The sequence below is a fragment of the Doryrhamphus excisus genome, linkage group LG3, assembly GCF_037039965.1.
Source record: "Doryrhamphus excisus strain RoL-2023G ecotype Guam linkage group LG3, RoL_Dexc_Guam_v1.1, whole genome shotgun sequence".
NCBI lineage: Eukaryota > Metazoa > Chordata > Actinopteri > Syngnathiformes > Syngnathidae > Doryrhamphus > Doryrhamphus excisus.
This window is the reverse complement of record NC_136359.1, coordinates 25002204-25223442: the sequence shown is the minus strand read 5'-3', so window position 1 is coordinate 25223442 and position 221239 is coordinate 25002204. Positions and strand designations below refer to the sequence as shown.

General features: G+C 40.0%; 13 protein-coding genes and 1 long non-coding RNA gene across 21 annotated transcripts; 8 read left to right on the top strand and 6 right to left on the bottom strand.

Moving 5' to 3' along the window:
- The first annotated feature begins 23388 nt into the window (after positions 1–23388).
- On the top strand, positions 23389–26542 carry LOC131128214 (beta-1,3-galactosyltransferase 2-like). Its single transcript, XM_078789327.1, has one exon. The coding sequence runs from the start codon at positions 23663–23665 to the stop codon at positions 24638–24640; it is 978 nt and encodes a 325-aa protein (XP_078645453.1). The 5' UTR covers positions 23389–23662; the 3' UTR covers positions 24641–26542.
- Positions 26543–28481: 1939 nt separating this feature from the next.
- On the top strand, positions 28482–44640 carry LOC131127823 (dual specificity testis-specific protein kinase 1). 2 transcript variants are annotated; one of them, XM_058070089.2, is made up of 10 exons: positions 28482–28669; positions 30902–30970; positions 38582–38775; positions 39002–39123; positions 40950–40998; positions 41071–41220; positions 41915–42088; positions 42364–42447; positions 43440–43526; positions 43624–44640. In XM_058070089.2, the coding sequence occupies exons 2-10, from the start codon at positions 30940–30942 to the stop codon at positions 43726–43728; spliced, it is 996 nt and encodes a 331-aa protein (XP_057926072.2). In that variant the 5' UTR covers positions 28482–28669; positions 30902–30939; the 3' UTR covers positions 43729–44640. The 2 variants fall into 2 exon arrangements, with proteins under 2 accessions (XP_057926072.2, XP_057926074.1); XM_058070091.2 differs by lacking the exon at positions 30902–30970 and having other exon boundaries at positions 28483–28669.
- A 152-nt stretch (positions 44641–44792) lies between these two features.
- Positions 44793–51197, top strand: gle1 (GLE1 RNA export mediator). Of its 2 annotated transcripts, XM_058070082.2 has the most exons (15): positions 44793–44998; positions 45607–45819; positions 46060–46227; positions 46312–46460; positions 46543–46603; positions 46684–46941; positions 47947–48172; positions 48262–48374; positions 48454–48666; positions 48748–48938; positions 48999–49128; positions 49204–49308; positions 50097–50179; positions 50275–50338; positions 50679–51197. In XM_058070082.2, the coding sequence occupies exons 1-15, from the start codon at positions 44900–44902 to the stop codon at positions 50745–50747; spliced, it is 2142 nt and encodes a 713-aa protein (XP_057926065.2). In that variant the 5' UTR covers positions 44793–44899; the 3' UTR covers positions 50748–51197. The 2 variants fall into 2 exon arrangements, with proteins under 2 accessions (XP_057926065.2, XP_078645355.1); XM_078789229.1 differs by lacking the exons at positions 50097–50179; positions 50275–50338; positions 50679–51197 and adding an exon at positions 49429–49559.
- A 926-nt stretch (positions 51198–52123) lies between these two features.
- LOC144898212 (uncharacterized) lies at positions 52124–61298 on the top strand. Its single transcript, XR_013627109.1, has 3 exons — positions 52124–52330; positions 53490–53598; positions 60436–61298. It is a non-coding gene; the product is annotated as an uncharacterized LOC144898212 (long non-coding RNA).
- Positions 54516–94852, bottom strand: nsmfb (NMDA receptor synaptonuclear signaling and neuronal migration factor b). Of its 2 annotated transcripts, XM_078789227.1 has the most exons (17): positions 94813–94852; positions 92169–92306; positions 82318–82438; positions 72052–72113; positions 71249–71974; positions 70431–70503; positions 65914–65982; positions 62463–62515; positions 62033–62125; positions 60371–60498; positions 60199–60282; positions 59616–59649; positions 59340–59410; positions 57825–57904; positions 57589–57691; positions 56045–56120; positions 54516–54644 (listed from the first exon to the last, which is right to left on the bottom strand). In XM_078789227.1, exons 2-17 carry the CDS (start codon positions 92197–92199, stop codon positions 54547–54549), a joined length of 1902 nt encoding a protein of 633 aa, XP_078645353.1. In that variant the 5' UTR covers positions 92200–92306; positions 94813–94852; the 3' UTR covers positions 54516–54546. The 2 variants fall into 2 exon arrangements, with proteins under 2 accessions (XP_078645353.1, XP_078645354.1); XM_078789228.1 differs by lacking the exons at positions 65914–65982; positions 94813–94852 and having other exon boundaries at positions 92169–92653.
- A 1903-nt stretch (positions 94853–96755) lies between these two features.
- Positions 96756–103342, bottom strand: dhfr (dihydrofolate reductase). The gene is made up of 6 exons (XM_058070731.2): positions 103168–103342; positions 102675–102724; positions 101165–101270; positions 99320–99443; positions 98672–98787; positions 96756–97094 (listed from the first exon to the last, which is right to left on the bottom strand). Exons 1-6 carry the CDS (start codon positions 103257–103259, stop codon positions 97001–97003), a joined length of 582 nt encoding a protein of 193 aa, XP_057926714.2. The 5' UTR covers positions 103260–103342; the 3' UTR covers positions 96756–97000.
- Positions 103343–103786: 444 nt separating this feature from the next.
- Positions 103787–110633, bottom strand: gtf2h2 (general transcription factor IIH, polypeptide 2). 3 transcript variants are annotated; one of them, XR_013627128.1, is made up of 16 exons: positions 110501–110633; positions 109959–110019; positions 109793–109870; positions 109296–109332; positions 108633–108719; positions 108492–108542; positions 108290–108344; positions 107364–107469; positions 107193–107283; positions 106824–107022; positions 105960–106023; positions 105790–105893; positions 105527–105629; positions 104462–104501; positions 104009–104177; positions 103787–103974 (listed from the first exon to the last, which is right to left on the bottom strand). XR_013627128.1 is itself a non-coding variant. In XM_058070378.2 (15 exons), exons 2-15 carry the CDS (start codon positions 110012–110014, stop codon positions 104067–104069), a joined length of 1182 nt encoding a protein of 393 aa, XP_057926361.2. In that variant the 5' UTR covers positions 110015–110019; positions 110501–110633; the 3' UTR covers positions 103787–104066. The 3 variants fall into 3 exon arrangements, 1 of the variants encoding a protein (XP_057926361.2); XR_013627127.1 differs by having other exon boundaries at positions 103787–103983; positions 104015–104177; XM_058070378.2 differs by having other exon boundaries at positions 103787–104177.
- A 1499-nt stretch (positions 110634–112132) lies between these two features.
- oclnb (occludin b) lies at positions 112133–122043 on the top strand. The gene is made up of 9 exons (XM_058070376.2): positions 112133–112272; positions 114621–114690; positions 115055–115748; positions 116966–117130; positions 119927–120033; positions 120123–120218; positions 120415–120586; positions 121483–121524; positions 121604–122043. Exons 2-9 carry the CDS (start codon positions 114638–114640, stop codon positions 121700–121702), a joined length of 1428 nt encoding a protein of 475 aa, XP_057926359.2. The 5' UTR covers positions 112133–112272; positions 114621–114637; the 3' UTR covers positions 121703–122043.
- A 1329-nt stretch (positions 122044–123372) lies between these two features.
- On the bottom strand, positions 123373–131459 carry nelfb (negative elongation factor complex member B). Its single transcript, XM_058070423.2, has 13 exons — positions 131226–131459; positions 130301–130461; positions 130120–130219; positions 128465–128695; positions 128195–128380; positions 126721–126833; positions 126557–126659; positions 126391–126486; positions 126176–126318; positions 124990–125096; positions 124184–124325; positions 124002–124110; positions 123373–123857 (listed from the first exon to the last, which is right to left on the bottom strand). The coding sequence occupies exons 1-13, from the start codon at positions 131337–131339 to the stop codon at positions 123699–123701; spliced, it is 1764 nt and encodes a 587-aa protein (XP_057926406.2). The 5' UTR covers positions 131340–131459; the 3' UTR covers positions 123373–123698.
- A 308-nt stretch (positions 131460–131767) lies between these two features.
- On the top strand, positions 131768–146382 carry fkbp15b (FKBP prolyl isomerase family member 15b). Its single transcript, XM_058071732.2, has 27 exons — positions 131768–131983; positions 132504–132607; positions 132682–132760; positions 132886–132955; positions 133036–133110; positions 133767–133865; positions 134004–134153; positions 134305–134373; positions 134575–134718; positions 135701–135837; positions 135913–135961; positions 136074–136190; positions 137097–137181; positions 138162–138262; positions 138361–138448; positions 138909–139018; positions 139136–139234; positions 139560–139654; positions 139817–139919; positions 140285–140456; positions 141009–141136; positions 141702–141857; positions 142858–142953; positions 143320–143427; positions 143757–144286; positions 145237–145345; positions 145512–146382. Exons 1-27 carry the CDS (start codon positions 131934–131936, stop codon positions 145581–145583), a joined length of 3195 nt encoding a protein of 1064 aa, XP_057927715.2. The 5' UTR covers positions 131768–131933; the 3' UTR covers positions 145584–146382.
- Positions 146383–146827: 445 nt separating this feature from the next.
- Positions 146828–148443, top strand: uqcc3 (ubiquinol-cytochrome c reductase complex assembly factor 3). The gene is made up of 2 exons (XM_058070999.2): positions 146828–147068; positions 147434–148443. The coding sequence occupies exons 1-2, from the start codon at positions 146952–146954 to the stop codon at positions 147560–147562; spliced, it is 246 nt and encodes an 81-aa protein (XP_057926982.2). The 5' UTR covers positions 146828–146951; the 3' UTR covers positions 147563–148443.
- Positions 148444–148642: 199 nt separating this feature from the next.
- On the top strand, positions 148643–154996 carry sub1b (SUB1 regulator of transcription b). The gene is made up of 5 exons (XM_058070521.2): positions 148643–148771; positions 149695–149764; positions 150303–150422; positions 151092–151200; positions 154155–154996. The coding sequence occupies exons 2-5, from the start codon at positions 149696–149698 to the stop codon at positions 154232–154234; spliced, it is 378 nt and encodes a 125-aa protein (XP_057926504.2). The 5' UTR covers positions 148643–148771; position 149695; the 3' UTR covers positions 154235–154996.
- A 6753-nt stretch (positions 154997–161749) lies between these two features.
- npr3 (natriuretic peptide receptor 3) lies at positions 161750–175573 on the bottom strand. Of its 2 annotated transcripts, XR_013627108.1 has the most exons (9): positions 174683–175573; positions 169363–169485; positions 169106–169281; positions 167355–167490; positions 165487–165581; positions 165068–165185; positions 164914–164998; positions 163506–163758; positions 161750–162272 (listed from the first exon to the last, which is right to left on the bottom strand). XR_013627108.1 is itself a non-coding variant. In XM_078789226.1 (8 exons), exons 1-8 carry the CDS (start codon positions 175329–175331, stop codon positions 163647–163649), a joined length of 1494 nt encoding a protein of 497 aa, XP_078645352.1. In that variant the 5' UTR covers positions 175332–175573; the 3' UTR covers positions 161750–163646. The 2 variants fall into 2 exon arrangements, 1 of the variants encoding a protein (XP_078645352.1); XM_078789226.1 differs by having other exon boundaries at positions 161750–163758.
- Positions 175574–181291: 5718 nt separating this feature from the next.
- Positions 181292–211518, bottom strand: pdzd2 (PDZ domain containing 2). Of its 2 annotated transcripts, none has more exons than XM_078789224.1 (26): positions 210905–211518; positions 205002–205361; positions 203583–204043; positions 202828–203314; positions 200476–200621; positions 200249–200381; positions 199885–199938; positions 198525–198612; positions 197514–197665; positions 196335–196454; positions 195219–195333; positions 194292–194365; positions 193190–193400; positions 192227–192344; positions 191955–192087; positions 191529–191613; positions 191040–191131; positions 190738–190894; positions 189355–190040; positions 187557–187701; positions 184122–186354; positions 183940–184042; positions 183766–183867; positions 183398–183665; positions 183156–183278; positions 181292–181550 (listed from the first exon to the last, which is right to left on the bottom strand). In XM_078789224.1, the coding sequence occupies exons 2-26, from the start codon at positions 205119–205121 to the stop codon at positions 181384–181386; spliced, it is 6573 nt and encodes a 2190-aa protein (XP_078645350.1). In that variant the 5' UTR covers positions 205122–205361; positions 210905–211518; the 3' UTR covers positions 181292–181383. The 2 variants fall into 2 exon arrangements, with proteins under 2 accessions (XP_078645350.1, XP_057926932.2); XM_058070949.2 differs by having other exon boundaries at positions 190738–190891.
- Positions 211519–221239: the final 9721 nt, after the last annotated feature.

Sequence of the window (221239 nt, the reverse complement as noted above, 5' to 3'; positions counted from 1 at the left end):
GAAATGTCAGGTATTTACTACCATCATGGCAATGAAGAAGGTGAAGAAGCTTGTGTAGTCAGGATGGAACGGGTGGAGGAAAGTGTCAGGTATGATAGAAGAGTTTCAGCTAAAAAAAATGTGGTTGTTTGGTCTAGAGCAGGGGTCTCAAACTCAATTTAACTGGGGGCCACTGGAGCTAGAGTCTGGGCAAGGCTGGGCCGCATCAGGTTTTCCAAAAAAAAAACAAAAAACACATTTATAAAAAACAGAAAAATATACAAACTTTTTCAGTGCTTTGGTTCCGATTTTCTACAGTAAAAGCTCTGATAAAACATTCCACTGTTCTCAAATATCTTAATTTTTATTTTTCTGCACAAAATAACATGAAAAATAAATAAACAAATCAAGAATAAAGAAAATCAACCAGTAATAAATAAATATAATAATAATAATAAAACGGCAAATAATAAAAACTTAAGAAAGCACATATAGTTGGTGGGTAGACAAATGATTTTTTTCAGATTAAAATGAACAAAGCATTATTAGAGCCCTGTAGACATGACAAAACACGACTATAGTCACATTTATACTCTTTTTATTTACAACATATTGTGCAACTGCAGGGTCTTGAGACACATGCTAACTCGCAAACTAGAGAGCTAGCGACCTAAACGGTAGCCTTCAAGTTATTTCCTTTCAACTTAAATAGCCAAAAACTTACCACTTCCACACGGATAGGGAGGATAACTATTAACAGTTACTCCACTTTTAGGTATATTATATATATTATATGTTTCATGTTTCTTTTTACTTTTACCTAGCACATAATCACAATGCACAATTCCCTTTTTCTTTGGCCTTTACATGGAATTTAACAGGCAAGTGTCATTTCCAATTTAAAGACGTTTGGATATTATTACATTTTTTGGAAGAATGGCGCTTTGATGTGCTTTTTTTGTGACCGTCAGTGGATAGTAGTTAACCCTGCAGCCATCTTTTTTTTTTTTTTAACATGATGAATGAGTAAAGTGCTTCATTCATCTTCTCAATGCAACAGAGATCTGGCTAATCTGCAGGCGTCTGAGGGAAGGTGATCCCATCTATCACATTACACACCTGTGCTGCTGTTCTTTGCCAGCATGGCAAGGTCAGCTTTCACTCACACATGCGCCCACACGCATGGACACGTACACAGTTAACTACAAGTCACTGGCGGGGGGGGGGGTGCAGTGGCTCGGTCGCTGGTTCTGTCCTGGTATGTCCTGCCCATGGAATCCATCGTTTATCACGGTCAACCAGTTCCACGCCCAATCGTGATAAGTGTTTGAGCAACTTGTTTACCACCTTCTAAATACCGTTTTCAACATTATCAGAGACCTCTAGACATGAAATAACACCCCTATAGTCACCTTTACACTCACATTACACAATGGTAGCCATAAAATAACAAAATGGAACATGTTTGGGTGTTGCTGTAAATGTGTTCAGCTGCGAGGAGAGTTGAGTGAGGGTTGGGGACAGGAAGTGATGTCGGGGGTTTAGAGTTCAGTTTCAGCTTGTCGTGGGTTATTGTGCCTGTGCTCTTTCAAACCTGCAATAAAACATTACTGACATCTAGTGACCGGTGTGGAATACTACATACTACATACGTATATGCGTGTTCTCAATGGCTTATATTTGTATTTTAATCAAGTTAGCTTAAATATACTTTTTTTTTCACTAATAACAGGTCGCACTTGGACTTTTTACTCACTTTTGGTTTTAACTGTTCAGCAGTGATGTCTATCCTTAAGGTTAAAGATGGTATCCTTAAAACTAAGCCACCTAGACGTGTTATTACTGACATGGATCTGGCTGGTATCCCTGGGAGCCTTATGTTGATCCAGGAAGTGATCCTGTACCGTCTACCTCAGCATTGTCTGCAGATTTTCAGGCAGCTTCTCTTTCCTCTTCCTAATAAAGAACAAAGATAAAAGTAAAATGTACACTTTTTAAATGTATCAATGTATTCCTTTACAGTATTTCGTGTTGTATTACTATATTCTATGTTCTTCATGCGTCCTGTGTGCGGAGTGGGTGACTAAGGAGTACATTTAGGTTCAATTTGGGTATACCTGTAGATTTGACTTCAACTACTAATGTAGGTCTGCCTCTAATAATGATTACTTTCAATTAACCTGAAGTTGATTATTTGGATTAATCAAATGTTGGTGTATTATTATGATATACAAGTGAAATACAAGTGATATACTAGGCAGGAGCGACGACACAAAAAAATGTAAACATTACCTTACATTACATTAAACAGCATATCAACCATAGAGTGAAAATGTATCCTCCCATTCCGTGTGGAAGTGGTAAGTTTTTGGCTTCTTAATTTTAGAAAAAATAAAATTGATGCTACCTGATTAGCCTTCTGATTAGTAGCCCTCTGTAGTTCCTGCAGAATTCATAAACATCTATTGCTCTATGTTCTAACTGCGAAAATATCATATTTATTAACATTGAATCCGATATTGTGGAAATTCATTTATGGCAGTCAGTAACTGTTGCATTTGTTCACTTCCTGCTTTCCTCATATAGTTTTTTTTTGTCACGTACTGAAGTAGGAGGTGATATGAGCATCCAATGAGTACTATAGTAAGTGTCAATATAGTGATATATATAGCACATCATGACTGGACAGAACCAATTAACCGCTATAAACAAGGGACGACTGTATCACATCAGTGGCCCCACATATCAAAATAGTTGTCAATTAATTGATGAATCGATAACTCATCAATGAATTGTTGCAGCTTTAAACCAGAGGACCACCAGTGACCTCCAAAGTAAAGTAAGAAATAAGTACATGTGCCCAACAATTCTATACTGCATTTCCACTTGCAAAAAAATAAAAATCAAGCAGTACAAGCATGTTCAAAAAGTGGAAACGAGAATGGAATCTGATTTGATTTGGAATAGCATGGCTGGCTTAGACGAGTGGGTCTCCTGTGGAATGTTCCACACCTGTTTAAATATATGACATCCATACAATGACATGCGTTCTCCTGGTTAGGTGGGCATGTTATGCAAGAGGTTCTGCTGCTGGCTTTATGAGCCTCTTGAGTATTCCGGGAAGATTGATGCTGTTTGCAGGAAAATGTTAGCCAATTCATGTCAGTCATCGTACCGCTTTGTTGTTGTTTCTACTGAAGGTCAGCCTTTGACCTTTGCTGACTTTAGTTTGAGACTATTGAACATATTTTACCATGTTTTTTCAGAGGTTTTACCTCGACGGGAACACGTAATCATGACAATTTAAGTTCAAGTCAGTCACACAAGCGGCCATTTGGCGTATCAATCTGTTCAGTTAGGTAGCACGTATAGGCTGCACAGTGGCCCGAGTGGTTAGCATGGTGGCCACACAGTCAGAAGATCGGGAAGACCTGGGATCGAATCTCCGCTTGCTTGCATGTTCTCCTCCGGCTCTCGTCTGAATCATCCCTGGTTGGATGTTCCATAGCACTTGGACCCTCCGCCATTCAAGATGAGAGTTGGAGAGTTCCATGAGAGGCGATATGTCTTCTAAGAGAACCCGAACATGACCTGGATGGATGAGCAGGTGCAATTTCCTCCTCACACTCTTGCTCTTTGGTGAAGGCTTTCTTGTTTTTAAAGGCAACACTTTGAAAATGACACCTTGGTCTTATTTTGGTCCACTGGCTTTGTAAACAGCAGCTATTGAGCTTTCCCGGGTGCTTTCATTATCCATCTCGCAGGTCCTGGGGGGGCTTTTGTCTGCGTCGCCCTTGCTGAACTTGCTCTGGCTGGTGGTGTGGCGACCCTTGAAATGGTATTTTTTGCAGTAGCAGCTGCTCGGCAATAAATGAGGCCAAAGTTTCCTTGAAACTAAACCATATGTTGCCGTTTGCCATGGGAAGATTAGCTTTTGCTTCAAAATAGATAAGAGACAAGAGAAAAATGAGAGGTACGATGTAATAATAGAACACATACGTATATACATACTTCTTACTAAAAGAGATAGTTGTTTTTTTTTTTTTACATTAAATTGTACGAAATTCCCATCAGCAGTGTAGTCCATCAACAGTGACTTGGTCCCTTCAGTCCAGCTCTGGTCATATTTCAGTGACGTGACGTGTGTTAGCGTATAGCCCGGTTAGCATGTTTTTTGGTTAACGTCCAAAATTTACGGTTAAATACATTTTCCGATTAGCGAACAATATTGTACTGTTATGAATACATTGCATGAGTATGTATTCTTAATGTATTGATAGCACAAAAAGTTGTTGTTAGCAGCTCGCTAATACATGGAAACAGGAAGTGGAAGTCACCTCCATGGATGATGTCATCAGCGGTTGCCTCTGTATCTCTTGCTAACCAACCCAGTTATGTCACACGTCTATAAATATTACACAAAACAGGTTTTATAGTTTTACAATTATAGTTCTACATGTATAATACAATAGTAAATGCATATACATGACGAATGCAAGACATAAATTAAAGTTTAAGCTTCATTGAAGACTTGATTGTTGCCAAATACATTTCTCATCTCCTTTTTCAACTTACTGGCACTTGCTACTTTATTTACTTCCATTTTGGGTTATTTTGCAGTTGTGACCAGAGTAAAAGCAGACACTTGAGGTGAGAAAGCAAAACACAAAGGTGGCGTCTGTGTTGATTTCGCTGCCACATTGTGTCTTTGGCAACAATCTTCAATGAAGGTAGAAGTAATCTTAAATGTTGATTTATCCCTTTCATTCGTCATCTTTATGCATTTAGAATACATGGAAAACTAGCATTATAAAACTAGAAAAAACATGTTTTTATGTTTTTGTCTTTGAATTCCATTTACGTTATTATATATTAAAAATAGGAAAATGTACATTATAGTACATGTCAGTATGAATCTGACCTTGTCACATAGTGACAAAAAAAAGAGGCTGCCAGGTTCACCTCCAGTATTTATCAGTACTGCTGTCGTGCATTTTGTACTTTCTACTACATTTTTCTGTTTTGTCTTCTTGGCCTCAGCTGTGCTTTTGACTTAGCTGCTACGTCTGTTGGTTGTTTTAGACTTTTTAGGCTTTTTGTCAAGCTACACTTCTGTTCAGGTAAGGAGACCGCTCCTCTTTCCTTTTATTACATTCCTCCAGCCTCTGCACATAATAATAATAATAATAATAAAACCCTGCTGTGAATGAGGCCGCTGGCGAAGTCAATAAAACACCTCAAAAAGGCTGTTAAGCGGCCATCAACTCACTTTACGATGTGATTCAGCAAGAATTTGTCCAAAAATAAATGGTAATGGTTTCATTTCATTTCAACATGCATCAGATTCCAATTGAGTGCATCCCATAATCAGTTCCCAGTTCCACATGTCCAAAAGGAGTAGGAAGAAGCAAAGCTTATTAAATCCTACCCCTCCATCTGGTACTTTTACAATCACTAACTGTTACATTTGTTCACTTCCTGCTTTCATAATATAGTTTGATTTAAAAATTTGATTTATAATTTTTTAAATGAAAATAAAGGCAAGTTTGTATGAAAACTGAATTAATCTTTAGAATTCCTCTTCTGTTGACTGCCCCCCCTGCCTCATAGCAATGTTAGCATTCATTTGAGGCCATTTCTTTTTGGCTTGACTCTGTTGACTTCACCTGGTCCTGGGGGATATATCTGTTAGGAGGTGATAAATGTTTCAGTATGCTCAGCAGCTTCACTGTTTGTGTTTTGAAGTGCAGGGCAGACAGGATCCAAGGGGGGGTTGGTTCGCAAGAAAGACTTTAGAATGGCCTCTGAAAAACATCAATGTTATGTTAATTGGCGACTCTAAATTGTCCATAGGTATGAATGAATGTGAGTGTGAAACCAGTCCAGGATGTACCCCAAAGTCAGCTGGGATAGGCTCCAGCATGCCCCCACCACCCAAATGAGGTTAAGGATTGGTTGGCTTACCTGGGTCCCACCTCTACAATTACAATCTCTGTAATAAGAAAATATTGTTTTCTACAAAGGCATTGAAGGACGCAATATAAAGATAATAACATAAATGAATTTTCCCGATAACTGAGCTCAGCAGACCTGACAGCAGACCAAACACCAGGAGAATATGTCTCCTTTCCTTCCCTTTCCTTTCCTTTCCTTTGTGCTAGCGTCCATGGGGTTGATTTCTATTGGAAAGCCAGCAGCCTGATATCGTGTTTCATTGGCACGCCAGCAAGAAGGAAGGAATTAGATGTGACAAATGCACACAGAAGAGTGTCATTTCAGAAGCTCATTAAAATGAATGAGGAGCAGAAGATGAGGTTAGATGTTGGTGTGTCTCCCGTGGGACTATGAGCGTCAACTGCTCAAATATCGATTTGGGGAATTTTCATCTTTGATTGACACCAGACCGTAGACTTTGTTGATATTACGCTGTATAAATACAGCCTATAGCACTTTATTGTCTTCAAATATTCTAACGAGGGAGGATTAAGGTGGAATAAGTATGACAGGTTGATCTATTTCTCAGGTGATTGTCTTGGATTCTTTCCAGGTATCTATCCATGGATCCAACTTTCTTTTTCAGTCTCCTGTAGCTCTACAAAAGACTTTACAACAGGGGTCTCAAACACGCGGCCCGCGGGCCAAATGTGGCCCGGAGGACACTCGTTTGAGGCCCCCGCCTTGAGTTTAATGTTAGTGCGGCCCGCGCAAGTTTGATATGGATGCTGTATGGTATCATGTACCCAGAAAAAATGATTACGTTTGATTCATGTTCATGTTAAAGGTTAAATAACTGTTAATAGTTATCCTCCCTATCTGTGTGGAAGTGGTACGTTTTTGGCTATTTAAGTTGAAAGGAAATAACTTGAAGGCTACCGTTTAGGTCGCTAGCTCTCTAGTTTGCGAGTTAGCATGTGTCTCAAGACCCTGCAGTTGCGCAATATGTTGTAAATAAAAAGAGTATAAATGTGACTATAGTCGTGTTTTGTCATGTCTACAGGGCTCTAATAATGCTTTGTTCATTTTAATCTGAAAAAAATCATTTGTCTACCCACCAACTATATGTGCTTTCTTAAGTTTTATTATTTGCCCTTTTATTATTATTATATTTATTTATTTATTACTGATTGATTGATTTTCTTTATTCTTGATTTTTTATTTATTTTTCATCTTATTTTGTGTAGAAAAATAAAAAGTAAGATATTTGCGAACAGTGGAATGTTTTATCAGAGCTTTTCTTGTAGAAAATTGGAACCAAAGCAAAGTTTTTAATAAATGCGTTTTGTTTTTTTGTTTTTTTGGAAAACCTGATGCGGCCCAGTCTCACCCAGACCCGAGCTCCAGTGGCCCCCAAGTAAATTGAGTTTGAGACCCCTGCTTTACAAGCTTGTTGATGGTCTTGTAGTCCATTCCAGCCTTGTGCAGGTCTACCATCTTGATGATGGTGTCGTATTCTATTCCAGTCTTGTGCAGGTCTACAATTGTGTTGATAGTCTTGGAGTCCATTCCAGTGTTGTGCAGGTCTACACGGCCCAAGATCACATAAAAACTGATACGTGGGGTTCAGTATACATGCTTGTTGGAAGAGGATCAAGCATTTATTACTCTCAGTCAAAAACAAGTAAATGTCTAACCTTTATTTCTGGGTTCTTTTTACATCCAGTCTGTCGTGGTTAGATTAAACCAAGCATAAAAATGATTCATTTATTTGTAAGGGGGTAAATAATGACTTATTTTTTCCCACAGTATATCATTTTATATATGTAAATATGTTACATTTGTGTATATTGGTTTCGGCACATTCCATTGTGAAGCACAATTTATACTCGTACTTTGGCAATAACGATGTAAGTAGACTTTACATGTAGACTTTATATAGCATTGTTAGAATCTATGTTTGAACACAACAACAACAGCAAGCTACAAATAGCACTCCAAATAGAAAAAGTAGATTGCAGTGCGGGGGGGTTGATCCCTTCATTAACATTGCAAACAGATTTGAATAATTTCTAAATATAGTACAATACTTTTGAAAGCAAATTTAGGTTACTGGGACACAGGAAACGATATTGTCTTTCATTGAAGTCTCTTGGCGTTTGTCTCTTCAACATAAAAGGGAGGAAATGTAGAACTCTGGAAGGAATGAGCACAGCGTCTTGGACATGTTTGGGGGGGGGGGGGGTGCCGCCATTGTGTGAAGAGAAAGGGTGTGAATCACCCTCTCATATAGACATATAGACCAGGGGTGCGTCAACATTTTGATTGAATGGCCACAATGGCTTGAAAGAGGCCAGAAGCTGATGGATGAACTATTACAGGATATGACACGGAAAAACTATTTCTTATTGCAGGGATTATTCCTTGGAATGTTATAGGGTGTCATGGGTGTCATGACAGAACAACATCAAAAAACTAAATTCAGTTTTACAGTTTTTTTTAAGACTTTCATACACCTGCAATTAAAGCCTTTTGTTCCAGCTATCAAGTCTGGTACTTGTGTGTCTAGTTAAGTCATTTTTAGGCTTGAAAAAGCTTCATTCATTCATTGTTCTCAAATATCTTAATTTTTATTTTTCTGCACAAAATAAGATGAAAAATAAACAAATCAAGAATAAAGAAAATCAATCAATCAGTAATAAATAAATAAATATAATAATAATAATAATAATAAAAGGGCAAATAATAAAAAGTTAAGAAAGCACATATAGTTGGTGGGTAGACAAATGATTTTTTTCAGATTAAAATGAACAAAGCAAATGAGCCCTGTAGACATGACAAAACACGACTATAGTCACATTTATACTCTTTTTATTTACAACATATTGCGCAACTGCAGGGTCTTGAGACACATGCTAACTCGCAAACTAGAGAGCTAGCGACCTAAACGGTAGCCTTCAAGTTATTTCCTTTAAACTTAAATAGCCAAAAACTTACCACTTCCACACGGATAGGGAGGATAACTATTAACAGTTATTTAACCTTTAACATGAACATGAATCAAACGTAATCATTTTTTCTGGGTACATGATACTATACAGCATCCATATCAAACTTTAACATTAAACTTTCATATCAAGGCAGGGGCCTCAAAGTAGTGTCCTGCGGGCCACATTTGGCCCACGGGCCGCATGTTTGAGACCCATGCCTTAAAGCCTCATTTTCTCTTATTATGTCTAGTACATTGGGTAATATAACTGTGAAGATGACTATAGGGATGTTAGTTCATGCCAGGAGGGCTCTAATGATGTTAACAATTGTATTTAGACGTTTATCAGGTTATCTATTGTGTTATAAATTGTGAAAATTCTCTCATCACGACTAAAGATGGTTAAAGCAAAGTCCCCTCACATGGAGATACGTCGTGTTGAGGAAAAACTATGAACTCTTGTGTGGTTCTTTTCAACGAGTCATTTGATGGAAAAGATTTCCATGTGCTCGATCAAAGTTTCCTGATAGACCGTCTCCAGCGGAGCTAACTGCTCTGTGAGTCACACACAGTAGACCTGCCTTTCCGACCACAGCCACGCTTCATATTTCCCAGTCAGTCATCTTTTTCCATCTCAGAGACAATCACATTGAAAGGTTGTCCTCACAATGAAAGGTCAGACCTTCAGATCTTCCTTGCTGTGGCTGCTTCCTTATCAATGGAGGTGTTTTGCGTTTGTGGGGGAACACGTTTATCGGATCGTCATTGGATTATCCGACATCCGTTTTCAGCGACTTTCTCCAGTTCCGCTGGGGACAATGTGGCATTCCCAGACATGGGCCAATTCTCTGTGAGGTGAAAGGAAGGACTACGGGGAAGGGATAGCCCAGGTTGAACACCACATCAGGGAGGCATCGGGCTCATCTCGATGTGAAGGAGCTCCTCTTGGATGACGGAGTGAGTCCAGCCATCCTGACCAAATGTAAATTGGTCAATGGATCCATCTCATGTTCCATCCAGCTTTGCAACACAAATACTTCCAAGTGTACAAAAACCTAGAACCTAGAACTTAGAACCCAGACAGCTACCATGAGTCTCATCACTTGAAGTTCAGTGGGCATTTACAGGATTTGGACACATTCATTTCATTAGGTCACTTCCTGTTTTTGATTCGGTGATTCCTGTCCTCTGCTATGTTGGTCGGATGGCTGCAGGTGTACGGAATTCCTCAGTCATGCGTCCACACCAGGAAGGTTCCAGATTATTCCTCATGCATCATTTTTCCGCCTTTCCTTAGTGATAAGTTATGGTTGTTACCTTCTACTCTTGTTTTTCAAGCATCAAACTTTTTTTTTTTTTTTTTTGTAGAACTCGCACAGAAAAAGAGGTCTTGTCCGGAGTTGAACATCAGCACATCAGCGTGTTTTTCAGTCAGATGGTTTTCTCATTGAGAAAAAGGATGACTTCCCGTTCATGCCAGAGCGGAAAGCTCAAGGAAAGACTGCCGAGGCCCCAGGGAAGACGTCATTCTCAGATTACCAGGTTGGCCATGACGCTCACGTTGGACGCCGACAGGCTTAGTGGGGGTGACAAGTATTTCATCCTCTGCTCATTTTTGTACGTACGAGACAAATAAATACAAATACACACAACCAAATATACGTTTATTTATAGCCTAAATTATTAAATTATTAAATTTAATTTAAAATAACATTATTTATTTAATGTTATTTTGTATGAATATTTTTACATCAAAAATATAATTTATGAAATAGTTGATGCTAGAATGCTTCGACTGAGAAATGTTTAGAAACAACTTTAGTTTCAACTGGAATTGATGGGCAGAAAAATGTACAATTTAATAATTAATAATGTTAAAAATAAATAAATAATATAATAATAATATTATTTTATTTTTATATTGTTATATTATATATTATTATTGTAATATATTATAATATATTATAATAAATATTAATAATAATAAATAAATAAATAAATAAAAACATGCTAGGTTAATTAGCCACTCCAAATTGCCCATAGGTATGAATGTGAGTGTGAATGGTTGTTTGTCTATATGTGCCCTGGGATTGGCTGGCCACCAGTCCAGGGTGTACCCCGCCCCAAGACAACTGGGATAGACTCCAGCATACCCAGCGACCCTAATGAGGATAAGCGGTAGAAAATAGATGGAAAACCAAAGCTAATAATGTTACTGTATCTTTGTTTATATGGTTGATTGGTTGATTGGTTCCAGATCCGATCGTTATGAATGAAAGTCCGCAATATAAAATTCAACGTTAATAATATATGTAAATTTTCGCATTTATTTTCCATGTTAACAAAAAAAACACGCCAACAAAGACTGTTGTTCAGTCCAGCTTTGTCAGCATCCACTATGATAGCGTTAATCCATCCAAACTGATAGACGCTCATATGGAAATATATATAAGCATAGTAGCATAACAGATCAATATGTCCAACCACCTTCAATGTATTGCAGTGTTTTCAGTGTACAGGTATCTGAATGACAAATATTCATCTGGCCACAGTGGCTTTTGCCAGCTATTTCCTCCCTCATGTCATCTTATTTTCATATTTTGCACCACATGCTCTCAAGCATCTGAATTGTGTCATTGACTCGTTGAGCTTTGTCTAAATCTCAGCTTTTGTCTCGCAACTAAGCTTTTATTTAGCATTCTGACACACTATTGAAAGGAGGATTAGCATAACCCGATTAGCGGGCTGCCGACTTGTCCCGGATCTCCGAGTGAGCTTTTTCAATTTACACAAGTCAAACTTTGCAATTAATGTGCCTTGCATGTCCCCGAGGTTATTATCATGTTATTACCATCAGGGCGGCGCAACGCCCTTATGCAATTACATTTTTACCACATATTTTATTGTTGTCATTTTCTATTCCGTCTCTTTGGAGGCGACCACACGGGAACGTTCCTGGGATATTTTTTTGGGCAGGTTGAAATAATTCTGCATCCACTTTGTACCGGCCGGATTAGGTCCCAGATGGGGGAAGGAACGCCGGGTGATGCACACGGCACACCTACGTGTGGCGCTGTAAACCACGAACATACTAAACTATGGAAGCGGCCATCAGGAAGATGCTTCCTCCTTCCATGCATTAGCATAACAAAGCCGACCTTGACCACCTCCGCTTCTTCTGTTCTTGGCCTGTAACATTTTACTCTCTCCTTCTGTTTGTATTTTGTATTTGCCAGTATTCTATTCAATTACAATGTGCATCTGCGGTCCAAAGACTAAACGCCATCGTGACAAAGAATACTTAAATCACGTGACAAATCTTTCCTTAATTCCTGCCAGGCTTCTTTTTAGGATAAAGAGCCTCAATGTCAGATTAACTTCCAGCATTATCACGTAAGAGCAAGTTGAATTCATATCACACTTCACTGATTGGAAAATACATCTCTACCTCAATCTTACTGACGGAATAAGGGGATGGGAAAAATTGCACAAAAGGGGGCGGAAGAGCATCTGATGAAGAAGAAAGGATCCTTCGCCATTATGCAAAAAAATTGCAAGAATTAAGTAATTTTCAAGCATAAGAATGACTAAACAAAGTCAAATACAAATAGGAAGCTTTCAGAAGACTCTTTCAAAGACACACCAGTGAGACACACAAGCACCAGACTTGATGTCGGAATAACAGACTTTTATTACATTATTATTGTCACAACACGGGATACTGTTGCAGCCGTAACGCATGCCAAACTAAAACTCAACTCTGAACCCCTGATGTCACTTCCTGTTCATCCAGCACCGGAACACATTTACAGCAATACAATTGAGTGCATGTCTTATGTCTTATTTTCTTTTATTATGTCTGCTATATCGGGTAATAGGAGTGTGAAGGTGACTATAGGGGTGTTATTTCATATCTAGCAGGCTCTAATAATGTTAAAAACATGTTTAGAGGGTTAGAATGAGGTTTTCTATGCTCTTGCTACAAAAACATTATTTCATTGTGAAGAAATACTGTTCTTAAAAACATTTTTTTTACCAAACTGGATTGTTATTTTATTTATAAAATATATAATATATATAAAATATCAATAAAATATTTATATAGTTTGTTATTGCATTTAAAAAATGTTTTGTGTCTGTTATTATTATATTAATTGATTTGACTAAATAAAACTGAATTGTTATTTTATTTATAAAATATATAATACATAATACATATAAAATATAAATAATATAAATTATTATATTATATTATTATTATTATTATTATATTATAAAATATTATATTACTTGATTTGACTAATATTCATTATATTCATGCACTTGTATAATTATATTATTATTATTATTATTATTATTATTATTATTATTATTATTATTATTATTATTATTATTATTATTATTATTATTATTATTATTATTATTATTATTTTCCATAAAATGCCCCTTACTTGAAATGCAAATGTTGACTGGTATGAGAACATGAGTTTTCACTGCAGGTCATAACATGAAGTGAAAGTCATTGACATTATTAATAATAATAATAATATCATTATTATGACGATCCGACAAGGAAATGTAGTAGCGAGCAGAAAGTGGTTGTTTTGCTTTCAGTTTGATTGCTAAAGAAGCCTGCAGAATCAAAGTCCCAGAGGTACACAGTTGCTATGGCAACGGGCCATCGTGAAAGGCGAGCGATAGTACACGCTGCGAAGAGGGTTACATTCAAGTTAATATGCTTTTATTTTCCCAAGTCTACCCGTTGTACTGCAACCGTACTGCAATGTTGCATATCGGCTTAGCCGACACTTTTTTTTTCTCCTTTCTTGTTATCGTAAGCGATTTGTATGCATGACACAAGGTGTCGATACCCTGAAGGAAACACATGAAAATACCCACAACATTTATTGAGGTTGAACTGGTTCCCCCCAATCAGTGCATTTAGGTAGCAGGATTTATGAATGGAGTATTTTCATAGTGAGAGCATGGAAAGCGTGTTTATGACCTTCTAAATGTGGTATCTCTCAAGAGAGCCCTCGAAATATGCAACACCCCCATAGTCACACCCCATAGCTTGACACTCCTATTGGCCCATTTAGTGTTCCAATGCTAGGGAAGCTATGTGTGTGTGTGGGGGGGGGGGGGGGGGGGTTCAGAGTTGTTTAGCTTGATACGGCCACAGCAGTAGTCCATGTTAAGGATTATTGTGCCTCCTGTGAGATCATTCAATTCCAGTGTGTAAAGCTGGTGATCAAGTCTGGTGCTTGTGTGTCACACCCAACAACACAGGACTTTTTTTTTTGTAACATTACTGACACACCGGTGTAGAATTGAATGTTTAAAGCTAAAGATGTAGATATCATCACGTCTTTGAATGCATTTTCTGAATGCCTTAAGCATTATGGCAGCTTTGGGACACATCACATTGGATCTTCATGGGCTTCTACGGAGAGACAAGATGAAGACATCGCCCAAGTGAAAAGTAGAAATGATAAAATGTTCAGAAAGTCCAAGATGCTTACAGTAAATGAAGCATGAAAGTAGACCATTTTGCATGTTCAAGGATACTACGGTATCCTTGGTACTATGGTATGGTATTACTATGGTAATATTGGAGTGTGCATGTACAGTATGGATGATTTCACATCTAAGTATGAATGGGTTTGCATGTTCAAGGATACTATGGTATCCTTGGTACTATATTGGAGTGTGCATGTACAGTATGGATGATTTCACATCTAAGTATGAATGGTTTTGCATGTTCAAGGATACTACGGTATCCTTGGTACTATATTGGAGTGTGCATGTACAGTATGGATGATTTCACATGAACGGTTTTGCATGTTCAAGGATACTATGGCATCCTTGAACATGCAAAATGGTCTACTCGAATTAAATGTAGTAGCAGTAGTCCATGTTAAGGATTATTGTGCCTCCTGTGAGATCATTCAATTCCAGTGTGTAAAGCTGGCAATCAAGTCTGGTGCTTGTGTGTCACACCCAACATCACAGGAACATTACTTTTTTTGTGTAGAATTGAATGTTTAAAGCTAAAGATGTAGATCTCATCACGTCTTTGAATGCATTTTCTGAATGCCTTAAGCATTATGCCAGCTTTGGGACACATCACATTGGATCTTCATGGGCTTCTACGGAGAGACAAACAAGATGAAGACATCGCCCAAGTAGCAAGGCAGCGAACTGCAAACTGAAGCATGTTTTCTCGCATGGAAGAGGAATGCGTGATTGAAGTGGACAGGTCTGTCCATGACATCTTTACCTCCCACAATTGGGTCCGATCAGGACGAGGATGGAAGAAACGAGACGTTTCAAAGATTTCATCTTCTTTAACCGACTGGAAGATGAGAATAACAAAGATGTCGGGTATCCTGCACAGTAGAAGACGACCAACTCTACGTAATGACATCAACCAAAAAATAAAATAAGGCCTGATGAGAATCTTCCAGTGGAAGACGTATGATGCAATAGACATTATATACAAACTCCTTGACAATATTGGAACTCTTAAGCCAAGATCAGAAGGCGGACGCTGTCAAGGCAGAAGTCCGTGGAGCCAGTCTTTGCAGCCCGTCTCACAAAATACACGGAAAAACAAAGCAGGATGAAGATTGATTGCTGGTTCCACTTGGTTGAAAATCAAATCATCCAAGGAGCCATTCATTCATAGAGACGGCGACGGATACCAGACCTTCTTTGCCGACAGAATAGGATGGATCCAAAACATTGGGCAGGTTGGAGATTGGTGGTGGATCCACAGAGACCTCATTCCTGATGAGCTGATGGAAAGGTTAGGGTTAGGACCCAAAAATGGCGTGTTCTTGAGTGTTCTTGTTAAATGAGAGTATTTAAACTGTGGGATCCTCTCGTTCCCGTGTGTTGGCTCCTCTCTCCTCTGGTGGGTCCGGGAGAGTTGTCCCCGTGACGGCGTGTTTGTGGCTGTTTGTGCAGCAGGTCACCTTGGGTAACTACTATAATTGCCACTTGGGCCATCAGAAAGTGTACGCTTTATATCCATGTCCATCATATCACTATCTTTTGAGTATGTTTCAGCACAAGGATAAAAAAACAAAACGTGTGTTGGTGTCCAAATATATATGGACCTATAACTATTCAGGAATAAACCAAGAATTTGGTTGATTCTGCCTCTATAGTGCACACATGATGGACGCCCTGTTTAGGAAGCACAGGACGTATCAGCAACATCAGACACTGGCAGGTGGGAGGACTCACATCTGGTATCGTCTTCACTGGTCCGTGATGAGTCTTGGATGGGAACTGGTTGGTGTGTGACCTCCCGCTTCCATTGTGTCTGTCAGAAGCTGTATTACCGAGTCATTTGCAGAAGAAACGACCGCATGCCGGTAAAGATAAGGGGAGGGTTCTGGATGCGAGTCTAATCTCATAATTGCAGCAGTCAGCAGTTTTATTGCAAATGTTGCTCAGAGAAGAATGTCAATGTCAAACCCCAAGGAGGGTAACAATAGGCATTTTTATGTATCAGTTATCAGTTGAATGAACCTTTTCCGTTTTGTGATGTCTGTCTGTGAAAAGGAAAGTAAACACCAAGTGAAAGTAGAAATGATAAAATGTTTAGAAAGTCCAAGATGCTTACAGTAAATGAAGCATGATAGTAGACCATTTTACATGTTCAAGGATACTATGGTATCCTTGGTAATATGGTATGGTATTACTATGGTAATTTTGGAGTGTGCATGTACAGTATGGATGATTTCACATCTAAGTGTGAATGGTTTTGCATGTTCAAGGATGCTACGGTATCCTTGGTACTAGTATGGTATGGTATTACTATGGTAATATTGGAGTGTGCATGTACAGTATGGATGATTTCACATCTAAGTGTGAATGGTTTTGCATGTTCAAGGATACTACAGTATCCTTGGTACTATGGTATGGTATTACTATGGTAATATTGGAGTGTGCATGCACAGTATGGATGATTTCACATCTAAGTGTGAATGGTTTTGCATGTTCAAGGATACTATGGTATCCTTGGTACTACATATGGTATGGTATTACTATGGTAATATTGGAGTGTGCATGTACAGTATGGATGATTTCACATCTAAGTGTGAATGGTTTTGCATGTTCAAGGATACTATGGTATCCTTGGTACTACATATGGTATGGTATTACTATGGTAATATTGGAGTGTGCATGTACAGTATGGATAATTTAACATCTAAGTGTGAATGGTTTTGCATGTTCAAGGATACTATGGTATCCTTGGTACTATGGTATGGTATTACTATGGTAATATTGGAGTGTGCATGTACAGTATGGATGATTTCACATCTAAGTGTGAATGGTTTTGCATGTTCAAGGATACTACGGTATCCTTGGTACTATGGTATTGATTACTATTGTAATATTGGAGTGTGCATGTACAGTATGGATGATTTCAGTGTGTGATTTCAGTGTCAAGTGTGAATGGTTTTGCATGTTCAAGGATACTAGAGTATCCTTGAACATGCAAAATGGTCTACTCCAATGAAATGGACAGTGATAACTAAGCAGTGGCCTGATTATTGACACTTCCTGTGTCTCTCTCCCTTGATTTAGCATTTAGCTATCATTTAGGTATAAGCTCCTACTTGGTCCTTCATAGGAGTGAAACCCATAAGTAAAGCGAGGACACACTTGGGTATTGTGTTGTGGTCGGAGTCGGTTATAGGGCAACAGAGGCCAGACAGGAAGCTGTGCCGGCGGATCATAGCAATAATCTGACCCTTCTTATTGTAAATCACGGAGCCACGGCTAATAGGATTCCAGCTATCAGAGGATTAAGTTCCAGTGATGCCATTATCCGAGCATTCTTTATCAATTTGACACACACTTTGTCAGCAGCGCTTGATGGCGTGTCCCCGACCCCCTTCAGAAGACAAGTATCAGGATGTGTGGTGTCAAGTGTTTTTCTTTGAAGATAGTCCCATCATGGAGGATATTACTGTGGAAATGCTTCAGAGGATTGCAGTACATTGCAGCCGTCCATTGATGACAGGGGATTATTCTAAATGACAGGTCGTAGGGAAGGCAGCCTCGGTCGTTTATTTTCTTGATTACACACCGCAGCGTTGGATGGGTGCTTCATCACGAGCGCCGCACGGTGACAAGCGCATGATGGGGCTTTAAACAAAAAGGGAATTACACCATTTACCTGCGCGGAGTCTTTTTCTCTGCAAATGTCTTGGTAATACAGTTTCTGGCAGACAGACTGTTCTCAAGAACTGCCACCAGAAGGTCATACACCAACCAGGACTCTGCGTGGACCAATGGAGATGACACCAGATGGGACCATTGCGGGTCCTATCACCTGCCAGCTCTTCAGTTGCCATTGTTCCCGCAACAAATATCAAATATCAAATATGCCTGACACGCTCATGAAACACATTTAAAGTATAAAAGGCACGGCTGCTCATTAGTAATGCCTGATAATGTACCTACGATGATCCACGGCTAGTCCAAGCTAGCCAAGACATAAACAAACTAACTTTTGTGTTTCATCACACAGCTATGGTGTGTTCAAGGACCACCAAAAACAATAACACATATATAACAGTGTTTGATGTACATTGGTCACGGCTGCCACAGTACTACGGATTATTGGGACACCATTCAAATCTGTTGTTCTGGGGATCAAGTCTGGTGCTTGTGTATCTCACTCAACATTACAGTAACATTACTGACACCTAGTGACCTGTGTGGAATACTACAAATTATCCCAATTATCTTCTGAATGAGTCTTCTGAATGCTTGAAAGTATATATTCAACTACTAAATAACACGATTTGTTCATTTCCATATTTCATTTCCAAAATAACATTTTTCATTTTTCAATTCCTGATGGAAAAGCAATCATGTGGGAGGAGGGGGGGGGGTGTATGGAGCCCCCACATCCCTCCTGTCACTGCCGCCTTTGTGCAACCAACAAAGGACTCCTTTCAACCCATGACGTGAGCTTTTGAAGTACTGTAGTAGTATATTACCTTGACATGCTGTGTTTTTCTTGAGCGTTTTTTCCACTCATAGGTCAGCAGAGTGAGACCGCTTACGAGCATCTATCTGCTTTTTGAAGACAAAGTGGTTATCCAGCTGCAGTCTAAGGTACTGGAAACACTGGGATATCTTTCTACAAAAAATATTGGAGTGTGCATGTACAGTATGGATGATTTCATTAACATTAATACTGTACAAAATTCATATGATAACTTGTTATCTGCATGCAGTGAAAGCAGAAAGTTTTTTTGTGTGTTTTTCTTAAGTTTATCTTCAATCCATCATCATTTATTGAACCATCTTCAATAAATGTGCCTGGCCGAACTGCAAGTCTGCCGCCTGACTTTTTTTGCGGCCTTCGGACACCACATTACGACACACAAGGTCAATGAGCTTACCAATCAAATTATGTGTTCCAAAAATTAGTGGTAAAGGTATTCAAATCAATTAAACAAATAGGGGTGCCCACATTTAGGCACCTGCCTAGTTTTGTTTAATTATTGCACACTTTCTGTAAAGCCCATAAACTTCATTTCACTTCTCATCTATCACTGTGTTTGTTTGATATATGTAGTTGTACTTTTATATATATATGATATATTTATATCTAAACAACCAGTAATAAAGAAAAAACTTGAAAATTACCAAGGGTGCCCAAACTTTCTCATACCACTCTACATCCTTCCTAATCCACTGCAAGGAAAAAAAGTATTGTAAAAGTATGTATTGTTATTTACAGTTGAAATACACCATAAGGTGTTGTACTCACTTAAAAACAAGTACTTGGTAATAAAGTTTTGGTGTAAAAGGGGACCAAAAAAGGCCACTGACACAACCCAGCAGTCACTATAAAGACTGGTTGGAGACCAATATCTAATTTAGGGTACTTGAAGAAAGAGCAAAGGTTAAGTGATCAATAAAGCCTGTTCACCGCTGGCAACAATAGATACTATATACTATACTATAGTGTACTATATAATGATACATCTTGGGACTTCTAGCAGCTTAAAGGGGAACCGATTGTCACCATGCGGCTTTTAAATTGCCCCTCGGGGATAAATAAAGTGTTTTTGAACTTGAACTTGAACAAAGCAGGAAGTGAATACAAAATAAGAGCATACAAGCAGAAACTAAAGCCCAAAGAAGGAACATAAACGTAAAACATAACATAAACATTTTAGCATGAAACTAGCTTGTGGTGGGAGATGACGTCAGCCTCCTGATGAGTACAATTCCACTCATTAGGGTTTCAATGATCCTCTGAATGCCCCCTTAGAGAATTCTGGGGAATCACAATAGTCCTAATCCTCTACAGGGTAGTTTTTTTCAGGGAAGTTTGGAGTTCAAGGGAAGGTTTCTTCTCATCCCCCCTGCCTGTAGCCCAAAGACCAGTAGGATAGGCTCCAGCATACCCCAACCTTGACCTTTGTCAGCGCTTCTGGTATTTGTTATTCAGGACAGAACTGTCCAGCAGATATTTTCCGATACCCAGATAAGCTGTAGAAAAGCCATTTTCATAATAATAGTTCTGCACTTCTGCAGTTCTTTTCAATTATAACATTTAAATGTGACTGCACATTTGGATGGATGGATGATGGATGGATGGATGGATGGGTGGGTGAATGAATAAATAGATGAATGGATGGATGGATGGATGGAGATGAGTGGATGGATGGATGGATGATTGTGTGGGATGGATGAAGGGATGGGTGGGTGAATGAATAAATAGATGAATGAATGGATGGATGGATGGATGGATGGAGATGAGTGGATGGATGGATGGATGGATGGATGATTGTGTGGGATGGATGGGTGGGTGAATGAATAAATAGATGAATGAATGGATGGATGGGGATGAGTGGATGGATGGATGGATGGATGGATGGATGGGGATGAGTGAATGGACGGATGGATGATGAATGGGTGGGTGGGTGGGTGGATGAATGAATAAATAGATGAATGGATGGATGGATGGGGATGAGTGGATGGATGGTTGGGGCTAAGTGGATGGATGGATGGATGGATGGATGGGGATGAGTGGATGGATGAATGGATGGGTGGGTGAATGAATGGATGGATGGGGATGAGTGGATGGATGAATGGATGGATAGATGGATGGTTGGGGCTGAGTGGATGGACGGATGGACGGATGGGTGGATGGTGATGAGTGGATGGATGGCTGGATGGATGGGTGTGTGAATGGACAGATGGATGGATGGATGGACGGATGGATGGACGGAGCTGAGTGGATGGATGGATTGTGTGGGATGGATGAATAATATAGTATAGCTAATAGATAAAGATAATATAGTATAATATAATGTCATGTGTATAATATAATATAATATAATTCCCATTACAGAAAACAAGGACATCTGGGGAGGAAACAAAACAAAACCAGTCGAAGACCACAACACAACAAAAGAAAGCAGGGAGTGGAAAATGTGTGAGGTCAGTAGACATCTAGCAGGGGAAAACCCAACCTGGTGCCTTCTTGGGGTGAAGATTGTAGAAGTGAATATCCTTCTCTGTGTACTGCAGATCAAAACCACAAAAAACATGTGATGTTTTACTTGAAGCTATAGCAACTATCTACTAGTACACTGACTGGTCAAAACAAAGTAGCATCATCTTCTGTCATAATATTGACTTTTATAGTATTTTTATAGTATTTCCATGAGTGTCCTGGGATTCAAACAATGTCCCTTTTGCTTTCTAGAGCAAGCACATGTAAAAGATTCTTCCCTGGAGGCCCTGACAGCGTTAGTTGTTGCATTAAGGGAGACTTGGGGGGTGAGGAGGTTGATTTGCTGGCATAGGAAGTTCCATCAGTTTTTACGACTCCCACATGGATCTGGGCAAACAGTACCTCCCTCAGAACAATTCATTATCTTCACCTTTTCTGCTGTATTTGTGCGCAGAGAGCGGAAAGTGTGTCTGGCCGGGGGCATTTGGGCTACGCCAGGGGTGGTTTGAACTCACGGGCCTCAGTGGGTTGTAAAATAGACCCGGCTGCAGCTTCAGTGTTGAAAGACTTTGATAAAACTATTTGGAAAAAAAAACTATTAACTAAAAACTATTTTAAAAGTTGCACAGGCCAGATGAAAAAGCCTGTAATGTTTGCCAATGCCTGGTCTATCTTACCCCACACTTAATCCGTTGCGGCTCCGGTCCTGATCCCGCCTGGTTTGCCACTCACACTGACTCCGGTAGATGGTTTGTGTTTGCTTTGTGTGTCTTGTCTTACAGTTAGTGGAAATACTATCATCATCAGTTTGGTCCCAGAGCAGGTTATCAATTACGTCTATCAACATCGAGCTTGTGATCGCCTCAGCACAACGGTCTCCTAAATACGTCTCTCCTTATCTTGGATCACTAGGATCTTGGAATACGGGAGTACTCCCACATTCTAAACACATGCATGTTAGGTTCATTGTGATTCTAATATCTGGGAATACTATTATTTTGTGATTTACTGTCCTGCAAGAGAAGGAGTGTACATAAAATCTAAGTGTGTATAACATGTCAGTGAAAACATTCATTTTATTGTTGTCAAAATGTTGTTCTATTGTGATGGTCGGTTCCACGCGACGAGGAGGACGACTTGAAGGCCTGCAGCCATCAAAGTCTACAAAGTGCTGGAAATATTGAAAATGTCAAGCGTTTGCCAAAGTCTAGATATGGCGGTAAAGCAGCTGAAACACTATTAAAAAGTCCAAAAAACTAAGAGTAGCCCGTGGCATTTCCCAAAGGTCAGGTGACCCATTAGACACATACTATCATCATTTTGGAAATAGGTGACACACATCTGCAAGACATCACACATTTTGTGCGTGGGGGGCGGGGGTGTGAGCACAATTTATACGGTTGCACTGATGTCATATTAATTTTCCAATATGATATAATTCAAAAATAGTAGTTGGTGGTAAAGCTGACAGGGAAGGTTGTTGTTGTTATGGTACGTGAGCGTCTGCTGCCATCTAGTGGCCACTCTAAACTCATACACTCGTGTCACTTAAATTACCAAAAACACACAGTGAAATATAATTTTCGTCTGTAAAAAGTAATTTTACAGACAAATGGACCAGCCCTAAATTACTTAGATGTTGAAATTGAATGTGAGCTATGAACTAATGCTATACGTTCATTAATTATAATTGTAATACCCGGATACTGTAAATGATACAACGGACATATTGTGGTGAATTGAATGTGGGAAATAGTTTTCTCTAAAAAAATAATACCTTTGCTTCTATAATGCCAATACTGTTTGTTCGCTTTCACTTTAGTAATGTCACTACTTTGTTACTTTACCGGTGCGATTGAAGACAGATATCCCGTCAGGAAGTCAATGTAAACAAGAGAACACGTGACACAACCAGGAAGTGTGAGGAAGGCACAAGGCTGGTTCGCGGCTGGAGGAAGACCCCGCCCCCTAATGTCTGGCCCTTGTCGACTTGGTAGGCTACTGGCCTGTCTAAAAATGTACCACTGGTTGTCAATCAAAGATTTTAGCGTTTTGTTCACAACATATAATAAATTTATAATGAAAATAAACACAGATGAGAAGTGAAAAACACTTCCTTCGGTATCTGTAAAATCGGTATTTGTATCCACCCTCAGGTGCCGACCCCTCCTGCTTCGCGTGGTCATCATTTCCGGGTTTGCCATTCAAGTATTCCATCTATAGACTGAAACACCTCGAAAAAGTGGACTGGGGGTGCAATGAGGACACATGTCTTAGGGAGGACACACGTCTTGAGAAGGTTTGTAAAGCTCCTCGTCGTCTCCGTCGTGGTTGTCGTGTGTGTTTACGCGTTTCGTACAAGAAATGGATCCGTCAAGGAACTTCCAAAACCGCTTCCGGCAGAAGAGTACAAACTCCTGTCGCCGGAAACGTACACGTATATTCTCAACCAGCCTGCTGCCTGCAAAGTCAGAAAACCCTTCCTGGTCTTCATGGTCCCAGTGGCCCCACATGACTACTCAGCTAGGGAGGCCATCAGGAAAACATGGGGTACAGCCAGCCAGGAGACCCTCACCCTGTTTTACATGGGGATCTCTGAGGGGGGGCCGGGGAGAAGCACTCAGGACATGCTGGGGCAGGAAAGCAGGACTCACACAGACCTCATCCAGATGGACTTCATGGACACTTACGAGAACCTTACCATCAAGACCATGATGATTATGAACTGGCTGGCCACCTTCTGCCCCGACGTCGTCTACGCCATGAAGGTGGACGCTGACATATTTGTGAATGTCTTCTACCTGGTCAGGATGCTGAGGCGTTCTCCGAGGCGTGGCTACATCACGGGGTCGGTCATAAGCGATGGCAAACCCAGGAGGAAGGGTGACAGCAAGTGGGTGCTTTCAGAGCAGATGTACCCCGAAGACGGCTTCCCGCCGTACGTATCCGGCGCTGGTTATGTCTTCTCAATAGACCTGGCCGCCAAGATCTCCTGGGCCTCCAGATTCACCCGGATGGTCCCACTGGAGGACGTGTACGTGGGACTGTGCCTGCGTGTGCTTGGTGTCCGGCCCGCGTACGCAATAACCTGGCTGACGTTCAGGAACCTGTTTGAGATCCGGAATCTGGAGTATGACCGGTGCACGTTTGCCAGACTTGTTCTGGTCAACGGCTTTCAGTCTTCCCGACTGCTGCAGGTCTGGAAGGACTTCTCACAAGGCCACCAAAGCTGCTAATTTCTTCCATTCTATGCAGTCGTTAGTTTGGAATTATTAGCCAGGGCCGCATACTGAAAACTGAAAGGATGCGTGGCCGCTTTCATATTTGGGAAAGCAACATTTTTGCTGCTTCTCAAATTTTTTTTTCTCGTTTCATTACAACTTTTTTTTTTTTAGTATTTTGACTTTATTCTTGTCAAATTACTGATTTTTTTCAATTTATTTTCCCACCTAATTTTAAACCAAATTTTCCCAAATTTACAATTTTATTTTGTTTTGTTTCTCATAATACTGACTTCATCTTTTCCTTTAATATTTCAACAATACAAAACTAAAATGACGGAATTTTCTCTCATAATATGACGACATTATTCTTGTAAAATCACAACCTTTTCTCGTTTGGATGGCAACCAGTCCAGGGTCTACCCCCACCTCTCACCTTAAGACAACTGGGATAGGCTCCAGCATACTCCTGAGACCAAGGGGACTAGCGGCATAGAAAAATGACATGACTGCTTTTTTCTCTTTTAATATTTTGATTTTTTTACCCTGTAAAATTGCTGCTGTATTTTTTCAATTTCTTATGTTTTTAGTTAAATTCCAAAAGTTAGAACTTCATTTTGTTTTTCATCCTTTTTCTATGCCGCTTATCCTCACCGGTTGCGGGCGTGCTGGAGCCTATCCCAGCTATCTTCGGGCGATAGGCGGGGTACACCCTGGACTGGTGGCCAGCCAATCCCAGGGCACATATAGACAAACAACCATTCACACTCACATTCATACCTATGGACAATTTGGAGTGGCTAATTAACCTAGCATGTTTTTGGAATGTGGGAGGAAACCGGAGTACCCGGAGAGAACTCCACACAGAGATGCCAAGCGGAGAATTGAACCCAGGTTTTCCCGATCCCCTGTGGCCTACGTGCTAACCACTTGTCCACAATATGGTTTCAGAAAAATAACATTTTTTTTGTTTAATACTTCAACTTCACACTACTTAAATTTACAACTTTTATTGTCCAACTTTTTCTCTTAATATTTTGACTTCATTCTTACAAAATTATTGTTAATTTTGCTTTTTTTTTGTTTTCTTATTTTATTATATTTTCACAATGTGCCGCCGCGGGCCAATTAAACAGCTGTAAGCCACAAATGAACCCAGGGCCGCATTTTTTTTTTTTAGTTCCAAAATTCCAAACATAAAAATGACTACGGCATTCTTTGATTGGTCAGTATGCCAGCCTTGGTGGTTTGAGCATCCCTGCCTTAACACAAACAAAGCAACATGATTTGCTTTGTTTGTCTAATATAATAAAACATGCAATGAGAGAATGTGATGCTAGTCCAGAGCTAAACTAATTCTCAGATGTAGCTAGCGTTTACATTTGAGTCCAGTGTGTGTGACTGTACTTAGAGACCTGCTCGTCGGAATGAATGCCTTTTAGTGTCTTGATCCAAAGTGCTGTGGTTGCATACCAAAGGAAGTATCGGTTTTACTGTATCTATCAGTGCCTGCTGGATTTGTGTTCCACATGCTGTAAATCAGAGGTTGGCCATTCAAGCGAATGACCAAGTGGACCAAGTGGACCAAGTGGACCAAGTGGACCAAGTGGTGTTGGGGTAGTTTAAAACGTGCTGTTGCTCTCCTTGGCCCGTTGGTGGCAGGATTGACCTGAAAAACTGGTTTTGCCTTGAAATTGCTTTCTTGCTGCTGTAACTCAACCATGTACCGAAGTACCTTATTTATATCCCAGATAGGAAATAACTCATTTATGAATGTATTTAGTCATTCACTGCAAAGTGAAGATTGATTGGGTGGTATAGAAGTTGCTTTGGAGTTCATGTATTTATTTATTATGTGTATGACCAAGTGTCTGTTTCTACTGCTGATACTTTTAGTCCAGCATGTGCTGAATTCACTCTGTCCATCAAATAAAAACAGAGTGAGGACATGCCTTTGTCTTTTTGTCATTGAACTTATTCTGAAATTCAAGGGGTTACTATATGTATTTGTATTATACTGCGTATATATATGTTAATTTATATGAATTGTTGCCTATATTTCCAATGTAAAAAATATGAATTGGCTTTCAAAAATATTGATTAATTTAAAAAAATATATTGCAAGCCCTGTATGATACAAATATATATATTAAAATTAGGGATGCCGATATTGTTTTTTTGCCAATACCAATATGTGTAAAATGACATACTTCCACATATGTGTTGTATACAGCATTTTTTAATATCAGTTTTCATGATTGGGAAAAAATCAGATACTGATATCATGCAAGAGGATGTTTGATATATTATTCTACTTCCTCTGTAGTGTATTTTCCCAAAAATTGAGTACGTAATTATGGAGCATTATGAGGAGTTCCCAGAAGATTATGACTGCCAATTGAGCAAGGAAGGGAATAATAATAAGAAGAATAATGCTGAGCATGTAATGCACAAGTTAACACTGATTCATATGCTAACTATGCTAACTAACTTTTAATTTATCAATGATTAACATTACACAACTTTTACATTTTAACACTTATCCATTAAAAAAATGAATAAATCAGAGCACAATTTTTTTTTACTCATTGAAGTACCTTTTCTTGTTGTATCTCATTGTAACCACTAGATGGCAGCATTGACATGATGTGACTACTCACGCAAGTACTACTGTGAGTGATGTTTATGTCTGCTAATGTTGGCCTTATTAATTATTTTAATTAATTAATAATTATTTAATTAATAATATCTAATTAATTAATTATTAATATTTCATAATATTTTTTAATGCAGATCGCTTATAGATGGATAACATTGCCAAACACTAAAGCCAGATTTTCCACCCATCATGCTAACCCACCAAGCTCGCTTAATCGTATACTCCCTCAGTTTGATTATTTGTTTGATACTGTAAAGCTCTCATTCAGTCTAGAGTGTACATGGCGTTGTTATTTATTGTGTGCTTTGTGCTGGAGTCTATTCATTTCCCACACTGCCTGAGTGGGAGTTGATACTTTGGGCCATTGTTTCTCACACGTGCCCGCACACACACATTGCACACCCCTCCCTCCTCTACTGTGTGCTGGGTTGTCTAGAAACATCTCATCAGTACAAGCAGCTTCTAGGAGACTAATCCTTGACTAAATATTTGTCTGGAGGCTTCAACTCCTGCTGCCAAGTACCACCGAATATGTGCATCACTAGGTGGGCGGATGGATGCCAAAATCATAGAGTGTGATAACTTGGATATATCTAGTAATATGAATATAACAACATCAATAACAGTATTAACAACAAAACAAAAAATACACCCGCCCACCTCAGCAGTGTAGTGATGGGAAGCTCGATGCCTTTTTGCTAACTCGAGTCATTACGAGCGACTCACTGAAGTGTATCGGCTACTCGTGCCGCTCGAGTCGTACCTCACAGCAAGCAGAACCCGGAAGACGAATACCCGTGAGTCGGTTAAAAACTCACGGGTTTGAACCACTCGTTAATGACTCGCACGTCCTCGACACGCGTGCACTCGCACGCACCAACTGGTGGGTGGATGGATGCGAAAATCATAGAGTTTGATAACTTGGATATATTCTGGTAATATGAATATAACAACATCAATAAGAATATTAACAACAAAAAAAATACACCCGCCCACCTCAGCAGTGTAGTGATGGGAAGCTCGATGCCTTTTTGCTAACTCGAGTCATTACGAGCGACTCACTGAAGTGTATCGGCTACTCGTGCCGCTCGAGTCATACCTCACAGCAAGCAGCAGAACCCGGGAGACGAATACCCGTGAGTCGGTTAAAAACTCACGGGTTTGAACCACTCGTTTATGACTCGCACGTCCTCGACTGGTGGGTGGAGTTGCATCCACGGCGGTGATGTGTTGGTGTGATGTGGTTTATCAGACAACATGAAACATTCATCCTGGAGCCAGTCTGCCTTCGCGCCAAAGACAGAGAGATAACACCGCTTCACTTCCTGTGTTGGATGTATGATTCGTTAACCACATCACCTGTTACAACTACAGCAGTCACTGAGGTGAGTCCATGATTCGTTTCTGCTGTTTTTACCACAAATTCAAAATTAGTCTTGTTTTAATTCAATACGAAAGCATACAGGTGGGTTTGTAAGCGTCAAAACTTGAAATACAGCAGTGGGTTTAATGTGTTCAAATGCGTCCTACACAGCTTCGAGCCTGACTTTAACGCATTGTGACGTATAGAAAACATTTGTTATGGTTGTCATGTGACTTTATATCGCAAAATGGCGGTGTGTCAGGTAAGCTAGGTCAGTTCCAAAAGCTTTGTATACATTTTTGTTTTATCATAAAGGCTCATTCAACAATTTTAATGCTTTAAATATTACAACTCAACTGTTCCTACATTTCTTTGATGAATTTGTAGAAAAGAAGCCTTGAAATTGCTATGGAAAGCCTGACGTGACATAATTGTCACAATACATTTTTATTTTTTTTTATCAATTTGACGTAAATACTATATATTATAAGTCCAGATGTTCAGGACACCCTGTCATGTTTCAATAAATGCATATTTGACGAATAAAAGCAGGGGTTAAATGGGATTTTAAAATGTCTGAAATTCAATAATTTGAAATTAAGGGCTGAAAATTTCAAAAAGTGTCTTCAAATCTCACAAAATGTCTTAAATGCAATTTTGTAAGGGCTTACAAATGTATTAAGCAGCTACTTGAGAGTGGGACCAACTAAAGCAGAGTGGGCGTGCCTGGAGGCGGGAATCGGTGCAGTTTCTGGAAGATCTAGAAAGCTTTCTGTGCTGGTTATGGTGTGTAGCTGCTCAATAGGAGTCCACAACTCAATACAAAGGCCTGAAAAATGTGCATGTCCTTTTTAAGGTTACTTTAATTGATTTTCAAATATATAAACGTCTGTCTCACTTTTAAATATTTCGATTTTTCAGGATGCAAAACAGAATTACAAAACACAACAAAAGTACCCATGGAGTTGTACGCATGACGGTGTGTTATGACAGAACACAGCAGCAAAGCCGGCTTACTTGTAGAAGATGTTTTAGATAATTTAGTTAGGTTAAGCATTTTTTTATTCCAAAGTGAAATTTGTCAAGTTCAGGATTGTTTCTTTGTGAGTTATTTTGCAGCTATGATCAGGAAGAAAAGCAGAGACTTGTTGAGTAACTGCTGTTAGCAAAGAACAACCACTGATGACCGGAACCACAATGACCTTCGGTTCCGACTTCCATGCTAACATGATGCTAACAAGGACAGTTTGTGATAAAAATCCACTCTGAACTCATGTGGACTCGTGTATGTATTAATTATTGCCCAATTGTCGGCTAATCGGGTCCATGTTCATGAACCAAGGCAAATTTTTTGACGTAAATGCTAAATGGTGCATGTGCTAACCGAGGTTCCACTTGGTAATAAGGTTTTTAGGCATATACTTCTATGTGAAGTACAGTTTATATGTTCTATCTGTAATTCCATTTTTGGACACATGCTGTGTGCCTCCCAAACGCTAGGGGGCAACTTTAGTCATTTCAGGTGTGTGTGTTTCTTGTTCCCCCAATAGCTAAGTGTTATTGTTTGAAATGTAGTATACAGCGGATCCTTGATTAGCATCATGAATCCTTTCCAGAAAGTACAACTCTAACCAAATACATTTTTCCCTTGAGAAATAATTTAATTCCAATTACTGTGCTCCAGAAAGCCAAATATGCCATCACCAAAACATTTGTATGGTTTTATATAGTTAATGCATATAAATGATGACTATAGAGGACCCCAAAGCTCTGCTTTTCTTTGAATCAAAACAAAATGTAACCAAAGAGAATTCTCACTTATTAAAGTGCCTGACACTTATTAAACAGCTATGTTATTTTTGTATGATATACTTAAAAAATAATGACTCATGTCATCTTGTGTATCTTAAATGTGTGTCTTTGCTGTTGTAAACATGCTCGGTATTATTGTCTTGTGAATATAATGTTGTGAATGTTGCACCATTAGCCCTCCATAGAGATGGTGCATGCGTACAAACGCCACTCTGATCATCCTGACATAGGTGTGCTTTACCATCACATCGTCTACCTGTGATAAAAAAGTCACCCCATCTAGCCAAGGTGTTGACATGCGCTTCAAAAAGCAGTATTTTTTTTTGTGCCGTGTCAACGTGCTGACCCACTTTGGTGTATTGATTTCAGCGCGGCACGCGTTCCGTGGTGTCCTGTGACTGCTTTGCTCATTTGCTCTTGCATGTTTGTGGTTCCTCCTCAGTTTCTGCAGACTTCTGGGTTTGTTCTAACAACCACAGGATGCATACGAATAGCTTAGTCAATCAGTCGAGTAAGTATCGACAAATACTCTCCAAAGCACCTCTTCTTTGTAGTGCTTACATATTATTTCTAACCTGTATGGGTGAAGTGTTTTTCAAATAAGTCACAGCTTTTTTTGTCAGCCGTCATTCTCACATCTATCCTGGTTGTCTGTTGGTGGAATCAGAGTTGGTATCATTTCAAATACCACATTGAAACACAGTATCATCATTCTCACATCTATCCTGGTTGTTTGTTGGTGGAATCAGAGTTGGTATCATTTTAAATACCACACTGAAACACAGTATCAGGCAAAGTATTCACTGCATTAAAAAATCCCTAGAGCTGTATACAGTATATCCCATCAATGGATACATCTGTCCATGTCCTCCATCCATGTCTGGTTTTCGTACACCCCAGTTTGCCTTTTATGCGTACAGTACAGGCCAAATGTTATGGTCCAACCCCATTAAGAAGGCAAGAAATTCCAGTATGTACACATGTGAAACGAAAACCATTTCAGGTGACTTGAAAGAACACCAAGGGTTTGCAGTGCTAGCAAAACTAAAAGGCACATTTCGAGTTATTTTACATATTTTTGGTTAAGTACATGTGAATGTACAATGTAAATAGTCATGAAAATAAAGCAGGGCTCTACATTAAAACCAAAAATGACTTGCCCATGGGGAATCCTTAAGGTGAGAACTACTTGCCCCAACTTGCCCCATGTAAAATGAAAAGACTGCCATAATGATAGCATCTAATTTTTGTGGCATCAGATGAGAATCTGAAATAAAGATGAAATGATGATCATTTCTTGTGGTTGTTTTCCTCCATAGATCATGACGTTGCATGGAAATCTGGATTGTCAAGAGACTTCTAGGCACTTTGCCTTTTACAAGTTGTGCACCACAATCAAACATTATTGAATAGACACATTTGTGTACTAGTAAAGTGTTTTGAATCCAGAAAAAAATGCTCAACGGTCAAACAATAATTTGTGAAGCAAAGGTGATAAAAATCCACAGAGAAATGGAAGCGCTAGATTTTGTAGCTTGTGCAAAATCAGCACTTTGGTATTGGATCTAATGGGTGGTGTTTCATTGGGACCACTTCAAATTGTCACAGTCAATCATTTGATTGGCTGCCGCTAATAAAATACTTGTTTAGGAGGCACTGGTTCATCACTTTTTGCTGTTTTCCTTCACAAGTTGTTGAAGAATTAGACCATGTTGGCAGGGACGCCATGATAGATGTTTTCCTAGTCAAACCATCGCTGATTGGTTGATCGTGAACAAGAACGGGTGTGGGTAAAACGCGGACCGCGGTCTAAATAAACCATTCTGATTGGTCCGTTTCAAGATTTGCAAGGATTGGTTTGCAAATTACCAGCGGAATTACGCAGTCCGTGTTTTACCAACACCCAACAAGAACCGATTTTTAAAGAACTCTTGGCAGTACGGCATGCCAAAGTGCACTTGCCCCAACGGGAATATCACTGATTGGATTTACTTGCCCCAAGCCATCGGTACATCGTTATTGTCGAGCCCTGTAAAGAATAAGACGGTGTGTCCAAACCTGTGGCCTGTATTGTACGCCCCCCCCAGCTATCTTACATGGTTGACAGCCTCCACTTGTGTTCAGTGTAAATAGGCAGTGATTACATTAGTCTCCAACTTGAATCATGCCCTGTTCATTATCCGGGATCGGGATATTGCACGCACTGTCGACGCTTGGTGTCATGTGCAAGCTTCCGCTCTGCTATCGTTGTCACACGTTGTTGCATACCATTTGTCTGACCGGGTCAATATTCTATTTTCTGGGAGTAGATTCAACTTCACCGTCCCCCATGGACGCTCACACCACGAAGGCCGCAGGCACAGTGTGTTATTTATGACATCACTTCAACGGGACCCTGTCCTACAGGATGTTTGCAACTTTTCACATTGCAATGGGAGCATTGATTCCATGGTATCAATATACAGCGGAACCGTAATTAGCATCATGAATCTGTTGCAGAAGGTCCAACTCCTTAGAAGTTTTTGAGGCATATTTCGCTGTGCTCTGCTGCAGCTTCTTTTTTTGGCCTAAATTCTGCAGAGTTGATATCTTTACGGATACAAAACACACGGACGTGATTCAGTCTTTGTGTGTGTGAGCGTAGCAGTATATTTTCCACATGTATACTGCCAATATCACACTCACATATCAGGATTCCAACATTCCAGACAGGACTAGAAAGCGGTGAAAAATGTCTCCTTGGTCATTCCTCATTGGCTGGATGCTGTAGGCTCGGCTATGCCGATGGTCAGTACTGATACTCCCCTTGATGGTCTGTCACAGGTTCAACTCTCAGTTGGCTGCAAAAATCCGCTCCACTACGTACAACATTTTATGCTGGTTTAACCTCTAGCACCCTGAGAACCTGGAAAAATATCCAGTCAGTGTGAACGTTACAATGTGCACACGGATGACGTTGGTATGAAAGTAAAAATGGCCATTTCTTTACCACAGGCATACAGGAAGCTTGTTCAGTTTAAAACAGGGGTCTCAAACTCAATTTACTTGGGGGCCACTGGAGCTCGGGTCTGGGTGAGACTGGGCCGCATCAGGTTTTCCAAAAAAAAAAAACGCATTTATTAAAAACAAAAAAATAAAAAAAAACTTTGCTTTGGTTTCAATTTTCTACAATAAAAGCTCTGATAAAACATTCCACTGTTCTCAAATATCTTACTTTTTATTTTTCTACACAAAATAAGATGAAAAATAAATAAACAAATCAAGAATAAAGAAAATCAATCAGTCAGTAATAAATAAATAAATATAATAATAATAATAATAAAAACTTAAGAAACCACATATAGTTGGTGGGTAGACAAATGATTTTTTTCAGATTAAAATGAACAAAGCATTATTAGAGCCCTGTAGACATGACAAAACACGACTATAGTCACATTTATACTCTTTTTATTTACAACATATTGCGCAACTGCAGGGTCTTGAGACACATGCTAACTCGCAAACTAGAGAGCTAGCGACCTAAACGGTAGCCTTCACGTTATTTCCTTTAAACTTAAATAGCCAAAGACTTACCACTTCCACACGGATAGGGAGGATAACTATTAACAGTTATTTAACCTTTAACATGAACATGAATCAAAGGTAATAATTTTTTCTGGGTACATGATACCATACAGCATCCATATCAAACTTGCGCGGGCTGCACTAACATTAAACGTTCATATCTAGGCGGGGGCCTCAAACTAGTGTCCTGTGGGCCACATTTGGCCCGTGGGCCGCGTGTTTGAGACCCCTGGTTTAAAAGGTTAACATTCACAAAGCTTGAGTTAAAAGAAAAAAGAAAAATGTATGCCTTCTACATTTTGGTTTGTGTGACTATTATTTCATGATTAACTGTAAAATACGTCCATTACTGAAACCTTTTCAATTCGTTGTCTTGGTTTTGGCTGCTGAATGAACAATCGGCTGCATGCTAGAAAAAGTGTGTGCACCCCTGATATACAGTACATGTACAATGTACTGCACATAAATAGCCAGTGTTAATCCAAAATACTAAATATATATATATTCTATATGACTATAATAAGTGGCAGATCTTTGGGACTTTGTCATTTCAAAAGTAGCTGACAGGCTGAAAAAGTGTGTCACTGTTCTAGAGGATCATTCCATGAAGATGGGATACTGCATTAGCATTTTCTTTCCTGAACGTCAACACTGGCGGTTTACCCTAAATACTACCTTCACAGTCTTCAGGAAGGAGGGCCGTGATGTCACTCGTGTATTTGTTTCCACGCTTTGTGGTCACCATGTGCAAGGAAGCTCATAAAAATACGAGGGTAGGGGAAAGTAAGATGTACATGAAAAGTGTTAGAATAAGTTTTTGGGAATGTAAAATCGGTGTGGATGGTTTCACCGGGTATTTTTATGTACTTTCATATTCTTCTATTTTTATATTCTTTCTGTGGGTTAATTAGCAACTCCAAATTGTCCATAGGTATGAATGTGAGTGTGAATGGTTGTTTGTCTATATGTGCCCTGTGATTGGCCGGCAACCAGTTCAGCTGGGATAGACTCCAGCATAGATAATAGATGAAAGGATGGATTTTCCTGACATGAGATGACGTTTGATTTGAAATCTGAATATTTACAAAATTAAAATGATTGTGAATTATGATTATTATCATATTTGCATATTGTTTGTTTTTGTTTTCATGTTTTCTAAATTATAAGAATTTAGAATAAATGATAATTACCTATTATGATGAAAATTGCATGTGTAATTTTCACTTTTTCGATTTTTTTGTTGCGATTTTCTTAATGACATATGATTTTTAATTTACAATATGAATATTTTCCAGATGAAAGTAATTTGGAATTAATATTATGATTATTAATTCATTAGATTTTATTCACCTTGCGCTTTCTGGCTGACCTACTCTTCCTCTACCTGATCCACTGTCAATCTTATTTTATCTTATTCATTTTATTTCTTATTTTCCTTAATTTTCCTTTTTTTTCCTGATTTTGAATTTGAATATTAACCTATTATCCCTTTTTTACCGTTTAGTTTTTCTTGAAGCACATCATTGGGCTTCATTTAGTGTTGAGTTCAAATTTGACCATCAAATTTTATTTGCAAAATGTACATTTGCGACACTGCTTTGTGAAACAAAGACAGATTGAGAGTGGGAAGGGTAGAACCGGGCGAGAGAGAGAGAGAGAGAGAGAGAGAGAGAGAGAGAGAGAGAGAGAGAGAGAGAGATCTTGACTTGTGCTTCTGTGGGAACAAAGCAGCACGGAAAGCAGCGTTGATTCGCCACGGCTTAATGAGCAAAAGCGCCGCCAATTGTGTTAGCGTGTCACTGTGTTCTTCCCACCGACATCATTGCAGGGGCTTTTGTGGTGGGGGAGAAACATTCAGTGCTGCCCCCCCCCCCCCAGTCCTCTGTCCCACGACTGCCGGGTCTATTATGTCACTGAGGAGATTTGGAATGCTTTTAGGTGTTTTCACGTCGGTCTCCAAAAGTGTCCAATAAGACCCAAAAGTATCAAGAGGTGTCTGTTTACTGGCTAAATATAATGCAGTGTGTGGGGTTACCCAGCATGCCGAGCGGCGTTTAAATAGGGGTGTCATTTTGCGTGTTTATTTGTGTGTAGACGTCTTCTTCTCTGGCAGACCAGGTATAGGAGCAGGATGTGTTAGGACAGGGGTCTCAAACCCAATTTACTTGGGGGCCACTGGAGCTAGGGTCTGGGCGAGGCTGGGCCGTATCAGGTTTTCCAAAAAAAACCAACAAAAAACGCATTTATTAAAAACAAAAAAATGTAAAAAACTTCGCTTTGGTTCCAAATTTCTACAATAAAAGCTCTGATAAAACATTCCACTGTTCTCAAATATCTTACTTTTTATTTTTCTACACAAAATAAGATGAAAAATAAATAAACAAATCAAGAATAAATAAAATCAATCAACCAGTAATAAATAAATATAATAATAATAATAATAGTAAAACACAAAATTATGAAAATTTAAGAAAGCACATATAGTTGGTGGGTAGACAAATTATTTTTTCAGATTAAAATGAACAAAGCATTATTAGAGCCCTGTAGACATGACAAAACACGACTATAGTCACATTTATACTCTTTTTATTTACAACATATTGCGCAACTGCAGGGTCTTGAGACACATGCTAACTCGCAAACTAGCGAGCTAGCGACCTAAACAGTAGCCTTCAAGTTATTTCCTTTCAACTTAAATAGCCCAAAACTTACCACTTCCACACGGATAGGGAGGATAACTATTAACAGTTATTTAACCTTTAACATGAACATGAATCAAACGTAATCATTTTTTCTGGGTACATGATACCATACAGCATCCATATCAAACTTTCATATCAAGGCGGGGGCCTCAAACTAGTGTCCTGCGGGCCACATTTGGCCTCCGCGTGTTTGGGAGCTGAGTTACCACCCACTGTGTCACCGACTGTCCCATTCTAATGTGGTTATGAGCATATGCATAAACATAGACTGTCACTAATCATGTTTGATACTGCTGACAGATGATGATATAATCATATCATATGATGAGACACGGACCTGAGGATGGATATATTTAATGTAGGTGATCTGTGTCTTGTTGTCCACCAGCCCAATCTCTATTTTGGTCCTCACATTATTCACTGCCATTGTTTCAGCCTGTAGAGTGAAAAGTGATTTCCCTCATCCACGCAGTGGAGTGTGTGGGAGAGTTCACCCTTTTTATGGGCCTGTCTTTCATCTGAGGGCTCTTTCAGTTATTGAAATGCACAATTTGCATGTCCATGCCACCCACGAGTCTGTTTAATAACCGTCTATCCTTGACACCTGGCAACAGCTCATTACCAGCAGTTTGTAGGATATCCAAGTATATTTGTTTACTGCAGTATTTGGAGACCTGATTTCAAAAGTGTCTCCAAAATACATTTTTATGCTTTTATATTTGAAAACCGTTGACACCTTTTGCTTGTGCTTCAGTAATATAATAATAATGGATTATACTTTATTACGCTTTCCAGAGGTACTCCTCAGTCCCACACTGGTGGTGGTACTGTACAGCTGTAGCTACAGCTGACCGTAGTCTAACGCAGGGGTCTCAAACTCAATTTACTTGGGGGCCACTGGAGCTAGGGTCTGGGTGAGACTGGGCCGCATCAGGTTTTCAAAAAAAAACAAAACAAAAACACATTTATTAAAAACAAAAAAATAAAAAAAAACTTTGCTTTGGTTCCAATTTTCTACAATAAAAGCTCTGATAAAACATTTCACTGTTCTCAAATATCTTACTTTTTATTTTTCTACACAAAATAAGATGAAAAATAAATGAACAAATCAAGAATAAAGAAAATCAATCAATCAGTAATAAATAAATATAATAATAATAATAAAAAGTTAAGAAAGCACATATAGTTGGTGGGTAGACAAATGATTTTTTTCAGATTAAAATGAACAAAGCATTATTAGAGCCCTGTAGACATGACAAAACACGACTATAGTCACATTTATACTCTTTTTATTTACAACATATTGCGCAACTGCAGGGTCTTGAGACACATGCTAACTCGCAAACTAGAGAGCTAGCGACCTAAACGGTAGCCTTCAAGTTATTTCCTTTCAACTTAAATAGCCAAAAACTTACCACTTCCACACGGATAGGGAGGATAACTATTAACAGTTATTTAACCTTTAACATGAACATGAATCAAACGTAATAATTTTTTCTGGGTACATGATACCATACAGCATCCATATCAAACTAACATTAAACTTTCATATCAAGGCGGGGGCCTCAAACTAGTGTCCTGCGGACCACATTTGGCCCGCGGGCCGCATGTTTGAGACCCCTGGTCTAACGGAAACGTGGCTGCCATGTTGCTCCTACGACCTCCCAAACGCAATAGCAACATCATCGTCCATGTGGTACATTTACACTGTGTTGAACACAGTATTTTTGGTTGCACCGTGAGTGAGATAGGTATTGGCTTGTCCTGTTGGTTTGTGATGTGTGAGTAAGGATGCATATTAAGAGTCTTATGATGCAACATCTCCCGAGTCTTACTGTGTGTCCGGTCTCTCCCAGCAAGCATCTCCAGCATGTGTGACGTGGACGTATCAGAGCCCACCAGTCCCACGCTCCTGGATGGCGAGTCTTCAGACCAGTACTATCACGTGGACCGTTGGCAGAAACTTCGCACAGCCGTGCGCAAGCTGGACTTCTGGGAAAACTTCAGCGCTGAGCTCATCGGGAGTGGTTTCTTCTCCAAGGTCTACAAAGTATGCCTTCCAGTGTCCTCCCACACTCTTTGCCTTGCTAGCAGCCCACACGTAAGCTGCTATCAAAGATTGCTTTATTCCAGCCACCAGTTGGGGCATATTTACCATTCCACCATTGGCCCACTTGCTTCAGATACTCAAATGTTACTTAAGTACAACTTGAGGATCTACCAGCTCCTGTTGCTATTGTAAAGCCTTTCCCCAGTATCCCCATTACTGTGTGCAGGTTGTCCACAGTACAAGCCACAAGGTGATGGTGGTGAAGATATACAAAAACGATGTGGACCAAGACAGCATCGTACGTGAAATCAGCCTGCTGCAGAAACTCTCCCATCCCAACATCGTCAGGTAACAGTCATCCAGTTCCTCGAGAACAATTCATTACTTGGACTTGGCTATCGTTCTTTCATAAATATCATTTGTTACAAGGGAGAATAATTATTTCAGGGGTCTCAAACACGCGGCCCGCGGGCCAAATGTGGCCCACAGGACACTAGTTTGAGGCCCCTGCCTTGATATGAAAGTTTAATGTTAGTGCGGCCCGCGCAAGTTTGATATGGATGCTGTATGGTATCATGTACCCAGAAAAAATGATTATGTTTGATTAATGTTCATGTTAAAGGTTAAATAACTGTTAATAGTTATCCTCCCTATCCGTGTGGAAGTGGTAAGTTTTTGGCTATTTAAGTTGAAAGGAAATAACTTGAAGGCTACCGTTTAGGTTGCTAGCGCTCTAGTTTGCAAGTTAGCATGTGTCTCAAGACCCTGCAGTTGCGCAATATGTTGTAAATAAAAGGAGTATAAATCTGACTATAGTCGTGTTTTGTCATGTCTACAGGGCTCTAATAATGCTTTGTTCATTTTATTTCCTTTCAACTTAAATAGCCAAAAACTTACCACTTCCACACGGATAGGGAGGATAACTATTAACAGTTATTTAACCTTTAACATGAACATGAATCAAACGTAATAATTTTTTCTGGGTACATGATACCATACAGCATCCATATCAAACATTAAACTTTCATATCAAGGCGGGGGCCTCAAACTAGTGGCCGCGTGTTTGAGACCCCTGCTTTAAGGAAACACAATTGCCAGGAGAGGGAAGCACAAAAATAGAGGAGAAATGAAAATTCCTCTCCTGATACGAACTTTTCTATCGATACGAGCGATATATATGTGGATCGATTTCCTTACCCCTACTAGTTATCATCAATTTGTAGGAAGAAATAATAGTATAGACAAACGGTATGATGTAGGAATATGATGAGCTGGTTCCACATCCTTAACAGAACCCTGCCGTTGCCCACCATGACACCCCCATCCATGCTTTAGAGCTTCCTTCCCCGGCAAATCTAATGAGACCTTTGTGCCTCCAAACAGTTGCTGTTACATAAGGTGTGACGTTGGCATCACGTTTGCCTAGCAACAGTAAAGGCTGTCATATTACATGACAAACACATAACATATATATAAGAGACCAAATCCCAAACTCTTCAATTTGCTACAACAATGAACACAATACAGTACATCCTACCTCCTACTACCTTGCATCCTACCTCATAGAAACAATCCCCAACACATACTCTACAACTCTGCTTTTTTGGACTAAATGTCCAGCATATCTTAGAAAGTCAAATACTTTGACTTTCATTCTTATGAAAAATGTGTTGTAGTAATCCTCGTTTAGTACGGTTAATTGGTTTTCTGTGCTCTAACTACAAAGATTCACTTAATATTGTCAGGTTTGGAACCAATTATTCGTCATTTTGTAATTATAGACTAGAATAATAATAGAAGCGGCACAGCTAGGAGACCAGGGTTCAATTCCACCCTCTGCCATCTCTGTGTGGAGTTTGCATGTTCTCCCCGTGCATGCGTGGGTTTTCTCCGGGTACTCCGGTTCCCTCCCACATTCCAAAAATGGTATGGATGGAAGGTATGAATGTGAGTGTGAATGGTTGTTTGTCTATATGTGCCCTGTGATTGGCTGTCCACCAGTCCAGGGTGTACCCAGCCTCTCACCCGAAGATAGCTGGGATAGGCTCCAGCACCCCTCACCACCCTCGTGAGGAAAAAAATGCCTTCCTTACTTTTTCAGTGGAGGAAAAATAGCACATATTATGGAAAAAATTAAAATATGAATGACATGTGCGTAATTGTTTCTTTTCTAGATATGTGGGAATATGTGTTAAGGAAGAGAAGCTCTATCCCATTTTAGAGGTGAGTTTACGTGGAGCATGTTTCCGTTTTTTCTTTGTTCTGTCTGACTCGTTTTGACTCCCTTTTTGTCAGTATGTGAATGGTGGTTGTCTGGAGGAGCTCCTCGCTAGGAAAGATGTTCCCCTGGACTGGAAAGAGAAGGTGGACCTCGCCTGTGATATCAGCAGAGGAATGATCTACCTGCACTACAAGAATATTTACCACCGAGATCTCAACTCAAAAGTACGACTACTTCACTTGTCTACAATACTACAGTCACTGCGAGAGAGAAGCGGGAAATACTGCTGTTATTTTTTATTGTCATTTATACAGTGGTACCTTGGTATACGAATGCCGCAACAAACCAGTGTTTTGTTATTTTTGTTTTTTTGTTTTTTGGGAGTACTTTCAGTGTTAACGCAGACCTGCCAACATGTACAAATTCATAGTACTCAATTAATAAAAAAAATACATATGTATTTATATGACAGTCATTCTTAAATTCCTTTTTTATTTTGATCGACACTAGGATGGGTGATGCTTGTTTCCCCCCACACGGGCAGTCTTTGTTCTAATTTGAGCCTCTCCACATGCGATCCAGCTGAATAATTCAGTGCACAGGAAGGATACTGACATCAGAGACTATAGTGATAGGTGACCTGACATCAGAAGACACGTGGATGGCACAAAAGTCATCATATATTTCAGGTTACACTGGATCAATGTGCAAACAGTTCAGGGTGTACCCCGCCTCTCTCCAAGTCAGCTGGGATAGGCTCCAGCATACCCCTGTAACCTTAATGAGAATAAGCGGCATAGAAAATGGATGATTGGATGAATGTGCAAATATGAATGTAACACTTGGCGTGTTATTGTGGTTGGTTCCTGAGTCTTACAATGCCCTCTGCTGGGTGTTTTCTTTTTATGCTCCCTGCAGAACTGTCTGATCCGAGTGACGTGTCGAGGTCGGGAGGCCCTGGTGACAGACTTTGGGCTGGCCAGAGAGGTGGTGGAGTTGCCGGTCAAAGATGCAGGCAGGAAGCTCTCATTGGTGGGCTCTGCATTTTGGATGGCTCCTGAGATGCTTCGAGGGGAGCTGTATGACCGAAAGGTGCTAGATAGTATACAGACGGAATTGTTGATTTGTATGTTTCTCATTGTACAAGGAACATGGAATCATTATATAATAGAAATGTATAATTTTTAATGTATTAGTTGTATTTCATTTTAATATTTTTAATGCATGTATTCATTATAACCTTATAATGTACAATATATGATATGTCTGTAGACTTGAGAGATGGCATGTATGTGAGGACTGATGACAGTCCAAATATTGTATACCAGTACCATTGATGGATGTGTTTTGTGTGCTCCGTGTGTCAGGTGGATGTTTTCTCTTTCGGAATAGTGTTGTGTGAAATCCTGGCCAGGATTCCTGCTGACCCAGAGATACTGCCCAGAACCAAGGTACAACTTTACTGCAGGAATGGGACTACGTTATGCTAGCCATAGCATTTCAGTATGTGGAATCAAACTATGGAATGGATTGAGTAAGGAAATCAAACAATGCACAACGATGAGCCAATTCAAGAAACAATACAAGCAGTTGATGTTTGCTAAATACAAGGATGAAGAGTCTTGAACCAGTCATGATGTGCTATATATATCACTATATTGACACGCACTATGGTACCCATTATGGCATTGGATGCTCATATCACCCAGTACTTTGGTACATGACAAAAAAAAATAACAAAAAAAAAACACCATAAACCAGGGGTCACAAACAGGCGGCCCGCGGGCCAAATGTGGCTCGCAGGACACTAGTTTGAGGCCCCCGCCTTGATATGAAAGTTTAATGTTAGTGCCCCAAGTGCCCCAAGTAAATAGAGTTTGAGACCCCTGCCTTAAACCATATTAGGAAAGCAGGAAGTGAACAAATGTAACAGTTAGTGATTGTAAAAGTACCAGATGGAGAGGTAGGATTTAATAAGCGTTGCTTCTTCCTACTCCTTTTGGACATGTGGAACTGGGAACTGATTATGGGATGCACTCAATTGGAATCTGATGCATGTTCAAATGAAATGAAACCATTACCATTATCAGTGAGTATTTCTAATCATAATACTGTTTGTTAGAGGTGTCACGAGACGAAATGAGACGCCAGATTTGTCCTATTCTTTTGCATGTTTGTCACACTTAAATGTTTCCCATCATGCTGCTAAGGGTGGCCCAACCAGTTCATTTAAAAACTGCATCTTGTGTTCAGTTGTGTTGTCATGGACTAATATTTACATTATCCTGATGATCGAAAACATTTTAGTGTAACAAAGATAAAAACAAACATGGTAAAGATGGGTTTTGAGTATGTGCGACTACTTTGTCATCATGTTGTAAAAGAGGAAGTGTTGTAAGCGGAGTGCCAATCGGTTGTGGATAACCGATGTTTCATATTTTAGGACTATGGGCTGGATGAGAATGCGTTCAAGGAGATGCTGACCGACTGTCCTCAGCGTCTTTTACAACTGGCAGCCAGCTGTTGTATGGTAGCTATTTGTTCTTGTAACAAATAGTGTAGAATCTCCATCCACGTGTACTAGCTGCATGTAAAAGCTTTGTCCGTTTCACGTCTTTGCCCTCGAGGTGGAGTCCTTCAGACGGCCAGCATTCACAGAGTTGTTAGACCACTTAGAAGAAGTTGCAGAGAGTCTGGAACCGCCGCCAACATTTCATCTGACCACCACCTGACTTGCCTTGACCCTCAATCACTGGAGGGACCGCCTGATGACAAACAATCACAGTTTGAATATTTTTCAAATATGATAAGCATATTAGGAGCGATGAGAATGAACTGTGGGGAAAATATGTATTTGATCCTCCACGGATTTAGGACCAACGGTCCATCGTTGTTATGCTAACGTGATTTTAACAGACAATGATAAAAAAACATGATATAAACGTTATAAATACATATTTTGATTGAAATAAAAATAAACAACTTTATTAAGATATCATAAGATGATATCGACACACATTGATAGAAAGCACTGTCAGAGACAGTGTGAGGGAATTTATTAATTCTATTTAAATAATACATACTGTAAGTCTAAATAATGACAAATATGTCATATTACATACATACCCTATATTATGATGAAAATATAATATTATGGTGTAAAATGTTATTTTATATACATGTATATGAATTAGAATGAATATTTAAACTATCAAAGATACACTGAAAGTGTAAGGAAATCTAAATTATGTTATCTAAATAATAATGTAATAAATACCTTATATTTAATTTATTGAAATTGATAAATATTTTAACTATGTGAAAGAATTTACTAAATAAAATTTAATCCAAGCAATAACGATACTGTATTATATATTTAGCAAATATATAAAATGTAACAATTATGGCAGTCATAAGTATTTCAATATTTAAATGGGCATATTTAGTTTTTTATATAATATAATAAAATATATATACTGTATATATAGGCAGTGTAGCTAGGATGCACATAATGATCTGCTTTTTTGTGCTAATACACTTTTCACGTCCCAAACTAATGACATCTTTGATATCGTCCACATTGTTTGTATTATCTGTCTAAAAATGTGACCAATAAAGTTTGAATATAGCATTTGCACCTGGAATTGTCTGATTAGTTAAGAAAGTAATCTTTCCCTTTCTTCCCCCCAGCATCTCATGTAAAGTAGTTTGTGCAGTCCTCTTTCCGTACTCCGATACAGTAGGTGGCGCTATGCATGCTTAAAAGCCGTGATTGCACCCCGCCATTACGCCGCAGTAGAAGACAAAAAGAAGAAGAAGACGAACCTGGCAGTAAGAGAGTAACAAGCGATGTATTTTTAGACGTATTTCCTCCTCTTTTTTAGCTGATTTAATTCGTTCACGATGTCCACCGATACTCGTCGTTGGGAAACTTTACAAGGTCTAAAAAACTCGCCAAAGGGAAAGATCACATTTGATCCCTTTTGGTCGGCCAGGGGTGAGGTGAGTCAACAAGTCAGCTTTTTATCAAGTCTTATGGTTCTACGTACTGCATATAATAGTTTTGGCACTATTTCGAACCGGATATAAATATCCGAAAATAATGCCATGTTTGTTGTGTATTTTTACGTTTGTTCAATGAATGTAATAAACACGTTTTAGCCTACTTTAGCTTAAAATAACAAATGACACAAACATAGCTCTACAAGAGTATTGTAATGTCTTACTACGGTAAATTAAATGAACAAATATGGTTGAATATGCTTACAGCATCGACACAACGTCCTGATCCTGATCCCGGCATATCGCTACACAGTGCATGACTTGCAGTTCTCGACCAAATCGATAGGGGCGCTGTTTTCCTGAGAGCGGGCAACCATAAACTCGGGTTCCTTGTGTTTGTAGCGTCCTGTGTAGTAGCAGGAAACAATGGCACTTGAAGCACAACACTCGCATTAGATTACATTTTTCAGAAAGACATTACCTTTAGCTGACCATTTGTGAAAATGCAAACATGTCGAGATGCTGAAAAAAGATTTATTATGGTTGGTTTGTGTATGAATGCAATGTCCACACTCTTTGATGAACATGTTTTGTTTTTATTCTTGTAGGATATTTTGGCAGGTTACAAAGACTCGCTCAGCCTTTCTTCTCAGTCTGGAGTCATACTGCAACAACTCAGCTCCCACTCCCCTCAGAAGTTTGCAGGTTTGAGCTTGAGCTCTGGTCATTCCAGTCCTGGACATTCTACCTCAGACTGCTCCACTGGATCGAGTGGTGAAACCACTCGAAAGAACGACACAATCATTGCAGCACAAGAACAGGCGAGTCGTTTCCCCACTTCTCACAATCATGTGCACAAAATCAGATTGAAGTGTTTACATGAGATTTACAGCGTTAGGGTGGCTGCTCATCCACACAAAGACACACTCGGTGTAGCTGACTACCATGCCATGCTGTAAACCTGGAGGAAAGACTGTTTGGCAAATGTTGGAGCACATCTGGATATCAATGGTGTGATGCTCCTCCCTTGAACTCCTCCTTCTGTCCTTTCCTTGTATCAGTCACTCGCATCAGAAAGTCATAACGAGAGAGAGCTGAATCTCCAGAAGGGTTCAGAGGAAGTCAGGAGTCCTTCGTCCCCGCCAGCCATCTCTCTGCTGTCTCCTGAAGCCATGGCAACGACGGGAAGCATCCTCCAGATAGAGGAGGCATACCGTAGAAAAGCACGGGTCAGAGCAATGAGCGAATCTTCCCTTGTAAACGTTTTTAAACTTTTTGACTGAATGTTAACTTTGTATGTTTGTGTGGACTAGCGGGCTTTCAGGGTGCATCAAGAGCTCCATGAGGAGATGGTCACTCAGGTGTTTCGCGCTCAGAAGGAGCAGCTGAAACGCTTTGAAGAGTTCATGGAGTTGAAGCAGAGGCAGGAGTACCAGAGCATGATGGATATGATGGACAGAGAGTGAGAAGACTAACATACATATTAGTCAGTAGGGGGCGACAGTCCTGTTGATGTTTTTTTATTTTACTTTTCTGTGACGTAGAACAAAAGAGAGCATTGGTCGTCAAGAGAAGCTGAAAGAAGAGCATCGCCACAGATTGAAGGTATTAGCACAAGCCAAGCACACCATCATCCACTTGGAAATATAACATCACGTTTGATGACTCCTCCTCCTGTCCCAAAGATCCTCAACCTCCGTCTGAGGGAGGCGGAGCAGCAACGTCTGAGGGAGGCAGAGCTGGAGCGACAGCGGCAGATTGAAGGCAAAGACAGGCTGCGTAACCTCAACTCCATTCAAGAGGAGATCCTGCAGCTCAACCTGCTGCTGGAGCCCTCCACCCAGACCCAGACCACTGTCCCTTCAGCCAGTGTTGGCACGTACAGCACCCGTGGGAACCAGCTGTGCTCCCAGGTGTCCGAGGTGGTTCGGAAGACGGTTGACGTGAGTCTAATATTTGTTTTGACGTTTTTAGTCTTCTATCAAATCACACTACATGCATCTCAAACTTTGGGATACCGACTTCCTGGAGTTTTCCCTTGTTGGAATAACTCCGTATTGCCAGTTTTTCCTTCGTCCGGTCTTGAAATTGAGTTTGGATCAAAAACAAACTTTCCTTAGCAGTCCGGTGCCGATTGCTGGCCTCCATTTTTTAAAACGGAAGAACGTGTGGAGCTGCGTGTTACGTCATATCTCAGCATTGGCTGAAAGAACGCACCCGGGAACAGGAAAAGATAAAGTTCAATCTTGCTAATATTTGATAATGAAGCTGGCCACATGTTTTATATAGATATGTATTTTCTTTTGGAATAAAAGTGGACTTGTGAATGGCGTATAGAAGGGTTTAGATTCTGTTCCACAGATGGCGCTAATGCACACCAAAGCTGCTTGCCAACCGCCAATAAACAACAGAAGAAGAAGAAGAACGCAGTCTGACAACTTTCCGTTTGAGCGGGTACAAGATACCTCAATCGGATTGGGGAAAGGAATATTCCACCCCTGGGAATCCCATTATATATTCATTGGGATTGGCACTTTTCTTTGGGAATGAGGTGTATACAAAGGTTACATTCTTTCCGTTGGAGCAGATAACCCCAATGGAATTGGAATATTAGACATACGACCCGTGTCATGTTGTACCAGTAATTGGACCGGGTGTCATGTTACGGATTGCATCATACATCGTGGTGTATTACGAAGCATGCCCCCAGTTCAGTGGTACATAAATAATAAATCCTCCTAAATATAAGACACGTACAAGTCTACATCTAGCACTGGACCACAAGTGTCCTTATATGGTCTCCGACCAGTTTAGTCCTTACCGTGATGGCCTTTTTTACATCGCCCAAACAAGGAGTTGGGTGTGATGGGATCACGGCCACCAAACTCCGAGGAGGACTGGAGTTTGGAGGAAGCGTGTCGCTTCTGACTCGTCTGACTCTTTTGCAGGGACAGTACCCCAGCGTGGAAGACATGACGGTGGCAGAGCGGGCCCTCCATGAAATGAGGACGCTGATCCGCATGATGCAAGAGGAAGCGGCCAGAGCTCAGAAGCAGAAGGAGGAGAAAGAGCTGGAGGAGGAAGAGTCCAGGAGGAAGCTGTCTGAGCTGAAGACTCAGCAGGAAGCCCAAGAGAAGGCGGCACGGTCCGCCAGAGAGAAAGCACATAAGCAAGGTAAACTCAAAAGAGTGCTGCCGTCCTGTTGTTGTGAGAAGATCCTATCAAGTGCGAGATGAACGTTTGACCATCGTGTCCTCCAACAGGGCTGCAGAACAACGCTGAAGACACAACATTGAAACGGTACGAGGAGCTGCAGGAGTCTCTGGTTCAGTGTGCTCAATCCATAGAACAGCTCGCCTCCTCAAAGGATGTCCAGGTTGGTTTTGTTGCTTTGCCCTTTCAGCAATAGAACGGCATCAATCCTCATCATCGTGTCCTTCTTTCTGTGTGCGCAGACACAGAGGTTGAAGTTGGACCTCCAGAAAGCCTCCATGATCCCCATCAGTCAAATCTCCTTCAATTCTGGATCTCATCTACGAGGAATCTTTGACAAGCTGGACAAGCTTCTCTCCGGTCATGCGGTGGTGTCTGGGGGCAAGTCTGTGTCCACCTCCCAGCATCCACAGGGCCTGGACTTTGTGTATTACAAGATGGCGGAGAAATTTGTGGTGAGTGCTGCATCCCCACACCCGTCTGTTAGGAGATGAAGACGGCAATGTCATGCTGCAGCTTCGGGTTTGTTGTTGTAGAAACAAGGTGAGGAGGAGGTGGCGGCCCATCACGAAGCAGCCTTCCCCATCGGTGTGGTGGCCTCGGGTATCTGGGAGCTGCATCCCCGACTGGGCGACCTCATCCTCGGCCACTTGCACAAAAAATGTCCGTACGCGGTTCCACATTATCCGAGGATGAAGGACGGCACGTCTGTGGAGGAATACCAGAGGTGAGCGACGGCGGTATGAGCTGTGAAAGTCAAAGGTCGGACATCTTTTTCATCACACAGAATTCTTGGTTTCCGTGTGGACGACTCTGGGGTTGAAGGTCAAGACAGTTTTCTAAAGAGGATGTCTGGCATGATCCGCCTCTACGCCGCCATGATCCAACTGAGGTGGCCGTTGGACAGCAAGCAAGGGGTAGGAAGGCTTTGACTATGGAATAGAACATGACGCTTGGATATCAGGAATACTCATCGCTTGCTGTGCTGTCAGTGTTCCCGTCATGGTCTGAACCACGGCTGGCGCTGGTTGGCTCAGATGCTCAACATGGAGCCCATCGCGGACATCACGGCGACGCTCTTGTTTGACTTCCTGGAGGTGAGTCCCACTCGGAATGTGGAAAACTGAAGCCTCCAAGACCTCTTTGGGTCTCCGACTTGCCTGCTCTTAGCAAATGTTGAAGCCCACGTTACCCTTTTCCACTGTGGCCCCTTGCAGCCAAGTCCCGGTAGGTTCCCCGGCTTTTCTATTCCATGAGGGCGGCGCTCCCAAGGCATGCTGGGTTGGCGTTCAAGCATTAGCATCAAGAACTGGCGGGGAGATACCTCAGTAAATGGTTAGCATTAGCTCCATTACTCCCATACGTTCATTCATTTATGGTGGCCCGCCACAATTGAAATATGGACCGCCACAGAAAGATTTTTTTTTTTAATCTAAGTTTTGTATTCTGATTTAGTTTTACCGTTTTTTGTGGTGCTTTTTTTTTAGATTTTTTTAATGTTTTTTTTACATATGTATATGTGCTGCAACATTTTTTGTCAATACTTTTTGGGTAAATTTGCTGCTATATTTAAATTTTTACCTTTTTTTTTAAAGCACTGTCTTTCTTTTTTTTATTTGCTGCGATCTTTTTTTGTTTTCTGATTTAATTTAGTGTTATCTTTTGTTTTGTTCGCCGCTGTGTGTTTGCCCCCGCTAATTAACACGCTAGGTTTGTAGGCTGTTGTTGTTATTCCGTACAGTCGGTGGCATCGTCGTGGCATAGTCGGATATTCCATGTTGCAAGGCTGACCTCCCTTTTGTTGTTTTTTGGTTGGAGACGCAATGACACGTAACAGGAAGTGAATGTCCCCAGCCTTATTGTGTGTGTGTGTGTTCTCCTACAGGTTTGTGGTCATGCTTTATTGAAGAACTATCAGGGCCAGTTCTGGAAACTCATCCTGCTTCTGAAGGAGCAATACTTAACCAGGTACACCCTCACACAGCGCTGAGCCATGTTCAGGAACACTCCTTATTGCATACGATGACCCACGTGTGTGTGCGTGTGTGTGTGTGTGTTACCAGGATTGAAGCTATAACAAGCAGCGGACAGATGGGATCGGTCTCCAGACTCAGACATTTTCTGGAGGTACAAGATGTTTGTGTATGTTAGAAGTCACTTTGAAAAAGCAGAAAGTACGTATGTAAGTATTTGTACCAAGAGAATTAGAGCGTGCAGATCACCACCAATGTTGTTGACCTACAAAATCAGTGAACGACTACCACATCTAAACACTATGGGTGCCCCCCCCCCCAACCTGCCTACATATACATATTTATGCCAGTGATTCTATTATGGACATTATTGATATTTTTGTGATCGAATGGAAGGCATTGAGGCCGATGGAGTAAAAGGTGTTTGCACAGAAACTGAATGAATAATACAAACCATGAATAATGACTTGACTGTTTTCCCGTCTCCCACTCAGAAATCACTACAGGAACGACACATAAGTCCACCCAAAGGCCAGCTTAGTGTGGCGTTCTGGAGGTCATGATGCTGGAGAGGAAGCTGCGTGGACTTTGTTCTCCTGCAGGGAAGGACACTAATGAATGGAAGCGTGGAATCAGTGGAATACTGTTTTATTTGGGGTTTTAATTAGCAAATCCAGAGTTGAAGATACATAGCATGAACGTCATACAGCAATGGCTACTGTACCTCATACCTGAACTTGACTGTTTTAAAGTGTACCCACTGATACAGTGCAAACATAACATGAATCATATCTCCAAACGATGACTGTACTTTTTGTTTGAACACACCCTTCTCATGAAAATCCCAACAGCAAATCTTAAGCCTTGAGAAGACAAAAACAAAACAAGTTTGTACACTGGCAGCCTGTTTGTGTGATTGACTTCATAAATTCATGTTGCCTTCCATTCCTCATCCTCTCTGTTTTACTACACACAATCTGACTCGAGTTTCTACGATTTGCGGGTTCTCCCTCAAGACTTCAGTTTCACTGACTCACTTTGGCCCCCCCAAAGACTGGACTTTCACAAGTTATTTAAGTCGTTTTTAGAGAATATCATCATCTTAACAATTTTGCATACATTTTTCCACTGTTTAATATTTGGTTTGTGTCATTATGAGTTGTTGGTGTTTCTTAGTGAAAGAGGAGGATTGATTTGTGGTAAAGGTAGTGTAGTATATTATTGAGACCAGAGGAGTAACATCTTAACCTCACAAGTATAGGACTTTAGAGAGTAACAGTCAATCTAGCATCCGCTCATCCATCTTGGCCATGCAGTCTTCTCGGAAATGTGAAAAACACAAAATAGATATTTATTTTATCTTATTTGTAAAATTTGTACTCCGGTTTCCTCCCACATTCCAAAAACATGCTCTGTTAATCAGCGACTCCAAATTGTCCATAGGTATGAATGTGAGTGTGAATGGTTGTTTGTCTATATGTGCCCTGTGATTGGCTGGCCACCAGTCCAGGGTGTGCCCCGCCTCTCGCCCAGGGGCAGCTGGGATAGGCTCAGCACCCCTGTGACCCTTGTGAGGAAAAGCGGTGAAAAATGAATGAATGAAAAAAAAACCTACAGCAAAAAATAAAAATTAGCACAAATGTGTAATGTTATGAAAAAGTATACTTGTAACACCAATAATAATGCTCCTTATTATATAACACAAAACGGACATTGTCTATTTTTGTTTAGTTTGTCTATATTGTCTTTTTTCCCCTACAAAATCAACATGGCCCCTGCATCCTTTGATTTTGCAGTATGATTTCAAAGTTAGAAAACACAATAAAATATTTTAAATTTAGAAGAAAAATAACATTTAAATATTTAAATGAAATCTTTTTATTAAAAAAATAATATATGTATGAAAATAATATGTATTAATCATGTTCAGTCATGTTTTGTGGTTGAATATGGCCTATTATTAGTCACATTTGACGTATTGTTTGCCTAAATTAAAAATGAACTAAAATACGAATACAAGTAGAAGGTAGTATCCCACTGTGGTCACTAGGGGTCAGTAATACGTTAAAGAGAAAATTCCCGCCACAGGAAGCCCATAACAGGAAGTACAGAAAAGAACAGGAAGTAATTCTCCAAATGCTAACGCGTGAGTCTATATAATGTCCTATTTTCTGTTATTTCTTTTATATTGGGTGTAAATGTGATTATATCGATGTTATCTCATAGCTGTAGTGCTCTAATAATTTAGAGAGCACATTTAGAGAACGTTCTAGTGCCCAGAATGAAGGCGACACGCCGTATGTGTCCATGGAAGGAGTTTAATTGTCAACATGTATTTTTAAGCAGGAATATCAACATAAAGAAGGTATCCACATAAAATTAAGGGTAAAAAAACAACAGTCCTGAAGCATGGGAACAGTTGTATACATAAGAAGACATGATATTGACACATCAATTTCCTATGTGACATTGCACAAAATACGCGAAATACACGCTGACGCCATTTTCCGTGAATTCAATACACCAGCTGTGTGTTTTTAATAGATTGTACAGCAATGTATTGTTCTCGCATATATTGTCGTTAAGAGAATTATTACCGGAAAAACACCTTTATTGTATTGTGTTCTGAAACATTTCACAACGGAGCACGATAAAGTGCGGGAAATAAGTATTTGATCCCCAGCTAGCTTTTATGCTAGCTTTATTTAAAGAGACAAGATCCGTAAAAACGAAAACAAAATGAAATGTGTTGCCTCAATTGGATAAAGCAGGGTAGTAAAGCACCTTGGAAGACTTTCCCACATCATATTATGTGTACACGCACATTCAAAGTATGTGGAAAAACACAGGGTCATTATTATACAGTATATGGTCAGCTGGGATAGACTCCAGCCCAACGCCTCGTCCTAATACAGCCAACAAGTATAGAATATGTACTATGTATCCCTCCCTCAGGGCTGACGCTACACATATTGCACAATAAAAGCAGCAGTTGTGCTACATCAAAGTCTTACTTACATATATGGCCTTTTCAACACATGTAAACGGAACCTAATCAAGGAAATAACACAAGAATGCGTTCAAATATACACGGGGACTGCGTTGGCAAACAATTGATAGCAGAGAGGAGTCAACATCATTATTATGATGTTATTATTATGGGTGTGGGGGGTCACAACAATGTATTGTTGATCTTGTTACATTGTCTTATATTGCTGTATTTATTTATTGTACACAAATACATTGTTGATCCAAACCTTTTATTCTGATTATATTGTATTCTATTATTATTATTATGATTACAGTGAGGGACAGGACGACACTGGACAAATTCCTCTCCATGATGGACGACCACACCCGCCCACAGACAATAGCGGGACAGCTGAGCTCATTGTCCAACGGACTCCTCCAGAGGTATTCATTCATTCCACACGCTAACCAGCTCAACAATACTTCACCTGTCAAAGATAATATATGCAATCCTTCTTTATTTATATTCTTTTCATCTTATATTTGATCCATATTGCAATGCATCAAGCTACGGTGACCAAACAGTTTCCCTTGTGGATCGATAAACTCCATTTAATCGGTATCACATGCATACCAACATATGCGGTACCCCACTTCCATTGCAGCCTTCACGTGTGATCACCAGCGGGGGGGGGGGGGGGGGGTTCAAGGTGTGAGGCTCAGAGGACTTTGGGGGAAGCAAGGCAGCTTGAGAAAAATAAAGACCAAAAAAAAAAAACCCCCTGCTAAGCTAACTTGAATATAGTTCCAATGGTTAGTAAAGAAATCCAAAAAACACCACAAAATATGCTTTGAACTGTACTTCCAAAACCCTGATCCACAGTATGTTATGTTACGTATGCTATACTATGCTAGGCCATAAACAGTGCATGTAACTCTCCAACAATGGCTTCATCCTGAGTTAATACATCAAGTCTTAAATAAGTGATTAGAAAAAGCAGTGTTAGATAGATGGATTCTTAAAGGACGAATGAATATTGATTTAATAAACCAGCGCCAATAGATGCTGGAAACCTATTCTCTAACGCACCAATAGGAATATTTACACTTGAAAGCAGTCAAGCCTCTCCAGCGTTCCTCGTTCCTCGGGAATTAGCGTCATCTGACACGTTCAGGCTCCCGCTGGCTCCGCCACTACAGCGCCACCCACAGGACCGCGCTGTCACTTCAGACGAGGGCAAAAAGTCCCAACGCTGCCACCACTGACCCGGCTCTTCCGCCGGGCTGCTCTCGCCACATTTTTCCAGACGCCATCAAGCAACGCCTACACGGAAGTGCACGGAGGCTCAGGTGTGATATGACTGGCCGGCAGGCCAACACGGCGTTGTGTCGTCACAGCAGGTCGTCGTAGTCCATCATTTTGGAATGCTGACGGCTTTTCCACAGACGAAATAAGCGGAAGTTGAAATACATCTCAATCATCTCTTTGCCTGATGACAAAAGGAAGACAAGAAAAACATCCTGATGACTCAGCGTTCCCGGTTGCTGCTTTGCATTACTTCTTTTCCTCACAAGGTGGCAGCAGCGGCACCCAAGGGAACTTTATTTAAACTACAGAGGCAGACATCAACATCAACAGACATCTCAAGGCCTTACACGTGGAGCACGTGCTTCTCCTACATTCAGGTTTGGTTGAGATGGATCAGACCAAACGTTGATATTTTTATTATATATATATATTTCAAAAAACATATTAGTATATACTTTCATCTTTTTCGCCCATTTTTGATTATTTAAAAAAATCTAAACTTTCCTCCTAATTAAATTTTTTTTCTGAATATTCTGACTTTATGCCCATAATATATTCACTTTATTCCAAAAAAGGTTTGTTTCTCATACTATTATGACTCTAAAAACTACATCTTTTGTCTTTAATATTTCAACTATATGCTATATTTCAACTATTATTTTCCTCATAATATTAACATTTTATTCCTGTGAAATTGTGACTTTTTCTCTCAATATTTTCACTTTATTCTGGTAAAAAATACAGATTTTAGTGTTTTTCAAAATGAACCAGTTATTTTGTCTCATAATGTCGCAACTTTCTTCTTTAATATTTGAATTTTATGCTACTAAAAAGGTTTGTTTCTCATACTATTATGACTCTAAAAACTACATACTTTGTCTTTAATATTTCAACTATATGCTGCTAAAATGACATTTTCCTTATAATATTAACATTTTATTCCTGTAAAATGGTGTCCTTTTCTCTTAATATTTTCACTTTATTCTGGTAAAATTACAGATTTTTGTGTTTTTCAAAATGAAACAGTTATTTTGTCTCATAATATCGCAACTTCAATATTTCAACTTTATGCTACTAAAAAACTGTTTCTCATACTATTATGACTCTAAAAACTACATCTTTTGTCTTTAATATTTCAACTATATGCTTCTAAAATGACATTATTTTCCTCATAATATTAACATTTTATTCCTGTGAAATTGTGACATTTTCTCTTAATATTTTCACTTTATTCTGGTAAAAATGACAGATTTTTGTGTTTTTCAAAATGAAAGTTATTTTGTCTCATAATATCGCAACTTTCTTCTTTAATATTTCAACTTTATGCTACAAAAATTAGTTTATTATGTTATATTTCATTTCATTACAGCTTATTTCTCTTAATATTTGGACTGTAACTAAATGTTAGCAGAGGGCCAATAAAAAAAAACAGCAGCACTTTGGACAGCCCTGAGCTAGCGGGACAAAGGCTAGAAAGAGAAAACAGGATGGGGGGGTTGGGGAGGGTTTGAGGGACAAGACAACAAAGCACCAACGTCCTCCATGGGTTTGTCCTTTGGTGATGCTGTAAAATGCTCTCACCCTGTGCGGACAGTTCTAGTGGGGACTTGAACTCCACGCAGGAAGGTCTCATCAGCCTCTTCAGAGTCTGAATCAACTGCAAGCAAGGGGGCGAAACAGACAGTGAATGTCATTGCAACAAGCCCGAGTGTGTGTGTGCTTTGGGTGGGCGTCTATTTCTCTGCCATTCCAGTGGGTGGTGTTGGCGGGTGTGTGGGTGTCCACTCGTTCACTGCCTTCACCCTGCCTGTGCTTTTGTGGGACAAGAGCAGCAGCCAGGCAGTCCAGCTGCTAAAAAGGTCACCGTTCCTAATTTATACACGGCCTTACGGTGATAAAAAGACCCGTAGTTCATTATTTGACAAAGTGACATCATTATATAGACGAGGACTGACTCCTAATTATCTACACCAAAGTATCCAAACTTGGCACGCTCAACCTTTCCAAATGATTTCATTAAAACCTTCTCACACTCCAGCTGTCACCAAAACCAGGATATTTCTGAGCCATTTGTGCCGTTCAAATCCTTCCAGCGGAACCTTAGGACAAGGCTTGATACACAACAGCATGGGTGTTGCTTTGCAAAGGACTAAAGCAGGGGTCTCAAACATGCGGCCCGCGGGCCAAATGTGGCCCGCTGGACACTAGTTTGAGGCCCCTGCCTTGATATGAAAGTTTAATGTTAGTGCGGCCCGCGCATGTTTGATATGGATGCTGTATGGTATCATGTACCCAGAAAAAATGATTACGTTTGATTCATGTTCATGTTAAAGGTTAAATAACTGTTAATAGTTATCCTCCCTATCCGTGTGGAAGTGGTAAGTTTTTGGCTATTTAAGTTGAAAGGAAATAACTTGAAGGCTACCGTTTAGGTGGCTAGCTCTCTAGTTTGCGAGTTAGCATGTGTCTCAAGACCCTGCAGTTGCGCAATATGTTGTAAATAAAAAAAGTATAAATGTGACTATAGTCGTGTTTTGTCATGTCTACAGGGCTCTAATAATGCTTTGTTCATTTTAATCTGAAAAAAATCATTTGTCTACCCACCAACTATATGTGCTTTCTTAAGTTTTTATTATTATTATTATATTTATTTATTACTGATTGATTGATTTTCTTTATTCTTGATTTGTTTATTTATTTTTCATCTTATTTTGTGTAGAAAAATAAAAAGTAAGATATTTGAGAACAGTGGAATGTTTTATCAGAGCTTTTATTGTAGAAAATTGGAACCAAAGCGAAGTTTTTTACATTTTTTTGTTTTTAATAAATGCGTTTTTTTTTTTTGTTTTTTTTTTTGGGAAAACCTGATACGGCCCAGTCTCACCAGTGGCCCCCAAGTAAATTGAGTTTGAGACCCCTGGACTGAAGCCTATTTTTCCAGCCTAGGCCATCTGGAGGATGGATAGAACAATGCTTTGTTCCCACATCCCTCAGTCAGTCCTTTGCCACCATCCCTGGTACCAATAACAAGACCAGTATTTCCCACAGGACTGCAGTCCGTTAGTGGTGGTGCTTGATTGGTCTTTCACTCGATGCTGTTGTTTATGTTAAGTGGCTGTCGGTACCTTTTCTCCATTTGCACTCCCCAGCACGTAGCAGCCCATGATGTGGATGAGGTTTGGCTCGGGGTTCAGCTTGCTCATCAGCCTGCCGAGCCGCCGCCAGAAACTGCACAGAGAAGACAAGAAGGATGAGCAACATGTACCATACATTTATGTACTTCACCTGTAAAGCAGAAAATGATTGGTTATGTGATGAATGCACTTTGTCCAAAAATGACCAGAAATGCAAAAGAACCTACTGGATCATGTCTTCCTCCTTCTCCACTTTGGCGAAGGTGGCAACTTTGTTCTTCAATAAATACAGATGGCCTGGTCCTCCCTGTTGGGGGGTTGAGTAGAGGTCAAATTGTGATTACAGTCTAAAGCAGGGGTCTCAAACTCAATTTACTTGGGGGCCACTGGAGCTAGGGTCTGGGTGAGACTGGGCCGCATCAGGTTTTCCAAAAAAACCCAAAAAAACACATTTATTAAAAAAAAAAAAAAATTAAAAAAACTTCACCTTGGTTCCAATTTTCTACAATAAAAGCTCTGATAAAACATTCCACTGTTCTCAAATATCTTACTTTTTATTTTTCTACACAAAATAAGATGAAAAATAAATAAACAAATCAAGAATAAAGATAATCAATCAATCAGTAATAAATAAAATAATAATAATAAAAGGGCAAATAATAAAAACTTAAGAAAGCACATATAGTTGGTGGGTAGACAAATGATTTTTTTCAGATTAAAACGAACAAAGCATTATTAGAGCCCTGTAGACATGACAAAACACGACTATAGTCACATTTATACTCTTTTTATTTACAACATATTGCGCAACTGCAGGGTCTTGAGACACATGCTAACTCGCAAACTAGAGAGCTAGCGACCTAAACGGTAGCCTCCAAGTTATTTCCTTTCAACTTAAATAGCCAAAAACTTACCACTTCCACACGGATAGGGAGGATAACTATTAACAGTTATTTAACCTTTAACATGAACATGAATCAAACGTAATCATTTTTTCTGGGTACATGATACCATACAGCATCCATATCAAACTTGCGCGGGCTGCACTAACATTAAACTCAAACTAGTGTCCTGCGGGCCACATTTGGCCCGCGGGCTGCGTGTTTGAGAACCCTGGTCTAATGACATGAAACGGGGGGGTCATGTCTTCAAGACCGGAAAATGTTTAGTGGGGGGAGGAGCCGGCCTGCGTCGCTAGTGCATAATTATATTGTATATTTCAGCCCGCCATTTGCCGCTCTCCAACCAAGGTGTAATGATGTCAGTGAAAGCCCCAAACCTGCCATTTTGTGTGTTCCTAATTCTGGTGCTCGTCTTACGTTTATTTGCCTGCTCACCCAACACCGCGTTAAAGTACTTCCTTTAATTAGCAGATAAAAAATAAGAAAATTTCAGATTAATAAGCCAATAGGTCGAGTGGTTAGCAAGCAGGCCACACAGCTAGGAGACCCGAGTTCGATTCCACCCTCGGCCATCTCTGTGCTGAGTTTGCATGCGTGGGTTTTCTCCCACAATGGGTGGAATACGTTAAAACAGACCGTTTTGGAAATAGAAAGAAATACAGCTGGAATAGGTGCAGATTCTGGAAGAGCTAGAAAGCTTTCTATGCGGGTATGCTGCTGTATCGGAGTCCACCACTCAATACAACGGGTGGAAGAATGAGCATAATAATAAATCCCTTTAAGAAATCCCAATCCAGCCTCATGGTTAACAAAAGCAACTTGTGTACTCTCGTGACTCACCTGGCAGAAAATGAGCATGTTCCAAATCTTACAGCCTTTTCTGTAGGCAGTCAGCTTCTTCTCAATCTCCTCTATGGGATGGTGGTGTTGGGGGAGCGGGCGGGCGGGCGAGAGAGAGAGAGAGAGAGAGATGAGACACATAAATTGTCTGTCTATTGACAGCAGCAGGTCAAACAATGAGTCATCTATCTGGCAACCTCGTCTTCCCACAGTTTTTTCAAGGCTTGTTTGACTTTGGAGCAAATGTTATAAAAAAAAAAAAGACATCACACTTACCAAGGATGTCATCAAAAGTGGCATGTTCATGGTCCTGGAAACAGACGTAGAAAATCATGATTTCATATTATTGCAACATAAATGTTTGCTTGAATTAGTTCGCATTCATCAAGCGCCAACTACACTCTAACAAAGTTGAGCAAAACCCACTTTTACCCTTAATTTGATCACTTCCTGTTTTCAATGAGGCACATCCTGTCCTTGGCCTGGTTAATGACTAAGCACTGAAGCCCCGCATCCGCACCAGGAGGGCGCCAGATTCGTCCCCATTCCTCGCTTTATGGGTAGTTTTGTTACTTTTTGTTTCTCTTAGTGACTCCGGGTGAGTTACACGGGACCGTACAGCTCCGTACCAGGACTAGTCCTCTTTACTGACTGGACTACCACTCTATTCCATATATGCACAAGAACACATTTACAGCAAAAACACCAGCACAAGTCTTATTTATGTCTTATTTTCTGTCCACCATATTGGGTGATAGTAATGTAAAGATGATTATAGGGGTGTTATTTCATGTCTAGAGAGCTCTAATAATGTTAAAAGCCATATTTAGCAGGTCGTAAACAGGTTTCCTATACTCACATAAAGAATAGGAATGATGGAAGGGTCATCCCTACGAATGATGTTGGGAACATATTCAGCCTTAGGAACCTTGGAGGAGATGAGCTGTGGAAAGCAATAGCAGCATACGGAGATAAAGATCAATACCACTTTGGACGCTCATGTCTGCCACGTTCATCTTCACAAGGCTTACGATGATTTTAGGTGGGATGAAGTCCTCGCCTTCACAGGCTATCCTCTCCATCTGTCTTTCATCAGCCCAGTCTGCATCCTCATCCAGCCCTTCATTGAGGGTCCCTGAGGAGGTCTGGAGATCACCACCTGGCTCACGCACACACAGGAACAAAGGATGAGATGAAAGGAGAACACAAACGGGATGAAAGAGTGGGTGCTTCATTCCTGGGTGCTGCACCTGTCATTCATTTATCCAAGGAGAGGAAGGATGGACAAACTGTAAATAACATTCTCAAATGAAAATGTACAACTAGCATAGAGGAAAAAGGAAGCATCCATTATGGTTGTTACTGGTTCTGGTAATGGTAATGGTAATGGTAATGGTTTTATTTCATTTGAATTAAAACTTCATGCATCAGATTCCAATTGAATGCATCCCATAATCAGTTCCCAGTTCCTCATGTCCAAAGGGAGTAGGAAGAAGCAATCACTAACTGTTACATTTGTTCACTTCCTGCTTTCCTAATATGGTCTAATGTAAAAAAAAAAAAAAAAATTTTTTTTAAATTTAATTTTTGTCCCGTAGCGAAGTAGGAGGTGATATGAGCATCCAATACCATAATGGGTACCATAGTAAGTGTCAATTATAGGTTATCACATGGTTTGTCTGGTATCAGGCCAGGTATCATGCCCCCAAGACCTTCGGTCTCGGGCTGATACTGGCACATATCACGTACTATTTAATCATGAGCTTATTATCACGTACTATTTAATCAAAAGACCATTTTGTTTCCAGAAAATGTTCAGTTTAGTACATGTATTATATCTAAACAGTGTAAACACAGGAAGTTTAGCTTTCGTTTTTGCATCATGTAACGTTGAATTTTGATTTGAGAGAATCAGGCTCATATTCATCCCCATTTTCTTTTTTGATTGTTAAAATAAACATAGACGCGTATTTGTCTAACTCAGGCGGCGGAGTACTTTCTACCAGTCTTTGTTCGTTCTTGCAGTTGATGAGCCATTCAGAAAAAAGCTTGAGGTCGCCCTTGGTTTTCAGACTTGTATTTGCATTTTTAGTTTTTTCCATCATTTCAAGAGTCCTCCTCATTAATGGTGATAAAACATTCCATTTCTAATATTCCGTTTGCTATTTTCCCTATTTGTCTTTCACCGGGAGTGTCGACCGTTGACATGTTGACAGAGCACAGACGGCAACAAAACAAACGCTCGTGCGCTGTTCTCTGATTGGTTGTTTCACGGGCACGACACCAGAGCAGCGCGCTCGGAGTGGACCACTACGGGGGCTGATACTGGACATGGTTAAACTCTATATTTTATCAGTATCACTGCCCTGGGCTTTGACACAGTATCATTTGGGCCTTTTCCCGTATCATTCATGGGCGCTTTCTAGGGTACAGGGCCAATTAATACTGTAGTATGGGATAATATAGTGATATATACTGTATAGCACATCATGACTTGTTCAAGACCCTTCATCCTTGGATTTAGCAAACATCAACTGGCTCATGTTTAAGTGAAGCCCATTATGTATCGCGTGGAAATATGAACGCTGCAACAAAGGACGTATGCGATGACTGTATGGTTTGAGCGTGTTTGTTTGCGTGCGGTGCAGAAAGAACTGTCATGTGTTAAAGTGATGGACAGGGTGCTGACTCACTGTCTCTGGAGTCATGCAGCGAATCCGGGTTGACGGGGGTGGGGTCACTCCAGGAGCGGCTGAAACTCTTGGCTCGGCGGTCGACAAAGGCTGCTGATTTGGAGGAAAAAAAAAAAAAAAAGCCAGTCACTCACGCGTACATTTCCCACTGCAGCAGGACACCTGAACACATTCTATGCTTAGTTTGATTCCCTGATTAGATGCGATGAGAATGGAGTGCTGCACTGCTGCCAAGATACGTCCAACGTCGTGAGGTCATCACAGCGTGTGGTGGAGCTGCAGCGCTTGTGACTAGATAAGTGCTGACATTCCGTGTATCTCCGATGTATTATTATAGGATTATACTCATGAATATACAGTAGGCGCTGCGGTTTGAACTTGTCCTTGTTTCAGGGCAAGCTTCTACTGTCTCAAGTGAAAATCCACTTACTCTGGACCTTCATCCTTCGGCTGCCCACCATCCGGAGGTGTTTGCGGAAATTTCTATCAAATTTGGGAAGAAGAGAAGCAGGCGTGTTAGAAAGAAGCTACAGAGCCAAGGAGAAGGATGGTGTGACATGTATGGTGATACCAGGTGATGCTGTTGGAACTGTGAAGGATGAGGCACATGTTGAGTGGAGATCAAACCAATGTAGCATCACAAAAACACATCTACGCCATAAGGCAACGCGCATTAAGACATCCTTGTACCTTCAGAAAGTCAACTTGGAAAACCAGTCAACTGTCCAAGATTGTATTGGTAATCTGAAGTGGGATAGGACTTGGTTCTCAGGCAGACACCAAACACACCAGAATATGTACAATCATTGATGGACATGGTTCTCAAGCAGAGAACCATGTCCATCAAGTATCTTGAGATCCTGTTCACAAGTTCGGGAAGGCTGGAGCGTGGGATCGACAGGCGGATCAGGGCGGTCTCTATGCCGGGCCAAGGTGGTAAACAGAGAGCTGAGTCGATTTACCGGTCCGTCTATGTACATTCCTACCCTCACCTACGGTCATGAGACCGTAAGAAGCTGGACACACCAAAGAGGAGCTCAGATGAGGTGTCTAACCAGAAGGTAGACGGAGGACAGGCTACAGGGAACGCCTCTGTGATCTTCCGGTGGAAGTTTGGGCTTCGCTGCTCTGACTGCTGCCCCCACCCCCCCCCCCCCCCCCCCCCCGGACCCAGGTAAGCGGAAGAAAATGGATGGATTGATGGACCAACTTTTCTGGTTTACCCCAAGCAAAAAAACAAACAAACCCTACCTGGAATGACGCGAAATGGACCATGGGGTCCTTGAGTGGTTTCCATTTTATTATTCATCACAGCTTGCCTGGAAGGGATGACTCAGTGCCGCCCGTGTGGAACACCACAAACACTAGGGACGGCTTTTTCACCACCTTGGGCAAGTTGGTTGTAAAACTGGATGTGCTCTAGGACCTTGTCAGGGGTCTACAATAGATGCCCCTGGTCGGGTAATCCAGAAGACTATTGTAGACTAGACCAAATACTGCATCAAGACTGTACCTTTCCAGAAACAGGAGAATGGTACCTCACCCTGGAGCTAGGGTTGGGTGAGGGGCTTCAAGGTGAGAAGGGGACCCAACCCAAAGAAGGGTTGGTTGGTGGGGCTGTCAGTCGAGGGCAGGAGCCCTGCCAAGCCTAAGGGGGCCATCAAAGTGAAGAAGAACTAGAGAAACTACATGTAGACCAAGGACGCGGTGTAGTGGAACACCTTGGTATCACCCCAGTGGAGTTAGAAGAAGTGTCTGGAGTTGAATATGAACGTTTACTGGAATTATGTAACTATCATCACCACCAAAACAGAGTCACCTTACTAAAGTACTTTCACAAACTCCTGGGGGGTGTTGGGTAATCAATGTCATAAATTGCCGTCTTAAATTGAACACTGTTCGATTCCTCAGGCAAACATTGCGCTGCTCGTCAATGCAGATTTGAAGGCGTTCCGTGTCGGTGCTGATTGCCGGCGCAGTGAAGGCATCGCCTAAAATAGAAGGATGACTCAGAGATGGGGGGGCTCTATCAGTCAGCAAACACTTCTCGCTGAGTGACAACAGCTTTTAAAATCACTTCACACCCACGCACCCCATGTGGAGTCAAGTTCACCGTGTGTGTCAGTGTGCAAGGCGTACCGTGACCTTTGCAAAAGAGGAACAAACGATTCAGGCATCATTTGTGAAGCTGAGCGAGACGAGACGCACACAAACCCAAACGCAGCCTCACATTACAGGACTCACAAACACGATACACGCAGGAAGAATATTTACACCAAGTAAAGCAGTTCACTTGAGTTCCGCATGGCTCCATTCAAACACTTCATGTTGGATGTGGCGTTCGCTTCCCCCACGGTGACCTATACACACTGCGTTAGCTTTGTACGAGTACTGCAAGCACCTCGTGTAGGACTTTTTATTGTGGGATTAGCCACAACAAAGTCACAGACTTAAAGACAGAACAGAGGCTGCACAAAGTGTATAACGGTGTCACAGAAATGTTTTCGGCAACTCTATTATTGGTGACATATTGACAAACTGAAACAGGAAGGGGCCAAATTCCAACTCCGTGTGCTGACTGACGACACTCGGCTTAGGTTTCTGACCTGTATTTGATCAGGAAATGTGCAAATTCAGCCATTTTTACACAGTAAATTGTTTAAAATGATTACAATTATACAGATAATACACTTAGAAATTAAAAAAAAAAAATTTAATTGAGGGTTTTTTTTTATTTTTATCTTCCCTGACTGCACATCACTGGCATCTGGTATCTCGGTGTCAAGGTCACGGTTTGGTTCATTGTGGCTACAATAAGGGCAAAGGGCAAGCAGGCGTATTTCTAGCTCATCATGTAAAGTCAGAGGCAAAATGTGGCTTATTTGCACTGTTCTCATGAGCAAATCACTCAAAAAGACATTTGGGGAAAAGTTAGTACGTCCGAAAGGGAGAAAAACTCCAAGAAACAACCAAAAAACAGTTTGACTGACAACAACTAGCAAAATTCATACTAACTAAAACCAAATTAAAAATACTTGTGAAAATGTCAAGTGCAGAGATTGCCTTACAACAAAAAACTATAAACCCGGTTTAGAGTAGTCCCTCTCCACTTCGCACTTTGAATTTTGGGTTTCATTCTATTACTAAAAATATATGCCAGCACATTTAAGTGTATATTTTTCCTAAATAAAACATTTTCACGCATAAAAATATCTAAATGAAGTAAAACAACAGGCAGGTTTTGCAGGTTTAGCACAATAACACGGGCTACTGTTGCGGCCGTAATCCACAACAAGCTAAAACTCAACTCTGAACCCACTTCCTGGCGTCACTTCCTGTCCATCCCCCTCTCAGCGCCCCTGAGCGCCACGACATGTACAGTATAAGGGGTGTCATTTCATATCTAGAGGGCTCGAATAATGTTAAAAACTAGATTAAAAACAGCTTTTCTATGCTTTAACTACAAAAATATTACATTTCTAAAAAAGGAAACGTACTTCTACTCATCAAGGTTGAGTCTGCAACTCGTTCACCGCATAAAATGTTATTGTTGAATGTTGAACACAGGAAGTACACAAACTCAGATATGAAGGTCTAGGATAGAATAAGCTCTACTTTTTCATTTTCTTACATGTTTAAAATAATGTTGTATATCTTAACTCACACCAGGATAGGAGGTAGACGAAAAGTATACAGTACAGAAATATAAAGGGTCCCAACTCTCTTTCAACTTGCTGTGAAGAGGTATTACACAAAAAGGCAAGATTGGAAAAGTACTCAAAAGGGAAATCAATATTTGATATGCAAGAAGTATTTTTTTGTGTGTAAAAGGAATGTTTTAGCATTACACAGGACAGGACAGGAAAGCCAGGACATGGTACCTCTCCATCACGGCGGCTGCCTCCTGCTCTCTTTTCCGCCTCTTTTTCTCCGCAATGCCTCGGAAAGCCCTGCCGGAACGTCACAGTGTTAAGTGCTTTTGTGGGAGCTTCAATTTCTTTCTCAGCGGAAGCCCACCGACGGTGGGAAAGAAGTGTATGACCCCTGCTGATTTGGTATGTTCACCCCCTAACGCAGACATGAACAGACCTGAATTTGTATAGTAGCTTTATTTAAACAGACGATAACATTAAGTAGAAGTTATACATTCTTTTGTACACTCAAACCTCAGTTTCCGTATGATTCGGCTTTCAACCAAAGGTCAGTTCCTCGGTTTTGCTCGACGTGGTCTTTAATCCACATAATGAGTACTAACATAACAACCAGTTGGTACTTCCGACTGTGTTCATTTCTTTGTAAGGGAGTGAACTTACTAAATCAGCAGGGATTCAAATACTTTTTTCCCAACTGTCTATCAACTTCTGATCCCCATCTGGGTTAATCTGGGTTAATCGGGGTGAATGACCTTTAAAAAGCATTGATTTTCAGAGAGAATTTGAACTGCCTAAGTGATCAAGAGACTGAGCAGACGGGAGGCTTTGGGTCGAGAATGAAGAATTAGAGTTATTCATGTTGGGCAGAAAGAGAAAGAGGTCAAGGTGGGTCGGTTAGTGAGTTTTTGGTGTTATTCTGGGATTAGGATAGCACGTTTTCACTCACGCATACGCACACGCACACACTAGGAACACAATGCGAGATCGCATAATGAGAGAATATTTACAGTGCCTTACCAACAATCATATTCAAGGTGAACGACAGGAGCGGCTGCTTTTGTACATCATCATCAGGAGTCTTTGACACAAAATGGCTCCAGTGACAGTGAATGCTGTCACTCTTCCCTAAGGGGGACAGTAATGGTCCTGACAGAATGTCAGCCCCGTGACAATCAGGTGTCATTCTATGTCAAACATATGCCCAGCAGTATGCTTTTGACTGACAGGCCACTGATACTCATGGAAGCAATTATGTCATTCTGTCTGCCCTCAGACAATTAATAGCCATCATTTGTCATCGTATTCCCAATATTCCGGGGAAATATACCCCTTTGTTCACTCCCGTTGGCAGTGGGCAAAGCACCATAACGTCCATTGGATTAGTTATCAGTCACTACATTAGTTATGTCCGTCCTGTCCTGTGTATTGGTGTACTAAAACTCCAACCCTAATGACGAGGGGTGTAACGCTACTTTTTCCAAATCGGATTTTTCAGTGCAACACTTTCAGTTTGGCACAGAGGCACACCAATTTTCCACACTGTGCACCTTAAAAGTGAAGGACAGGAAGTGTTTATGGCAAATGTACACGTCTAGATACTAGATATACAAATAAAAATAGTAACCTTGGTTAGCGTGTTTTTTTAGATGGCAAAATGTCCATTTTCCGGTTTGCTTACAGAATGGTGCACGTTTTGTCATGTTTATTCATTCACTAAGTCAGTGCAAATGTATTCTTAAGGTATTTGCATTACAACACATCCTTGTTAGCATCTCGCTAATACATGGAAACAGGAAGTGCAAGTCAGAGTAAAACAATCCTAAATGCACATAAATGAAAGGAGTAAATATAGAATTTATCAGCACCTGTGGTAGTAAGATCAACACTTATTTCTTGAATACAGTAGCGTTTCTCTCTTTTGCTCAATTTTGGGTTATTTGGCAGGTTTGATCAAAAGAAAAGCAGAGACTTGAGGTGAGAAACACTACACAAGTCAAGAAATAACTCCTGGCAAAACACAACCATGGTGTCCGTGTGAATGTCGCTGCCACACTGTGTCCTTGTCAACAGTGAATAGAAAACTAGCCTTCAATGTTCACGTTCAAATGTTGCATTCCCGATTTATATGCATCTCCGTTTGGTTTATGCCAGGGGACTCAAACACGCGGCCTGCGGGCCACACTAGTTTGAGGCCCGCGCCTTGATATGAAAGTTTAATGTTAGTTTGATATGGATGCTGTATGGTATCATGTACCCAGAAAAAATTATTACGTTTGATTCATGTTCATGTTAAAGGTTAAATAACTGTTAATAGTTATCCTCCCTATCCGTGTGGAAGTGGTAAGTTTTTGGCTATTTAAGTTGAAAGGAAATAACTTGAAGGCTACCGTTTAGGTCGCTAGCTCTCTAGTTTGCGAGTTAGCATGTGTCTCAAGACCCTGCAGTTGCGCAATATGTTGTAAATAAAAAGAGTATAAATGTGACTATAGTCGTGTTTTGTCATGTCTACAGGGCTCTAATAATGCTTTGTTCATTTTAATCTGAAAAAAATCATTTGTCTACCCACCAACTATATGTGCTTTCTTAAGTTTTTATTATTATTATTATATTTATTTATTACTGATTGATTGATTTTCTTTATTCTTGATTTGTTTATTTATTTTTCATCTTATTTTGTGTAGAAAAATAAAAAGTAAGATATTTGAGAACAGTGGAATGTTTTATCAGAGCTTTTCTTGTAGAAAATTGGAACCTGATTGAAAACCTGATGCGGCCCAGTCTCACCCAGACCCGAGCTCCCGTGGCCCCCCAAGTAAATTGAGTTTGAGACCCCTGTTTTATGCTGACTTGCACTTCCTGTTTCCAATGATTAGCAAGATGCTATGAAGTATATAATAACATGTCAAGACGCACGCTAACCGGAAACACATATTTTTAAATTACATGACACCCCTTTACAGGCATTGCAGTACTGTGGAGTACACTGGATTATAGCGTACTGTTATATCCCTAAAATATATTATATTTTATGTATGTATGTTTCCTGCCTTTGTATTCCAAAATGAGCGAGTAGTAGTACCTTGAAATACACAGTACAGTAGACATTAGGGTGGATGAGGACACGGTGAAGCACATGAGGAAAAAAAAAAGGTTGAAGATGAAAAGGAAACACAAAGAGAAGCCAACTATGAAGAATGTGGGTGGCTGAAAGAATTACTCACGATATTCTACAGTCGTGATTTGGAACGCCGCCACGGAGAGAAAAGGAAGAAGACAAAAAAAACAAGTTAGAAAACACTTTAGCCATTTTTATGCTTGAAAATTATTAACCTCGTGAAATGTGTTTAAATCTGCATTTTTGTGTACTATTAGGTCATATTTAACCACAAAAAAAGCATGCTTTTTTATAAACACATATTTGGAAAACCGTGATAGAATGAAGTTGTGAAATTGGAAGTGCAGAATGGCGAGTGATTACTGTATGCTTAAAAGCCCGGACCGTGCCAGGAGAGCAATTTAAAAGAGCAATTCTGCCAAGAAGAGCGGTCCAAAATCCGGATGGAATTATGCCAGAAGTTTGTTGACGTATACAAAGTGTCATATGGAGGTGAAACTTGCTAATGGACACTTAAGCACGTATTAGTGGGAGTGTTAGTGGTGTATCGTTTTCACCCTTTGTGAATTCAATCTGAAGTTGTGAATTGAACTCATGGTTTTAAAAAATCATTCATCATGTAACTTGTAAAATCATTCCACGCCAGAAATAGAATCATTGGAGAAAATGACACGGCATTCATTCCCATGATGAACCATATTTTCTGGACAAGATAGTTCCTAGGTTGGCTGGTCAGTTTCTATCGTATCCATATAGGTTAAAAGAATTGACTTAATTCAGATTATGTAGCTTTAGTTGACTCCTTGTTGGCTTCTGGCTAAATGCCACTCACAGTTGTTGCACTTCAAATATAGCTCCCTCACTATTAGCGTTTTTTTTTTAGAAAATAAAGAATAAATGATTGCTGTGGATTGCTAAGACTGGGTCCAAAAATATTGAAAGACAAATTATATGTAATATTCTGCTCACTGGTCATTGCCATGACTGAGACTGAGTGGAAAAAAAAGGTTCTCCTCTCATTCCATGTGGAAGTGGTAATATTTTTTTTCTTCTCTCGCTCCATTTGAAACACTTAAGTTTATAATAAGTAAATAAGAGGCTAATTAGCTCGCTATTCTACAGGCAGACATCTTTTGTCCCTTTAGTAATCCCATAGCCTGTGCAATGCGATGCAAACAAAGAATAATAGGAGTGTAAAAGTGACTATAAGGGTGTTCAATCCAGTCTATAGGGGTCCAATAAGCTTAAAACCTCTATTGAGAAAGTAAAAAAGAGGTTTTCTATACTTTAACGACAAAAATATTCAGTATATTCTGAATCAGAAATTCCAGAAGCAATTAACTGCAATAAATGAGGGATTACTGCATGTGACCTTTCCTCTTCATGAGCCATGGACTTACTCCATTCTCCAGAGCAACTTATAGCAAGGAATATACTCCAAGTAAATATTCCAACATTGACGGTTTAATGTCATAGTACAATCTATGGTTCTATATCCCAACAACATGCATGTTAAGCGTGTTTGACCACATGTGTCCTGTGATTGGCTGATGATGTATCGTCTGTCAAGAAGTGTTCTTTTTGGCTGTGAGAGCAAACATGCATCATATTCATAATGTGCTGTACTCACGCCTGCATGGTGGTGGTGGCGGTCTGAAAGCTGAACATGTTCTCTTTGGGGAACCAGCTGTTAGGATGATCATCTGCAATCAGGAGAACAAGACATCAGCGTGAATGCAGTTTAGCTTCAGTGGCGATACTATTCTGACATGACATCTGACGTCTTTATGATTTCACATTGCATTTATTAATTGTTAATTGGAAGGTGTTGCACAGAGTACAGTAAAGCCTCGCTTTACATGGTGGTTACGTTCCAAGACCACCTGCACAACCAGCAAGTAAAAATGTCTACTCCTCCCCTTCCGATGCCTCCTGCTAGCTTGACACGGACGCTGTCCTCTGATTCAAGATGAACATTTGAAATAAGAGTGTAAATAATAATAAAAGCGGCTGGTTCCATGCAAAACCTTTAATAAAAACTTCATTCTGTCGTGTGTGCCCTGACCTCCATTACAGAAATATGGTTTTCTACGCTTACTTGTTTTATAATTTGTCATTATTTATGTATTATCAATTATTATTTTTACAAACTAAATACTAAGCACAGCAAAAATGAGGCAGTCATTTAAAAAGGATCATTTTGAGTTGAAAGAACTGTTTCAAAAAGGCATGAAAATGTATTCTAAAGTCTCAAACCAAAGTGTGAATTTTCTGTATCCTTACTACCCTTGTGTGTACTTTACAGTCTTGTCATAGTGGGATACAGGGAATAAAAATGACCTATTTGGGGGTTTAGGGACCCCCAAATGGGGGAATTCTATGGTAGAACGCGTGAAGAGCACTAAAGATGGACATAGGATACACAGTATAAAAACAACATCTATTTACCCTTTTCACCAGTCGATGCTCCGTCTTCACTGTACATCCTCTCCAGTTTCTTGAGGTGCTTCCCTCCGGTCCATGGCGAGGTATCCAGGTCGAGGGAGCGCTGGCTTTGACATGGAGCATGAATGCAGGCGCCACTGTCTGAACCCCCTTTGCTCATCATCCCCAAGTCTCGGGTATTAATGGAGATGTCAGAATTCTGCAGTGACTGAGAGGACGACAAAGGACCTTCACGATGCTTGTGGGAGTGGTGGTGGTTGCCGCGGTGATGGCTACCACGAACTGATGACAATATTTGCTGGTTGGCGAAAGACGGCTTATGGTTTTGGGATAATGGCTCATCCTTGCTGCTCTTCAGGATGTCCAGTTCCAGGCTTTCATCGCTTCCGGGGCCCAGAGTCATCCTGACCTCTTTTGTGATGGTGTACACCCTGGCTGGCTTACCCGCCCCACGCCCCTCTGGGTCTGGAGCGCTGGGTGGGTTCTCTGTGGAGAGGCTGCGTGCAGCAGAGAGTCTACGTTTTGATGGGCCTAAAGGCGCCTGAGTTTGGAGTGGTTTTGCCTGAGGCTGGGATTGGATCTGATCAGTACGATCGGGGTGCTCAGTCTTGCTGGACTTGGTTGCGGGCAAAGAGCGACTCTGTGGCGGCAGATTGTTGTTATGCAAGCAACTGAGAGGGCCTGGAGAGTCACAGTCTTGGGTACGGAAGGAGTCAGACAATAGTTGATCTACACACAGATGAGATATTGTCCATAAGATGTAACATCAGTCGTCTAAATGTGTGCATGACATGTGCATCACCTACCTGATCTGTTGCGGTTCTCCGGATTGGTATTGGACACGTATTCGCCAAACGCTCTGGCTGCCCTGTGGAGACACAACATTTTTATGCTGCCAACTGCTTCATTTAGGCAACAAATAATATCATGAATTAACTTGATATTCCCAAACCACCAGCAAATGTCAAAAAACCACCAGGAATTGGTCTTGAATACACAAACACGCAGGCTTTGAATCCACTCTACATACTGAGCTGTGATTATTGCGTAGCGTTACACCCCTACTAAACTCCAAGTGTCTTGAATCCAGCATCTATGTCCCACAGTACCACCGCACCAGTCTCCCAAGTTGCGATCAAGCAAGGTTTGGAAGCAGCAACTTGAGTTTCCTCACACAGCAGACAGACGGCACCAGGACTGGGACAACAATAAAATCAGGCACGTACACGTTGTGAAAGCCCTTATGTTGCCAGGAGCAGATGATGACTGGCAAACTGTTCACAATCTCTTTCAAACAAAGAATTTGATGGTTTATAGCAGCACAACACTAATGAATATGCATTCTTTTTAATTGCATTTTTATTATTGTATGATGTGATAAAGTGCATGATGCATCAAAGCCTTAAACCAGGAACCAGCAAACATAAAAGTGTTATACCAGGGTATAGTAGTAGACTCGTGGTTTGCCCTTGCCTGCTCAAAGTATGGCAAAGGACACGGGACACAATGATTGGCCAGAATACAGCATGGAGGAGACCCGTACCGAACAACTTTATAAGGCGCCGGCGTCATTATATTAGCCAATGTACATTGAGTGGATGACACCCGATGAATGACACGGATTCTGACTTGCACCTGCCTTTGTCCTTCACTCCTCCACCCCCACCTCCCATCTAGCTATTTTTGTCATAGACAAGAGATGTGGACAATGACAGTGTGACTGCAAGCGATGCAGATGCTGCAAGCTGTTTACAAATCTGCTCTATATCCCGACCACTAAGCAGAAATAGGCTAACAACAACTTGGCCCCTGATGCATTAAATTGACTTTATGGCTTTTATGACTCTGAGCAGTAATAGTGATGCCTCACTTTCCATTGACTTGCCCCAAGCGGCGATGAGCTTTACATGAAAAAGTAGAAGAATGATGCCGCCAGTGCTGTGTCATTTTCTAGCAGATTGTTTATCCATGTTTGGCCCAGGGATATAAAAAGAAAATGTGACTATATGCTAAAAATACTAATAAACAAGCCGAAAAAGCAACAATAACAGCTCCATCTGAGCACACTATTGACATCATTAGACAAGAAATAGAAATGATGACTTTAAAAGGGCAAAGGGGAATTTTCATGACTATGTTTTTGTTCTTGGAGAACGTAGCTGTGGTGACCTTGAACGCATGTAGGATGGAGGAAACATCGGAATGCGTGTTGGGCGCGCTAACTAGGTGGTAGGTGGGGTGCACGTGTGGTCCACGACACACATAGGAGCCTGCAAGCATGTGAAGTGTGAAATGCATAAAACAAGTTGCATTACTTGTGTTTCTTTGCATGTAGAGTGGCTGTAGGAACCCGTACGGTTGTGACCTAGGCTTCAGTCACTCACACGTAACACAGAATGCATCAAGGACATTGACAAGTCTTAAAAACAATAAATACAAGAATGAAATGAAACAGTCATAATTGTATCCCTGTAGTTGTTGTTGTTGCACGCTGGAAGGGGCATTGCAAGGCAGGGAGAGGCGGGTTTGTCGGGAGAAGTCTCAATAATGACAGATCTACACTGCTTAGTTATTACTCTCCATTTCACAGAAGCAGATCCTCCCACATGTTCAAAGATACCATCTTTATACTTGATGATTATAACAACGTTCCAAGGGTTTGCTGACTGGCGTTTCTCCACTTAATGAGCATTTTATCAGGTCACTTTACCTTTCACTTTCATTTTCCATCGGAAGAGTGTATGTATGTAGCAACATGGACTACGTATTCTTACACCATTAACATATCATTAGTTCTGTCTTTGTTTTTGGGTCAGTAATAATAATTACTTTGTGTGTCTTAATCACAAAATGTGGTAATATGAAACATCATGACCACAAAACATCATTACAACATGAAACGTTGTAACACCAAACGCCGCAGCGTGAAACAGTGGAACACAAAAAGTCGGAACACAAGCCAGCCTAGCCACAAAATGCATAACACGAAAACATAAAACATGAGGACACGAAAGGTCATAGCAACAAACAAACACAAAATGGGGTAACCACAAAACGTCGGTACCATAAAACATCAGAACATAAAAACGTCACAAAATGTCATAACACGAAACACCGTCACCACAATACGTCAGAACACAAAACGGCATAATGACAACACATAACGTCGGAACATAAAACATCACAACACGAAAATGTCGTAACCATGAAATGTCATAACACATTTATTGCCTGTACATGTGTGAAAAAGTTGTCCAATCCAAGAATTAGAATCTGACAATCTTGCAATGAATGAGGTCAATATCAAGTTGATCATTAGGTATAGAATGCATTGATAACATCCTCCGAGGAACAAAGCTTAACAAATAATATGATATTCAGACACTTTTCAAATGTAACAGTGGAATAAGAGGAAAAGAACAAAGAAGTAGGCCAGTCGGAGCAGGGATAGTACGGTCAGCCAAGGAAATGTGCGACGCGCAACAACATCTGCGATGAAAGATAACAAGATGAATTCTAGCACAGTGGAGCGGCAGCACATGTACAGTACGCAAGTACTAAGTACAGTAGTAGGTTATACGTACATAACAGAGAGCACACAAGTCTTCAATCTCCCGGGGCGACTGTCAAATGGAATAGCCGTGTCGCCTATATGCCTTCTCGCCATGACACTCTAAGTAATTAAATATGAAGCTGCACGTGCAGCACTGGCACTCCCCTTGAAGACTCCCCTTCTGGCTTGGATGAGTCCAGGGGAGGAGGAGAAAGGACACGAGGAAGAAAATGCAATCGTCCCTCACAGTTCCGCATGACTCAGTGCACGTCTTATAAAAATTCCATATGCTACACCGAGAGCAGTGATGTCAACATGCAAACCAGTTCACAGAGGACAAAGTAATACAACGTTCAAAGTCAGAATACAACAGACAGCAACTGTTTCGCAGGTCAAACTGAGCTAGGCCTCATTTACATAGATATACAGTGAAGAAAATAAGTATTTGAACACCCTGCTATTTTGCTATTTCTCCCACTTAGAAATCATGGAGGGGTCTGAAATTTTCATCGTAGGTGCATGTCCACTGTGAGAGAGATAAACTAAAAAGAAAAATCCAGAAATCACAATGCATGATTTTTTAACAATTTATTTGTGTGATACAGCTGCAAATAAGTATTTGAACACCTGTGTATCATCTAGAATTCTGACCCTGAAAGACCTGTTAGTCTGCCCATTAGAAGTCCACCTGCACTCCATGTATCATCCTGAATCAGATGCACCTGTTTGAGGTCGTTAGCTGCATAAAGACACCTGTCCACCCCATACAATCAGTAAGACTTTAACTTGTAACATGGCGAAGACCAAAGAGCTGTCCAAAGACACCAGAGACAAAATTGTACACCTCCACAAGGCTGGAAAGGGCTACGGAGCAATTACCAAGCAGCTTGGTGAAAAAAGGTCCACTGTTGGAGCTATCATTAGAAAATGGAAGAAGCTAAACATGACGGTCAATCTCAATCGGAGTGGAGCCCCATGCAAGATATCACCTCGTGGGGTCTCAATGATTCTAAGAAAGGTGAGGAATCAGCCCAGAACTACACGACAGGACTTGGTCAATGACCTGAAAAGAGCTGGGACCACCGTTTCCAAGGTTACTGTAGGTAATACACTAAGACGTCATGATGTGAAATCATGCATGGCACGAAAGGTTCCCCTGCTTAAACCAGCACATGTCAAGGCCCGTCTTAAGTTTGCATATGACCATTTGGATGATACAGAGGAGTCATGGGAGAAAGTTTTATGGTCAGATGAGACCAAAATAGAACTTTTTGGTCATAATTCCAATAAGCGTGTTTGGAGGAAGAAGAATGAAGAGTACAATCCGAAGAACACCATCCCTACTGTGAAGCATGGGGGTGGTAGCATCATGCTTTGGGGGTGTTTTTCTGCACATGGGACAGGACGAGTGCACTGCATTAAAGAGAGGATGACTGGGGCCGTGTATTGTGAGATTTTGGGGAACAACCTCCTTCCCTCTGTCAGAGCATTGAAGATGGGTCGTGGCTGGGTCTTCCAACACGACAACGACCCGAAGCACACAGCCAGGAAAACCAAGGAGTGGCTCCGTAAGAAGCATATCAAGGTTCTAGCATGGCCCAGCCAGTCTCCAGACCTGAACCCAATCGAAAATCTTTGGAGGGAGCTCAAACTCCGTGTTTCTCAGCGACAGCCCAGAAACCTGACTGATCTAGAGAAGATCTGTGTGGAGGAGTGGGCCAAGATCCCTCCTGCAGTGTGTGCAAACCTGGTGAAAAACTACAGGAAACGTTTGACCTCTGTAATAGCAAACAAAGGCTACTGTACCAAATATTAACATTCATTTTCTCAGGTGTTCAAATACTTATTAGCAGCTGTATCACACAAATAAATTGTTAAAAAATCATGCATTGTGATTTCTGGATTTTTCTTTTTAGTTTATCTCTCTCACAGTGGACATGCACCTACGATGAAAATTTCAGACCCCTCCATGATTTCTAAGTGGGAGAAATAGCAAAATAGCAGGGTGTTCAAATACTTATTTTCTTCACTGTATTTACCCTTCTACAAATGTTTTATTTCATTTGAACATGCATCAGATTACAATTGAGTGCATCCCATAATCAGTTCCCAGTTCCACATGTCCAAAAGGAGTAGGAAGAAGCAAAGCTTATTAAATCCTACCCCTCCATCTGGTACTTTTACAATCAGTAACTGTTACATTTGTTCACTTCCTGCTTTCCTAATATAGTTTAAGTTTGTTTTATATTTTGTTATTTATTTTATTTTTTAGTCAGAACAGTACTTGTATGAACAGTACTTCAGTTTTATGGAAGATTTGCTTTAACAGAGAGACAGAATATATTTAAAAATACATAAAATGAAGTATATAATTTGTGTTGGATGGAGTGAAATAAGTATTTGATCTCCTGTCAACCGCCTCGACTCATTATGTGCATAACAGACACCCGTCACACAAACGCTCTCTCCGATTCAAACGGGACGTTACATGTTAGAGGCCTTGGAGATAAAGTCCTTTAGGTCAGACTGAGATGGTTGGGACATGTCCAGAGGAGAGATAGTGAATATATTGGTAGAAGGATGCTGCCAGGTAGGAGGCGTAGAGGAAGACCAAAGAGGAGGCTTATGGATGTAGTGAAGGAGGACATGAGGGTAGTTGGTGTGAGAACACAGGGTTGGATGAAGGAGATTGATTTGCTGAAGAACAAGAAGAAGCTCTTCCCAACAAATGAATGACAATGGAACAGATGGAACCAGAGACTATGGCGCATTCAAGGACTGCCAAACAAAGTGCGAAATCTAAATGCTTGAAGAAAAAAAAAAATCAGTAAAAAAAAAAAAAATAAACATGTACAAATTGTGGCTTTCCTAACAGTGGTACATTGTACCTCTATTACCTATTTGTACATTATTACCACCTATTATTACCACCTATTTGTACATTATTACCCACCTGAATGAGACATGCTTTCTGTGGGGGAAACCAAAAATAAACTCTTTTTGAGCAATAATCTAAAGACCCACTAGAATGAGGGAATGGACTCAGCTGATGAGAAGCGTCCAACTGTGCCTTATGTTGCTATGGTTCAATGCAACTACTCAAGCAGCACCACTGCCTTGTGCTTTTGGAGGTTTTTTTCCTTCCTACAGCATGTTTTCAAGCATGTGACATGAGGAGGGGGAGGAAGGAGAGGAAAAATACGGCGACAAGAAGGAAACGTGTCTGTAAGACCAAAATAGAAAGTAAGCAGGGAGTGGGATGAAGATGGAAAGCATAATAAGTCAGGTAAGTGTGCTGAGGAAGTGGAGGTGGGAATCTCTGATGCAAACCAATATATAAAGGCACCTGTGAATAGTGCCTCCGGGGGGGGGGGGGGGGGGGTGGGGGGGCATTAACAAGTCATGCTGCGAAAGGAAAATATAGTCACCTCAGTGGTATGACAGCAAGGGATGTGAATGGTTGTGTTTGTGCATGTGTACAAGAATGGGTAGCTCTGGGTCAGTGGTGGGTTCGGACTCATGTTTCCACACAGACATCAGTAATGAGAAAAAACAGTCAATGAGATGTAAACATCTTTTTTGGATTGCCACTTCCGAATCAAGGTCATTTTGTGGTTATTAGTAAGCCAATAGGGAGGCCTTGTATGTAGTATATCTGCAGACCAGGGGTCTCAAACTCAATTTACTTGGGGGCCACTGGAGCTTGGGTCTGGGTGAGACTGGGCTCCATCAGGTTTTCCCAAAAAAAAAAAAAAACGCATTTATTAAAAAAATCTTTTTTAGAAACTTCGCTTTGGTTCCAATTTTCTACAATAAAAGCTCTGATAAAACATTCCACTGTTTTCAAATATCTTACTTTTTATTTTTAGATGAACAATAAATAAACAAATCAAGAATAAAGAAAATCAATCAGTAATAAATAAATAAATATAATAATAATAATAAAACGGCAAATAATAAAAAGTTAAGAAAGCACATATAGTTGGTGGGTAGACAAATGATTTTTTTCAGATTAAAATGAACAAAGCATTATTAGAGCCCTGTAGACATGACAAAACACGACTATAGTCACATTTATACTCTTTTTTATTTACAACATAGTGCGCAACTGCAGGGTCTTGAGACACATGCTAACTCGCTAACTAGAGAGCTAGCGACCTAAACGGTAGCCTTCAAGTTATTTCCTTTGAACTTAAATAGCCAAAAACTTACCACTTCCACATGGATAGGGAGGATAACTATTAACAGTTATTTAACCTTTAACATGAACATTAATCAAACGTAATAATTTTTTCTGGGTATACGATACCATACAGCATCTAACGTTAAACTTTCATATCAAGGTGGGGGCCTCAAACTAGTGTCCGGCCCGTGAGCCGCGTGTTTGAGACCCCTGCTGTAGACCATCAACAAGATTGTAGACCTGCACAAGACTGGAATGGACTACCAGAGTATCAACAAGACTTTTCACATAACCATTCCCAAATACTGAATATTTAGTGTTGCTCCCAATCCAAAAAGTCAGGACTTTTAAAGACAAAAGCAGCATAAAAGCAAGTATGACTTCATTTTTAAGGGCCTCAAGGGTGAAAGACTTATCCTTACAGACTTCAATATTATGGAGTGCATCCATCAACATATTTTATACTCGGTTGTCTTGTCTTAATGTCAGTCTAATTTGCATAATAACCCTTGATGCATGTGCATGTAATTATAATGGAAATAAGAGAGAAATAACATTGAAGGAGTGACAAATTGTGAGTAAAACTCATCCATCCATTTCTTTACAGGTATGCTGGAGCCTATTCCAGTCAACTGGATTGGTCCTCACTAAAACCATGAAAACCAAATTAATGAAACAAAAGAATATTCTTCTGCCTTTGTTGATTTTTTTTATGCAACAATCCTCCTCCATGACAGGAGCAATATCTGCTGTCATGTCAGAATATGCAAAAAGACCAGAAGAGAATCTAGAGGAGTCTGAATACTCGGGCCACAAAGTCCCATTATAATGTGTTTCTGAGAGAGGGTGGGTGATACCGGTTGGCCCTCGCCAAGAAATACATTATAACGCACCTGGTTTACCAGAGAACAAGAAGACGTAGCAGGAGGGATCAGTGATGGAAACTGTATTTAGCAAGTAATCAGACCCTCTTTTTCAAAGAAGCGACCCCCGACAAGAGAGTGGAGAGTCTGACGTGCTACGTCTTGTTTGTGACATTAAAAGAAATGTTACATTCTCGGGTTCCGGTTTTGTTTTGGTTCCGATTTTTTTGTTTCTTTTTGGGGTTTTGAATCCCTGCATTATTGTTTTGTGTTGGACATATTATTTTTATGAAAGCCTTGTTTTCTCTGGAGATGTTTGCCTCTGCTTTTGGGGTTCCTACCTGCCAACCAGAACAACAATAAAAAGAAGAAGCGGAAGAAAGTTCTAAACATATTTGTTTTTCGCTCCCATTTTACAAATGGGTCAGAGCCAATTATGCAAACTTGACAATGATGTCATTATGTCAACCAACTATTACCACAAATAGATTGCAGTCCTGCAGGAAACAAGAAATCTACAAATGTAAATCTACATTTCCTTTTCACAGGATTAGGATTATGATTAATACAATGTCCAAAACCGGGTTTTACATGTCACCCAGCGGTGTCCTTCATGTTCCATCCTGAGAGATACGGATCATTAGTCGCATCGATAAGAAGACTGACCGCCATCTTATTGCTCCTTCAGCTGCTTCTGTCATTGATAGAGCACCATGGGAGCGCTGATGCATGGTCAAATTTGAATACTCAGTCCTTGTGTAAGCTTTTTTGTTTGTGTCATTTCTGTGACATTATTGCAAAAAAAAGTTCACGTACATGTCATTGTACAGTGAATATTATATATATAATATATATATATACATACATACCGTATTTTCCGGACTATAAGTCGCTCCGGAGTGTAAGTCGCACAAGACCAAAAATGCATAATTAGGTAGAAAAAAAACATACATAAGTCGCATTTTTCAGGTAATTTATTTTCCAAACTACTTGACCAAAACAGACATTACGTCCACTTGGAAGGCAAGTTGTCGCCAGGTTTAGCGACACAGTCCCCAAGTTGGTGTGCCATGTTCATGAGCAACTTGGTCAATCTTGAGCACGCCGTGTTATTTTCACTACCTCAAATTCAAACTGCACTCAAAGGGGACATATTGTACTCATTCTCGGGACTTTGTACTGCCTTCTGGTTTTCCCAATTTTTACAAAAGGTACTGAAAAGGTACTCAAGCCGCATTCTGCTTGTTTCGCTCAGAAATTCCATCCGTCCATCCGTCCATGGTGTTCTCTGGTGTGCCCCAGAGCTCTGTCTTGGAGACCATGCTAGTCATCATTTCCATATCATCTCCTGCCAATATTTTCCAGCAAACTTCAGCTTCCTCTGAATTTTACAGCTCGAATAATCACTAGAAGCCCCTCCATCCTGCAACCTGATTGGCTCTCCGGCCAATACTGCACTCGGGTTAAAAGAGTTCGCCGTACATTCAAGCCCAAGTTCCTATTCAAAACCTCACGCCGCCATATTTGGGACCTGCTCCATATTTCCTCACACCCTCGCTGTCCCCTCTTTGTCTGTCCATATGGACGACAAAACCTGAGCCCTAGTCTTTTGATATCACCCCCCACACCCCCACCCACCGCAATATTCACTCATTTACCTTTCAGATTAAGACTCTCTTTATGCTGGACGAGATCATTCACTTGTTTATTTCAGCTCACATTTGCAATTTTAACTTGAATTTGTACAGCTTTTACTGATCCTTATATTTATATATTTTGTACGCTGTCCTTGACTGCCCAGATTTTTTAAAGGCTAAAAGCAATCCAATATGCAAAAAATGAAAGAAAAAAATTACTTAAAAGTAAAAAAATATATATCCTGAATTGCATGGGTGATGATAAACGGTAGAAAATGAATGAATGAATGAATGAATGAATGAATGTGAGCTCTGTGTTACTCGACATTACTCCTTTTTGTGCATGGTTTTTGTATTTTAGTCATATCAAGGACAACATTTAAATGTCATTAGAAATATTACATGTCAAATCCTGATTTTCTTAAAAATATTAGAAATTACTTTCAAAACTCAATAATAATAATTTCATATACTGTCATATACTTCCTCCCAAAAAATAGAAAACAGCTCGTCCAAACTTTTTCCAGTGAGGTTAACATACATAAACATAAAAGGACGGGGGCCACTTTTTTTGATACATTTTTACACGAAAGTTGCTAAAAGGAATCCAGTGTGGGTCCATTTTTGTTAAACTATCTAAACAAACAAACAGCTTTGTGTTGTAGCTGACAAAGCTAATTAGTGCATTTTAGCTAACATACGTAATTCTTTTTATTTTTACAATATGCCAACAGACAATAAAAAACGAGCTAAGAATGGATGGATATTTTTCAAATACATTATTAAAAAAAAAAAAGAGACAAGAAATTATAGTGGTTTTCCCACGTTGGACTCACCGAACTTTAGCGGCCACGGAAGAAACGGCATCAGTCCTCAGGTTCTTCCTTTTGGACCCTGAAGTTCCCATGCTGAGGTGGACACGACCCACGACACGAGCCGCCGACCATTCCACGCTGACTGGCGGGACCGGGCAGCCACACCGGAAACACGAGCTCAATCAAAAACAAAAGCATCGGCAGTCAGCGATGGAAACTTGATGAAGTGGACGCGAAGAAGAGAGATGATGATGAGGAGGAGGGTGAGGATGAGGATGAGGAGGACAAAGACAAGAAGAAGATGTGCTCTTAACTCGCCGCGAGTCCTGGAAGGAAACTATGCCCATATATGGAAGACAGCCCGCCTGCACTGTATATGCTCACAGCAGCCTCACATGCATGATGCCGATATGTAGGTTAGCTTGACCAAACCACCTAGAAAGTCACGAGTCTTTTTGCTTGGGCATGAGAGCAAGTGTTACCAAAAAGCCACATGAGAATAAAGTAAAATTAAAAAATATATATAGTGTATAAGTATTAAGATTAAGATATGCCTTTATTCGTCCCTCAGTGGGGATATTTGTATTGCACAGCAGCAAGAGTACAGAGTCAGTTAAGCAGTACAAAATACACAATATAGAAAAATAAACAATATAAACAACCCAAGTATTAACAAAATCAACAGTTTTTCCCAGAGTTATATACAATACAGTATGTAGATAATATGAAACGAGATGAGATATATGACCAGTCTATACGCTGAGATCTTCTTAGAGAGTTAATATGAGGCATTATGGAAATACTTCACATAGAACTTAGTATATTGCATTTATGGTAATGGTAATGGTTTAATTTCATTTGAACATGCATCAAATTACAATTGAGTGCCTCCCATAATCAGTTCCCAGTTCCACATGCCCATAGCAAACAACTTTGATGTATTTTTTGTATTAAAAAATAGCTAAATGAAGTAAAATACAAATATAAGGCATTCCGAAGACACATTCAAAGATGTTGTGACAACACCGGTCACTAGGTGTCAGTAATGTTAACTGTAAAGCAACAGGTTGAATGATCTCACAATCACACGGCACAATAATCCCTTACAAGCCAACATTGAAACCCCGACATCACTTCCTGTCCGCCCCCCACTCAGCTCCCCTACGCTCGGACCCATTTACAGCAACACATACGTTTATTATAGCCATGTCTCAGGTAGTCACACACAAGGACGCCTAAATTGAAGTTGAAGTCCAGCACAAAGCCTATGAAACACATTTAAAGTGTTCCTAGCGCCTGAGTTTTGTATGCACATGTTTATGCACATGTTTTATACATGCCTCAGGCAGCGCTGGCACCCACAAACTGGCCTGCGTTGTGTGTATTTCAGCACAAAAGAATCTCATGAGGCGTGACGCACGCTTCCATGGAGTGTCAGCACTTCTTGTGCTAGTAAACACGTATGTGATGTGCTAACAAACGGTAATATATGAAAAAGACGGCTGCTTAAATATTCATACAGTCAGTTTTGCTGCGATGCTCGCCGCCTGGCCTCACGTGCCAGAGGAGGAGAGGGAGTCGAGAGGAAGGAGGCGGCGGAGGGAGGGAGAAGCGAATAAGCGGAAGAAGAGGACGTCACGTGATGGATGCTGAATGAGGTTTAGTACGCCGCACATGCACGTACATGAGGACTGGAAGAAAACGACTGGCGCTCACGCTAGGATGGCAGTGATGGCGTCAGTCTCTCTTGACGTGTTCGCTGTTTTTTTTTTTTTTTTCAAACCGCACAATTCCTGGAATGTTTGTGTTTTGGGTGCACAAATGGTGACATATATAGTAGACATAGTAAGAGAAAATAACATATAAATATGACTAGTGCTTGTGTGTGTTGATGGAAATGTGTTCCAGTGCCAGGGGAGCTGAGTGGGGGGCGGACAGGAAGTGAGGTCGAGGTTTCAGAATTTAATTATATGGTAATGGTAATGGTTTTATTTCATTTGAACATGCATCAGATTACAATTGAGTGCATCCCATAATCAGTTCCCAGTTCCACATGTCCAAAAAGAGTAGGAAGAAGCAAAGCTTATTAAATCCTACCCCTCCATCTGGTGCTTTTTCAATCGGTAACTGTTACATTTGTTCACTTCCTGCTTTCCTAAAATAGTTTAAATTGTTTTTTTGTCACGTATTTGTGTGTGTCCAACCAAACAGCATTATTTTAGTTTTATTTAAGTTCAAGGACAATCTATTATCATCAAAGCATCTTTTTAATGTGACCATTTCTTCTCTGACCTTTCTAATGATTTCTTCTGTGCTCCCCCCAGAACAAAAAGCAGTGGTGTCATCCGCAAATAATACCAGCTTTAAGTCTTTTGTGACTTTGGAGATATCATTGATGTACAATTTGAACAGTTTTGGTCCCAGTATTGACCCTTGGGGTACTCCGCACGTAATATATGAATTTGCAGATGCGTATTCTCTTAGCTTTACGTATTGCTTCCTGTCAGCTAAGTAGCTTATGACCCAGTTCACATTATATTAATTATAATGATGCAAGCTGCAGATTAATCCACTCAAAATTATCATGATATTATCAGTATTTTTGTGTACATGTATTTTTATTATTGAACATAATTTTTTACAGAATATTCAAGCGTCAACCTGATGTTTGTGCACTGACTTGCACTGTCAGTTCAAATCTTCGATTTCTGCTTATAGAGGCGGAAATGGAAAATGTTGTTTTGAAATGAGATTCATCGATTCAAATTATTGTTGGTTCAAGTCTGGTGCTTGTGTGTCTCACCCGACGTTACGAGACAGAAAATTATTGTGAACCACTGATTTACACCAAAATATGTACATGTTGACGTGTATTTTCCCTTTTATTCCAAATCGTTTCCTGCATTTATTTGTACCCAGCGTCATAAGCTTTTAGCTTCATTGCTAATGCAAAGCAAAACAGGGCGGGGTAACAGGGTAGGGTAACGGTATGGGCGGGGCAAAATCATGTTAATTGTGTCCGGTGTCATTTTCAACATTAAACTTTGCTATCAAGGTGGGGGCCTCAAACTGGCCGCGAGTTTGAGACCCCTGCCGTATACAAAAAAAGTGTACTGATGGAGTTCCAGTACTCGGGTACGAGCGTGTTTGGCTGACGTATCTATAAAGGTGTCCAATTGGGGTTTGGTCCAACTGAGAGAGGGACGGATGTGAAAAGCTGTTCTAGCGATGGTGGCATGATGGAGCCCTGATGGAGCCCTGATGGAGCCCTGATGGAGCCCTGATGGAGCCCTGATGGAGCCCTGATGGAGCCCTGATGGAGCCCTGATGGAGCCCTGATGGAGCCCTGATGGAGCCCTGATGGAGCCCTGATGGAGCCCTGATGTATTTTGTCCATGAAAGATGCTAAAAGCAACCTATTCCACAGTATTAAAGTGAGGGCTACGTTCCAGGAAAAGCAGTGAAAGAAACGCAAGCAATACGCTCAGTGTACTTCATGCCGGGGTTGTTGAGGGCAGAGTATTTACAGACATCAACACTAAAAAGAAATGCGTTCAAATTCCACAAAGGATAGAATAGATGAATCCAGGCCAATAAATACTGCACAAGGGAATTGGATATGACCGCTCTGCGGCCACGGACAATTCCCTTTCATGATTATTATCCGCGTTTATAGCCGTCATATATTGCGAGCGTCCCATTCTGCTGTGAAAGATTGTACATACCAGGCACACAGGAGAAGACAAGGGCAGCAATGAAAAATGGCTGTGAACATAACCGTAAAATCATCAAAATGAAATAAATATATGATATGAACCAAGCTGTCACACCGAGAGGCGACATTTTCAAGGTAAATGTGACACTTGGTAATGCTGGTGTTGCTTTATGTCCGAGCCCTGGTAAGTATTTGAGCCTCGGGTGATTTTTAGTTTCCCGTCTTACAAAGATATGATTAAGATTAGGATCAATTTGATGATAGCTTTATTGCAACAGAGAACCAAAGAAACAAAAATTCTAAGTTATAAATTCATTGGCGTTTGAGTCTATGAAATACCAAGTATTGATCCCCTACCACCCACTCAGGATTGGGATGGTCAACAACAGTGGAAACCTACACAAGACCAGAATAGAATACAAGACCATCAACAAGATTATAGATCTGTACAAGACCAGAATGGACTACAAAAAGGCTAGACCCACAAAATGCAGACAAGAACATCAAGACTCAACAAGGCTGTAGAAGTCCATCAACAAAACCTACACAAGACTCGAATGGGCCACCAGAACATCAACAAGACTGTAGACCTACACAAGACGGCATGAACTACAAGACCATCAACAAGACTCTAGACTCACACAAGATCAAATTGGATCAACAAGACTGTAAACCTACACAAGTTCAACAAGGCTGTAGACCTGCAGAAGACCAGAATAGACTACAAGACCATCAACACAATTGGAGATCTGCACAAGACCAGAATGGACTACAAGAGTATCAACAAGACTAAATGGCTCAACAAGTTTTCCGAAGTCCATCAACAAGACTGCAGATTTACACAAAACTAGAATGGACTACAAGAGGCTCAATAAGACTGTAGACCTACAGAGGACGGAATGGACTACAAGAGGATCAACAAAACTGTAGACCTACAGAGGATGGAATGGACTACAAGAGGATTAATAAGACTGTAGACCTATAGAGGACGGAATGGACTACAAGAGGATCAACAAGACTGTAGACCTAGAAAGGACGGAATGGACTACAAGAGGATCAACAAGACTGTAGACTAGAGAGGACAGAATGGACTACAAGAGGATCAATAAGACTGTAGACCTACATAAAACTGGAATGGAGTGGACTACAAAAGGATCAATAAGACTGTAGACCTACAGAGGACGGAATGGACTACAAGAGGATCAATAAGACTGTAGACCTACAGAGGACGGAATGGACTACAAGATGATCAATAAGACTGTAGACCTACAGAGGACGGAATGGACTACAAGAGCATAAACAAGACTGTAGAACTGCACACAACCGGAATAAACTGCAAGACCACCAATAAGACTGTAGACCTACAGAGGACGGAATGGACTACAAGAGCATCAACAAGACTGTAGAACTGCACACAACCGGAATAAACTGCAAGACCACCAATAAGACTGTAGACCTACAGAGGACGGAATGGACTACAAGAGGATCAACAAGACTGTAGACCTACAGAGGACGGAATGGACTACAAGAGGATCAATAAAACTGTAGACCTACAGAGGACGGAATGGACTACAAGAGGATCAACAAGACTGTAGAACTGCAGACAACCAGAATAAACTGCAAGACCACCAGTAAGACTGTAGACATACACAAGACCAGAATGGACTACAAGTCCATCTTCTCCTACACCTACTGTAGGTCAGGGGTTGAGGGTGGTCTTCAAGAAGTCACTTTAGTGGGAAACCCTGAAGGCGGGTTATTACAAGACCAGAATGAGAATATCCTCCCTGAAAGGCCTCCCTGCAGTTTCTGAGAGGCGGGTTCCAGGATCCATTAGCACGCTGAACTGCAAGTGCATTATCTCATGACTCACACGTTTCCATCTAATGGAGCCGTAACAAATCATCTCATCCTTGCATGTCAGCCGTCGTCATTTCTCCGTGTACACAATTTATCTTGGAAAATAAGAAAGGTGACTCCACATCCTGGCCTCCCAAACTCTGCCGGTTGTCGGTTCTTCAGCATAAAAGGTGTTTATTATTGTTTATGTGGCTTATTATAATTGCCACCTTGCTCGAGGGCACGCGATGTAATCCAATCTCTAGGAGTCAGCAGCTGGCCTGTGATTAGGAGTGGCCATTTGGATACACGTGCCTTCCCGACTCGACACCGCCCGCTGATGGATTGGACCCGGTTGTCTCCACAAATACAGTTTCTGAGCATTTAGCAGGAACCGGACTGAAGGACGGCACGGTGTTGTCCAAGGAGGACGTTTGAAGGACAATGGAATACAAGAATGAGACAGGAAAAAAGCAGTTACTTTTTCCCCTGTGGTTGTCTTGCACACTTGGAAGGGGACGTTGCAAAGAAGGGAGATACAACAAGGGCACTACACTGCTTAGTTATCACATAGTAGCCGATCCTCAGCTCACGTTTCATCCTTCATGATGATTTGAGTGGCTCGGATACGACATGCAGCCCAAGTGAGGACCGTGTCACAAGACGGTTAATATTTCTATTTTTAACCCAGCCAACCAGGCGAAGCTCCTAGTTTACATGTGCCGAGCCGCTTCCTGATCATCCCAGGAGACAAAGTGGATCATCTTGACCTAAATATGGTGCTGGTGTGGAGCAGCCTGGCAGAGGAGAGCGGCGGGGGAAATCATGTTGATTCCTCGCACTTCATCTTGTGTGTCATCTGGTGACAGACGACACAAGATATACCTTTCCTGGGCGGAATTGCTGACTTTTAATACAATTAGCAATATCATTTTTCAGTTTCATATCTCCTTGTGTGGTGGATGACATCATAACATCAAATTAAATAGGAATTTCAATAGGAATTTGTGTTTGGAAAATGTAGAATTTTGGTGAAAAGTGAGCATTTTTGGGGATGTGCAAAATCATTATTCTGGAATGTTATTCTGGAATGGTTTGAGCAGATGAGAAATGTGGAAAAATGACATTTATTTCAATATAACATTCCGTTCAATTCTGTGGATTCTCCAAAATAGAGCTGAACATGTTCTGAAGCTAAACCTAGAACCTAACCTGAACCTAAATAAAACTAAAATAATGCTATTTGTTAATAGCAGAAAAGATACTCGTCTGCAAATACAAATAGATTGTGTGGAAATTGACAAAGTGAATGAAAATAACTTTCTAGGCGTTATAATACATTAAAAATGAGTTGGAAATCCCACATAAAAAAATATAAAATGGCAATTTGTTCTCAATAAGTCACAACTTTCATTCATTCATTTTCTACCGCTTTTCCTCACGAGGGTCGCGGGGGGTGCTGGAGCCTATCCCAGCTGTCTTCAGGCAAGAGGCAAAGGTACACCCTGGACTGGTGGCCAGCCAATCACAGGGCACATATAGACAAACAACCATTCACACTCACATTCATACCTATGGACAATTTGGAGTGGCTAATTAACCTAGCATGTTTTTGGAATGTGGGAGGAAATGCACGGGGAGAACATGCAAACTCCACACATACGTAGATGGCCGAGGGTGGGATTGAACTCAGGTCTCCTAGCTGTGAGGTCTGCACGCTAACCACTTGACCACCGTGCAGCCTCCAAATATGGAAAAATCGTGAATGAGCTGAATGTTTTGGTATTGGAATGGTGTGTGAACATTGGAACTCGTGACCCGTGTTGTTTTGTTTTGGTGTAAATAATATAGCACATGATATGTCTCCATAATTATAATTATTTAGAGTAAGACAAGGCGCCAAACCCCAGGATGTTAATATTATGAAGTCATCGATCTCTCTAGGGTCAAATGTGAGATGTTAGGAAGGATAATAGGCTTTCCTCACCATTCCAAGAGTGAGTGTGAAATGGAGGTGTTGGTGGAGCTGTCAGAGGTCATGAGGGTTCATCACAGACCTCCGCTGTTGTTTTTAGACGTCTGGCGACTGGGTGACGGACATCAAGGGTTGCTTCAATCACCCGATGCCGCCCGGCGAAATAGACGCACATCTCTTTTCAAATGTCAACGTTGTTTCAGTGTTTATATTAGTTGAAATACAATTGGAATTGAATTGAACTATGAAATCAACACTTGTTCTGATGCTAAAACAACACTGAAGTCCGATGCCGAGTCGATGATCTAACGTTGAAAATTCAGATTCCACATAGTTTCAACAAAGTGGTGTAGTGATTAGCGTTCCAGACTTTGGAGCGGACGGCTCGAGTTGGAATCTCCACTAGTAAGCACCATCGGTATCCGGAATTTGAAGGGCTCAAGCCAAAAATCTTGATCCGGATCAAAAAGATCCGCTGTAGCGACGCCGTAATCAGGGAAAAAGCGGAACGAAAGACACAAACGTATGTTGTTTCAATGTCACCCTGCAAGCCGGGTACTTTGTCCTTGTCTGGTGTAGACTCACCACACAAGAGCAGTACTGTAGTACTGTAAGTACTGTAAATCCTGCACTGTTTAGCTATGGAATATGCGTCTGCCTGCACTTGTGTTGAGTCTCTGTACTCCCAAGCACTCCCGGGAGCGCTTGGGAGTACAGCGCTTCCATAAAGGAAACTTCATTAGCATCTCGGGCTCATTGTCATCTGACAAGCTATCTGATATCACAGATGTGCGTCAGCGCCACCAGCTTGCTCTCATTTAGCAGGATTTAATTACATGCCCAGAAACGTCTGGAGACATATTGCTCGGCAGTGGGAGAATTATTTACATTTTTACAATCAAAGATTACACACGCACATCCTTTTTGGATGTGGGGACCACCGTCTTCGTTACCGTGGAGGAAATTAGTACCCGCTTCAGTAGCGTACACACAAAAAACATTTATTACCAAAAGGTGGAAGTCAAAGAAGAATAAAAACATTATACCATGCAACTATTATTATAAATGATATATGATTAAGTTATATTATTATTCATGCATAATGATTAAGTAATGTGATTGTACTGTCAAATGATTAAATAATTGAATCTGATTAATCACCGTTGTAGATTAATTAATCGTGATTAATCACCACTACTACCAACTATGTCTGAAATATGCCCATTTTACTGCATGTTATGAACTGAAAGCTAGGTGACAGCAAAGGATGATATATTATATTTCTTATGTATTAACAGCTCCGAATGAACTGAATGTGTCAATCAAGCTCAGAGATCCCACACGAGTCTAAAATAGTCTCTTTAAATAGTAGCAGGATATTTGAATCGCACTTTAAACTATGTTCTTATGAGCAAGGAGGGGTTGCGTTCAAAGGCATCACGTAATTTGATGTAAATCTAAGAGTTTTCAGTCTTTTTTCCAGCATACTTACTGTTTGTCCGAAATGAACAAAATCAACGTAGTTGTAAAATTATTACAACAATATCATGATCTTAATTAAGATGAATAACAATGTTAATTATTAAATAATTGTAATATTACTATTAAGGCATGAATGCTGAGGAGTTTAAGCTGTACTGAGAAACTGCAGAAAATGTGGAAGTACAGAAAAGTGATGGGATTCAGGGATGAATTCAGGAAAGAAGTGGAATGCCAAAAATATATTTTGGTGTTACAATGCTATGAATTCCAAAAGAATGATGATAATACTTATAACGTTCTTTCTTCTTATTAATATTTTTGTCTCATATTCCTTTTATTATGTGTCCTACATTGGATAATACAAGGGGAAAGGTGACTGTGGTGGTGTTATTTCATGTCTAGAAGGCTCTAATGATGTTAAAAACCGTATTTAGAGGGTTGTAAACAGGTTTTCTATGCTCTAACTACAAAAATATTCCTATTCATAAATAAGGAATCCCACTTGGTGGAAATTCACTCATCACAGTGGGGCCTGAAACCAATGAACCGCAATAAACGAGGGAGTACTTGAGAAATGAGAATGTTGTCACCGAAAATGACAGAAAATGTTGGGAGTTTGTCGCTAGTGAGGATTCATGTCATGAATGACTGGAATGTTCGGATGTTGGAATGGTGGAAATGTGGAATTAGATATGTGTCAAATAGAAGGATTTGGATCCTGAGAGTACAGCGAAATACCACGTAACGATGCTAGTACTAGGAGTGTATCAGTATCAGTATGCCAGGGATGTCCAAAGCACCAGTGATTAGTTTACGAGCCCACAGGGTTTACAAAGCACTGAAAGATGATTGGCCACTTACCATAATCAAACAGTGAATACCGAGTAGCCATATTCCAAGCAAATGGCTCCCTGTGGAATTTTTGACCTCCAACATTTTCGACACAGTGAGATAAATGCTCTCAGGCGGTCCACTTCAGCTGGCAGTGACAGGAAAAGGCTAGAAATGATGGAAGAGAGCAAAAGTGTGAGTGATGTGCTGATAGACGCTCATTTTCTCATTTTGCTAATGAAGACAGAGCAGAGAAAGAACAGGTCACTTGGCACATCAAGTCAACTCCCAGCAGAAAACGTCTCCACGTGTCTGACTTCCTGGCAGCACATAAAGTACGCCAGCATGCGGGGAAACCAGAGGGAATAGTGACTTCAGCTGTGCAATGACCTACTTACCTGCGTGACCTGCTTTTACCATACGGCGCAAATAGAGCCACCTTGAGGACAGCTTAGATATGCAGACATAAGAGACAATAAACAATCACCTTGGCTTCATACACTCAATACATCATTTTTTCCTGTGCCGGGTGCTCGCGTGTCGAAAAGTATTTCATTTAGTATGTTTACCCCCTAACAAACAATATATCATTTTTATGCTCAGTGACACAGGATGAGCAAAAAAAAATTGACATTTTTAATCTAGGGTTGCAACAATTAATCAATTATACAATTAATCAACCACTATTAAGCTTTTTGTAAATTTGAAACAATGCACAACGATGAGCCAATTCAAGAAACATTACAAGCAGTTGATGAAGAGTCTTGAACCAGTCATGATGTGCTATATATATATCACTATATTGACACTTACTATGGTACCCATTATGGCATTGGATGATCATATCACCTCCTACATTGCTACGTGACAAAAAATAAAAATAAATGTAATTTTTTTTTATTTTAAAAATTTATAAAATAAATTAATGAAGAAATAAATTACAGGATGAAGAGTCTTGAACCAGTCATGATGTGCTATATATATCACTACATTGACACTATGGTACCCATTATGGCATTGGATGCTCATATCACCTCCTACTTCGTAACGTGACAAAAAAAATAGTTTTTAAATTTTATTTTAAATTTACTTTTTTTTTAATTTTCAAAAAAATATAAAAATAATATTTAATAATAATTTAGATTTTTATAATAATTTTAAAAAATATATTTAAAAATATATATATATTAGGAAAGCAGGAAGTGAACAAATGTAACAGTTACTGATTGTAAAAGTACCAGATGGAGGGGTAGGATGCTCATATCACCTCCTACTTCGCTATGGGACAAAAAAAAAAACAAAAAAAAAACTTGAACTATATTACAAAAGCAGGAAGTGAACAAAAAGTACTAAATGGAGGGGTAGGATTTAATAAGCTTTGCTTCTTCCTACTCCTTTTGGACATGTGGATTTGGGAACTGATTATGGGATGCACTCAATTGGAATCTGATGCATGTTCAAATGAAATTAAACCATTATTACCATAAAAATGTAAATATCGTCGGATTTGGTATGTCCAGGACCTAACCGATTCCTTGATCAAGCAAAACAAGTTTAAGATGAATCGATTAAGAAAAGAGTATTAGCTTCAAAGCCATGGGAGATGGCTACCACAACAAGACCAAAGTTATTTGTTATCTACCGTCACCTGGTATGAACATTCGTTATTGTCATTTATAGTAGTGGTACCTTGGCATACAGGTGTTTTCTCTATGTGAGATGTTAGATAGAGTTCCATATTACATGATGGCTGTATTTGTATCACTAGCTTTGCCTTCATCTTATCCTTTGTCACACTTGGTATGGACCGGATTCAACCAGCTAAGAACACTAGGTCACACATGGAGACATGCGACGGGGGGGGGGCTAAGCTTTGAAAAAGAACATGTGACCTGAAGTGTCTCGGCTTTGCTCCCGCAGCCGTGTAGAAGACGAGCCCCTGCGTCTGTGTATTATATTCTTCCTGGTACATTAAACTGTTCAAATTGAGCTATTCTTTACTTCTTTGGGAGCATTCAAGATAACTGGTGGGAGGCGAGGACACTAAAAACAGAAGCCATCTTTCACCATCAGAGCATTCATGGATTACATGACAACACTGAGCACTACCGCAGCGTGCACCAGGCAGACAGCTGCAGGAAAACATCAGGATGACAATTAAACCCGATAAGTCGCCACCAAGGAAGAGCTTCAGAAGGCGAGGGTCTGCACTGGTGACGGCCCAATACCGTTGGTGTCAGAGCAAAGGTACTAAGGTGGGGCATCGCCGCCAGTCTGGATGCCATCAACAAGACAATGCTACAAGACTAAGTGCTCCAAAGTGAGACTACAGATGACACAACACCTCTGATTACGGGAAGGAAATGGACACCATCCGATGCAGCACAGCTTGCTATGTCAGCCCTGAAGCGGAACGATGTTATGGTCCAGTTGGGAGGAGGAGGAGGATTTGGCTTTGCAGTGAATAAACCAACTCCGTGCCAACGTTTGTTTGAGATGGACAGAAACAGTTTAACCACCAGTCTATCGAAGCTGGACAGCTAGCCATTGGAGGTATTTGCTCAATTTTGCTAGCTAAAGATAAAAGCTAAAACAAACACATAGTCTCACAAATACAGACAAAATATACTTACACATGCACCCACACAAAAAAAGGACTAACATGACAACTGACCTGTTGAGGTGGAAACATCGGGTATATGCGGCATATGACAAGGAAAAGCAGAATGTTCCAGACGCCTTGATGCCCCTGAGAACAAACGAAAGCAGAAACACCATGAAAGAAGCGGTTCAAGCAAGGGCAGTGACGAAAGCTGATTGGTCCAGGACAATCTTGAGTGTATAAAAGGCCGGGCAGGGAAAGGAAGGGTGCTTTTTTGCAGCTGTGCTGTAATAAGACCCGCTTACTTGTAGGTATACAGGGACTGATAAGCCCGGACATCTGTATTAGGTATTGTTGTCAGGAATAAACAATCTGGTTCTTATTCTACGATTTGGTTCTTTAAGATTCCTTTATCCTCTATTTGAAACCCACTTAGAGTCCTCACGGGGAGGATTTCTACACCATGGATTGGATTGGAAGATGCTAGTTGATATTGGCAAGCAACTAATTTCCCCCCAGAGATTCCAACTACCACCATTATTTTAGACTAGGTGCTATGGTCCAATTGACTCAAGGTGGTCCACAACATGGAACTGAGTTTCATAGGATTATCCCAGCAAAGAGGCCTACAAACAAAAGAAAACAAAAGTGAGCTCCACAGATCTGGCAGCAGATGCACAACAACAAGAAGGATGGAAGGCCAAGGTCTATCCAGCTGAAGTAGGATGGAGAGACTTTGTGGCTTCCTCTACTACCAGGTTCATGAAAGACCTCAGCATTCATGGACAGGCAGTAAGGTGAGTCTTTGAAGCGGCTGAAAGAAGCAGCCAGTGGCTAGGGATCAATCACAAAGACCCTCGCTGGGCTCAAAGCAGAGGGGGCACACACCCGGGACGCCTTTGGAGGTGTCATGGGCCGATCATCAAAACGCCAGTGAAGGAGGGTGTCCGCCTGACAAGCCGTTTGTTTCTTCCTGGGGAGGGTGGGGCATGAGCAGCATGAGCAGGTTTTTCTCGTGGAAAAGGAAGTAGTGACTTTTGTCTCTACGTTGGAGTCGGTACAAATAAAAACTCATTCTACTCCACGCAGAACACATTCTTGTCAATACCTTTCCGAATTGAAATTAAGAGTAGTCACATGCACTGTGAATGAAAAGACATGATCTGTCCTAAATCCAACCAGAATAGTCATGACACTCGTCTCCGAAGCACATGTTCTAATTTGAATCCCTTTTCAAAAGTCATAAATCATTTTTCACCACCTTTTCAGCAATGTGGTAGCTTGACCCAGTTACATCTGATCAGCTTATCGGGTGACTGCAATCACAGCTCGAGTACATGAACAAACTTAACAGTAATATTAATACACCCTCAACTAATATATAAAAGTAAATATATCCAACACATTTTTCTTTTAAATATGTGAATTTCAATACAACAATAAAAATGTGAAAATATTATATTGTATTATATGATGTTGTATTTAATACAATATATATAAATAAAATGTTTATTTATTTAATTTGATTAATTTTCTTTTGCTGTTTTAATTATTGTAATTATTATAATTTGTGTTGTATTTTAATACGTTTTATTTAACACAATATATTTTCTTAAAAATATATTGTTAAATAAAATATATATATAAATAAAATGTATTAAAATACAACACAATTAAAAAAGAAAAATATTTAATTAAAACGGCAAAAGAAAATTATGGCAAAAATATTAAGACAAAAACGTTGTAATCTAACAAAGAATGAGGAGAAATAATGTCATTTAAGTAGCATATAGTTGAAATATAAAAGAAATTTTTTTAAGTCGAATGTAGTGAGAAACAAAACAAACGACTTGTTATTGGAAAATTCAAAAGTTAGGTCACGAGAAGAAAGTCGAAATATTATGTATATACTCTACAATCTCTATACCCTGGGTGGAAAAAGTCTGGTAGGTCTGGACACCCCTGACTTACATCCTAAACCTAAAAAAAATAAAAAATAAAACGCTAGACTAGACTGATTTTCATTGTTTTTTCATCGTTTATTCGTATGGCTGTTCAAAGGAATACTGTATTCATAGCTTGCCATTGTACTACATATTACAGTCCGTCCATGACTAGTACAATGACAGGCCATTGGGGTGTCGGAACACCCATCACTGGCTGCAACTAAATGCGACAAGTTCAAAATCTAAACAACATTTGGACATATTGCATCTAATATTAAAATCAGAGAAAGCTGATTTCCCGTATTGGTGTCCATTTAGTGGTTTTTGGTGACATCAATGCTCTCATAAACCTCAAATCTGTACTGGATACCGTTTTCCTCTTGCGTGCCCTGTGGGACTCCTGGAAACCTGGAAGAGAAAGTAAATAACTGTAAATATACTGTACATACAAGTGAATTCAATGTGCAATCGTGTTACCTGTTCACCTTGCATCTTAACAGCACAGCCTTGATTTATTTACATGACCACCAACGACTATCAGTGGTTGTAGTTGCAAAAGAAAGCCTATCTTGCGTGTGTGTGGATAAACAATTGTTTAGCTTCTCTCGACTAAAGCCCAAAACACTTACGTAAACACCCTCATGTTTGGAAAGCTGTCCTGAAGGTGGATGCACCGACACGTGAGCTACTGAGTGTGCATAATACTTCATAACATACACAAGGACATAAAATAACACTCCTATACTCACCTTTACAGCAACTCAGCAGCTCCAGTAGTTTTTTTGTCTGGCCAGTGTACTTTCAGTGTACTTCCCTGAGGCTTTAAATGGCTACCCAATATATAAATATTAGCCAATACAAGAGACACAACAAGAGTAAATAAGCCATGTAAGACGGAAATAAAACTCCTGTTAGAGTAGCAAACAGTAAATGTGAACCTTAGTTTAATGCAGGGGTCTCAAACACGCGGCCCGCGGGCCAAATGTGGCCCGCAGAACACTAGTTTGAGGCCCCCGCCTTGATTTGAAAGTTTAATGTTAGTGCGGCTCGCGCAAGTTTGATATGGATGCTGTATGGTATCATGTACCCAGAAAAAATTATTACGTTTGATTCATGTTCATGTTAAAGGTTAAATAACTGTTAATAGTTATCCTCCCTATCCATGTGGAAGTGGTAAGTTTTTGGCTATTTAAGTGAAAGGAAATAACTTGAAGGCTACCGTTTAGGTGGCTAGCTCTCTAGTTTGCGAGTTAGCATGTGTCTCAAGACCCTGCAGTTGCGCAATATGTTGTAAATAAAAAGAGTATAAATGTGACTATAGTCGTGTTTTGTCATGTCTACAGGGCTCTAATAATGCTTTGTTCATTTTAATCTGAAAAAAATCATTTGTCTACCCACCAACTATATGTGCTTTCTTAAGTTTTTATTATTATTATTATATTTATTTATTACTGACTGATTGATTTTCTTTATTCTTGATATGTTTATTTATTTTTCATCTTATTTTGTGCAGAAAAATAAAAATTAAGATATTTGAGAACAGTGGAATGTTTTATCAGAGCTTTTATTGTAGAAAATCGGAACCAAAGCACTGAAAAAGTTTGTATATTTTTCTGTTTTTAATAAATGCGTTTTGGGTTTTTTTTGGAAAACCTGATGCGGCCCAGCCTTGCCCAGACCCTAGCTCCAGTGGCCCCCAGGTAAATTGAGTTTGAGACCCCTGGTTTAATGCCTGTCACACGAACAAGGACACCTAGTAGCCAATGTCGAATACAGTATAGCGGTGCCTTGTTTAACGTCATCAATCCGTTCCAGAAAGTCCAACCCGGACCAAAACAGACTCTAGCCAAAGCAAATGGTCCCATATAATTTTTTTCAAAATGTACAAAAATATAACAGATTCATGACCTTGGCTACCTATACGGCATCTAGTGCCAGACGTCCATAGCTGCTACAATCGAATCAACAAAAAAAGCTGCTCTTACCCGGGCAGAAGACAGTACTTGTCTGGGCAGATTTCAGGGAAGAAGGTGTCGCATTCAAATTGTTTGAGGACTTGTGTGACAAATAGTCTCCTGGTGCCTTGGCTCTCCATCAGTTCCTACAAGCAACAAGCATGAAGACATCAGTTAAGAGGGAATTGAATGATACAGGACATGTATCCACAGTATGTATTTTCACAATACAGGTTTTAACATTATTAGAGCCCTCTAGATATGAAATAACACCCCTACAGTCACCTTTACACTCCTATTATACAATCTAGTAGACATAATAAGACACACTGTAAGTGTGAGCAGCACCAGTAATGGAGACTGGAAGGCAGTCTGTTACTGGTTCTTGTGTGTCTCACCTAACATTACAGTAATATTAGTGACACCTAGTGACCGATGGAGGATACTACGTATCATCACAACATCTTTGGCTGCCCTTTCCAAATGCCTTACAGTTGTATTTTACTTAATGTTGACATTTTTGTGCTTGAAAATACTTCATACCTCAAATATCCCGAAATATGCATACAAATAACAGCATGATTTATTAATGAATATGATTTTGGTGAGGTATCAGTGTATACCTTTTAGAGTATATATATATATAGTATATATAAACACACAAGTAAAGATGTTGACCTTATAGAGTGAGGTGCCTCCTAGAACCCAGACCTGATCAGCCTGGTCTGACAGCTGTGTGTCAATCAGCCTGAGAGCCGAGCGAAAATCTGAAGCCAGATGGTGGGCGCCTGGAGGGGGCTCTCTGGAAGGAAACCAGCAGCGTCGTTAAAACAAAGCAGCATTTAATGCCAAAACGAGACTGAACAGTTGGACGTGTACTTTCAAAAGTTGGGAGAAGGTGAAATTAAGTTCACCCGTAAAAGTGCATTTTTATTCATCATTAAATTTCACCCAAATATTTTTGCACGCAACAGCTTAGCATGTCAGCATAGCATAAAAATGCTTTGCTTGTATAATATGAGCACGCCATCAAGACCCCTAGTGAAATATTTGGGGAAAATGACTTGAGAGGGAAGAACTTTGCAAGCTTGTAGTGTCAATTTAAATCTTATAATGGTAATTTAGCATATACGGCCTACTAGTGTTTGGATGTTTAAATCAAAGGAGTAAACATTGTCGCATAGAGTACACATACAATATTCTATTAAATACACTCTTTATTGCTCTCTGGTTCTACCATATCTTACTTATTGTGTGGAAATATGGGTTAATAACTATAAAAGCAATCTTCTCTCGCTAAATGTACTGCAAAAAAGGCCAGTAAGGATAATTCATAATGCCGCCTACAAAGAACATACTAACTCCTTATTTCTAAAATGACAAATACTTCAACTTGCTGATATAGTTCATCTTCAAACAGCTAAAATAATGCATAAGGCTAAAAATAAGCAATTAGCTAAAAGTGTCATCCAATACTTCTCTACAAGAGAGGAGAAATATGATCTCAGGGAAGAAGTACATTTGAAACACTTCTATGCTAGGACTACGTTATGCTAGCCATAGCATTTCAGTATGTGGAATCAAACTATGGAATGGATTGAGTAAGGAAATCAAACAATGCACAACGATGAAGAGTCTTGAACCAGTCATGATGTGCTATATATATATATATATATATATATATATATCACAATATTGACACTTACTATGGTACCCATTATGGCATTGGATGCTCATATCACCGAGTACTTCGCTACGTGACAAAGAATTAAATAAAAGTAAAATTAAGTAAAAACAAAACAACTTAAATTATATTAGGAAAGCAGGAAGTGAACAAATGTAACAGTTACTGATTATAAAAGTACCAGATGGAGGGGTAGGATTTAATAAGCTTTGCTTCTTCCTACTCCTTTTGGACATGTGGAACTGGGAACTGATTATGGGATGCACTCAATTGTATTCTGATGCATGTTCAAATGAAATAAAACCATTACCATTACCAATATTGGAAAAATAAGTCGTTGTTGTGTGGTGATTCCAGGGTACAGCTTAGGGTGAGTTTGAAAGACTTTGATTCTATTTAATTAGAATAGAGGCATATATTTTGTGAGGTATGGGCACCTGGATTGAGGTAGGTTGACAATAATCACTGACCTTGCATCACCGCTGTTCAAGTTCCCTTGGCATTGAAACACATTTACTTCCATACACACAAGCACATGTCTCATTTTCTATTATTATGTTTACTATATTGGGTAAAAAGGCATGTAACGGTGACTATAGGGATGTTATTTCATGTCTAGAGGGCTTTAATAATGTTAAAAAAAACATATTTAGATTTGGATCCTAAGCAGGTTTTATTTGTTCTTGCTACATAAATATTCCATTCATAAAAAAAAGGAATCCTACTTTGCTAAAATTCATTCATCACAGTTGGGTGTGGAACCAATGAACTGAAATGAACGAGGGATTACTGTATTGGATGTAAATCATATAGTATATAGTGTATGCCAAATGACGTACTTGAGCTGTTGACTGAGGACAATGTTGATCCTGTTGCTTAAAGGTCTGTTTGTCTCCGGGATGGAAAACCACGTCTTCCTGCCCATAATCACCACATTCTGCTTACCTGCGCCACACATGAAAATGTTCATCAATAAGCTCAAAACGCAAATGAAACTCATTCAAGTTGTGACCTGGGAACTCATGGACTTTGAGCACAGTGGCTCCATCAATCGTCAGCAAACACTAACCAACTGGGCTTGTTTACTGTTAAATATTCACCAGTTGTATGAAATAAAATGTGTGTTTGACGCCATGGATGTTTACACTTTTTGGCCTTTTCTCAGAAAATATGAATAATAAAGCCTTTCCGTCAATCATGGTTAGTGGCTGTGTGAAGACATTTATTGAAAAATAAAATAACAATAACAGCTTGAAGTCTTTTGTGGTAAGTGTGGATGAAGGTCTTATTTTCTCAGATGGTAAAACTGCCCATTCTTCTTGGCAAAAAGCCTCCAGGTCCTGGAAATTCTTGGGCTGCATGTTTGAGATCTCAACGATACTGAGGTCAGGAGACCGAGATGACCAAACATTGACTTTCTTCTGCTGTAGCCAATGGCAGGTTGATTTGGCCTTGTGTTTTGGATCATTGTCATGTTGGAACATCCAAGAACGTCCCATGTGCAGCTTCTGGGCTGATGAGGGTGGATTTTCTTCCAGTATTTTCTAATAACATGCTGCATTCATCCTAGCATTAATTTGGACCAATTTTCCTGTGTCTATGTAGCTCACATATCCCCAAAATACCAAAACATCAGTGATCCACCTCCATGTTTCACAGTAGGAAAAGTATACCTCCCATCGCAGTCCTTGTTGACTCCTCTCCAAATGTAACGTTTATGGATTTGGCCAAAAAGTTCAACTTTGGTCTCATCACTCCAAATGACTTTGTTCCAGACGTTTTGAGGCTTGTCTCTGTGCTGTTTGGCGTATTGCAAGCGGGATATTTTCTGTAATTTTCAGATGAATCTCCTCCCATTTTTTAATGTCAGAGTAGCATCCACAGAGCCCCCATGAACGTTAAATTATTGATGTACTGTAATTTCATATTTTCTGTAACAACTTTCCCATTGAACACAGACAATGGTGCCCCCTACTGGTGGAAAATGTCAAATTCCACCATTTTTTTTTTGTAGACTAAAATTGAATGGGCAAATTAAACGCTGGCCCCACTGGTGAAAAATCATTTGACATTACTTTAAGCACTTATTCTACAGTGATTGCCCTTTATGGACCCCTGACCAATTAAGGTGAATGGGAAATATAATAACATATACCGTAACAGGGCTGTGCAGAGACCTTTGGAGGGGCAAAGTTGCTCAAAGTTCAAAGGGGGGCACATTTTCACTCACACACACACAGAAAAAAAACATTGACAAAAGGGAACTTTGGGCATCAGGTGCAAAAGGGGCAGGTGTTTGTTGGGTCCATAAGGCTGCAGCATTGCAATAAAAGCTTGGTCAAAGTTTACCTTCTATGGATGGTGTTGACGTCATCTTGCGGAAATGTTTGAATTCCTCCCTGAAAGAGAAAAACATTAACTGCAGACAGCAACAACATTTTTCATTTATGGTGGGCCCAAGTCTAATTTTTCCCCCCGTTTTGCTGAGTTTTTTTGTCCTTGTTCTATTGACTTTTTGGAAAGTGCCAAAGGCTCATGAAAAACAAGCTAAATTCCGCCAATGGCCCCCGAGCCTCACTTTGGAACCCCCTAGACGAGGTAACCAAAAAAGTAATACATTGAGCAGATATCTTTATAGTTATAACTATATGGTTTACCACTACAATCTATCGCTTCTCATTCCAGCAACACACAAATGAAAACTACATCTAAAACAACTTAAGCGTCCTTATTGTCAAAGATGTGAGCACGTGACAAAAACAGGAAGTGTTCCTGGACTGTTCGCCAGGCTGGAGGACAACAGACCGTGATTTGGGACACTAGTGTGACAAATATGACTTACTTTAGTCTTGTAGGATGCCAGGGAAGTTGTCCATTTTTGCCTATTCCCATATCAGGACACGTAGCCACGATGCCGTTCAGAATGCGAGACATGTTGGTGTAACAATAATCTCGTCGCAAGGATATTCTGCCGCCAACAACTGAATCTTCCAGCAACTTAAACTGCGCATGCGTACATTGGACACCATCTTGGAAACGTAATTACGGAAGGTCGTCAGGGACAAAATAGACAACTTTGCGTGTCCATTAGAATTGGCAATGAAAAAACCGTATGAAGTACAAGTCCACATGATAGGAATATGTCGTTTTATGTATGTTGCAATAGCCGTAGTCTTTTGATTACATGGGGCTGTGATGTTGATGTGATGTTTCAATTACATTGTTGATATTTCCTCATCAATTACAGAGACCCAGAAAATGAAAGTTCTTTTTCCTGTTAATTTGTAATATTAAAAAACTTTAATATTAATAGTTGAGTGAAAAGTCCCTTTTTTGTCACAAAATATGCTTATTATGACCAAGAAGCCTGGCCTTCCTGTAAAATGGATTGATGGAACATATTTTGGACTGTGAGACAAAGTGTCCCAAGACAAAACCACAAACAGAGAAGTTTACACTTTCACTTTTATTTTAAGTCAATGCTATACAAATACCTCATGTAGTGCTGGTTTTTGGTTCTGGTGTTAAGAAGCAGAGTTAGTAACTTTTTTTTTTATTATAAATGATGCCATAGCTCACTGATTGGCTTCTGGCTGCCCTGTTGCCATGATACAGCTTTTCTCTTAAACGAGAAATATCGCACGTTTTAATCCTGAGGGATGTCGTGACACCCCTTGACGTTATTAAGGAAAACTACGATTAAAAAAGTAGTAAATAATACAGGTACAAGTAGGAGCGTGTTTAAGCGGTGTTTTGGCTGTGAACACAGCAGGGGCAGCAGTGTAGCGAGTCATGAATGAAGTCATTGCACTCCACGCAGAATATGCTGTGACAGGACGGGCAGGTGAACATCTACAAACAGAGATGGAGACATCACAAGTTCAAAAATACTACACTCAATATTGACAGAAATGTATACATTTTAATTGTTTACCATACATGTGAGCTGTATAATGTTCCCATTCTAAATGTAGATTTACACCTAACCAAAATCTATGTTAGATTATGACATACTATGTTATGACAGAAGATAGAAGATTATTTCATGGGAGTACTATTGGCTCTTGACAACATTAGAATGTTTTTTTTACTGGGAAGTACAGCTACAAAGGAAGCCATCAACATGCTGCACTTACACTTTTATCTTTCAATTCTCCCTGACAGGACGAGCAGAACCTGAAATCAATCACATCAATATATTAAACATGGAATTCCACCTTTTATACCAGAAATTGGTATAAATACCACAGATTAGAGTCCTTATTTAAAAATGGAACATTTTCATAGTGAGACCTTAGAAAAACTTTTTACGACCTTCAACATGTGGGTTTTTATAGGGATTATTGTGGCTGTTGTGAGATGATTAAAAACCCATGATACAAGCTTTTTGTTCCGGTGATCAAGTCAGGTGCTTGTGTGTCTCACCCAACATTACAGTAACATTACTGACACCTACTGACTAGTGTAGACTGCTACATACCAGCAAGTGTTTTCTGAAGGCCTAAACATGCATAATTTAGGCTGGGTTGGGTTCAGTGTGGGGCTGCGTGACCTATGTAATAAACAGTAATAACTCAAAAACGAAAGCAGCACAAACAACAACACTAACCTAGCACTAAAAAAATTAGACTATTTGACCAGAGTTGGATCGGTCTGTGCTGTCTGCTGCGGCCCCTCCCCCCCATACACACGCTCACACTCACTGCAGTCATTCTGTCTGCCGAGGACAAGATGAAATGTGAAAAGAAACATTTTTTTTTTTTTTTTAAACCAAGCAAAGCTGTGACTTTGCAAAACAATCTAACACTACACTTTAGTGCCACGCTGTCAAGGAGAACAACATAGTTTTCACACTAGTTTTACACAGCGCTCTAATGTCGTATAAGTTGCATCTCTGTGAGATAAAAATACATATATAACTGTTAATGGGCATGCCCACCATGATCTAAGACGATGAAAAGTGAAATAAAGATGTACATTATGTAGATATTCACAATCCATGCAGGACTGCCAGGGGCTTTACAATTCCCATTACATTCACAAGTTCATGTTTTCATGCAAATTATTTGGAAAATGTTCCAAGTCGTGTATTTAGCTGTCATTTCATATAGTGCATGTTTTGAAAGCAGCTATAAAATGTATTTTAGTCCCTGACACGGAATTTGTGCCAATGCATTTCATCAGCCTTTTCGACAACTAACCTGCTTTCCTGGAGTTTTTCCAGCGGGCTTTCAATGAAGACACCAAGAGGGAAAAGGTGATGAAAAGCTCTGGCCAGGTGAGGCGCCGACACCAGCGTCAACCCTTGGGAGACAAAACATTTATGAAAGCACTTTATTGAAGACAAGGCATATTCAAAGCAATACCAACAATGACAGTGATGTATAATGGGCAAATAAATAATGAGTATGATCAGTCATTTTTGTTGTGACTGATTGACACAGTCAAACTGAACAAGACATACCACAGACTTTACATTCCACTGGAAGCTCCATGTACTTGGAATGGCACTGCGGACAAAAGTATCCTCCGAGAGAGAGACCTGGATCATTGCTGCCATCTAATAGACTGAAACAAAAACACTACGGTCAGCAGTACTATTTACGTGTACCTTGGTTTACTTGGTTTACTTACGCCATGCTGAAAGAAGGTTTGGCATCCTGGTCAGTCAGAGAGCTACAAGTATGCTGAGGAAACCCTAACGGAAGAAAGAGTAAAACAGCGTTACTTTGATCAATACACAAAACCTGAGTACATCTACATCCATGTGCTAATATTTTAAATTGTTTCCTATTTTAAAACAACCAGAGCATAGACAAAGCAAGTAGACACCACCAATATTTCATCATACTAACAACTAGATTAATAAAAAAAGCTAACTTGAATATTGATGAATGGATGGATGGATGGTAACAAAAAACACAGCAGTGAAATTGCCAACAAAATGTTGTGGCCTAGCTCCCGTATTACACCAGTGACTAATAAGATAAATAATGATAATAAATAATTAATAAAATAAAACTAATAATGATGAAACTGAACTAAAATGTATAGAATGAATGTTGAAATATCATTGAAACTTGCTGAAAGCTATTCATCAGTTGAGGATGTACCCAGCAATGTTATGTTACATGCAATGTTAAATGTAGAATTAATTATAGAAACTTGAATTATTGAATATGTAACTTAAAGTTACAGGAATGGAAACAATGGAAAATGACAAGGAGTGCCAAATAAATAGCCCATTCATTTTCAATGGGGAAAATGTGGCCATGATAGCCAACGTGTCCTAAATGAACTGAACATTTTGATGTTGTATTGGTTTCTATTGGTTGTGAAATGTGAACGAAAAATGAAGTTGAATAAGAAGAGGAATAAATACATGAAAAATGGTGTCTCTCAACATTCACATTTGGATTAAATGGCGTGCTCAGGGGGAACAGAGTGACGGGACTACGATGCTACCATTAGACTACCATTAGTGCATACTGCACCTACCCATACGTATTAAAGAGCATTCCGATGAGGAGCTGGCCGGAGGAGGCTTCACGTGCAACATCAGCAGCAGCTCTTTGAAATGGCTCTCATCCAGGATGACATGGTACGACCCACCTGTCTCCCTCGTCAACATGGTACACACCCGAACCTCTGCTGACAGGCCAATGACAGACACCCGTACCTTCAATGACTTCAGGGTCTGACGATGGCAAGATAAAGCAGTTAAAACAATGAGTATTATTTTTATTTCCAATACATATCAATCACAATGAAAGTCGCAACAGAGAAGTATATAATCTTAATTGGTGAACTTTACAAAAGGTAGAAATACTACACTAGCCGTACATAAGGCATAAGTGGTAATGTCACCTGAATCATCTCATAGATATTGGCCGGGTCACATGTGGTGAGGCTGCTCAGGATGATGAGAATCTCCCGGCTTGTGTGTCCGGGCATGTGTCTTCATGTCAAGACCAGAGAAGAAGTACTTCAAGAGAAGAATCACACACACGATAGAACACAAGCACGATGGAAACCCACTTGAGTGTTTGCAAAGCCAAGTTGAGGGAATTGTACAGCGATGGCTCTCCTAGACACACGGTGTCCACCGCTTTCTTCAGAGCAGCAATGTGCTTCTTTGGATTTCCTGTTGGTGGAGCAAAAATTGTTTAACAAAGACTTTCATTGATTACAAGTTATTTTAATTTATATTTGCTTGTGTATGGCCACATCGTGACCAAGTGGTTAGCACGTTGGCCACACATATTCAACCCAAATGTCTGATCCCAAAGATGCATTTTACGTTTTTTGTGCAAGAGCCAAAAAGAGGTGACGCAAGTGTACTATAGAAGTGATCATGGTGAATGCAGTTTTAAAAACGGTCACAAGGTGGCAGAAGTGCATTTGATAAGAGCTCAACATGCATCTTTCCCATGTACGAAAGGGGGAGGGAAAATACATTTCTGGGGATCATAATGGATGAAAAAATGAGCAGGAAACCTCATATAACTTAATGTGTCGAGAAATATAACATACTAGAATATTAACCATGATAATATTAACTCCTTTAAAGTGGGGTTTGGCAGTAGTCTGGAAGTCCTTGGGAGCGCTCGGGAATGGGACAAATCACCACCATGCCTGGAGGCTGGCCGTGAGTGGAATGAGGTAAAACAGACCATTTTGGAAATCCAATGAAATACATCTGGAATAGATGTAGATCCTGGAAGATCTAGAAAGCTTTCTGTGCGGGTTATCGCGTGTTATCGTGACATCGGGGCTGTCTTTTTAAAAATGGCTGGAGTTGAATGAGTTAAGCAACAACAAAACAATCTGAGCAGCTGTTTGGGAGCTGAAAGAGCTGAGGCTAATGAACCTGTACATTTTAGCTTCCATCTAGAACTATGTTGAAAAGCATATGGATACGTTTTGTCATATTTCTTGAGTTATTCTTAAGTTTTGCGTCTTACCTGCTAAGTCAGTGAGCTTCTCAGCTCGTTTATTCTTTGTGATGATGATTCCCACCTGAGCACAGAGCAAATCACACACTGGTTGGCATTATAGACTTTACATACGTAGCTCTGGCAACACAACCACAAAGAGACTGCAGTCACGTGGAAACACTGATTTACTGTGGTGACAATTTGAATAATGGCTATGGTTAACGCTTACTTGGCTGATGGGGTTCTGGTCAAAGTACTCATCGATAAAAGCTTCCATCAGCTGAAGAAGGATGAGAGACAGGTCTGTAAATTGTCTCATCTGCTGGTATTAAAGCGACTAGTAACAATAACAACAATAGTAACAACTCACCTTCACAGTCGCAGTGAGACGGTTGGGTTTCAAGTCCTGATCCTCCATACTTCTGGAGCAGTCAATCACTACAAAAAGGTGACGCATCTGCAAGACAGGACGTTCATGTATAGATCGTTAAATCATATAGCAGTTAACACACCCTGAAAGTACTTTACAAGTAAGTACTAAAACACTGAATTTCCCCAAGTCTCTATTGTTCTCAATTCCGTCCTTGGACAAATCCTGTGTGCCTCCTAAAGGGGGGGGGGTATTCACTTGATAAAACTGACAGCGACACCTTCACTCTTGCCTTCTGCAGGTTGGTGCTGATGTCAGTAGTTGTTTCTTTACAGCTCTCACAATGTTTCTGTCATCTGTCAACTGTTGACATTTTCCTCAGTCTATCTGTTCCACATCTGTTAGCACATCAGTGCTTTCTTTTGTCTTCAAGACATTCCAAATGGTTGTAGCGGCTATGACCAATGTTTGTGCAAAGCTTCTGATCGATTTTCCATCCAATTCCTTGGTTTACCACCCGCAAACAGCTCTCTGGGTTTCATGTTGTTTTCACCTCTAAATGCAGTCCACACAGGCAAAAACCGATACAGTGTAGACATTCAGTGCTATTTATTGACGTTTTTGCTTTTGAATATGCTACATAGTAGAAAAATATGAACTCACCATTCCAAGTCTCACTTGGCCACAGCTTTTTATTAATCTGCAAATATAGCAATAACATACAATTTAAATACTTGTTTCAGCATCCACACGCAAACATAGCTTTCTGTCCTTAAAAACAGAACTTTAGGCTCAGGCTCAGATTTTCAAAAACTGTTGCTTCAATGTACGCGTATGGACAAGTATAATGGAGTAAGTGCCTTGTGATTTTATTTTGTGTAAGGTACTTTTTAAAAAAAGATTTGATACAGTGTTTGACTGCAATCTAGACTTGAAAAGCACAACAAATGTGTACAAATGAACGAGCTTCTGTTGCCCTCCCACATTCCAAAAACATGCTAGGTTAATTGGCCACTCCAAATTGTCCATAGGTATGAATGTGAGTGTGAATGGTTGTTTGTCTACTATATGTGCCCACCAGTCCAGGGTGTACCCCGCTTCTCAAGATTTCACACTTGGATCGGCACGCATTAACGTCTATGATCACTTCTCTAACATACCTTTCCCTTTTGGACTGGAACAGGATCTCTTCCACTGAGGCTTTCAGTGATCCTGATTCATCCTCCTTTAAAACTTCCCTGTTAAGAGGTGAAGCACATACGTATATGAAACAACCAAGGTCCATATAGTCCATATATGCTATAAACTCTGGTCTAACACTCTTACCATGTCCTCTCATAGCCCCCTTCCCAACGTTTTGCTCTCTCTGGCTCGTCTTCCATGATGGCTGATATTCCAACAAAAAGAACCAAAACAAACTTCATCAGTCATCACATAATCATGTTGTCTTGTAAGAAATATCACAGGAAAATGCAAATATAACGTATTGATGATATGTACAACTCTTTATATCTACATCTACGTGTACATGTACTGTATATGCATATTCAAACAGGAAATGGAGCTGGGGAGCTATTGAGGAACACAAACCAATACAATATTTACATTAAATCACATGTGCGAAATGCAAAATTTTGTTTTACACGTTAATTCCTTTACTGAATTATTCTAATCAAACTACTCGATATATTTCTTGTATTGAGCAAATTCCAAAATGTATTAATATTATGTTTTATGCTAAAGCGCATTGCATTACAATAGTGTAGTTGCGTTGCTTCGGGGTTCCCGTCCACAAAATGAGCAACAATATACAATATATACATCTGTTCTGGTAGTTACTTTTGTTGTGAACATTTAATCATTATTACCTGCGACGAATCTTTACAACACTCTAGAATCCTGCAGAATGTAGCCGGTATATTTCTCCTTTTTCATTCCATAAAAGCAACGGTGCGTCACTTTATACGACCGTAGAAACATCAACTCGTAAAAAAAAGTGGCCGCCCTTCCAAATCCCCTTTTACCTACCACTGAAATCATTCTGAAGAACAATGATAAAATAAATTTGTGATTTTTAAAAAATATAAATTACCGCTAATTCATCTCAAAGGTATTGATGTTACATATACTGTATGTGGCATTGTTCATTGTGTAATCATGTAATCATTTTCTATGCTCTAAACTATGAAAATATTCCTTTTATAAATAATGAATCCTTCGTCCTATGTAGAAATTCACGTATCACGTTCTAGTTTTGAACCAATTAACCACAATAAACAAGGGATTACTGTACTAGTAATTCATACTGTTACAAATATGTTACACAAAAGCGGTAGAAAATGAATGAATGAATGAATGTTGGTCATGGTTTAGTATGTTTTCAACATGTATACAAGGTTACGTTGAAGTAAATGTCTGAAAAGGAGCAGGAAGAAACACTGCTTATTGTTATGTTTCATATCCTACCCCTTCTACATATCTCAAAAATTACAAATAGTTTGAATATGTATTTTTTAATGATAAAAAAAGAGAAGGCTTGCAAACAGATCATTCATTTATTTTCTACTGCTTATCCTGACAAGGGTCGCGGGGGTGCTGGAGCCTATCCCAGCTGTCTTTGGGCGAGAGGCGGGGTCCACCCTGGACTGGTGGCCAGCCAATCACAAGGCACATATAGACAAACAACCATTCACACTCACATTCATACCTATGGACAATTTGGAGTGGCCAATTAACCTAGCATGTTTTTGGAATGTGGGAGAACATGCAAACTCCACACAGAGATGGCCGAGGGTGGAATTGAACTCACCTAGCTGTGAGGCCTGCGTGCTAACCACTCGTCAGCCGTGCAGCCCACAATCGGATCACACAAACACAATAGTACATAGACACAGGACAAGAACCAATATTAAACCACACAACAACTTAACACGAAACACAACACTAAACACATAATACTAATGATTATTTACAAAGCAGTCCAGCAAAGCATGCTGGGAAGCAGGAAGTATTTCCTCAGATGCTACACAGTAATTGAATAGAAGTTCATTGAAACGTTTACTTAGTGTCTTATCAGCATTTTTGCTAGGCTAATAGTCTAGGATAGATTCCTAGCTTGTTTTTTTCTATTAATTAATTGAGGAAATATTGTGCAAAGAGTTGAATTGTAGTACTTGGCACCCTATTAAGGCATTACAATTGTGAAACGATTTTAAAATAAGCTTCTATGGCAAGAAATAAGCTTTTGGAAATGAGCTAGCTAACGGCCAACTGCCATTTTGGGGCGGCCATATCCATGACTGGCCACATTAAAACCACCACCAAATGGTCCCTATACATCACTTAGCTGTATAGGACATATAAAAACACTTTTGAAGTATTAAGCGTTAGTGGAATGGACATATCATTTGTTGTGCAACACCAGAAAAGTGAGAACTTGAGCGAGGTATTGATGAAATACACACGGCAGCCATGTTGTTTTGAAACAGTGAGAGCTGTGTGTTGTGTGTCGGAAACAGGGAGTAAAACAGGTTAGTCCAGTAAGACTGAGGAGGAGCAGGTGTGATGAGCACACACCTTGGTAGTCTCACTTCTACCTGCTGAAGAACACAGGTATCATCTTCTGGTCCCTCGTCAAAAGGTAGGTTTTAAAATCCCAAGTTATGTACGTTATGTACTTAAGCTGTGTGCTAATGTATCTAAACATATCATATGGTGAATGTCTCTAGATTTTGAATGTTCCTTTCTGTTAAGACTTCTGTTTCGCTTTGAACTCTTGCTACTCTTCCTGCTGTGCCATTAGTAATTTTAGTTAATTAGTTTCCTGGATTTATTCTCACTTTTTGGGTGTATTAATGTTTCCACCACCCATGTTGAGTTAGCTTACATTACATTAGCTTACATTTCTAGCTGTGCCTCTTAGCCTTTCTTTATTATTTTGCAGCTAATCTTTTGTTAAAATAAAAACTATTGATTGTGCCAGCATATTTACAACATGACACAAAATAGCCAGTCATAACATCACACGTTTACACTCATACAATTCAACACGTCCAAGAAGTAGGAAGAAGCAATGTTTGGTCAACATGGTCCACATTAGGACATTTTGAAAGGTCATTTTAGAGAAAATACAGGTTGTGAGATGTTTTGAGGAAGAAAAAAAAGGTTTAATGTTATAACTGAAAGCTGAGAAATTTCTGCAAAGTCGGATTCATTATTTATAAATGGAATATTTTTGTAGTCAGAGCAAAGAAAACTTGCTTATGACCTCCAACATGTTTTTTTTTTTTAATATTAGAGATAAGAAAGACTCCTATTGTCACCTTTACACTCCTATTACCCAATATGGTAGACATACCTAATAAGAGGAAATACGACATTTAAGTTAAATACGACTTGTGCTCGAGCGTGTTGCTGTAAATGTGTTCCGGTGCTGAATGACAGGAAGTGATGTCATGGTTTCATAGTTGACGTTTAGCTTGGTGTGGGTTACGACTGCAACATTAGCCTGCGTCAGGGATTATTGTGCCTCTTGTGAGATCATTCCAAGATGTGATAAAAGCCCAAGTGACACCTAGTGACCAGTAGAGAATACTACGTATCATTACAATGTGTTTGAATGCATCTTCAGAATGCCTAATATTTGTATTTTACTTCAAAAAATACATTAATGGACTAACAATAGGCCGTATTCAACCACAAAATAGCATGATTTATTAATAGAGTGAAACTGCAAAGGGGCGAGTGATTACTTTGTCTTTAACGATATCTTTAAAAACGGCATTGTTGCTGTCATCTAGGTCATCTTTGACCAGTGTTTTTGCTGGTCATGGTTTTTCAAACATATTAATGGCTGCGGTGGTAGAGTGGTCATCTCCCAATCTTCCTCCCATGATCGTGTCGAAGTATCCTTGGGCAAGATACCGGATCCCCAGTTGCTCCCGATGCTGTGTCATCAGGAGTTAAATGTGCTAACAGTGTCAAAGTCCTTGGAGTACCTTCGAAGTGGAAAAGCGCTCTACAAGTGAAAGCCCATTGAATTAATAAATCGTGCTGTTAGCCTATTATTAGTAAGACCAAATTTAATTAATATTTTTTTTACCATATTTAAACAAATTACATATACTATTATTTGCTTAAATTAAGCATTTTCAAGCGTAAACATGGCTAAATGAACTAAAAGACAAATACGAGATTTGTGTTGTTTCAAATTGTGTTGTTTTATTGCGGCCATAACCACAACAACCACAACCACAACTCTGAACCCCCGACGTCACTTCCTGTCCGCCACGCACCACGAGCATCGTTTTTATATATATTCTAAATGGCTAAGAGTATGAATGGTAATAAGAGTGTAAAAGTGACCATGTGGTTTTATTCCATGCCCGGAGGGCTCTAATAACATTACACAACATATTTAGAAGGTTGTAAACACATTTTATATGCCATAACTGGGAAAATATTCCATTTATATATAAGAAATCTTACTATGTGAAAATGTTGTTATGGCTGGATTTGGAACCAAATTACCAGAGTGCCAAAGTACCGGGAAAACAGCGGACCAGATCAAACACACGGGTAGTCCAAGGACACATAATGAACCAGGAAATAGCAGAAGCCTCATCTGAATTGAATAGAACCCTACTTCCAAATCATATGTAGGTGTATGTCGCAGCTCTCTCTAACCAGAGTAAAGGTGAAGCATTCAGTCCAAAGAGGAACAGACGAAAACAAAAGGAATCGAAGAAAAAACAAACTGTCATGCAGAACATGACATGTGCTTGTTAATAATAAACTAAATTCTATGATATTCAAAGAATGTTTTGCTACACAAATGGTGTGAAGTTAAGAATACATTTAGCATGAACAATATAAAAAAAACATCAATCATGTCTTCTATGTCCCATCATTTGGCTTTAAATTGCTCTGGCTTCTTATGTGTTAAATGTACATAATTTTTGAGTAAATGGTTGCGTCATTTTGTTGCAGAATAAGTGGACGTCACAATGCCAGGTGATAAAAGCAGCATTCCACCATACCAGCCCAGTGGCAACAAACAGTGAGTGTGTTTTTTTTTACATACCGTGTTTCCCCATGTACCTACGTGTTTTGTAAATTCAATCAATTGGATTGAGCCCTGGCCGGAATCTGTCCGTACTGTCCGAACTCTAAACAAACCATTCTTCACAGCGGCTGAGTCACCAAAGTGTGGATGCTTTGTTTGTTTGTTTGGCACACAAACATCAAGACATCGTTTTGGTAATAATTTGTTGAAAAAAAGCAATCCTACCAAAAGCAGGGCATACGAAAACTTCAACATATTGCAGTTGCATAGCTGTCAAAACATGTATTTAGCCATTTTCCACCCTAACACTGGATTCTCCTAAAACACACATTCTTCTGGCTTTTGTCTTTTGTTGCAGCCGACACAGGCATAGCGAGCACACGTCCAACCCCGTCTTTTCCTACCACCCAGGAGACAAGATGCTTCACTTCTATCGCTGGAGTTCACCGCCCGGTGTAATGAAGATACTTTGTATCTTGATCATCATCATGTGCGTGGCAGTGTTTGCCTGCGTGGCCTCCACGCTTGCCTGGGACTATGACGTCAACACCTTAGGTCTGGGCGGTGGTAGCGGCGGCCTGGTGCCAGGTTTCGGCTCATTTGGTGGCGGCGGATTTGGCGGCGGATTCGGCGGCAACTTCGGGGGCGGCTTTGGAAGCGGCTCTTTTGGAGGTGGCAGTTCCTTCTCTGGCGGCTACGGCTACGGAACTCAGCTGGATCCGAAAGCCGGCAAAGGCTTCATCATTGCCATTGCCGCCATCACCTTCATCGCAGTGCTCATCATTTTTGTGCTGGTGGTGTCAAGACAAAGCGCTGCCCACTCGTCAAAGTTCTACCTGGCAACAATCATCATCTGCGCCATCTTGGCCTTTCTGATGATCATTGCGACCATCGTGTACCTGGTGGCAGTCAACCCAACTGCACAGTCCTCGGGGTCCATTTACTACAACCAGATCCGCCAGCTGTGTGCCCAGTACCAGAACCAGAACCAAGCTCAGGGTATCTTCATCAACCAGTACCTATACCATTACTGTGTGGTGGAACCCCAAGAGGTAAGATAACAAATCATTTTTAATGCAATATAAAAGAGTGGTAATAGCGCTACTGGCAAAAAAAGTCAATTATTAAAATAAAAATTATAAAATAAATTAACATTTATAGCACATGGTTCACTCCTTGCCCGCCAAGCCCTCCTGCCAACTTGACCTTGACATTGGGATCAACATTTGCAATAAAAGTTCCTGTTGTAATTATTAGAGTCTCTCTTCAATTGCCATTGTTCACTCAGAACAAAAACTCAGATTAAGCCCATAATATGCCTCACACACTTTTAAAAACATGTCAAGTATACAAAGTAGTCATCACTAATGAATGTAAAATGATCCACGACCGTCCTAGCTAGAGCTTCTGTAGCCAAACAAACTAAAGTGTGTTCAAGGACTGCCGAACAAAGTGGGAAATCCCAAAACGAGATGAAAAAAAATCAGTGAAGCATAAAGACAAAAACATGAAAGGATTGTGGGTACATTTAGAACCCCCTCTAGAAGCCACTTCCTTTAGTTTTTGTCAAAAAGAGCAGAGATGAGCCTGAAAACATCTGAGCCAACAAAAGTTGGACGGACTGAGACATTTTGCGACACTGATTTTTCGCCCCTAGACTTCATGTTGTTTTTGCCTCCAAATGCAGTCTGCACAGACAAAACCTATCCCACCATTCATCCTCGAACTGAGATGACTTTCGGTACTATTTATTGATTCAATAAGTCATGTCATAGGACGCCCTCTTCATTGTTAAAGGGATGGTATCACCATGGTGACATCCAAGGATTTATGGGTATACCCTGTCATTTGCATTTGAAAATAAGGGCAATTCTGGTATTACACAAGAATATATATGTATATATATATATATATATATATGGCAGAGTTTAAAACGGAAGGGCGTCGGTAAAATATGTAACAAAGACATACAGTATATACAGTACCTGTATGTCTAGAAAAAGATATTAAAAAGACCTAACATTTTTTATTGTACTTTCACTCAACTGCCAAGATGTCAAGTCCAGACCGGCCTAGCAAGTTCAGCACAACCGCAAACCTCAAGATGCTTCAAGAACTTTCCATAAATGGAAGCTATGAAACAATCATCACAGTTATATTTAACATTTACTGAAAAATATGTGGCGAATAGTGAAGAAAAATGAACACTTGGTTGCTTGGTTGCTTGATGTTGGCGGAATATTTAAACGATGTCTTCCTTTTTCTGCAGGCCATCGCAATTGTCCTGGGCTTCCTGGTGTTTGTGGCTCTCATCATTCTGCTGGTGTTTGCGGCCAAGACTCGCTCCAGCATTAGGCGCTGGGGTCGAGACCGTATTCTGTGGGAGGATGTGAAGGTGGTCAGCGATGGTCTACATCACAGCGTTGGAGAGTGGGTGAGTCAGTCTGTTGTCCTGTAGGACTGGGACTTACATGCGGCATGTCGGGAACGACTTTTTTGGATGAATATGGACTCACGGGTACTCGTCTCCAGTAATTTGTTCACTTACTGGACCCTGCTACCACTAGCCTAGCTAAATGATGTGTGACTCACAGGTGTGACTTAGAGGTGCTTGACGAAGACTCAAGGTTCACCAACTCACGGGTGCTCAATGAAACTCAAGTTTCACAGAGTCCCGTTTGTGGCTAACAGTTTCTGCAGCTTGACTGGCGTTCACCTGTTGTGAATCCAGGTGTTTCCAAATCCAGGGTTTGGAAAGGACACATTTGTCTGTCAAGATGTGCATGATAACACCAGCCAGTTTGCTGATGAAACAACTTTACAGCAACAAGGATGATTCAGCATAAAACCTTGCCAGAGGGCTGCGGACAACATGTACAGTCTCAAGCTCAATCAGTCCTGCATGGATTTGACACGTTGTTTTTGAATTTTTTTTTTTATTGTTGTGTCCTCAAATGCATCATTTTGCAGATTTTGCGTGAAATGTTACGATGTTTTGCGATTAATTTTTTTCAATAACATTGCATCAGCGTGTGTTTTCTATAACCTTAACTGCAAAAGGCACAATATTTCAGCAAATATGCTTTACTGGCATATGAAAGTACATTTTTTGACAATAATTTAGCAGTCTCGCCATTTTTAGATGCCCGACTTGTCAGTTTATCCCAAATTTGTGATGGAAGTTAGTGTTTGTTATGGAAGTTAGTGTTTGTTAGGTGTCTGTTGTGATACATATATCATTTTATTATTTATATTATTTACCTTTCCTTTATTTTCCAACATATTGCGTGTAGTTTACCCTTGCGTTGGAAGCATTGAGAGGGATCTAGAGCAGGGATTTTTGTTGGTACTGAAAATGGAACAAGAAAGTGAGGGTGAGGGTGACCACACAGGGAGATGATGGGGAAAATGGGAATTTATGGGAATAAAGGAATAATGGGGCAAGAAGAAGTTTTAGAAGCACAGAGTTGAAATAGTTGTAAATTGTAAGAAATTGAGAAAACGGATGTAATTCTATGAGAATAATGTAAAAATATTATGTGAAAGACGTCATATTTTAAAGAGAATTTTTTAGGTAATAATATTATTACCATTACTACCATCAGTATTTGGCAATTGCTGGAAAACTTTGGAATCCCCTGTTTTATATGAAACGTATCCTGAATTCACTTCTGTTGTCATCTTATGCTGTATAAAAATAGCCAATGAATGAAAACATGAAAGGTGGAAGAGGACGTGACTTTCCTTGGTGGAGGTCATAGAACAATTGAAACAATGTCATCTGAGGTTTTTTTTTTTTTCTTTGTCGTCTGATCGACATTCCAAACATTTCCTAGTCAGCCCAAATGTTAATCAAATGTTATTTTAGGAGACTTTTTGGTGATTTCCTTGATTGAGTGAAGCGTTGGCTAATCGTGCTTTAGGCGTGTTGTGTGTGGGACATGCCTTGACATATATGTGCCAAACACTGACCTCGGGGGGGAAGAGTTTCATGTGAAGTTTCTGGGTGTGGTCAATGAAGAGACGTGTGATGTCACACAACATCCGTACAAATATAAGCGTGTGTTCTTTGGGAATGGATGTTGCTCCAAGGCACGCGTGACGCCGCAGAAGAAGAACTTTCTGAATGTATTTACTGCCGTGTCATTCCTGCTGCGTTTTGGAGTACAGAAAAAATGGCTTTGCAGTTTCTGTCACGGATGATAATATCTTCAGCTCCTTGTTGATACGGTACTATTCAGGCATGCTGGGAGTAGACCAACCAGTCTGACTTGCAAAACCGCTTTTACTACCTAGTGTCTACCTTCTGGAACGAAAACAATAACGTGTGTGGGGGGGGGCCTCAAGCTAATGGAAACGTTTGAACCCATAAGAAACATTTCAAGTCAAATTATATACTACTATATACTCCACATGAAATACAAATCATTGATTTGAAAGATGTGTGATGTTAGTGAGCCTAAGTAGGACTCCTTATTTATAAATTGAGTTTTTGCATACTTACAGCACACAAGACCCATTTTTGCACACTTACCAAATATAGTGGCCATAATACGAGGATAGAAAATAGGACATATAAGACATAAATAAGACTGTGCTTGTCGTGTCTTGCTATAAATGTGTCCATAAACACAAAATCATAAATCACATAAATCGCTCGTTCAGAGTTGACTTTTATCTCTACAACAGTAGCCTGCGTTCATTCAAACCTGCAAGAAAAGCCTGTTGTTTTGGCCATCAGGTCTGCTGCTTGTGTGTCTCATGTAATATTACTGACACCTGGCGACCAGCTTAGCATACTACATAGCATCACATCCTTGGATGCGCCTTCTGAATGCCTTTTCTTTGTATTTTTATATGTGAAAAATGATTATTTCTTCACTAATAACTGGCCAAGTTCATCCACAAAACGGCGTGATTTATTTTTAATATATATTTTATAAGTGTTAGAATTTTGTCCCTAAAACCAGCAGAGCTCTCTCAACATATAGATCATTGACTAGCGTTTTTTTGCAGTCAGTACTTCAAAACATCAGAGCTCCTGTCATTAAGAGTTTCTTTGATGAGTATTAACAACGTGGCTCAGTTTCAGTTTAGGTTTTTCTGACTAAGTGACTAGCTTACTGTAAAGTCAATATGTTCTATTCAAAACAAGGTCCTGGCCAACCAAAACCAGCTCCTTTTTTTTTGAAAAAGAAAAATGAAAGTGAAACTACCTGACATTCTCCAGGTGAACAAGGTGTCCGGCGAGCCAGAGACGCTGCTGAATGACTACAACGATCAGGTGGGGGCACCTCAGGGTTACGGTGACCACAACAAGCCCATTTACATACCAGGGTAAGACATGGAGCTGGAGAAGGAAGAAGATGTCTTCATGGTGTCCACTGGTGTTCCTTCCACAATTAAAGATGTGGCTCGTATTGCAGGGGTTCGGATGTTTCTGTGGACGGCGTGGTCAGACTGAAGGATTTTGACACTGGTGCTGACTCAGCAGATGAACTTGAGGAGGAGAACTTTAGCAAGTAAGTACTGTAATGTCCCATATTAGCCATATTAGCCATATTAGCCATATTAGCCATATTAGCCATATTAGCCATATTAGCCATATTAGCCATATTAGCCATATTAGCCATATTACCCAGACCAGGATACTGATGAGGAGTTCATAGCACACGTTACTTTCAGATGAAAGTTCCATCTTTCTATTTGTCTCTGCAGGTTGTTTCCCTCCATTGTGGATGAAGAGGAGCGTCTGGCCTACAAACAAGAGTTTGACCGGGACTACCATGAGTACAAAAGAATTCAGGCTGACCTGGACTCCATAAACCAACGTCTCGCGTATCTGGATGGAGAGCTGGACAAACATCCTGAGGGAAGTTCGCAGTTTCTGGTAAGTCAAGTACAGCCTTTTTTTTTTTACAGTGCGATGAAACATTTTTTGTCAAATTTACATGTTTCATTTCAAATAATATTCGTAAATATTCGTAAATATTCGTCAATGACAACACAACTGAACACAAAATGCACAACTACAGACTGGAAAAGGCTATAAAGCCATTCCTGAAGCTTTGGGACTCTAGCAAACCACAGTGAGAGCCATTATCCACAAATGGCCAACGAAACAAAATAACCCCAAGAGTGCAACAGCAACTCATCGGCGAGGTCACAAAAGACCCCACAACAACATTCCGTCACAAGAATATTGTATTATGGAATTGTGGAATTTTGTAGAAAAGTCCTGATAGATTGAGCTGAACATTTTGATGTTGGAATAGTTTGTGTGATTATTGGACAAAAATGGTGACTAATTGTTGAAATGTATGATAATGTTGAACCACTACACTACCACCTGAGCCATGTCACCCCATGGAGGAAGTGGGATTTTATGGTAATGTAAAATGATTTTTCACTTTAATTTGTTTTAAGTCTGACAATTTGAAATATTGTAAAGTAAAAATTGAGACTTAATGTTGAAATATGTAAGTGAGGTGAATAATTACTGTGGGACTGATGATGGAACCAGCAACCACTGGATTGGGCAATAACCACTCTACCTCCTGAGACACACGCAGACTGTTTCAGTCAACAGCTTTCCATCAGTAGGGGGTGGCAAATGTAGGGGGTAGGGGGTGGCAAATGCAGGGGGAAGGGGGTGGCAAATGTAGGGGGGAAGGGGGGGGGGTGACAAATGAACTATCCAAAAATCCAACCAATCGCCTGAGTCACACTTCCCTTTTGAAAACAAACCCATTGAAAAGTTGAGATGAATTGGTGTTTTCTGTTCAGGACGCCATGGACGAATACGTCTCTCTGAAGAACGTGAAGAAAGTAAGTGAAAGTAAAAAGTCAAAATAAAATTTTTTTGCTACTTTGTTTTTGATTGTTGGCCCTTTTCTCTCCATTTTAGAGTCCAGACTACCAGATCAATAAGAGACGATGCCGAAATCTCAGGTCCAAGCTTTCGCACATCAAAAAGATGATCAGTGACTACGACCATCGGCCTTGAATTGAATCTACAGCATTTAAGCATGAAGTGAAAAAAAAACATTTTGGTTGTTTTTGTTTTTTTCTCCACATCCCTTAATATATTTTTATAAAGTGAAGGGAGCATTTGAGGTGTTTGTACGTTTTTTTTTCCTCACAGTTGAGTCAATTCTAATTCCTCAACAAAGAACAACTTTAAAATGTTATATACATACACTAATTAAATGTATATTTTATGATTTTGCTGTACTGTAAATGACGTCTTTGAAATATATTGTAAATTTGCAGACAATATTTGGTTTACATGTGAATGTTTATTTTTATGTACATTTAAATAAAATGCATTCCTCTGGACATATTGCATTTTTATACCTTGTATATATTTTTTTATAACGGCATTTTATACCTTACTTTCTAATGGTGAGGAAGCACGCCCGAAACCGGGTGGGAGTGGCAGGGTGAGGGAGAAAGAGCAGGGTCAAGTGCTTGGAGATCTGGTTTTAAATGTATAATAAATGTACTCTTAGGTTGTTCTAGAAGAAATGACAGCAGTCAGAGTTAAGGTAATACTTTTACTTCTAACCACAACTTTTTTGACCATTGAGAATTTTTTTCCAGTCACTGATTTTCATACTTCTTGCACCACTGACTCCACTGACAGAGAACACAAAAGCCACCCAATTATTTGGCATTCAAATACAGGAGGTCCTCCGTCTTCCTGGAGTTGAGTCCAAGTGGGCACCTGTACATTAATTCCACATTAACATACACAGTAGTGTAGTATTTGCCTCCTTCCTAATTTGTTCTATTTTTTTCAGATCAAACTAATTTAAATATTAGTCAGTGATAAAACAAAATGCAGATTTTAAATGAAACTTTCCATGAAAAGGGGACCTATTATGCTTTTTCCACTTTTCTGACCTATAAATGTAGTGTTTTATTCTCGTGTTAGCGATGCCAAAGTTTCCGATAATGAGGTTTGCACATTTGGAAGTGAGTTTTGAAAGAAGTTTTGATGGCTCAAAATGCTCGGTTTCAGAAGGCGTGGTAAAACTGCCCCTTTGTGATGTCGCAGAGAGACGAACTTCCTTATATGGTTCATAGTTAGGAAGCACTTTGGGTGTGTGACCAATCACAGCGGAGTGGGCATGTGTGGGTTATTGTGTGTAGCTGCTCTATAGGAGAGCATAACTCAATATAAATGGCGGAAGAATTAGCATAATGGGTCCCCTTTAAGGGAGAAAACATTCCAAACATATGTGCATTATAGTGTGAGAAAACAAGTTAATATGAGCTAGTTAACAACGGATGTCATGAGAAATACATATTTTGATGCTTTAACCCCCACAAAAAAAAATGCTAACAGTGTTCCATTTACATAACTGACTTGTATATTAACCAAGCTACAGCAATATTGTTATCGTAGCAGCTAACACAAAGTAGGATGATACCTAGATCTCAATTTCGCATGAAATCCTGATGGGAACATCCATAGCTTTAATTATTAAAAGTTACATTTGAAAAGATGATTTTGTGTTCGGCTGTGTTGTCACTGGCTGATATTTTAATTAGTTTGACGATCTGAAAGTGTGACAAACATTCCACAAAACCAAACACCCCCCCCCCCCCCCCCACCCGTAAGTCAGTCAGACTGTACACATGATGTATACATATAAAATAGAGTATAAAAAGACAAAGTAAGACAGAAAGGGTGGGAGGGAGGGACAGGAAGTGGGGCTGCAATGATTATTTTCTTTGTCCGTTGATCTGAAGGGTGCCGTTTTGATTCATCAGTTAGGTCCAGGATGGACCACGTCAACATGATATTTACTCGAAAAAATGTCCATCACTGTTTTCCAAAGTCAAAGCCGAAAAAAAAAAACTACTATGTATTTGTCATAATACAAGGACTGTGTGTACTACACACGCATACAAAAGGTTGGAATAAAAATACAGCCAAGTGACGAGAAGCGGCAGAAAGCGGAGTCGCCGGTTAGCGTTGCCGTGTCGCTCGTGTCTCAAAGTGTTTTAGTCGGGGTGGAAGCTGTGGTGGGCACGTTGACGGGATGTAGGCTGAGATCCAGGGATGGAGCTTCCTCCGGCGCGGGTGGACTCTTCTTCTGCGCCTCCAGCTTCTCCGCCAGCTGGCTGTGCAGCTCCTTCACCGGCTCGCTGCTCTGCAAGCCGCATGAGTAAATACCGTCAATCATCGCTAGAGCGCGTTTCTAACCAAGGAACATCATGTTTAGACAATTCAGCACCACCGCAAATACATTGTCGGCCATCTTTGAGAAACGTATTGAATCAAAAGAGAGGCTAACCTGCTTCGGAGGTTCCAGAGTTTTCATCAAGGTTTCCATGCATGATGGCAAGACTTTGTGGTGGAGATGCAGCAGCATGCGGAGGGTGTGTCTGTGGACGTTCTCCTTACTGGAAAATACACGCCCGTTATTTTACAGGCTGGTAGATTCTAGAGTTCTATCATCCTGCACAAGGAGCAAACCTGGAAAAGGAAGTCAGGAGGAAGCCATCAAAGACGACGGAACAGAATTCTTCCCCTCCGAACTCATCGGAAAGCAGAGTAAGGTGCCCGGTAAGTAGGTGCAGGAAAATGTCCCCGAAGGCCATGTCATTGTACGTGTCCACTGAGGGGAAAGCAGATAAAGACATCAGCCCTCGTTTATGGTGGGGAACTGGTTCCTGGCATGCTGCGTTCACACAAAGTAGGATATTTTAGTGGTTGGAGCAAAAAAAACAACCTTGCAGCAGTAGCCCACATTGGCGCTTTAGAACGCATATTGTTTTGACAAGCAAAACGCTGCACTTAAAAGGGGACGTGAGCTTTCTAGAACTTCCAGACTCTACGCCTCTCCCTGCAGTATTTCCATAGATTTCCTGCCTCTCTCACAAACGGTCTGCCGGGCCCACTCCGCTGCGATTGGACACACGCCCAAACACTCCCGAGGACTTCCGGAGAGCTGCCGAAGCCCACTTCCTAATTCTGCTGCTCCAGGGGTTGTAAGCCGCAATTTAGCTTTTGAAAATGTCTCCTTTAAAATGGCAACGTAGGTCCGCATTTATTGAGTTCAGGCAATTTTGGCACAATATAATATAATATATAACTTATATTATATAACTTTAGATAATATATAAGTGGATAGGACACAGCCAAGCACTTTGTCCCGTTACTTACCAAAACAAACACAGCTAGGACATTGAGAAGCTGTAGCTTCTAGCTTGAGCTTCTTACTCGTCAACAAGACCAAATGAGTCGGAAAGGCAAGAGTAAAAGTGACGTTGGGTTCTCACCCAGGGCAGGTAGCAACCTCTGGAAGGCGTTCTTGTTCCTCAGCTTGGCGATGTGAAGAACATAATAGAGGCCCATTTCACATGCCACCCTGTTCTCCTGCAAGTACCTGAGGAGGAGTCGCCACAAATGTGATGAACAAGGTAGAACATTTCCACAGCAGTCATGTGATCTCTTAAAAAAACACATGATGGCTTTGAACATGACGTACATTGATTTGGGAAATAACATTGTGCCATCGAACAATGGCCTGAACAGAGTGAGCCCTTTTGCCTCATGTGCAGGGGGGCACCCCCCCCTCGCCCGCTCCTTTGTCTGCCTCACTGCTGTAGCCCCGAGGGGGGGCTGGGGTGCTATTCCTTGGCGGTCCGTGTCTCCTTCGGCTTGGGGTCTGGTTGTGGATCTGGGACCCCTGGGTCCCCTGCCCTATAACGCCCCGGACGCCCCACCTAGGGATGTCCACGGTGTGTGTGTGTGTGTATCTGAGCTATTTTTATGCATTTATTGTTTTAAATACTTATTATTACTTTTATTATGGTTATACATATACGTGTCTATATATATATGTACATACACACACATGGATATATATATACACATATGTACATACATACAAATATATGTATGTGTATATATATATATATATACACACACATATGTATATATACACATATATACATATACACACACACATATGTATATATACACATATATACATATACACATATATATGTGTATATATACTCAGTGAGTGGAGGCGGGGCCACAAGGATACCCACAGTGCCATAGAATAAATATAAACATATGTCTATATTATAACAATACGTGGTCATATATATTTGCATGTTTTTTCTTAACAGTAATGTTCAAATCTAGACCCAATCTTGTGTATTGTCTCGTCTTGTCAACTGAATTCATAGTGCCCCCCCCATCGTTTTTTTTTTTTTTTAAATCAAACTGTACCAGTAAAGTATCAAATCAAACCGAAGGGTGAATTTTCTGTACCACTGCAGAAAATTATTATTTCTATACAAGTTATTTCCAACCGGGGCGTTGTGTTGTCCATATGAAAATAAATCATCCATATTTTCTGACAAATTATCTTTTGACCAAAAAAATGTGCCAGCGTGCGAATGGATGGTGATCGGTTGTGTTTGACTTGAAGAGCGACTGCATTGTGTCTTCCACCTCATGAAGGCATCTGGCAAGGCGCTGGGATAAGAGAGCGAGCTCTTCTCATCGCTGGGAAGCTTCTGCTCCACGCTAAACGTGTGGTCGTCCACAACCACCGACATCATGGCGGGTAGGAAGCGAGTCATTAACTCCAAATCCTGAGACATGAACAAAAGAAAAACATCAGTCTGCTTTGAATGATACAGCTTCATGAAGTACAAGTGACGTACCAGGCGAGGTTCTTTGAACACTTGGCTGTCAATCATATCCCATGCTCCTTGACCGAGTGACAGCATCCTCAGAAGCAGCATCAGATCAGGACTGTCCTGGTACCAAAAAAAACAAAGAGGACAACATTCAACTGTTGCTATACTAAGCGTAGAACACCTTACCCACCCTGGGTAAAGCATCCTGGCTCAGAAGCTCTTGCAGGTTCCTCATGATGCTCAGCACCAGCGTGTTGGAAGCAAACGGATCACAAAGGATCATGGACAGGTCCCTGAAAACCAGTTTCAGTTATTCGCTTGCTCCAAGATGAGTCGAGCTCCAGCTCGTCTTACCCGAGAACTTGCTCTTGTCCTTTCTTGACGCCATCGAGGAAACCCTGCAGCTCTCTGGCCCGCTTGCCGTCCACAAACTTCTCTCTGATGCAGGCATCTAAGCACCATGTGAACTGCAACATTCCCAAAGTACACATACTGTGACTTCCAACAGGATCAATGCCAAATGGGGAATTCCACTATCGAGAAGGTGTGTAGTGGTAGCCCATCACCATGCTTTGGTACGTACAGTACAGTACAGTACAGTAATCCCTCGTCACTTTATGTGTAGAATTTTGTGCATTTTATGAAGCATTTTTAAGCATTAAAAAAATGAAGTAAATCACAAATATAAGGCAATAAGATATTGTGGTGATATGTAGTATTCTACACCGGTCACTAGGTGTCAGTAATGTTACTGTAATGTTGGGTGAGACACACAAGCACCAGACTTGACTCCCTAGCCACGTATACATGGAGCCAAATATTCCAATTCCATTGGGGTTATTTGCTCCAACGGAAAGAATGTAACCTTTGTATACACCTCATTCCCAAAGAAAAGTGCCAATCCCAATGAATATATAATGGGATTCCCAGGGGTGGAATATTCCTTTCCCCAATCCGATTGAGGTATCTTGTACCCGCTCAAACGGAAAGTTGTCAGACTGCGTTCTTCTTCTTCTTCTGTTGTTTATTGGCGGTTGGCAAGCAGCTTTGGTGTGCATTAGCGCCATCTGTGGAACAGAATCTAAACCCTTCTATACGCCATTCACAAGTCCACTTTTATTCCAAAAGAAAATACATATCTATATAAAACATGTGGCCAGCTTCATTATCAAATATTAGCAAGATTGAACTTTATCTTTTCCTGTTCCCGGGTGCGTTCTTTCAGCCAATGCTGAGATATGACGTAACACGCAGCTCCACGCGTTCTTCCGTTTTAAAAAAATGGAGGCCAGCAATCGGCACTGGACTGCTAAGGAAAGTTTGTTTTTGATTCAAACTCAATTTCAAGACCGGACGAAGGAAAAACTGGCAATACGGAGTTATTCCAACAAGTGGAAGAACAACTCCAGGAAGTCGGTATCATGTGATGTTGGTGTTTACGCTTTACTGGGCATGCCCCGTTGACTATTCTGGTTGATTATAGCGCCGCATGGAGACACGCCATTGGAATATTCCTTTCCATGGATACCATTGCTTTCGGAAAGAGAAATGTGGCGACTGTTGTGGGAAAACTCAGCTCTGAACTCCCGACGTCACTTCCTGTCAGCTCTCTGATGCAGAGCATCAATCTTATGTACGTCTTATTTGATGTTCTTACGTCTACTATATTGGTGGTAGGGGTGTACTGTATATAGAGGTGTTTTTTCACGAGTGCTCTAAAAGCCTTCAAAACCAATGTAGAAGTTCAGGGTACTGAAATATCCCATTAAAATAGTAAAATACACCTGGACCATCACGCCTCCATTAGTGTCATGTGATGTCTTCATACCTTGTGGCAGGGGTCCACAGAACAGATCTCACTGATGTCCAGGTCGTGAAGAGACATGAGCAACTCTGCTCTGAGAGTGCAGTAGTGAACGTTCCTCGTCCGCAGGAACAGCGTTCGCAAAAACTGCAACACCATGTCGTACAGCTTGACGTTCTTCCCTATCATCTGGGTCAGCTTCAGGACCACCTACCGGGACCAAAGGCCGTGACAAAACGTGAACGTTTGGGCTCCGATGTTGATGATGTTCTTTGCGTTTGTATTTTCACACACCTCCCCTTGGCGGCGCATTTTCGGAGACGGGCTGAAGAAGTTGTGCAGAATGGAGAGGTCGCTGCTGAACAGAGCTGCTTCTTTGTCCACGATGTATTGCTTCAGGAGTGGCGACACCTCATCGCCGAATAGAGCCTGGTTGTCCTGCCAGATCTGCCGTTTCACCTCCACGGCGCACACCTTGTACAGCTCCTTGTCCGCCATCACCAGCTTCAGTTTCTTCTCAGGCACCTGCAGGCGGCCACCAACGTATACATTTGTGGAAAAAGCCATGCTTAAATCAACTGATAACGTTTTGATCTTTATGTTGTGGTGTAGTTGTTGAGGTCACAAAAGCTAAATATTTGTGTCACAGTTATGCTTGAAATGTATCTTTTCACAAAAAGATGCTTTTCTCCCTTTTTTAGTCAGCAACTGATATTTTCCTGTCACGTACCTATGTTCTACGGATGATTACTAAAGAACAGAAAAAGGTAGGAAAACACTTTTTTCCCGTCTTTATCAAAGACAGGAGTCTAATCTTTGTTCTGATAGGTGCCATGCCATAGGACACAATATTTTGTGTGCTTTTAAAAAGATCAGTGAAAAACATCTAAAATGTCCAGTACTAAAATGGGTTATCTTTTGAAAAATGTCTGGGATTGAATGTATTAATATTTCTATTGTTTGCTACTAAAATTACATAATTTTTCCTCTTAATATAATTACTTTATTTTTAGAATCTTACATTTTTTATTCTGGTTAGAATATGACATTTTTCTCTTAGTCATCCATGAAAACACACCTTGGTCCATCTAGGGAAAGGGTGTCCAAAGTGCGGGTTGGGGTCCACAACTTTTTTTATTGGCCCGCTGCACATTCTATAAATAACAATTTTTTTTTTTTTTGCTAAATGGGTTTTCCTCCCACATTCCAAAAACATGCTAGGTTAATTAGCCACTCCAAATTGTCCATAGGTATGAATGTGAGTGTGAATGGTTGTTTGTCTATATGTGCCCTGGGATTGGCTGGCCACCAGTCCAGGGTGTACCCCGCCTCTCGCCCGAAGACAGCTGGGACCCTAATGAGGATAAGCGGTATAGAAAAAGAATGAATGGATGGAATTTTTTTTTAACACAACTATAATATAATATTGAGAGAAAAAGAGTTGAAATCTAACAAGAAAATGTAAAAATTTTAAGAGTCATAGAAATACATAAATATATAAAAAATAAATAAATATGAGGAAAAATAATGTAATTTTAATAGCATAAATAGTAAAGAAAATAAAGAAAAAAAATTGAAAAGTTGTCATTTGGGATTGAATCGATCACATTTAAGACGCTAAAACCAAAAAAATACAGTACTTACATTTTGAAATCAAAAAAGGATCAATGACATACCAAAATAGTTGTCCATTAATTGGATAATAAATTAAATCATCAATTGTTGCAGCTCTATATACGCGTATGATGGGTTTTTTTCATCAACAGATTCAAACACGTCCTCTTTGTGAGTGAAAGTAGTGCATGAATGAAGAATTACAGCACACTGACAACACACAGATTAAACACACAGATTAGCATCATAATGTTCATGGTGAAAAAAATGTAATTCTGAAAGGTGATGGTTATTGTGACCAAAAGCGAGTGAGATGCTGCGTTAAGAAGACTTGCCTTGGGTAAATGTTTCAGCACCTGCATCACCACCGGTTGAATGGATGGCATTTTGACCAATGGAAAGCTTTTCTCCAGCAACTCTTCCAGCTTGCCATATCTGGGAGAATGTGGACGGAGCAAAGCACACACATTGGGACTGGTACCCACCGGCAGGAAAGCCTTCACAGAAATATTTCACCTGTCGTCCTCCTTGCCCTCAGCGATGGTCGCTACTCTCTCCATTAACTTTTCCCGAAGTTCATCAAAGACAGACTGGTGGAACTCCAGTCGGGGTGTTCCGTGTAAGTCCAGGAAAGGAAGAGCTGACTGAAGAGTTGGCAAAAGGATGCCATTTTCCATCTGCCATCATAACATGGACATATTATTGTATATCTACACTATATATTGTAATAGTACATCTGGACGTGCGACTAGGCTTGTGTGCCAGCATCTACTACTCCTATTGCTCCTTTTGTTTGTTTGTTTATGGCATTTTTGGCTAGTATAGGGATGGATAACACAGAATTCAAGTACAGGGTCCCTAGAGCTGCCATAAATAGGAGTATGCACTTGCACAATCATAAAGAACTAAGGCTGTCTTTTCATTTGCACACTTTAGAACTTCTTACACTTCAAGTACACATTGCTAAGTGTCCATCACTGCATATTCACCACTTTTGCCCCATCTAAAAGCACTTCCAGGCCACATATTAAGTATAATTACATAAAAATGACATGAGCAAATCTCATGGACAGTAATGCAAACACATCCCATCACCACAAATAGATTGCAGTCCTGTAAGGAAGGGATGCACCCTGCAGCTAATGAAGTGTTCTGGCGGAAGTACTCAATTTGCGACACAGAAACGGGATTTAGGGGAAAAAATATTCAATCAAGAGGGCGTCAAGCGACTTATAAGAACAATAAACAAGGAAACTGTGCGTTGCAGATATGGATAAATGACACATGGCACATTCAACACCTGAAGAATTAGCATCCTCATCCAAAGTTAGCTAGCTCAGACTTCATTAACATATGAGGCATTTGGGCTTTGCAGCAGTTTCCAAACATGCTTAAAGGGACACTTTTAACAAAGTGATGCGTTGTGAAACGTGGACGATACCTGGAACTGGTCAATAGCTTTCAGTGGCTCTGTGCAGTTGGTGAGAGTCTCTTTAAGGTCCTCGCCGTTCGAGATCCCCAGCTCCGGAAGCCCGCCGAACATTTTGGTCTCCATTTATTCATCTATTTCCAGATACATAACCAAGTATAAACTACACCTAGCTAGCCTGTCTTACACCTCCTCCTTATTATCTTTTCAGTAGTCTTCTTTGTGGTTTAATGGCGGGTTGCAACTTTGACTTTATAGGCGCATACCGCCATCTACTGTATCGGAGTGGGTACATCGACTACACTTGCTCTTTTTGCTTTTGAGTTATTACATGGTCAATCAAAGTTCATCCCGCAATTGCTTCACATTAAACCAAAATTGCACCATTCGTTTATGCTAAAAATATTTTGTGTTATGTGAGTTTTTTAGTAATTGAAGTTGATGTCCCAAATCCATTACTGTCGTTGAACACTTACCGGAAATGATGATCACGTGCCCCTTCCCACTGTATTAATACGGAAGTCCCCAAAAGAAAACACAGACTTTCTGCCATCTAGTGGTACACCGAGGGTACTGAATGGGAATCAGGTGGAAAGTCAGCTGATGTCGACACAACCAGGAAAGACAACTAAATCCTCCCATCAAATAACTGTGTGATAACTAGTCAGATCGTTACAACAGAATTATTTATTTGACACGTATCGGTGTTTAACTCATAATATGTTCGTTGGAGACGATGAAGATGGAGATTTCTTGTTACCGACAGGCGGGTGAGTTGTGCCTCGACTATTACCACTGTTAGCCGATTAGCTAACTAGCATGTGTACAAGATATCATAACTTTCCAGTTAAAATGATTCCATTAAATTAGCATTATGTAAGACCCATGTTGTAAGTTAGTTACATTTTCGATGCATTCATGAAGTTATTCCCAATGCTGCCAGTGTACTTTAATGTTGAATATAGTGCCCATTTTGGAAGTGTTATTAGCACAAGCTCGATAAACATTACTAATTGTCATAACTGAGAGCTAAATAAGACCAATTGTAATGACTAGTTATTGCGATTGTTGGTGACTAGTCACCAAGTCATCCCACAGGGCTGTAATCTATCTGTGGTGGTGTATTGTGATGGCGGTGGCCGTCAACCAAAAACATGCTAACTGTAGTGTACGCTAACAGAGCTTCCACACTAATGTATTAACACCTAGAACCCAAACATTAACTTTTCAGGCAGTTTTCCACACAATCTTTTACTCGAGGATAAACAAAGTTGAATGTGCTCTTTTTAGAGCTAAGCTGGCTTCCCTGTTTGGTGTGGACCAAGACGCCAGCCCAGGAAATGAATCTTTTCATTACACAGCACCAAAACAGCCAAGGAAGAGCTCAAATCCAGGTCAGACCACGCCCTACTGCATTGAATGCATTTGCAAGTTAGTGCTGAATGTTCTTCGTGGTCATGTTTTGCAGCATCCGTCCTCCAGACAGCAGCTCCATCACCTGGAGCCTCTGCAGTCTTATTCGCCACAGCGGTGCAATCCTTTCGCTAGTAAATGCCTGATTTTAATATTTATTTATAACGACTTTGTATTGTATTTTTCTGCCACATGGAATTGTGTGATTTAGAAAGGCTCACTGTATAAAGTCTGAAAGAAGCGCATGTCCCTTGTGCAGTATTAATGGACAGTATGTGAAGCAGGGGAAGCTGGGGGCAGCCATATTGGGCAACCATGCAACTCAAGAGGTAGGGACTGTGGATATTTGTGGTGAATTGAAGATGTCTTAATGCTGCCTTTCTTTTTCTTTTTCCTTTTCTTTTTATAGTACAAGCTGCTTCTGTACTTGAGCCAGCAGAAACAGGTTGCTTCTGCCAAGATTCAATTTGGGTTTGTTTTCACGGTGAGCAAACACACACAACTGGTGCAATTTAAATTTGGAAATCCATATTTTTATCCATTAAATGAGTATTTAATTACCAGAAAGCCCCTGTGTTGTTATGCATTTCAAAGAAAAATGAATAAAGCTTATGGCAAGTACACAAATTTCAACTATTTCCCCCTTAAACACACATTGAGGTTATAAAACATATTTTATCTGATGACAGTAATCCCTCGTTTATTACGGTTAATTGGTTCCAGACCCGACTCTGATAGGTGAATTTATTTATAAATGAGAACATTTTTGTAGTAGGAGCATAGAAAACCTGTTTACGACCTTCTAAATGCAGTTTTTCACATTGTAAGTGCCCTCTAGATAAGATATAACACCCCTATAGTCACCTTTACACTTATGTTACCCAATTTCGTAGACATAACAAGAGAAAATTGCACATTTAAGACCAATTAAGACTTGCTGTAAATGCGCCGCGGTGGCGCAGACAGGAAGTGACGCTTTGGGTTCAGAGTTGAGTCTTTGTTTGGCAGTTACGGCAGCAACAGGGGCCTGTGTTAGGGATTACTCTGCCAGTTGTGAGATCATTGAAAGCTGCAACAGTAAGAACATTACTGATACCGAGTGACCTGTACCCCTCCCTGTGCTCCACTTTTTCACTGCAGGTACAATCTAACAACTACTGCACATTTTATGATGACCAAAGGCAGAATTGGTCTCTGATGTTTGAATCGGAGCAATCTTCTTCAGACTTCTGTAAGGAGGTAAGTAACAAAAGAAGACCACATGATTCATTATGTTCATATCACAGTGTTTAAAATGCGTCAGGAATCATTTGGATTCTTTTTTATGAAACAATGTGAAATATCCATGCAATTTGTCATCTGTTTTTTTTGTATTAGGTGTGTTTGGCCAAGGCAAACAGCTGCAGAATTTTAGATACGGTGGTGTCTCAGGATCTGAGTCCTGGGGAAGGGCAAGCCGTCGACTACGGTGACACTCTGGAGGTGGCGTACAGAGGTTGGCTCTTACAGAACCACACCATTGGACAGGTAATGTATGAGTGTTTGCCTTACCTTACCATTACATCAGTAGGGATGACACGCCCCGCCTAACAGTACCGCCACCCGATACTTTTGTTTCATGAGCAAATGTGGAGAAATAGTACATTTTAATGTAACATATTTTTAAATGTCGTTGCAGATGTTTGATTCCAACCAAAACAGTGAAAAGTTGTTGCGCATGAAAATTGGAGCTGGAAAAGTCCTTCAAGTAAGACAAACCTACATCAGTTTTACCTGTCCACACATAACCCTTCAATGTTTTTAGTGGTTGTCTGTCAAAAAAAAAAAAGCATCCTTCATGACAATTGTGAATGCATATGTGTTCATAAAGACCGGCTGGTGCATGGACAGAGATTTTTTTAATTTTACTATAGAAAGAAAACGTGTTGCTTTGCTGTTTTGCAAACAGGGATGGGAGAAGGGGGTGCTGGGAATGAAGAAGGCCGGTCGTCGTCTCATTGTCGTCCCACCAAACCTGGCCTATGGATCTAAATGTGCCCATGATGGTGTTCCAGCTAATAGCACTCTGATTTTTCAAGCAACACTAAGACGGGTGAGCTCTCAAATTTGCTAGTTTTTTATATTAATGTACTTGTCTATAGCGATAACAATTCTATAACTATAAACAACATAGTTTAAAGAAGCAGCATTGACTGGAGCTGGACCAAAGAAAAGAGTATTTTGATGGGTTAACTTCAAAGCCCTGGCCAATGGCTCCCGCAACAAGACCAAAGTTATTTGCCCCAGTAAGGAAGCCCAGACTCCGGCCACTTCTTCCAGCTCCACCGGCAGGAGACATAATGCCTTGTTCTAGTCAGCAGTCCCCCATCTCCACTGTAAACGGTGTGGAGTGGGCGCTGCTTCCCACTTCTGAGGCATAGAAGGCTGACCCAAAATCAAGTTTCATGGCCTCTCACACGTTTTTGTCTCCACAACCGCCAAATCCCGCATGTCCCTTGGCCTGCCAGTGCCGCTCAGCCTCATCAGCCATCCATCCATGCTCGATAGGACTCCTTCAGATTGGCGGTACCCCGCCTCTCCCCCGAAATCAGCTAAGTTAGTCAGCATCAGTGGCCCGAGTTATTGCTGTGCCTGTTATGAGATCATTCAAACCTGCAATAAAAGCCTGTTGTTGAGGCTATCAGGTCTGGTGCTTGTGTGTCTCACCCAACAATACAGTAACATTTCTGAGAGTTAGTGACCAGTGTAGAATATACTACATTTCATATTTTCATCTTTGAATGCCTTATATTTGTATTTTACTTCCATTTTTATGCATGAAAAATGCTTAATTTTGGGGAAAAATATATTTTTGGGCTCACATGCAATACTCGATCACATCACAACCAGCAGGATTTATTCATTAAATTTTGTTTTAAAAACTGTATATATGAATACAGCAGTAATATACACGGAAATGTAATCAGCAGTTATACATGTGATGTCTGTTTGATGCTAATATGGTGATAATATTCCACTACATGATTGCTGAACTGAATAGGAAATTATTCTTAGTGGTGTATCTTGCGGTTCAGGTCAAGTTTTCCAAGGAGAGTGGGTCTGACCAGGCCAGTGCCAGTTCCAGAGAGTCTGGTGCGGTCTCCCCTGCTCCTAGTGTGGAGAATATAACCCTGGATCCACCAGAACAAACGTTGGATTCAGACAAAGCAGAGTGAGGCCCAAGCCTGAAAAACAGCCGCACGCCATATCCTTCTTTCTTTTTGTCATGTTTTTTTTTTCTGTCTAGGGAATCACCCGTACGTGCTAAGTCAAATTCCCTTAGCGAACAACAGAATGTAAGTCAAACCTGATCACTCTTTTACTTTTATTAATGCAACACTCATCATTGTGAGGATATTATTTCATGTTCTTACTTGATATATTAAATGATGTGCATTCTTTGTCCAGGCTCCAGATGCCACAAAGGCCAAGTTGATCTCTCGTATGGCAAAAATGGGCCAGCCCATGTTGCCCTTCCTAACGGGAGTGTCCTGTCAGCCAGAGTCTTGTGACTCTGACTCGGAGGTAAGTGGAAGATTTGCATGGAAGCACATGGTTTGTAAGTCGAGTATTAATGTGAAACACTGAAAGAAACATGGAAAATTTGTTTAGGTATATTCTGGCTTGACTCAGATTTTATGGTGGCAGGTGTGATGTTTACATATGATCAGATACCTGTGTCATATCAGTACTTTTGGAAAACATACAAATGTTATCCAAAAAATCATGTTGTTGAATTTTTATGGAATTTTCTGACATGCAAGTTGAACAGTATAATCTTTTAAATACTTCCATACAAATTACCACTTTATATTTTCATTTTTTTTATTTTGAAAAGTAGAAAAAGGAGTCCCCTTTAAGAAATCTTTTTTGTATGATTGACACACAAGCACCAGACTGGTTGGCCAGAGCAACACACGTTTATTGTAGGTTTGAATGAGCTCACAACAGGCACAATAATCACTAACACGATTCCGAACCTCTGTTGTCAAATCCAGTGGGTAAGACGAGTGTAAGGGTTGTTATAGGGGTGTTATTATATTTCTAGAAGGCTCTAATAATGTCTGCTGGTAAAAGCTTCTTTAGAAGGTGGTAAGCAGTTTTTCTATTCTCTGACTACAAAAATATTCCGTTTATAAATAAGGATTCCTACATTGCAGAAATTCACGTATTACACTGTGGAAACATTGGCTATTGGCACTCCCAAGCAGTCCATTCCATACTCCACTTACAGAGCCCACGTGACACAACAACAGCATGTGCTAACACAGTAGCAAGGAGTAGGAGTGTGGCAATATTTTTCATTAAAAGCCGAAAAATTCCTCAGTGGGGAATTAAAAAGGTCATAGGTTTCTGTCACTTAATGCTACATCGGATTGTCCGTAGTTTGTGTATTGCAAACAGTTTGTGACAGCATATCATTTGATGCAGGATGCCAGCACTGGTAGAACCAAGGACCCACCTTCTGCTTCATCTCCTGTGGAGATCTCTACTGCTGCCCCAGCTCCAACACACGGTAACCTTTTTCTGCTCAGTCAGAGCCATTTGTCCTGCTTCAGACTGTTAAACTGTGAGAGCAGTTGGTGGAAGAATAGAAGTCCAGGAATAAATGGATTAAATATGGTGTACAATTTTGTATGTGTGAATGCTTATTAGAAGTAACGCGTATAATATGGCGTCTACATGGTGTATACAGGACATCTACAGGACATATGAGGACTGTAAGACAGTGGTAAGATGTGCTGTAGGTGCGACAGAAGAGTTCAAGGTGGAGGTGGGACTGCATCAGGGATCAGCTCTGAGCCCCTTCTTGTTTGCCATGGTGATGGACAGGCTGACAGATGAGGTTAGACAAGAATCTCCAAGGACTATGATGTTTGCAGATGACATTGTGATTTGGAGTGAGAGTAGGGAACAGGTGGAGGAGATGCTAGAAGAATGAAGGTTTAGCCTGGAAAGGAGGGGGATGAAGATTAGCTGCAGAAAGACAAAGTATAAGTGGAAGAGTGAGGTTACAGGGAAAAGAGATCCAGAAGGTGGAGCATTTTAAGTACTTGGAGTCGACAGTAGAGAAAAATGGAGATTGAGAAAAGGAGGTGAAGAAGCGTGTGCTGAGGTTCTCATTGGGAGTGACCAGGACGGATAGGATCAGGAAGGAGTACATCAGAGGGACATTACATGTTAGAGGCCTTGGAGATAAAGTCCTTTAGACCAGACTGAGATGGTTGGGACATGTCCGGAGGAGAGATAGTGAATATATTGGTAGAAGGATGCTGTGTTTAGAGCTGCCAGGTGGGGCTGTATTGATGGTTGGCAGACAAAGCAGACAACCACATCCATCACATCCATCCTGTGCTGAAGACCACAGCAGGTTGCCGACCCCCAATCTAAGGGAAACACTCATTAATTGAAACTTTAGAGTACATACTGTATTTGGTGTATTTTTTGGTCTTTTGTTAGATTTGATTCTGTTCTGATTCTGTTGATTCTCTGCAGCACTTCCACATCCATATCCTTCTCTTCCTGCCAATGTGCTGCCCACCCTCACCAATTTTGCCTCACAGGTTGTGTTGCCAGGTAACATGCGTGCTTTTCAGGTGAGCTCTCATTCCGTTTTGTCATTTTTTTTGTAAACACCATAGTTTATGGAGAAAAAATGCAATTGATTTGTCATGTTATTGCTTTGGTTTTGTAGCCTTACGCCTACGCACACACCTCTGTGCCTGCCACTCAGCTACAGTCTGTTAGCCACGTTTATTCAGCACAACCTGTATCTCATATTGGTAAGAATGCTCACTTCTGTTATACCCACTGCAGGGTAGCTTTTATTTAGAACCTGTATACATATTGTGCTTTTCTTAAAGGGGGCCTATTATGTTTGTCCATCTTTCTGACCTATAAATGCCTTGCTGTTAACAGAAAAATTTAAAAAAGTCCCACCCAGATTCTTTTAGCTTTTAGATTCTAGCAGGTGTTAATGACAATAATAATAATACTATGAGACCAAATTCTTGTTTAACAATGAGTGAATACTAAACATTTGCTCCTTGGACACTAAAGAAATGGGCGAATGCAAATCAAGTTTTGGATGTTAACCAAAAAGCGTGCCAACTGGGTAGGACGTTAACCAAGGTACCACTGTCATCTCATTATTATTATTATTGGTAAAGCTATGGGAAACAGGATTTGGAATTTAACAATGTTATTTGTTGACATGTAAATGACAAAAGTGATCATCCTCAGGCAGCGGTGATGTGAATTCCTTCTTGCTCACTGAGGCCCGACAGCAGAACATGGAAATCCGTTTAACTGTCGGGAAAGTAGCAGACAAAGTGGACCAACTTGCATCAAAGGTAGTGAATCCATTCCCAAGAGGATTGCTTGTATGGCTTAAAGTGAAAATAAAATATGACGTATTTCCCACATATTTTATGATATGATATATTTCAATCTATTTGATCATTTATTAGATAGATGACCTCCACAGGCAAGGAAGCGTCTCCTTGGGTTTGTCTGGTATATCAATGGATTCCTGCATGGTCATGCAAAACATCCAGCGAATCATCCAGGTATCGTGACTCAACATTTTGAGAATTATTGTTACATTATGAATGTCAGTGCTCCTGATTTTTGACAATACATATAATATTGCGGTTAATTGGTGCCGGTTCATTGGGGGTTGAACACACCCCTAGTTCAATCAACCCGTCCAGCGTGTACCCCACCTCTCGCCCGAAGTCAGCGGGGACAGGCTTCACTGACCATAGTGGCCGTAAGCGGCATAAAAAATGGACGGATAGTTTTCAATCAGTGTGGTTTCCTCGCGATTAGACACAATCAAGAGTTGTACTAGGAGAATGTCTTATGTGTAATATCCATTCTTTGTGCTTATAGGAAAACGAATGTTTAAAGAAGGAAGTGTTTGAGAAAAGTTCTCGTATTGAGGAGCAAAACCACAAGATCAGTGAGCTCCTCAACCAAAGTCAAAGGTGAGTCACAATCATTTAAGATCTTCATAGTTAACTCCCAACTACAAGAAGCAATTTCAGGAGAACTTATCTGGGGGAGTGTAACAATAACCGTGTCACACCATCACAAAGAGACTCATAATGATCAATAATTAATACTAACAATGATTACTGTTTTTGTAGGTATATGGAACAGAGCAACATGCTTCTGGAGCAGCGTCACGACTCCCTTAAGTCCTCCAGCGAACAAAATCAGGCCAGACTGCTGCAGGCTGAAAGAGACAAGGTCGGTGTTTTTTCTCACCATATTGAAACGGACCAAAATATATCCAAGCTTATTTTTTACATCTACATTTTGTATACTCCAAACTGTTATTATTAATTATTGTTACACTTTTATATTTAGTCTAATAGCTCAGTGTAATGTCAGTCGTATGCTCATATTAGTAGTGTACACAATAGTTTATGTTTACCTGGGATTAAATGTACTTTTACTCCCTCCAACTCTCAGTTGTCATTTTGTTTGGCTAAAATCACCCTTCTTGTTGTTTTTTTTCCTGTCGTTTCATGTGTAGCGCAAAGCCACCAGTTCATGAGTCATGTACACCATCATGTCCAGACTGAACCTATGCTTTCCTTATTGTTCATCAGATTCAGTTGAGGGAGGAACTCGCATCAACCACCACCCAACTTTCACAGATGCAACTCGAGGCTTCCGCTCATCAGCAGAAGGTTTTGGAGCTGCAGAGCAAACTGAGCACAAAGATGCTGGACTGTGAAAGCCACACCAAACACATCAGTGGGCTGGAATCACAGCTCCGAGGTTTGCACCCATGCCTTTTTTTACAGGCTATGTCCACATTGTGTGTCCTATTGCATTGATTATTTCATCAATAAATAGCACGGATTGGGTAGAATAGGTTTTGCCTGTGTAAGCTATCACTATCTAGTCCTCATAGGAGTCTTCATGAACAGAAGAACAATGGCTACACCAGAAGATGCACACCACTCCACTCATTAGCAAGAACAATATGTTAGCTAGAATAGACGTTGTTTTCACCTCTAAATGCAGTCTACACAGGCAAAACCTACATTATCCTGCCCGGTCTGAAACTGAACAAACATTCAGTAGACTGTGTGGCCAACTTCAAAAGTACCAGCTCTAGAGAACTTTATTTCAGCCCCAGTTTTACATGTAGCGGAAAAGAGGCTTTTAGCTGTATTGGTTTTAAAGCTGTCTTTGTGAGAAGAACTATGAACACCAGTGGCGTTCACCCAGCAGCACTGCATATGATAGTACAGATACTTCAGTGGATGATTGCTGATGTTGCTGATGCTGATGTGACTATTAGTCATTGTTGTGTGTTTGTTTCAGAGCTGAAGGAAAGAGCCCAGGAACACGACCATACTGAAGAACAAAGATGCGAGGAGATGCAGCAGAAGGTCAACACCATGGAGGAGGAATTGCGTGACCTGAAAGCTGATAAAGATCATCTGGAACGAGTGAGTACTTTTCATGAGTGAGCGGCATACAGTATGTCGGTAAAGATATTAAGATATGCCTTTATTCGTCCCTCAGTGGGGAAATTTGTATTGCACAGCAGCAAGAGTACAGAGTCAGTTAAGCAGTACAAAATACACAATATAGAAAAATAAACAATATAAACAACCCAAGTATTAACAAAATCAACAGTTTTCCCCAGAGTTATATACAATACAGCATGTAGATAATATGAAACGAGATGAGATATATGACCAGTCTATACGCTGAGATCTTGTTAGAGAGTTAATATGAGGCATTATGGAAATACTTCACATAGAACTTAGTATATTGCATTTAAAGGAAGGTAAAGACCACAGTTGGAGTACATAAATGTACAGTATGAACACTATAGTAAACAAAAGTGGAAGGAAAAGCTGAAGTTGGGATCGGTGAAATGTGTTGACGTACTAACGTGTTAAGCTTGGAGTAGAAGTGATGTCAGCCGTGTGTACTTTACTTTTAGTTCACTTGCGTCCTTCTAGTTCACTCTTGTAACTTTGCTGGATGATGCTTTGATGCTTTCAGTCATGTCATCTGCAAGCAGAGCAGCTGGAGGAAGACTGGAAGGTCAAGTATGAGCAGGCCCTTGCCTCCGCTAGACGACACCATGACAGAGAGACAGCGGCGCTTAAAGAGGAGCGAGATCATCTGCTGGAGGAGCTTCATGAGGTACAAGAAAAGGCAAGTGTTACTTAACTGCTGATGAATGATGAAGAGGTCCTCACAACTCACCCAGATCTTGTTCACAATGCAGTTGTATTGTACCATATACAGTATTTGCTCACATCAGTCATAACTGTGTCACAGAAAAGGAAGAAACATGAGCTAACTGTTTTTAGCCATTTCATCTTAACAACATTTAAATTCAGTGGAGAAGTTGAAGCCATTGGGAGGGGTCAATGTTTACACCAGGGGTCTCAAACTCAATTTACCTATTATTATTATTAGTATTATTATAAATTTTTATTTATTATAAAATTATTAAATACATGTTTAATGTTAATTTTTATTTTTCGACACAAAATAAGATGGAAAAATAAATAAGCAAATCAAAAAACAAATGAAACAAATGAACAAATTAATTTTTATTTATTATTAAATTATTAAATAAATGTTTAATGTTAATTTTTATTTTTTGACACAAAATTAGATGGAAAAATAAATAACTACATCAAAAAACAAATTAAACAAATGAACAAATTCATTTTTATTTATTATTAAATTATTAAATAAATGTTTAATGTTAATTTTTATTTTTCAACACAAAATAAGATGGAAAAATAAATAAGCAAATCAAAAAACAAATTAAACTTTCATATCAAGGCGGGGGCCTCAAACTAGCATCCTGCGGACCCCTGGTTTACACCAACAAGGACGCAAACTAAAACTACACAAGCTGAAATAAGTCACATTTTACTAGTACTTGCACATTACACATTATACAAATTCCCAATATTTCCATAACTCAATGAATTACAATGAATTAGAACCTATTTATAATAACTCAATAGTATGGATGAACTCCTATTCAAGCATGCGTGTGTAATTTGTTCATAAATGTACCTATACATCTTGTTATGATTCATCTTACTGGAATGAATGATTGTATTAAAGGATGCATACTCTTAAGTCTCACTGCTCATAGTATTTCTCTTACTCTTCTACTACTTCTTGCATGAAGTGCAAAGAGCTGGGGACACACAGAGACATTGCCGAGGAGACGCGAGAGCGACAAGTGACCGACCTCGAGACCAAACGGTCTGACACGGCTGCAGAGGTAAAAGTTTTTTTTAATTTATCTTCATTTTTATTATGTGGTCAATGATATATGAGAATCAAAAATTAAGTCATTGGGAGTATTTGTTGGAGATATCGTTCCACTTCCTTGAGCACAGCTGACACACAGCTGAGGAGTATAATTGAAGCCTAAAAGTATATTTTTTCCAGTTGTATCTTTTTTTTTAGGATTAAGCACCTGACTCACAGAAGGTTCAGTCTTTGACCTGCGAAACAGAAAGAGGAATGACATTAAACTAGTGATTATTAAGGTTTAGGTTTATTTGTTTATATTTGTTTATGTGTTACATATGTATATAGATATATATATACATAATGTAAGAAAGTGTGTGTTGTGGATCCGCAGGTGAAGCGTGTGATGAACGGAGTATTTCATTCCTTACGAGGACAGTTTGACCACAGCGAGTCTTACACCGGCCATGTGGTGCTCAGTGTGATTGTCAATACAATTAAGGTAAGATTTGACATTTTTATATACAGCCTGTTGCTTTAGTACATTTTCCCATTGTTTTACATTGCATTTTAACATATACACTTCTGTTGAAAATGAATGGACAATTATGACACAATAATAATCACATTGTGATTATTTTGTACCAGGGCTCAGGTCATCTCCCAATAGTTGGATCCTCAGTCGCTGTATCGACTTCAGCACATTACGAGCAGATGTCATCATTAAATTGTTTCATCTGGTTGACATCTTCAGATGTTGTGATGTTCCCTATGTTTTGAGCAAAAGGAAAAGCTTATTTTTACTGATGTGTGAATGATTTCTTTTTCCAGAATGTAACACTGAATCTCCTCAGCGGCAAGGATGGCCCGACAACTAAGGAGGAATTGCCACCACAAAAAGAAGATAAAGACGATGGGAAACAAAAAAAGGAGAAAATCCGAGTCAGCAATCAGAAGTCACTTGGTGATCCAGAGGATGATGATGATGAGGACACAAGTGAGGTCCAAATGCAGGAGCAATTATCGGATTCCAGGACACGGTTGCAATCTGAAGCTTTAGAAAGCACACAATCAGTCACATCCACGGCATCCAAAGTGCAGGACATGGCGGCATTGGAGGCTGAGATGAAGCCTGAGCAAGGAGCACATGGTACCAGCAAGGCTGAACCTCTAGAGAGCACCCACGCTGACGTCCAACAGGAGGGCAGTGATGTATTAAGTGATGTTTTGAAGAAAAGAGAGGAAGAGCAACAAAATCAAAGAGCAGGGAGCCTTGACGCTCACCAATCTTTCAGAACTCCAGTCAAGCCACCTCCGCCACCACTCTCAGAAGTTCAAGTCATTCAGGGTGAAGATCAGAGGTGGGTGCTCACTTAGGGGTTGACCTCAATCGACCTCCTGTTGCGGAAAGGCTGGGATTATTTGGCTTTTAGTACATTATTTCTTGTGTATATACAGGAATCCCTTACTTATCACTTCACATTTCAAATTCTGTGGCTTCAATCTTATCATGGAGTTTTAGTCATTACTAAATTAGGCTGTTTTATGGTGGCCTATTAGTAGTTGAAAAATATGCACATTTAATTGAAGTTCTAAATGGCGTAATAAAAGACTGAATTGTAAGCAGCCAGTCTTTAAGTACACGAGTGTGAAGTGTGAACAAAAGACATAAGCGCACCGGTCTGCACTTAATACACTTAAAATAATGACTGTAAGGATGCAAAGACAGAGTTTAAGTAGGCAAGTGTGCACCTATGCGTTATGTGTTAATGTAAGTTTGCAAGTGCACACTTGTGTGCTCAAAAGACTACGTGGAAGGACACAAGTGAAAAGTCTTAAGTTTAAGTATACAAGTGTGCACTTGTGATAGTTGAAAGAAAGATGGAAACAGGATATGAGAAGTGACATGCTGACAAAAGTGTACTAGGTGTGCACTCGTGCACTCAGGCTTAAGTCCGAGTGTGAGCTTATATACAATATACTTAGTATATGCTAAGTATATACTTATATACTTATAAGTATTAAGTATGAAAATGTAAACGCAAATTGGAAAGACCAAGTACGCAAGTGTGCTTTTATACATACGTGTAAGCACAATTAAGCAAGTCTAGTGTGCACTTACGAGGATAAGTGGCATAGAAAATAAATGGACGGGTGTGTAGCACAGGAGAATATTCAACTATGTTTTTGTAGACTCGCTTGTTGCTGTTTTCTTTGAGCCACAGTCAACATTCATTGAAGGTGAAAGATCCAAACACGTGCATTGCAATGTTTTTCTCAGTGTAGACTTTCTTTATTCTTGTTCTCGTAGCCTGACTGGGGATTCAACCAAGGAAAATGGAGATGAGACTTTGTCCCAGGTGGAACCCATTAATAAACCTACTTCACGGCCAATTGCAGAAGAAGAGGAAGATGAGCAGGTCAGGAGAATGTGATGCTATTGTCATTGTTTTAGTAGAAATGGGAACTTCTACCTAAATAAATAAACACACTGTACGCATCTAAAACACGGTAACAAAAAGATTAAAGACAAGAATGTGTTCCACAAAGTCCTATAATCATTGATAGTAGTTCTATTTTTTGCAGAGCCTGAAGGGACGTCCTTCCCCACCTCCACTGTTTGATGACGACGGCGACAAAGATCTCGACTGGCTGTAGCTCAGATGCAACAAAACCCAGATCAGAACCTGTTCCTGGTGGTCCGTGAGGCTAACAGGCTAACAGCAAGCTGACTGACTGACCTCCAGCAGCCAAACTCGCAAATGAGCCCCAATCAGAAGATGGGTTGAAAAAAAAGTATATGATGTAGACAAAACATTCTCAACGCTTATGTTTTTTGTTTTGTTTTTTTACTGTGGCACAACATATACATTTCAGACAATAATGCTTGTTTTTACCATGCAAAAAGCTGAATTTTACACTTTTCCTAACTAAATAAAGATTACTTTCTCACTCTGGGTTGGGAAAATATATTTGATGAAATCTTTTCTTGGGACAACACCAAAGAAGGACACTTTGATGAAATTCAAAAAAGTGTATAGTAGGCAGTGTACATGTTCGATAACTGTCAATTTATTGTCCCCTCAGAGTAAGTCAACATATAAATGTCTGAACAACCTGCAAAAGTTTTTTTTTTTTTTTAGGTTGCACCTGAATGTTTCCCGTGGCCCGGTGGTTGATGACCCCTGCCTTACAGCACGCTTGGGGATATGATGTGCTCTTTTATGCATTTGAAAATGCTATAAAAATGGCACTTTTATAGAACTGGCTTCTTTATTTTATAATATAAGATTGTATTGTTTGTACACTGTGTGAAATCGTATTGAATCATTCTGTTTTTAAAATATATATTGTTTTAATCCTAAATTTACCCATCTGTCTAGTGCATATCGAAGCAATCTTTTTGAAATATATTGTTTATAACTGTATTTTATTTATTTGTTTTTTCTTTTTAAAAAAAGATTTACATCCCTGTTTATTGTAGATAAAAATGTAACTATCTGCAATTAATTGTAATTAATTACAAGTTAACTATCACAATTAAACTCTTTTAGGGTAAAGCAGGGTTACAAAGTGGAGTGGGGAAAAGAAGGTGAAAGGAAAACTTAAGTTTTTGCCAAAACTAGCTAAAGTGTCAACAAACATAGAAGGACAGCAGCGCTACATGTCACCTTCAGCCAAGAAGAAATCCTACAGATGGTCAGATGTTGTTTAATGTTCCTATCAATTACAGTAAACATATTGAAATGATTCACATATTATGCCACAATAATCCTTGACTGGTCGTTTTAATAGCTTCTTGCAAAACTGAAAAAGCGGTGTCCATTTATTTTGTCCAAGTGGGAACCCGTACCACTGACGTCACAAATTAAGTAAGCGTCAATCTAGTTTGTCCAAATGGCTTTCCGTACCACAGCTGTCGATTCAGTCAGTACAGGTACGAACGTAAACAAGCGGCTCCACACGCTACTAATGTAGCTTCTGCTCAAGTTATCAGACACCTAGAAATCAATCATTGTGTGGACAATGAGTGGTATGCGAACAATCCTGACCTCCACCGCTCTGTTGTCAGTGGCTGGTCTTGGTTATGGAATGTGGTCGATCATTGCACCAGGAGAAGAAAGGAGGAAAGCCATCATCAAGGTGACTTTACGCTTTCATAACGTCACATTCATTTCTCACTTCAACCATAACTTGTACTTTATGAATAAACATATGTTTGATTAGCTGGTAATTGCTACGCGAAAGCTTTCTCTTGGACAATTTAAGTGTTTTTACGGTTAGCTTGCTAGCATTTCACTGGACTACCTTTCTACGCATGCGCCAGTCTCCATCGCGGACAACTGTAATGGCACAACATTCACACAACTACATTAAACTAAAACTACACAGTGTTTAAACTGTTTAATACGTTTTAGAACGTTCTACAAGAAGATACATTTCCATGTTGTGTAGCAACGCAGATGTGGAATGTTGTACAGGTAACAAGTGTTGCTATCGCTCACCAGAATCTGCCGGAATCAAACCCAGTGAGGATGGAAGAGACGAGGAAGCGGAATGCTCTGCTGATGGAGACACTCAAGGAGGCCGCGGAAACCAACGAGAACATCGCAAGGAGATTTGGAGGCTCAAAATAACCCTTTGGAATGCTGAAGTTCTTCAACGTGGAATATTTCCCCACTGTATCGACAGTAGTACAGTGGAACCAGCTTCAATTAAAAGGAGGAAAGTACTAGTAAAAGCACTCAAAGTGACCAGGTATCTTGCCAGTGCGCCACCTGATCTACTGTACAGGTGTGTTTACACTGACAATGTACTTATTTTGTTGGCTTCAAACACAAACATATTTTAGGTTACTGTGTAGTCATATTTCAGAGTATTTGTAACATAATTACAGATCATATGCTGTCGCCAATGAAAGTGGTTTGCACTTTTTAGGTGAATTTCATGTTTGAACCTTTGACCTCAGGTGACCTCCTGGACCCTACTTGCCCGCCAGAATGTACAGTGGATAAGTGTGTATAAATACTTCTTGCTGTCACCAAAACTGCCTGTGTAAAAACAAGTGTATTTCACCGAAACAACAAAAATGAACAATATAAATATAAACTCAAAATACATTTTGAATCTTCAATAATTCCTTGAAACTTTTGATTTAAAGAAAATTTTCAAGACAATTGCATTAATTAATTTAATTTACTTTAAATGTTACTCAACTAAAAAAATGTTTTCGATTTCATGACTTTTATTTAATTTACATAATAATCCAGTGCAATTAGAACAATAAAAAACGATTAAAAATGACAATTAAAAACGTCATGACAGTATTTAAGATTATTATTATTGTATTATTATTATTATTATTGTATTTTCACCACTAAATTAATAAATGGACAATTATTAAATAAACAATTTCATATATTTATATATATTATTTCATATGTTATATTTCAATAATCTATATTGATTGAGTTTCAAATAAAATATGTATAAAAATAAATGTATTGCAATTAATATATCAGAAGAAAAGTTTATAGTATATTAAGTACAATATTTGAACAATACATTTTCAATAATTGCAAAATATTAGCTCCAGTACGAACTAGATATAGGTATTGTAAAGTACTCATACAAAAACGTATTTTCAATCCATTAAAAAGCAACATTTAGTGAATCTGCCTTTGTTCGTTTCATTACTGAGAACGTTGTCTTGCAATTGGCGTCCCTTACTCCAGCTCAGTAGGTGGCGGTAATGAGCATTTAAGCTGATTTCTACACTTACGCGAACAAGTACAACAACGAGCCGACGAAGAAGAAATAGAAATAATCTTCGCTACAAAAGTCATGTAAGTATCTGTCAATATAGCGCAAACATCAAAGTGTTGCAATTGTAAGAATTTCGATTATAATAATAACGAGTTTTACTGCGTATTGTTTCATATTCCAATGGGAATGCGGCGTGGTTGCTTCTAAATAATAATGGCAGCCTGGCCTAGTAGACATGTTAACATGGCTAATAGCTCACCATGTGTCATGACAAGAAGAATATTTTCGACTAAGATGTTAAAAGCATGAACGTGTTATTAAAAAAAACTCTCTAAGGCATAGGTTACCGTATTATCATAGGTCCGTTTAAGACACTGAGTCAGTTCCTCATTCATTGAATTCAGCCACACTCAACGACATTTTGTCATTGTTGGGCAGCATGGAGCATCATTCATGTCTTTGGCAGCACATTTTTTACAATCAAATAATATATGTGTGTATGATTGTAGCATTTTCCATCCCTAATGCACAATGTCTTGTATCAAACTAGTATTCCTTACTGCAAGATGTCCCTAAAGGCTGGGCATATAATACACAATTTAAATGGAAATGTTAATGAATTGCATTGAAACGCATACAAGCAAAATAATACATCTATTAATGGCTGTTTTGGTTACTTTATTAGTTATGTGATATAAAATGTAAATATTCTCAGATTTCAGTCTACCAAATATAGATTTTTGAACTTGTAAAGCATCCATGAAAGCAGACCTATTATCTTTGTCTGCAAAACAAGATATTCACACATCATATTTGTGCCTAAACGTTAACTCAATCAACCGAAACAGCAAGCTTTAGTTTAACCCAGTGAGAAAATAATGGTTAGTTGCAGCTCAGAGTACGTTGTCACCCCCTTACAAACATATGAAAAGTCCATGATTGTTCTCTACGCTCACGGAAGCAGTCAAAAAGCTTGACCATGAATCCCTTTTTGTCTTTGCAGAATGCCTAAAACAAAAGAAGTGGTGTCCTCCACATCTGGAAGCGACTCTGATAGTGAGGTTGAAACCAAGGTTTGTGTTTGTAGTTAAGCGGCACATAGAACATTACTCCTAATCTTACCTCTGTATGCTCTATGAGGGTCATTTCTATGGTAATGGGAAATTTGAACATGCATCAGATTGCAATTGAGTGTATCCCATAATCAGTTCCCAGTTCCACATGTCCAAAAGGAGTAGGAAGAAGCAAAGCTTATTAAATCCTACCCCTCCATCTGGTACTTTTACAATCAGTAACTGTTACATTTGTTCACTTCCTGCTTTCCTAATATAGTTTCAGTTTTTTTTTTTTACTTTATTTTACTTTTATTTAATTTTTTGTCACTTACCAAAGTACTCGGGGATATGAGCATCCAATGCCATAATGGGTACCATAGTAAGTGTCAATATAGTGATATATATAGCACATCATGACTGGTTCAAGACTCTTCATCCTTGTATTTAGCAAACATCAACTGCTTGTATTGTTTCTTGAATTGGCTCATCGTTGTGCATTTCCATCATTGTAAGATGTACTGTGATGTAAAACTGTATTGTTTTTTTTTTCTTTTAGGCAAAGAGAAAGAAGTCAAGTACACCAGAAAAAACGGCTAAGAAACCCAAAAGTGGAGAGAGTTCAAAGCCTGGAGGTTCTTCCAAAAGCGGCAGTAACGCCGAGGACAACATGTTTCAGGTGAGTGACCGCTAACGTTGCATAGCCGGGCCCGCTGCTCGTTGAGAAGAGCCCCGCATCTCTGAAAGTGACCGATATAAGCAAAAAAAAAAAAAAGTTGCTTTTTATTTTCACGCAATATTTTTCCAGACACCCGATGGTGAAACCAGGACATAAAGCTCATACAGTGGTACATCGAAAACCCAAACTATCAAGGGAAAATCAGCTGTTGGCTGAGTTATTTTTTAACATAATGAGAGATATCATTTTAATAAAACCTGCATTTAAGAGACAAATCAATTCAACCTGAACACAGTGTTCATGGTAAAATAAAATCACCATGGGGCGAGGTTCTCCTTCTCTTTCTCCTGTGAGGGACCGAGACAATGAGGGCAGACTCACATGCCTAGACACCCAAGGTTGTTTGAATCAGGTGATAAGCATTTGGAGGACTTGCCTCTAGCCCGGAGCAGATAATCATAGCGAGTCATATGTATGTTAGTGCATCAAATCAAATGGCACACAAAACTCCATTTATACAGTACAGGGTAAATTCCATAGTTTGTTCGGTGCAATATTATGCAAAAACTGATGTAGAGCATATGGGCTGTAATAAACTCTAGTAAAAGGTTTTTTTGTTTTTTTGTTTTTATTTTATTTTTAATTTAATTTAATTTTATTTTTGTCCAGATTGGAAGAATGAGATACGTCAGTGTCCGGGACTTCAAGGGTAAAGTTCTGATCGACATCAGAGAATACTGGACGAACTCTGACGGGGATATGAAGCCTGGGAAGAAAGGTAAGCTCCCCAAATGTGACACTTTAATAGGAGCCTGACATTGTACATGAAACCAAAACATTTCACCAAATAGGGTTTACCATGAATGGTATGTATACAATATCCAGGGTGTCTGCAAGGTCTTAAAAAGTCTAAAGTCCAGTAGTTTGAATTTAAGGCATTAAAACATCCAACTACCAAACACACTCTTGCAGCTAGGCCACAATTTATCGAGCACAACTAGTTGGTGTGGTGTACACACACACACACACACACACACCGTGTGGTATTCGTGATAGACCAGTTTGGTCGTGAAGGTAATGTGGGTCGATCGCAAAATAATGGACACTGCTGCATGGCTTGTGTGAGTTTATATCAATGCCGTCTGTGCATCACAAATATTTGTAAAAATACCAATTTGACCAAAAGTATGAGTCCTTTTGAATGTTTTATTTTCTTTCAAAGGTGATGTTATTGATAATACGCTTAAATTTGAACGAGATGTGAACAGCAGGTGGCAACAGTGAATAGCAGCTGGGCTTGGGGTGTGTTTACTGTCAGGAAACTGGCTCTTCCCCAGTCAGGTCTTATCTGGATTGAAAGATATCAGCAGACAAATGGATGAATGACTGAGACAACAAACCAGAAATGGAGACATCAGAAGGAGAATGAATGGCAAAGTCAAAGCAGGCCACAAAGAATGTTTTGCGACTACAGAAACGTAACAAACTCAAAACCGTCACCAGGGTGAATGTTAGTGCTTTTTAACAAACAAAAATGAACAATATGTGTTTTTTTTACTACACTATATCATACTAAGAGCTCATAGATTTTTTGGATAACCCCTTTAGCTTCATGACATGGGCCACTACAGTATTAAAACACCCTTCCTCCGAGTATGACGCAGCAAATGTATTCAATGTCAATCAAAACAGCCACCACTCTGAGAAGATTCATATGTGCTTTCATGTCTTTTCACTAGATTTGAGTGGCTTTTATATAAAGTATCTAAAGGGTTCTAAATATGTTGGCAGCACTGATCCTTCCTGCTGCATCTTCTTATTATCTGACAGACCAGGTGTGTTCGTCTATTTATATACAAAAATGGTGTGCAGGCATGGTTTCACCATTCATTTATAGAGCATCCCTCGTTTAGAATGGTTAATTGCTTCCTGATAAGTGAATTTCCACAATGCAGGAGTCCTTATTTATAACTGGAATATTTTCATAGAGCATAGAAAATGTGTTCACTACCTTCTAAATACAGTTTTTAACCATTATTAGAGCGCTCGAGTCCCGAAATAACACCCCGAAGTCACCTTTACACTCCTGTTACCCAGCATGGTAGACTTAAGAAAATAAAATAACACATTTCGGTAATAAGACCCATGCTGTTGTGTGTTTTGGTGCTCGGGGGGGGGGGGCGGACAGGAAGTGGCGTCGGCGTTTAAGGTTTAGCTTAACATGGGTTACATGTGCAACATTAAGGGTTGAATGTGATCATTCAAACCTGCAATAAATGCCTGTTGTTCCGACGATCAAGTCTGGTGCTTGTGTGCCTCACCCAACATTACAGTGGCATTACTGACACCTAGTGACCAGTGTAGAGTACTACATATCACCACATTGTCTTGTATTGTACTACATTTAGCCATTTTGCAAAATGTAAAATTCAAATGGAGATTTGAGAAATTGAAATTGACAATTGGTCCGAAATAAGAAAAAAAGATGCAGCATCTTGTCATGTCAACTAAAACACGTAGTTGATATTCATCTTAAAACAACAGCAGTGTTTGAGTTTAACACTGCCGTTGCAGAAGTTCAGGCCAAAAATTCAAGCAGTGACCATCCGTCTTCCTCGTCCTCACATTCCAGAGGCTTTCTATTGGGTTCAGGTCCATAGGATGGTCTTGATCTGGTGGTCCTCCATCCACACCTTCACTGACTTGGCTGAGTGCCGCATGGAGCAGAAAACAATTCTCAGAGTTGAGATACATTCACCACGTTTCAGTATTGCAGTTAAGAGGTCAATATCATGGGAATCGGCGTGTTTATGGAAATGGTAATGGTAATGGTAATGGTTTAATTTCATTTGAACATGCATCAGATTCCAATTGAGTGCATCCCATAATCAGTTCCCAGTTCCACATGTCCAAAAGGAGTAGGAAGAAGCAAAGCTTATTAAATCCTACCCCTCCATCTGGTACTTTTACAATCAGTAACTGTTATATTTGTTCACTTCCTGCTTTCCTATTTTTTTATTTTTATTTTTTATTTTTATCAGATTCCAATTGAGTGCATCCCATAATCAGTTCCCAGTTCCACATGTCCAAAAGGAGTAGGAAGATGCAAAGCTTATTAAATCCTACCCCTCCATCTGGTACTTTTACAAGCACTAACTGTTACATTTGTTCACTTCCTGCTTTCCTATTTTTATTTTTATTTTTATCAGATTCCAATTGAGTGCATCCCATAATCAGTTCCCAGTTCCACATGTCCAAAAGGAGTAGGAAGAAGCAAAGCTTATTAAATCCTACCCCTCCATCTGGTACTTTTACAATCAGTAACTGTTACATTTGTTTTTATTTTATTTTATTTTTGTCCCGTAGCGAAGTAGGAGGTGATATGAGCATCCAATGCCATAATGGGTACCATAGTAAGGCTTCAGTTGTGGCCGAAACGCAACTCTGAAACCCGGCATCACTTCCTGTCTGCCCTCCACTCAACTCTCTTAGCACATTTACAACACACAGGCAGGACGCATCATGTTTATGTCCTGTTTTGTTTTGTACGCAGTATTGGAAATAGGAGGATAGGTTGTAAACCGGTTTACTGCGGTCCAGTTAAACTCAGGAATCCTCCTTTGTGGAATGAAACTCATCACGGTTGGGTCGGAAAGCAATTAACCTGAATAATTACTGTTCTCCGCAAGGCATGTTAGAACGTTACATTTCTATTCTTTCTACATCTTCCAGGTATCTCTCTGAATCCCGAACAGTGGAACCAACTGAAGGACCAGATTTCAGAAATTGATGATGCCATTAAGCGAGTATAAGCATTCCATCCAATAATCGCGTGTAAAACTTTTGCAAGTGTTGGGCTACCCTGTTTTGTAAAAAAGCCTCGGATTCTTTAAAGGACTCTGATGTAATGTTTTATTTGTAATGCTTATTTGTTTTTGTTTTTTTTCATGTCAAGGTGGTTTTTCAGCTATTGTAGTTAAGCTAGCGCTAATTGGGCATTGACCATCGTAGTTGGTGGGTGGGCGTGGCACATAGTTCAAAACTTAAGGTGGAATTCCCGTAAGTTGATTCACATTTTGACTGTCAATCAACATACACTTTTTTTTTTAAAAAAAAAAACAGGTATTTAACTTTGTAGTACTGATAAGGTTACTGCATAACTCTGACAGCTCAGCTCATTGGGTCAAATTCCTACAGACTCTTAGGTCCAAAAGTTTTTCAAAAATAAATGGTATCGTTGAAAACATTGTATGGGTATTGATTTATCCTCAAGTACTGATATATGGCTATTGATTCATCATCAGGCGCCAATATATAGCTATTGATCCGTCCTTGGGTACTGATGTATGGATATTAGGTACATATATGGGTACCAACGGCAACTGTACCTGAGTATCACGTCTGGTGTGTTATTAGTGACACCTAGTGGCCACTGTATTTTATTTTATTTCTTTTTAGTTCATTTAGACACTTTTATGCTGGAATAATACATTTATGGCAAGAATATGTAAAATTAGTTTAAATGTGCAAACACTACTCGTTAGTTCCTCAGTAACGACAGTAGCTTGTCATGCGGTCAGGTCCATGGCGGTCAGGCCCCCCCCCCAAAAAAAAAAAAAAAATTTGGAACATTAATACGGATGGCATATAAAGTGCTCAAGCCAAAAATCAGTATGCAGATCCTGATCCGCTGTGGCGACTCTGAAATCAGGAAAAAAGCAGAAAGAAACAAAAGCTCTCTCAGAAACACGACTATAGTCACATTTATACTCTTTTTATTTACAACATATTGCGCAACTGCAGGGTCTTGAGACACATGCTAACTCGCAAACTAGAGAGCTAGCGACCTAAACGGTAGCCTTCAAGTTATTTCCTTTAAACTTAAATAGCCAAAAACGTACCACTTCCACACTGATAGGGAGGATAACTATTAACAGTTATTTAACCTTTAACATGAACATGAATCAAACGTAATAATTTTTTCTGGGTACATGATACCATACAGCATCCATATCAAACTTGCGCTTAAACCTTCATATCAAGGCGGGGGCCTCAAACTAGTGTCCTGCGGGCCACATTTGGCCCGCGGGCCGCATGTTTGAGAACCCTGTTTTTTCTGGGTGCATGATACCATACAGCATCCATATCAAACTTGCGCGGATCCACATTAAAGAACTGTAGTACCCAATTTATTTTGTTCACCCTCTGTCCCCTCTCAAAAGAAAGAAAGAAAAGCTAAGTAATGATAAAACAATAACATGTTCCGCTCTGACATGAGGTCCATCATCTTCATGTTCCTCACGTGTTTTGTGGTTGTACTGTGCTGTCTTCTCTGTGTGGGAGGTGGAGGAATTTGGCCGGTCTTTACGCAAACAAGATGGTGAACAAAGAAAGAAAGGGAAGCAACGTGAGAGAGGACAGATGCAGAGACTAAACTTGTGTTTGACGACCGCTGATGGATGCCACTGTGGTGTTGATGATGTGACGACAAGGTCTTCCCTTTGGCCCGCTTGCCGATGACTGAGTTGCATGCTTTGGATCTTTGCTGGAAGACGCTTGGAGAATAAAGTACAGCCAGGAAAGTGGACACAAGTGTCTTACTTACCAACGAATGCGCAAACAAAGCAAATTTAGTCTGTTCAATGTTTTTGCCGTTTGTGGATAATGGCTCTCATTGTGGTTTGCTGGAGTCCCAAAACGTGGGCAATCAATTTTTTGTCGCATCATTTTTCTCCATGAATAATAGTTTTATAAAAAAAAAAAACAAAATTAATTCATCATTCATTTTCTACACCCTGGATTGGTGGCCAGCCAATCACAGGGCACATATAGACAAACAGCTGTGAGGCACACTCGCTGCCCGATTCACAAAATATAACATAAATAATAAAAAATACATATTTATAAAAAAATAATAATGCAATAATTTGGAAATTATTATTATAAAATTTTATTACATAATTGTTATTATTAAATTATTATGAAATTATTTGTGTTATTTCTATATTTATGTTAAAGCATGATTCTAAAATCTGGATATAAAGTATATACATCAGGGGTCTCAAACTCAATTTACTTGGGGGCCACTAGAGCTCGGGTCTGAGTGAGACTGGGCCGCATCAGGTTTTCAAAAAAAAAAAAAAAAACGCATTTATTAAAAACAAAAAATGTAAAAAACTTTGCTTTGGTTCCAATTTTCTACAATAAAAGCTCTGATAAAACATTCAACTGTTCTCAAATATCCTACTTTATTTTTCGACACAAAATAAGATGAAAAATAAATAAACAAATAAAGAAAATCAATCAATCAGTAATAAATAAATAAATAAATATAATAATAATAAAAAGTTAAGAAAGCACATATAGTTGGTGGGTAGACAAATGATTTTTTTCAGATTAAAATGAACAAAGCATTATTAGAGCCCTGTAGACATGACAAAACACGACTATAGTCACATTTATACTCTTTTTATTTACAACATATTGCGCAACTGCAGGGTCTTGAGACACATGCTAACTCGCAAACTAGAGAGCTAGCCACCTAAACGGTAGCCTTCAAGTTATTTCCTTTCAACTTAAATAGCCAAAGACTTACCACTTCCACACGGATAGGGAGGATAACTATTAACAGTTATTTAACCTTTAACATGAACATGAATGAAACGTAATAATTTTTTCTGGGTACATGATACCATACGGCATCCATATCAAACTTGCGCCGGCCGCACTAACATTAGACTTTCGTATTAAGGCGGGGGCCTCAAACTAGTGTCCTGCGGGCCACATTTGGCCCGCGGGCCACATGTTCAAGACCCCTGATGTAAATCCACTAGAGTGACCTGAGACCCAAGACTCTCCTTTTGGACTTTTCAAGACTTACTGTTACACTAAACCCAAAATAAAGCCAGTATTCCGACAAAGCGAGGCCCAATTCCCGGCATTGCAGCCACCGCGCAGCGGACCATTCTCCTCTGAGTAAAGTTCACATCTTGACGCCTGCTGCAAAGAAAAGTGTGCTGCTAACTTTGAATGGAACTGACTGTTTACAGGTCTGGTCAAGAAAAGACGGGGCGACATTGTTGACATTTCCCAGGAACTTACCGCTTGTTGTCTGAGCTTTCCAAAAAGAAGTCAGTCTTCACAAAGCGAGACGGGAGAAAAAAAAGAACACGTCTCTGCTGCTAATTATTCAGTATGCCACCTGCTGGATCCGGCTCCAAAATAAATGTCAATGCATATATATTTATCCAGTATTCATGCTTTTAGTTGATGGATGGTGTATAGGGCACATTTGAACACATTTCGAGTGTTGCTGACCTGTCAGGTTTAGTCATTGACATGAACAGCAATGTCACATGAAGTCATGCTTCAGATGATTGTGTTGATTGTGTTCATCCATCCATTTTCTATGTAATGAGATCATAATACAGGGGAACCTTGGTTAGCATCATTAATCCATTCCTGAAGGTCCAACTCTAACCAAAACATACTCTAACCAAATATTGTTTTTCCAATAAGAAATAATGTAAATCCAATTCATCCATTTCAGAAAGCCAAGAATTTTAACACAGAGCAGGTTTTTATAGTATTTTTTATTGTATTATAGTATTTTTATTTTTATAGCCACTCCAAATTGTCCATAGGTATGAATGTGAGTGTGAATGGTTGTTTGTCTATATGTGCTCTGGGATTGGCTGGCCACCAGTCCAGGGTGTACCCCGCCTCTTGCCCAAAGACAGCTGGGATAGGCTCCAGCACCTATGTGACCCTCGTGAGGAAAAAGCGGGAGAAAATGAATGAATGAAATCATAATACAGGGGAACCTTGGTTAGCATCATTAATCCATTCCTGAAGGTCCAACTCTAACCAAAACATACTCTAACCAAATAATTTTTTTCAATAAGAAATAATGTAAATCCAATTCATCCATTTCAGAAAGCCAAGAATTTTAACACAGAGCAGGTTTTTATAGTATTTTTTTTATTGTATTATAGTATTTTTATTTTTATAGCCACTCCAAATTGTCCATAGGTATGAATGTGAGTGTGAATGGTTGTTTGTCTATATGTGCCCTGTGATTGGCTGGCCACCCCCGCGACCCTCGTGAGAATAAGCGATAGAAAATGAATGAATGAATGAATGTAATGCCTGATGGTTGCTGGTTCCATGCTGTTTCTACTGAAATGACTACATCTAGTTTGTTCAGTTATTTGTCTTGAGGTCAGCTCTTTGGTCTTGCCCATCGGTGGTGGACAGGTTCAAATGGAAGAGGGTCTTTAAAAAGTCTAAAATCCAAAACTAGTCCATTTTGGTTACGATGTTTGCTGGCTGGGAGGGGATGGAATACTTATTTCACTCAGTCAACTTCCAATGAACTTGGAACCTTGCATTTCATGTTTTGGTTGAAGTAAAGCTTGTTTGTCTCGGTAAATGTCATTTCCCCGACCGTCCATACTTGCAGCAGCTCCAGAAGCTCCAATCAGTGCTTCAAAGGCTGTTTAAAGTTTCTTTTGAGAGCCTTGCTAAATGACATTCCGGTTGTCAAAGGAACAAATCAATGGGAAGCGGCTAACCTGGTGAGTATATTACACTGTTTCCATGGTAACCACCGGTGCGAAGGCTCCTACCGCTGCAATCCTCCAGTGAAAACTCTTTAACTTGAGTACACAATGGCCACTTTCCCATTTGGAGTCAGTATCCCCGTAATATAATGCTTTGGGGTGGGGGCAGTGTTACACATAAACCAATATACGTGTGTTCAACTTTAAGGGCTTTTTGTCCCAAATGTCTATTAGTAAGTATATTGGAATTGTTCATTCCATTGCATTTTATGGCACTCCCTGACAGCGGCGCTTTACGCTACATTTATAAAGGGCTTATTAAGGCTTTGTAGCTTTATTGTTAAGTACTTAACGCTGTATAAATCCTTGGCAAGATGCTATCATCCATGGGTTAACAGCAGCACTGACTGCATTCTTCTTTCCAAACAGTGGAGCCAATAAAAACGGGAGTACAACGAGCACTCAAACTCATAAAAGTCAGGCTGTTCAACCTGGCAGTTTGGTTTGGAAAAAATACACCGTAATCGTAGTAGTAGTACTAATAGTAGTAGTAATTGAAGTCGCCCTTTGCATCATTTATATTCAAATACAAAGGAACCTTGGTTAGCATCGTTAATCTGTTGCAGTAGGCCCAAAATGTACTCAAACTAAATCAAATCAAAAATGTGAACAAAAAATAAGTTTTTAGTATTTTACAGTGATAGTTTTACATCCAGAAAACAATTCTAAATGCATACAGATGATGAATAAAGGGGATAAATAAACATAAAGGTGACTTTTCCCTTCATTGAAGACGTGATTCTTACCAAATTCTACTGATCATTTGTGTAAAAAGTACTGAAACATTCAAAAGTTTACAGAAGGTCACATGAAGTTCACCTGCAAAGGTTACACTACATTTTCATTTTATGCAACCCCCCCCCCCCCCCCAAAACCCAATATCTGTCATTTTTTTGTGAGTAGCGTATGTAAAATGAGAATATTCCCCGGATTGCAATCAATGAACTCAACAACACGCCAAGCGAGATTGTGTGCTCAAGTCGTGTGAAACAAACTAATGAGAGCGGAAGTATAAAATAGGAAGGAAGGAAGTGGTTTCTTCCATGGCTGAAAGGGAACGCATTCCACAGGCTGAAAACGTCAACTTGGCCGTGCAGAGTGTGAGCGTTCTATCTGATAAAAGCTTTTGACGTCAGTCGAATCAACGCGCGATGGCGACATGGACGCTGTCCAAGTCAACATTCAGCTAACGGCCTTGCGACTGAGCGACAGGGAAAGGAGCTGAAGCAACATCAGTTCACTCCAATCAAAGGGATGCACGACCAACTCCAAACATGCACATCCGTTAGCAGCTGCGTTCAAGATACTTCTGTGGCGTTAATGAAAAAACTACATCAGGAGGTTGCCTACAGCCACAGCGGCAAATCCCTCTTTCAGAGACCCAGACCTATTTATTTTAAATCTAAATGCCATTTTATTCTAACGAATGTCCTCCATTTGTAATCATATCGTGATTATTATTTCTGTGTGATTTATCACTTTTATCTTTATGAGTTTTATTAGTTTCATCTTCCAGTGTTCCTCAGAGGGAGCCTTCTGCATCATTCAGCTTTATTTGCCGCCGAGTGGCTAGCACGCAGGCCTCACAGCTAGAAGACCAGAGTTCAATTCCACCCTTGGAATAAATGGCAAGAAGAAATATTTGTGTAAAATGAAATCATAATACAGCAGAACCTTGGTTAGCATCATTAATCCATTCCTAAAGGTCCAACTCTAACCAAAACGTACTCTAACCAAATATTTTTTTTCAAAAAGAAATAATGTAAATCCCATTCACCCATTTCAGAAAGCAAAGAATTTTAACACACAGCAGGTTTTTATAGTATTTTTTATTGTATTATAGTATTTTTATTTTTATAGCGACTCCAAATTGTCCATAGGTATGAATGTGAGTGTGAATGACTTAATAATAAATCATATTAAAATAAATGGCAAGAAGAAATATTTGTGTAAAATGAAATCATAATACAGCGGAACCTTGGTTAGCATCATTAATCCATTCCTGAAGGTCCAACTCTAACCAAAACGTACTCTAACCAAATATTTGTTTTCAATAAGAAATAATGTTAATCCAATTAATTAATTTCAGAAAGCCAAGAATTTTAACACAGAACAGGTTTTTGTAGTATTTTTTATTGTATTATAGTATTTTTATTTTTATAGCCACCAGTCCAGGGTGGACCCCGCCTCTCGCCCCAAGACAGCTGGGATAGGCTCCAGCACTCCTGCGACCCTCGCGAGGAAATGAATGAATGAATGAATCTTTATTTGCCTCATGTGGGATGAATAAAGTTATCTGAAGTGATATTCTACATATTTTTCAACACGGGGTCAGTAAAGATTGTGGATTTCATTTTCGATTCATGAAATAAATGTGAATTTAGACATGAAATCCCCTTTAAAAGATGCCCGTGTGGCCAACATCCTAACCACTCAACCACCGTTCGGCGAATTAGAACACTAATATAAATGAAATAATGAAATATTCAAGGTGAAAACACTCTTAATCCAATTATTCAGACGTACTTATTTCCTGGTTTGATGCACACAGACCTTGAACAACTTGACGGTCTGTCTACTTCCGGCTGCTCCCGTCTCCTTCAATTACACTCGTAATTGTGAGTTTTGTTTCATGATAATAGCCCCCGGGGGTAGGCCTACTCTACTTTAGGAACCGAGGATGTACGGGACACAAAACACATTTCATTGGTGTAAATCAAACTTTTATTGAATAAAGTTAAGAAAATAAGATATTCATAACACGTGTACAGGTGTTACATGTATGACACTAAATAAGACATTCTGTCATAAATAATGCACACTAAATCGTGATATTCTGAATCATAAACCTGCGTTTGTAAGGACGGTTGTGCGTGAATGCAGCGTCGGATCTCATTGATTGACATACCATTACAAAGACCCAGATCCCGCCTCCACATTTGAAGTTGGCCAATCGGTTTATGAGAAATTCACTGGGAAGAACTGACAAGGAGACATAGTCATTGTTGTGGTGGGATTCATTTCAGTGTAACACCAAACAATGGAAAGTGGATTTCACTACAATACAACTTCATTGATATGAATACTCCGTCTTAAATCGAAGCGCGTAATAAAATAGAAATGATGTGGTGTTTATATCTTTGTGAGGGAGTACGTTTACAAAATTAGCAAATACTTCTTTTCCATGCAGTACATTCAGTTGTCAGAGAAAGATATGTTCATCTGGAGGCTGTGAATAGAAATAGAAACAAACGATATCAGGACAGAATGCTTTACCTTCCACATACAGTACAGAATGCAGCAAGGGAGTGTACTGTTGTAATAAAACTATTTGGCACATTTTATATGTACACTGGGTATCTTTAGAAATGTAACATGTAAAGTCAGCCAGCGTTTTCTGCAAATTAATTCAGTGGCATAATTTCTCTAGCGGGCGGCAAATTAATATTTAAATAAAAAAATTGAAAATTAAAAAAATATATAAACACTACAAGCTCCAGACTTTGGCAAAGCATTCAAATAATAATACAGTGGAACCTCGGTTAGCGTACGCTCGGGTTAGCATTTTCTTTGGTTAACCGATAATTGTCAGCCCGATATTAACATCCATCTATTTTCTACTGCTTATGCATGCTGGAGCCTATCCCAGCTCCCTTCGGGTGAGAGGCGGGGTACACCCTGGACTGGTGGCCAGCCAATCACAGGGCACATATAGACAAACAACCATTCACACTCACATTTATACTTATGGACAATTTGGAGTTGTTATAAAAATAAAAATACTATAATACAATAAAAAATACTATAAAAACCTGCTATGTGTTAAAATTCTTGACTTTCTGAAATGGATGAATTGGATTTACATTATTTCTTATTGAAAAAAATGATTTGGTTAGAGTATGTTTTGGTTAGAGTTGGACCTTCAGGAATGGATTAATGATGCTAACCAAGGTTCCGCTGTATTATGATTTCATTTTACACAAATATTTCTTCTTGCCATTTATTTTAATATGATTTATTATTAAGTCATTAAATAAATGAAATCTTGTGTACTCTTTTTTTTACCATTGAAATCATGAAAACAAAAGAATATCAATTAGCAATGCATCAATAAGAGTCTCATTGCTGTATTGATTATGCCGGGGTACTTCACATTGTGTCCAGTCAGTTGATCACATACGCTCCTCTTTTTACCTTTTTGCTTCATTTTTAAAGTCAATTTTTTTATTTTTACATGCTGCATTTTAAATAAAACAATGAAAATCAGACTTCCATTAGTCATATCAACATTTTGTAGCCACCAACGTCGACAATGTAGCATCACATATACCTACAGCATTAAGTCATTCATTAATGTCAAAACTACCGTTTTGTTTACAGTGTATATATTTAAAAAAAAAACACCTATATCTTTATAAAATGCTCAAAGAAGAATAAAATCCACACCCATACAAATACTCACTTGTGAAGAAAACCCCCCCCACAAGTGTTGCTTTGAGACAGTAGTTGTCCTGAGATACAGTAGGTTTGGAAGTTAACAAATAAAACTCCTCCCTAGAAGCACTGCTGCGTGTTGCTGTCAAGAGGAATTCTGTGGCATCAGTCAAGCAGCGGAGAAGTTTGATCTGATGGAGTCCTCGCGTAACTGGCGGTGCTTCCCTGTGGTGCAGTCTTCACTGTGTGTTCGACGCTCGATGATGATCCTGTAATTTTTCCTGCGAAAGACCAAAAAAAACGTGAGCAGAATCTTGTTTCTTTGCCCGTTGATGCATTTTGTCATATTACAAAAAAACACAACATATTCACAGGATTACTGTAATATACAGTATATGACAGCCGACTAGTGTTTCTGTCCCTTTAAGAATATACTGAAGGTCAACATACACAGTGAAAATATATAAATCCTATATATAAGCTCTTGTGGGAAAATGCTTAGATCAGGGGTCACCAACGCCCATGCGCCCACGTGGACCACGTAAGGTGCCCGTGAGGCATCTTCTAAAAATAGCACTGGTCACAAATTATCATTATTTTGTGCTTTAAATTTTGAATCTGAATTGCTTACATTAATGTATTTTTTTTAAATCGTCTTATAACATGAAAAATTAAAACAAAAATATTTTATAACAAACTCTTACCTCAAGTCAAAGTTCATGTGTGCGCACGCGTCCGCTCACCGCTTTTCCGATATAATGCAGCGGTGATGAGTTAGCTTACTGGTGCAGTTTAGCCCCCAAAAACATGGCAGAAAAGCCAAAAAAGGACTTACATTTTCCACAGTGATTGGGAGGGAGAATTTTTCTTTACGTATTTTGAATAAAAATGTATGTGTCGTATTTGAGGGATGACTGTTGCAATACCAAAGCGGCACAATGTGGAGAGACACTTCAAAATAAAACTTAAAAAAAAAATCCCAGAAAGGTGTTCCCTCTGATTTTCAAATATGTGAGCACATAAATAAATGTTTCTTGTTATTGTTACCATTATTGTGTAAAATAATGAACATTGATATGTGAGCAGTCTACTACTACTACTATTCCTTTTGTTGTGGTTACTAAAAAGTGATCCGTGCAGTTTTGTCATTTTGGAAGTTGACCCCAAACAGGTCATGTAGTTCTTCGTACTATCCGTGCTCACAAAGTAGCCCACGGCCTCAAAAAGGTTGGTGACCCCTGGCTTAGATGAACATAACATGCATTTTTTGGAGTACCCGGAGATGTTCAGCTCAGTTCAGTTCTCAACCTCATCAGCTCCAGGATCAAATCCAATCCATTAGTGTCTGGCCTCATAAATGAAGGTCAGAATTTGAACCGACACGCTCCAAATATTCCACAAAGTCTGGAAGCAGTCTTGTGGTTATCTGTTCTTACCTGAAAAAGTAGTACGCTATGAGCATCGTGGTTCCCAGAACAGTTCCCACGATGACTCCGGTCAACGCCGACACTCCAAGTCCACCTGTTCAACAGAACGATCATTGGCCAGCGCAATAGTAACCACTCAAACACATGCCAAATAGTCCTTTACATGATGTGTCTGATATCTCCGTATGAGTGATCTGGATTTCGTCCAGAGTGAAATGGTCGTGGTTGAAGCTGGGCAGGAGCTCAAAGGTTCCATTCATACCGTAGTAATTGGCCACCACCTGGAATTACACAATGCATGAATGAACGTGGAGATTCGTGCGTTCGAGAAAACCAACATCAACAAGCACTTGGTCACAGAGGCAAAAGGAAAAAGTCGATGTGGGACCGCCAACATCCTGGACTCTTTGTGTTGTGGAGATCGAGAATACAGGACGGAGGGATGGTGACTGGGATCTCCATTTCAGATGCGCTAGGATAGGTTTTGCATGTGTGGACTCAATTCCGTGGTGAAAACGAACACAAAAGCCTTTGGGTGAAAAATTCATAGATGGAACGCTAAATCGTTTTTCTGCTTCTTACCTCGTACGTTCCTGTATCGACATTGGTCATTGCCATCAAAGAGAAATCTCCATTTCTGTCCCCATTAACGTCCATGGATACCTGGCCTGCGATTCCTGTGCAAAACAGTGAAAAAAATAACACTCATTCATCTTTAATGACTCATTAGAACTTTTACTGCGTAGAATGATCATACAAAATGCAGATATCATGTCAACATTTTTGGAAGGAAAATGTGGGCAGTTCAAACAACCATTCACACTCACATTCATACCTATGGACAATTTGGAGTGGCTAATTAACCTAGCATGTTTTTGGAATGTGGGAGGAAACTGGAGTACCCGGAGAAAACCCACGCATGCACGAGAGAACATGCAAACTCCCCCCTAACCCCTAACCCAAACCCTACGCCAACCCTAATCCTGACCCTGAACCCTAACCCTACCCCAACCCTAATCCTAACCCTAACCCCTAACCCTACCCCAATCCTAACCCTAACCCTACCCCAACCCTAATCCTGACCCTGAACCCTAACCCTACCCCAACCCTAATCCTAACCCTAACCCTAACCCTAACCCTAACCCTAACCCTAACCCAACCCTAATCCTAATCCTGACCCTAACCCCTACCCCAATCCTAACCCTAACCCTACCCCAACCCTAATCCTGACCCTGAACCCTAACCCCGAACCCTAATCCTAACCCTAACCGCTAACCCTACCCCAGCCCTAATCCTAACCCTAACCCAACCTTAACCCTAACCCCTAACCCTACCCCAGCCCTAATCCTAACCCTAACCCAACCTTAATCCTAACCCCTAACCCTACCCCAATCCTAACCCTAACCCTACCCCAACCCTAATCCTGACCCTGAACCCTAACCCTACCCCAACCCTAATCCTAACCCTAACCCTAACCCTAACCCTAACCCTAACCCAACCCTAATCCTAATCCTGACCCTAACCCCTACCCCAATCCTAACCCTAACCCTACCCCAACCCTAATCCTAACCCTAACCCTAACCCTAACCCTAACCCAACCCTAATCCTAATCCTGACCCTAACCCCTACCCCAATCCTAACCCTAACCCTACCCCAACCCTAATCCTGACCCTGAACCCTAACCCCGAACCCTAATCCTAACCCTAACCGCTAACCCTACCCCAGCCCTAATCCTAACCCTAACCCAACCTTAACCCTAACCCCTAACCCTACCCCAGCCCTAATCCTAACCCTAACCCAACCTTAATCCTAACCCCTAACCCTACCCCAACCCTAATCCTAACCCTAACCCTAACCCTACCCCAACCCTAATCCTAACCCTAACCCTACCCCAACCCTAATCCTAACCCTAACCCCTAACCCTACCCCAATCCTAACCCTAACCCCGAACCCTAATCCTAATCCTAACCCTGAACCCTAACCCTACCCTAACCCCGAACCCGAATCCTAACCCTAACTGCTAACCCTACCCCAACCCTAACCCTACCCCAACCCTAATACTAACCCTAACCCCAAACCCTAACCACACAGAGATGGCCGAGGGTGGAATTGAACCCTGGTCTCCTAGCTGTGAGGTCTGCGCGCTAACCACTCAACCGCCATGCAGCCAAGATAGAATGATAGGTATGTTTTTTTTTACGTTATTAGAGCCCTCCAGACCTGAAATAACACCCCTAGAGTCACATTTACACTGGTATTACCCAATATTGTAGACATAAGAAGAAAAAATAAGACAGATATATATATATATATATATATATATTGTAATATATGTATATTGTAAATGTGTTCCAGTCCAAAGGGGGTCAAACTGCCTGAGATGAGACACCTATAAGATTTATCAGAGCCAATTTCTGAACCAAAAGTTGAGTGATGAAAATGTAGTTGACCTTCAAACGTTCTGTTCCACATTTCTGATGTTATTTCCGTCCCGTTCTTCTTGCTGTATCCTTTTTTCATGGCTTCATGCAACGCGATGGCGTAGAGCAGCAAAGCGTCGTGGAATCCCTCAACAAACATGTTGACCTAAAACGTCCAACGTGAGGAGAAAGACATGAAGAACAACAGAAGAACAAAAGACACGTCAGGTTGTCTCGTTTTGGATGCGAGGCCCATCCATGGAATCATAGCCGTGATGTCCGTACATAGTAGCAAAATATTAGGGACGCAAAGGTAGACCAAATGCTTGCTTTGGTTCCATTTAGTACATCATTCATATTTTATACATATAAAAAAATATGTTCAAGATCCAATTAGTAATAAGATATAATAATATAAGATAATAATAAAGATAATAATAAGATCCAACTCCACTTCTTTGGTATCTTATCAAAATAAATTGGGTTCTAGACAAGAACTAGGACCAGTGTGTACTAGTGGTGTAACGCTACATGTATCAGTCACATGAAGTGTTATGGTGTCTTCATGGTGAACCCATCCGGTACGGTCCAGAATCCAAATCTTGGCAACCCTCTACCATGGTATTTTTTACTTCATTGTACCCAAAAGGAACCCAATTGTGACCCCAATTGTGACCTTAAAACCAAGGTACGTACCAAACTTCTTCAAAGATCCTGAGGGTTATGAAAAAAAAAAGTCAAGTGGTAAACCCAAAAAATGTCACCGACCCTGAGACGGACGATCTGATTGGCTGTCTGTCAAGACGTCAAGAGCACTGATTCCGAGTGCAGTCCAATAACCGTCAGAGAGAGATTTGAAGGGTTTTGGGACATTGAAAGGTGGAAGAAAGTCATGATGTGGAGGGGGCGCCATCATGATCTGTGGTGCTTTTTCCTTCAATGGAACAATGGAGCTTCACATTGTGCAGGGGCGTAAAACGGCAGCTGGCTATGTGAAAATATTTCCGTTTTTCTTACTATAACTTTTTTTCGTGGCTTCATGCAAAGCAATGACATAAAGCAACAAAGCATCGTGAAATCCCTCAACAAACATGTCTCACGTTGTGCAGGGGCGTAAAACGGCAGCTGGATAAGTGAAAATATTTCCGTTCTTCTTACTATAACCTTTTTTCGTGGCTTCATGCAAACCAATGACATAAAGAAAAAAGCATTGTGGAATCCCTCAACAAACATGTCTCACGTTGTGCAGGGGCGTAAAACGGCAGCTGGTGATGTGAAAATATTTCCGTTCATCTTACTGTATCCTTTTTTCACGGCTTCATGCAAAGCAATGGCATAAAGCAACAAAGCATCGCGGAATCCCTCAACTAACATGTCTCACATTGTGCAGGGGCGTAAAACGGCAGCTGGCTATGTGAAAATATTTCCGTTTTTTTTACTATAACTTTTTTTCGTGGCTTCATGCAAAGCAATGACATAAAGCAACAAAGCATCGCGGAATCCCTCAACTAACATGTCTCACGTTGTGCAGGGGCGTAAAACGGCAGCTCGCTATGTGAAAATATTTCCGTGGTTGTTGTTTACAAAAAATTGCTCACTCAAAAATTGTTTTGTGTCATTCCCGTTTCGTCTTTTTGCACTTTGAAGCTCGACGTGCTGTAAAACGGTTTAAACATTTTGATCAGGAGCGTATTTAGTTGTTGTGATCAATACATACATACGTAGACATACATATACATATGTATATCATAAATACAATACTTGATCAGAGACATACGTACGCTTCCACAGTCATCGCAGTGGTCCAGTCCCATACTTTCACTGGCCTTTTTAATTTCCACAGAGAAGTTTTCAAACTCGGGCTTGACCGTCCGAAGCAGCGTGACCGTGTTCAAATATGCGTAGGCTCGCCTCGCATCCGTGTCCGATTGGTCTCCTCTCCTCCACGAGCCGTTGCCTGAAACCACAAGCCATCTCCGTCCATGTTGGGGTTTTTTCGACAGACAGTCAGACACGGGCGATTGCTTCAATTCTTTACCGTAAGAGGAGGCGTTGAAGAGTTCGATATTGAAGAACATGTGAGTTCCGCCGGTCAGTCGTCGTCGGTGTGCGGCAAGCATGATTTCTCGGATTTTGTTGGCTTCCATACACAAGATCACCACTGGAGGAAAGTAAAGTACAAGTACAATACAAATACAGTCTCAACTCATCAATGTAATGGTAATGGTAATGGTAATGGTAATGGTAATGGTAATGGTAATGGTAATGGTAATGGTAATGGTAATGGTAATGGTTTAATTTCATTTGAACATGCATCAGAATACAATTGAGTGCATCCCATAATCAGTTCCCAGTTCCACATGTCCAAAAGGAGTAGGAAGAAGCAAAGCTTATTAAATCCTACCCCTCCATCTGGTACTTTTACAATCACTAACTGTTACATTTGTTCACTTCCTGCTTTCCAAATATGGTTTAAGGTTTTTTTTTTAATTTTTTTGTCACATACCGAAGTATGAGGTGATATGACCATACAATGTCGGAAATGTTATCAATACCTGTCATCCCCAATATCAATATCAATCCATCATCAGGCCAATTCTCCTGTTACAGTCAGTAGAAAAAAGCATACCGATATGATGTGGTACATTTATGTATCGGCTGATAACATCAGTCAGACGTCATCCCGGGTAGTAAGTCATTGAAAGTATACGAGTTATCCTTCACAGCTTCATTTTAACACAGTATTTGAAAATAGATCAATTAATAAATCATACTGTTTCATGGTTGAATATGGCCTATTAGTAAAAAAAAAAATGGATTTACATTTTAATTTACAACCGTAATGTCTCCTACATTGGATAATAGGCGTGTAAATATGACTATAGGGGTGTTACGTCACGTCTACACATAGAACGAGTAAAAAGCCACGTTGTCTATAATAATAATAATAATAATAATAATGTATAATGTATAAAGACAATACTTCATATATGTAATATATTGGGAGGTTATTGTTCATATAGAGTGACTCTTGTTAAAATACTTAATCAGCATGCAGATGTTTGTATCGTCTTATGACATCCACCAAAGATTGATCTAATAGTAAAAATGTACAAATAATACATAATAATAATTATTATAATACATAATAATAATGCATAATATAATGTAATAATAATAAATAATAACAATAATTAAATATAATAATAATAAATAATAACAATAATTAAATATAATAATTACAAATAATACAAATAATAATGCAGATGTAAACACATAAAATGCAGTGCTATTTCAATGTAAAGAAACCACAAACAGAGTGCAATGATGGATTAAAGTATAATACATAATAATTATTATATAATAATAGTAATAATAATAATAATTATTATATTATTAATAATAATTATTATATTAATAATAATTATAATAATATAAAATTATAATTATTATAATATAATAATTATTTAACAATAATTAAATATAATTATAAATAATGCAAGTAATAATGCAGACGTAAAGACATAAAATGCAGTGCTATTTCAATGTAAAGAAACCATAAACAGAGTGCAATGACAGATTAAAGTATAATACATAATAATAATTATATAATAATAGTAATAGTAATAATTATTATAATATTAATAATTATTATAATATTAATAATAATTATAATAATATAAAATAATAATTATTATAATATAATAATTATTTAACAATAATTAAATATCATAATTATAAATAATGCAAGTAATAATGCAGACGTAAAGACATAAAATGCAGTGCTATTTCAATGTAAAGAAACCATAAACAGAGTGCAATGACAGATTAAAGTATAATACATAATAATAATTATATAATAATAGTAATAATAATATATAATAATAGTAATAATAATAATTATTATAATATTAATAATAATTATAGTAATATAAAATAATAATTATTATAATATAATAATTATTTAACAATAATTAAATATCATAATTATAAATAATGCAAGTAATAATGCAGGCGTAAAGACATCAAATGCAGAGCTATTTCAATGTAAAGAAACCATAAACAGAGTGCAATGACGGATTAATGTAGCGGGTGGGGTGGGGGGTGCCATAAAATAGATCGACGGATGGCGTCGATTACACGTGCCGAACATGTGACCGATGAAAAATATGCAGCCCGGATGTAGACGCACCGTTCTATGACAATTTGGAATGTTTGGATGCTGGAATGTTTGGAATGGTTAAGAAATGTAGGAATTGTAAGAATCGGCCATTCATTCCTTCACGCGGAAAACGTGGCATTTTTTTGTACCTTCTTGAAACACAATCATGTATTCTTTGTTTTGCCAAGAAATAAACACACGCCTGGTAAATACGCGCGTCCGTGCGTACACAAAACACGCAATTGAAGAGCCTGAAGGTTCCTTGCATTAATAAGGAAGATTCAGACTCCGGCTGGAACATTCCTCACAACTCTGTCACTTCCACACACCTCCTGAAATGCGCCTTGAGTGGCTGGGACAAACTTGACCTCAGTGCTGCCAGCAGTACAGCACCTTTAATTACACGCCGCCATCCACACACTGCTCACCCTGTGTACGCTCGCTCGGCTTCCACATGCGCCAACGCAAGCAGACAGCAGTACTTCACATCTTACGCTTGTACTCGCTACCTCGCTCGCTGCCGCCGTACCGACTCACAGCGCTGTTTGGAACATAGAGAGCCGCTTGCAATACCATGAGTACTTCAACAAGGATGTACAGTATGCGGCAGGATACAGAAAAGACATCGAGGCGCCGCAAAACCTTTTAAATTATTCCGTCTCGCTTGGTGTTGACTGAATGACGGATGCGTTTTTCCTCTTTATCGTTTGAATTTTACTCAAATATATTCATTGACAAAAAATACACGTCTTATTTTTGCTTCAAAAGCTAACTATACGCCATTGACAGGACACATTCAAAGTATTACTGTGATGTTGGGTGAGACACACAAGCACCAGACTCCATCGCCAAAACAACAGGCTTTTTTTTTTTTTTTTTTTCGCATCTCCTTACATAAAGTACTGTTGCAACCGTAACCCAGGCCGAGCTAAAACTCAACTCTGAACCTGTGGTGTCACTTCCTGTTTGACCCCCCCTCAACTTCCTTTGAGTCTGTTATTATGTCGACTATATCAGGTACTAAAAGTGTACAGGTGACTATAGGGAGGCACATTTAGAAGGGTCGGGAACCAGTTAACCACCATAAACGAGGGATTACTATACTTCAAATAATAATAATAATAATAAAGTGAACCTAAATACAAAAAGCTATTAGTATTATTTCCTGTACCACTCATCCTGTGCGTACATTTTCTCATAAATCCGTCTGTCATTAATCATGAATCCGTCATTTCTCAGGTAAACGACAGCATGTATTTGTGACTATATTGCAATTGCTCCTCCACGGTCACATGACTTGAGAGCTTCGCCGAGCAGAAGCCGATTTTTCATGTTCTTTTTCTCCACTTTTTCTATTTCTGTTTGCCGTCCATCGACCGGCTTTTTGGACTTTGCTTTGTATCCAACGTGACCGCCGTTCAGTCTGTTTGACAAGAACGAGTCCGGATCGTCAAACCACGTGAAGAGCGAACTGCCGAGGCTAACGAGTTAGCATGCGTTGTAAACAAAGAATAATAGGAGTGTAAATGTTACTATAGGGGTGTTATTTGTGTCTACGGGGCTCTAATAATGTTTAAAAAGTACAGTCATAAACAGGTTTTCTATGCTCTAACTATGAAAATATTCAGTTTATTAATATTGAATCTGGGCTGCATGGTGGACTAGTGGTTAGCGCGCAGACCGCACAGCTAGGAGACCAGAGTTCAATTCCACCCTCAGCCATCTCTGTGTGGAGTTTGCATGTTCTCCCCGTGCATGCGTGGGTTTTTTCCGGGTACTCCGGTTTCCTCCCACATTCCAAAAACATTCCAAATTGTATGAATGTGAGTGTGAATGGTTGTTTGTCTATATGTGCCCTGTGATTGGCTGACAATCCAGGGTGTAGCCAAGACAGCTGGGATAGGCTCCAGCACCCCCCGTGACCCTTGTGAGGATAAGCGGTAGAAAATGAATCAATGAATGATTCTGGCATTTGTGGATAATGGCTCTCACTGTGGTTTGCTGGAGTCCCAAAGCTTTAGAAATGGCTTTATAACCTTTTCCAGAATGATACTTTTTTAAAATTAATTTCAGTTATGTTTTAACAAGGGGGGCAAACACTATTTCACACCACGGTGTATAATTGCCCAATTGTGAATTTTAGACACTACTATAACATTAATAAATGAAATATTGATTGATATTATAAATATAGTTAAGAATTTGTGTATTTATATTATTTATTCCTACATTAAATGTTAATAATTAATTAATTTAATGTATGTATTTATATATTTATATTTTATGTATTTTATTTACATTTCCCCCTAAAAATAATACCTATTTTTATACATTTTAATAATTGGTTAATAATGCAATATAAAATTAATAGACATTATTTCTTAAACAAATATTAAATTATATTATTTTGTTCATGGTAGTTTGATATTCTACATATTATTATTATTATTATTATTATTATTATTGGTTGACATAATGCTAAAGATTATTAAAGATTAAAGAATACACGCCATCTTCTTCCCAAGAACAATAACAGACATCATGAGCGTCTGTTTTGTTTTGGAATGTTCCAATTGCTTTCAAGGTCATGGTGGTACGACCCGGCAGCAAGCAAATATGAACCCTGAGGGCGGGAAGAAAATGCTTTGGTATTCACGCATCCGATGGAGCCGCCTGTACATTTTAGTTGACCTTGAAGTTGAAAGGTCAACACGACATAACATCCAAACCCAGCAATGATGATGATGATGATGATGATGATGATGGGATAGTAAATGTCCAGCCATCCAAGCTACACACAGACTACTTTACGTTGGATCAAAGTGTTCTCGACTGACTTTTGTGGACTTAATTCATTCATGGTGGCCAGCCAATCCCAGGGCACATATAGTCAAACAACCATTCACACTCACATTCATACCTATGGACAATTCGGAGCGGCTAATTAACCTAGCATGTTTTTGGAATGTGGGAGGAAACCGTAGAAAATCCACGGATGCACGGGGAGAACATGCAAACTTGAAGACTCGGGTCTCCTAGCTGCGAGGTCAGCGTGCTAACCACTCGGCCACCGTGCAGCTGAGTATATTCCAAATACTGTAACGGCATTGATAATGAATTCATGACCAGACTTGTGGGACCCCACGGAGAAGCCCCCCCCCCCCCCCCCCCCCCATAAACTGTGGACTTTTCTCACCTTCAGTGTCATACACGCTTTGGATGATGTCTTCGGTGTCCAGGCGGTCGTCGTGAGACACAGAATAGGTTTTAATGTTCATGTCCGCCATGAGATGATAGATGCCCTCCACGGTGAAGTAACAGTTCCTGTCCTCCTTGTCGTCCTCGTAGACCAGGACGGCGGTCCTCCACGAGAAGAACTTGAAGATGGCGCTGAAGGTCTCTGCCATCTTGCCGTAGGACGGAGCGATGCGTGTGAGATGGGAGAACTCCGTCTTCTTGTCGCCGAAGGCGGCGGCCAGGGCACCTGCCGAGATGACGGGAATGTTCCAGTGGGACGCCAGCCGCACCACCGCCGCAGCCTCGTACTCGCACACCGGACCCAGGATCAGGTCCGGCTTCTTGCCGCACGACCTGTCCAACAAGTGGAAGACGGCGTCGTTCACGCAGTTGGAGCTCTCGAAGTGGATGTTGAAGCGGAAGCCGGAGAAAGGCGCTCCGGGTGCCTGCAGCTTCATTTGCGCGTAAAGAACCGCCGGTGCGACTCTGGCGTGGGAGAAGAGGTACGAGTCGTTTTTGGGCAGGAAGACCACCACGTCTATGTCCTCCACAGCCACGCTGCCGGACACCGCAAGCAAGGCCAACAGGACGCGCACGGTGCTGCACATGACGCCCACTTGTCCCGATGTTGGTGAGATGTTCTTCAGACGAAAAAAATAAAAAAAAAAAACCAAAACTCCACCTGGCCGCGCAAACTTCAAGCCTTCCCGCCGCAACTTGTGAGGAACTTATATTAGATATCTCAGCGACATCAACGCGCCTGTTGTGTGGACATTTAGGCTTCCTTCTGGATGTCCCGCAAGTGTTCTTCTCCGTAAGACCACCACACACGAAGCCTCTGGACTTTAAAGCATCTTCACGGCTCAAACCTGCGTCATCACAACCTTCTCCACCTCCCTCTTAAAGCTACACGCCACGGCGGCGTGCTGGAGCTGGGCGATACGGGATCGATCCGATACCAAAAATCACCGTCCGGACTGCCGATATTTTTCAACGGAGGTGCTGATTTTTGTTTTGAAATTGTTGATTATGAATTTATGGTAGATTATACATTTTAGCGGGGAGTATTTTGACTTGTTTGGATTCATAATTCAACCTTTTTTCTTTCCAAATGTGGATTTAACATGGAAATATGGGACAGTGAAGGGACATTAAAAATAAGGCGCATATGGGACATGAACTGAAATATTGCAAAATCAGGTAAATATGCAAAAATAAGGAAAATAAGGGCAAATTATGGAAAACACAGGAAACAGATTGCTGTTGCACAAGCCTCGATATCAGCACCATGATCACCCCCCCCCCGAAATAAAGTTAAAATACTAGAAATAAATAAATAAATAAATAAATGGAAGGGTGATATGTGTGGAATCAAGGTTGGAGGTTGCTGGTTCAATCCTCCCGTGAGCAAGATATGGAAGCCCTTGGTTGGTCCTGATGCTGCATCATCAGTAGGTTCCAGTAGGTACCTTAGAGGTGGAAAAGCACTATACAGGTGAAAGGTCAGCTGCATTCACTACCACCCGCTGACTTGTCCCACCACTACTAATCTACTGTTTTTGGTAATGGTAATAGTAATGGTAATGGTAATGGTAATGGTTTTATTTCATTTGAACATGCATCAGATTCCAATTGAGTGCATCCCATAATCAGTTCCCAGTTCCACATGTCCAAAAGGAGTAGGAAGAAGCAAAGCTTATTAAATCCTACCCCTCCATCTGGTACTTTTACAATCACTAACTGTTACATTTGTTCACTTCCTGCTTTCCTAATATAGTTTCAGTTTTTTTTTTTACTTTATTTTACTTTTATTTAATTTTTTGTCACTTACCAAAGTAGGAGGTGATATGAGCATCCAATGCCATAATGGGTACCATAGTAAGTGTCAATATAGTGATATCTTGTAGAGAAGTATTGGATGACATTTTTAGCTAATTGCTTATTTTTAGCCTTATGCATTATTTTAGCTGTTTGAAGATGAACTATATCAGCAAGTTGAAGTATTTATCATTTTACAAATCAGGACTTCTCTGTAGGCGGCATTATGAATTATCCTTACTGGCCTTTTTTTGCAGTACATTTAGCGAGTAAAGATTGCTTTTATAGTTATTAGCCCATATTTCCACACAATAAGTAAGATATGGTAGAACCAGAGAGCAATAAAGAGTGTGGAGTGATTTCTGATTGAGAATACATTTTGTTTTGTTGAATATTGAAATATTTCTGGCCACCTTATGTTGTATATTTGTAATATGAGGTTTCCAGCTCATATTTTCATCTATTGTGATCCCCAGAAATGTATTTTCCTTCACCCTTTCAATGTCTACACCGTCTATTTGTATTTGTTGGTACGTGTCCTTTCTGCTGTTACCAATTTACTGCAATTTATCTGACGTTGTGGATTATTTCCAATCCTACTTCATAATAATAACAAAAAAATAAAAATTAAAAAAGTTCGAGTCTTTGCCAGTATGGAACATCACTTGAGGGATCAACCACGGTACTCTTGGACGGGAAAGATCTGAGAAGGACAATTGAAGTCTTTTGTATTTCTAAACAACTGCAGAGTCCAACTTCATAGTTTCAAACACTTGGCCCTGAAGACTTTTTTTTACCTGGCATAACTGCTCCCTCTTGTGGCCACAACTGATCACTACATCTCAATTTAACAACGGCAACTTGCATTCACCACGCATGTCAGTACATGAATTTATTTCAATATTTTATTGATTCAAGGGGAAGACATCCCAGTGCTGCATGTCAGCAGTGGCCAAGTGGTTCATGGATGTTTTGGCAGCAACACACTCAAGAAAGCCTAATATTTTTTACATCATAACTTCATTAAAAAAAACAAAACCCAACAACAACATTGGAGAACCCGATGAAGCTTATGAAATACGGTTGTGCTCAGAAGTTTATATACACTCATCTTTCCGATGGGATTTGAACCGCTCTTTTTGCAGCGTGGAATAATTCTACAAGTTATATCGTCACTGATTTTTTAAAAACAAGAATTGAGTTGACAGTTGACATTTGAATGTATCCACCGTCATGGTGGACATTACGTGATAAAACATCTTTGACTGAATGGTGCTCGAGGTTCGAGAGTGCCTTACAAAAAAAAGCGACCGCTTCACTGCCATTTTTGATGATTTTGACTGATCTTTCAAGGCACACAGATTATTGTGTTCTATGGCTATATGAACGTAGAACCTACCAAAAGAAAGAGAAGTCTTTCATCTGGAAAAAAATGGTTTCTACCCATTTCTGTTCTTTCGCAATCAGCAGTAGAACATATTTAGGTTTCGGGAAAATATCAGTTGCCGACTAAAAATGTGAGAAATTTCAAGCATAACTTTCACTTTTACACAATATATTTTTTTGCTTTTGTGACAACTCAAATATCGAAAAAACTAAAGCACATTTTTTTTTTACATAAAAATCATTTATTTACAAAAATAACACTATAAACTATTTACAATTTTCACATTTCTATCGGAACTATTTGAGTTGGAACTGAACTATGTGTAAATGCGTGTCCATGCATTAAATGGGACCCATTATGGTCATATTTATATTTTTATTTATATTGAGCAGCTCCACATGATAACCAGCATACAAAGCTTTCTAGATCTTCCAGAATCTGCACCTATTCCAGCTGCTTTTCTTGGATTTCATGCTTCCTGCTTAAATGGTTTGTTTGTTTTAATACATTCCACTCACGGTCTCCGGGCACAGATACTGCACTATGGTTGCTCACACTGTCAAGTGCTCAGGAGGACTTCTGGACAGCTGCCGAACCCAATGTTATAGGAGTTGATCATCCAAACTCCCTTTGTGCGATTGCCAATTTGTCACTCACTTGTTCACATTACAACATGTGATAAGCATGTGGAGGTCTTGTTTCGGAGACAAGCGGCCTCTCGCCTCGAGGAGGTAATCATAGCAGGTGATGAACGCCTAGCAACGCCAGCTCCAGGATCTTTAACTCCATGGTAAATCTTATTCTTCTGTGAGAACCTGGACGACAACGGTCACCACCGTGAAGAAAGAAAATCCCGTCCTTTATCAACAACACGTGTCTCAGGCGAATCCCAATAGCAAGCTGGCCAGATACCTTCAGTAACCTGGACAGGACAGCAGCCTCCACGGACGATGGAGATGGGTTGGACATAAACTTCTCACGCCCCTCTCGTGTCCTCTTTTCAAATCCGCAAGGGCAAAAATAGAGGAGCAGACCAAGAAACAGCCGATGCCGTGACCTGGATGCAGATGTGTAAAAGGTCTGGCCAAGGGATGACTGGAAAGCCCTCGTTCGTGGGCTGTTGTGTAGGTAAGTAAGACCAGGTTCTTTGGATGCTCTGAAAGAAGACCCAAACTGTCCCAAAGGAAATCAGTTAGGATGACCAGGAAGCACGTAGGAACCAGTAAGAGGAACTGTCCACCACAAATAGCCTTTAACATCACCACGGACCCAGATGATGCTGACCAAAACCAAAATGGACACCTTTGACTGACTTTGCTGCGGCCCACATGCGCAAGTCAAATTCCTTCTGGATGAGTTTCACCGTTTATGATCACACGAGACAAAGATTGACTTATTTGGCCACAGTGACAAGAAATATGTTTGGAGAAGACAATGTGAGTCTTTCAAAGCTAAGAACACTGTAGCATCTGTCAGCATGGCGGTGTTAGCATCATGTTCTGGGCCACAGGACTGCCTCCACATTCTTCTCCACCTCAAATGAACGACAAGACGGCCGAAACGTGGACGCAATCGGATGTTCCCACAGGACAATGGACATTTTTAATGCCGCTTGGGCGTCCTTAGGCTTGCGGGGATATACTGGAGCCTATCCCAGATGACCCTGGACTGGTTGGTCCAGTTGGTGAGGGGAAAGTTTTCATCAAAATATGCTGGATTTAGCACTCATATATTATGATTATAGAAAAGCAGCACATGTAAGCAATGAGATACTCAAATAACTCATAAAGCTCATTCAAAATACAATCCATAACCAAAGACACTAATTCCGAGGAAAGAACATTCGGCACAAAAACGGTTCCAAAAGCAGAACAGCACTTGTGCACCCGATTTTTGTTTTAAAAACCATAAAAATATGTTATGCAACCATTCCACTGTTGGTTGAAATAAATAATAATGCCCATGATGAGTGTACTTCTGACCACAACTCTGTATACTGATCCCAGAACTGTACATTCCTGTGACATGGAGTCTCAGCTCCCTGGCATGATGAAAAATACAAAAATGAATAAATAAATATTCATATTTGTCCATTGAACTGTGTTATTTGTGGGTATTTCCTGCATGATTCCAATTGACTTAGTTTTCAAGCTACGCTAAATGTCTGTGTTCATACTGAATTGGCTTATGGCACCTGCCAGTTTCTGTTTGTCAACATTTATTATACCGGACATCTTTATAATGTAATGTCTTTAAAGTCAGTATGAAGTCTTTCTAATCCAGGGGTCTCAAACATGTGGCCCACGGGCCAAATGTGGCCCGCAGGAGACTAGTTTGAGGCCCCCGTCTATCATGTACCCAGAAAAAATGATTACGTTTGATTCATGTTCATGTTAAAGGTTAAATAACTGTTAATAGTTATCCTCCCTATCCGTGTGGAAGTGGTAAGTTTTTGGCGATTTAAGTTGAAAGGAAATAACTTGAAGGCTACCGTTTAGGTGGCTAGCTCTCTAGTTTGCGAGTTAGCATGTGTCTCAAGACCCTGCAGTTGCGCAATATGTTGTAAATAAAAAGAGTATAAATGTGACTATAGTCGTGTTTTGTCATGTCTACAGGGCTCTAATAATGCTTTGTTCATTTTAATATGAAAAAAATCATTTGTCTACCCACCAACTATATGTGCTTTCTTAACTTTTTATTATTATTATTATATTTATTTATTACTGATTGATTGATTTTCTTTATTCTTGATTTGTTTATTTATTTTTTATCTTATTTTGTGTAGAAAAATAAAAAGTAAGATATTTCAGAACAGTGAAATTTTTTATCTGAGCTTTTATTGTAGAAAATTGGAACCAAAGCGAAGTTTTTAAAATTTTTTGGTTTTTAATAAATGCGTTTTTTTTTTTGGCAAACCTGATGCAGCCCAGTCTCACCCAGACCCGAGCTCCAGTGGCCCCCAAGTAAATTGAGTTTGAGACCCCTGTTCTAATACGACAATACAATAGAAGTGTCATTTGCAGTACCACTTCTTCCTGAATGGAGGGGGGGGGGGCATGCTTTGGAAGGTGCTCGTCACTGACATCCTTCCACAAAGCATTCAATATATTTTTAAACTCTGCTGAATGAATGAATGAAATTATATACCCAAGCTCATCAGGAGGTGATCTGACTTTTACAACAAAGTATCTTAACTTTTACTGGAGAAGGTAAGCTTGTGTGTACTTCATATACATAAAAAAGTAAAAAAAAAAACCAAATAAATATATTTTAAGACGTACCTGAAAACATTTATTTCAACAAAATGAATTATTTTCCTTTTTTTTGGTTATCCTCATAACGAGCAACCCGTGTTATCCTGTATTTCATGAAAAACTCCAAAGAAGTCAGTGCCTCACCAGCCATGAACCTCACCGCACGTCACTGCAAATATCAAGATGTACCACAAACGTAGATTACAGACGTTCACTGGACTTGCGGATGGTAAGGTGATTGGTCCCGTCATTCGTAGCCTTGATGATTTTCCAGGCATCGTGATGCATGAGACCCTCCAGAGACAATCCATTGATGGACAAGACCTCATCGCCAACCTCGATCAGCCCGGACAGCTCAGCAGCGCCTCCTGTCATGGAAAAACATAGCAATAAAAACCGGGAAGTTGAGGTGCATTCTCTTATTTTTTTCCCCCAAATCCACTTGAAAAAGCTCCGATATCGGGGTTGAATTTTCACAACAGACTAAATAGGTGTCCGCTATGTTGGCGTAACACCTGAACAGTTATTCAACTACACAACAAGAACAAGCACAAAGAACATACAGGCTAAATGAACACAACAAGCCAGCGAGTCCAACAAGGAAGTTACCAGTAAGCAAATTCACCGAGCTTCCAATCTCATTCCACATCACTCAATGTTAAATGTAAAATTAATTTCCATCAATAGGGGGATTTTAATCATTTCAATGGGAAAAAATTACACATTAAATATTGAATTTAAATGGCAGAATTTGAAATGTTGCAATTTATAAATGCGTTGAATGATTACAAAAAGGACTGAGGTTCGAACCAGCAACCACCAGGAATGAGCCATGTCGACCTATAGAATAAGAATACTACAGAAATGAAAAATAAATTTTCACCAGTAGGGGGCACCATTTAATTTGTCTATCATTCATATGTTGAATGATAACAGCAGGATGGATGATTGAACCAGCAACCATCGGATTGGAAAACAACTACACCAATGAGCCATGTCACCCAGGAGAACAGGGGTCTCAAACTCAATTTACTTGGGGGCCACTGGAGCTCGGGTCTGGATGAGACTGGGCCGCATCAGGTTTTCCAAAAAAACCCCCAAAAAACGCATTTATTAAAAACAAAAATTTTAAAAAACGTGGCTTTGGTTCCAATTTTCGACAATAAAAGCTCTGATAAAACATTCCACTGTTCTCAAATATCTTCATTTTTATTTTTCTACACAAAATAAATAAACAAATCAAGAAAATCAATCAATCAGTAATAAATAAATATAATAATAATAATAAAAACTTAAGAAAGCACATATAGTTGGTGGGTAGACAAATGATTTTTTTCAGATTAAAATGAACAAAGCATTATTAGAGCCCTGTAGACATGACAAAACACGACTATAGTCACATTTATACTTTTTATTTACAACATATTGCGCAACTGCAGGGTCTTGAGACACATGCTAACTCACAAACTAGAGAGCTAGCGACCTAAACGGTAGCCTCCAAGTTATTTCCTTTCAACTTAAATAGCCAAAAACTTACCACTTCCACACGGATAGGGAGGATAACTATTAACAGTTATTTAACCTTTAACATGAACATGAATCAAACGTAATAATTTTTTCTGGGTACATGATACCATACAGCATCCATATCAAACTTGCGCGGGCTGCACTAACATTAAACTTTCATATCAAGGCGGGGGCCTCAAAATAGTGTCCTGCGGGCCACATTTGGCCTGCGGGCTGCATGTTTGAGACCCCTGCTGTAGAACAAGCAGAATGTTGGTTAAATACTGGGAAACTGGGAAACTGGGCATGGAATATACGAAATGACCCAAAAATTCTGTGTCCTGAATGAGCGGAAGATTTTAATGAATTGTATGTTTTAAATATTGATTTTGAGATAGAAGGACCAACCCAACTAAGAAGAAAGTGTGACTTTTAGTATAAAATGACCCCCCCGCCCCCCAAATCACCTTTGAAAATGCGTTTCACAGTTAGGGGCTTGTCTCCGTGACTTGAGGATTTTCCGCCATCCAGGCTGAAGCCAAGACCAGCAGACGTCTTGTGAAGCTCAACTTTCAAAACCCCATCTGGACCTAGAACACCGGAGCGTAAGACTCCATGTTGGCATTACTGTATTTGATTTATAATGCACTTTACATTTCAATTCAAATATGACAGCTTCATACGGATTATTATTGAGCAAAAACTCTACCTGGTCTTTTCTCCAAAGACGTCTTGAGGGTCGAGAAGCCCGTCTGTGGCTTATGTCTCGAGTCAGGCTTTTCAGTACTCCTTTCATTGATCACACCCCTGCAAATAAGCACTAAGGCTGGATTTGAGCCTTTAGCTTGATGTAGGCAAGAAACAGCCTCCCCGTGGGTTTTTCCTTCCAGACTTGTGCCATTTATGGATAGGATTTGGTCACCCCTGAGGATGGTGCCCTCCAGGCTTGCCGCACCTTTGCTGAAGACCCGATGGACCTGGTGACCATTATACACTGGTAAAGTACTGCCAAAACACTGTAGTACTGTAGGATTTTAGGACACTTGTGTAGAAATGCTGACCAATGAGTTTACTTACAGTGATCATCTTCTGCTCGAGGTCACTTCCTCCAGCGATACTAAAGCCAAGCCCGGAGCCTTCCTCTTTATGCAGGACCACAAGGTGTGAATGGTTGCTCACCTGTGGAGATGAAGACAAAACTAACTGAAAAGGCTTCGTGACGACTAAATGATGTGGAAGTTCACGTCATACCTCGATGAACGCTTTGCTTTCCTTAAGCTGAGCAGGGACGGACGTCTTATTCGTCCGAGTCAATGGAAGCGTTTGAACAGGAGAAGGTGCTACATCTTTGAACCTGTACACAAGATACGTTTTATTTTATTGGAATTGAATCCCATGAAGGGTATCTTATCTGGGTGAACACAATTCCTTACATGACTGATGAGCCAGATTGTTGTCCAAGGACCTCAGAGTTTCTTTCATGTGTTCCTTGCGTGGATCCACTGTTAATCTGGCTTTCTTTTGTTAGGGTTGCAGAAGGTGAAGAACCCAAATCGTGAATGGCAGGCTCAGTTTTCTCTCCCACAGCATCTATTCCGGCCAACAAGTCGCCTGTGCTTAGCTTCCCCAGTTCAGGCATACTGAGAGCCCTGGACTGCCGCAACCGGTGGCAAGACAGTCGGGCATTTTTCCTCCGCACAACCGGTGGGGTTCCTGGTGTGACATCAGGAACTTTCATCAGGATTTTCGAGACAAGACCGTCCTTTGTCGGGTGACCTGCATTAGAGCTCCCAAATGGAGGGTGGGGGTTTATCAAAGCGATGTTTGACGGAGGTTTTACTGATGGGGGGGTCGATAGCTGTTGGCGTGTCTGGTAGTCAAATGAGTTCGTTAAGCCAAGATAACCAGCAATCCTTTGGTTTAGCGAGGTTCCGTACGCCAGAGCGTATGACTGAATATCACTTTTAGCCAAACGTTTGTCAAAGTGAGCCAGGTTTTCGAAAGACTTTATTTTGTGTTGGACAGAGAAGGGATTGTAGTCCACAGAAAAGGGCGTGTCTGTGATAAAGCTTCGCCTCAGCATTGTTTTCTTGTACAGTTTGGAGATTCCAGACTTCGGTTGATCACTTGACTCCACAGTAGCTTTCAGGTTATCGTTTGTTGCCGAATGGCTTTTCTTCAGTTCACCAAAAATGCAATTTGTTGTCCGTAGTATGGATTTGGAATGTGGGACTACACTGGTGCCTGCATTAGCGAAGGACGAGCTCTTTGAGTCCGTAGTGCGCTCGTTTGCCGTAGGGTGTGAGGTACTTGATAAAGAGTAGAGTTTAACTTCTATGAACGTTCTCTGAGTGGCAGGTTGGTGTAAAAGTGTGTGGGGTTTTGACGTTGGCGTGACACCTCCGTCGTTGTTGGTCTTCTCGTTTGAAATGATGGATCCAAATGAGTCATCTGAAGCCTCACGCTCAGTCCTTCGTAGACCACATTTGGGTAGGGCTACACTGTTTCTATCATGCTGGTTACTGGCCTTCAAATTGGGAACCCTTGTGTCCTCTGATGCTAACTCTGTGGGCTGGTTCAAGACCATGTCGATGTTTGAAAGAACTGGACTCGGATTCTTGGTATGATTTTGGGATGGCTCCTCTGGTGCTTTATTGGTCTTTATCCGTAGACCCTTAAGTTTAGGGCTATTGTCAACTTGAAATGTATCACAAAAGGCGGGGATTGGTCTAGCATTTGAGATTTGACCAATTGTAGACTCGGTTCTACTTGAACCGTCAGTGGTTACATGGTAAGTCTTCTGCTTCAATGCATCAGAGTCCAACAAGGCATCACAAGGCAACATCGTAGCGGTAGTGTAATCGGGACAATCAGGTGGGGGAAGGTTGCCGTTACGTTTGCCAGAGTCCGAGTCAACCTCACTATTCATTTTGCTCTCCATGCGGGATGGCGACGTTGCGTGTGAAGGTGGGCGGAGTTTCTCTGTGGCTGAGACATTCGCCCGTTGGGAGCCAAGAACCACGCTACTCTTTTTCTTCTCACTGGCAGGCTGCGAAGGCAAATACCCGTTTGATGTTGTGTTTGCATGTACATCTGCAGCAGGTACTTGGTCATCGCAGGGACAGAGATGCTCTTTCTCTTCGAGATTAGAATTGCCACTGGCCATTTTATTGAGCTTGGCACTTGTGAAGTCACCACTTGAATCACTGGCATCTCCTTTGTGGTCTTTCCCTTTATGCAAGGTATCAAACCTTTGTGGGCATAATGTATCTGAAGCTGTAGATATGTATTCCTTACTTTGGTTGGCATGCGCAGGAGAATTTGAAAGGAGGGTACAGTTTTCATTCAAAGCATACATTGGGGAATCGTGCTGGGGACTCTGCAGGGCCGGAACGTGAAGGTGGTCTCTGTCACATATGTTTTCTGCAGGTGTAATGCAGGCGGAACGATGGACGATGTGGCTCATTTCTTGTATGATATCATCAATGTTAGAGATAGGTGTAGGACCGTCATGGTTTGTTTGGGGTTTGGGGTTCGAATGTTGGATATTTGCATTTAATCCTTGGTCCTCATCCGATGATCCCCGAAGGGATTTGTCTGGGATCAGGCTTATGGCTCCATCACTGCTCCCCGAGGACTTCTTCAGTGTGGGCAGCCCAACTACAACTTGAATCCAAAATGAAAGAGTAGAAAGTTTAGTCAGTAGGGGTCATATTGGTTGTTTATTTGCAGGTGGTCTGAGAATGACCCCCCCTAAATAGCGGGCACAGTTGACAGTAAAGTGCAAGGGTGTAGACAACTGTAAGAGTTTGAATTATATTTGTAGTAAAGGTTGAAGTATAGTACTAACGGTAACCATTCCCCATTGCTACTGAACAATGGCGGCACATTGCTTTCATGTTATTGTCATGACCCCTGCACTCTATTTACCCGCTAAATGCATGACACGACAAACACCTAATGTACATAATGTGTCTGTGAAAAATTAGCATGTCTCCATACTTTTCTGAAAAATCTGATGACATGTACAATTATACCCCTATTATTGAGGCATTGTAATTATTTGATAAAAATTGTGTTACCAGGCTCCACGGCAATGTCTATGCAGTTAAAGAGACGTCTAAGCTAGGTTAAAACTACTGTACTGAAATACTAATCTATAAACTACATGCAGGGATGTATGGTAGAGGAAAAAGCTAGCGATGATTACTATGAACAAAATATATGTACATGATATTCACCATGGATAGATAGCCAGATGCATGGATGCTGCTTTGGGGAAAGGGAGATTTGATCCTAAAAGGTCAGCGTTTAAGGGAAGATAAGGTTGCAGGGTTTACTGAGCAGCAATCTGGGATGTTACAATAGATGTTATAAAGGAGTGAAGGCCAGTTGAACTCCTTGTCAATTTTACGAGTGTTCAATACCAGTACAGGAGGTCCTCGGTCTACGTACGTGTACGTATACGGCAATGTAGTAAGTGAAGTTGTAGTATAAATGGGAACTTAGCGCTAAATTGCAACTAAATGAACACAATACATTAACCAAAGACGCCTATAGATGTCTATTTTCTTCCAATCTGCAGCAAAAGCTTCGATATGAAGAAGACAGATATTAGTGAATTGCACGCTGCACAGAGTTTATTTGTTCAGTGTTGCAACCACGAAACGTTACGACACAAAACATGGTAACATGAAACTTGGTAATACAAGGACCACCTGTACTACTTATTGATGTAACGATGCATTGATTATAACTGCACCCCGAGATTGTTTCCCCACCACCCACCCGAGTTCCTCTGGCACTGCTTTGCTGATAGCATGTTCCGTGTATTAGTTGCAGGCACACCAAACATAAGAAGGGCTTACCTGAGACAGGTTTCTTAACTTCCAAAGACAGCGTCATAGGAAGGTTATCCATGAGTTCACAGATTTCCTGGTAGCTGGAGGAGCTCACCAGTGTTTCGCCAATGGTTACGATCTCATCACCAGGACACAAGACTCCTTTGGATTCCTATGAGTAGGACAACAAGCAAGCAAGGTATCACATCAGATGTTTTGGCACGGAATACACTCCTCTTAGCCAAAGGATGGACTGCTCTGTTTTGATTAACCGAGTAGTGTCATGGATTGCTACTGGGGTGTTGGGTCAAATTCAGTGATGCTCAAGAGTACCTGAATAAGGGAGAGGGGGGTAATCTTCAGTGGGGAGCGAGCACTCAGGGAGAAGGTACAGGGTTCCGCTATGTAAACACAAATGTTACAAACACTCATTTGTCCCTCTGTCAGCAAATGTGAGGTCTTGTCTATATGTGAACTGGCACTTTAAACTAGCATTTTAAATACCGTGCACTTTAATTTACTAGTTTACCAGTTGGTAATTGCACAGCTCAGATGATCCCCTTTTTGCACATTGATCCCTCTGGGAACCACTATGGTTCTGCTCTGTTTCTTTTATGCTTGTTGTATATGCTTTTACGATGCCTGTTTTTTCTATGTCTCTGTTGGTTATATGCAGCTGTACCCTGCCTCTAAACCAGGGTTCTCAAACACGCGGCCCGCGGGCCAAATGTGGCCCGCAGGACACTAGTTTGAGGCCCCCGCCTTGATATGAAAGTTTAAGCGCAAGTTTGATACGGATGCTGTATGGTATCATGTACCCAGAAAAAATTATTACGTTTGATTCATGTTCATGTTAAAGGTTAAATAACTGTTAATAGTTATCCTCCCTATCCGTGTGGAAGTGGTAAGTTTTTGGCTATTTAAGTTGAAAGGAAATAACTTGAAGGCTACCGTTTAGGTCGCTAGCTCTCTAGTTTGCGAGTTAGCATGTGTCTCAAGACCCTGCAGTTGCGCAATATGTTGTAAATAAAAAGAGTATAAATGTGACTATAGTCGTGTTTTGTCATGTCTACAGGGCTCTAATAATGCTTTGTTCATTTTAATCTGAAAAAAATCATTTGTCTACCCACCAACTATATGTGCTTTCTTAAGTTTTTATTATTATTATTATATTTATTTATTACTGATTGATTGATTTTCTTTATACTTGATTTGTTTATTTTTCATCTTATTTTTTGCAGAAAAATAAAAATTAAGATATTTGAGAACAGTGGAATGTTTTATCAGAGCTTTTATTGTAGAAAATCGGAACCAAAGCACTGAAAAAGTTTGTATATTTTTCTGTTTTTAATAAATGTGTTTTTTTTGGAAAACCTGATGCGGCCCAGTCTCACCCAGACCCTAGCTCCAGTGGCCCCCAAGTAAATTGAGTTTGAGACCCCTGCTCTAAACCAAATTTCTCCCAAGGGAGACAAATAAATTGAACTAGTGAAGTTTACTCTGGCGATGATTCCATATGAGACCACTTTAGGGAGTTATATACATCAGGGTGCTGTAATAAAGGTACGTGAGGGGACGAGCTGGCTTATTTTTTGTGTTTTTGCTACCTCCTTTTCTTGCACTTTTTGCAGTGAGATTGGCCTTTGTCACGGCCCAGCCTTCCTTGTGCTGCTCAGAGGATTCTCTCTACCCCAATTCACGTACTCTGAGTATTAATACATCCTTTGTTCACGGTAAGTTGTCAGCCCACTTACCCCCACTTAATGTGGGTACACCTCTGACAAAACCCCCACCTTGACAAAACAGTCAAGTCAATCAGACATACCCTTTCTGCTGCTCCTCCAGATTTTAATCTGTTGATGACAACTTTCAGAGGGGACGCCATGATCTCCAAGTCCAGCCCAAAAGATTCGTCCGCACACCTTGTCAGAGTCACGGTCTCAAGAGTGCAAACGCCAGAAAGCTCACTTGTCTGTACGTTGGTACGGAGGGGTATCGATTCGCTTTCTGTCACGGATGTTTTTCCACATTGTGTCTTCTGATCTGATGATGGTTCATCAACATTTGACTTTTGCTGCTCGGTCAAATTCGGAGATTCAACGCTGCTTTTGCTTTTAGCAGGTGTCACTGCATGGTCCATTTGGGGGCCATGCTTTGACTGCAGATGTCCATCATCTTCACCTGCTGTGGGCTCTCCAAGGCAACGGATTGGCAGGAAGGGTGACTCTGAACCAAGGGCCTTGGAGTCATTGGTATCGCAACTTCCATACAGCGGTATCATCACATCATTATTCATATGTCTGCTGTTGCCATCTTCTTCTACATCTAACGATACTGCGTCTTCCTCTTTGCTTAGCTCGTCGTCGTAGCGCATTATCCTTCGTTGGCGAAGAAGCGGGCTCCGCACCGTGGTGGAATTGGATACAACCGTGGGTGAGCCAAATGCCTCAACGTGATCATCAGCTTTGTGCAAGGTGTCATGGTGCACATCGGTTCCAGATGAGGCGATTCCTGGGGGTGACAAGCACAAGGTTTGAATTTGATAAAAGTAACTGGTGCTTTGAAGCGTTACATCTTGGAACTGTGGACAAGTGTTCGATCCCCTGCTGATTTTGTACATTTTGTACTCTTCCCAAAGGAAAATACTGTAAGTATTTCATAGCAATTTCGTAGTTGGTGTAGAAATTCTTTTTGGCTGCATCTGGCTGCATTTGTAAATAAGAATTTGTTCTTAAACTGCTAGCCTGGGCAAATAAAGATATAATAAAAAAATAATAAAATTATAATTCAGTTGGATTGTCCATGTGTCTTCTTCACGGGGGGTCTTGCAGGCACTGCAGGATCTCGAGACTTACTCATGCTCTTCCTACTGACTGTGCTCCTAACTCCCTTGACATCATCAACCAGCTCCCTCTTTAGTCATTCTGGGCTGCTCTCTCTCGCTCGCTTTTCCCAGAATCCTCCTAATCTTGCATAGAGTATCAGAGCTCTCTGTTAAAGTAAAGCTGACATAAAAATGATTGACTCTTTATATCTTTGTTAGGGGGTAGACTTCCAAAATCAGCAAGGGATGAAATACTTCTTTCCCCCACTGTATTCCTTTTGCCTACTGAGCTTTAGTCCAGAATTAGCTAAGAGGGAGGAATCGTCAACTATCAAGCATCTCCTTGCTGAGTTTTTTGTTTTGCAACATTTTTAAAAGTATTACCCTGAGGCTGGGATGCCATGTCCTCTATCGAGGTGTTGCAGCTTTGTTGGTGGAATGTTTCATCGCTATTTGAGCCCCGCGATGTCAGGAATGTGTGGCTAGGAATGTCCGAGGAGAAGTGTTGTAATAGCTCCGTCTCTGAGCTAAGAGACCCCTGCTGGATTTATTAAGGGAAAAGAATTAAAAGGATTAAATACATTAAATACATGAAATACATTACTGCATTACTGCATGGCTTTCAACAAGACAAATAAATATTACATTTGGTTAGTTCAGCATATGATGAATGAATGAGTATTTACCCTACTGGCTGGATCAAGAAATCTCTTCATAGTCCAGCTGAGGGCATGCAGTCCATCTCCTTGGCTGTCGGGTGGGCTCTTAAAGGAAAAACCTTTTGAATCAGAAAAAAAACAGAATATAGTTTTTATACTGTTGTCATATGGTGCATCCCTTTTGTTTTTTGCTCCGATCTCCGAGATTTCTACCTTTGCTGGGTGATAAAGACATTATGTAGCGGACTTTTATTGTGCCTGTGCTGTCTATTCGGCATCTTGATTTGCAGAAAAAAAAAAGTGTCATATTGACATTTGTGTTAAGTGTATCTCTACACTCTGGACATGTAATATACATACGTCAAGTCAAAACTGAAAAAAATCAAGACAAGCGCTTAAAAAAATGATACCAGGATGATCATTCCATACTATATGCCTTTATTCGTCCCTCAGTGGGGACATTTGCATAATAGTAGGAAAGGCTAGGAAATGAACATTGAGGTTAAAATGTCACACCTTGGGCATTGGATGATTGTCGGCTCTTCATTTTGTTCCTGTGTGTGGATCGAGCTATAAAATGATCCATCTCCTGCTCCGACACCTGAGAAAAGACGTCAGAATCAATCTGGAATTAAAAAAATAAATACTTAAAAGTGGGACCATTCTGTCGTCTTATGTTATTGAAACAACAACTAACAACAACCAAAACAAACCCAAATGTGTGGCTTTGGTACCTCACTAAAGCTAAAGGCTAAAATAGAACAAAAGTGGTCCCCATGACATCAAAATGGAGCCGTTTGGCTTCAAGTGGACTGGACGTGGGATTTTTAGAGACAAACCAACTGATTTTTTTATGTTGCTTGATTGCATTGGTGGCAGGTGAAAATGATTTAAAATCACTTTGACCTTTGATCCGACCTCTAAAGTGTTGGTAAAGCTTACCTTGGGATTAGGGTGCCGACTAATAATGAGACTGACTGGCCCGGGGCCACATTCACTGAGGATGGCGTAGGCCTCGCTGAGAGCAGCAAAACGAAGATTCACAGAGTCCACCTCCAGGATCTGATCCCCCCGACTTGATGTGAAGAGGGCAATAACAATATTCATTCATTCATTCATTTTCTACCGCTTATCCTCACAAGGGTCACGGGGGTGCTGGAGCCTATCCCAGCTGTCTTTGGGTGTGTACATGACAGAGTGAATACACGTCTTACCTGAGCCTGCCGTCCATCTTGGCCACAGAACCCAGCGCAAGGTTGTGGATGTAGATGCCAGGAGCGGAGTTTTCCGGCGTGAGGAAACAAACTCCAATCCCTAGACCGACTCCAGGCTCTATGGAAAGGCAAACAAAAAGGCCGGCTGCAAAAGTCAGAACCTCACTTGCGATATGACATATTACTGGTCAAAAATATGCGTATACATTTGATTGATTTTACCACCACAAGGCATTCAGAAGACACATTCAAAGATGTTGTGATGATATGCAGTATTCTACACTGGTCACTAGGTGTCAGTAATGTTACTGTAATGTTTGGTGAGACACACACGCACCACACTTGATCACCGCAACAGGTTTTTATTGTATGGAAGAACGATCTCACAACAGGCACGGTAATGTCTAAGGCGGGCTATTGTTGTGGCTGTTACCCACGCTCCCCACTCAGCTCCCCGAGCAACAAAAAAACACATAAGCACAAATCTTATTTAGGCGTTAGTTTCTGTAATTATGTCTACTATATTCTGTAATTATGTCTACTATATTGAGTAGGATGAGTGTAATCACACATGTAGGGGTGCTATGTCATGTCTAGAGGGCTCTAACAATGTTGAAAACCCTATTTAGAAGGTCGCTGACAGATTTTATATGCTCTAATTATGACAATATTTGACTTAGACATAACGAATCCTACAGAAATTCACTTATCACGGTTGGGTGTAGAACAAAGTAACCACAGTAAACGAGGGATTACGATATGAACTGAATGGACTTATCGTGTGGAAGACAGAAAATCCGAAATAAACTGAAACTTTGATGTACACTGTAATCATTCCACCCTTGAAAATGAACCGTTCGACGTAATCATGACAGGCCCAACTTCTTGCCCATAATTCCATTCTTACTCATATTCATAAGTATTGGTCCATTCAAATAAAGAAACACGAAATAAGCACAAGACCTTTATCAAGCGTGACTTCCATGATGATGCAGTCCTTCGGACCAGGGCCCCTCCTACCATCGGCCTCATCAATTGGAATGGGCGCCCCCCCGCTGGCATTGGAGTTGGGTGAACTGGAGCGGCTTAGAATGGTGGGGGTTGCACAGGGTGTGAGACTGGGGCTCCGCAGGCGAGTTCGAATTGTCAACGACACAACACCTTTTTTGAGTTGCTGTGAAGAAGAAGCAAGGGCATTGAACGATGATACCTGGGCCGCGTCCACACGAACATGCACAAATGCACATTTCATCCACCATGGAAAAAAACTGTCCATCCACACGAGTGAAGTTTTAAAACAAATGTCCACTCCAGAGTCAGGTTAGAGTACGCACCGATGAGTGTATTTTTTGGTTAATGTAAATTTTGAATTATGTCTGCTAGATATTATACAGTCTAATAACTCTAAGTGCATTGTCAGTCTAATAACCTTAGACTATCCTTCATAACTATCATAACATAGACTATCCTTCAATATCTTTCATAACACTCAATCCGAGTTGCGGATAAAATTACTGGGAGACACACAATACATAAAATGTCCAAACTCTTCAATATTTGCTGTTTTTTTCCCTGAAAATATTACAACTTTATTTTGTTTGTTTCTCACAAATTAAAAAATAAAATAAACTATGCTTGCAAAGTTGCAACTTTATTTCTCATACCACTTTTCTCTTCATATTTTGACTTATTTTTCATATTTTTGTATGTAGGTTTTTCGTCATTTATTGGTAGACATGGAACGTAACTCCCGTGAAAAGCGTGGAACTCCGCTAAAAATGTCGGGTGTCCTAATTTTGAGAAAAGAAGAAATAACTTTTGAAAAAATATATATTAAACTGTTAAATAATATACTAAGACAATATATAAATATCTATAAATTCATATATATACCATGTATATTTTTAAAGACATTTATTACTTGTATTTTATTAGCTTTAAATGGCGTCAAAATGAAAATAAAATGTGTGCTATTATGTCATTTTTTCACAAATGTAAAAGCTTCTGAGCTTCTTGAAAATAAATTTGGAAATATTTCAAGATTCATGTTGCAACTCAGTGAGACCTTGAAAGTCTGGATGGCTTGTTGGTGTGTCAGTCCTTGGAGAGACTCTCCGTTGACTTCCAGAATCTCATCTCCTATAAAGGAACAAAAAATAAACACACAAATAAATCCAACGGTGAAATACAATGAAATACCGTAACAAATGCAGCAAACGTGCTTCTGCATCATTGAATGCATCATCATGTCAACGGTGCCACAGTGAGCACCCTGCCAGTTAGGTGCTGCCCTCACACGAAGAAAGGGGACAATTACTGAGATGTTTGTGTGTGTTATATAAACCAATAATTAAGTTTCATGAACATGTTTTCAATCATGAGTTATTTTGAGTGAAAATAATATCCACTTATTTTGTTCTTCTTTCTGTTTATTATGACCCCACGTACACACATAATAAAGATGTTGTGATGTTCGGAGTTGGGAGTGTCCATGAATCCGCCTGGAGAATGTGGAAGTGTGATTCCAAGGATGGATGGAGAGACGTGTTTGTTTCAGAATCCTTCCAGATCGGACAATTTGTGAATCGGAGACACGCCTGATCAAAATTTTAAGACCAGTTGTTGTGAGGACGCTGCACTGAGCTTATGTCTGCAATCATAACAGAGTAACAATGTGGCATGGTATGATGCACATGCATTAATTATGCTAAATATGTTAATCTAATTAATGAAATCATAAAAAAAATACATATAAGACACAATATAATATTAAAATATTTGATTGAGGGAAATAAGTATTTTTTTTGAGTGTATTGGTTGTGATGGTAAAAAAATAAGGGGATAATAATAGATAATAATGGGAATAATAACCCAAGTATCAGGAGGACTAAGATGGACAGCACTGCTGTATAACCAACAGTCCCAATTGATGATTTCCCAATTGAGTGAATTCTGTGGACATGTAAGATAAAATGGAGAAAAGGAACGTCACCCTCTTTTAGTCGTCCATCAGCTGCTGCGGCACCGTGAGAGAAAATGGTCTTGACAAAGATCCCCATTTGGCCCCGTGCTGAATCCTGCCCACCAACGATACTGAAGCCTAGGCCCTGGGAAATCAATACAATTTCATTACATTGGACTTGTAGATCCTGAGTGGATCATGAACATCCTAACCAGGCAGGGTGACCAGACCTTAGCAACATTGGATTGCAAACTACAAAAGGCACTGAGAGACTTCCCCCTACTTGTGTTGGGAAGCAGCAATTATCCTGCATAGATATATAAATTAAATCAATTGCATAAATACATAAATTGCCACAAAGAGATTTGGCGCTCATAAACATATTATGACACACGTGGTATGCCAGAGAATAAGAAGATGTTGCAGGAGGGATCAGTGTTGCCAAATTAGGGTTTGGTTGCTATATTTAGAAGGTACTGTAATCAGAAAAATGCAGTGAAGAGACTTTTGGTGACCCTCCTCCATCTAAAAGGCACTCACAGGTCTGGTGAGACAACAACAATTACCATTACAACACAGCCACACATGGATTGCAGTCCTGTTTATTGATGTATTTTTTTATGGCGAGCGTCTTTGTCATGTTGGTAACACGCAGTGTGAGTGTAACTGTGTTCTTAAATGTTCCTGCCCTGTGACCCTACCTTGGATGAACTGAGGAAGATGGATATGTGGAACGGATGAATTGGATTGACATTATTTCTTGTGGGAAAATGGAGTCTGCCCTTCCGGAACAAGTTAATGATGCTAACCAATGTTACACTGTGTGTATAATATTGTGTATATATAAAGTTGGGGTTTTATAACATAGGGATTAGAGAAAATCAATAACAAATAAAAACAATAAATAAATAACAATAAAAAATAAGGAAGGTGTAGAAGATATGTCAATGGTTTTCATGTCAGGGTAGAAATAGGATTTTATCTGTTTTATTTTCAGTTATTAAATGTTATAATTGCAATTCTGCAACAAGGCAAAAATCTTCAATCTTACTAATGCTGCTTTTTTTTTAATCAAATCTAATATTCTTAACTGTAAAAATCCAAAGCAGATCTCGCGATCATTCAGACAGAAGGTGGTGTGCTCACCTTCCCTTGGCCTTTCATCAGCACGATGCTGGAGATAATAGACGGCTGTGCAAGTCGCCATGGTGATTCCACTTGAACAGTACTTAACGAGCGTGCTGATTTCTTAATGATCTGATATTCCTGGGGGGGATACAAACACAAATGCAAAAGTCAACATGGAATCTGTGTTTCTTGCACGACGGTGACTTTTCTTCACTGGTTGGTAAATGACCATCCATGAACTTTATGGGATGTTTGAGGTATTACTGGACCGAGAGCTTGTTGCTTGCCTTCAGTTTTTGATGAGAGTTTCTCATTAGCATAGCAATTAGAGTGGGCAGCTTCAGGGCATTGTTACTGTAATATCTGCACTAAGACGAGTTACTGGCTTTGATCGGACATTGCGTGTGTGTGTGTGTGTGTGTGTGTGTGTGTGTTACGCTTTGGGTGAAACATACATATTGAATGCATGGAAACTTAGTTGGTACTAGTTAGTACTCAAGGATCAAAGTTCAATCGGGAAGAGAGAAGTAGGATGAAATATTTTCATAGTTAGAGCATTGAAAACCTGTTTATGACCTTCCAAATATGGGTTTTTTAAATGAATAGAGCCATCCAGACATAAATAACACCCCTATAGTAAGGCAGGAAGTGACACTTAAGGTGCAGAGTTGAGTTTTTTTTATCTTGGCGCTACAACAGTAGCCCATGTTAGAGATTATTTACCCGTTGGAGGTCATTCATAGCTGCAATCTCCCCAGTGAGGACAGGCGGGGTCCAAGGCACTCCACCCTCGCCCCTTCCTCCTCCCCTGATGTAAGTCTCTGGGCTTATTTCTGCCTACGTTGCGGAGGTTTCCAGGCCCCATAGGAACGTAGTGTGGAGTTGCTTTTTTTCTCCCCCCTCCTCTTCTACCCTTTTTGCTCCCCCTTTTAGCGCACGGTCATCCTGCCCTGTCTACACCCTTGTCACATGGTATGGTATGTTGTATATACAGTATACACGGATGGGTGATTGCACAGTTTTGCTTGTAAAGCTGCACAAGTGACAAGTAAAGAGGCCATTCTCTCTCTGTCACTAAAAGCCAAGTCTGGTGCTTGTGTCTCGCCGAACATTACAGTAACATTACTGACATTGTTGCTTTTAAAACATCTACTTTCATTTATTTGTGAAATTTGTGAACTACAATGAGCGACTAACCGGTCTTTCTCCAGCAGTATCGAGCTGTTGGGGTAAGGAGTGTTTCCGTCTGCCCGACTTGGACGACTTCTCCAAAATGTCACAACTCTCCAAGCCATTCTCTGCAAAGAACTCATCATCTTCACCCACTGACTCCAAACGACCACTTCCTCCTATGACAAAAATAATAAGTTCAGTCACTTCGGGGAAGAATGAGATATTTAATAAGTTTTTTTAACTGTCCAGAATGGTGGGAACAGATAAGAGTGTAAAAAAATCCAGAAAATTATTCAAATTATTTTATATTTGATTGTTTTTAATTGCAAAAGTAATTCTTGTTAACACTGGTGGCCAGCCAATCACAAGGCACATAAAGGCAAACAACCATTCACACTCACATTCATACCTATGGACAATTTGGAGTGGCCAATTAACCTAGCATGTTTTTGGAATGTGGGAGGAAACCGGAGTACCCGCAGAAAAACCCATGCATGCACGGGGAGAACATGCAAACTCCACACAGAAATGGCCGAGGGTGGAATCGAACTTGGGTCTCCTAGCTGTGTGGCCTGCGCGTTAACCACTCATTGACATTTAAGACATGTGCAGCCCGGATTGACATGATGATATCAAGGGTGTGAAAAAAAAAGCATTAGTAAGACGCTGTAGCTGTAATGGATTGATACCCTGCGGTGCTCAACAAGACACATGTGCAAACCCGTCTGAAGGTTTGACATGAAAATACCTGAATGACTCACACGAGGCCTGGGAGAATGTGACCTAAACTGTACCTAAAGTATTAAACCACCTTTTGGATTGCCATCAAATACTTTATCTTTATTATACCTTTATCTAATACTAATCCATTTACAACCTTTATTTTTTGTTTCTCTGTGTTCAAATAAAGATACAATAAAAAAGTACTTTTTATAAACCATATTTGTTTACAATATATTTATCAAAAGTGATGCAGAACCACAATAAGCAAAGATACGTTTCAGTAATTCCGAACTGTATTTGCAATGTACCGACCCTGGGACTGGTGATAGAGCTTTAAGGGTGCAGGGCTGCAGCACGACCCTGTCAGGCTTGTGTCCTCTTGTTTCTCCAGGTTAGTCAACTGGAAGCGGAGACAAAGAACAACATTCGTTCTTCCCCATTTGCATATGGGTGCTGGTAATCACTTGCAATATAGTAACTCATATTTGTAGAACTTTTTCACGACATACTGAAAATGAAAGGACGCAAGGGCCACTTAGTTTTTTTTTTTACATATGCACATACATATGCTGAGAATTTATAAATATTTCAAGAAAAAATTGCATCGCAGGTTTATGATATAGGTGAAAAGCAGATGAACTGGTAGTTTGTACTCCATTTGCTCTTTTATTAACCCATTTCAAATGTTTTTTAGGTTCCAAATATTTCAAAGTTATTTATTATTAGAACTTTATTCCCATAACATAACTTTTTTTCATCAACCTAATTTTCCAAAAAAGATAACTTCCTTTTGTTTTCTCATAGTATTTGAAATAAAAACATTGTTTCCTCTATTATCTAAACTCTATGCCACTAAAATGATGTTACTTTTGATAATGATACTATTTTTCTTAAGTGCGTCTTTTTTATTACTTAATATCACTTAATATTTAGTCTTGCAAAATTGTGACTTTCTGCACAAGAATATAACTTTTTTTCCTCTAATATTTTGACTTTATTTTCATAAAATTATAGCCGTTTTTCATTCCTGTCATGTCCTGTCATATTCCAAAAATGTGACTTTACTCTAGTACCATAACTAGTACCATAGTACCATCTAGTACCATAACTTTTTTCGCAACCTAATTAAAAAAAATAACATCTTTGTTTGTTTTTCAGAATATTTACATATATAATATATAGTTTATGTATCATATACGTATATATATATATATAATATTTACATGTAAAAAATGTTTCTGTCTGAAATATTTAAACTTTTTGCTACTAAAATTACTGTACATTATTTTTTCCTCAGAATATTACAACATTATTCTGGTAAAATTACAACTTTTTCCATATTTTAACTTTGTTCTTGAAAAATTACCACAGTTATCCATTTTTTAAAAAAAAGTTTTTTGTTAAATTATATTTTTGCAATGTACCCAGGGTTTTCTTTCTTCATTATCTTTAATCTTCAGTGCCCTTCAGTCATCTCCACGGATTCAAACGATGCAAATTTAAATGATAAAACCGAAGAAGGATACACGTAGCATCAGACAATCAACCGTTCACAGTGAACTACTCCATCAGTGGGTGTATTGTACATATCATCTACAGTACACACAGACACATCCTGCTAGGGTTTGGGGTGAGTACCCAAGGTGCTATATGAGGCAGTATGGATGCTGACCAGATCTGGCAGACTGGTGGATGGGAAGTGATGAAAGCCGACATCAGATTCCTCCTGCAAGGCAGACAAGAACACAAACATCAGCTTTGACGTTGAAATCAGTGATGGACATTTCTGCCCCCTTTCCAATATGATCACTGCACTGCAAATCACTGCAGCCTCTCTGGGATTATTATTACAGTCATGGAATAAATGATGACACCACCCTTGTTTCTTCACTTTAATACCTGATAAAAATGCATTATTAAACAGCCGTTATTACTAAGTCTGAGGGGAGCCGCATGAGGCCCCAGAGCCACGGGTTGCCGACCCCTGGATGACAGTGTCAGGTAGGTTGTCAAGATGAAGCGTATGTATGCATTACCCTGCTGGCTACAACAAGCTGGACAAGTCCAGTAGCAGAGCGGAGAACCGAGACCGCCTCCTGATGGGTAAGCCCCACAAGAGACTGACCATTAATCATCAGCAACTCATCACCAGCTTGAAGACGGCCGTCTCTGGAATACAAATCAAAATATGTACGTACATGTTGAAATGTCCTGTTGCATCATACTATGAAGGGGTGAATAATACACATTTCCTTGAAAATACCTGTGGATTGTTCCTCCCTCCTCAATGTGGGCTATGTTAATGCCCTGCGAAGAGCGCTTGGAGCCACGCCCACCCGTTATCTGGATGCCCAAGCCCTCTTCACCTTTCACTAGGTGCATCTTCCAGATATGGCAGCCATCTCTTGGCTTCAAAAAGAGAAGAACAATAAAAAAAAAATCACACATGAAGCACATGAGGACTTTACAGTAGGTCCATCCATCCATTTTCCTCCGCATATCCAGGCCTGGGTCTGGGCAGCAGTCTCAGTAGGGAAGTCTAAACTTCCCAGTCTCCAGCCACCTCCTCCAACTTCACGGGGAAGACACCACGGCGTTCCCAGGCCAGCTGTGAGACATAAACCCTCCAGCGTGTCCTTGGTCTGCCCCCGGGACTTTTCCCGGATGGGCATGCCCGGAATACAGCTTCCCACCACTTGGTGGCAGTAATGGGTCAGGCAGTTGTTTAAACTAGCACTAACAAGCAGATGATGCTAGCTGCTAGCCTGTGTCGAAAGTTATGGAAACGTGTTTAAAAATCTTTAAGGCAGGATTTTCAATGCTAATTTAAATATTGGACCAGTCAAAGAACAAGTTGGGGACGAGAGACTATAGTTTTATATACAAATGTCAAGGGAGTTGGGAGCACAGCCATGTCAGTCACAGCAATTCCAGTAACGCTACTGTAATACTGGGTGAGACACACAAGCACCAGCCATGATGGCCAGAACAATAGGCTTTCATTGCATTTCACAACAGGAACAATAATCCCTGGCTACACCAACAGCTAGAAAAAACTCAACTCTATCGACGTTATCTACAGTATGTGGTTACTATAGTAGCATGTATTTTTTTTACTGTACTGTACTGTACTGTACTCCAAGCACACCTGATTTAACTATAGTATTTAAGGATGTGTGTATCTATACATGTCACTTACAGTATATATTCATATAATTGTGTAGTAACATGGAAGAAGCATGACATCCCAGAAAACAGATGGCACAAAACGTCCTCCTAATTCCATAACGACTATAAGCCATAACAGATCCTCATGTGCAAGGAAAGGATCACTACAAAATTGTAGGAAATCCCCTCATTTGTTGGGGGGGGGGGGGGGGGGGTACATGCTATGTTGGAAAATGTATTTGATAAACACTCACTTATTGTAATCGTTGTTATACACATTCTGAGTATGAAGTTAAATGGTAAAATAAGCATCAAGTCTTGGTTTACACAAATACATTTGTTTGGTCACTTCCTATTTCTGCAGGGTGCTTAGTGTTCTCTGTCTTTGTTTCAGGCAGCTTGGTCGGGTGACTGGGCGCTTAGCGGCAAGGCAGGTGGACGCAAATGGCAACCATCACTACTCGCAAACCTTCCTTGTTGCTCTGTTCCTAGCCAATGCTACATGGTACATAATGCTACATTGTACCTTGTTTTAGACACTATACGATCGCGACTTTGTTTGCTGAATTCTTATTATTGACAGTTTTTGTACATTTTTGTTGTTAATTGACAAAGAACTTAATAGAACAAACCTAACCAGCCCGTCACATTCGACATAGTTCAACATCTGCTTGTGGTTTTATTGGATAAAGTATTTGATAACATTCATTTGAAAGTGCATGTGACTGTAACTGATGTTTTTTTCCATGTAAAATCCCTCTGATATGGGTTAATACACCAGCTGTCTCTCAATCCTCTGACCCACATTGTAAACCTCTATCTTGCTTTCCTTACATCAGCAGGTGGTTTTATTGTTTTGTGGTTGAATATGCCCTTTCATTAATAAAAAAAAAATAACTTATGAAACATTTTCAAGTATAAAAATGGCACCAGATTAAAAGAGGCATCGTCAATTTTTGATAAAATTGAAGGCATTTAAGTGCGTCTTATATTACGGAAAATACAGTACAAGTACCAATACGAGTAACAACAGCTATTTTTGTCCCAGCAAAGTATTTCATTCAAAGCATTTAAAAGCTGATTCATTTAGCTGCCTCTGTCAGACAGAAAAATGGCCACAAATGGCCCCCAGGCCACACTTTGGACACCACTGCTCTAACCAAAAACCATCCATTTTCTATGCTGCTTATCCTCACTAGGGTCGCTGGAGCCTATCCCAGCTGACTTCGGGCGAGAGGCGGGGTACACCCTGGACTGGTGGCCAGCCAATCACAGGGCACATATAGACAAACAACCATTCACACTCACATTCATACCTATGGACAATTTGGAGTCTCCAATGAACCGTGTGGCCAACATGTTAACCACTTGGCCACCCGTAACTGAAACATACTCTAATCAAATCAACTTGACATATACGGAAGAAATAAAAAGAATTACTGAGTACCTGATTGGAAAGTTGACTGGAAAGAGAATCCCTTTTAGTTTCCAAGAGTTGCCGATGACTTCTCGAAGGAAGAGTAGCAGTGCCTCCACTGAGGCGATGATGGTGATCAGCTCTCAGTTGACGAAAGGTGCCATGACTGTCCTCTATCGAAGTACGCGTGGAGAAGATATGTCCCGTGTCGACTCCTTTACCGTCCAAGGTGCTGAGGTCACTGTAGTAACTCGAGTATTCCGAGTCGATGCTGTCTTTGTCCTTGCAGGGCGACCGTGAAATGACGCCAAACTTGCGTGTGCGTTTGCACGTTGATGGACTATCAGTGGAGTCGGAGGAAGCCGTGCACGGTGGCTGTTCATCCCAGCTGTCATTGCTGACGGACGTGCTGAGGAGGCCATCGAAGCGACACGGAGGCGGAGGGGCCTTGCGTTTGAACCGTCGCAGCAGGACAAGGTAGATGTCGCCTCCGTTCCAGCACTGATCGGCCAGGTAGCTGAAAAAAAAAACACATTCAATGAATAAGTGTATGGTAAATAGGCAACCCTATTGTGACAAACCTCAGGGGACACACCCACTAGATAGATAAATGGGGAGCCATCCACACTTATAATTTAGAACAAGAAAAGCCTTATTCATTAAAAGTGAAAAATATTCAAAAAATGCATTAATAATAATAATAATGATAATCAATAGTTCATTTGCCTAGATTCAACCTGGATGAGCGAGAAGGTACACAGACACTCCTCCATAAGAAGACATACCTGGCTCCACCAACATCTACTCCCACCATCAGCTGTCCATTCAGTGACAGCAGTTCATCCCTCAGTTTGATTCTCTCACAACAGGCTGCCGGGCTTCCCTTTCTCACTTCCGTCACCCAGATGCAGCCCACATGCATGATGGGACTTTGATCTCGTCTCCTCCTTGGCCCTCCCTTTTTTCTTCCATCCGGGTCCCCAAAAATTGGGATGTTACCAAAGCTCAAGCCAAAATCGGCTGTATCCCCTTCCTTTTTCCTGACGGAAACGGCATGAACTTCAACATCCGGGCCTTCGTTGTAGGATGGCAGGTCGGACGATGGAGCCGTGTCGTCCTCCATGAAATTGAAGTTGATGTACTCGACCAGCTTACGGATGGCATCCAGACACAGGGGCAAGTCCTCCACATGAATTCTACTAATGTCACTGCAACCGCATACTTGATCCCCATTTTGGCAGCAGCCCTGTAAAAAGAGTCGAGACCAACAAGATGATCAACCAATCTATTCAACCACCAAGTTTTCATACAAACAATAATTTGTGTATTACCGTAGATATACAATACAGCCATAGCTTCCACATTTACCCGGAATGTCCTGAGACTTAAGAAGAATGAGTGATAATAAATTAGAACTGATTTCATCCATTCTGGAGAGATGGCAAGTCTACCGCCAAAAAGGAAAGTAATCGAAACACAAACATGCTACAAAAACCTTGGAACATATTACATATTATATGACTCCCATGAGCTTGGAGGTCTCCATCCATACTAATTAATTCCTCAAATCATTTGGGACATCAAGGAAAGCAGTCTTGCACAACTTGACACCACTCCTACCAGGGCGCTCCCAAAAGAAGCATCCAGGGTACCACAGAGTGCTATTTGCATGCTGTGGTAGCCCCGACCCCCCGCCAGAGAGCAGTAAGTCCTGACCCCACTCTTCAGGTGTCCGATACCTGTATCTTTTGGCAGGATACCGGTCTGTCCCTGATGTTTTTTCCAGGCCATTTTCCAAAAGTCTTCGCCTCACTGCGTGAGCAGACGCGCCCACGCTTAGTTGCTACCGTTCCTGAGCAAGCGCTGCGCTTGTGGTGCGCTGATACGGCAGCTGAATCAACTTTGGGAGACAGTTGATGGACTTTCTTAGGCACCCTGATGACTTCTTCACAGCAATTGAACCTTCTCTCAACTGGTTTAGGTGCAGTCGTACTAGCATCATTTCTTTTAGTATAACAGTCATAACAGGTCATTTGTAACTTTTCTGTTAACAAAAGGAATCCTACTTTGCGGGAATTCACTTATTACGGTTGGGTCTGATTTATGATGGAGGAGGGATTACTGTACATTGTTTTATGATTGACTAAACAGGAAATTCACATTATGAACAAAATGTCGAAATACTGTACAGTAGGGAGACTTACCTTGCTGCCACAAGTTTCCAGAGTCAAGTCGTGACTCTGGTGTGATCTCTTAGCCTGAGCTCCAAGCCACTCATTGAGCAGTGGAAGGATGCTGAGGGCATTGTCCTGGGAGATGGGCATCCTGGCATCCTGGGCCGACTGAGGCTCCCTCACCAACAACAGTGTTGATGCCGCCAAATGTAAACACGGGCACAAGGAGTCCGTCAAATCAATCTAAAAATGACCATGGTAAAGCCAACACTGGTCGCCGGAGTCCATCCCAAGGAAACTTCAACTTCCATTCAATATTCCAAGCGATTATGGAGGTGCCTGGATTCCTGGCATAAAGCTGCTCCGGCTTTTGCACCATCAGACCAATACCTAAGAAGAACAGAATAACATGTCACGGGGCAACAAATTCAATACATAGCATACCCGATGCGTTTTCTTCTAAGACTTTCTAATACGCTTCTGCCTTGGAGACTATGTGTTGGTGAGTGATTAGGTATTTTAAACAGCTGTGTTGTTTAAGTTGAATTGTATCCATTAGGGTTCCAACAAACGATTATTTTAATAATAATTTTTAATTTCTTCAATTAATTGGATTAAAACAAATACATTTTTAATTGTAGTGTTTTAGCAGCAATTCCTTTTAAAGGGGAACTACTATTTCATTTAATTGTGGGCTCCTCTAGAGCAACAACACACGACAACCCACACAGAAGGTTTTCTAGATCTTCCAGAATTTGCACCTATTCCAGCTGTGTTTCCTAGGATTTCTCTACTTCAATTTTTTGACAGATTTTTTTCTAGGGCTGCAATTAACAAATATTTCCTTTTTTAATGAATCTTGATGATTAATTGAATAATCAGCTAGGCCCTAGACAGACGAAAATAAGGATGCCACAAACAGTTAGCGGTTTGTTCTGCAACATATAAGAAAAATGTCCCTTGCTGTTTTCCAGAGTAAAAAAAGATGTGTGTGAATGTGTCTGAATATTTCGCCTAAAACACTGACATAATAGGGCTACTTTCACTAAAATATTCACATTTGAGACGCTGAAATCAGAGGATATTTGAATTTTTTTAATTTAAAAAAATATTAGATTTTCGTCTATTGTCTAATTCGTCTAATTTTCATCTAACGTGAAATGTGTGGTGTAATTATCCAACCCCCCCTAAAAACAACACTTTCAAAACATCACTGGGAATGTCTGAGGACCGACATGTCCACAGTGAGTGACCGCAACTCCACACTGCCCCGGGTAGAAAGGTCAAAACTGGCCAAACTGGGTGAGTATGGCACTGTCACAAACATGCACCTTACTAAAATAACACCCCAAAGAAAAGCATCACGATCCACACTCACTGAAATGATGTTGCTTGTTATTAATTGTCTGAAACACAGTAAGCCAAAGATAAATCCCAAGGGGCCTCGTTTGTAAAGATTTGGGGAATCTGGAGAGACCAGTCAGCAAACTTAACTACAGACAGAGAACCACATCTGTGGATGAAAACACAGGCGACCACGAGACCGCACTGTAATGACTATGGAGAGCCTGAGCCTCAAATAAACTGTTGGGCTGTGTGGTAGCATCTGTCTTTACTATTCAAGTACACTCCAAGTGAAAGCAAGCAGGACCTGTCCTCCCCGAGCAGCGTTTAAAATTGCATGTTTACGAGGAAGTACCGTATGTTTCTATAGTGGTGTCATGCCACTGAACGAAACATTGAGCCTACAACTGTATAGTGGATGCATCTATAGATTTGCTGAATTTTAAACATTTTTAATGCAATAATCACAAGTTTTCACTGCTAACTGGAGATAAATTGCATGCTTTTAAGTTGTGTTTACCTTCTGCACTAAATCTTTCGACAGGAGGAAAATTACAAGCAGTGACGGTAGGAAGACAGAACCACTAGAGAATTGAGATTGTGACTGCCACAGACCAGTTATATGTCCACGAAACACACAAATGAGCACTGTTTCTTTAAGAAAGTACTCCTAATCTCAACTCATAATCAGGGTAAACGACACCTGTCACACAAAAACTCTCTTCCATTCAAAGCTCTCTACCACCATGGACAAGACCAAAGAGATGACCTTATGGAAAAGACTGTAGACCTGCCCAGGACTGGAATCGGAAGACCACCAGCAAGAAACTTGGTGTGACAGAGACCACTAATAATTCGGAATAATGTGGTTGATAACAGAGCACAGTCAGCAAGAAAAACATTAGCAAGTCACTTTGCTGTGGATTGGGATCCTCTGAAAGTAGGTAGCTCTGCCCCTGCTTGCCAAAATAGTTTCTCCACCAAGTACTAAGCCACATTTTGCTTTAGACTTCAGACAGGACACCAACAGAGACACGATCCAGTGCATTCCGATACAACCGCTCGTGGCAAGTTTAGTGTTAGGAAGAAAACCTTTTGTTGACTGTGTGCACAAGCATTGCGTTTAGCGGTCAGACCCTTTACAAAGAATTACATGCCAACATCGAGCGGGTCTAGCAAATCCCCGGTTCAACAGGGGCAGATCTCTTCTTAGTGGTCTTTGTTGCAGCTCCCGTGGAGAGACAATGCCGATGACCGTGTGGTCAGGAAAATCAGCTGACAATTCCACTTTTTGCATCAACATAGACAACTGCTCAGCTGGTCAAATAAACTGCAAGTCAGGCCAATGTGCTGACAACTAAGTGTTCCGCCTGAATTAGACGTAAACACAGAGGTTCGAGTTATCGCATGAAATTTGTACAAGTGCCCACAATTTTAGTGGCGCAGACACATACCTGTGGGTGCACGGAAGCACATGCTTACACACGTGACTGAAAGATGACTGACACAAGAGAGTGTAGTCGTCCATCAGCTTCAGGCCCCTCCATGATAAGTGAATTTCTTATTTATGAACGTTTTCGTAGTTGGAGTATAGAAAATCTGTTTAAATACGGTTTTCAGCATTAGACCCCACTAGACGCTGAATGCCGCCCCACAGACACCTTTACACTCCTATTACCCAATAGAGTAGATATAAGACATAAGATCAAATAAGACATAAATAAGACTTATACCTAAATCAGGAAGGGGGAAACCGCTTTTTCACACCACTGTATGGTTCCAAGCTTATTCACTTTGTCTCAGATCCATCCTGAAATGCTAACCGTTGCACCCATGGAAATGGTATTACCTTCTGTTTTTTGACTACGACAAAAAATAATAATAATAAACAGAATCATGCAGCCCTATCAGGGACTTTGAGTGAGTCCCAAACAGATATTGCTCCGTGGTACAACTTTATATACATATGTATATTTTACATTACGGCGAGACGAGGCTATTTAGTGGTGTTGTGTATGTTTTGAATTCCTTCACCCCTCTTCGGCACAATGTTTCGTGTTTCAGATTGACCCAGATGTCTCAACCAATCCTATCATACCCCTCCCCCGCTATTGTGACCATATGGGCAGATTAGGAATTAGGATTAGGAAATGTGTATGTCTGAAATGTAAAGTTGAGACAGAATAGAAGCGGAAAAAGCAATGCTGTCCATTGTAGTCTTGTCACATATAACCAGATGGTTATAGCCAAGGCTTTCATTCACAGTACGAACCATGCTAAGTAGATCGTTTTAATAAATTGTTTTACTCAGTGGAGTGGACCCTCCAAAGTCACACAATTTGGAGTTTAACCAAAATGCTCTGGAAAATAGGACTCAAAAGGCCAACAAAAACTTGGATGTGAAACGTCCCTCATCCATGACACTGGGCAGGACATCAGCAAATCTCACTAGACTTCCAGCTCATCTCCAGCGGTGTTGCCAAGCCTCGGCACAAGTGCCTCTGCTGGCATGTGGTGGTTTAACCAGTGACCGCGTTTCCATGCACACAATATCACAAGTATCACCAAGTCTTAACCCAATGTTGTTGCTAATAACATCACGTCTGGGACTGCATCAAGCAATTATTTTCTTACTCGATTAATCTGAAGCTTGTTGTTTCCATTAATCGAGTAATGGATGAGGCCTGAGATGGACCGGATCAATATGAAACAAAAACAGTGGTTACATCCACAACATGTCAGAAAAGAGGCAAAAAATGACAGTTTTCCAAAGTCAAGGCTGATGTGTGTCAATATCTCATTTTGCCGAAAAACAAAGATAATATGTCTGCTTGGATGACTCAGGAAATTAACAAATAATTACATATGAGTGGCTAAAATACAAAAAGGAATTATTCAAACAATACAACATCGTTGACTTGTTGACTGCGCTTACGTATTATGCACTGACCTAGGCGGAAAAGAAAGTACTCCCCACCAATCGTGTATTACTTAGACAAGCTCTCCATCAGAGCTGCAACCATTAATCTATTATCCATTTTCTGTATTATTTTGGTATTCAATTAATCGTTCATACGTTTAATTCACTTGGAAAAAACAGTAATGGACATTTTTGCCTCTTTCTGACATGTTGCAGACCAAACCACTAACTGTTTGTGTTTGGTTCATATTGATTCGATCCGTATGAGGTAGGGGTCAACCTGTGGCACGGCAATGGTGTGTGGATCTTCTGCCTCCTTTTTGGTAACATACCATTAATATATCCCCCAGAAAATAAACAGCCACAAACAGTATATTTGTTACATTCTGTCAATTTTAAAAGTTTCTAATCTGGTATCCGGCCTAACAGATCATTTCATTCATCAAAACAACAAGCTTCAGATTAAGACTAAGAATAATGGTTTGTTGCAGCTGTAGGTGTATCAATCGCTTGTGGTTTTGTAGTTCAGGATGGTACCCATGTGGAAAGCGATGATCCACTGGAAACCTTTACCTCCTCTCTTCCACAACATGCCGGACTCAAACTAATCCCACAATCTTGTTCCTTGTTAGCACAGAACATGTGCAATAATCACTTCATATTCCACTATTTGTGTCTGTATATGTGCTAATAATGAGCTTGATACAAGCGTATCAGGGTTGGCTTTAATCATGGCAAAATCACCTTGATTCACAATTGGCAATCTGAAAAAGTATTGTTCACATTTCTCAAAGGTTTTCACAATGGAATATTGTGTGTGTGTGTGGGGGGGGGGGGGGGGGGGGCATAGGAAATGATGCACGGGTTACAAATCGTCCAGATGGATTTTGCATCACATGAAGACCTCAAGCAATACAGTCTGCCCCACAGCCAGAATGCTAATCACTTAGAGGAGTTTGCATGTTACTGTATGTTGCTAGGTTTGGGTTGGGTCAATGCTGACTTCTTTGACATTGTGAATGATTTTGGATCATTTCGATTGCTTTTTATTATGAAGTTTTGTCAAATGCAGATGTGGAGGAACAAATGCAATGCAGTCGGCTATGCTGTATACATAAATATACAGACATAAATAACAGACTATGCACGTGTGCACACCAACGCTAACTGTAAAGGATAACATTACATTAAATATTAAAGGAGCTATTTATAAAGCAAAGTCCTTTTGGCTACTCGTTTAGAAAGCAGGTACCATGTTTATATAGCCCTTGAACACAACATTATCTGTGAAGATTTTTGTAAAATTCGTCACAAAAATGGCTGGGATTGAATGAGTTAAACTTGTCAAAGTGTACTGTATATTGTTGAATATGATATTATTGTAAACCCTCAACGGATTGTTACATATTGTTGAAACATTCCATAGTTTTTAGTGAAAAAGTGTCTTTTTGCCCAGTAGCGGGCCAGAAATGACCCACGGGCCGTAATTTGAACATCCTTGGTCAAACCTATGAAGCCAGATTTTACACATGCAGGAGAAAAAGACCAATTGAAATAAGAACAGAGTGCTAATGCATGCATCTGGGTATGAAAATATGGAATTGTGTAGAAGGAAGCGTGTTACAAAGAGATTAAAACCAGATTGCATGGACGGAAAATAATAATTTACCTTAGTCTGCATGGCGATCCATCTTGAAGCTGACTGTCCATTCCAGGTCAAAACGCATTGAATGTCCATATGGTAATGTTGTAATCAAGAAAAGAAATGATACTAACTTAGAAAAGCACATCGACCGTAAAAAATGCACTTTTAAAGTCCAATAAAATAAATAGCGATTCAGCACAAAGTGGCTTCGCGCACCAAAGTCTTCGTGAATATAAAACACGACATAAATAAAACATCTCAGAAACAAAAACAACCTTTTCCTTTTCCCTGTTGCTTAGCATCGAAGGTAGTTGAAGAAAAAGGTTAGATTCAAATGCTTTGGGGAATCGAGCGACATTTGTCAGCCAGGCGGAGCCAAAACATCCACGACGACGTTGTTATTACCCTGACTCCGCCTCCATTCAACTATTTACACCACTTTTACCATTTAAAAAGCACGTTTTAATCATATATGTACTTTTGTGCTGCTTTTTAATGGCGTGTTTCAATTTTGGTACGGTTTTATTTCTTCACGTTATTTTTTAACGGTTTATTCCTGGCCGCCATAACTCAAATCTACGGCGGCCGAGAGGTATTAAAAAAAAAACCCACTCACAAATACAAACGTTTAGAAATCAATAACACTTTAAAAACGTTGACACACATTCTCATATCATACTTCACAGTCAAATATAGCAACCTTAAAACTGATTTTGCCAAAAATGAAGTTATTGTTTGACCCATAGGTAAATTATAGACCACAAATTTACAGTCACATCCTGGAGGTAACAATCCATATGCATTGTGCATTTGACATTTAACATGTTAACATTTTTAGATGAAATATATTACATTTTTGAAGTCTATTTATATGTTGTTTTTTGTAATAGAATGGCGCTCCTGGTCACGGGGAAGGTTGACAGTATTTCCCACAAGCGGGGGCGACTATGGGCCCACTGGTATGTGACCCCAGGTGCCCATCCTCTCTGGTCTCCCACCATCCTGTCTTTTGTCTCCATCTGCTGGATACTTTTTGTATTACATTGACCGTGAAGGGGACCTTTTATGCTTTTTCCACTTTTCTGACCTACAAATGTAGATAGAATGTTGTATTATTGTGTTAAACGATGTCAACGTTTCAGATAATGATGTTTGCCTTAATTTGGACAAGCGAGAGGATTGTACTCACGATAATCAGCCGTTACAATGCTAGCAATGCTATGCTAGCAGTGCAAGCGAGTCCGACTAACAACTGGTGAGAGACAAAACTCGCTATAAAAGCTAATTCGGCTAATCGGACAGTCGGTGTTGACATGAGGTGTTGCTTAGCAACCGCACTATGGCAAAGTCAAGGGAGAAAAGAAGAGGATCTCCTCACGGATCTACTAGCGGATCTGCTAACTCTTGCATCTGGGATTGTAGCAGTCCAGATATGGTTACACACATGGCTTTGAAAGACGGTGCGTGTTTTATACCAGGATGAGGATTGGATCAAAACAACCTTTTATAGACAAAACATTTGGAGAGTTCAGTATTAATCTTCTGAATCTTCATAATACACATATACAGTCAGTGTATGCTGTCAGTTTTAGGTAGATAGGTTCCTACCTATTTTCGTTTTTGGTTCCTACCTAGGTGCATATAAGTTAACGGAACTATTTTCTGAAAAATCGCCGTTTCCACACGTACACGTTTAGTTGTTACACCAATAGAAAATAAGCTCTGTTGTGTGCCACACTATTTAGAGCTCAAAGGCTAATAGGTGCTAAAGGTTAAAGGTCATCTCTATAATTCCATTCTAAGGCATGTGTGCAGCCATTAATGCACAGTATAGTCATTTCTACTTTTTGCATATTGAATGTTTATTTCCAACCCCTTAAGATCCATCAGTGTAAAATATAAATAGAAGTTTTCAATTGGTCATAAAAATGTCCAGCAGAGGGCAGTGTTGTATCGCATTCTCCTCTCCTGCACTACAATTTCAAAATGAAACTCCCCAGTATTGTATGTACATAAGTAGTACTTTATGTTTGAGATACTTTGTCTTCATCTGACAAACACACAGTTTGTCTTCATCCTCTTCTCACGGAGGCTACTACTGTGTGTGTTAATATTATTTAAGCTATTTTAACATTGCAAAGTCTGTTCATGTTGAGTAACTCAACATCAAACAAAACAGGTCATGTATCTTCAACAAAGTATAAAAGTCATAAATGCATGGATGACAATTTCAACAAAATTGGGAAACATGTTTCATTAATTTACTTAACTTTTGTACACTTTCTCTTTTGCTATTATAATTGCACAAGCTTTATATTTTAATTTTAAAATAAAACAAATATGCATATATTTTCCTATTTACTATAACTCCTATTTACTTATTCATTTATTTTAAATCTCTCTATTTCAAAATTTTATTTCCTGTTGATTATTCATTATTATTTAGCCCGATTTCATTTGTTAGTATTATTCACATATCCATTTTCCCCCTTTTTTATATTTATCACTGTACAAGCTATATTCTGTCAGTTCGTCTGTCCTATTTACTGATTAATTAATTTATATTTAATCGCTGTATTTTAACTTAAAACAATTCTGCACAAGCTACATTCATTGTTTACATTTTTTCCAATGTAGTCATAGTCATTTATCTTTATTTATCATTATATATAATATATATATAATTATTATATCACCATTAATACATCACCATGATGATCAGTAATTATTACAACAAGGAGAAAGGGTAGAATTAAATAAGCTCTGCTTCTTCCTACTCATTTTCATACATGAAAATGTGCAGTCGTGTGATGAATCAGTCATGAATTAGTAATCATGTTTGAAGCAAACAAACCATGAGCAAAACAGAGTGCACGGAGAAGCAATAAGCAATCATCCAACCTCGTCTGTGCATGAATCTTGTTTTTAACCAGACAGGTAGAAGTCATCACAGGTCAAGAGTTGTAACATCGACATGACTGGATTCGTTTCATTAGCTCGCGTCCACGTTAAAGGAAGTAAATGACAAAAGCTATTCTATCATTTGCTCCATTAGCTTTAGATAAATGACTAAATGTTTCACAGTACAGAAGCCATGGGAACAATTAGCCTCTTTATACCTTCAAGTTGGTTGGACGGGATGAGGAAATAAAAGCAACAACTGTGCACCATCTGAAAAATATACAAATGATTTTGGCTTTAAAGATTTCAACCTCCAGATATTGGATCATCACGAGGCTGGGATAAAACCAAATAACACCAGACTACCAACCAGTCCAGGGTGTACACCGCCTCTCGCCCGAAGTCAGCTGGGATAGGCTCCAGCACCCCACTCCGACCCGAGTGATGAAAACAAATGAATGGATGGATACCAGAATACTTGTTGACAGCTAATTAGCTTCCTGTTTAACACAGATACTCCCAGAACTGTACATATCTACTGTATATGTACATGTATATGTTTACAGACAGTACTATGCAATTATTAAAAATAATAATATTGTGGAATATTAAATAACCGTTCTCAGACAGCCCCTCGTGCACCTGTTTAGTTTATTCTATAATGCTTTATGCTAACATTGCAATAAACATAACAATATGTTATCCTTTCTGACTGTATTTTTCTCAAAAGCACCGCACACGTACGACAAGCTGTTTTCCAACGAACTTCATATCACCAACCAAACCCCCGACAGAAGCAGACAAAAAAATGCACTGTGACTGATGCTCGATCGTGCCCGCTTTCATTGCAATGAAGACGATTAATTTAATTTTTTTTTGACACTATTTGACACATTTATGACACAAAACACCAGTTTTTACAACCTAAGAAAAGAAAAGGCATGACACTCAATATCAACACCACTACTATACTAATATATAGTAATACTAATACTAATGGGAAGTTGATTAAGTACACATAATCACGCGTACTTTTGTTTAGCAAGCACAAGTACTCAATGAATTGAAGTAGAAAAGCTTGTACTTGTGCTTTTTAGAAGACAAAAGAGTAAAATACTGCTGTATTCCAAAAGTTAGCAAAGGAGCGATAAAACTACGGGATATGCAATGCTCCACTGACACCTCCAAAGGGAATTGAGCATTTTTAAAACACTATGCGGATATGCGATTGGTGTGAATTTGGGTTAAGAGTTGAAAATGTTGACCCCCTATTAAAGCATTCCAATTTTCATATGGATTTCAAATGAGCTTTCATGGTAACAAATAAGCTTTTTGAGCTAGCTTAACTGATACTGCTGATGTGTTAGGGCTAAAAGCTTGCTAGCTTGTTTTCTATGAATTCATTGAAGAAATATCAAAAAGAGTTGACAGAAATACGTGTCACTCAATTAAAGCATTACAACTGTGAAATGGAAAGTCAAATGAGCGTACGTGTCAAAATATAAGCTTTTTAAAATGAGCTAGCTCACCTGCCATTTTGGCTTCCTATGGGTTGAGGCTAAACGCTATCTATTTTCTGTAGCTTGTTTTGTATGAATTCGGTGAGAGTTTAACTGTAATAGGTGACACCCAATTAAAGCATTACAATTGTTAAATTGATGTAAAATGAGTTTTGATGGCACTTCCTGCCGTTTTGGGGACGCGTGAGTCACCATGGCTTTGTATGGGTTTTCATTTTCGATGAATTCATTAAAGAATCATAATAAGAAGAGTTAAATTGTAATATGTAACACCCTATTACAAAATTACAATTGTTAAATGGTTTAAAAATGAGCAAAAAAAAAAAAAGCTTTAGGAAATGAGCTAGCTTACTTGACACACTGCCCGCCATTTTGGGGACACGCGTCACCATGGCTTGTTATGGGTTCAAGCGAAAAGCTACCAGCTTCTCTTGCTTGTTTTCTATGAATTCATTCAATAACCACAGTAAGATAATATGAATTGTAATATGTGACACCTTATTAAAAATTACAATAGTTAAATGGTTTAGAAATAAGCTAAGAAAAGTTTTAGGAAATGAGCTAGCTTACTTGACACACTGCCCGCCATTTTGGGGACACGCGTCACCATGGCTTGTTATGGGTTCAAGCGAAAAGCTACCAGCTTCTCTTGCTTGTTTTCTATGAATTAATTCAATAACTACAGTAAGAAAAGATGAATTGTAATATGTGACACCCTATTAAAAATTACAATTGTTAAATGGCTTTAAAATAAGCTAAAAAAAAACAGTTTTAGGAAATGAGCTAGCTTACTTGACGCACTGCCCGCCATTTTGGGGATATTAAGTCTGCTTCTCTCGCTTGTTTTCTATGAGTTCATTAAAGAATCAGAGTAAAAATAATTGAATTGTAATATGTAACACCCTATTAAAAAAATTACAATTCTTAAATGGTTTTAAAATGAGCTTAAAAAAAGCTTTTGAAAATTATCTAGCTTACCTTACACCAGGGGTCTCAAACTCGCGGCCCGTGGGCCAAATGCGGCCGCGAGACGCTAGTTTGAGGCCCCCACCTTGATACCAAAGTTTCATGTTGAAAATGACAGCTAAAAGCTGTGTGCACACCGGACAAAATGAACATGATTACCCTACCCTGTTACCCCGCCCTGTTTTGCTTTGGATTAGCAATGAAGCTAAAGGCTTATGACGCTGGGTACAAATAAATGCAGGAAATGATTTGGAATAAAACGGGAAAATACACAATTCAAAATAAAGCATCTCATTAAAACATGTTGTTAAAGTTACCACGCTGCTCAAAGATGGAACTGAGTACGATGCTAACTTGCTAATTGGGTCAAATTATTACGTTTGATTCATGTTCATGTTGAAGGTTAAATAACTGTTAATACTGTACATTTGAATCTGAAAAAAATCATTTCTCTACCAACTGTATGTGGTTTCTTACTTTTTTCTTATTTGCTGTTTTATTATTATTTTACTTATTTATTACTGATTGATTGATTTATTGTCTTTATTCTTAATATGTTTTTTTTTAATCTTATTTTGTGTATAGAAAAATAAAAATGAAGATATTTGAGAACAGTGGAATGTTTTATGAGATATTTTGGTGTGGAAAAGCGGAACCAAAGTACTGAAAAAGTGTAGGGTATAGCGGAAGCAAAAGCATTGAAGATAGTTTTTTTTATTGATTTTTTTTTCCAGTTTTTAATAAATGCGTTTTGGGTTGTTTTTTTTTTTTTTGAAAACCTGATGCGGCCCGGCTTCACCCAGAACCGAGCTCCGGTGGCCCCCAGGTAAATTGAGTTTGAGACCCCTGCCTTACACGTTGCCATTTTGGGGAAGTCACATTAAAATCACCCCAAAATAAATGCTGTATACGACAAATTATAAATATTTTGCAACATCATTAAGAGTGGTTTATGATTAAACAGTAGCACTTTTTTTCTGACCCTGACCTGCCTCTATGGGTCACCCATCTTTCTCTAAAGGAACACGCTAGCACGGTGTAGACAGACTTTTTGGGCCGCTTGAACCCTCAGGGTGTATTATTTGGGGCAGTCTGAGCCTCCAGGAATACTTTTTTTTTCCACTGTGGAAAATATCGGCACTGACCTGATGTCATTGATTGCGTCTGAGCTGCATGGCCGAGCTTCCATTGTATTGACGGGCCTGCAGTGATTCATTTAAAAGAAAATGCTTTTTAGTACGGCTGGCTGCATTTAGCTGCGCTGTGGAGAGTGGCAGCGGTAACAAAGATGGGGGGGGGGGTGCACACACACACACACACACACACAGTACTGTGTAAAAAAACATGAAGTTATGATGCACTGCTGAGTTTTGACAGGTTTCTGCTGCAGGGTGTTGGATTTATGAACCATTACGAGTGCAGCCTGAAGTCTAGTTGGCGCATTATGTTTCATGTCTTTCTCCATTAGTGAACCACTACATGACAAGTAAAGCAGTCCTCTATGACAGAAGCCAGCTTTTGTTTGTCAGGAAACACATTTCAGTCATCAGAAGTGGTCTGGTGCAGGTCTACAATGTTGTCAGTGGTTTTGTCGTCCATTCTAATCTTGGTGGTTTTAACAGTCCATTCCAGTCTTGGTGATCTTGTCGTCTATTCCAGTCTTGAGCAGGTCTACAATCATGTCAGTGGTCTTAATCTACTCCAGTTTTCAGTTTTGTACAGTTCTACATTCTTGCTGGTGGCCTTATAGTCCATTCCATTCTTGTGCAGGTCTACAATGTTGTCAGTGGTTTTGTCGTCCATTTTAATCTTGGTGGTCTTAACAGTCCATTCTGGTCATGGTGATCTTGTCGTCCATTCCAGTCTTGAGCAGGTCTACAATCATGTCAGTGGTCTTAATCTACTCCAGTTTTCAGTTTTGTACAGTTCTACATTCTTGTTGGCGGTCTTATAGTCCGTTCCATTCTTGTGCAGGTCTACAATGTTTTCAGTGGTTTTGTCGTCCATTCTAATCTTGGTGGTCTTAACAGTCCATTCCGGTCTTGGTGATCTTGTCGTCCATTCCAGTCTTGAGCGGGTCTACAATCATGTCAGTGGTCTTAGTCTACTCCAGTTTTCAGTTTTGTACAGTTCTACTTTCTTGCTGGTGGTCTTATAGTCCGTTCCATTCTTGTGCAGGTCTACAATTTTGTCAGTGGTTTTGTCGTCCATTCTAATCTTGGTGGTCTTAACAGTCCATTCCGGTCTCGGTGATCTTGTCGTCTATTCTGGTCTTGAGCAGGTCTACAATCATGTCAGTGGTCTTAATCTACTCCAGTTTTCAGTTTTGTACAGTTCTACATTCTTGCTGGTGGCCTTATAGTCCATTCCATTCTTGTGCAGGTCTACAATGTTGTCGGTGGTTTTGTCGTCCATTCTAATCTTGGTGGTCTTAACAGTCCATTCCGGTCTTGGTGATCTTGTCGTCCATTCCAGTCTTGAGCAGGTCTACAATCAGGACAGTGGTCTTAGTCTACTCCAGTTTTCAGTTTTGTACAGTTCTACATTCTTGCTGTTGGTCTTATAGTCCATTCCAGTCTTGAGCGGGTCTACAATGTTGTCAGTGGTTTTGTCGTCCATTCTAATCTTGGTGGTCTTAACAGTCCATTCTGGTCATGGTGATCTTGTCGTCCATTCCAGTCTTGAGCAGGTCTACAATCATGTCAGTGGTCTTAATCTACTCCAGTTTTCAGTTTTGTACAGTTCTACTTTCTTGTTGGTGGTCTCAAAGTCCATGCCATTCTCATGCACGTCTGTAATCTTGTTGATGTTCTTCTAATCCATTCCAGCCATGTGTTGCATTTAAGTGTTGTGCATGTTTGTGGTTGTGTCGTCCATTCTAGTCTTGATGGTCTTGTATTCCATTATGATCTTGTGCAATTCTCCAATCTTGTTCTCAATCGGTCATCTTGAAGTCCATTCCAGTTTTTTGCAGGTCTACAATCTTGAGGTCGGCTCTTTGGTCCTGAGGTTTGAACGTGGAGACAGTGTTTGTGTGACATCTTTTATCCAGCTCATGAGTTGAGTACTTTCTTATTTCCGAAGAAGTTTCATGATTTATTTTACATTCGATCTCCCTGTTAAAATAAAGCTAATCTAAAACTGAAATAAAGCTAGCATAAAAGTGTTTATTTCATTGTAAGGAGGTCAACTAAGGGGATCAAATACTATTTTTCCTCAATCCCTAGATCAGAACCCAAATGTCACATGTGATCATCTGAAAGGTCCACGATGCCTTCCTCAACTGTTTTGGTTATTTGTTGGGGTTTTTAAACAAAAACCAACATCCCGGTCCAATCCGGAATGAGAAAAGAGCTCGTGATGATCTCGGAGGAGGTTAAATAGCTCGTAAAGGCGATGATGGAGCTTCATCAGCGTATTCAAACATGTTTGCACGCTTCTTAGGAAAGGTCAATGTATCGAGTTGTGTGGATACGCACGCATGACAAAATGCTGACTAATCATCTGTGCGGCTTTGATGTTCCATTAAATGATCAATTCCACCCATTTAGGGGCGGGGCTGCTCAGGGACCATGAAGAGGTCAGTGTGTGTTAGTTCATTGGTGGAGTGATTAATAAATCAATAAAGGCTGGCGGAAGGCTGAGTGAATCAAACAATTCCAGGGAGACGTAGATTTTGTTTGTTCCTGCAGCTTTTTATTTGCAAAATTTATTAAGATTTATTTTAAAGGCAATCTTCACTCGCTGAATGTACTGCAAAAAAGGCCAGTAAGGATAATTCATAATGCCGCCTACAGAGAACATACTAACTTCTTATTTCTAAAATCACAAATACTTCAACTTGCTGATATAGTTCATCTTCAAACAGCTAAAATAATACATAAAGCTAAAAATAACCAATTAGCTAAAAACGTCAAACTACATTTGAAACACTTATATGCTAGGACTACGTTAATAAGCCATAGCATTTCAGTATGTGGAATCAAACTATGGCGAGAGGCGCGGTACACCCTGGACTGGTGGCCAGCCAATCACAGGGCACATATAGACAAACAACCATTCACACTCACATTCATACCTATGGACAATTTGGAGTGGCTAATTAACCTAGCATGTTTTTGGAATGTGGGAGGAAACCGGAGTACCCGGAGAAAACCCACGCATGCACGGGGAGAACATGCAAACTCCACACAGAGATGACCGACTGTGGAATAGAACCCTGGTCTCCTAGCTGTGAGGTCTGCGTGCTAACCACTCGACCGCCGTGCAGCCTGTGTTGTTTACAGACTTTTTTAAATATCAGGAAAAAGCCGAAAGAAACAAACAAAATCGGGAAATACCGACATCGACCGATTTTGATAGTGATAATTATCGGACATCACTAATATATATACATAAATATATACTGTACATATATAATCAGATCAACTAACTTCTGGCTAATTAAGTTAATTAAAGTTATAATTATGAGATGATGGGCTGTGTGTAGTTTCTGGAGTTAATTCTGAAGTATTAGAATTTTTATTTGTTTCTTTCTTATTAAAAAAAAAAAAAAAAATCTGCGGGTGTAAATGGTCCCCGGGCCACCACTGCTTTAGAGAAAATAACTCCATGTCGTAGCTTTGTGAAAAAAAAAAGATATAATTAATTGAAGAAATTGAAGAAAGCAGAGCATGGAGGTGATCTGCTAAACACAACAACAGTTGAATTGTAATTAGGAGCGCAGCACACACCATTACCCACAGCTGTTTATTGTTTTAAATAGAGACCATGTTTTGACACGTCCTGCTGCTAAAGACTTTGAGATGCGCTGAAGTGGAAAAAGAACCCTAATAAACAGAATGATGGGAAACACATGTCATGGGAACACGTACCAGGGGGAGGCAGTAGCACCCCATGGCCGCCACAGCATGTTGACTGAGGGTGGGTGTAGTATGGGGGTCCCCTTCCCTTACAGCTGGGGTGTCCAAAT

What these genes read in the sequence shown, in the direction of transcription:
- LOC131128214 (XM_078789327.1), top strand. Translation starts at nt 23,663, where the DNA reads ATGAGGACACATGTCTTAGGGAGGACACACGTCTTGAGAAGGTTTGTA.
- LOC131127823 (XM_058070089.2), top strand. Translation starts at nt 30,940, where the DNA reads ATGCATACGAATAGCTTAGTCAATCAGTCGA. An exon ending in ACCGAGATCTCAACTCAAAA is followed by an intron (nt 41,221 to 41,914) that starts GTACGACTACTT and finishes TGCTCCCTGCAG; the next exon opens with AACTGTCTGATCCGAGTGAC. An exon ending in TGGCAGCCAGCTGTTGTATG is followed by an intron (nt 43,527 to 43,623) that starts GTAGCTATTTGT and finishes TTTGCCCTCGAG; the next exon opens with GTGGAGTCCTTCAGACGGCC.
- gle1 (XM_058070082.2), top strand. Translation starts at nt 44,900, where the DNA reads ATGTCCACCGATACTCGTCGTTGGGAAACTTTACAAGGTCTAAAAAAC. An exon ending in AGAGAAAGCACATAAGCAAG is followed by an intron (nt 48,173 to 48,261) that starts GTAAACTCAAAA and finishes GTCCTCCAACAG; the next exon opens with GGCTGCAGAACAACGCTGAA. An exon ending in TCTTGTTTGACTTCCTGGAG is followed by an intron (nt 49,309 to 50,096) that starts GTGAGTCCCACT and finishes GTTCTCCTACAG; the next exon opens with GTTTGTGGTCATGCTTTATT.
- nsmfb (XM_078789227.1), bottom strand. Translation starts at nt 92,199, where the DNA reads ATGGCTACTCGGTATTCACTGTTTGATTATG. An exon ending in GCCACCACCACCATGCAGGC is followed by an intron (nt 65,983 to 70,430) that starts GTGAGTACAGCA and finishes ACGTTCCGGCAG; the next exon opens with GGCTTTCCGAGGCATTGCGG. An exon ending in ACTAGAACTGTCCGCACAGG is followed by an intron (nt 54,645 to 56,044) that starts GTGAGAGCATTT and finishes TTTTGTCATCAG; the next exon opens with GCAAAGAGATGATTGAGATG.
- dhfr (XM_058070731.2), bottom strand. Translation starts at nt 103,259, where the DNA reads ATGTCTCGCATTCTGAACGGCATCGTGGCTACGTGTCCTGATATGGGA. An exon ending in TGGCATCCTACAAGACTAAA is followed by an intron (nt 102,725 to 103,167) that starts GTAAGTCATATT and finishes TTTCTCTTTCAG; the next exon opens with GGAGGAATTCAAACATTTCC. An exon ending in AAGTACTGTCTTCTGCCCGG is followed by an intron (nt 97,095 to 98,671) that starts GTAAGAGCAGCT and finishes TTTCTCTTCCAG; the next exon opens with GTTTCCAGGAGTCCCACAGG.
- gtf2h2 (XM_058070378.2), bottom strand. Translation starts at nt 110,014, where the DNA reads ATGGAAGACGAGCCAGAGAGAGCAAAACGTTGGGAAGGGGGCTATGAG. An exon ending in TTCCAGTCCAAAAGGGAAAG is followed by an intron (nt 109,333 to 109,792) that starts GTATGTTAGAGA and finishes CTATATTTGCAG; the next exon opens with ATTAATAAAAAGCTGTGGCC. An exon ending in ATGCTCTTTAATACGTATGG is followed by an intron (nt 106,024 to 106,823) that starts GTAGGTGCAGTA and finishes TTCTTCCGTTAG; the next exon opens with GGTTTCCTCAGCATACTTGT.
- oclnb (XM_058070376.2), top strand. Translation starts at nt 114,638, where the DNA reads ATGCCAGGTGATAAAAGCAGCATTCCACCATACCAGCCCAGTGGCAAC. An exon ending in GAGGAGGAGAACTTTAGCAA is followed by an intron (nt 120,219 to 120,414) that starts GTAAGTACTGTA and finishes TTGTCTCTGCAG; the next exon opens with GTTGTTTCCCTCCATTGTGG. An exon ending in CTCTGAAGAACGTGAAGAAA is followed by an intron (nt 121,525 to 121,603) that starts GTAAGTGAAAGT and finishes TCTCCATTTTAG; the next exon opens with AGTCCAGACTACCAGATCAA.
- nelfb (XM_058070423.2), bottom strand. Translation starts at nt 131,339, where the DNA reads ATGGAGACCAAAATGTTCGGCGGGCTTCCGGAGCTGGGGATCTCGAAC. An exon ending in TGCTGAAACATTTACCCAAG is followed by an intron (nt 128,696 to 130,119) that starts GCAAGTCTTCTT and finishes GGCCGCCTGCAG; the next exon opens with GTGCCTGAGAAGAAACTGAA. An exon ending in TGTTCAAAGAACCTCGCCTG is followed by an intron (nt 126,319 to 126,390) that starts GTACGTCACTTG and finishes TTCATGTCTCAG; the next exon opens with GATTTGGAGTTAATGACTCG.
- fkbp15b (XM_058071732.2), top strand. Translation starts at nt 131,934, where the DNA reads ATGTTCGTTGGAGACGATGAAGATGGAGATTTCTTGTTACCGACAGGC. An exon ending in AAGGAAGAGCTCAAATCCAG is followed by an intron (nt 132,608 to 132,681) that starts GTCAGACCACGC and finishes CATGTTTTGCAG; the next exon opens with CATCCGTCCTCCAGACAGCA. An exon ending in ATTCAGGGTGAAGATCAGAG is followed by an intron (nt 144,287 to 145,236) that starts GTGGGTGCTCAC and finishes TTGTTCTCGTAG; the next exon opens with CCTGACTGGGGATTCAACCA.
- uqcc3 (XM_058070999.2), top strand. Translation starts at nt 146,952, where the DNA reads ATGAGTGGTATGCGAACAATCCTGACCTCCACCGCTCTGTTGTCAGTG. An exon ending in GGAGGAAAGCCATCATCAAG is followed by an intron (nt 147,069 to 147,433) that starts GTGACTTTACGC and finishes ATCGCTCACCAG; the next exon opens with AATCTGCCGGAATCAAACCC.
- sub1b (XM_058070521.2), top strand. Translation starts at nt 149,696, where the DNA reads ATGCCTAAAACAAAAGAAGTGGTGTCCTCCACATCTGGAAGCGACTCT. An exon ending in ATAGTGAGGTTGAAACCAAG is followed by an intron (nt 149,765 to 150,302) that starts GTTTGTGTTTGT and finishes TTTTTCTTTTAG; the next exon opens with GCAAAGAGAAAGAAGTCAAG. An exon ending in CCGAGGACAACATGTTTCAG is followed by an intron (nt 150,423 to 151,091) that starts GTGAGTGACCGC and finishes ATTTTTGTCCAG; the next exon opens with ATTGGAAGAATGAGATACGT.
- npr3 (XM_078789226.1), bottom strand. Translation starts at nt 175,331, where the DNA reads ATGTGCAGCACCGTGCGCGTCCTGTTGGCCTTGCTTGCGGTGTCCGGC. An exon ending in CTTCAACGCCTCCTCTTACG is followed by an intron (nt 169,282 to 169,362) that starts GTAAAGAATTGA and finishes TTGTGGTTTCAG; the next exon opens with GCAACGGCTCGTGGAGGAGA. An exon ending in GTGGAACAGAACGTTTGAAG is followed by an intron (nt 165,582 to 167,354) that starts GTCAACTACATT and finishes TGTTTTGCACAG; the next exon opens with GAATCGCAGGCCAGGTATCC.
- pdzd2 (XM_078789224.1), bottom strand. Translation starts at nt 205,121, where the DNA reads ATGCCCATCTCCCAGGACAATGCCCTCAGCATCCTTCCACTGCTCAAT. An exon ending in GAGGGAGGAACAATCCACAG is followed by an intron (nt 200,382 to 200,475) that starts GTATTTTCAAGG and finishes TTTGTATTCCAG; the next exon opens with AGACGGCCGTCTTCAAGCTG. An exon ending in GGAAGTCACGCTTGATAAAG is followed by an intron (nt 192,345 to 193,189) that starts GTCTTGTGCTTA and finishes GCCTTTCCATAG; the next exon opens with AGCCTGGAGTCGGTCTAGGG.